Raw genomic sequence first — 288358 nt, 5'->3', positions numbered from 1 at the left:
TTTAAAATCTATGAGCCTAGAAAAATTCCAAAAGCTGCTTTCAGTCTACAATTTCCTGTTTCCATTTAAAATTAATTTACCTTGCTAGTCTATTAACATCTATTAAAAAACATAAAACCCATTTACCTCCCCCACAATTCTATTAATTTAGAACTAAAACATTTATAATTTTTGTCTAATAATAAAAATGGCTCACATTTATTGATCTCTGTGAGACATTTAACTCACCTTGCCAAGCCCTTTACATGTGCCATCCAGGCAATGATCTTACCATATAGGTTATGTTACTACATTTTATAGATGGGGAACTGATAAGTAGGGAGGTTATGTGATTTTTACTCCAGCTCACAGAGGAAGTGTGCATGCAGTGCTCAAAGTTTTGACCCCATTCTTTTTTTTAAGATTTTATTTTATTTTATTTATTTAATTAAAGATTTTATTTGAGACAGAGAGACAGAGATAGCCACCGGGATAGCACAGTGAGTGGTAGCACAATGTTTCTAGGGGATAATTGTAGTAGGAAGGGTGACAGTTCCTGTAGCTGTTCTCTCCAATGGAGCCAGAACTGCATATGTGACTTTGAGCACAATGACAGAAGTATTTATATATGTGTCATCATAATGTTTATGTTACTCACTTATGCACTTTGAATTTAGAATCTTTAAAAAAAATGAATGCACAATCTAATCCCCTTCTCTACAATTCAAAAGAAACCAAACTATCTCGTCTGAAAGCAACATTTTAGGCATGGTTACTTAGACACAGTATCCATATGATACCAATCCATCAAATGACACCTTCTGGAGTAATAAATAAGGAGAAAAGAAACTGAATTTTTTATTCTACCCCTAACGAGTTATGTGGCCTCAGAGAAATTATAGAAAATCTTTAAGAATTTCATAATCTGAGAAATTTATAATGTACAATTTATTCACAATTTGTGTGATTTTTCTATTTTTTCTTTCAATTTTACTATGAATTAAAGTCATAGAACATCTGAATCATTATTTTGATACTTCAGAATAATCTATTTTACACTGCCCTCACACTGTATCTAAATCCTATACTTACTATCATCTTAATATTTGCAATTCTTAGTACAGGTCTGAAATACATTTGTTACATTCATTGTGTCACTTATATAAGTACCACACAGCAACTGAAAAAAGCATTCAGGAAGAAATACTTTACAAATATTCAAAAATAAAAATCTTTTATAAGGCAGATATAGATAAATATGTTTTATACCTCACTAAACAACTACCCTAGTAACAACTACCTATTAATTAAATTTTCTGAAAGTTTACATATTTATAGATGCATTTCAAGTAATTTGACAGTCAAAATAAACACTAAGAAATTGTTCACTTTGTTTGCTCTGCTAATCTCCAATTCTTTTCTTAAAGAAAAGAATTATATAATTATATTTTCTTAAAATATAATTTTAGCACATCTGTAATTTAGAGTATTGTATAACTGGTTGTTTTTATAGACCAAGGTCATTATTATTTCTGTTACATCAAAGTATGACCCTTAGGACACAAATATATTTTATTTGCACTAAAATATTACAATATATTCTATTTCAACCTTCTGAAACATATGGGAAATCAAGTATACAACTTACAAACAGAAGAGTTTCAGAAGAATTGTAAATGTAGAATAAATCCTATTCCCTATTAGAGGAGTGTTCTGAGTTATACTAGGTCATATGATCTCTCATTTGACTTTTTTCTTTGTACAATGGAGAAGGATGTTTGAGTCATCCATAAAAATGTAATAATGATCAGGTTGCTACCCTTTAAAGCCATGCCCTTGGGTTTTATTGAGGGTTGATGCAAGGAACAGCCATATGCAGATGGCTTCTGCATCAGCTATAAAATCATTTTCAAAGGCATTACCCATTTACATTATTCAGTGTTCCCTGTAAAAAAGACCTTGAGTAACATCCTTTTAGAACATCATATCAGGGGGAAAGTGTTTTCTGTAGAAGTGTTATGCATTTTCTTATTACTAATAAAGTGAAAGTTTGTTTCCTATTTTTATCCTGGATGCCAGGAAGCTCAGAGTGGTATGTCAACACTAACTCATGTAACTAATAAGTTCTTAGGGCTAGTATATTTACCTCATAAATTTTATTCTAGTTTATAGTTGTCTTTCTTATCGTAGGTAAATTTTCCTCATAAAATGTCTTAAAATCTTCTTGGAAATGGAAAAAGTATGGGAGGGAAGGTAGAACACAGACACTTTTTAGTTGCCTACTCTGTGAAGCACTGAGTTACATATAGTACTTAAGCATTATAGTATTATCAGTAGACCTCATAAAATAAAACCTTGGAGAGGCAAAAATTTTAAGCTAAGTATATATAATCACTGTGACTTTAATTCATACATTTTACAAAATCTATGTCTTTTCCTCTAAAGCATATATACCAATAAATATAAAAATTAATAAAAGATGCAAATTTGTTCACAGGCAGGACCATGATGGTGATCATATGGGAAAACCACTCAGGATATACCCAATTTGCTGGCAATCTTTTTGGTTTGGGACTGCTACAGCTTTTTCAAATTAGTTCACTGTACATGAAAACACTGGCTTTATCACTCATCAGAACAACATAATTGTTTCCTTCCAAAATCTGTATGGCCTACCAAGTAGTCTATTAAGTGGAGAAGAAATTGTGATGTGCCAAGTGAAAAAAAATCAATTTCTAGGAATATTTAGAAAGAAACAAACAAAGAAACAATGGGAGAGAGAGAGAGGGAGGAAGGGAGGAGGGAGGGAGAGAAGAAAGAAGGGAGGGAAGGAAAGGAAGGAAAGGAAGGGAGGGAAGGGAAAGGAGGGAAGAGAAGGGAAGGGAAGGGAAGGGAAGGGAAGGGAAGGGAAGGGAAGGGAAGGGAAGGGAAGGGAAGGGAAGGGAAGGGAAGGGAAGGGAAGGGAAGGGAGGGAGGAAGGGAAGGGAAGGAAGGAAGGGAGGGAGGAAGGAAAAGTGTGAGGGACAGAATACTAGTTTTCTTTATGTATGATCCATTTGGATACTGATATCAAACCTTGACTTCCTTTGTCTCATGTCAATATAAATTCCAAAAGAAAAGGCAGGATTCTTACCCTAAACCTCTATTACTATTACTCATCTTGCATGAGACTTTAGGAATAGATTTTTTTTTAATTCCCCAAGTGATTCTATTATGTAGTCAAGTTTAAGAAACACTATCAAAAAAATGATTTGTAGGTGATTACTATGGAATTAACCTCCATGCCACTCAACACCCAATTTCTACATACTCACACAAACATGTTTTTTTTTCACTTCTCCCCAATGCCACATGATATCTTCCTAGCTCTTTACTCTTGTCTCTGTAACCTCTATGACTCTTGCTTTGAACTCTTTGAATTTAGCATTCACTTTCTGTTTTGTTTTGTTTTAAAGATTTTATTCACTTATTCATAAGAGACACAGAGAGAGGCAGACACATAGGCAGAAGGAGAAGCAGGCAACCCCAGGATCATGCCCTGAGTCAAAGGCAGACACTTCACCACTGAGCCACCCAGGGGTCCCTAGCATTCATTGTAAATCTCTTCCAGAATCAGATCTGAGTTCTCATTAGTGGGCTTTACTACAGCTTACTTTTTAGCACTTATTTGCTCCTATTGTCTTAATAATTCCCTGCTCCAAACTAAACTGGAATTTAATCACCCCCACTGGTCACATGGCCAGCTTTGGAATTCAAGATGGAGAAGGTGTAAGAAGGTTGTTTAAGACATGCAATATACATGACTGTGACTATCTTACAAAAATATAACTACCATATAGATGAGGAGGACAACAGACAACCAACTCCTCAGAATTACTGTCTTGCCATAATATTATGCAAACTTTGTCATAAAGAATTTAGCTGATCAGCTCAACTATGGACTTAAGATAATACCAAGAAATACTAGTAATTTTACCCCATGTACCTATGCCACTGTCTTATCATTAAAATTTAGTTACAAACAGTGCTTGATACATAAAAGATTTTTAAAGATCTATTTAATGTGCTTGGCAAAATCTAGTAAAGTGAATAATTCCAAAAGCACAATATTGTATTTTGGAACAGTTCACTGATCAAATATTACAAAATGACACCACATAACAACTCTGAATGTTTATGACAATTGCACTCAAAATAAATAGCTTCATATCAAAATTTGAATAACAGCTGGGAGCCAAATTAGACTGAAGGACAGATTGCAAGTATCTTTAAGTTATATATTCTTCCCAATTCCCTACTAAAACTGCCTTTATCAATTTAATCCACATAATAGTTTCCACCATTATAAATTTATCAACCAGATTATTCATATGCCTGCCATGCATAATTATAATTAATTTGCTGAAGGCTCATTTTGCTGCTTCTATTAATTATGATCCTATGGTTTTAAATAAATCAGTGAGAAGGGAGAAAACCTAAACAAGTAGAATATAGTAGACTAGACCAATAAAGTGTATCACTCAAATGACACTCCCTAATGGTGTCAGGAAGATAACTTACTGGTATTTTGAACATCAGCACGGAATTAAAAATTTAACTAGTGAATCTAATGCTGCATGATCCTGCCCTGTTCTCTCTTCCAGATCAATTTCTACTAATAAATCATTGGATCATGAAAAGGGATACAGGGGCTAAAATATGGCAATAAAAAATAAGCAATGTAAATTATGATTCCCAAGGAATTTAATTAGGTTTTTCAATTAACTCAAGATGAATTTTCCTTTCTAATTAAATAAACCACACCATCTCCCCCTTCACCCATCAAACACAAAACAACAACAACAACAACAAAACACATCCTAAGTTATTAGTCCATTCTGACTAGGTAAAATACAATTATGTATTGGAAAAAACCTGAATAACTCACAGATTTTCACTCTCTCTTTCCTTGCTTGCTCTCTTTGAAACATAAAACTCTCAACTAAAGTAATCGTGGTGGGAAAAACACAATATATCCTAAAGAAACTGCAGGGAAGATCTTTGATAATTTATTGAAGACACTTTTGAGAGTGGGTAGGCTTTGATCATAAAAACCAATTTTCAAAAAATTTCTAACACTTTTCAGTGGAGGAAAAAAAGTGAAGGCTGTTTGGGGATATTAAGCAACACACTATTTCTGAACAATAATCTCTTGTTTCTGAACAAGAACCTCGGGGGAGTACATTGCATTATAGCCCCAAGCCATGCCTAAACCGCAGTTTTAGTGGTTGTTTGAATTGAAGCATCTCCTACAAAATGTGTTTCCTTGCATCAGAAATCAAATATAAATGGCACATGTTCCAAGTTCCTCAGAAAGCTATAGAAATCCTCAGATGACCTTTTTTTTTTGTATGTATATTTTCATAACTGAGTCAGAATTTTTGGACATTCCTACTTCCAATACAATGAACCAATATTCTTTATAGTAAATATCCATCTCTATTTTTGCCCATTGCTTCAGAGTAGCTATTAATAATATTCCTTTGCACTACCAAAAGTGTCTTTGTTTAGAAAATAAATGATGCAGTGATCCTATTATAGGGGTCTCAAATTAGTTTTAGAAAGGAAACAAAAAACAGCCATCTTTTTTGAGAGACAGAGAAAGCAACTGCATGTGCTACTGGACCAGGATAAAGGGGGTGCAAAGGTAGAGACAGAGAGAGAATCTTAAGCAAGCTCTACACTCGGCAAGGAGCTCTATGTAGGGCTTGATCTCCTGACTCTGAGATCATGACCTGAGCTGAAATCAAGAGTTGGTTGCTTAAACGACAGTGCCACCCAGATACCCCACAATAGCCATTTTTATCATATCTTTCCGTGAGGTCAAGGATTTTTATCTATTTTTTACTGATGTACTCAGAACCTTGAACAATATCAGACACATAGTAGATTCATAATAAATAGCTCTTGAATAAATCAATCTCTAAAAATGAAAAGCTAAAATGTGTCCCAAAGAGCAGCATGCTTCACAAGAAGACTCCCTGTGAAAATCCTTAAATTTTAAGTCAGAATGTAATATTTTATAAATAATAACTTGAAGATCTAGTTGCATATCAGAACATATAATAATACATCAATAACAATCAGAACTTAAAATTATCCTGTTTCTTTTTAGAATAAATTAATAAATTTTCCAGAGCAAAAATCAGTTGTCCACATTTTTATTAAGATTTCATCTTTTAGAGAAATTTAAGATTCACAGAAAATCTGAGGAAAAGGTACAGAGATTTCCCATATACATATACTCTGTCCTTACATATACACAACCTCCCATTTATCAATTTTACCAGAGTGGCACCTTTGTTACAACTGGAGAACCCACATTTACACGTCATAGTCCCCAAAGGTCCATAGTATCCTTATAGTTCACTCTTAGTGTTGTACATTCTATAGTTTTGAATATTTGTAGTGACAGGTACATATCTATCATTACAGTACCATACAGAATATTTTCATTGTCCTAAAAATCCTCAATGTTCCATCTATTATTCATCCTTGCCCCACTCTAAGCCCTGGCAACCACTTATCATTTTACTGTATTCACAGTTTTGCCTTTTCTGGAATATCATATAGTTGGAATCAGTATATGTAGCCTTTCCACATGGCTTCTTTCACTTAGTAATGGGTACTCAAATCTCTTACATGTCTTTTTATGGCTTGATATGTCATTTCTTTTCAGTGCTGAATAATATTCTACTGTCTGGATATAATATAGTTCATTTATGTATTCACCTACTGAAGTACATCTTGGCTGCCTCCAAGTTTGGGCAATTATGAATAAAGCTGCTATAAACATTTGTGTATGGCTCTCTGTGTGGATATAAGTTTTTAACTCCCCTAGCTAAATACCAAGATATACAATTGCTGGATCATATGGTGAAAGTATGTTTAATTTTGCACAATTTTTTTCAAGGCAAAGAATCATCGAGTATAATTGAAGAAACAGCTCTTTAAAAGATTAATGAGCCTTGCCAAGTAAAAAAGCAAGCTGATTTGATTACTTTAAAGTAAGTTAAATAAAAAGATTATTGGGAAGGGGTAGAAGCTTGCAACTGGCAAAATGAAGAATTTAGAATCTATTAATTTCTCAATTTCATGTCCCCCAAAACCATATTTTCATATCACGCTAGATATTAGAGATAGCAGTTTTTTAATTGTATGTTAATAATCTTAAGGGTTCCCCCCCTTTTAAGTAGTATCATTATCAGGCAGGACAGAAAATGAGACAGTAAACTATTTGTTTTTGTTTTTGTTTTAAGATTTTATTTTTAAGTAATCTCTACACCCAACATGGGGCTCGAATTCATGACCCTGAGATCAAGAGTCACATGATCTTCCAATTGAGCCAGCCAGGCACCCGACAATAAACTATTTGTTTATTAAATCATATTTTATTGAATTGACAAAAAATTAAGAGAAATCAAATTTCCCTACTATCTTTGCATATTTATACTTAGGAAAAGGAAGGGGAACTGGAAAATAAATTAGTCTGTCTGTACCAAACTACCTTGACTTTTTCCATCCTCTTTCCTCTGTTCCCAAGGTACTAAGTTTCCATTCACCCAAGCATCCTGCCTGGGTCCCTTTCTCACTCTCACCATGATGACATTCAAAGGACAGTCTTTTTATTTGCCATCAACTTTTCTTCACAAAGAGGCTTGTATATAAATACTGTTTTCTAGATATGATGTCATAACTTAGAGATCACAGACATTGGAATATACTTAAAATTTAACTAAATGGCAACAATGGATTCACGTGTCAATGTGGAATGGCAGGATGGTAAGATGGCATTCAGTTCATTGTCCTAAAGTCTATGCTTTTCTTGCATTTCTAATTGGTGCTCATTTTTCACAGGTTTTCCCTTTAATCCATTCTCTACAGAGTAACCAAAGTAAATTTTAGAAGCAAAAATTTTATCATGCAACTCCTCGTTTAAAACCCTCAAATGGTGGGACTCCTGGGTGGCTCAGTGGTTGAGCCTCTGCCTTTGGCCCAGGGCGTGATCAAGTCCCATATCAGGCTCCCTGTGAGGAGACTGCTTCTCCCTCTCCCTATGTCTCTGCCTTCTCTCTGTGTCTCTCATGAATAAATAAATAAAATATTTAAAAGAAAAACCCTCAAATGGTTTTCTTTCCATCTTACTGATCTCAAATATTTAGCATGACAAAGATTTCATTTGATCTGATCTCTGCTCACCACATGATTTCTATTCTGTGTTACTTATTGTTCCTCAAACTACCTTGCCCTATTTCAACTCTTATTCTTCCCTTTTATAGGACCATTCTTACCCCGAATTTTTACTGATACATCTTGTCCTTTATGTCTTAGTATCAGTGCAACAGAGAATACCCTGACCCTGAATCCAAGCCAGGTATTCCTGATACCATTTCTTGGGATTACTTTTATTTTCATTCAATGACATTACCAAAATGTGTAATTGCTTACACATTATGAGTTGTATTTATTAAGCTAAAAGTTTCATTTACTCAACTATAAACTCCCTAATAGTAGACATTAACTCTGCTTAACTTGTCACTATTATATCTCTTCTGCCATAAACATAATAGGTGATCAATACACACTTGGTGAATAAATAACGAAACCCCCATAGTGTCACAGTAGAACACAAAACAACTCAATATTATTGGGCAGGGTGAGTTTTCACTTTGGGGCCAGGATCAGTTATGATGAATTTTCAAATAATCATAAGCCACACTACTGACATCCTATATATATTAGAAAAAATTGGCATCTAAAGCAACAGATAAAATCAAAAGCAAAAATCTGACCAGCATTTAGATGAGGCATACATTTGCATGCATTTTACATTTCATAAAATGAATCCTTAGGTATAAAACATGTCCAACAAAATGAATATAGTCCAAATAAATTGCACATTAGCATATATTTAAATATCATGAAAATTGGCCAATTTTGCACTTTTCTAGTTTTCTAAAAATTGTTGCATGTAGAATTTTAACTCACTACCCCCAATAAATTCCAAGCTTTTCTTCATGATAAAGTAACAAAAGGAACCAAGGACTAATATAATCTCTACAGGATATCTACCATAAAGACCATATATATGTAAATTCTTGAGAAAACATTACTATTAGTTCCTGCCTGAGAGGGTTGGCTGTTGTCTACAATATAATGTTTAAAAATCCAAAAGTGTATTTTAGATGTATTTAAATAAAAATTAAAGCTGGTATATGTATAAAGTGTATAGTATATGTATACACTTTATATATATAGTGTAAAGACTATCATTCAATTTAATATAAAAAAAGCTATGACTAGCAATGTCCATCAGTATGCCACACTAGATATATTAGTGACCCCTCTACAGAATGATTCTTATATATACACTATATTTACACACATACATACATATATACAAATACTGCAAACACATACATATATTTTCTTTTTTTTTATTTTTTTTTTAATTTTTATTTATTTATGATAGTCACAGAGAGAGAGAGAGAGGCGCAGAGACACAGACAGAGGGAGAAGCAGGCTCCATGCACCGGGAGCCCGACGTGGGATTCGATCCCGGGTCTCCAGGATCGCGCCCTGGGCCAAAGGCAGGCGCCAAACCGCTGCGCCACCCAGGGATCCCATACATATATTTTCTTAAATGAATTTCTAAGCTAAAAAAACACAAAGGTTTATTCAAAAAGCAAAACAAACAAAATTCAAAGCCAGGAAGGGAATCCGGAAAGGAGAACTCTGTCTTAAAATTAATCCTAGTCTGGAGATTATCCCTAAACCTCATAAATTTGATCTTCACTTTTCAGATCCTCATAGGACTTAGGATATAAACAAGGTTCAGTTTCATTCAAGTTGGGCAGAGGGACTGTACTAAATAAAGGCTATCTATAGTTTATTTCTTATTGGAAAGGTGCAAAATGACCCATTTTACCATCCTAAGAGGGACAAAGTCATATAGTAGATTCTTATCTCTGATAGTTTATTTTACTTGTCAACTGAACTGGGCTATAGGGCACTCAAATATATGGTTTAGCATTATTCCAACTACGTCTGTGAGGGTGATTCTTGATAAGATCTACATTTGAATTAGTAGTCTGTGTAAGCAGAGTGCTCTTTCCAATGTAGGTGGGTTTCATGCTATCTGTTGGTGGCTTGAATAGAATACATGGGAGGTAAAGGAGATTCACACTCTTTTGCCTTTTTTGAGCTAGGATATTGGCCTTCTGCACTTCATACTGAAGTTTACTTCATCACCGCTCTTAGTTGGACTTGAACTAGAATTTACACCTTCAGTTCTTTTGGTTCCTAATACTTCAGACTCGGATTTGGACTACACTACTGGCTCTCTGTGTCTCCAGCTTGCAGGTGGCAGACTGTGGGACTTCTCAGTCTCTAAAATCACATGAGCCACTCCTTTATAATAAATCTCTATAAATAAATAGATAAGTGGAAATAGAAATATGAATATGAATAAAGCATTTATGCACACTCTCACATCTTCTTGTCCTGTGTGTGTGTATCTCTTATTGGTTTATGGTCCTGGTTCTCTGGAGAATGCTAATTAATACACCACAAAGTATTAAAGTGAAGACTTAAAAAAAAAAAAAAACAACTAGGTACAAGCATTTTAATTTGGAGGTGATCACAGAAGGACAAATGATGACATGAGAAAAGCAAAGCAGAGAAGAAAGAAAGCCAAAGAAGGAGCCATTAATAAGTAGTAGTGAGCAACTGAACTCAATCATACTATTTACCTAAGAAACCATTTGGGACATGCATCAACTCACCTCAGTTGAGGGAAGGAATGATATGAGATTAAACCCATTAATTCCTGCTCCTAATGTTTGAGGATTTTTCTGTGATAATAATTCCTTCACATTACTGAGTTTTGCCTGCCTGAGACCCTGTCAGCTCCTATAATGCTAGAAAAAGCCTACAGTCTGAGAACAAGAGGGACCAAGTTACTCTAGTTGGGAACCATCTAGTTGAATAGTAAATTAGCATATTTTTATAAAGAAAATCCAAAATAAAAAAAATAAAATCCAAATTACAAAATGAGTTATTTTATTTAACAGGAGATCATTATACATTTGCTGAAAAATAAATTAGCATATAAAATCATTTGATTATCTATATACCAACAGAGAACATTTGAAATATGTGTATTTAAAACATACTACTTTAAATAGTAATCAAAATAGTAAACACATTGGAGTAAGTCTAATAAATCATATGTAAGATTTATTGTAAAGACTACAAAATTTTATTGAAATACATTGAAAAAGACCTATTAAAAATAGGATCACCAATGTCAATCTATGTAAATGGATTGGGAGATTCATTATCATGATACTGTCAACTAACAGAATAAACCAATAGATTCAATGCAATCTCCATCAAAATTCCATTTATATTTATTATTTGTTTTTGTAGAGTTTGATAAAAGTGCAAAGTATTCCAGGGTACTCCTGAAAATGATCAAGGACTTGCCCTAAAAACTGTGAAAATTAAATTGTACATTATTATCAAAGAGATAGACAAACAAATGAAATAGAATAGCAAAGAAATACACACGATTTGGACATATGATTTATGATACAACTAATTACCCAAAGTAGAGAATAAATGGTCCTTTCAACCTATGGTGTTGAAAAAACTGCTTAACCTTAAGGTAAGAAGATAAAATTCAATTCTTTTTTTTTTTTAATTTTTTTTTTTAATTCAATTCTTACCTCACATTTTGCTATGAAGTTTCATTACAATAGAATAAAGAGTCAAACAGGAAAGTCAAAATTAAAGATGAAATCCAACCTTCTTTTCTACTTGTGAACTGCACAAACTCTGGATACAGATATTCCCTAGATACAGATCTACTGCCCACTTTTTCTCAATTGGAAACCTTTTATCATGCTTGTTCGATAGCCCATCAATCTCACAATGCTTCCTGAATCACTTCCTAGAATGTTCCTTCCCTTCTCTCCCATCCTCAAATCTAACCCATTATTTAAATACTAATTCTTCAGAAATTTTATTCACTTTCTTACCAAGAGAGTCACCTCTCTCTCATCTTCAAAGTCCAGTTACATCTAATGCCTATGCCAACATTTGCCAGTGCATATACCATAAAAATCTCTGAGAGAAAATAGAATGCCATTGTCAAATAAGTTTAGAAGCCACTGCAAATTTAAGCTGCCTAGTGAAGATTCACATCACCATAGAATTTTGAGAAGCTCTGCAATTTAAGAAGACAAACAAACAAAGAAACCCGATTAACTTTGCCAAAGTCAACATTTGCCTAAGTTATTTAGCCACAGAACTTTTTATTTAGAAGCACCTAGGGATTCTTCTTGAAACATATCTAATAATATATATCTATCCTTCTAGGAGACACACTCGGAACATGCCTACCATCTTCAATTTTATCACATAGTGAATCATAATGCTTTGTTATATTTTGAAGTTATAAAGGTTTTATTAAGTCTCATTTTTGCCCTAAATTTTCTTCCTAAAGGTAAATATGACACTAAAAATCAAAATTTCAGACAGAAAACCAAGTGATTTATATATTTTCTCAAGTTGAATCTTTACAACATAATTTATGCTCTATTAAAAATTCATTTTACTGAAGAGAAGGTGAGGTTTACATTTTTTTAGGAATACCATCGCCATGGTAATGTTGGGTTCTAAAAGTTATTATTGAATTGAATGGCCTATTTGGTCATCATTTATCAGGCCTGTATAAATCCAAATCTGGCCTTACCTTAGAATCAATAATATATATATATATAATATATAATATATATAATATTATATATCTATACACATATACACATAAACACACACACATACATTCTCATAAATTGATAAAATTCCATTGTATTTATTTTGGAACTCACTAAATTATTTGGCTACACTGGAATCTGTGTCAAATATTTCTTGAGATATGCAATTGTACACTGAATGTAGTACATATATTGAAAAATCTTTGCCTTTGTATTTACATAGAGAATTTTAAGAAGCAGTATGTGCAGAAATAGAATTCAATAATAGAAAGATATTGAGATACATATAAATATCAAAGATAAACAAGATAACATTAAATGTAATGGAGAAGTTAAAATTAAATCATAAATAAGTTTTGAATCATATCTCTGAAGGTTGAAGCAATATCTGTAATTATTGAAAACAAAGCCCTCCTCCATATTTCTTATTTCTACTCTAGGCTGTGCTTAAATATTGGAAATGTGGTTATACTCAGTGTGAGTACTTGATGTCATTTTTCAAAGTTAGTAACTATCAGATATTATATGGTGTGCCATCAAAACAATGAAACTACTAGAACAGAAATCAAGAAAAACTACATTCTGCACATCTGAGTTTTCTTCTAATCACTATATAATTCATAAATGTATAGCTACACTTTATAGGATTATACCAACACTTTATAGGATTATACCAAGCAAAGCTCCCATTATGGAGTTAAGAAATATTTATTATGCTAATATCTCTATGTGTCTACTTACCTACCTTTATCTATCATTGGGCAAAAATCACCTGCACGTAATTTATTCAAACTTAGTGGCCTGGAACCATGGAATAGGTGGAAAGTATATAAGCAAATACATGATGACACTGTGTATGGTACTGTCTTATAATTATTAAATTACTAATGCCTGATTGTCCCTTACTTTTGTGTAACTCTTCACAGTCTGAAAAAATGTTTTTATGTACATTAACTAGTTTGATTAGTTACCAATTATCAAAAAAAAGTCAAATGCAGTATCTAATTAGCTAAACCAAAGTAATCAGCTAGGTAGAGTAGATGATCATCTTTTAGCTCTTTAAGTGATGAAGGAAGGACTCAGGAGTGTCAAGTGGCTGGCCCAAATACAGAGATTCTCTATGGTACTTAGTTCATGACAACCAAACTACAGTTCATCTACATTCTGAAAAGGACATCATGAGGAATGGAAATAAATTAATAGTAGCTAACATTTTGAAGAACTGTGATAAATGTTCTAGCTCTCTGACCCTCAGAGCAACCATAGTGGATATACACAAAAATTCCATTTTATAGAGAAGAAAACTGAAGCTCAGATGTAGGATCTATGTGAAATATATATATATATATAATAAAATAGATCTGCCAAGAAGCAAACCTAAATATTTGCCACATAAGAGACTTATTGGAAGAAACACTTAGATGTTAAAAGGGGAAGGGGATGGGAGAGGTAGACAGATTTGCCTAAGTTATTTAGCCACAGAATTTTTTATTTGAGGAGTACCTAGGGATCCTTCTTGAAACATATCTAATAATATATATCTATCCTTTTAGGAGACACACTCGGAACATGCCTACCATCTTCAATTTCATCACGTAGTGAATCATAATGCTTTGTTATATTTTGAAGTTGGTAGACCAACTGTGAGGTAGGTCTGACTTCTAAGAAGGAAGAATCCCAGCCTTCAGTTCAATTTTTTAAAGTCATGTCAAATCAATGATGTAAGCCAAAGTTACAGAGGAGATCACTATCTCCCAAGAACGGGCCTTAGTATCCCTGCTACACTAACTAATTCATGAGGAAGTATGCCCTGTACAAATTAGTAGATTCAGAGTGTCATCCCTCAATTATCCTCCCTAAGTCAGGATATTTGAGTGACACATTTTTATGGTCAACACACACCTTGACCTCACAGCATGCACAGAAATCATTTCATGGTGGATTAAAGAATGGACAATAAAGGGAAAAAATACAGAAGTTTTAAAAGACAAATATAGAAAATGTTTTTCTAGCTTTGGAGTAGGAAAGATTTTCTTGACATACAAAATACTAACTACACAGGAAAACAGTGATAAATATGATCACATTAAAATTAAGAATTTCTGTTCCTCAAGAAATTCAGTAAATGAGTGAAGTAACATGCCACACACTGAACTAAGATATTTGCAACACAATGACTAATTAAGATCTACTTCCTAGAATGAATTAAAGTAACAACTGCTAGGAGTCATGAATAAGATTTTGACAAAGAGGAGGCTCATATGGCCAATAGGTATATGATAAGACAAACCACTTCAATAATTAGGAAAATGAAAATCAAAACCATAATGTGATAAGATTACAAACCTACTAGCTTGGTAAAAAAAATGACTGGTAATAAAAATGGTGAAATGAAAGACACAGGAAGTACCACTGCTAGTGAGTATAAATTGGTACAACTATTCTGGAAAGAATCAGGCATTAATTAACTAATGAAATTATAAATGCACACATCAAATTACCCTGCAAACGTACCCTTAGGTTTGTATCTACATGCTAAGAGACACATGAGGGAATATGCAAAGTAGCTTTTTTCTTAAGAGATACATATTAGGGTGGGGAAGAGAACAATTGCCTAGAGACAGTAGAATGTACAAATAATACATTACTTGTGGTATATTCATGCCATCAAATGCTGTACAGCATATAAAAGAAATGAAATAAAACATATCTTTCGGGTGCCTAATTATCTGCCTTCAGCTCAGGTCATGCATGATCTGAGGGTCTTGGGACTGAGCCCTTTCCCTGCTCAGCGAGGAGTCAGCTTGTCTCCCTCTCCCCCTGCTCCTTTTCCCTGCTCATGCTCGTTCTCTCTCTCTCTCAAATAAATAAATCTTTAAAGCTGTATCTTTAACATTATCCAATTCTAAAAACACAATATTAAGCAAAAAAAAGTCACAGAACTGAAAGTGAATGTGTTTTGCACTCAAGGGAAGAAAAAGTATGCTGTATGGTTAAGAGATTCACATATACAGGGTATATCTATAAAGAAAATCAGTGGAATTAACACAAAAATACATTACTTCTGGAAAGCAAGAGTTTGGAAAAAGGGAACTGCCAAATAGAAAGAGGGGCATGCAGAGTTTTTCTTAAAGGTTAATGAATATGCTACAGCAATTGGTTAATTTTTTCCAAAATGTAAATATAAATTTTATACTCCCATTTGTGTGTCTATCTCCAATAATTAGTAGACAATAAAAGAAAGCAAAACTCAGAAAAGATGAGTAACTTTTTCAAGGTCACACAGTTGATAAAGAATGATGCACTGAAATGCCTTCGATTCCAAAACTTATGCTCTTTTCTTCGAAAATTGTCAATGAATCCATTCTCTCATAAATCGAAGTAATTGTTGACCTCTTCAACAGCACAATTTTTACTTACAACATATATCTTAATCATTTATAGAGGAATAAACTTGTTTTAACGATTACATTGATTTTATCCCCACAGTTGGAAACTACATTGCACAGACTCTCAGAGGGAAGCTGTCACATTTAATATCTCCATCTTTCCCCGCATATAAATAAACCCATATCTCTTTCATCTTACACAAATTCTCAATTGTTTATTCCCTGTCTTAAACCAATTTGATGTCCTGTTTTTTAAAGACAAACGTAAGAAATTAAGGGGCAGAGAGAAAGAGCATGCAAGTCCTTCTGCCTATAACACTCTATCAACTTCCACCTCCTCTTACCTTTCAAGTAGCCTGCTCATAATTAACCTTCAATAATTTTGTAAACATTTATTAAGCACCAAATTACGTACCAAATACTTTAACTTTTTCATTAAGCCCTTACAGAAACAGTGTGAGATAAGTACCTTCAAATTTATTTTACAGATGGTGACACAGAATTTAAGGCAGTAAGAGGCAGAATGTACATAAGGGGCCACTGTCAGTAAATGGCAAAGCTGGCTAGAAGATAGGTAGGACTGTCTCCAGAGACGTTAAACTCAACTACTATGTCATGCTGTCCCCTCAGTAAATCCAAACATGTTATCTTTGCCACAAGATTTTCCTCCAACTGCTTCCTCCAGGTTCCATCTCTCTGGGTTAGGGTTTTTTTCCTATAGGATTCCCTACTATCCAGTGAATCTATCTGTCATAATGACAAAGCATAAAGGTTGAGAGCATGGGTCCTGGAGTCAGACTATCCAGAATAAAATCCTTTCTTTGCTATCTGCTTACTATATTTACAAAGTTTCAGATAAACCTACTAAATCTCTGTAAAATGGGGATAAATGTATCTCCACACTTTGGTGTGTTTAAAATGAAATATTGGTAAAGTACTTATGATACTGTTTAAAACATAGTGAATTCTCAATGGAAATTTTTTCTATATTATATTTGTCATTCAGAAATAACAGTAGCTTTCCTACTTGTCAATTGCTACCTTTATAAAAGAAGAACAAATATGGGTTACTAAGTGGGGAATGTTTCCTTCACTCAGAATTCAGCCTTCTCATGCCAGGTCCTGAATAGAAGAAAGCAGGGACTCAGCACTATCTCTGTTCCTTGGAGATCCCAAGACCTGACAATCTATACCTATTTCACTTGCAGGAGGGCTGAGGTAGTAAAGTCCATTAAAGGCAAGAGAATCAAAACTGGTGCTGGTTCTCCTATGAGATCTGATCCTGCATTCATTTATGATTATCTCTTTATCCTTACAAATTCCACTGTTGGGGCAGAGGACATTCTAGCTTGAGAAAAAGCCAAGTAATTCCTTGTAGGTTTCTTGAATGATCTGCTGCTCTTCAAGATTCTGGAAAGTATATTTAAGCTCTCATTAGACTGAAATTATAACGTGGTATATACATGGTAGGGCAGATCACTAATAAAGAGAAGCCCTAAAGGACCATAAAAATCAAGATGGCTTTATTGATAAAATATTAATGCAGTTTTAAATAAACAATCCTAACACCTTTGTAACTTAAGGGTGTCAGGAGCAGTTACCTAATATCTAAATCAGTAAATTATCTGTCACTGGAAAATTCCTGTTAAAAGAATTATTTATAAACTATTTAATAGACTTTTCCTTATGTTAGAGATTAAGCATTTTCCAAATTATAAGTATGTAAATGAATTCTTACATTCAAACTACTCTCTAGTAGTACCTTTTCACACTACCCAGCCTTAAATTTTGCTTAAAAGAGTAGAAACTTGTTTCCAACATATTGTGCCACTTCTCAAGTGCAATCTCATTTATATTTACTTTTGAACATAGAGAACTAAAATTTAAAAATATTAAATATTGAAATAAGATCAAGTGAAATTCATTTGAATGATAACACCTTTCAAAGAAAAAAAAAAAAAACACCTTTCAAAGAAGTTTGGATATATATTACAATAGGCCACAACCATGTTTTCAGAATGGCTTAATACATGGAACTATAATATTTATTAGTTATGTAGCCTTGAGAAAATACCTGAGTCTCCATTTTATCATTTATAAAACGACATTTATACTATCTATTTTATAGATATATAGTGGTGGATAAGGGAACTGAATGTGTAAAGTCACTGCCATATTTCTTAACTCACAAAGGCACTTGATAGAAGCATACTTTAAAATTATTCACTGCTTTCTGCTTCCACCTTTTACCGTGTGACTTGCAGATCTAGCCTTGATTTTGAACTTGACTGTATCACTCATTTCAGCCTATGGGATGTTACCATATGTGGCATACTCAAAGGTTTAAAATATGCATGTACAGTTAGGCTTGCCATCTCCATGAGAAAAACTGTCATTGCCCTCCCATACATGGAGCAAACCTGAGGCTGTTCCTCAGTGAGGAACTGCAGTTTGAAGCAGATCTGCCTAGCCAAACCACACTGGTAAGTGATAGAAAAGAAATAATTACTCCTGTCATCCACTGAGTCAGGATTCTATATATTTTTAAAAGATTTTATTTATTTATTCATGAGAGACACACAGAGAAGAGAGAGAGGCAGAGACACAGGCAGAGGGAGAAGCAGGCTCCATGCAGGGAGCCTGATGTGGGACTCGATCCCGGGTCTCCAGGATGAGGCCCTGGGCTGAAGGCAGCGCTAAACTGCTGAACCACCCAGGCTGCCCAGGAGTCTATATTTTGTAGCTTTAATAATGGTAATGGCTAGTTGATACTACAACTTTGAAGTGTTATATATATAACTTAAAAATATCTTAATTATCCTATATTTCTTCATCTGTTCTGAGAGGTTAATATTATTTTTTGCAGGATTTTTTTGATAATGAGTCAGTATTTGTAAAGCACTTTGGATGCTTTAAACATGCTGGCCCTCAAAGCCTTATATAAATATAGCCTCTTACTATTTTTTTGTTGTTAATAGACCTAAATTCTATATTTATAAATGTTATGTGCTTCCATCATTTAGACACTGTGCCACCCTTCTCTGAAAAATAATTCAGCAGAGTAAGTTTGTTTTCTTCCAGTGTGGATATTCTCCAATTAGAGAACACACCTCCAACCCAGTCAACAAGAGAGCAGCCTCCAACTTAACAAACATGTTAACAATGTGTGTCATTGTTTTAGGTACACATGCAGACAGAATGACTTTTTTTTTTTAAATATTGTATTTATTTATTCATGATAGACACAGAGAGAGAGAGAGGCAGAGACAGAGGCAGAGGGAGGAGCAGGGTCCATGCAGGGAGCCTGATGTGGGACTTGATCCAGGGCCTCCAGGATCACGCCTTGGGCTACAGGCGGCGCTAAACCGCTGCGCCACCGGGGCTGCCCCCAGAATGACTCTTAAACATGTAGATGCCACCAGGGGTAATATTTGAGAGGAATATACACGAAGTAACTTCTGATTGGAGACGTCTGTAGAAGAGACAGTTCTTTCCCTGTTGTACATAGCAGGAATGCTTTTCTTTTCTCACTAATTTCTAAATTATTTATATAATTTATTACATGAATTAATAAAAATCATGTATCTGGAAAAATGGAAAGACATAGGATATAGTAGCTGTGATGGTTAATTTTATGTGCCAAAAATGTTGTTAGCCTATGGTTCCCAGTTTTTTTTTGGGGGGGGTCCCAGTTTTTTGATCAAGCATTAGTCTAGATGTTTCTGTAAAGACACTTTTTAGATGTGACTAACATTCAGATCACTAGAATCTAAGTAAAGTAGACTGACCTTAATAATGCTATGGATCTTGTCCAATCAGTTGAAGGTCTTAAATGTAAAACTAGAGATTTCTTAAAGAAGCACTAATTCTGCCTCAAGACTATAATACTGCAATTGTGCTTTCAGTTTCTGGTCTGCAGATTTTGGACTTCAATTTGTAATACCAACTATTCTCTGAATTTCCAACCTGCTAGTCTGCTTTATAAATTTTGGACTCACCAGCCCCCACAACTGTGTGATATAAGTCAATTCCTTAAAATAAGTGTCATCTGATAGATAATGAGATACATAGATATCCTATTGGTTCTGTTCATCCGGATAGGGAGACCCTGACTAATACAGTAGCAAATAGAGAAATAATTCTCTACATGGAGACTAAGGACAAAGGACACTATGCAGCAAATGGGAAGAAATATACATTTTCAGAGATATATTTCCATTCAGTAATTTGGTAATTCAGTAAATACACAGTGAGCTCCGTCATATAACCTAGATTAATGAGATATAGTCATGCCCTCCAGGAGTTCATAATCCTGGGACAAAGTCAAGCCGATAATCACCCAAAGGAAAGCAATTAGGTGACAGGATTCCTTGTTGCACAGAGAAGCAGGGTTCCAGATCTGAGAAATGTGTTTCAAAAATAAGTCAAATTTCAAATGTATTAAAAGAATTATTAGACACAATATGGAAGTATGATAGTCAATAGAAAATAACTAATACAACCAAAGATTTGGAGATAAGAAAGTACACACTATGGACTAGAACTTTAGGTACTTTGGGGCTGCATAGCAATAGCTATGGAAAAAAGAAGGCAGATGAGGTCTCTGTTACAGAAAGCAGATCTTCTGCACTTTGGATAATGTCTATTCTACTTAGTTTTGCCTTTCATCTTTGTTTCCTGAAAACCTAGCATAAATTCTCATATCTATATATGCTCAATGAATCTTTATTTCAATGCAAATAGATGAAATATATGAAGGAATAAAACACATTATAGTGGAAGAATATTGGAGTGAATCTCCAAATAATAGAGACCAAGAAAAACATATGTATTGATCCAAAGCTTTTGTTAGGTGTTTAAAATAGCCCAAGTACTGCAAAAAGCATTCTGTGTGAGACTGGCATTTTGGTTTTAAGCAAGGAAGACAGAATCTCTGTTTGATTGAGCTTAATTTCTAATAACAAAGAGGATGAGGAATGAAAAGTTTCAGTGAAGCTTAAATATAGTACATTTTTCTCTAACTTTGCTAAGTAAGATTTCCTCCTTTCCTAGGAAAAAGGATTTGGAGAAACACATTAGTTGCACAACCTATTTGGTTATATATTTGTGTGCCTTTTATCTACATGGTAACTATTGATTAGTCCTTGGTACAATATGGCTCAGTACAGATAGGCTTAGCTTACCTTTTTGGTGTAATGAGAACTCTCTGAGATAACATCATTTTAATATATTATTATGGATAGAGAACTCTCTGAGATAACATCATTTTAATATATTATTATGGATAGAATTAGGCCAGGTTAACCTTAGTTGGCAACTTTAGTAAAAAAATCTGGTGTCCTTGGTAGACAAACTTGATAAAGCATACTCCATATATAGTGAGGACTGGTAAAGCCTCTCTCTGTATGGGTGTGTTCCGTATTTTATACACATCAGCATATTAATCTGTCTTCAATAGTGTTTTATATCCCTCATTAGCTGAACACTCTTGTCCAGACTCATGATCCCATGCCCACTCCTGAAGCTTTATACTTTGTGTAAGATCTATCTAGGTCAAAAGATATGTAAGAATCATAGCTACATTCATTTTATTGCACTAGTTACTTAATGCTTTGAATAATATAAATGAAAATACTCCTGGACAAATCAAACTTAAAAATCATTCAGTATTATTTTACTCCATGAACCTATTCTCGCACTGCAACTTACATGCAGAGAATACATAAAATAAATTAAATCTAGAATATGATTTAATTCGTATTCCATTCACAAACTTCATATATATCCTTTTTTATTCTCCCTCTAACACAGTTAAGGAAGCATTTATAGTCTCACTATCTCATTTTATTTCATTAACAGATGAAGAAGTTGAGCTACAGAGTAGTCAAATCATTTCCTAATGTCAAACAGGCTTGCAAAGGATGCAAAACAAAAATTATAAGAAAGTAATAAGTGACCTTTTCCCAATAATAACTAGCCCCCTCAAGGACCTGGAAACCTCACTTTCAAATTCCTTAGAGACTTACACTATCCTTAACCCGCTCCCAATTTGAAAGTATATAGTGGGCCATTCCTCATGACTCCAGTGCAGCTTTTTCTGCACATGACTCCTGTCCCTGTGCCTTAATAAAACCACCTTTTTGCAACAAAGATGTCTCAAGAATAATTTTTTTGGCCATTGGTTCCAAACCCAATATCTTTCCTATATCACCCAGGACTTATTTAACCATATTTACTGAAAAACAGTACCATACAAATTCATATGTAAAATTCAATTGTACTTGTATATACTGGTTAAAAAATAAAATTGGAAAATAATTTTTTAATCTAAAATACATGAAACTCTTGAGGATAAAATTAACAAAATACATATAACTAAACACTGAAAACTATAAGAAGAAAAGTAAAAGATAATCTAAGTAAATTGTGAGATGTACCATGTACCTGAATCAGAAAACTCAATATTGTTAAGTTGGTATTTTCTCCCAAAACTTTCTAGTTTCAGGGTAATTCCAATCAAATCCACGAAGTCATTTTGTAGAATTTGACAAGCTGATGCTAAAATGAATATAAAAATGCCAAGGAACTAAAATAGCCCAAATAATCATGGGGGAAAAATAGAACAAAATTAAAGGAACATAACTACTGGATTTTTTATTTATGGAACTACATAAATTTAGACAATGTGAATTGGAGTAAGACTAATAACATAGAATAGAGTACCAAAATAAATTCACATGTACATAGTAAACTGATTTTGACCAAGTAACACTATATTTCAGTGTTAAAGTTAAAACTGGAGTTAAAAAAACCTAGATTTATATTTGAAAAAAATAACCATTTTGCATACAAAATAAATGAACTCAAAGTGGATCATAGAAAAAAGAAAATTGCAGAGGCCAAGATTTCCTAGACAAGACTAAAAACCCAAAAGTCACAAAGAAAAAATTATAAATTGGAATTCATCAAAATTAATACTTTGTTTTCAAAAGATTTTCTGAAGAAAATGAATTGTTATATATACTACATATGTAAAATAAAATAAGGTAATTTTAAAATGAGTAAATAATTTGAACACATTTAAAAATCAGATATATGAAAGACCAAAACACTTGAAAAGCATCCATTATCGTTAATTACCACAAAAAAAGCAAATTAAACCAAAGTGGCATACCTTACATACCCATTAGAATGACTAAAATTAAAAACAATGTTAGTATCAAGTATTGGTAATGAGCAGCTGGAATCCTCATCTATCAATGATGAGAACATAAAATATGCATAACAACTTGGAACACATAGTGACAGGTTATTACTAAATTCACATTTACTTATCATAAGACTAGTCAATTTCAGTCGTAGGTGTTTACACAAGAGAAATTAAAATGTGTGTTCAGAAAAGGACTTATACATGAGTGGTCATAACAACTTTATTTTATAAGCCCCAAACTAGAAACAATGCAGCTCTCTTTAACAACTAGAAATAAACAAATTGTGGTAATGCAGACAATGGAACATTATGTAGGAATATAAAAAAAAAAAAAACTACAAAATCACATAACAATACAATGAATCTAAAAATAATTACTCAGTGAAATATGCCAGACACAGGGGAGTATATCTTGAATGTATTTCCTTATATGAAATTCAAGAACAGGTGATACTAAATAAGTGACAGAAAGAGGATCTGTGGTATTAGCAGCATGGTCTGGGTTGGGAGGATTCACTATAAGACTGTGAGAGAAACTCTGGGGGTGATTAAAAATCTGAATAATTTGTATATTTTATAATATACAAATTGTACCTCAATAAATAATAGTGATGAAAAATAACAAGTTAATTTGTACTATTTTTGTTTTGTGAAAAATGATTTCCTCTCCATAGGAGCAATGGTCTGAGGGAAGATAAAGGAATCAAATACAGTTGTGTAGATAATTTAAGAAACTATCTAGAGATGGTGCTTAAATTTTTCCCAGTTGGTGTTAGAGACTAAAATGGAAGCATTCTACAGTAAAAGGAAATAGATGTTGGCCACTGGTTAATTGCAATTATTAATTAGAGGAGGATGGCAATCCATCAGTGGCTCTGGCCATCTATGTATTTTCAGCACATGGAGAAAGTCAGGTTTTTCTACAGTTAGAGTATTACAAAGTGACCATGTTTAATGAAGCCAGGCAAAGTGTTATTACATTTCCATGTGGTAATATAAATGGACCTATTAAATACTGATTATTTTATTTCCCATCTCTATGAGTCAGCAGGTATTTTACATATTTAAAGGGAAAATTTCAACTTTATAGTTCTAGAGGAAAATTTTGCACAAATGGAAACATGGATGTCTTGAGGAAAACTCATGAGTGTAAATGTTTTGTTATTCCTATGAGAAAACAAAAAATCAAGAGATAAGACTGCTGCCAAGTGCAAAATTATCACAAAAATAATGAAAAGAATTTTGATATTCTGAGCAATTCAAGAGAAATCATTTCAACTTCAACAGAATAACTCTTTTTTAAATTCCATAATAGAAGAATTTGTGAAAAAATTAGGAAAACTCTCAGAATTTAAATAAATCCTGTTCTCATATCTTTAAAAGGAGACAGTTGAGAAATTAAAATATTATGAATCATAAACTTCAATAGTTCAACCTAATGAAGTGAATTAATCAATAAGAATCAGAACAAATTTTGAAATGTAGGTAGATTGTTTCTAATATCTTCAAGGAAAAATAGATCCTCAAGAAATTAAAATAGCTGGATTTGACTAAAATCTTTTAATATATGCTAGATGAAAATTCAATTTCCTAGAATATTTTTGTAAACAGACACTTGGACGAAAATACAGGCACTAAAGAGATGCTAAATTTCATCTTATCATGCAAAATATTTTCTCTAATTCCCCAAATAAGATGGATTTTGATGATATAGAATCAGAAAGGAGTTTAATACCACAGAACCTGATGAATTACCAGATCACATCATGACCCAAAGTTGCAGTCAACCTAGGGTTTATACAACCAGTAAGGGACACAGATTTATCATTTTTAAAAATTTTATTATTATTTTAAGGTTTTCATGAGTTAGAAATTTTTAGCAGGAAGGAGGCAGTCACTGGTATTTTTATGAAGGGACAAGGCATCCAAGTTTTTCTTTTCTTTCACTTCAAGTTGTGCATTCTGTTGCTAATTACTCTGTCACTAGGTGTAACTAAAACTTTTCATGGTTGTTAGATGTTAACTGCCTTCTAAGCTTCCCCTCAATGTCATGTCAAGCAGAATTACAGGGGCAATGCAGCACAACTAATTAGGGCACACTGACCTTAGCAGTGGGCAGTTCTTATCGATCTCAGCACAAGCTTGTTAGAATTTTGAAAAATGAAAACAAAGTAGGAAAATATTTCTACTTACTAATAGCCCTTTCTAATCACCTGTTCATTCCAAGTGACATAAAATTAATGAATCTTCTATCAAATGGGTCACTATTCAAAAAAGAAATCAGAGGTAAATCCTTTGAGATGCACTTTTAATAACAGGTCTGTCTTAGTCAGTATGGGCTGCTATAACAAAATATCAGAGACTGAGTGAATGGCTTAGGCAATAAATATTTCTTTTTTTGCAGTTCTGGAGAATGTCTTGTGAAAGCATAATCAGTGGTGAGGACTTCCTTACTGGTTTGCAGATAGTCACTTTATTCCAGTATCTTCACATGGCAGAGAGATATCTCTCAGGTCTCTTTTTACAAAGGCACTAATCCCACTCACAAGGGCTCCTCTTATGACTTAATTACCTCCTAGGCCCCACCTTAGAATACTATTGCCTTGGGGATCAGGGCTTCAGCCTATGAATTTTAGGGGAACACCAACATTCAGTCCATAGGATTGTTAATCTCCTACTTATAACTGGAGGCTGTATCATTTTTAAAATATTTTATTCATTTAGGTGAACCAATTTTAGCATCAATACTCTTTTTTAAAAAGGTGCAATTGAGGAGGAAGATGGTGGAGAGAAGGATCCTGGGCTCACCTTGTCACATGAATACAACCAGGTAATACATGCATCAGTGTAAATAATCCAGAAAATGGCACAAGACTGGCAGAATAAACTCTCCACAGCTAAATGTAGGGAAGAGGCCATACTGAGGAGGGTAGGAAGGGCAAACATAGTCTGAAACTAAACAGACCCACGATACTATCCATGGAATGGAGGGAAACCATGAATAGAAGAAAGCAGCAGACCCCACACCAGGCACCTGAGGTACTAGAGAATGTGCACTGGGAAGACAAATCTTCAAAACATTTGGTTTGAAAGCCAGAGGGGCGTGGCTTTGTGAATTCTTAAATCTGTGGGACTTAGCACCTGGAACTTTAAAAATCAGCATCCTCAGCCCTGATGAGCAGAGCCAGGGGGTGATGGGAAACTAAGCTTCAGCCTTTAAAGAGACAGCATAATAGAGCCCCATGGAGGTACAACACAGAAGAAACAGTTTAAAAAATGCCTGAGGTATACAGGAAGGAGATTTATCTACTAATCTCAGAGCATGTACTGGAAGAGGAAGGATATTTTGGAGACTTCTCCAGGAGCAAAGGAGCTAGCAGGCACCATTTATTTCCCCCTACCCTCCAGCCTAAACACAGGGACAGACACCTGAGGGAAGCAGCAAAGCACAAGCGTTCTGCATCTAGCTTGCTAACAGTGCATCCTGCCCCACACAGTTCTGTGGATTTAACCCCTCCAACACAGCTGGCCTCAGCTGAAGTTCCCCCAGGCTGCTGCAGATCCCCTCTCACAGCAGATAAGCACAAGACTTACTGGTACCATGGACCCCACTATCCTATGGATTCCCATCCTCCAACATGCCCTTGACAGGAGTCCATCCAAAGCAGTGCTACAAGCCTGGCAGGCTGTAAGCAGCCCAAACAAAAACCAGCACCACTCCAAAGTGACTCCTGGCTTAGAGAAAGAAAAAGAAAAATCATACACACCAATCAGATAGAGTTCCCAGCACTGGGCTAGAGATAGACAACTGGCCTGCCTATAGGCCAACAAAAGCTTCTCAGGGGAGAACACAGGGAAATACCCTGCAATTTGGTACTATTGCAACTCTAGCAAATGCCTAGCCTGACTCAACTCAAGCCCAAGGTGTCTTTAAACTGGTCCACTAACACCACAGGGATCACTGTCCACAAAGGCAAAGATAGCCATTTTAAATGAATGAAGAAAAAAGTGGCTCACCCACAATAGCAGGGCACATGCATCACACATAGAAGACACTCCTGAAGTGCCAGTTTTTGGCAAACAGGAGACACTGCATGGCAGGGCATTACAAGACTGCTTTTTCATAAAGCCATTACTTTCAAGTGCAGGAGATGCAGCTACCTTTCCTAACATAGAGAGTTAGAAAAAATGAGGAGACAAATGAATATGTACCAAATGACAGAACAAGACAAAATCCTGGCAAGAGAGCTAAAGAAAACAGAGATAAATAATATGCTTAATACAGAATTTAAAGTTATGGTCATTGAGATACTCACTGGATTTGAGAAAAGGTGACGGACCTCAGTGACACTCTCAACAAAGAGATAGAGAACATTAAAAAAAATTGAACAGATTAAGAACACAATAACTGAAATTAAAAATACACTAGATGGAGTAAATAGGGAGCTAGGGGATACAGAGGAACAGATTAGCAACCTAGAGGACAAAGTAATAGAAAGCAATCAAGCTAAACAGGACAGAAAAAAAATAATAGAAAAAAATGTAAATAGATTAATGGAACTCATCAATATCATCAAATGTAATAACATTCACATTATAGGGATCCTAGAAGGAGAAGATAGTGAAAAAAGGGAAGAAAATTTATTTGAAAAAATAATAGCTGAAATCTTCCTGGATCTGAGGAAGAAAAAAGAAATCCATATCCAAGAGTCACAGAGAGACCAAGAAAATCAACTCAAGGTAGCCCAAACCAAGAGATACAGTAATTAAAATTTAAAAAGTAGTAATTAAAATTTTAAAAAGTATAATAGTAATTAAAATCTAAAAAGTATTGATAAAGAGAGAATTTTAAAAGCAGCAAAGGGAAAAAAATAGTTATATATAAGGGAAAGCCCCTATAAGACTCTCAACTGATTTTTTAGCAGAAACTTTGCAGATCAGAAGAGTGGTATGACACATTCATTGTTGAAAACAAACACAAACAAAACAGCACTAACCTGTAGCCAAGAATACTACATCTAGCAAGATCATCATTAGAATAGAAGGAGAGATAGTTTCCTAGACACACAAAACTTAAAGGAATTCATCACCACTAAACCAGTCTTATAAGAAATATTAAATGGGACTCTGTGAGTGGAAAGGAAGGACCATAAGCAGGAGTAAGAAAGATAGAAAAGAAAAAAGCAGTAAAATGAAGTGTATCTCTAAAAATAAGTCAAGGAGTTCACAAAATAAAAGAATTTAAAATAGTACACACTCCATGACCATCAAAGGATAAATCATTCTAACAGAAAATCAACAAGGAAACGGTGAATGACATATTGGACTAGATGGATCTAAAAGATATATTCAGAACATACCATCCTTAATCAGAATACACCTATCTTTTCAAGTGCATATGGAGCATTAATCAAAAAGATTCCAGTCATTCATACAATGCATCTCTTCTGACCCTGATGCTTTGAAACTAAATTAGCCACAAGAAAAAGTCTGGAAAGAACAAAAATACATGGAGGTTAACTAACATGCTACTAAGGGATCAACCAAGAAATCAAAGAAGTCAAAAAATACATGGAGATGAATGAAAATGGAAAAGCAGCAGTCCAAAATGTTGGAGATGCAGTCAAAGTTGCTCCAAGAGGGCAGTTTATAGCAATAAGGCCTCCCTCAAAAAAATGGAAAAACAAAAGCAAAAAAACAAAAACAAAAACAAAAAATAAAAAAAAAAACTCAAGCAACCTAACCTTAAACCAACAGGAGCCAGAGCAAAGGAGAACAAATAAAACTCTAAACCAGTGAAAAGAAGCTAATAATAAAGATTAGAGCAGAGATAAGCAAAATAGAAAATAAATTAATTGATTAAGCAGATCAATAAAACCAGGAGCTGGTTCTTTGAAAAGATCAACCAAATTGATAAACTTTTAGCCAGACAAAACCAAAACCAACCAACCAACAACAACAACAAAAAAAAAAAAAAAAAAAGAGAGAGAGAGAGAGAGAGAAAAGTCAAACAAAATCAGAAATAAAAGAGAAGAAATAACCGATACCACAGAAATACAAAGGATTATTTAAAAATGATGAAAAATTACATGCCAACAAACTCAAAAACCTAGAAAAAATGTATAAATTCATAGAAATATATCTTACCAAAATGGAAGCAGGAAGATATAGAAAAATTGAACAGACTAATTACCAGTAATTAAATTGAATCAGTGATCAAAACACTCCCAACAAAGTCCAGGACCAGATGATTTTAATAGTAAATTTATCAAACTTTTAAAGAAGAGTATACTTACTCTTCTCAAACTATCCCAAAGTAAAAGAGAAAGGAAAGCTACCAAATGCATTCTATAGGGCCAGTATTACCTTGATAAGACCAGTATACCTTGATACCAAAACTAGATAAAGACACTAGGAAAAAAAAAAAAAAAGAGAGAGAGAGAGAGACAGAGAGAGAGAACTATAAGCCAATATATCTGATAAATATAGATGCAAAAATCCTTAACAAAATATTAGCAAACTAAATCCAACAATACATTTAAAAAAATCAGTCACCACAATCAAATGGGATTTATTCCAGGGAAGCACAGGTGGTTGAGTACTCACAAATTGATCAGTCTGACATATCACATCAATAAAAGAAAAGATAAAAAACATATGATCAATTCGTTAGATGCAGAAAAAAAAATTGACAAAATATAACACACATTCGTGGTAAAAACCCTCAACAAACCAGGCCTGGAGGGAACATACCTCAATACACTAAGGGCCTTATATGAAAAACCCACAGTGAATATCATACTCAGTGGTAAAAATCAGAGCTTTTCTCTTAAGATCAGGAACAAGACATGAACATCCATTCTCACCACTTTCATTCAACATAATACTAGAAGTCCCAGCCACAGTGATTACAAAAGAAAAAGAATAAAAGGCACCCAAATTGGGAAGGAAGAATGAAACTTTTATGATTTACAAATGACATGATAGTACATATAGAAAACTGAAAAGACTCCACCAAAAAACTACTAGAACTAATACATGAATTTAGCAAGGGCAACAGATATAAAATCATTATATGAAAATCCATTACATTTCTTTACACTGATAATGAAGTAGCAGAAAGAGAAACTGAGAAAACAATCTCATTTAAAATTGCACCAAAAATAATAAAATACCTAGGAATGAACTGAACCAAGGAAGTGAAAGATGTACTATGAAAACTTTAGAACACTGATGAAAAAAAATTGAAGATGACACAAAGAAATGGAAACATAGCTCATGCTCATGGATTCTAAGAACAAATATGTCCATAATAATCAAATAGACATTTTTTTTCCAAAGATACACTAATGGTAACAGACACATTAAATGATGCTCTACATCACTCATCATCAGGGAAATGCAAATCAAAACTATAATGAGATATCACCTTACAACTCTCAGAATGGCTAAGACCAACATAAGAAACAACAGATGTTGGCGATGGTGCAGAGAAAGGGGAACTGTTCCTCTTATTCTGTTGGTGGGAATGCAAACTGGTGCTGCCACTCTGGAAAACAGTAAAGAGGTTCCTCAAAAAAGTTAAAAATAGAACTATATTTACCCTATAATCCAGCAATTTCACTATTAGACATTTACCTGAAGAATACAAAAATACTTATTTGAAAGGATACATGCACGCTGATGTTTTCAGTAGCATTTTCAACAATAGCCAAAATAGGGAAAAAGCCTAAATGTCCAGCCACTGATGAATGGATTAGTTGTGGTATAAATATACAATGGAATATTACTCAGTCAAAAAAATGAAATGAAATCTTGCCATTTGCTATTATGTGGATGGAGCTAGATTACACTATATTATGCTAAAGGAAATAAGTCAGAGAAAGACAAATACCATATGGTTTCATTCATATATAGAATTTAAGAGGGATCCCTGGGTGGTGCAGCGGTTTGGCACCTGCCTTTGGCCCAGGGCGCGATCCTGGAGACCTGGGATCGAATCCCATGTCAGGCTCCCAGTGCATGGAGCTTGCTTCTCCCTCTGCCTATGTCTCTGCCTCTCTCTCTCTCTCTCTCTCTCTCTGTGACTATCATAAATAAATAAAAATTAAAAAAAAGAATTTAAGAAGTGAAATAGATGAATATAAGGGGAAAAAAAGAGTCTAACCATAAATAGACTCAACTATAGAGAACAAATTGAGAGTTGCTGGAGAGGAGGTGGAAAGGGGATGGATCGAATGGGTGGTGGGTATTAAAAAGAAAAAGAAAAAAATTGCAAACCAGTGAAACATGCACTGATGACCTCATTTAAGAATAAAATACAAATAAAAAATAAAATAAAATATCCATATTGCTCAAAGTAAAAGCTACAGATTTAATGTCTCTAACCATAGAGAACAAAGAGATGGTTACCAAGGAGAGGTGAGGAAATGGGTAAGGTAAGTGAATGGGGTTTAAGAATACATTTAGCATGAAGAGTGCTGAGCAGTGTATAGAATTGGCCACCCACTACATTGTACACCTGAAATAAATGTAACACTGTATGTCAATTATAATGGACTTAAAAAAAAGGAATAGAAATGATATAGGTCATTCCATATCAGTCATGTTAAAATGAGAGAGTCTCAATTCAAAACCGTGTAAAATTACATGCATAGTTCAAGAGTCAACATTCAATACTGAATATTTTGAAGATTCAGTATTTCTTAAGGTTGCTTGTTAAGAGAGGAAGTACAAGATTTTGCTTCAGAATAAGCATTTCCTTATTCATAAATTGATAACCAAGAATTTCATTTGGCACATGATTTTTGTGTGATGTTCTAGTGACAATTCTCTCACTTCATCACATTTGAAGAGTGTTAGCACAGGTATTTCCTTGTTTTCTAACATGTTTGTCTTTATTGCCATATTATCAATAAAGTCAGATTCCAGAGTTCCTGTGTCACTTCTTGACTTTCTTATATGAAGTCAAATTTCTAATTTGTTTACATTTTACCCAATGGTGACTATAAAAATATAGATTATAGATGTTCTGGCAGAAAAATAAGTAATATAACACTTAAAATGGCAATCTCTTTATCATTGATAATATATACATAGATAAAGAAAATTTTGGCTCCAAATGTAGAGAAATAATGTCCAGTACTGGAGCTTTTCAGACAATACACTTTAATTTTCTGAGCTATATATTATTAAAACAACGGGATGTCATAGTTTATACTGTAACAGAGCATTCTTTTGGAAGCAGAAGCTTTGTTTTTTTTTGCTGTTCAATAATAGCACAGGGTTCTGAGAAAAATTCAGAAAGTTGTGTGTTGCTGACATCTAACTACAAATTCTCTCAATAGAATGCCCAATGGTACTTAGCCAGAAAATACATGTATTTCTAAATATAATTTTTAGTAGCATCCATGCATTGTATGATATTCACAAATTAAAAAAGAAATAGACATGGAAGAGTTTAAGGAGAAATATGTTGCAGGTCCATGTACTCTACACATATTCCACATATAAAGAGTATGCTGTCCTCTTTTTCCCTTAACTGTGTTGCTTCCTTAGTTCAGGGATTCTTTTTCTTTTTCCTGGATTATCAAAATATAATGGTTCTACTGCCACCAAATCATCTCCCCAGCTCACTGCAATGTTATTTTACAGTAACTCCCATCGAGAGGTGGGATCCATTTCCCTTAACCATTTAATCTAGCCTTGTCTTGTGACTTGTTTTATCCAATAGAAAATAGTGCGACTGACATTTTCTAGCCTCAGGCAGCCTTGCGGTTTTTAGCTCTTTCAGAGTCCTGCCCAGGCACCATAAAATACGTACATGCAAGCCTGATGGATGAGAAGAGAGCCATGTAAATCATTCTCCAGTCCCCAGCTTGTCATTCCAAGCAAAATTCAGTCAACCCTCAACAACAGAAGCCTCTTTGGTAAACCTGCAACTGAACTCATATAAATGAGAAGTCCCAGAGAGTCCAGAAGAACCCCTGAAGTGAGCCAACACATATATTTGTAAGCTAACCAATGAACTGTTTTTTTGGGGTTTTGTTTTAAGCTATTCAGTTTTGGTGCTGTTTGCTAGGCAGCAGTAGCTAACTGAACTAGTACAGTTACATTTTTCATCTTCAAAAATTCTACAACAGATGTCAATCAAACACAATTAAATCTCAACATTTTTCTCTCAAAGCCATTTCTCCTTGAGCCTATTCAGTCTTATATTCCTCTTTCACCCTGTACTTAAGTGACAAAGAATGGAATACTCTAATATTTAAAGGCCCTCAAACTGATAGATTTACTTTCACAAAATCCCAAATGCCTAGGTAGCTTATAACTTTTCAACATTTATCACATGATAAGAGCAGTAAAGACTCAAGTATCACATGATAAGAGCAGTAAAGACTCAATGTTTACCTCCAGAAAAAGGCCACTAGATTTAGGATCCTGGGTCCATATGACCTGAGTACAGCTGGGTCTGGGCTTTGGTGCAACTTTATTCAGTTCGGATTATCACTGGTTTAAGATGATTTGAGAGAAACATGAGAATTTTTTGCCTTCAGCAGAAATTGAAAACTGAGCAATGATGAAATTCAAGCAATCTCTTTTGTTTTATAACTTACTGGCCAGCTTTTCAAATTGCCCTAATGCCTAGCAATCACCTTTTTTTGTAGAGCCATGAGAATCTTTTGCTCCCCAGGCTTACTCCAGCTATATGAACTTTTGGATGATAGCTGCCTTATCTCTACAAGGCTTGCAATGCCCTGGAGAACTTCATTCATCTCTCCTGCTCTGTCTCAGTTTTTGAAAGGTCTTACCTCGCTTTTGCTAAGTGCCCTCATGCCCCAGAGAAATATCACTCAAATTTCCCTTTCCTCTCCCAATCTTCAGCATAATACTGCATTATGCTATATGACAACTCATGGGAAAGAATAAACAGGAATATACAGACTCAGGCTGCAACTTGGGCTCTTCAAGCTAAAAGTTTCTAAAGGTTCAGCTAGTTTCTCATTACCCTAGGATATGGTATATTTCCACTTTTTCTAGGACTCCACCAGGTATGAAAAGTAATCATGCATCCCTGTGCTCCAGTAAAGGTCTCCTTACTTAGAATTTAGTTCATTACCATTTCTTTTCATTTTCATCTCTCAAATGGGTTAAAGCAAAACAACAACAACAACTATAATTTCTGTAGTTACCCAGATGGTTTTGTTCAGGTGAGAGTGACATCTCCTGCAACTATCCACATTCTAATTAGAAGCTGAAGTCTGTCTTCATGGATTTTTGTTCACTATTTATGATAGAGCTGTTCAATTAGCAGCTTTCTACTTGGGAATACACATATGCATATCAACCCCTGATAATTTTGTTTCTAGTCTGGTCTCTACTGTTTTACATAGGTAAATGGAGTTCCTTCCATTGATTCAATCATATTAGAAATGCAATATTAGGCTTAAATGTCAATATTTGAGATTGACCAATATTTTTTATTCTAATCATTCAATAAAATGACAGACTGATATTAACAAATTAATGTATTAATACAATCATAGTTAAATTGCATAGGGACTACAGTGTAACCAAATAGAGTAAATCTTAGGCTAGCAGTGTGAGATTTGTCAGTTATATGAGAAAAGTAGAATGTGCTTTTAAGAAACTCTGGGAGAATAAACAGAAACAAGGAATATTACTGAAATTGGGACTAAGGCTCATAAGAAGCTTGAATAATTCTCAGTAGACAAAAATGATCCATTAAGAACCATCTTGAGGCTCTAAGCCTGAAAAATACTGTACAATGTCTACCACCTTATTATTATTGTGATTTCATTCCTGCTATTCTCATCTTCATTCATGTTGTTCCATGAATGTAGGAAGTTTGTTCCAGCTACACTAGCATTTTGTCATATTTCCCAAACAATCTAAGTGTGCTACTATCTTAGGATATTTTCACTGACTCTTTCTCTGCCTACATTTTTTCTTCAGGTATGACTAAGACTCTTCAGCTCCTTTCCTCCTTAATCTTTGCTCAAATGACACATTCTCTGATGACATATTTAAAACTGCAACTGTCATCCCAGTATGTCATATAGCATCCAGTATGTCATATTGTCATTTATTTTGGTCTTCACTTGATTTATTTTTCTCCAGAGAACTTACCACCAACCAATATATTATATAGTTTTCTGATTTATTCTTTTATTTTATTCCTGTTTAAACCTACCCTCTAACCTCTACCACCACCACTATCACCTCTCCACCCCTACTACACACACTTGGCCATAATCTGTAAAAGGGATGAATAGAATTTTTTTCACAGATGCCCTCTAAGGTCTATAGCTAATTGAATGAGGAAGAAAAAGAGGTAGGGAAAGAAGGAAGGGAGGAAGGAAAAGAAAGAAAGGCAAAAAAGAAGAAGAAAGGAACGTAGAAGTATGGGATCAGGGTCAGATTACTTAGATTAGAAATCTCAGCTTTCCTGCTTACTATAACTTCTGCTTTCTTGACCCCTATGAATTATTAATATTAATTCCATAGTCTTTGAGAGATTTTAACATCTACTTCATAAAATTCTTATAACATTCAAATAAGATAAAATAGATATTAGTTTCTAGAAAATGAAGAGCCTGAACATTTGATAAACATTTTTATTACATACATTTATTTTTTATTATTTATTATTATATTTTTAATTTATTATTTAATAAATGATTATTTGAGAGAGAGAGAGAGAGAGCACAAGAAGGGGCAAAGGTAGAAGCAGGCTCCCCATTGATCAGGGAGCCTGATGCGGGGCTTGATCCCAGGACCAAGATCATAACCTCAACCAAAGGCAGACACTTAACCAATTGAGCCACCCAGGCACACCTATTACATAAATTTTAGAAATTGGGCCAACATAATATTGGAAGAAAAAAAAACAAAGTTGGAGGATTGATGCTACCCAACCTCAACACTCACTATAAAACTAAAATAATCTAGATAGTGTAATATTGTTGATTAACTAAATCAGTGGAATAGAATAGGGATCCCAGAAGAAGACCCACATAAATATAGTCTACCAATCTTTGTCAAGGGGACAAAGAGAAGACAGTGGAGCAAAGACTGTCTTTTCAATGAATGGTGCTGGAACAAATGGACATCCATATGAGAAAAAGAAGAAAGAAAAAGAGAAGAAAGAAGAAAAGAAAGAAAGAAAGAAGAAAGAAAGAAAGAAAGAAAAGAAAGAAAGAAAGAAAGAAAGAAAGAAAGAAAGAGAGGAGGGAGGAAAAGAAAAGGAGAAAAGAAAGAAGGAAGGAAGGAAGGAAGGAAGGAAGGAAGGAAGGAAGGAAGGAAGGAAGGAAGGAAGGAAAGAAGGAAGGAAAGAAGGAAGGAAAGAAGGAAGGAAGGAAGGAAGGAAGGAAGGAAGGAAGGAAGGAAGGAAAGAAAAATCTAGACAGATCTTACATTACTCAAAAAAAAAAAAATCTCAAAATGAATCAGACCTAAATGTAAAATGCAAAACTCTAAAATTCCTAGAATGTAACATAGAAGAAAACCTAGGTGACCTTGGATATGTCAATTGTGTCTTAGATATAACACCAAAGGAATGATCTATGAAAGAATAGCAATTCAGAGTAAGAAATAACAGTATGCATCAGAGGCTGGAAAGTTGGCAAATTTAGCTCTCAAGCTAAATCTGACCTGTGGCCTATTTTTGTAACAGATACCATATTTAGCCCACAAAGCCTAAAATATATATTCCCTGGGCCCTTATAGAAAATGTTTATTGACTCATTGAATAGGAAAATAAAGCCAACCAAATTTTTAATTGGAATCTCAGACAGAAAAAATAAGAGGCGAGAAACAGTTTTGAGCAATAATGACTGAGCACATAAAAGAGCAGAAAATAAAAAGGCAATTTTTTTAATCAGATGGAAAAAAAACCTGATCACCTCCACTGGAGCAACATTTAGACTGACCACTGGTTTTGGAAACCTTGGTTTTGGGAAGGAAATGTATTAATTTATCAGAGTTTGCCTCCAACAGATCTTCACCCATGGAGATAGTAAAAGGGAACTGCTTAGAAGAAATAAAACCTTGTAAATAAGATCAAAGACTGAGAATGTAATGAAAGCAATAGAAATGCTTTTAAAAAGTCACTAAATAAAAATAAATATGAATTTTAAAAATAAATATATTTCATGCAGGTTTAAAATATTCATAAAACTGAAATTGTCAATGATAGCACATAGGTAGAAAGAAGTTAAGTGGCGTTAATGAAGTTTAAGACCTCTCCATTTGGGGGGAAAAAGATAAAAATATAACATTATAAAAGTCTTAAGAAATCAAGTTTGCAGGTCTCAGTTTCTAGCACAACTGAAAGAAATAGTAAGGGTCTAGAATGCCCAAATTTACAGAGAGGTAGTGTAGAATAATAAATAATCAAAAAGAAAGGAAAAAAGAAAAGGGAGACAGAAGGAAGCAATTAAAAGTAAGCAACATTATGATAAATTTAAATAGTAATTAAATTATATTTCAATAAATGCTCTAGTAAAAAGACAATCATTATTCAACTGAATAAAAGCCAACTACATGCTGCTTGCAAAGGATCTTGAATACAGGTATATAAGTCATTTGAAAGAAAAGCAATGGAAAAAGTTTAATAAGTGCTTTGACTAAAAGCTCATAAACAAACAAACAAAAAAGGACTACAGCAAAAAGCATAAGTAGAGATAAAGTTGTTTAACAATCAAGATGAGTTGAACAAATTCTAAATTTATATACACCTAATAATATTGTCTAAAAATGATAAAGCTAAAGCTTAGAGAAATGAAAGTAAAAACAGACAATTATTAAAAATATTTTGACAAAGTTTCTCAGTAACTGATAGGACAAAAGGAAATCAAACATCATGAAGGATAAGTCTATTTTAATAATAAGATTAACAGAATGACCTAATCAAAATATATAAAACAATATACTAAATAGATTTAGCATATACATTATTTTCAAATGCACATGGAACATTTACCAACTTTCAGCATACATGAGCTTTAAAAAAGAAATCTCAAAGTTTTAAACTATGGAATTAAAATAGATACTAAGAACAAAAAATAGCAAGCAGAAAACACCCAAGTATTTGGAAATTAAAAAATAAATGTGCCTCATATTATTAAGTTAGTAAGTTAGAAATCACTAAGGAAAATAGAAAATACTTGAAGATAAAAAAATATAATATATACAAATTGTAGAATGCAGCTTAAGCTGTGTATAGAGGGAAATTTATAGCCTTAACTTCATGTCTAGTATAAGATATGCTTAAAAGCAGTTTTCTAGGAATCATCTCAAGAAATTAAAAGAAACACAGCAAATTTAAGCCAAAGTATAAAAAAGTAAAAAGAAAATAAATTAAAAATTTAATAAAATAAATATGTAATAAAAAGACTCAATTGAAACACCTGGGTGGCATAAGTTAGTTAAGCCCCTGACTCTTGATTTTGGCTCAAGTCATGATCTCGGGGTCATGAGTTCAAGCCCTGCACTGGACTCTGCACTGGATATGGAGTCTTAAGTTTCTCTTTTTCTCCCTCTGCTCCTCTCCCCACTTCACTCATGCTTGCTCTCTCTTACTCAAAATAAAATAGTCTCAAAAAAATCAAAGATTTTTTAAAAAGTAAAATTGGTAAAGGCTGCCAAGGTTGATCAATTAAAATGGAAGAGAAGGAAAGGAGGAGAACCCAAAAAAATTCATGAATATAAAGATAAAAAGATGTATAAAAAGATACATAACTATAGTTTCAATGGACATTGAAAATATGATTACACTATAAGTGATTTTATTTGTTAAATTTAAAAATATAGATAAAATGTACAAACTCCAAAGATAACAGACTAAAACTGACATAAGAATAAATGAAAAGAATGTATATTTATTAATTAAATTTATTAAATTATGGTTAATGGTGGAATACTGAACATTTTACCTCCAACACTGATTTCAAGACAAACATGCCTGATAACATCACTTCAATTGAATGGTGTAGGGGAGCTTCTAGATAATATAATAAGCATGATAAAAAATAAAATATCAGATCACAAGACTGTCTACAAACATTTGATAAATTTTAGAATCTATAAGTAATTTGAGCAAAGTTGTTAGATACTACATGAAAAGCAATTTCATTTCTAAATAGAAAACATAAGAAAATAAAATTTTAAAATACTATGTAATAAGATTGATACTGTAAATATGTAAATTTTCCAAAAATGTGATATAGTTTCAATTATATCATAATAAAAATTTTTAAATTACTAAGTATTTTGTTTTGTGAGGTGGGATTGCAGAAATTAATGTAATTCTAAAATTTATATGGCAGTGGAACAAGCCAAGTAATGCTAATACTAGGAACAAAGTAAGAAGTTTTCTCTACCAAATATCAAGCTTAATATAAAAGCTACAGAAATTAAGATATTGTGGTATTGACCCAAAATTTAACTGCAAAATAAAAGTAACATAATAGAGGGCCCAAAATAGACCCACCTGCATACGGAGACTTGCTTTATACTTAATGGATAAAGGACAATCATTTCCATAAAATATGGGTGCCTGGTAAATAAAACATCAATGTAGAGAAAGGATACCAATTTCCAGCTTCAGATTTCACACATCCATCAATCCCTGAACTCTATATCTAGAGTGATCTGAAGTTCATTTTAATAAAGCTTTTAGAAGGCCATACAGAGACTGTGTTTATGACTTTAGATAAGGAAAAGATTTCCTAAATTGAATACAAAAGCAATAACTATAAAAGAAAGAAATGATAAACAAATCAAATCAACTGATAAACTGCAAAAGTAATCCATTCAAGGGAAGAAAAGATTTACGACACATATAACAATGTGAATATATTCAGAATAATATAAGAGAACTCATGAATTTATTTAAAAAATACTGAAAACTAAATATAAAAATGTACAATAGAATTAAACAGAAAAAAAAAGACATCCATAATCTCATAAAACTTGGAAAAAGAAACTAAACTCTTTAGTAATCAGGACATGTGAATTCCCTCATTAAGATGGCTAAAGCAAAAATGACTAAAAATATAACAGGTTGAAAACAGTGTGTAGCAATGGGATTCTTCAAGCACTGCTAATAGGTTGTTAAACCATTTTTAAAACTGTTATTATTATGCTGACTTCCTGCCCATCAATCCTATTCCCAGGTGTATATGCAATAGAAATGCACCAAGTGACATCTCTAAGACCATTCATGGAAGTTTTATTCCTTTAAAAAAAAAAAGATTTATTTATTTATTTGAGAGAGAGAGAGTATGAGCGGGGAGAGGAGCAGAGGGAGAGAGAATCCTCAGCAGACTGCGCCCTGGAGGTAGAGCCTGATGTGAAGCTTGATCCCAGGACCCTGAGATCATGACCTAAGCTGAAATCAAGAGTCAACTACTTATCCTACTGAGCCACCTAGGCTTCCCTGGAAGTTTTATGCTTAATAACAGCCACCTAAGTATTCATTAGCAGTAGAACAGATAAAGAAGGATACAACTAAGTATATTAAAATTATTGAAGTATAGCCATACACAATAACATGGATAATCCTCCCATATCTTTTGTTGGATGAAATAATTCAAACACAAAAGACGACCTTTTTCATAACATTCAAATTATAAGTCAGTCAAAACTAAATAACAGAATTCTAAGTTGGGATAGTAGTTATTTTTAGAAAAGAAGAAAGGATATAATGAATTAAGTATAGCAAGAGAAGGCTTTTATAGTATTATTTACATGGGTTTCACTTCATGACAATTGTTTTTGTACAATTATGGTTTTGTGCTTTTCTTACCCTACTTTTTAATGTTACAAAAAGGAACAGAAAAAATTAGATAGGTTAGTAAGTAGAAAATAGCAGATATTTATTTTGCCTATTTTCTTTGGTAAAATGTACCAAACTTGGTCAAGAAAGGAATAAAATTCATTAGCCTCTATAACAGATACCAAAAATATCATACTTTCAAGTGCCCATTAAGATATAGAGCAATTGGAATTCCCATACATTGCAGCAAGAACTATAAAGTGGTACAACTTAGGATGTTAAAGATACATCTATCCTCTGATCCAGCAATTTTACTTCTAGATTTTTACCCAAGACAATGACAGTATATGCCCACAAAAAAAAAAAAAAAAAAAACCTGTGTTAAAAACTGTTCATACTAGGGGTGCTTGGGTGGCTCAATCAGTTAAATGTCTGCCCTCAGCTCAGGTCATGATCCCAGAGTCCTCAGCAGAGTCTGCTTTTCCCTCTGCCCATCACCCTGCTCATGCTCTCTCTCTCTCTTATTCTTAAATAAACAAGCAGACAAACCAACAGCAAAATCCTTTAAAATGTTCATAGTAACTTCATTCAAAATAGGCCCAAACTGGTAACAATCCTAATATCCTGAACAATGAAATGGCAACATAGCAACAAATGTAAACTAACTATTGCTACATCCAAAATAAACCTCAAGGTACTTTGTTGAACAAAGGAAAGTCACACAAAGAAATGCACACATTATCAAATTATATGACTCTTTACAGTAGGCAAAAAATAGCCATGTTGATAGCAACATGAAAATCAACATCTTGGAGATGGAAATGAAATGGAAAGTGAATGGCGGAAATTTCTGGAGTGAATGGAAATGTTCTGTATCCTTATTAGGGTACTAGTTACATGTAGATAAACATTTTTCAGTACTCAATTTTTATGTTCACATATAAATTGTATGTCAATTTACATATATAAGTTATATATGTAGACTTAGAATGGGATATTGAAATAATTAGAGATACTGAAATAATTACAACAGCTGACTGAATCTCTATTCCCAGATTTGCAACCTAGCAATTGAGATATACATTAGAGAATACAAGGTCCAAACAGAGCCATAACCCAACTCTAAATCATGATCCTAGTTTTTAATTTTGTGATAGATAGTTAAATGGAAAATAGAGTAAGAGGTTTCAAGCTATTAATAATTTAAAACTAAAAAAATTAAAATAAAGCAGGAATGTAATTGTGATTCAATAAGTAATTATCGGGGATAATGCATGAAAAAATTTTGATTATTATTAGTCACAAATAATGCTCTCTTGATATTTACATTCAAAATCTTATAAGATTTGAAAGAAAACAATATAATATGTGAATTATTCAAAAACATTTGAAAAGAGTTTCCAACTAATTTTATTTAAAAGCAAATAAAAGGGGGATGCCTTGGTGGCTCAGCATTTGAGTGTCTGCTTTCGGCACAGGGCATGATTCTGGAGTCCCAGGATCAGGTCCCACATTGGGCTCCCTGCATGGAGCCTGCTTCTCCCTCTGCCTGTGTCTCTGCCTCTCTCTCTCTCTCTCTCTCTCTAATGAATAAATAAATTAAATCTAAAAAAATAAATAAAAATAAAAGCAAATAAAAGTACAATCTAAGAGTAATATATATATATATATATATATATATATATATAATGATTGATTTAAACTTACTAATGAATAAAATCAGCAAAAACAATGTATGAAAACTTGCTAAGAGTATTAAAAAAATCCCAATAACTTGTGACTAACAATAAAGCCTCAAAATATGATGCTTAAACAATAGTAATAAACTTGAATGTTCCAATTAGTCCCATAAAAATGCATATAGCCCAAACTAATAGACATGCAAGGAGAGAATTTTACACAAAAAAATAAATAAATAAAAGGAAGGATTTCATCTAAGTTTTAACTTGTAAAAGCTATAATGAAAAGAAATAAAATAAGATCTTAGACAAAAAACACAATATATGAAATTAGGTATTTAATAAACTCTTTTTGCTCTAAACTATGTACCATTTCTTAAAATGTCCATGATTTGTTTCCCTAAATTTATCTCATTATAAAATTCAAGAAAAAAAAGTTTGATAAAAATAACCAACTTCTTAGCAATGGTTCTCGAAATTTTACCTGATGGAGATATCTGCAAAAAATCAACTTCCAGGACATATGTTTATTCATATATAACGAGAACTGCAGAACTGTAAGTTCAAAGCACTACTTAAATAGTGGAAAACAACCTTAGAAAAACTGAATAATAACTTTAGAAGTGGCAAACGTAGGTAAGATAGATTACATTCATAACACCATGCACCATGATAAAGTTTACATAAAATCAAACACTTGTAGGGATCCCTGGGTGGCTCAGCGGTTTAGTGCCTGCCTTTGGCCAAGGGCACGATCCTGGGGTCCCGGGATCAAGTCCCACATCGGGCTCCCTGTGTGGAGCTTGCTTCTCCTTCTGCCTGTGTCTCTGCCTCTCTGTCTCTCTCTCATAAGTAAATAAATCTTTTTAAAAAATCAAACACTTGTAGATTTATATAAAAACACTGGGATCCCTGGGTGGTGCAGCAGTTTAGCGCCTGCCTTTGGCCCAGGGCGCGATCCTGGAGACCCGGGATCGAATCCCACGTCGGGCTCCCAGTGCATGGAGCCTGCTTCTCCCTCTGCCTGTGTCTCTGCCACTGTCTCTCTCCCTGTGTGCCTATCATAAATAAGAGATAAGAAATATTTGTTACTCAATTAGAGCAATCATGAATTTTCTAGCTTTTAAATCACAGAAAAAAAATCACCAAACAAAAAGACAAAATTAAAATTACACATATAAAATTTTCAAACTTTGGTCTTATAAAAAATAAGATAATTATTAAGAAATGTAATAGTTCTAACATTTATCAGAAAAAATAAAGATTTCAATATTAGTATATGAAAGGTTTGGGGAATTTTTATAAAAAGAAAAAAATTAGTAGAGTGAAACTTATGCCAATATTCTTGCAAGTTATCAAAGAATTTCCAAAAAGCACCTGGAATAGTGAGCAATAATTTTATAACAAACCAAACAAATTATCATACTGAATGGCTGTCATAGTTGTCATGGCATCTTTATTCAAAGCTGGTGGCATTATAATTTTGTACAGACTCTTTGGAAATTATTATTGGAATTTACAGCGAAAGTTTTATAACATACATGCCTTGTCTATGTCATTCTGATTCTAAGACTTTTACCCTAAGGAAATAATTCAATAGAATTTCAAACAATTTACATGAAAACATTTGTTGCATCATTGTCAGTAATACTAATAAAAAAAAGTCCAAACTTTGAGGACACGTTAAATAGAGTGTATATTGAAATGACAAAGTTATTGAAAGCCATTAAAAGACTAACTAGAACTACCATTCATAATTATTATGACCAAAATTCTAAATTAAAAAGAGATCTATAATATGTAATATACACTATGATAATCATTATGTAAAAAAGTATTATGCATGTGGAAGAAAATATACACAAACGGAAATAGTGGCAGAATTATGGCTGATGTTTTAAAGTTGCTATTGAGAATTTGTCTTTAGATAAATAGTTCTCTTTAGACAATATAATGTCTATAAGAATACATTAATGAGCCAATTTTTATTATTCTATATTACTGCAAACTTACAAAGTACATAACAATGATTAGGAAGGAAACTAGAATAGAGAAAATCATTGACCTTCTCCTTATGGAAGAACAAACTGTCCATCTAGATAAAAGGGGAAGAAAGGAAAACTATTGTGCATTAACCAAGGAACTTTGCCAATGTCTGCCAAAAAGTGAGATAGGAAAAAGGCACAGTCCTCATTGACCTTCCAGATACCTGTGACACAGTATAACTTTGAGGCCTCAAATAAAAATTGCAGTCTATTGTACCTGACAGCAAGCTTTGCACTTTCATTATGCATATAATATCTAATAGATCTTTTGAAATCATTACCTGTCAAGAGGGGGAAAGAAAGGCAGAGGAAAAACCTTGAAGAATAGAATTTGTCAAGGGTCAAAGTAAATGGCAATATACTTTAATAAGCAATAAGCTTCCTATTATCTCTGAGTGGCCTATACACTCAGTGGACTGTGGTATCATATACTGAACTGCAGAATAACTTCTTAGTGGCCCAAAATACCTCCTGTAATCTTTCTACTTATCAGCTCGTATGTTGTCAGGAAAAAAAAAAAGTTAATGCCATTGTTAACCTAAATAACATCTAACTGAGAAGACTGATTTTTGAACAATGAAGTCTTTAAGATGTGTTACATATTATGATTTTTATATTATTTACATTACTGTTTCATCATATTTATAGTAACAGTGAGAAGTAATCTTGTGTTTTTCATGTTTTTAGCACTCAATATCTAAATAATGTATGCATGCCAAGGATATACCCACAGAACATATGTCATAAGATTCAAATTTGATTTGCTAACAATGAGGGAAACAATATTTTTCAGGTAAATGGCTCTTATCACACCAGGCCAGCAAAACAGCAACTACCTTTTCACAAACAATCCTGGACCTAGGAACATGGAAGATAATCATTCCGTCTTCTCCCAAACATCCCATGCATCACAACCTGGTGGCAGTGATTGACTTAAGAACAGATGGACAGGAGTCTAATTACTCAGATTCTAGTTGGTGCTCTACTGTAAAATACTTGCCAACTTCTCTAATTCCTTGTATCTCATTTTTTTCTCATTATATAAAAAAGTGTAAATCTCAATACACAATATGGTCTCTCCAAAGTTACTGTCAAAGTTAGGGCCCTAATTCTATTTGGAAGTTAGAGAAAAATTTCCCTTTTTTATCAATAATACAAAGAAGCAAAATCACTACCTTGGCAGCTACCACAATGTTTAAGTAGTTTGTTAAATACATGGTTTTAACAACCTGCCAAAGTTTTAATAATGTATACTACAGAAAAATAAAGTCTCCCTTCTCCTCACACTATAAAATCTACTATGAAAATTGCCTTTGCAGGACTCCTGGGTGGCTCAGTGGTTGAGCACCTGCCTTTAGCCCAGGGCATGATCCTGGAGTCCCGGGATCAGGTCCCACATTGGGCTCCCTGCATGGAGCCTGCTTCTCTCTCTGCCTATATCTCTGCCTCTCTCTTGCTGTGTCTCTCATGAATAAATAAATAAAATCTTAAAAAAAAAGAAAAGAAAAGAAAAGAAAATTGCCTTTGCTAGTAGCTTGCAATGGGCCTAAGGATGAAAGTACGGAATTCTCTGCTAACAATTTCCTTTAATCTTAAAGATAAAGTGACTTTCAAGGATTCCTTCAGGTTATGCAGTCTAGAAGAATGCTGTAGGTTTCAGAGCACAGTATGTGGCATATAGTGGCTTAATTGTCCTTTTGCAGAACCTTTAATGGCCAAAGGTACTATTCGATTAATGCATTCAATATTACTTTTCAAGATCATAAACATGGCATACTGGTAAGGGAGACAAGCAATCCTAATATTAATTAAAATTCAAATGAATCTTACAGGTTAAAGGGCTTTACTGAGATACCTTAAAGATTTAGACTCTATGTTATAGATATTATTTTCAGCCTTCAGAGATAAACTTTATGAACATAAGTTTTTTTTTTAAAGACTTTATTTATTCATAGACACAGAGAGAGAGGGGCAGAGACACAGACAGAAGGAGAAGCAGGCTCTATGCAGGGAGCCCGATGTGGGACTCAATCCCCAGTCTCCAGGATCACACCCCAGGCTGCAGGCGGCGCCAAACCACTGCGCCACCAGGGCTGCCCTGAACATAGGTTTTAATAATAGAAAGTATTATTGCTTACTGGATTCAGGTGACAATTTTAAGTTCTACAGATGTCCAACAATTATCTTGGCAATTAGTTTCAACTCTAATGCATACCAATACTCTAATATTTCCTACAATTGTGTACACATGTTTTTAAGTTTCTTGTATCTTAAAAGTAAAAAGATATCCAACTGCCATTTCAAAATGAAATAGCCTTAGGCCCACTTGCTAAATTCAGTTTAATGCTAATAATTTGACTTGTAGTTATAGAGCTCTTTGACTGGACTTGGTGAAATATATCCTTATCCTTTTTATTTCTCTGTGTTATGGAGGTCCCAGTTTTCTGCCATCCCTGCTAGAAAGTCTCCAAGTCATTATTACCATTTTTGCCTTTTAATTGCCTTATTAATTCAAAATATATTCAACTCATTTCACTTTATTAACTCAGTATTAATTCAATTTGTATTTACCATATAACAAATGCTAAGGAAATGCAGTGACATGCTAAAGAAACTAAGACTTAAAGAGAATTCTATTCACTAGGAATGTACAGGCTTGTGGTTCCCCTTGCAATCTTTGTATAAATGTAACATGGAATGGAAAAAAAAAAATAGGAGAAAGTATGTTTTCATCATTGTGCATTATTTAATTGTGGAGATACTACAGAAATCGCTTTTCAGTATTCTGAGCTGCAACTTTACCACTATCTCCTACATTCAAATTGTTTCCATTTTTCCCAATTTATTTACCATTGTTTTAGATTGTATACCTTTATATTCCAACTTATTTACCTTTGTATAGATTGTATATATATAGATGTATTTAGACTAGCACTGTCTGTATCATTAGACAGTGAGTCATATGTAATGTTATGTTCTGAGCTGACTCCCTGCCTATTCGTTTCAGCAAATGCTAAATAACAGCAAGCAACTCAATCAGGAAAATCAGCAGGAATTGTAAACACAAACATTAAAAACCGGATATGCTGTAGTTCCCCAGGAAATGGATTTATCTTAACAGTTATCTAAATTTAAAAGTGATATAAATATTTTACTCACATGTTATAGGAAGGTAAGTATATGTATATGAGGTAGTTGTATATGTTTATATTTGTATGTGTGTGTATGTATGTATAGTGTTGCAATAACAAATAATATTTTTTATTTACACGTGGAAAAATTAACTGGTGATGAGCCCCCAAGGACTAGTTTATCTTAAAAGTTGTAAGGTGGAAAGCATGGATTGGACACTTCTCATTGATTCTTATTTCAGTTCTCTTTCAAGCACACTATGTCACTTACCATATGCTTACAAATTCATATTGAAATGAAAAATTTTATAAACATACTTTTCTATGAAATCTATGAAAATAGATTGAAATCTATAAAATCATCCAATGTTAATTCACACCTGAGAACCAGTCTTAATTTTGTCTAATAAGAAATAAGTATATATTCTCTCAAGGTAGTATCTCTCAAAAACCTAAGTATTCAAAAATTTCAGGGCAGTTTTCAAGAAATACTATTTATATGATCAATATATTTCAAAATATTTAGAGTGTGACACTCAGCTCCTGTTAAGTTTACCTTGGTAAACTGATTTTGTTTTAGTAACCAGTTTCTGCTCATGGCCTACCATTCAGAGATAAGGATGAACACCTAGTTGTGGCAACATTTGGGAAGCACAGAGTCATGACCAACCACCAGATGGGTCATTTGGATGTTGGCAAGAGTTCTTTATTTTCCTGGCCACCAGCTGACAAACTCCATCTTGCTTCATATACTACTGACACAGAGCAGAAAATATAAGACAGTCCTGAAAAATAAAGCAACAGACTGTCCATCAGGAAATTTTAAACTCTAAGGAATTCAAAGCTTATTCATTAAATTTTATTTTTTTCCTTAAGTAACCTTATTGTTGCTGCTGCTGCTATTTTTATTGTTATTTGCAACAAAGTTGAGGGGAGACAGAATTTGGGGCTTTAGAAGACTAATGTTTTCATTAGTTAATAATAGTTGATTGTTAATATGATGAGGAAGCGGCTAATATGATTTTGGCCATTATTTATCTTTATGAGCTTTTATTCACTCACATGTAAAGCTGTGATTAAAAATATCTTACTTGCACAAATATTAAGGCCTTGAAATAACATATAAAAGGCACTTATCACAGTGCAAAGCACATAGTGGGTTCTTAACAAATGGGAGCTACTCGTTATCTTATTAGTGAGTTTTAGATCTTCTTTTTCTTAAAGTGAAAAATAGTAAATACTTTAGGCTTTGTAGGTCAAGAAGAAAAATCAAGGATATTATGCAATACTTACATATTCCTTTAAAATACAACCATTTAAAAAATATAAAAACCATTTTTAGCTCAATGACTACTAAAAACAAAACAAAAGCAAAAACAGAGAGTGAGACAGATCAAAGCCACCAGTGCCCACCCCTGAATTACATGATCACAATTGAGAAAAGAAGTAAAACAAGTCAGCCAATTTCCTGTTCTTTTTTGGGAAAAAAAAAAAAAAAGCTTAGTCTCAGCTAAAATGAGGGATGATCTGGAAATTGCATCTATCACTACTGCTATTATTCCTTAGAATAAAATTCTATTTTATGAAACTAACCGCAATTGTTGAATACTTCCTCATCCAAAAAATTCTAAGACACAAATCTCCATGAGAACAACTCATGACAGGGAAATAAGTGAAAAAAATTTTATGGAGTATCACATTCAAAAAAGTTTTCTTTGCCGTTCAAAACCTATATATGGCCTCATAAGTAGCAGAACACTGAGACAGAGATACTCATTTCTAGATACACTATAGCTAATACTAATACTGACTTGGCTACTCATTTATTATGCACTTACTATGTTTTATGTCCAGAGGATGTACCAATAAACCAAACAACCAACCAATTACCAGCATTTTAAAGCAGGCACTTTGATGAAGGAATACAGGCAATAAATAAACAATATGGTTCTTTAGAAGGTGACAAGTGCTATGAAGTGTTATGTGTTCAGTGTTCTAAAAATTAACAAAGCAAGCAAGAAACTGCACTGTGTGTGTGTGTGTCTGTGTGTATGTGTGTGTTACATGGGACAAGGAAGTTGCAATTTTAAATTTAAATACAGTAGTTAGGGAAGATCTTACAGATAAAAGAAGTTGAGGGAGGTAAAAAAAAAAAAAAAAAGAAGTAAAAAAGTTAGCCCTGTAGTTACCTGGGGGAAGAGTATTCTTGGCAGAGAATACTCCAATACTTCCAGCTCTGAGGCTGGAGATGCCTAGCCTCAAAGAGAAACTGCAACAGCCATGTGACTAAGGCAGACTAAGGGAGACAGGGGGAGGGGAAGAATGTCATAAATGGTTCTGCCTTGGAAGACACTATAAAATGGAAATGCTTTTATCCTCTGAGAAAACTGGGAAGCCACTAGAGGGGTTATAAGAGAAGAGTGACATGATCTAACTTCCACTTTGACAAAACTCAATAATGATTTGTTTCTGGGATTCATTTTGGAATTTAATTTAACAATGAGTATAAGTACATTATATATCATAGTGAGAGACTTTCTTCAGTCTGATAAGTATCATTTATTTTAGTTTTATAGTCATTTTTCCTTCAAAGTAAGAGTTTTCAATAACCAAATTATCCATTTATCTATTTATTTTGAAAACCAATAAAGATATATTCAATATATGTTAGGTGTCAGATTCTGTGTGTCACCTACAATATAAGGATTGTTCAGATGTACTAAAAAGGTCTATAATCTACTAGGAAACTGTAATAAAACAGTAAAAAAACATAGGGGAAAAAATACCAGTTATAATGAAGAGCAACCCAATTTATCACCAAGCCCTAATACCTGCTGTATCTTATTATTATCACTAATTCTACAACTAGCAAAGCTAATTATGATGACAATAAATTAAATGGTCAATCAAAGAGCAAATGAGTGGCTTATTGGGAAAATAATTGCTATTATTAACTCTATATGTGATCCAAAGGAACTCATTTTCCATTTATATAAAATGAGAAGGTATACAATTCTTTTATCTGTACCTCCCCATGTCTTTAACATTTTTAACTGTTCTTGGTTCAATTTCATGAAAGTAACTACTCTTCTAGAGGTTTGACAGTCTTTACCTTGAAAATGATGAGAATTTAATATTTTTTGAGATTTCCATGAATCATTTGCTACCAACTAGAGGCAATCAAGGTGCCATAAAATTAGAACCAGTAATCAATAGCATAAAATCATGTAGCAGTGTGGCATGGATTTCCAATGAGGCATATGAAAAATGACACAGGATTAGACATAAAGAAGGACAATTTAAATGCTAGCTCTGTAACTTGTAATTGCTGTGGGCATGTCTGTTTTGTATCAAATTAAATTTATTTATTGTCTTGTTTATTTCCTTTCTATCTAGGACAAAATTTTATCTTGAGGAAATTAACTGACCTGACCATAAAAGAAGTCAGAACTACTGGGACTTCCATGCAATTGAAGCTAGATGAAGAAATACTTGAAATATTGGGTGACTGTTAACAACCGCAGCTCAGAAACAAACAGCATGGACATTGGTTGATACAAATCAAAAGAGTGGTATAAATGGTGAAGATTGTCTAAGGGTTCCGAGGACATAGAAACCACAACTAGGTTTTACTGATCAGTAAAAACTTGATAGAGGAAGCTGATCATGCACAAGAAACGATATTTGAAGAAGTAAGGCTTCAAGAAATGGTAACAGAAAGGGCATTCCAAAGGAGTGAAACAGCAGCTAGTGATCCTAGTTGGTAAAACATCAGGCATGAACACAGCATGGGAAGATGCCTACATTTAGCTGCTGTAGAGAGCTCAGAAAGAGAAAAAGGTAATAAATTATGTGGAGAAGGTAGCTCATAGCCAAATTATAGGGATCTCAACTATTTGAGATTTTTATGATTGCAAAATTTTGTTTCCAAGCCATGAAATACTCACCTCAAATTACAAGTTCTTGTTCTTGTATTTATTACTTCTTTTAGGCAATTGTCTCATACTTGACTAGATCATATTCTATACTAAATTTTTGGGACAACCAATATAATGGACAAAGAGATTAAATTTTAATGAATATGGCCATGAGAATTTGTAATAATGATAGTAAAACTTTGTATAATAAAAGCTCATAGCCATTTTTTTCTGTTAAATCTTTTCAAATAAAGATCTTTTAGCTTAAAGTTAGAATTATGGGTTTCAGTTACAGCTTTCTTTATACTATAATTTTTCTAATGAGCCATGTGACCCTAAAAAGGTTTAAACTCTCGTCTAAGGTTTATTTTGTAAACTTATAAATTGAATAGTTTGGATTAGATATCCTGTGAAGTCATGTCCAAATGGAATATTTTAAATTCTATAATTTTATTTTTAAGGAAAAATTTTCACACGCAAATTAATACTAATACCATGTAAGCTATGTCTAGATGATACCTTGAGTGGGTAAATCAATTTACTGTGAAGTTTCTAATGAAATCAATCACCCTTGTCATTTAAACATTTTTTCAGTATAAACTGCTAAGAAAGGACAGACTACAAGAAATAATGGAAAATGCATGTATTTTATAAATCAGATACCAGAGGTTGAACCTCAATCTTAAAACTGTAGTAACCATGAATATATTACTTAAACTTGATGAGTCTTATTTCTCTTTTGCACATAATGTGGTTTTATCTATTATCTATCTATCTATCTATCTATCTATCTATCTATAGATAATAGATATATATTCCCTGTACCTCTTTGCTTTCGAACCACTGTCCTCAAACCTTTAATGGCTTTGCCATTTGCCTCTATGGCCAGAAGCTGAACACTGGTGGATAATATTTTCCTTTGTGGTTGACTTAACTCATCTATTTAGATTGATTTTGATATTTTTGAAGAAAGAATTTATCTCACCTGTGCATCACATATCACAGAAACACAGTATGTTTGATCTGGAAAGCCAGTCTATTTCTCTCATTTTACACATGAGTAAACAGTCAGAAAAATTAAATGACTTTCTCAAGATTAAACAGTTATAATATTTCCTCACGATTCTACCCAGGAGAATATATAGAATCTTCTACACAGCTATTTCATTTTAATTTAATTTCTAAAATTTTACTCAAATCACTCCTACTGGTTCATAGCAAGTTAGCAACAAGAAAAAATATTTGGAAATTTGTTCTTTCTCTCAAACAATGGACTCTTGAAGTTCAAAGCCATGTTTATATTAAATAAAATATTGGTCATTTGGTAGAAAATTTATAAAAGTGAAAAATTAAGATTTAAATGATCCCTACTTACCTTTTTATCTTAGTATTAATTATACCAAGACTGAGTCACAAGTTGAGCATAGATTGAGATCAGAAAACCTGAACAGATGTAACAAAATGGAAATATGTAAAAAAAAATAAAAAAATATCACTTCTATGACACTAATAATATTCTATATTTGCCTTTCTTTATATAGTCAAGACAATTTCCTGAAAATAAGTTCTTTTTTTCTGAAAGCCCATCTGCTCTTGATGTTTACATATTATCTAATGAGTTGACTATTCTAATTTTCGTCATGCATCCCAGATATATTGCAAGATGCAAGTTTCAGTTTAGTTTTCTCTACATGTAAACTTGTTTGACCACCTCTAAACACAGTTAACACCTATTAGAAGACAACATCATTCTCTCTGCACACTCCCTAGACTCAGTGAGTAACAAAATAAAGTCTTTTAGCCAACTTCATATCGAAAAGGGAAAAGGTGAAATCAATGGAACAATAAAAACTGCAATCTCTTTTTGTCACATTTTATGACCTCATCACCAACAAACTCCACAAGGTCATCACTCCTTGTATTAGTCTGTTAACAGCCTGGGCACAATCACTGCTACCTTTTGAACTGGCTTTTTTTTTTTTTTTTAACAATATTGCTTTTGTTTGTTTTTATTGGATGTTATTATAGGTTCTCCCCTTTTGTTTAAAATGAACCTCAAAGAAGAAAGTTATCACAGAATGCAATAAACTCATTCAAGAAAGATACATGTGGTCCTCCAAAAATATCATACCAGATAACTTCTGTTGGCCAGCCATATCAATTCTTTATAGTCAGTTCAGATTCCAAAACAAAAGCAGGCAAAATTAATATAGCTGATCTCAATACATACTGTAACTTCTTGAAATGTAAAGGAAAAGAAAATTACTTTTCTAGATGTGAAAAACAGTCTGATTTAGAAGTAATTTAGCATAGAGATAGACAAATTTTCTTTCAACAAGTAACAAAATTTTAAATGTAAACTGAAAAGATTCGTCTACTTTGGTTAACATTGATTTGGTTGATTATAACCTCTAGTTCCTTGTTCAAATATCAGAGCTGAGAAGGTTATATTTTAATCCAAGGTCAAAATAATAACCTATGATGGCTTTTAAAGTTTACTAAAAAGATTTTACGTATTGGAGAGCTGAGTTTAATCATGACTTTAGAAATTTGTATTAATGAAATATTGGAAAGTTAGGTAAGAACCCTTAGCTATACAGATCCTATTAACTTTGCTCATACTTGTCCTCTTTAAATTAAGCATCAAGATATTTTCTTTCTCACTGTCCTCCAGGGAACTTTGCATTCCATCTCCCCAGTCTCTCTTCTACTCCGAATCAGAATACTGACTTTATCCATTTGGTTGTTAAGAACATGTACATCTTCAGCCTTTATTCAGAAATTTTTGTCTACCTCTTGATATAACTGAATCCTGGCTCTCATTCACAGTTTCTGTCTTTAAGGCAGTTTTTAAATTCTTCGATCATCTATTTATCTCAGAGCCCAGATATCACCTAAATATTCACTTATCTCCTTATTGTCAATTTTAGGTCATTAATTTTACATCAACAGACCCATATGTCTCCTATTTTGAATCATATGGCAAACACCTTACTTTGTATTTCTGTTCATAATTCTCCACATCAATATCCTACCAATTCTCTTTCTAAGAGTAAACTGGTAAGTGGGAATAGTTATACTTCTTATTTTAAGCCATCATTCTGGAATTAAGACATGCTTTTGAACTTTCACAATGTCCTAGTTACAAAGCTTCTCCTACAATTATATGAAAATAAGCTTCACCCTATCTCCTCTTCAGCCACCAGCTTTCAAGACCAAAATGGACTTGAAATCGACTTTTAAGTGTATTTGTACTTGACAAACTTGGCTTGAAGTGGACCTGAAAAGAACAAAACAGACTTTTCAAGTTCAAAATCTTAAAACTCTAATCTGAACAGAGCTTCCCATTTTCCCTCTGCCTTACTGCCTTAATCCCAGCAACACCTGCTTTCTATTCCTTCAGAGTAATCTGGATTCACTCGCTTTCTTCTTTCAGAAGAAAAAGTTTGTTTTGTTCCTTTCTGAGCTGAACTCAGAATGTGAATGAGCACTTATCTTAATTACCCATGTGACCCTAGGCAAGACGTTTAGGTTCTTAAATTTTCAGTCTTCTCATCTATAAAATGAGGATATTAAAGTTCCATCAAATTAATTAATTAGTGGGTGGAGGGGTGGGTGAAATAGGTGAAGGGGATTAAGAGTAGACTTAATCTTGATGAGCAATGAGGAATATATGAAACTGTTGAATCACTATAATGTACACCTGAAACTAATATAACTGTATTTTAACTACACTGGAATTAAAATTTAAAAATAATTTAAAAAGGAAAAAAAGAATGAATTAAATAACACATATGAATGCTTAGCAAATTTACTGGCATTTCAAGTATAATAAAATGCTGTGAATATCTGTTATTTACCTCTTGTTGTTTAGAGAAACAATAAGAAATGTTTGCAGAAATTCATGTACTAAGGTTGCAGTAAAGTCAATAAAAGTAAATACCACAATATTGTGCACTACAAGTTAAGGGACAGGCTTTGTAAAGGAAGCCTGAAAGCCAAACAAGAGAAGAATCTACGTACCCATGACTAGTATCATTTCAAATTCAAGGAAGTTTTAAAAGGAGGTTTATGCTTGGTAGCAAAACTAAAACTTGGGGACAAAAAGCAAGTAGTATATTAAATATCACTGTCAATCCTATAGAAATTCAAGGCTTTGTGGAATTTTATTGATTTGCATGTACATTTATTCTATTTCTGTTCTGAAAGCCAACACTACTGAGAAAGCCACACACCAAAACCAGCATCAGCAGGAGTAGCAGCAGCAACAACAATGAACGCAGAAAAGAGAAAGCCATAAACATTCATTTAGTTCACTAGAAGCCCCATTATCATCACTGTAATCTTCAAAGTTAGATCACTCTGTGGTAGCTTCAGATTTAATGTTAGAATCTTCTGCAACTAAATTGAAGAAATCAGCTGCTATCAGCTTTTGAGCAGGGAAATTTATTCTGTATAATTTAATGTAAAAGAGCCTTTTATACTTGTGACCATTATGCTCTTCCACATTAGAGCAATAGCAAGACACTGAAAAGCCAAGGGAAGTTTTACAAGCTAGACTGCTTTATGGATGCTACAAAGAAATAGAGGAACTTGCAACTTAGGACACTTCATGCTGTTAATATTTCCAAAGCATTTTCCCTAGTTTGTATATATTGCTCCAATGCTGGATTTTTATATATCAAACTCAAACTGATGTTGATGCTGATAAGGGTCAACTCTAATGGTAGATTAAAAGTCTCTTAAAGAGACTGTACCTTGGATGATTTTGACTCAAATAATCTACCATTCCTACAAAAGTCTCAGAATATTTGTAATCTCTACATTAAAGCTGAAAGAATAGGAACTCACATCCCTTTATGCTAGACCTGCTACTCATCATGTTGAGTGGGTCCTAATACCTCCACAGATGTTGGATTTCAGTAGCATTAAGATAAAATCAACATCTAAAATCTTGCAGGGTCTGGGCTCAGCCTACCTCAAGAGTAACTCTTGGTGCTTTTCACTCTCTTGCTTTCTAATGGAGAATCACTCACAGTAGTTCTTGGAACTTATCAGACTCTTTTTCTGACTCAGGACTTTTTGTCTTCATTCTATCTATGCTTTACACCTGACTCAAGAAGTCTCTGCTGCCCTCCAGAATTAGGGCATTTGTTAGTTATTATAACATCATATACTTTTCCTTTGTAGCCCTTTTCCAAATTTTATTTATTTAATTCTGTAATTAATATATTGCTCACAACCTTCTATCCCTTTTCCAACCCACTGAAATGCAGATTTCATAAAAATAGAGACTGTACCACTATAGTTCTTTATACTATCACAGTGCCTAGAAAATGGCTGTACAAAAAAGGTATTCAATAGTATCGGTTACATGAATTTGGACATGTCACTGCCATGTATTTTGCATATGCCAGCTAAGGAATTTGAGCATTGACCTGGCAAGGTTATAGGAGCCCACATGTGTGACCTCTGATGGACCATCAGTCCAACATATTCTAGAAGAGATTTACCTTTCTTTTTTTTTTTCTTTCTTTTTTCATCAAATGAGGAGAAAGGAGGTAAAAAATGCTATCCTAACTGACTAAACCCAAAAGACCTTCAGGCTTCATAATATCCATGTTTACTTGGGGAAAAAAAGTCAAAAATAGTTTATCTGGCATTGTCCTGCCATTTCGCCATGTGTTCTCCCAATTCAGACACTTACACTTTCATCAAATGGGTTCTCCCTAATAACCTCTGCATCTTAAATATGCAGAGGGCTCACACTCCACCAGGGCGATATAAACTAGAGCCTATACTCTTATCAGTGTTCACATTTAGGCATCATCAATATGTTTTCTTTCTGGACTTGGAACAAAATCTCAAAAGACATAAGCAACAAACCAAGTTAAAAAATTGGTATTCTAGGCATTGTAAGTACACCACAATGAGTCTAATAAAGAAATTATGAAAGGTTTTATGATATGCTATGCTCTACTGTGACTCGATAGCACATTAATGACATTAAAAATGACCTATTAATCTCAGACAAACATTTAGCTAATATACTTGCTGCACTAGGCAGTATGTACCTTTCAATTAAAAAGGACATATATTTTGTAATTTAAAGGACAAAATAGCTGAGTTCAAGGCCAATAATGTAAGAGGAACTCTAGAATTTTAAATTTCAAAAGTGCAATTTGGTTATTTCATGTACCATAAATCAATGTCCTGTGTAATCAAAAAAGGAAAAATGAAAGTCTGTCTAAATTAATAATAGTTGAGCAGCCCATGTATATTAATCTAATCTAACAGGTTTTATTACTCTGCAGAAATTTTCTCAAGCCTTAATATCTCTTATATAAAAAAGAAAGGATTGGGATTGATTAAAAAATATAATTGAGGAAAGTATTCATTTCAACTATAAATGAAAACTGGTAATGAATGAGCAATGAATGACCATGAGTTCTGTCATTGCTCAGTAATCATATTTAACAGAGAAATATAGTTCAGATTAAAATATGCTGAGATAGAGCTGGAGAGGAATTAAAAAAAAAACTAGGTATTTTAATTTCTAATTAGGTGCCTTGAAGCAGTGAGCAATTTCACTAAGACTAAATTGCCCTTGCTACTTAAAGACTTATAGCTAGATGATATGGTCTAACAACCCTAACACTCTCACAATTAGAGTGCATAGGTTTTTGTACATTTTAAAATATTTGAGTAAAGCTTCAAAGTACAGTAAAAGAAAAGCTGGCCATTATAAAAAGAGATAATATATTAAGAAAAGTGTCAAAATATGGTTTTGTGTACATAAATATAGATATATATGTGGTGTGTATTTAAAATCTATAAAAGTAATATGATAAAACAAAATCAAATTAGGTAGGAAAAATTAAGCAAAGAGAAAAATGTTCAAATTAAGGAATATACATTGTTTTATGATAAACCGCATAATATGTACATCAATTATTAGAAGAGAATCTCAACTGGATCGAATTTCTATTAGTCAAGAAGAGAAAAGACAGATTCTATGAATCAAAATGTGTCAAAAATTATGTCAGGTTTTTAGAAGAATTAGTAAAAATCATGGTACTTAGTCCAGAAAAGTTCCTCCTAGAGGCCGTCATAGGGCACTGTCAAACAATGAACAATAACTTACAGTGAAAAATGACACTCTTGAATTAATAAATATTAATAAGTTTCTGTGTGAGGCAACCTACTAGGTGGTAGGTATTTAAAAAGTGAGCAATACAGTGTGGCCTGGAGTGGTGAAAGTGTTTGCTGCCTTGGATGCTTGATCTTTAGGGCTGTTAAAGTTGATCACTGTTCCTTGGTTTCTGAACATATTCACCTCTTCAATACCAGAAGTATTATTTACCCCTAACTTCTTTAAGGTGAGCTGAAGTGTTTTAGCATTTGCTGTAGCCATTCTATGAATATCCTCTTTTAATGAGCAGTTCCTTTCCCACCACCACACTGAGACAAAGCAGCTGACAGAAATGCTATCCAGTATCTCAAATCAACTTGGTGCAGTCTGACTAGTTTAAGAAGACCGGTTGAAGCTCTGTCCAAACAACCTGTGGATGGAAAAGCACCACTTACTGGAATTTAAATAAAAGTTGGGGAAAAATTAAAATAAATAAAGTTTTTAAATCTTAAAATAAAGGGTGGGGTGGGGTGACGGGAAGCATGGCTTAATCCCAGAGAGGAGCATAATAATGAAGTTTCAGATTTGTGGAGAATTTTGATGAAGCTTCCAAGAAGGAAGCAACCTGAACTGAGTCCATTTCTGAAGAAGATAAAACTTGAGGAAGTTACTGGGAGCTGCTATTTATTATTATGACCACTTTTATAAATTTTCTGCATGGATCTGATAAAATCTAGATCTCTAATGTTTTTAAGCCCAAGCCCCTGGACACTGCAGTTTTTTTCAGTTTTTGCTTATACACAATTCATCCCCTGTAGCTAATTAAGCTGAAGAAGTTTGGGAACAAAGTTTTAAGCAAGGTTAATAAAGTTCTTTGCCCAGTAAACAAATGAAAAAAAAGTAAAAAGAAGTGAGCAAAACAGGGGCACCTGGGTGCCTCAGTTAAATGTCCCAACTCTTGATTTAAGCTCAGGTTGTGATCTCAGGGTCTTGAGATCAAGCTCTTCACATTGGGCTCACTGCTCAGTGAGGAATCTGTACGACATTCTGTCTGCCTCTCCCCTCTACCCCTGCTTGCTCATGCTCTGTTTTTCTCAAATAAGTAAAAAAAAGTCTTTTAAAAAAGTGAGCAAAACAAAAAATTCTTCAGCCATTAGGCTTTCATTCCAAGTAGGCATGTAATAAAACAAATATAATTTCCTTTTACAAAAGTGTTATGTTGGGGATGTTCCTGTTAGTTATTGGAACACACCTTTAGCATGATGAATTTCATGGAGTCTCTGCTTACAAAGGTATAAATGTACTTGGTTCAGGTCAATGGCATCATAACAGAACATACTGCAAAAGAAGCATGTCTTTCCTGGTATAAAAAGGATATGTATCTGTGCATAGTTTCCTAATGCTCCAATATAACCAAGGCATGTTATCACAAAACTGATGGTTAGCAAAATCTTCAATCAATTACTCATGTTTCAGGAATAGATCAGGTTATAATGCAGTAACAAAGAATCTATACATTTTAATAGCTGAAAACAATAATCATTAATTCTTACCCATACTACATATCAGGCATGCACGCATAGTGTATTATACTCTGCAATTTGGACGTTCACCATGGCAGGAAGAAAGGAATGTGGTAATTCATATATTGCCTCTTAAGTGCTGCTCCCTTGACATAATACATCTCACATATTTCATTGACCTAAGTAAGTAATAAGACTGTAGCTAACTTGAAGGTAATGATTCTCAAAAAGATGCTGAGAGCAGATATGAATGAGATAATACTTCCTAAGAAAGAGTTGGAACAAAACTAGGGCCTCGGACTGAAATCTTCCTGTATAATTTAAGGAAAAGGCAAAGTCATGTGAGAGGAGAAAGTATCTATCAGGTTTGATATTTTCTTCATAAATTTGGCGATAATAGTACCATTAACAATAATAATAAAGGCCTCAAAGTTTGACCCATATTGTAATTTGGCCTGTGATTTTTTTGCTAAGTAGGTGATAACAAAAGTCCACTTGATCTACAGAAGTCTCAATAAAGCATAGCAGTGGAACTCCTAGGATGCCTGTTAAAATAAGCAAGTGATAAAACCTATACACCAAGATAACTAAATGAGAAATCTCATTGGATGAGCCTATTAGATATAATTCATTTAGAAACTGTGCGATATGTACCCCACATGATGATTTCAATATGAAAGTTAGTTTAAAGTCCTTTTTCTCTGGTAGTAGTTAGATAGCATGGCCAGGACTACCTCATAATCAACACATATGAGATTTAGCCAAAAAGTCAATAAATAATACTCCTATCACTCTATTCATAAATTCAAGCACACATGTATACACTTGTGTTGAACACACACATCCCTCAATTAAAGAGAATGTACTTGACATAAAGCATATTTTCATTGAGCACCACTAGATGCAAGTACTAGTTAAATGCACCCTGTGTGGGAATATGATTCTCACACCTGAGTAACTTGATGACTTACTGAAGATCATGAAAATCATGTGGTCTAAACTGGGATTTCAATTTGAGTCTAACTTTAAAGCCTCCATTTTATTCCTCAATATTTGGGTTAGAACTTGGCATATTACCTCATTCTGGGAACAACTATTAGCAAATTCATTAATTAAGGTCATGTTGACAACTTCTATTTTCAACTAAAACATCTGTTAATTTATACAGAGGTCTCCTTGGTTTAAACCAACTTGTCATTCCTGCCTCTCAATGAGGGATAATGTGCTTGGGTTTTACAAGTACTCCAAGTGTGAATTGAGAAGATTAGCAGTTCTTGCCAATGGGCACTCTCTGTCCATATTTTTACATAATAATACTTATCAGAAGGCACAGGGTCTTAAGATAATAAATGATCATTCCTCACAATGGATCTATAAACAGATCAGGATTAATGAATTTGCTGGCAGCTATTGTTTTAATTAGCCCAAGTTCAACTGCAGCAGAACCATAACTGTCCACAAGATTTGGATTTTGCAAATATAGATCCCAAACAACTACTTCTATCAATTTAGTAAAAGGAATTGGTTAGATTCTAATTTTAAAGCCAGCAGTGCAAGTAACTTGGCAAAAAAACAAAACACAAGAAAATCTTTACATTTTTGCTTTCTTTTCTCTTTATCTGGCTACAGGTAAACAAATCTTTTATCCTACCTGCCTGCCTTTTTAACTACTTTCAATACTATCTCATCTCTCCTGTTCCTTTACTTTTATGTATCTCTCTCTCTCTCTCTCTTAATATTTTATTTATTTGTCAGAGACAGAGCAAACACAAGCAAGGGAATGGGAGACAGAGGGAGAAACAGGATCCCCGCTGAACAAGGAGGCCAACAGAGGACACATCCCAGGATCCTGGGATCCAGACCTGAGCCAAAGGCAGATGCATAACCCACTGAATCACCCAAGTGTTCCTCCTTCGCTTATATGTTTACTTTTAGACATGTTTGAAATTTCCTTTGTTTCTTTCTTATACTGAACAATTACAACCAATTTTCAACTTGCCTTCTCATCTTGGACATCATTACCAGGAAGCTCTCTCTTAAATTCATACTAGATTCTAATCTCCAATAATATTTCCTGAGTACCTTTTGAAAAACTTCATGTTGGCCTGGAATTGTATGACTGTTCATTATGAAAAATAATGGATTTGGAACCATCCGAAAAATGAATAAAACTTGGAAGAAAAGTATGTTTATTTAACAATCCCACAATTAATGAAGTTTTAGCAGTCTGGCTATCAGATTAACAGCCCTTAATATCCTTCAGCAATTGTCTGCTCTTCAACAGAGACACATAATATTTACACTAATGAAAAAAGTTCCTGTGCTACTTATGTACTATTTTAAAATAGCCAGTTTATGCTGACGCCATTCATCCATAGTCAATTCTCCTCAGTCTTCAAACTTCCCTCTCTATGCTGAAAAATTAAACCCAGATATTTAGCAGGAATCAGGAAGGATTCCTGGAGAAGTACATTGCACCCTGGGGGGCAATTGTCCCCAAAATCACTAAGAGGGGCTAGACATAGTGTATTCTGAGGACTGGAGTTTTAAAAATCATATCAGAGATGAATTTCACAGGATCAAGAAGTTCTGGTAGGAGTTTAGTGTAATCAGCAGAACTGCACCAAATGAAAACCTTTCAATGGTGCACAGTGAAAACTTTTATTCAGTTCTAGACTTGAGAAAATGTTTTAAGTGGAAACCTTTCTTGTGTGAAGGTGAGAAGTTCCAGGGGTTAATGGAGGAAGGGTGGGAAAATAATTAGTTTACATTTGGGCAACAATTGGGTCTAATTACTTGGAAAAAAATGATTGGAAGCAGATGATGAGGCGTGTCATAACCCCTCAGAGATACAGAGATTTGGCTCTCTGTGTTCCTCAAACCCTATGCATAGTTCTTGTACTATAGGGCCAGCACTACTGAAAATGGGATTCTAACACACTCTTCCTGGATTGTTGGTTCCTATCCATATTACAGCCTTCATGCTAATGAGGTCCAATCCATTGAGTATTTTATCTTATAACTGATAATTCTTTTTATCAACCAAAACCTTCATGCTAAGTCCTATCATTTCAGCTATGACCTTAATTCCCTTTCTTGGCCACAATTTGGATTTTCTAGGGTACTCAACTGCCCAAACAATAAAACTCAAAGCAATCCTTGTGGGGACTAGCTCTGCTTGAGGGACCCTGGTAATGAAAATCAAGTCAACAAAGTCTCTTTGTTGTTGTTCTTGTTTTCTTTTCTTCTTTAGCAAATTGAAATGTTACTGAAATACAAATGTTAAGTAAATTCAAGTCCACACTCATTAAAACTATTGACTCCCTCCCAGTTTTAGAATCTACAGTAGGCATGAAAGCAAAAATAAGTTACTTTGTGATAGATCAGGGATACTGATGTGTATGTTTCTGACACCAAACCTTTCTCTCTTTACCTATCCTTCTTATACAAGAACATTAGAGCTTGAATTTCAATGGCACCCTCATTTCAAATGGAATTGTCAACCTGTAGTTTTTCATTTATTGTTAAAGTCCTCAAATTAGTCTTTGTTATAGTTATTATTACTTAATATAATCAAATCCTTTTTTGTATTATCCACGTGTCTACCAATTGCTTTGTGTATCACCCTATTTTCTTCTAGGGTTTTCTTGTTCTTTTAAATGTGAGTCTGGTAAAAGGTAATTTTACTGAATATAGATATGTAAGTTGACAATTATTTTTCATCATCCCTTTGAAGCTACTATTCTGAATCCTTCTAGCCTCCATTGTTGCCATTGAGAAGTCATTTACCCTTTCAGGTAATAACTCATTTCATTGTTTATTTTCCCTAGACCCCCTCTGCTCAGTTTCACTATTATGTCTCGGCGTGTATCTATTGTTACCAATCCAATTCACATCTTATTTTGCTTCTTCAATGTGAATATTCATGTATTTATCTTATTATTAAAAAATCTCAGCCACAAATTTCAAATATTGCCTCTCCCCAAATCGAAATATTATCCATTGAAAATCTTGTTTAACATTATGTTAGAACTTCTCACTTGTCTTAAATTAGACAATTCTCAATTTTTTGTGTCTTAGACACTCTTCCATATATTTATATATTTTGTGTTTATATACCTGTATGTACATACATGTACACATTTTTTAAAAATTTTTTAAAGATTATTTATTTATTTATTTGAGAGAGAGAGTGTGTGTGAGAGAAAGAGAGCATGAAAAGGGGGAGAAGGGGGAGAGGTAGAGGGAGAGAGAGAAGCAGACTCTCCATTGAGCAGGGATCTCAATGCAGAATTCGATCTCAGGACCCTGGGATTATAACTTGAGCTGAAGGCAGATGCTTAAGCGACTGAACCATCCAGGCACCCCACATTTTTATATGTATATATTTCACTTCATTCTGGGGAACTTTTCTCAAGTTGATTTTCAGAGATAATGGTTCTTGCTTCAGAGATAACGTGTGGCTTAGCATACTTACTCAGTTTTTATTTCAATTACTCTTTAAGACTTTTTTTATTTACTCATTTATGAGAGACAGAGAGAGAGAGGCAGAGACATAGAGGGAGAAGCAGGCTCCCCACAGGGAGCCTGATGCTGGACTCCATCCCAGGACCCCAGGATCACAACCTGAGACAAAGGCAGATGCTCAACCACTAAGCCACCCAGGTTCCCTCACTCTCCTTTTTTAAACAAGTTGTTTTTGCTTTTTTAAACTGGATTTTCTTTTTACCAAATCTTATTCCAATATATAAACAGCTTTATTGAGATATAATTCACATACCTTAAAATTCACCTTTTGAAACATAAAGCGCTTTTCAGTATATTCATAGTTGTGCAGCCATCAGCACTGTTTAGAATATTTTACCAAACAGAAACCCTGTACTCATTAGCAATATCTTCCCAATTCCTCTAAACTCCAGCAACCACTAATCTATTTTCTGTCTCTATAGATTTTCCTATTCTAGACATTTTAAATAATCCGAATCACAGAATATGTGATCTTTTATAATCAGCATCTCTTGCATATCATGTTTTCAAGATCCATCCAAGTTATAGTGTCATTACTTCATTAACTTGTATTGTCCAATAATATACCATTGTAGATATCACAATTTGTTTATCCATTTATATTGATGGACATTTGAGTTGTTTCTATTTTTTGGATATTATGAAAAATGCTAGTAGGAGCATTCATTTGCAAATTTTTGAGTTGACAATGTTTTCATTTCTTTTGTATATATACCTAGGGATGGAATTGCTGGGTCACATGATAACTGTATATTTAACATTTTGAGGAAGTACCAAACTGTGTGCCAAAGGAGTTACACCATTTTTCATATCCACTGGTAACAAATGAAGGTTACAGTGTCTCCACATCCTTATCCATGCTTGTTATTATCGTCTTTATTAACATCCATTCTATTTCACTGTAGTTTTTATTGCATTCTCTTAGTAACTTAAGGATGTTGATCATCTTTCATGTGCTAAGTTATTTGTATTTTTTTAGAGAAATACCTATGCAAATCGTTTGCCCAAATTTTTGCTGATTTGTCTTTTCATTGCTGAGTTGCAGTTATTTACATCTGAGCACTGGTCCCTTATCGGATATAGAATTTATAAATATTTCTCTCATTCTCCATTCTTTTTCCACCTTCTATATGTTGCTCTTTGGTGTACCAATGTTTTAAATTTTGATCAAGTCCAATATATCTATTTTTCTTTTGTTAATAGTGCTTTGTGGTCATATCTTAGAATTAATTGCTAAATGAAGATTTATTCCTATGTTTCTTTCTAAGATTTACAGTTATAGCTCTTATGTTTAAGTTGTTGATCAATTTGAGTTAATTTTCCTATATGTAAGGTAGAGGTCCAAATTCCTTCTTCCATGTGTACAAGTGCATTAATTCTGCATACAAATTTGGGGAGTATTGTCCTTTTAACAACAAATTTAAATATTCAAAACTTCAAATATTCTTTGAATCTATGAATATGGAGTATCATTCCATTATCTAGTATTTCCTTCATTTCTTTCAATAATGTTTTTAGTTTTCAGAGTACATGTCTGTAAATTCCTTTGTTAGTTTATTTCTAAATTTTTTAGTCTATTTTTGACTCTATTATAAATGGAATTGTTTTTCTAATTTCACTTTTGAATTGTTCGTTGCTAATGTATAGAAACAACTGATTTTGGTAATGATTTTGTATCCTGCCACCTTGCTTACTCATTAGTTCTAATAATTATTGGTACACTCTTTAAGGATTTTCAAAATACCTTATCATATCATCAGTTTATGAAGACAGCTTTACTTATCAAAACTTAATGTCTTTTATTTCATATTTTTGCCTAATTGTCCTTACCAAAAACTTCTGTACAATGTTGCATAGAAGTACCAAGAGTACACAATGCTGTTGTTCCTGATGTTAAAGGAGACCATTATGGTTTGACTTTCTTCTTTTATGTAACTATCCAATTCAACCTTAACTATATAATAGACTAAAATGATGCTATTATCTAAACTTCTTCATATGATATATCTGTGTGCTATATCTATTGACTCGCTAATAGCTGATCCTTGCTGTATTTTTTTGTGGTTTCAGATGGGAGCTCACCTTTCATCCGTGAGAATTCTACGTGTTCTAGGTTGACGTTTTTGTACTTTCAGATTAGTTTTTCTCTTTGTGTCTGCCAAATTCCCACGAAATATCATAAACTCACCATCAATTCCCACCTTTATTTCTCCATTAGAGGTTTACAAAGTATGCAAATAATGTAAATTCAAATTTGCAAAAATACTTGTGAAAAGGACTACATTTATAAATTCTCAGAAAAGACATTTTCTCACCTACAATCCAGTCAAGAAGACAAACTTCCATAGTGTTTTCTAATTGGTGTAAATTTTCAATCCATTCTACTCTGAAATTTAGCTCTTTTAGTGTCCTAGCTATAATTCAAGTTTTCCATTTTAGCACTCCTTGTGTGCTAGACTAAACCTCTATTATACCTGCAAGGGACTTAAAAACCAAAGCCATTACTTAGACTGGAGATCTCCACACTTATTTCATCCTATAACAACTCATTTACATATTAAACATTCTTACTATTTTCGTTTTCAGATGTTTTTATGTGTATGGCACATGTAGATTTTCTTTCAGCTTGGTTTTATTTATCCTGTATATCTGGGTGCATATATTGAGAGTTTTCATGTTATTTAGTCCATTGCTGTCCAAGAGAAACTCTGAAATTATGAAAATTTATTTTTTGCATGAAAATATATCAAATATGTTCACAACTGCTCACATGCAGTGTCTGAGCACCCTAAATGTGGACAGGATGGCTCAGGAATGGAGTTCTAAGTGTTAATTAATTTTAATAAATTTGTAATTAAATAGCCATTTGTGGCTGAGAGCTACTGTACTGAATACCATAGAAAACAACTCTTCTATTGATGGAAATGAAAGCTTTACATTAAAAAGTTTTTAGGTAAAATCATTAAAACTGCAAAATCATAAAGGTATAGAATATAATTTAAAATAAAATTCTAAAATTGATGTTTTTGGTTTTAGGAAAAGAACTTATATTCTGAACTATACTCCACACTTAATCTTACTGAAAAATAAAGAGTGCCCTTGTGTTTGGCCAAATCTGAGCCTATGCCATTGAGCTATAATCCCAGAGACTGATACTTCCTTTGTATTGTGCCCAAATATAAACAATAAAATAAAAAGACGTGTCTCATATATACAAGCATCTTCCTCTCCCTCTCTCTCTCTCCCCTTTCTATTCAACTAGTAAAATGAAACAAACTGGAAAATGTGCCCTCTTCCTTGATTTCAAAATATCTGGAATTCTTTGCCTCTAGTAATTGGAAACATTCTCCAATTACTGGAGGCAAGCATGCTTGCCTCCAAGGCAAGAATCCAAGGGTTCTTGTGATCTCTTTTACTTGTTGCTGGCTATACTATGGTTTCTCTTCAGATCATATAAATCTTTTGCCTTTTACTTATTGCTGGCTAGCATGCTCTGTAGGCTAGACTCATTTTTTTAAACCCTTTAAAGCATGAGTTAAGAAAATTAGAGTGAGACATCGGAGCTAAGAAAGATCTATCTTAGGTAAAAGGAGTTCTCCTAGGGGTTAATTTCTGTTCACTGGATTTAATATTACTATTGATGCCTAAGTACCATAGTGATAATAAAAGTTCATTTGACCTCCTCTGAGGGAAAGTAGTTATGACAGATTTGGATTTCTGATTGTCATGTTTTATATTGTTATCTTTACCTCTAAATATATTCCAACCTATTTTAGAATGCCTGTAATCAATATTTGTATTTAGGTGTATAATATCCATTCTTCTATCTTTGATTGTCCTTTGGGCAATTCCCCTTCCTGTCTTTTAGTCCATGTTATTTAGCATAGCTGCTGAATCTACTCCTAGAGAATGCATATGACATAGACCAGGATTTCCAAACTCATTTTCAGAATTTTAGTTGGAAATTCACTTATATTAGATTTCCAGGAGTAAGTATTATGTTTTATGAATTTTTGAAGGACATAGGTAAAAGAGAATAAAGCTGAACTGAGAAATGAGAGAATTATTGAATATTTGGAGTCCCTGATCCAACCATTCCTAAACCCAGCTACATCCATAGATTTCTCAGTTATATAAAGCAATAAATTCTCTTTTGTGGCTAGGAAAGTTAGGCTTCCAATACCTGGGGAAAAATATTAACTAACAGAACTGTATATAGTCTCCACTGTATTGCCTTTGTTCCCTTAAAAAAGATCAGTTGACTATATTTATGTGGGCCTATTTCTGGACTCTATCTGCTCCCATGATCTATTTATCTGTTCTTTCAACAATACTACACTATTTTTTCAACAAATTCTTGTTATTCATTTTGACTAGTCCCTCCAAAAATTACCAACTTTTTTCCTCCTGAATTAATATCTGTCAACTTTGAAACTGAACTAGAGCATAAATATGCATCCCCAAGTTTTTCCACTTCTCTTCTTTTTTTTATTTTTTATTTTTTTCCACTTCTCTTCTATAGAAAGATTAATTTACATATGTTAGATATAAAAAGTTATTCTCTTATTCAGGAAGATAAACACAGAACAGAACATTTATTCTACAGATCATTTCAACAGTCCTGATTCCTTCTTCCTCATTGGTCTAATATACTTTTTTTATGATTTATAAGATGCTTCTTGTCAATTCCTATGGAACAGAGACTCTTTAAAGTTCCTTTTCACCAAACATCATTTAAAGAGAGAATAAGAAGCATATTTTTGTCTTACTATTCTCAAACTCTTCCTTTCTCTCTATTAAAAAATAAGATGTCAGAAACTGAATAAAGTGATTAACTCTTAAAGTGTCAACTCATCCCTTCAGAAGATATATACTACTCTCTGTATTAGTAAACTTTTTCTGTACAATGAATCATCTTAAAACATTAAACAATAGCATTTATAATTTCTAATAATTCTTTAGGTTGACTCAGCACATTTTCTGTGTTCAGTCAACTTTGAGGGCATGGAATGGTCTGAGAAGGTCTTACTTACATTTTTGGAAGCTGTCAGGCTGGTTGGTAGAAGGTTCAAAGAGGTAGCTTGTCTCTACAAGGTCTTTCATTCTCCAATAAATTAGTCTAAGCTTCTTTACCTCGCTGTCTTAGGGTTCAGTCAGTGCTTAAGAGAGTAAATGCCAACATGTGTATATCCTACTAATACAACTATTAACAGTCAACTTGAGATTCAAGGGATGGAGAAAAAGATTCTGTATCTTGATGGGAGTGACAATATTACATCCCAATAAGATGTGAATGCAAGAATGTAGGGAATTTGTGATATTTTTTTTTTGCAATACATCTTAGCCTCACATACCATAACCCATAATATTTCACTAGTTGTTCCTTCTTATTTTCTGAACATTTCTTTTTTGGACTCCTGGTAGTAACAGAAAGTCAGGGAAGATAAAAGAAAGGATTTGTGATAGGCATAACATAACGAATAAAATGTGGAAAAATGAAATGGTGAGTAATAGAATCATAGCCTACCAAATGCCTATACTATAAAGATTTATTTATTTGATAGAGAAAGAGAGAGTGAGAGCAGGGATGTGAGGGAGCAGAAAGAGAGGGAGAGAAAAACTCTAAGCAGACTCCATGCTGAGTGCAGAGACCAAGGCTGGGCTAGATCTCACAACCCTGAGACCATGACCGGAGAAGAAACCAAGAGTCAGATGCTTAATCAGCTGCACCACCCAGAAGCCCCTATGATATATTTTAAATCAAATAATAGAAAATTCGTAGGAGAAAATAACAATAATGGCATGCATCTGTAAAGTCCTTTATAATTTGCATGTTTTCACATCCATTATATCTCATTTTAAATAGAAAAATCTTATAAAAACATGGAAAGGCAAAGGAAAAATCAATCAATGAGTGATTAGAAAAGCACATGTATACACCCCTCTATGGCAATATTTTGATTCACTATAAGTCACTTAGAGATAATAATGTTCTGGATACAATAAACCAATCAATCATAGCATATGAAATATATGCCGATCATCCTGTTCGAATGGATAGACTCTTATGTTATCAATAGTTAAATGAAAGGCTCAGATTAACCAATAGAAAACTAATTCTGTGATCAGAAGAATCATAAGCTTTATTTTACTAGTGCTTTCACTGAAAATACAGTTATATCATGCAGTTCTAATGACCTTGTCTGCATTTCAAAATGAGGATCAAAGCTTTATCCCCCAAAAGTTGAGAATTACATCTTATAGTTTTCTTTAATGTGTAACATTGTTTCATATTATAAAGGTTGAGCTATACAATTTTGTCTTATAGATAGTATACTTAGCACTCACTTTAATTTCACCACTGAGATTATGTTAAAGCACAAAGCTAACAGGTATGCAGAAATATAAGATGCAGAAATATAAGATGTCAGAAACACTTATCTACATTGCTGTCTATGCAATGGTATCACAGATCCCTTTCCAAATCCCTTTTAATTTTAGGAAGGAAAATTAAGGATAAACCTAATTTCAATATACTGATGGGGCTATGATAGCCTGAGCTAAGTAATACACAGTGCAGTCAGCAAAAATTCCAGGTTATTTTGCTCTTGTCCAGGACTTAAAAGCTGTGAGTACTTTTCACATGAACAGCTTCCTTTCATCACTTTCTTTTCTTTCAAAGGCTCCTTAAAGAAGTCAGATGAACTCATAATAACAGAAGGGACAATCACTTTGGTTTGGAAAAGGAGTCCTAAAAGCCATGAGGCTCTTTATCAAACTCCCATCAAAATGCACCCATTTTCATCATTTGCTTTTATCTTGTTACTAGTCTTTTTCTTGGCTTCATTTACAAATCTGACTTTCCTATATTCTTCCTTGATTCCTTCTATAAGCTATCCTAACACCTCTTATCTTATTCTGGCTTTACTCTTTCTATTTTTACAGTTGGATCATTTTACCTCAGTTATCAGAGTTCAGGCTAATTTTATTATTAGTTTATAACACCTGAGTTATGTATAACTCTTTTATTCCTGCTAAGTTTTCTTTGGTCATCTTTCTTATGTTCAAGTAAGATTTTTATCTTTCCTTGAAATATTCATGAACATATTCAAACATATTTGACACTGAATAAACACATCTTTGGGAAATATCCTAAGGGTTTTATTATAAACTACAGGAAACATAAAAACTATACAGCCAAATATCGAGACCTACGACACAAGACAAATGTGGAAAAAGAGAAAGAACCAAATATGATGGTTAATTTTATTTGTCAGCTAACTAAATAGGGTTAAAGGATGCCCAGAAACTGATAAAACATTATTTCTGGGTGTCTGCAAGGGTGTTGCTGGAAGGGATTAGCATTTAAATTGGTAAATTGAGTAAAAAATATCTCTTTCACCAATGAAATTGGGGATCATCCAATCCCTTGAAGGTGTGAATGGAAAAAAAAAAAAAAGGTGAAGAATGGGCAAATTTACCCTTTCTTTTCTTGAGCCAGAATATATATCTTCTATATCTCATGTACCTTTGCCCTTAGACATGAGTGCTCCTGGTTCTCAGACTCAGACCAGAACTTACAACATCACATTCCCTGCCCACTATTTTCAGGTCTTTGGACTATGACTGGGATTTACACCATCAACTCTCTTGGCTGTTAGGCCCTAGGATTGAATTATACTCCTGGCCTTCCTAGTTTTCCAGCTTGTAGATAAAAAAAAAATCATGGAACTTCACAGCTTTCATTATAGCATGAGGCAGTTACTGCAATTAAATGTGTATGTAGTACATATAGATAGGTAGATTTTTTATTTTTATTTTGTATATATCTACTTCCTATACACACACACACACACACACACACATATATCTCCATCCCATTGGTGCTGTTTCTCTGGAGAGTACTGACCAATATACAAAACTTCACAGAATGCTTGAGTTGGACATGGTAGTATATTATCTTAGTTAATGCTCACAATAGACTGATGGGTTATTATTATTTCTACTTTAAAGATAAGAAAGCAAATTTTAGAAGGTTAAATATTCTTGCTCAGGATTGTATAATTAGTAAATGGTGGATCTGAATTTGAACTCAGATTTTTCTGACCTCACGGCTTTGTTTTTATCATTAAATCACATAATTTTTATGTGGCACAAGAACACCAAGACTCATTACATCTTCTTGGACAATAAATTATAGGAAACAATCATTGAAGGATATTTGAGCAGAAATGTAGTAATAGCAAGGAGGTTACAAAAGAAATAGATGGGTTCCAAAGGGTATTAGACCATCTCACATGAAAATCATGAAAGGTCAAATGCCACCATTTGTCATATAATATAACATCTCTTCTAAAAATATTTGACTTGAGTTTCTAAAAAGTCCTAGAGTGCCATATCATTATGAAAGTGTATCATTTTTAAAAAGCTTATTAAAATCACGTTTTATAATTAGAAAAATTTTAATAAAATAGAACTTTGGTGAATTACAAAAATGCAAATATTTCAGAAAAAGTGAAGGAGACAATGAATAATACAGGTAGGCACGCTCACTAATTTGATTTTATCTGAAAGGTATCAATGAGAAGACCAAATCCTTAAAATCAAAGTTAGCAATTTGAAGTTCTCTCAGAAGAAAAAATATCCCAGTAGAGATAAGTGAAGACTAATAATAGATACTTTCACCATATGTCTATATATTTTTTACATGTAAAGACTGAGATTTGGTTAATTAATGTATTTGTCCCTGAGGAAAAACCAGGTTTGAACTTCTATCTATAACTGGGTAACAGCTATTAAATAGTAGTTATGATCATTGGTTTATTGTCAAATACAATAATTTTTTTCAAATAAGTTCTTTTTAGATACAGCAATCGGTTTTTATTCCTCTCAGTAAGAAATTTTGTACTGCTATTTCTGAAGTATGAAATGTTAGATATTAGCTAATGTTACATTTTATTAAGGTAGGATCCAAGCAGGCAGTATTTTATTAAATTGAATTTATCACTAAGGAAGATGTCTTATTTAAGCTTACAAGTGATTATTGTTTGCTATAAATTTGCAAATTTGTATTCTAATGAATAATTGTACAAACAGCTATTACCAAATGATTGGCATTTTGAAAGATTGATATTTAGGCTTTGTGTATATTATCTCCAGATCTGAAAAGGAGGCATACTGAAAAAAATTAGTAAAGAAGTAAAGGCAAAGACATATTAAGCCATATTTATATTTAATAAATTATCTTTCTTATGTCACCTTGCTATATATTCATTGCCTTAATTGGAACCTAATTAAACATAGAGTTTGTAAGAAATGGAGACTGGAAGAAAGCAGCTAATGTTTCAGATAACCTCATATAGATGTCTTTTATAATGGCACAAAAAGAATTTGACATTAAGATATCTTGGTTTTTAATTACGTTCTTTGGGGAAAAAAATACATGTCTCCTTGAATAAAGCATATGTCCCAATCTACAAATTGAAAATAAAATGCACTTTGTAAATTGGTATGTAATGTTTATAAACATATTCTTGATGTATTTAATGCATGTGAATACATTTGAGATCTCAGGGTTAAAGAAAGGAACCCTACCTAATTTGAATAAGAACCTTTCTGCAGTGGAGGCAGAAATGTATTCATAATCCTGTTTAGGGCAGAAAATTCCATTCATATCTCACTTTAATAGGTTTTGGTCCTCTCAAAGGAAAATCCACCCAATACAATGTCATTTTAGGGAAGGTATGCTTTAATTTAAGAAGGTTATAAAAAGAATTACAGTGTTTTCAAAAAAAAACAGAAAGAAAGAAACTTTGTTTAACAACTGCCCTTGAATAACTAAAATATGTTCACGACAAAAATCCCTTTGATAATACCTATGAAAATAGCAATGTAAACTCTGATTTTCATCAAAATCACAGATCAATTCTACATTGGGTATACTCTTGTTCCACTGACAATTCAAATAGAAAAATATACTTAACTTGTTGCTGAACTGGAGAATTACAAATGTTATTGCAAAGGCACACATTTCTTATTTACTACAAATGTTATCAACTTTTGAGTATCTGCTTAAAAATATCAGATAAAAGACAGATATCCCAAGCCAATGGATAATCCTACCAATGAATTGTATTTGGCTGTGAAATTCATTCTGTGTTTATGTTTGCAGAATATTTTCTTAATGTATTTCACTTAAACAACTACATATAGAATCTAGTTTCTACCCCCAATTTTGTCAATAAGAAACTGTATTTTACTTAACTCATATGGCCTTGCTTATAAATAATAGGATTTACTCATACTGGGTCCAATAGAATGGGTATTATAAAAAAAAAATAGGTCTCATGGAATTCTAAGAGGGTCTATTGCATAAAACTACCTTAGGAACATTAAGACTGGGTCTAGGGACCCACCAGAGTTCTCAAAATTTCCATTTATGTACTAACATGACTCAAGAATCTCACAGATTCTATTTAATTCATTCACTTTTTTTCTTTAACAACATTTTATTAAGCCTGTTATATTCTAGACATTCTTCTAGGCCTTTGAATTCATAGTAGAGAATACTAAACAAAGCCTTTACCTTTAAGTAATTTATATTTAGTGGGTAGAGATATAACAAGAGTGTGTGTGTGTGTGTGTTGTGATAAGTACTATATAGAAAAATAAATCTGAGAAAGGAGGAAAGCAGTGCATTGATGGCTGTGGTAATGCCAGTGGGTGCTTATTTAATATATGAATAAGGACAGGCTATATGAAAATGCGGCATTTAAGCATAAACTTGAAGGAATTGAGGGGATAGACTATGATGATATCTGAGAAAAAGCATTCCTAGCGGAAGGAACACCAAGAGCAAATTCTCTGAATAGTGAATCTGGTTGTCTTTTTTCTATCTCACAACAGCTGGGTTCCCCACTCTATGTGTAATCTCTATGTGATCCACTTACTGTTTCCTCATTATTTTTACAAGTTCATAATGAGATATGACTTTTACTTTATTTCATTATCCTGTCTCAAAGCATCCTTTGAACTTCAACTTCCATTGTTCGACTATGTGACTGTTTTGTCTATACTTCCTAATTTACATTGTAAAATGCAAAAGTCTCATTAGCACTTTCTCTCTGACTACATATGATCCTTAGCCAGTTTATAAAGTGGATAGGAGAATTGAGAGTTGGGTCATGTAATACCAAATGTCAAGGATATGCATAACAAGAATACACCTCATTAAGAGATGTGATTAAACCCTTGTCCTTAAAAAGGGCTAAGAACATAGCAGAAGTCAAACATTCAGTAGAGTTATCTATCTTTGCCTCATACTCAACATTTATCAAATAAGTAATTGAATTTTGAGGTTCTAAAACATTTAACAATTCCCTCTTCTCAATATATCTGCAGGTTATTAAAAGGCAGATGTGTTTATTTTGGACCAGTTTCTCACATGATGAAAACTCTAATGGAGTGAAATGAATATTGACTTCCAAAAGATATGCCCATGCAAAATCTCAGAATATCACCTTATTTGTAATAACAGTATCTATAGACGTAAGTTAAAGATCTAGAGATGAAATCAACTTGGATTTAGAGTAAACTCTAAGTCTAATGACTGGTGTCCTTATTTGAAACACAGACATGGAGAAAAAGAAGGAAAATCATGTGAACACAGAGGTAGAGATTGGAATGATGCATTTACAAGTCACAGACTATCAAGAATTGCTAAAACCACCAGAGAGTAGAAGAGAGGTATGGAATGGCTCTTCCCTCAGGGACTTGAGAAGAAACCAAGCTTACCAGTACCTTAATTTCAGACCTCTAGTCTTCTGAAATGTGAGGTAACACATATATATGTGTTAAGTCATCAAGTTTTTATTAATTTGTTAGTACCTGGAGACTTCAGAAGTGACTACATATACATATGTCCTAGGATTTCTAAATCAATGTAGATACCCAAATTAACACCTTCATAAAATAAGTAGAAAAATCAACACATAGCAAGAATAAGTTTGTTTTCAGAATTTCATTTCATACCCAGACAACAACTTCCAAGCAGCCATTCTTTATCTTTTTTGGCTTGTTTTGCATATTTTTTGTTAAGCATATACAGTTACTCTCTTTCATTGTATATATAAGCACATATACCTTATTTTGAAACACTATCTTGTTTCTTTTTTTATTTAAATATTTTATTTATTTGAGAGAAAGTGAGCAAGAGAGAAAACACAAGTAGGGAGAGTGGCAGAGGCAGAGAGAGAAGCAGTCCCCACTGGGCAGGAAGCCTGATGCAATATGGGGCTCATCCCAGGACCCTGGGATCATGATCTGAGCTGAAGGCAGAAGCTTAAAAAACTGAACCTACCAACGCCCCAACACTGTCTTGGTTTCTAAAATAATTTCAAGTAGCTAAAAGGAATATGTATAAAATATAACCATAGCGGGATCCCTGGGTGGCGCAGCGGTTTAGCGCCTGCCTTTGGCCCAGGGCGCGATCCTGGAGACGCGGGATCGAATCCCACATCGGGCTCCCGGTGCATGGAGACTGCTTCTCCCTCTGCCTGTGTCTCTGCCCCTCTCTCTCTCTTTCTCTGTGTGACTATCATAAATAAATAAAAATTAAAAAAAAAAACCATAGCATAAAATAAAAATGGATTCAAATATAAGAAAAAAGGCAAGAAAATAGGACATGGTGGAGATTAAAATGTAGCTAATGATGAATATCATGAGGATTTATATACTCTTACATTGGCAAATATTATCTATCTATTCTGCTATCATGACTTTTTGCATTTGTATATACAAATGATTATTATCAGAAAGGAATTTGGGGTGTACAAAGACAACATACATGATAAAAGGGACTGTGTAATTTTCAATATCATTAAAGTGGATTCAATAATAACTTTAATAATTTTTTGTAAAATCACAAAGATGGAAACCACAATAAAAACTACTATTGGAAAGAATGTGTCAGAGAAATACAAGGTGCTATAAGAATCCAGTTCTTTAAGTGATTTGAATATATACATACTTGGAATACATTAACATTTTAATAAAAAACTCAGAGTATTTTGTAGTTCTGAGGTATACTACTTCCAGCTGTACTGTAAGATATATATTCTTCATTAAGTGAAAAACAATGTTACTAAGTGAGGTATCTTGTTTTTTTTTTCTTTTAATTTTTATTTATTTATGATAGTCACACAGAGAGAGAGGGGGGGGGCAGAGACATAGGCAGAGGGAGAAGCAAGCTCCATGTACCGGGAGCCTGATGTGGGATTCTATCCCGAGTCTCCAGGATCGCGCCCTGGGCCAAAGGCAGGCGCCAAACTGCTGCGCCACCCAGGGATCCCATGAGGTATATTGTTTTAAGACATCTTTATTTTAAATGTCATTTGATAATGGGGAAAAAGTGTTAAGTCCACTAAAAAATGATAATACCACCTTTAGAATAGCTTAAATTTCGTTCTTCTCTGTGATTTTAATTATAATAGTCAATTGACTATTCAAATTATAAAAACATAATATTCACATAAATATTATTCCTTTTTCTAAGCTAAATGGGAGGGAACACATCTACTTTTAAAAATGTATTATCAAGTCATTCAGAAAAATTGAATTTAAAAGATGATTCCTGTAGCAGTCTTTACTAGTGACCCACCCATCTCTCTTCTTCATTCACCTATACCCTCCAAAGTCCACTTACTGTAGAATGCCTAAAACTCTTCTTGAGGTATTTATACCACAAAATCATAATAGGCTGTTTATAGGCATATCAAGAGCAAGGAATTTCAGAAATGCCCCCAAAATCAATGCACCTGGAAGTATCCCTTGATAATGAGGCTTCTGAACAAGATATATGCATAGGAGAAAGTGGTGAAAAAAGCAAAGCAATGATTACTAGCCAGCATACTATATTGAATAGCATCCCCCTAAAATTCATGGCTCCCTGAAACCTCATGATGCGGCCTTATTTGGAAATTGCAGATTTTGCAAATATAATTTGAAATGTAATTACTTAAGATGAAGTTATGCTGGATTAGAGTGGGCCTCAAATCCAATGACAGGGGGTGCCTGGGTGGCTCAGCAGTTGAGTGTGTGCCTTTGGGTCAAGGTGTGGTCCTGCAGTCCGGAGATCAAGTCCTACATCAGGCTCCCCTTGAGGAGCCCTGCTTCTCCCTCTGCCTATGTCTCTGCCTCTCCGTCTCTCATGAATAAATAAATAAAATATTTTTTAAAAATTCAATGAAAAGACACATATGTGAAGACACAGTAAAGAAAACCATGAAACAACAAAGGTAGGCAAATGAGTAGTGAAGCTATAGTCAAGGAACAACAGAATCTCTGGGAGCCACCAGATGTTAGAAAGTTAGGAAGAGGCAAGGAAAGACCCTTTCCTAGAGCCTTTAGAAGGATGGGCCTGCATATACCTTGTTTTTAGACTTGGAGTCTCCAGAACTGCCAGAATAAATTTATGTTGTGAGACTTTGTTATGGCAGTTCTAGAATATAAAAACACCAGATTAACTCAGAAAAGTATGACTGAAGTCTGCAACTTCAGGCTGTAACCTAAATGGTCTCCTCACCTGTCACCCCATCAATATATCTACTTTCACTCCCATTTCCTGCCCAAATCTTAACCTTAGTGCCTTCCACAGCCTAGAAATCTGTGTGAAAGGAAGAGTAAAATGAAAGAACAGGTTCAAGAAAAAGAACAGGTACCTAGACTGGCCTGTAAAGTAGATACTGGGTCTGTTTATTTGAGAAAAAAAGCCAAGTTAACTTTTTAGACTTTGCATGCGCGTTAATGCTTCTTACAGGTAAATTGTACTGATCGTTGTTTGGGGTTTTTTAGCTGGCTAAATTAGTCACTTCTCCACTAAGAATGGTCAGAAAGAAAGAGCAAAGAATTAACATTTCCTTGTATAATACTTTCCCATCAGAAGTTAATTTTTCCCTATACTGTTCTCTTTAATATAGATGTTGAATTTCCTAATCAAACATTTGGTTAACCAGAGCATAACCAGACTATACACCCTAATGGGAAAAACTTGTAATATTAGGACTGTCTCAGTCGCTTTCATTTAGTCACATTCACTGTTTTCTGCAGTGCCTAGCTTCTACCAAATGACTAAACTTTTGAGGAGATTTTCTATAACATTGCTCCCAAATTCTTTAAAAATTGGTCATAACATTTCCCCCAGAACTTTTTCAGGAAAAGGAAGTCATTTGGCTGATATTTGCTTAGTGATTCCAGACTGCTTAACTTACTGGACAGAGATAGTAATTTATTTTAAGGACAAAGTGACAAAGTGGGGAAATTTATAAAGCTAAGTATTATATATTGTATTTTTCATGCATGTTTGAAGGGCAAATCTGTGGAAATTCCATTTGTAGGACCAAGTTGACATGCCCATCCTAACATATGCTACAAGAACTCTTCTGATGATGGAATTTTGATTAAAGTGCACTGGAAGATGCAAAAAAAATTGGTCATAACGGTATATTATTTAATTGATACTTCAAATCACACTATCAAAGAAATCACCCCTTTGGCTCCCACAACAAAATATGCCTAACTGCTATTAATAAAATCCAAGCTCATTATAGATTCTTGATTGATTCTGTGAGAGACAAAATGTCCCAGAAAATTAAGAAGATAATTTTATTCAGGATCCTACAATAAGGAAAATGTTCATTAAAAAAGAATGTATTAAAGGAGTGGTAGATAATTTGGGATTTTATAGACAAACAAGGGAATCATGAGGAAGGCTGAACAGCTAATCCTCAATAAAAATATAGCCCACAGAACAAAAGAATGTATTAAAGGAGTGGCAGATAATTTGGTATTTTATAGAAAATCATGAGGAAGGCTGGACAGCTAATCCTCAATAAAAATATAGCCCACAGACCAAACCAACCAATATCTAAATCTACAAATTAGAAAAATAAGAACTATGATCTGCTATTATCAAATTGACCACTTATCCCAACACAGAAATACAATGTCCTCAAGTATATTTCCTTTCACCTTATGCTCAAGATAAAGGAAAAAAAGAGTCAATAAAAGTATTATCAAAATATAAGTCTTCTGCACATAGAAGGAAACAATCAACAAAATTAAAAGGCAACCTACCAAATGGAAAAAGATATCTGCAAATGACATATCCATTAAAGTGTTTGTATCCAAAATACATAAAGAACTGAAAAAACTCAACATCCAAAAAATAAATAGTTCAGTAAAAAATGGTTAGAAGATATGGACAAACATTTCTCCAAAGAAGACATCCAGATAGCCAGCAGATACATGAAAAGATGTTTATCATCACTTAACATCAGGAAATGCAAATCAATACTACAATGAATTATCACTTCATGCCTGCCAGAATGGCTAAAATCAACAACACAAGAAACAACAGGTGTTGGTGAGGATATGGAGAAAGGGAACCCTTTGCCCTATTGGTAATGCAGTCCTTCTCTCTGCCTTAGCCTTATATCCAGGCAGTAGATCTGGGCTCTTTCCCTCCCTAGGTCGCTGAGAGAGGTGACTTTTTTTCAGAAAACCTTTGGGATTTCGATTTCCCTAGGAAGATGGAGGATGGAACACCCACTCTTGGGTCTAATATTTCCCCTTGACCCAAAACTTCCCACAAAAATGTCTCAAAAAAACCTTCCTGAGACTTAAGCCTTTCATCCCACCCAAAAACTGTCAGTTCTCCAAGACTGAAGTGGGGCGAGTAACTGGGCATATTTGAGGGGGCACTTTTGTGTCAGAGATGTATGGAGTCAAGAGATAGCCACCTTCACATCCTGCTCTGTTCAGAGGAATAAAACAGATTTCTTTTTCAAAAAAAAAAAAAAAAAAAGTGGCTCCAGCCGCTCTGGAAAGCAATATGGAGTTTCCTCAAGAAGGTAAAAATAGAGCTACCCTACAATCCAGCAGTTGCACTATTGGGTATTCCCCAAAGAATACAAAAACACTATTTCAAAGGGTACATGCACTTCTGTTTACTGCAACATTATTCACAATAGCCAAGATACAGAAGCAGCACAAGTCTCCATCGATAGATGAATGGACAAAGAAAATGTGGCATATGTATACAATAGAATATTACTCAGCCATAAAAATGAATGAAATCTTGCCATTTGCAAGGACGTGGATAGAGCTAGAGAGTATAATGCTAAGCAAAATAAGACAAAGAAAAATACCCTATAATTTCACTCAGATGCGGAATTTAAGAAAGAAAATAAATGAGCAAAGGGAAAGTGAGAGAGAGAGAGAGAAAGAAAAGACTCTTAATTATATACAGAACAGATTGATGACTAAGAGGGGAGGTGGGTGGCAGGTTGGGTTAAATAGGTTGATGGGGATTAAGGAGTCACATGTGATGAACACCAGCTGTTGTTTTGAAGTGTTGAATCACTATATTGCATTCCTAAAACCAATATAAAACTGTAAAATAAAAAAAATTTTAAAGGAAAAAAAATGAGGAAAACCACATATCCCCCTCTAAATCTAAATCTCTTCTTTTCTGATGTAATTCAAAAGCAACTGACAATGTTGAACTATACTTAAGCTCTGAGATCCCAGAAAGTAGCAAAGGTTGTTAAGAAATCTACCCTTACTTCTACACATATTTTGTTTTTCCAGGAAAGAGCTAACCAAAATATACCAATCTTCTCTGGCAAGTCCCAAAATAAGCATCCCTACTCCCATCTTTCTAATGGAGATTCTTTGTTCAACCTTTCTAAGGACTTCCTTATTTATCTGCCTCATAAAACTCTAGGTTTTCTCTTTCTTCTTTGACATGTCCCTCATGAATGAATGCTATCTCTAGCATAATAGCTTGAATAAAAGCATCTCCTTAATTACTGGGGTCAATTTGTCTTTCACAGAATCAACCAAGAGCCTACACTGAATTTAAACTCTATTAACATCAGGGGTTGCCTCAGTCATCTGCACCTGATCTGCTATTTTAAGGTCAACACTTTGAAAGTGGAACCTACAACCACTGATGAGTGAGTCTCATCATGGGTTCCTCTTTCCTCTAATTCTTCAGTGGTCACTAAGAATACTAAGATACTCTTAAGAGTATCACAGGAACAGCTCCACTTACACAAAATGTAAGAAAATAGGTAAGTCCTTTGACACTAGGATAGTTTAAACCCTAAGTATGAACTCCCTTAATAAACTCACATAAAAAGTATGTTTTCTGAATTTAATAGGTATCACAATTCCTATCCATTTGGTTCCAAAGTAACTCTGGAAATCCAGGATCCCAGTCTAGAAATGTACTAGAAAAGTTAATAGTCAATATTTTTTTAAAGATTTCATCTACTTATTCATGAAAGACACAGAGAGAGGCAGAGACATAGGCAGAGGGAGAAGTAGGCTCCTTGAGGGGAGCCTGATGTGGGACTTGAACCCAGAACTCTGGGATTACGACCTAAACCAAAGGCAGGCACTCAATCACTGAACCACTCAAGCATCGCAGTAGTCAATATTTTTTGATAGAGCTAGAAAAAAGGGGACTGATATAGGTCACCTATTCAAGTCTGCACAACCTTGTTTAGACATCTCTCCAGTGACTCACTCTTGCAATCTCTATTCATTGTTACATTTAATGATCAGTAGTAGCAATTTTCCCATGAAGCTTTTATTTTAGCCAAGTCTTTCAAGGCAATAAAAGTTACAATTACCTTTGTATTTTATTTGAGAAACCACTTTCAAATTTCATATGGAATAATTATAACCTCAGTAAAATTTTATTATTTATCTATTAATTTATTTGGCTATCTGATCATGCTCATCAAATTTAACATTAGAAATATGAGATACACATTTCTTTTGACATTTTAGAGTTGAAATTGGTTTAAGTTAACCAGAAGCTGCAGGTGTAGGAGGAGAGGAAAATTTTTGAAGTTTTTCTCAGATAATAATAAATAGATAAATACTGATTTCAAGTCAATTCATCTTATCATCCTTGCCCTTTGACTTTTTTTTTGCCCTTTGACTTTTCTATATAAATAATGTACATAAACATTATCTTGGAGGGAGCTAGGACGTGGTTAAAATATGAAAAATGATACCCTCTCTCTGATTTTAAGAACGATGACAAGTATAAATATATTAAGAGAAATACAGTCTTTAGCATTGGCTCCACATTACAGATATGAGTAAAATCTCCCCATATTTATTTCATTACTAGTAAACACCAAATGGTTTAGTCCCTAAATCAATTTCTAGAAGAATTATATAAATATATCTACCTATAAAATGTTCCCCAGAAAAGACATTGCACCATTTTCCATTAATTGTGACACCAACAATTGCATTCAAGGCTATGCCAATAATTACATTCAATGTGGAATATTTAAAATAAACTTTAAAATAGATTGTGGTGATGGTTTCACAAGCATATTCTTATCTCCAAACTCTTCAAGTTTTATACATGAAGTGTGTACAGCATTTTGTACGTCAATCATACCTCAATAGAGTGTTTAAAAAAAACCTTCAACATGAACATATTTGTGTAAATATTCCATGTATAGTTTGCTGAGAGAAGTAATTTCTTTATTCAACAGCCTGTTAATGGTTACCTTCTAAGTGCCAGATCCTCTTTTATGTGCTAGAATATGTTAAATGAATCACATTACAATTGTTGGGGAACAGTATAAAACCAGCTGAAAAAATTCTGGCACATGTGGTAGGTAGCTCAAAATCAGTCTGTCTTCAATAGATAATAGGCTTGTTTGCATGTCTTTATATGTATTCATTTACCTTTTAAATTCATAAAAATGTTATATTAATGTGTACCACAATATATATGACTATGTCTGCAGAGATATATATGAACATAAATGTATGCATGTACACATGTAATGAACAGTTTCAGTGACAATCATGACTATTACTGAATTGAGAAATTTGCCAGTGCCCTATAAATTGCAATCCATGCCAAATTAAAGGCCTATTCCCCTTACTAAATATGTGTCCATTTGAAGTTAAGAAGTAAATAACAATGAGTAAAATAAGAATTGTGCCTTATTCATTCCTTCTAATTTATTTTGAATTGAACATCAGTCATTTAGTTACCCAGAGTTAGAAAGTAACTATTTTAGTTTCAGTAAACAAATATCTTTAGCATTTACTATATCCTAGGCATTTGATTATTAAACATAACCACTGACATTAATTAAGGGAACATATAGGGCAGCTCCGGTGGCACAGCAGTTTGGTGCCGCCTGTGGCCTGGGGTGTAATCCTGGAGACCCGGGATCGTGTCCCACATCGGGCTCCCTGCTTGGAGCCTGCTTCTCCCCCTGCCTGTGTCTCTGCCCCCCTCTCTCTCTCTCTGTCTCTATGAATAAATAAATAAAATCTTTAAAAAAAATTAAGGGAACATACAGAGAAATACCATGTCTTCCCTGCTCCAAATTATATCTTATTCTAGTCCTCATAGAATTGAAAAATAAGTCATTCAGGTTGCATGTATTTTACCCAAATACTAATATTCTTGTGTCTTTGTGAAAATAAATGATAAAGTGAAAACCCTTCACTAAAAGATGGAATAGAGATGTAGACCATGAACTTTAGTCATTCTAATGATAACTCCTAGATGACCTCCGGGATCACAATTCCTTCCCATTAAAAGAAAAAAAAAATGTTTTTTTTCTCTTCTTTTCTCATCCTTAACATACACAAATAGAGAATGAGCAAAAATACAAATAGACAAAAGAAATCCCTTTGAAACAGAATAAATTAAAATATTAATAATATCTTTACTTTTTTTCTTGATTTTTGTTTATATCCATATAGAAGCAGGAATGGGGGAAAGAAAGCATAGACCAGAAAGAGACATTTAGCAAAGTCAAATAAAATTACCTCACAACAGAAACAAAAGAAGATTAAGGATAAAAGAAGTAAATAGAGCTCAGATAGAAAGCAGAATCCTGAAACTAGATGACTAATCAGGTCTAGCAGGTACATGTTACTACCAGAAACACAATAGGCAAAAATATGAGAATGCATTTTTTTCAATTATGGAAGAATTCCTTATGTTTTTTCTGGATTTTATGACATCTGCTGGTGACGGGGAGGACTTCTAGACCCATAAGCATTGAAAGACATAAGAATCCAAGGTAGCAATCCCAGTGTAAACATCATAATCTTATTATCACTACAACCATTTATAAATTTATATTACAGACACGGTCCTAAGTACTTCAATTCTTTCATTTATTCACTTACGTTTTTATTCAATTCTTATGTACTATTATCCTCGTCTGACAGCTAAAAAGATAGGTGCAATAACTTGCCATAGTTTATATACCTTAAATGGCAGAATCGGTCTGTTAAGGTCTGAATTCAAAAGCATAGCTCTTCAACTTTGCTAAATTATCCTTTTACTTGACATTTTTAGAAACATGGTCAGGCAACATCTGTAGGCATATATGTAAAATGTATTTCTCCATCAGTTCAAAATATTAATGTAACGGTACTATCTCCATGACCATAGCCCTTAAAATGGAGGTCTAACCTAAGGAAGCACACTGGTAAGGGTCCACTAAAGTACACTGGTTTTTTGAAGAAATTTGCTTCATTTTTCAAAGCTTCAAACAAAACATACTTTTATCCAAAATAGAGTTGCCTAGACTAAAATACCAAATTTTTTTTTCAGTTACAGTTTAATCAACTTGATATAATAATACTGTTGGGTTCATGGTAATCAAAAATAATAAGGGAATTTCTAAGACTTTACTGTCTTCATTTTTATATTTCTTTGATTAATAAAAATTGAAAGCAATCTTGCCTTAATCCTTTCATTTTTTTAGGTATGAAGCATCCATCCTCCTACCTGAGCAAGCTTATAGAAGACAAATTCATAAAATTTGATCTCCTAGAAATAATCAAAAGACATCATGTTTTAAACTGACTCATTCATTCACTTATTCTTTTGACAAAAATGTATTGAATGTCATTCATTATGCACTGGTTTGGTCTCTGACAATAAAGCAGTGAATGAGACAAAATCTGTGTTTTCATGGAGCTTGTAACAAATACAAAACAGATAATGTCAGGTAGATATAAATATTACAGGAAAAAAATAAAGCAGGACGAATGATAGGAACAGAGCTTGTGATGTGGATGAGATGGTCAATGAAGAATTCTTGGAAGAGGGAGTTTTTGAAGATAGACACAAAGAAAATGGCAAGCAAGCCCTCTACATATCCTAGATAAGAGTTTTTCAGACAGAGGGAATAGCAACTCCAAAGTCATTGAGGTAGGAATATTTTTGGCTTTCTAAAGTAAAAGCCAAAGTCCAGTGAAAGAGATAACTAATAAAAGAGATAAAGGGAAAGCAAGAGCAAAGACATCACCCTTGTGGGTTGATAGAAACCCAGAAGAGGATCTTAAGGAGGAAATGACATGATCAGCTTTACATTTTGCAGAATTACTATGTCATCTGTGCTGAGCACTGAATATGGAAGCAGGAAGGCCACTAAAAAGCTATTGCAGGGATCCCTGGGTGGCGCAGCGGTTTGGCGCCTGCCTTTGGCCCAGGGCGCGATCCCGGAGACCCGGGATCGAATCCCACATCGGGCTCCCGGTGCATGGAGCCTGCTTCTCCCTCTGCCTGTGTCTCTGCCTCTCTCTCTCTCTCTCTCTCTCTGTGACTATCATAAATAAATAAAAAAGAAAATAAAAAATAAAAAGCTATTGCAGTATTCAACAAAGAGACACAATGGGTGGATAAACTGTGAAGTTAACTGTCATAGTGGTGAAAAGTGTGCAGATTTGTCTCATATTTTAAAGACATAGCCTGAGGAATGGGATATGATGTATGAGTGAAAGAAGAGTAAATGATAGGGATCCCTGGGTGGCACAGCGGTTTGGCGCCTGCCTTTGGCCCAGGGCGCGATCCTGGAGACCCGGGATCAAGTCCCACGTTGGGCTCCCGGTGCATGGAGCCTGCTTCTCCCTCTGCCTGCGTCTCTGCCTCTCTCTCTCCTCTCTGTGCATTCTCATGAATAAATAAATAAAATCTTTAAAAAAAAAAAGAGTAAATGATAATGGCAAGGGTTTTGACAATAGCAACTGGAAGAAGGCAGGTACCTTTTACTGAAGTTCAAGAGAGAGAGGAGGAACAGGTATTGACAAGTTTGGAGACCATAGACTTAAAATGTTGTTCTTTTGACATGTTGTATGAATGAAGAATTCCTCAGAAAGATGATGTTATTGTATAACATTATCAAGCTGTAAAACAAGGGAACAATCCTAACGGTAATAGCAATATAATATTTGTTGACTATGTAGGCCAGTTCCGAACTTATTTATATGCATATCATAATTAATTGAAATTAATATTGATCTACATGTACACAGGCTTTCACTATTGAGAGGTTGTACACATATTATTATTATCCCTATTTTCCAACTGTCCCAATGAGATTAATTCACTTCATAAAGATAATACAAAATGATTCTTTTAGACTAAACTCTTTTTACTATACCATATTGACCCATATATACAAGCAGTTGAATCTTCCTTATTTTACACTAGTGGGTAGATCCCCTATGTTCCTATAAGCTTCCATTGTTGTAATGATGACACAACACTCTTCACTATTGGCTCATTAAATTTTTAGCTGTTCAAAGTTAAAGGATTAATTTTATACATTTCAAATATTCCTCAGAGCATCTCACATTATACCGGTAACATCAATTGTGTTGAAGAAATATTTGTTTCAAAGCAAAGACAGGAAGAGGAAAGAAGGAGAAAAATACAATATTGGAAAATATTATAATAATCTATAATAAACAGCTTCATAAAGGAATAAGATGACATACTAAATGAGTATATTTTATATTCTTATTTTTATATGTACACATGAATCAATAAAAAGATAAATTCACATTTTTGGCAGATCTTATACATCTTTGGTTATGCTGAATGTAGTGTTCCCAGTTGTTTTAGTCACATTTAGAGTTTTAATTAGTTTTCATCTTTTATTCTGGCATAGGATATTCTTTTGAGGACAAGCTATGGTACATGGAAGTGTTGTTACTTTTCCAAGCAATATAAGAATGAATTTGTAGTGATGATAGTGACAATGGAATGCCAAAGAGGAGTAAATAAAACTCTTCCTAGTGGCATAAAAGAAATGTCATCCAGCATGAAAATGTGCAAAATTTATACAGAAAAACACTAAAGAGCAGTCACTGTGCTTCACTGCAAACAAAAGAAAAAATAAATTCTAGTTAACTAAGCAGAAAGACTATTTTTATCCGAATATTGGAGAGTTCAGTAAATCAAATATAAGCTGGTAAACCAGAATGATAATTCAGACAGGAACCAAGATAATCTAAGAAACTATGAATACAATCACAGGGAGAGTCTGGTTATGGGAATGATGTTTGGAGGGATACCACTTTAGACATCATTTTCTAATGGTTGGCTGGAATCTAAACTCCAACATCACCTCCACTATTCCCAGTGAGCACTGCACTCTGGATACTAACTGGTAAATCCGAAAGGTCCCAGAGGAGCATCCAATTGACCAAGCCTTAATCATCTGTCTTCTGACCAAGATGCCTTAACATCCCCCTCAGCATGACTAAAACTTTCGATAGGTTTCTTCCTCATTATAGTCCCCTGACATCTTTTTTCTTAGAGCACTTACTTTAGAAAACTTGCAATTGTAAATTCCTCTGTCCCTTTGAGACGTAAATCTTTTCTCAGCCTCTTGCCAGTTCCACAACTCAGAAATGTCTTTTTCAAGGACCTGAGAGCCATCCCTTTGAAATGTAATCATTAAAGAAGATAGCACCCCTATCTCTTAGTCTCTGTGGAAAGGTGGAAGTTTAATTTTGATGAGATAAGTGCCAATTAGCAGACACAAATGGTATAATTATGTTTGCTAATTGGCCCACCTTCCCTGTAACATTCTCCAGTACTTTTCCACTAGCTCATCCCAGCATTTAAAAACATCCCCAACTTTCACTTCAAGAAACTTAAGTTTAATCTCTCTCCTTTCATAGTCTTGAATAAAATCATCCTTGCTTGTTTAACCTGTCTGGTACAATTTTTCTTTGAAACACCCAAAAAGAACAGATATCTGACCTTAAACAATTTTCATGGGTGGAGACAGAATTCCACCATCTCAAGACTCAAACTGCAAAAAATTCCCCAAACACAAGAAGTAAATGTTTATGCTGGAAGGCTAAAAACAGACTAATGTCTACTATTTCCCTAAAATAGAATGTCTAAAGGAGAACTGTTCTCTCTTGCACACCCTGAATATCAATACGGTCATAAAATATTATCTTTAAGGTTATTTCCCTATCATAGTAAATTTCTCAAAGATCCTTAGACTGGGTTTGACCCCAGCTCTCGACTCCAAGACCTCACCTTTCCTACTTGTACCCACATGCTTGTACCCACAGATCTTTGTCCCACAATTTTCCTTAAGGTCTTCTTTCCAGGTTATCTCTTATCTCAGGACAAAGACCCAAGGAGCACAGCCGAGCATCTGTGATGGAAACTCATTCAATGACAACAGCCCAAAGAGTTCTGGCTTGTGTAGATGAACCAGACCAGTTTGAATTTAACTCTTGACTCATGCCTGCACAGATGGAGGGACTGACAGCTAGCTTTACCTCATTATAATACTACAATCTACACCCAAGGAGGAACACAAGCCTCACTTACTAACATAAGTGAGTGTATGCACAAGCATGCTTCCTTAAGGTGCATGGGCCACCTTATGCCTGCCTCTACCTAAAACAAAACAAAACTCGTTTATCTAAACATTCATCCTAACCCTATATAAAAGGAACCCATCACTCTTGCTCGAGTAGTCATGGTTTTGAAAGTTATCTCCCATGATCTCCTATTTGCTACAAATAAAGTTTGCTTTTAGTGACAACTCCACCTGGTGCTTCTATTTTTGACTTACCAAGAAGCAAATTCCAAGTAAGTTCATTGGTTCACAGATTACAGGTTCTGTGACAGCAAGCAGCTTCTAAAAGTATCTTGGCTAGTGTGAGTTCATCTGCATGGTTGAAAGTGATAGCTCTTATCACAATAATGATTAAAATTTGCTGAGTGTTTATCAGGCACTTGGAATTTTTTAAAAATGAACAGTTTTAAAGCTTAAAACTTATTAAAATGGTATTTCATCAAGCCTAAACATCAACCATGAAAGGAAACACCCATCAATTACCACCACCGCACAGGTTGCAAACTGATTCTATGTCTACAGTTGTAATCAGCATTGTATAGAAATAATTCAAACATCTAAACTAAAATTACAACATACATCAAAATAGCATATAGATTTGACTGGGATCTGCCTAACTCCCAAATCATCACTTTTGCTGCAGTAATAAAACTTCCTTTGAAAACATTCACAATTAAACAGCAACCTACAAGGATTGTAGTGTTTTCTTTTCCTAGGGAGATCAAGTCATCATCATTTTTTTTTTTTTTTTTTACTTCAAAGAAAGGAACACACATAATATTCCTGGCTGAACACTTTTCTTAGTCTTAATTTAGTTCAACGTATTTGGTTCATATATAAAAAGGCTTTGAATGACAAACATACTGTAAGCAATCTCTTCTCTAAGAAATACAGCTTTTCATGACCCCACAAATCTACCCCACCTCTCTATTCTTTGTAGTTATGCGTTTGAATATAGTTGTCCCACTCTATGTCTCCTCATGTCCTCTTGTCCACCCCGTTTTGAACCCACTTCAATTAGAATTTATTACCACTCCAACCAAAATCACTCCTCAAAATATCAACTTTTAATCTTCACATTTATTGGGGGTATTTATTAAACTTTATTTTTTTCTTGATTTGGGGACAGTTTTTCTCAGTTGATTGTCATCTTACCTCCTTGAATTTCCCTTTTGTGGTTATTTTGCTGGTTACTTTGTACTTTCCTAAATTCTAAATTAATTGAATGTCTCAGGATTTCATTTTCTAATATCTTCTAACTTTTATTTACATTATTTTAATTTCACAGAAGATTCCAACCCATCCAAGGTCTTTAAATATTCTCTAAATCCTGATAACCCTCACATTTACTTGTATTCTAGCCCTCTTCTTTAAATTCTAGATTTAGGGATCCCTGGGTGGCTCAGCAGTTTAGCACCTGCCTTTGGCCCACGGCATGATCCTGGAGTCCCAGGCTCCCTGAGTGGAGCCTGCTTGTGTCTCTGCCTCTGTGTGTGTGTGTCTCTGATCAATAAGTAAATAAAACCTTTAAAAAAAATAAACTCTAGATTTATATATCCAAATGCCTACTCAACCTTTCCATGTCAGAAGGCAATTGCAGTTGGATATAATTAAAAATAGACATTATTTTCTAAAAGACATTAAAATGTATAATGTATAAATATATAAATGTATATCATGTTGGCTTCAAAATTTATGAATGAATTAGTTCTTACCCAGTCTGCCAATGATCATGCCTAATCTCAATTAGAGTTGGTCTTTGTGTGTCCTGTTTCATTGGGCTGAAGAGTTACATCCATTATGCTCAAAGAGGTTGTAAGTCAAAGCAGGATGCCTTTATATTAATCTGCATGCTATAAGCTTCCAAATGGCTAATTTATGTGTGGATTTTTTTCATGCTTTTGTTAAGAGAAGTATTTCATAGTGTTAAAATAATGACCTGTGAAACACCAATGGATGTACCTGCAGTAAAAAGTTTCAGTTTCAGTACATAAATATACTTATCAATTTAAGAAGTTGATGTTAAAATGATTTGTGACTAGATCTGAAGTAAATTTTATTTATCTACTTACTTATTTTTTCTTTCAGATTGCACAGCCAGGAGGCATTTAAAATAATTCCTAATACCATGGTTGTCTTCCATTTTCTGCTCCTTCAAGAAATAATAGTAACCAAGTCATATATTGATTTGATTAGGATTTTTATCATTATTAAAAACTACATACAGGGCAGCCCAGGTGGCTTAGTGGTTTAGTGCCACCTTCAGCCCAGGGCCTGATCCTGGAGACCCGGGATGGAGTCCTTCAGGCTCCCTGCATGGAGCCTGCTTCTCTCCCTGCCTGTGTTGTGTCTCTGCCTCTCTTTCTCTCTCTGTGCATCTCATTAATAAATAAATAAAATCTTTTTAAAAATTTTAAAAACTACATATATGATGCATAATAGTTCTAGTGTACCTATTTCCATTCTTGTCATAATTTTTCAAATTAGGAACTCTACCTCTATCTTTAAAAAAAAAAGGCGCAGCACAATTAACATGTGGATGGTTATCTGGAAAACTATCAGAAACTAGATATAGTAAAAATATAAGTGTTTCTGTCATTAATTTTTCAGTTTTGCCATAACTTAATAGAATTTATTAACTATCAAAACAATACCAGAAAGGAATTATACAACTTTGTCTTTGTGAATTAAAAGAATTTTACCCAATAATCATTCAGAGCTCTCGAAATCTGCCAGACACCCAGTTCCCAAATCCCTCATTTCCTTGAATTAGAGTGCTGGACTCTTACCTTTGGGCTAAGCACTACCCAGAATGTGGAACCCATTTGTCAGGAGGGATTCAAGAACTTTTACCTCAATGCAAGGGAGATTTGGAATCAACATTGTTTTCTGATTATCCCACAGAAAATAGAAGTTCTAGATCTGAAGGCAAAATGTTTTTCTCCCATGTTCCTATGACTAAAGCTCTACCTTTACTTAATTTCTGGTAACTGAATTTCTACCTTCTTCCCTTATGTTTGAACCCAATCTTAATAACCTGTTTGGTAGGTTCTGCTTTCTATTATTGAAGTTCCTCAATGCCCTTCCCAAGCCCTCTGTTTTCACCAACTTATTGAACTCTAAGCCCCAATTCAGACAAAAATTTATTATCTGTAGTATATTCCTCAGACCCTAACTGCCTTTTTTGCCTACCTAACTTGGTCGTAATCAATTTATCTGATTAAAAATCGTGACTATTTTTACAATGACTATGCCAGGTTTTGTGTCATTGAGCCAGCCTGATCCTGTACTCCAAGAATCTTCATGAAAGTAATTCAATATTGGATCAGAGTTCTTTAGAAAGGTTAACTGTGCTCACCTTGCACCATAATAAGTGATTAGTAGAAAGTGCCATAGAATAATGAATAGACCATGAACATAGCATAAGAATCCAAACCTAGTTGTCAGGTCAAGTATTTCACAGCCTTTGGAAGAGGTGATATTAGAAGAGATCTTTTTTTTTTTTTTTTTTTTCCATGCTTGTTTACTGAAGAGTATTTTTTTTTAATAAATTAATTTTTATTGGTGTTCAAATTTACCAATAAACAGAATAACACCCAGTGCTCATCCCGTCAAATGTCCCCCTCAGTGCCCGTCACCCACTCACCCCCACCCCCCACCCTCCTCCCCTTCCACCACCCCTAGTTCGTTTCCCAGAGTTAGGAGTCTTTATGTTCTGTCTCCCTTTCTGACATTTCCCACACATTTCTTCTCCCTTCCCTTCTATTCCCTTTCACTATTATTTATATTCCCCAAATGAATGAGACCATATACTGTTTGTCCTTCTCCTATTGACTTACTTCACTCAGCATAATACCCTCCAGGTCCATCCACGTTTGAAGCAAATGGTGGGTATTTGTCGTTTCTAATAGCTGAGTAATATTCCATTGTATACATAAACCACAGCTTCTTTATCCATTCATCTTTCATTGGACACCGAGGCTCTTTCCACAGTTTGGCTATTGTGGCCATTGCTGCTAGAAACATTGGGGTGCAGGTGTCCCGGCGTTTCATTGCATCTGTATCTTTGGGGTAAATCCCCAGCAGTGCAATTGCTGGGTCGTAGGGCAGGTCTATTTTTAACTCTTTGAGGAACCTCCACACAGTTTTCCAGAGTGGCTGCACCAGTTCACATTCCCACCAACAGTGTAAGAGGGTTCCCTTTTCTCCACATCCTCTCCAACATTTGTGGTTTCCTGCCTTGCTAATTTTCCCCATTCTCACTGGTGTGAGGTGGTATCTCATTGTGGTTTTGATTTGTATTTCCCTGATGGCAAGTGATGCGGAGCATTTTCTCATGTGCATGTTGGCCATGTCTATGTCTTCCTCTGTGAGATTTCTGTTCATGTCTTTTGCCCATTTCATGATTGGATTGTTTGTTTCTTTGCTGTTGAGTTTAATAAGTTCTTTATAGATCTTGGAAACTAGCCCTTTATCTGATATGTCATTTGCAAATATCTTCTCCCATTCTGTAGGTTGTCTTTGAGTTTTGTTGACTGTTTCCTTTGCTGTGCAAAAGCTTCTTATCTTGATGAAATCCCAATAGTTCATTTTTGCTTTTGTTTCTTTTGCCTTCCTGGATGTATCTTGCAAGAAGTTACCATGGCCAAGTTCAAAAAGGGTGTTGCCTGTGTTCTCCTCTAGGATTTTAATGGAATCTTGCCTCACATTTAGATCTTTCATCCATTTTGAGTTTATCTTTGTGTATGGTGAAAGAGAGTGGTCTAGTTTCATTCTTCTGCATGTGGATGTCCAATTTTCCCAGCACCATTTATTGAAGAGACTGTCTTTCTTCCAATGGATAGTCTTTCCTCCTTTATCGAATATTAGTTGACCATAAAGTTCAGGGTCCACTTCTGGGTTCTCTATTCTGTTCCACTGATCTATGTGTCTGTTTTTGTGCCAGTACCACACTGTCTTGATGACCACAGCTTTGTAGCACAACCTGAAATCTGGGATTGTGATGCCCCCAGATATGGTTTTCTTTTTTAAAATTCCCCTGGCTATTCGGGGTCTTCTCTGATTCCACACAAATCTTAAAATAATTTGTTCTAACTCTCTGAAGAAAGTCCATGGTATTTTGATAGGGATTGCATTAAATGTGTAAATTGCCCTGGGTAATATTGACATTTTCACAATATTAATTCTGCCAATCCATGAGCATGGAATATTTTTCCATCTCTTTGTGTCTTCCTCATTTCTTTCAGAAGTGTTCTATAGTTTTTAGGGTATAGATCCTTTACCTCTTTGGTTAGGTTTATTCCTAGGTATCTTATGCTTTTGGGTGCAATTGTAAATGGGATTGACTCCTTAATTTCTCTTTCTTCAGCCTCATTGTTAGTGTATAGAAATGCCACTGATTTCTGGGCATTGATTTTGTATCCTGCCACGCTACCAAATTGCTGTATGAGTTCTAGCAATCTTGGGGTGGAGGCTTTTGGGTTTTCTATGTAGAGTATCATGTCATCGGTGAAGAGGGAGAGTTTGACTTCTTCTTTGCCAATTTGAATGCCTTTAATGTCTTTTTGTTGTCTGATTGCTGAGGCTAGGACTTCCAGTACTATGTTGAACAGCAGTGGTGAGAGTGGACATCCGTGTCTTGTTCCTGATCTTAGGGGAAAGGCTCCCAGTGCTTCCCCCTTGAGAATGATACTTGATGTGGGTTTTTCGTAGATGGCTTTTAAGATGTCGAGGAAAGTTCCCTCTATCCCTACACTCTGAAGAGTTTTGATCAGGAATGGATGCTGTATTCTGTCAAATGCTTTCTCTGCATCTAATGAGAGGATCATATGGTTCTTGGTTTTTCTCTTGCTGATATGATGAATCACATTGATTGTTTTACGAGTGTTGAACCAGCCTTGTGTCCCAGGGATAAATCCTACTTGGTCATGGTGAATAATTTTCATAATGTACTGTTGGATCCTATTGGCCAGTATCTTGTTGAGAATTTTTGCATCCATGTTCATCAGGGATATTGGTCTGTAATTCTCCTTTTTGGTGGGGTCTTTGTCTGGTTTTGGAATTAAGGTGATGCTGGCCTCATAGAACGAATTTGGAAGTACTCCATCTCTTTCTATCTTTCCAAACAGCTTTAGGAGAATAGGTATGATTTCTTCTTTAAACGTTTGATAGAATTCCCCTGGGCAGCCATCTGGCCCTGGTCTCTTGTGTCTTGGAAGGTTTTTGATGACTGCTTCAATTTCCTCCCTGGTTATTGGCCTGTTCAGGTTTTCTATTTCTTCCTGTTCCAGTTTTGGTAGTTTGTGGCTTTCCAGGAATGCGTCCATTTCTTCTAGATTGCCTAATTTATTGGCGTATAGCTGTTCATAATATGTTTTTAAAATCATTTGTATTTCCTTGGTGTTGGTAGTGATCTCTCCTTTCTCATTCATGATTTTATTAATTTGAGTCTTCTCTCTCTTCTTTTTAATAAGGCTGGCTAATGGTTTATCTATCTTATTAATTCTTTCAAAGAACAAACTCCTGGTTCTGTTGATCTGTTCCACAGTTCTTCTGGTCTCAATTTTGTTGAGTTCTGCTCGAATTTTAATTAACTCTCTTCTTCTGCTGGGCATAGGGTCCATCTGCTGTTTTTTCTCTAGCTCCTTTATGTGTAAGGTGAGCTTTTGTATTTGAGTTCTTTCCAGTTTTTGAATGGATGCTTGTATTGCGATGTATTTCCCCCTCAGGACTGCTTTTGCTGCATCCCAAAGATTTTGAATGGTTGTATCTTCATTCTCATTAGTTTCCATGAATATTTTTAATTCTTCCTTAATTTCCTGGTTGACCCTTTCATCTTTTAGCAGGATGGTCCTTAACCTCCACGTATTTGAGGTCCTTCCAAACTTCTTGTTGTGATTTAGTTCTAGTTTCAAGGCATTATGGTCTGAGAATATGCAGGGGACGATCCCAATCTTTTGGTATCGGTTCAGACCTGATTTGTGACCCAATATGTGGTCTATTCTGGAGAAAGTTCCATGTGCAGTTGAGTTTGGATGTAAAGTTCTGTAGATATCTGTGAAATCCATCTGCTCCAGTGTATCATTTAAAGCTCTCGTTTCTTTGGAGATGTTGTGCTTAGAAGACCTATCGAGTATAGAAAGAGCTACATTGAAGTCACCAAGTATAAGTGTATTATTATCTAAGTATTTCTTCACTTTGGTTATTAATTGGTTTAAATATTTGGCAGCTCCCACATTCGGGGCATATATATTGAGGATTGTTAAATCCTCTTGTTGGATAGATCCTTTAAGTATGAGATAGTTTCCCTCTTCATCTCTCACTACAGTCTTCGGGGTAAATTTTAGTTTATCTGATATAAGGATGGCTACTCCTGCTTTCCTTTGAGGACCATTCGAATGGTAAGTGGTTCTCCAACCTTTTATTTTCAGGCTGTATGTGTCCTTCTGTCTAAAATGAGTCTCTTGTAGACAGCAAATAGATGGTCCTGCTTTTTTATCCAGTCTGAAACCCTGTGCCTTTTGATGGGGTCATTAAGCCCGTTCACGTTCAGAGTTAGTATTGACAGATATGAGTTTAGTGTCATCATGATATCTATTCAGTCCTTGTTTTTGTGGATTGTTCCACTGAACTTCTTCTTAAAGGGGAATTTTAAGAGTCCCCCTTAAAATTTCTTGCAGAGCTGGTTTGGAGGTCACATATTCTTTCAGTTGCTGCCTGTCCTGGAAGCTCTTTATATCTCCTTCCATTTTGAATGAGAGCCTTGCTGGATAAAGTATTCTTGGTTGCATGTTCTTCTCATTTAGGACCCTGAATATATCCTGCCAGCCCTTTCTGGCCTGCCAGGTCTCTGTGGAGAGGTCTGCTGTTACCCTAATACTCCTCCCCATAAAAGTCAGGGATTTCTTGTCTCTTGCTGCTTTAAGGATCTTCTCTTTATCTTTGGAATTTGCAAGCTTCACTATTAAATGTCGAGGTGTTGAATGGTTTTTATTGATTTTAGGGAGGGGATCTCTCTATTTCCTGGATCTGAGGCTAGGACTGCCTGTTTCCCTTCCCAGATTAGGAAAATTTTCAGCTAGGATTTGTTCAAATACATATTCTGGCCCTCTGTCCCTTTCGGCACCCTCGGGAACCCCAATTAAACGTAGGTTTTTCTTCCTCAGGCTGTCATTTATTTCCTTTAATCTGTCTTCATGGACTTTTAATTGTCTCTTTTTTTCCTCAGTTTCCCTCTTTGCCATCAACTTGTCTTCTATGTCACTCACTCGTTCTTCCACCTCGTTAACCCTCGTCATTAGGACTTCTAGTTTGGATTGCATCTCATTCAATTGATTTTTAATTTCTGCCTGATTGGATCTAAATTTTGCAGTCATGAAGTCTCTTGAGTCCTTTATGCTTTTTTCTAGAGCCACCAGTAGCTGTATAATAGTGCTTCTGAATTGGCTTTCTGACATTGAATTGTAATCCAGATTTTGTAACTCTGTGGGAGAGAGGACTGTTTCTGATTCTTTCTTTTGAGGTGAAGTTTTCCTTCTAGTCATTCTGCTCAGTGCAGAGTGGCCAAAAACAAGTTGTATTGGGAAAAGGAGAAAAAGAGAGAGAGAGAAGGAAAGAAAAGAGAAATAGAAAAAAGAAAAAAGGAAGAAAAAAAGGAAAAAAGAGAAGAAAAAGAAAGAAAGGTGAAAAAAAGGGTGGGGGAAGCAATCAGAAAAAAAAAAAAAAAAAAACCCACGGGGGAGTATCTTCTGATTCTGTGTACTTTAAGTCCCTTGACTTCCCCTGGAACTGGTCGGTCTAGCTGGTCTTCCGGGGGAGGGGCCTGCTGTGCTGATTTTCAGGTGTGAGCACTTGGGGGAGCTGCTGTGCCCCTGCCTGGTGCTGGGCTCAGTGGGGGTTGTTTACCCCGTGAGGCCCCAGGAGGAACAGCCCCAGTGGCGGGGCAGCTCTGGAAACCTGGATTCAGCCCCCGCAGGAACTCTGGAGCTCTCGGTCTGCAGGGCCTGGAGGCTCCTGGGCGGGGCCGCTGATCTGCTCAGCTGGGGCGGGAGCGTCCTCGCTGTCCTGGGCCCTCCCGGCCTCTGCCTGTCCCGGGGGAGGCCGGATCCTGGGCTGTGTCCCGGCGCCCTGTGCTCCGGAGCCTGCGCTGGTGGATTCGCGCTCCCGCCCCGCAGCCCCCTCCGCGCAGCCTCTTCCTCCGCCCGAGCCCCCCCGAGCTGCTCCCGCCCCGCAGCCCCCTCCGAGGAGCCGCCCCCGAGCCCCCCGAGCTGCTCCGGGTCCCGCCGTGCGCGCTGCAGCCCTTAGGGAGCTCGGCGCACTCTCCTGGGCTCGCAGGTGTCTGTTAGTGTCCCAGGGAGCCCTCTGTTAGTGTCCCCGCCCTCCTGGGTCCTGCTCCAACTCCCCGCGAGCCCCTTTCCGCCCGGGAAGGTCGGTGCAGCTCCTGCTCCTCCGGGACGGGGCTCTCCTGTCCTGGGGACACTCGCCCCGGCCTCAGCCCGGCTCCTCGCGGGGCCCCTCCCCCTTGGAGGCCTTTTGTGTCTTTATTTCTTTTTCCCCGTCTTCCTACCTTGGTAGAAGCGCGAACTCTTCTCGCTGGAGCATTCCAGGTGTTCTCTCTTTAAATCTCAGGCCGAATTCGTAGATTTTCAGGATGATTTGAAGGTTTTCTAGGTAATTTTGGGGGGCAGGTGATTTGGGGACCCTACTCTTCCGCCATCTCGCCCCTCCTCCCTACTGAAGAGTATTAGGCCATGATACAGCTGAATACTTCAGCTCAAATACAGAAGGTATTTAATTAATTTATTTAAATACTTTCATAGAGACTCCCAACTAAAGTTTTCAGGTAACAACCCTCCTAACATTTTTAAACACACACAAAAACATGTACACATAGAAATTTAAATTTAAAAGCATTTATATTAGGTCCACAGTAGAAACAGTTAGTTGAACTTCTATGGAGGCTATTTATCTCAATAGAATGTCTTGAAAAACCACTGTAAAAAACAAACTTTAAGAAAACTCAATGAGAGAGGACTCAACTAAGTAAAACCAAGGTCAAAGAGGAGAAATAACAACCAACACCACATAAATACAAATAATTGTAAGAGAATATTAAGAAAAATAATATGCTGGGATGCCTAGGGTGGATCAGTGGTTTAAGCGTCTGCCTTCAGCTCAGGGATCCAGTCCCACATCGGGCTCCCTGCATGGAGCTTGCTTATCCCTCTGCCTATGTCTCTGCCTCTCTCTCTCCCTCTCTGTCTCTCATAAATAAATAAATAAAATCTTTAAAAAAAGAAAAGTTATATGCTTACAGTATGGACAACCTAGAAGAAATGGATAAATTCCTAGAAATATATAACCTACCAAAACTGAAGCAGGAAAATATATAAAATTTGAACAGACTTATTACCAGCAATGAAACTGATCCAATAATAATAAAATCAAAAAGCATTCAAAAAATCAAAAGTCCAGGATCAAACAGCTTCACAGGTGATTTCTATCAAACATTTAAAAAAGAGTATCTATTCTCTCAAACTATTCCAAAAAATAAAAGAAGGAAAACTTCCAAATTCATTCTATGAGGCAAGTAGTACGTCGACACCAAAACCAGATAGACACCACACACACACACACTGAATTACAAGCCAATACCTCAGGTGAACATAGATTTAAATATCCTCAACAAGGTACTAGCAAACTGAATCCAACAATACATTTAAAAAAATGTACCATTGTCAAGGGATATTTATTCCCAGGATGCAAGGGTGATTCAATATTTGCAAATCAATCAATGTGATCATCACATCAATAAAAGAAAGGGGAAAATGATCATTTTGATATATGCAGAAAAAGCATTTGACAAAATACAACATCCATTCATTATGAAAAACTTCACCAAGTAGATCTAGGGAAAACATACTTCAACAAAATAAAGGCCTTATATGAAAAACCCACAACGCACATCATATGCAATGAAGAAAAACTGAGAGCTCTTACACAAAGATCAGGAACAAGATATAGATGTCCACTCTCACCACTTTTATTCAACATAGTATTGGAAGTCCTAGCCATAGCAATCAGACAACAAAACGAAATAAAAGGCATCCAAATTAGTAAAGAAGAAGTAAAACTTTCATTATTTGCACATGACATGATACCATATATAGAAAACCCAAAGACTCCACCAAAAACTACTAGAACTGGGGGATCCTTGGGTGGCTCCGTGGTTTAGTGCCTGCCTTTGGCCCAGGGTGCGATCCTGGAGTCCAGGGATCGAGTCCCATGTCGGGCTCCCTGCATGGAGCCTTCTTCTCCCTCTGCCTGTGTCTCTGCCTCTCTCTCTCTCTATCATGAATAAAATAAGATAAAATAATCTTTTTAAAAAAAAGAACTACTAGAACTGTGAAATGGATTCAGTAGCCCAGTGGTATAACTTTCCAATCAAGTCATTTATTTGTTAATCCAAATGAAATACAAATATTTCTTCCCCATCATTTTACAAAGATTTCTTCCCCATCATTTTAGAGAATGTAGCCAAATGTGATCATTATAGATCTTCCACCTTAAACATTTCTCTAAACTCCCATAGCTCCATGTTTAAAAGGTAGAAATAGGTACGAGGAGATTAAACTATGTATTAGCTGAGCCTGTTATACAGTAGAAGAAATAACATTTTATTAAACCTCTACAGAAACTCTCCTCTAAGGTAATGATTGACTAATTTCTAATCAGTGAATCTGACCTCCATATATCTTTCCTTTGATCACACTTGTTGTTGACCTCCAAATGTCAGCACAAGTTTTCCTTCTTCCCAACCAAAACTAAGAGGCTTCAGTCTTCTTGACCTCTATTCGGGTCTGATACTGGTCTAATAATTAGACTCAGAGTTCTTTTATTTTACATAATAATTTTGAATCTTCCTCAAACTGTGATTAATCCTATGACAGTTCTTCAGTATAAAATTATATACATGCCCAGTCAGAACAATGAATATAAATTGTGACTTTAAACCAAAGGAATAGTTGCAAATATTTTTATAGCATGAAGTATTTCATTTCTCACCAACGTGCTAGAGCTAATATAAAAAGTACAGCACATGAGTATCACTTTAATACAGAGAGATATTACATTAAATTACATGACTTTTCTATAATTTAGCTTGTTACTATAGCCCATTACTTTATCATACACGTGATATGAAAGAGAAAACCCTTCAATTTGAGATTTCAACCCAATCTCTGAGTTCTGTTGAAGAAATATTTGAAAAGACAATTCACAATTTAGGCAAAAAGCTGCATTTTACTCAAAAGTTTTACTCCCTCATTCAAACAGATTTTCATGGAAAGAGCTACGATGATGAGACTTTGTATTTCAATTATGTCTTAGTCTTTATCACAGTGTATTTTTATCAGAAAGTGGCATTTACTGATTTTGAGATGTTTTCATTTTTGCCATATTACCTGCACTTTTAGAAATTATGAGGGATTTTAACTTATCTAGGATATTCTGCCCCAGTAAGGCAATGGACATGTGTTTGCTTAGGAGCTATTCTCATTAAAAAAAATCTATTACTAAATATTTCTGTACTTCCTTATCTGATCAAATTATTGAATCTTTTTCTGTTAACCACCTGGAAGAATTTCCCATTGTAGGATTTTTCTGATAGTATCCACTGAAAGTGCTACCTCTGCCTGGCTTTATGTTTGGTATTCCACAAGAGTGTCAAAAGCAATCTGAGGGCCAGCGAATGATGAAGTCCACTGTGTATAGTTACGAGTTCTTCATTTTCTATCCTGCCAAGTCTCTGCATAGTTGTTTTGCATTCTCTTATTGTCCTCCTGGTATTTTCAGTTTTATTTCAGTTTATTCCTCTGCGGACCTTTTTAAAAGAGTTAGACATTAAATTAAATGCTTTATACTTTATTCCACATAGAGTTCATCTCATTTTTTTAGCTATCCTTTCATATTTTTAGTTCTATTTTAATGATATATATATATATATATACACACACATATATATGATATATATATTCTCAGAACTAGAACTAGATCAGCATTTGGGAATGTTTTCTTTTTTAGAAGATTTTTAAATCTTTATTATTACTGCTCACATTTTTTTTTACTTATATCTAAGAATAAAGCCCTATTTTAAGTTCTCTTTTTATAAAGTGTAAAGATTAAGTTGGGAGTTTGTGAGTCTTTTACATTAGGTAACCTCACCTCTATGGAGATAAAATTGAACCCATGATAACACCTTGTTCATTTCATTCCATTTCTACCGTCTCTTTAAAAGCACCAAATGATGGGCAGCCCGGGTGGCTCAGCGGTTTAGCGCTGCCTTCAGCCCAGGGCGTGATCCTGGAGACCCTCGATCCAGGATCCAGTCCCACATCAGGCTCCCTGCATGGAGCTTGCTTCTCCCTCTGCCTGCCTGCCTGCCTGTCTGTCTGTCTGTCTCTCTCTCATATGAATAAATAAATAAAATCATTTTAAAAAGAGCACCAAATGCTCTAATAAATTTTCCAAAATGTTCTAGTCTTCTCAAGTGAATTACCTTAGTTTGATTTGTATAGAGATACTATTGGCCACCACGTCATCTAACACAAATAGTCCAGAACATTACTGGACCTATTGACTGATATTCCATAAATAATCCAATACTAATTTAGATTCAGCTTACATTTTCAACTTGAGGTCACTTGGAAATAATAAACAAATGGAATAAACTGTCTATTTTTCAAAAAGAGTGTAGTAATTTCAGGTCCATTTCCAGAATTATGTTTAACACTGCCTCTTTGAGACTGGTAGGAAAATATCTACACAAAGAGGCAATAAATTTCTTAAGGCCCTGTCTCCAAAAGATAAATATTTTATAAAATCACTTCCACTGATTTGACTGGGAAGATTCCCATTAGTGCAAACACCAAGCTGTGTTGTGATAATCTGCTCCTTCATTTAATAGAGCTAAATATACATTCTACCCCCATTGACTACTGAGCCAAAGCACAGACCAGTCAAAATCAGCAAGCCGTTCAAAATAAGATCATGCAAGCAGATTCATCCTAAATTGGGCATAAAATTATTACATTTTAGGAATATTAGATACTGCTAAAGCATCTTTTGGGAATGAGAGTGGACACCAAAAGACCAAAACATATATGTTGATGGTTATTTTGTTTTTAGAATCTTGATTTTCAGCTCAATTTATTTCTTCACATTATATAAGGCTTGATTTCCTAGGGGAGTTGACAATCATTAGACTGCCAAAAAATATTCCTTAATAAGACTTGGCATTTGTGTTTCTAAATATAATATGTATACATAAATGCTCACCTTTTCAAGGAAGATATAAGATCTTTTTTAAAAGTTCAAACTCTTAAAAAAAAAAAATAAAAAAATAAAAGTTCAAACTCTTTATATAAACTATCCAGAGAATGTTTGAATTTTATTATTTTGTATTTTCTTTACTTTTTTCAAGTTTTTTTAAAACTTGAAAGTTTTTAAGTTTAAAAAAAACTTTTTACAAAACTTTTTTTAACATTCAGTGTAATATTAGTTTCAGGTTTACAATATAGTAATTCAACACTTCCACACAATACCCAGTGCTCATCACAAGTGCACTACTTAATCCCTTAAGCCCATCCACCTACCCATCTCCATTCTGGTAACCATCAGTTTATCCTCTATATTTAGTAAGTCAAATTCATTGTTCTGGATGAAAGTACTTTGAAGATCTAATAAATTATACCAAACAAAAAAGTGTTCAGACTCTCATTCTTTTTCAGACTCTCATTTTTAAGTGCAGAATGCTGTTTCCTGTGGAAAGTAAAATGAGAAGATATTATCCTAATTTTACAGTAGCCTTTACTTTCTTTAAAAAAGTGTGATACTTAACTGACAATGAAGAAAAACTGATCATCTCTCTTTCAAACTGCTCCCCCACGAAAGAAAGAAAGAAAGAAAGAAAGAAAGAAAGAAAGAAAGAAAGATCAAATTTGTCCTAGGCTGGGCTTATAGGTGAAGCTAAATGGCCTATAAATATTGCTATCTTGGTTTTATGGAAGTTTAGGATATACAGAAACAATGGTTTTCTAGACATAAATTTATAGGCTCTTGAACTGGAAGGGATAGCCTACATCCTTTTGATATATGATGAACCTGAGGTCCTAAAACACAAGGTACTTTTGCTAGGACCTTGACATGGCAATATGGAGAAATGAGTTTAAGTTCTGTCTCAATTACATTCTGCTAGATTTTGGTAGGCTGTACTGTATCTATTAGCCTCAGTTTTCCTTCACTTATAAAATGATGACAATTAAGGAAACTGAAGCTAATAAATATTAAATAGTCTCCTTCTTTAGTGTTATTTTAATAAAATTCAAGTTAAAGCTTATATAAGCAATACAGTATACAATAAATTTAAAAACCTGTTACTGATTTCTGTGTTTCAAACATGGATATTATAAAAATTGAGTGATGAATTATTGTTTTCTCTATATTCTCAAAACTAAATATTTAACAATATACTTCCCATCTCCATGCAGACACCCTGAAAGAACCTACAATGTGAGCCAAAAAGAACACAGAAATTTCCTTTATGGGGAAAACACAGATCCCACCCCGCAACCCAAATTTCAATAGAAGATAATTCTAGCTCCCAATTTCTTAAGCCAGAAACTACAGCAAAGTGCTGTTGGGTTGACCTCTTGAACGTTTCTATAATTGGTACAATTTTTCTCTTTACAGCCATTAATCTGTTTACGTCAACTGCATTTATTACTTGAATTACTATCCCAAGCACTAATAGGTATTCCTCTCTCCAGTTTTGCCCATTTTAATCTATTCCACAAAAAAGTAAGGCTTGCATTGCCTTTTAAAATGCAAATCTGAGTATTTCACTATCAGGCTTGAAGTGGTAAAATAGGTCCACATTTCCTTTAGATAAAATCTAATAGTTAAAATAGTTATATATTGTTATGGATCTAATGCTTGTGTGCCTCTCTCCCAAATTCATATTGAAACCTTAACCCCCAATGTGATACTATCAGGAAGTAGGGTCTTTTGGAGGTAATTAGGTTCAGATGAGATCCATGAAGGTAGAGCTCCCATAATAGGATTAGTGGTCTTAAAAGAAGAATAAGAACATTAGAGCTTCCTCTCTCTCCCTGGTGAAGACACAGAGAATGTAGCAGTCTGCAAACCAGGAAAGAGTCTCTTTACCAGGATCTAAATCTGCAAATCAAAATGATATTGGATTGCCTAGCCTCTATAACTGTGAGAAATAAATGCCTATTGTTTAAGCCATGTTGTGTATGGGTATTGTTAAAGCAGCTTTAGATGACTAAGACAATACACTGCACTGAGAAGTGGACATGCCACCCGCTGCTGTAACAAATACATAAAAATGTGGATGTGGCTTTAGAGCTGGGTAAGGATTGAGGCTGGAAGAGTGCTGTCTAAACATTCCGTCACCGCAAACTGTAAATGCAAAAGGTCACTCCAACATCAAGTAAATTGGTATGTAAGAGATCAAATTAGCCCTGAAGGCACAAGTAAACTGCAGAAGTCAATCAATCAGATTGCATTGCACATATCTCTGCTAAACTGCCTCTCAAACTCCATCTATGGCTCATGGGGAGTGCCTTATGTCCAGTTGACTAAGAGAGAAATATTTTGGGCTCTGTTTTATGGGTGAAACATTATGGGTGAAGTTGAGAGAACCCCACACAGCAGCAGCACAAAAGTCTCAGTCTTGGCTGACCCAGGAGGACAATGGAGAAAGGAAATGCTCCCAAAGGATAGAACTTTAAGCAGAGGACCTGATTTTTCATTTTTACCTGAAAAGAAAGATGACCAAAGGCACAGATCTTCATTGATTTACAGCTGGTGGCTAAAGTTAGGCTTGATGTTCAGGAATTTGGAATGAACATGATTGGAAATAGGTGACAAAGAGGTCTTATATTGCCTGCACAGATTACTAACACAACTTTCTTTTTTTTTTTTTTAAATTTATTTATGATAGTCATACAGAGAGAGAGAGAGGCAGAGACACAGGCAGAGGGAGAAACAGGCTCCATGCACCGGGAGCCCGACGTGGGATTTGATCCCGGGTCTCCAGGATCGCGCCCTGGGCCAAAGGCAGGCGCTAAACCGCTGCGCCACCCAGGGATCCCCCTAACACAACTTTCTAAGTGATCTTCCTATTTCCAGTTTCATCCTATTCTAATCCAGTCTCTAAAAATCAACCTTAAAAAGCTTTCATAATTTCTATCTGATTATTTCACTGCTCTACTTGAAATACTAAAAGGCTCCCTATTTCTTTCTTCCCAAACCCTTTAACATAGTTTACATATTCTAACTACTTACTATCTGACTCGTTTATTTTTCCAGTCTTACATATTATTACTTTACCCATGGTGGGAGTCGAGGGGACTATAGCCTCCATTTATTCATGATTATCCTTTCCTCCTAAAATCCCCTTGGTACATACCAACTTTAAATCACTTAAATACCAGTTTAGACATTATTTCCTCAGGGAAGATAATTTGATCTATATTCCCATCTTCAGATAGACATCCCTTTTACATGCATTTATACTGTAAATTATATTTCTATATGTCTTCCAGGGGTAGCTTGACACTACACTGAGAACTATTCAAGTCTTATTGAAACTTCAGAATCTAGACTCAATTCTCCAAGCAATAATGAAAGATGGAGATATTTGCCCCTACAGCCACTTCTCTTTGTTTCTTCTTCTTGTAATTAACTTCTTTCCAAAAAATAAAAATAAAATAAAATAAACTCAGAATAGCAGTGACTTTTTTTTTCCAGTGGAGATTGGTGCAAAGTAAGCCTCATCATTTGGTTCTAAGAAGGTAATCATTAAATAGTCCAACATCAGAACATTTCACAAAACTGAGTAAATCATGGGTATCCATAGTCACCCTACTTCACATACACATTCCATTTGTAAGTGCATGTGTGCATGAGAATATATACTATAGTTATCATAAAACCTCAAAGCTGAAAGGGACCCCAAAAGACACTCAGATATATTCTTAATTTCAACAAAATGCCTTCTAAGCGATCGTGCATTTATGCTATAACATTTCCAATCACTGAAAGCTCAATTTATCACTAAAACAATTTATTCTAAAATTAATTACTACTGACATAGAAGAATCAATTGCATATCAAGTCAGAATTTTTCTTATAGTAACCTAGTTTTATTCAGTACAGTTTGTATTTCCCAAGTTTCATCCCTCTTACAATAGTTCTGGCAGTATTTAAAGGCAATGATTGAGGTTCAGCACATCAGCCCTCTTTTAAGTATGTGTCTTCATATTGCTCATAAAAAAACAATATATAGTTTGAAGAACTGCTTTGGAGAAGAAAGGAAGAAAGGGAGGGGGGAAGGGAGAAGACAATGTCGGGTAGGAGAGAGAGAGAGATGCAAAACAAGAGAGTTGGCTATTTATTTGAAAGAGAGGGTTAGAATATATATGTATGAAAAAAAAAACAGTCTGGGGTATTCTTTGTTTTAATCATCCCAGTTAAAAGACATTATGGCCTATACAATTAAGGATGCAGAAATTTTCCTCGAGAAGTTAGTTAAGTAAATAGCTATGCATAAACCAGGTACAAGAAATCATTTGCTTTTCTTTGGAATAAAAAAAAAAAAAAACAAGTTATTTTCAGATGAACAAATATCTTTATATAATTTTTTTATCATTGTCTTTGGTTTTCTTCTATAAGTTCCCTCACAAGCAATTGTTATTAAATCTCCTTGAAAGGCAACAGTGGCAAATTTTTAAAAAGTGAAATCCAACAGCTTTAGGATATTTTCACCTTTCATTTTTGGAATTTGTTTGGGTGACTAAGGCAAGCAGATGCTTCTTTACATCATGTAAAGACTGAAGCAGATTCAAAGCTCAGTGCAAATGGCCCTGCATATTCATCATACTCCCTATTTATAAATGGCAAAGGCAACAGTGATCATGTTGATTAGCAATAGGCATCTGGTACTCAGGATCATTAAGAGGTTATGAGAATGTTCTAGGTGTCCTTGAGTCTAGAAAAATAAGAGATAGTGAAAACAAACTGTGAACAACAACAACAAAAAATCAGCATCCATATTCATCTTAATCTCTTCTAATATACATTTGTCAGAGGTTATATAAATTAATAATATATAATAAATACTATGAAGTAACCAATGGTTGTTAACCTATTTTGGCAATATTATTACAAAACAAATGTTTCCCTGTTACAGAACCAGCCAATGGAAACTTAGCATGACTCATAAGGATTGCTATGCTATTGATTTCAGTGTCAAATGGTGATGTCCAAAGAGCAAGTCATGGAATTAATCATCATCTAAAGACATATTTTTGGTATCACAGATAGTGTAATTATATAGATATCCTCTATAACTTTAATACTATAACTGGATAAGGAAGAAAATTGATAACTATCACTGCTTATTCTAGAAGTCCTGGTTTACCATGAAGAAACCTCTCCAAGATTATTTAAATGAGGGAACATCTCAGGGAAACCTGCAGCTTTCTTTTATTTGAGAAAAATAGGAATTGTTGTGTATAAAAGTGGCCAAACCCACCATGCAATATGGACATATAAGTGGGGGGAGGGAAGTAATATTTAGATACCATAAGCTGGACTTTGCTCTTATTTATCCATTTTTTAAAGTGAATACTGAGACCACAGCTAAATCAATTTTGAATGTTTTTATACTTGTTGGTAATAGAGCAAACACTATCAGATTGATTATGTACCCCAAGAAGAGTGAATATTCCTCATACACCCACTACTCCAAACACTGATCATTTGTGATGCAGCTTTTAAAAAGAATATATATGCTTCTACTTTATCAAGAAATTATAGATTTTTCCACTTCTAATTTGATAATGAAATAGAAAAAAAAAAGATGCTTCTCCACTTATTAATTGAACTGAAGAAAGTATAAATACATAGATTAGGTGAAAAAGATCTGTAGGCCAAGGTCAGCCCTTATCTAAGAATCTGAGGCTAAATCATAATTTCAGTGGTCCTGCAGCTCTATTTCTCTCCACCCATGCTGAATTTTGATGACCCACCTAGACAATCACCTGATTCCGACCTTAAATATGAGCTCCATTTCATATCTCATTTACTCAATACCCCAAAGAGATTCATTTCCTTTATATCTCATAATAATGTGAAGAATTATGTTATTGCATATGCCAAGCACTGTGCATTCATGGTTTTATATAAGCCTTAAAACATCTCTGTGAGATAGGTACCATTAGTCAATTTTCCAGGAGGAACAGAAACTCATAGCTATCATGTAACTTCATATCTCACAAATTATAAACAGTAGGGCCTGCATCAAATATGGTACTGTATGACTCCATGGTAACATGCTTTATCTATTAGAGATCAAAAACAGTGATATGACTTACTTGTTTCACTGGGCCCAAGGTATGTACCTTATTTCATGAGTAAAGGAAACTTTTCTGTAAAGGGACAAAGAGCAAATATTTTCAGCTTTGTGGAACAGATAATCTTTGTCACAATTACTAAAACTGCTGTTATAGCATAAAAGAAGCCATTAAAAATTAACATGGCTGTATTTCCTTAAAACTTAATTTACAAAGATTATCAGTGAGCCAGATTTGGCCATGGGTTTTATGAAGCTTGTTTCATACCATTTCATAAAATTTTCAGCTAAATAAACAATGAATCAATTATTTCATACAATAGAGTTTTCATACAGAACATTACATTTGTTTTTATTCCAAACATACTAAACATAAATAACATAACAGTTTTCATTCATAATAAGTATGGTCAGCATCTGGAGTCAGCATGAAGGTCTCAACACCATTTGTAGAACCAAACCTTAAACATTAAGTCAGAAACTCACACTCTTGACTTTAAGTTAGTCATTGAGCAGAGGCCATCCTCAGTATTTCTGAGGATAGTCTGGGAATCATTATCAGGTTTTCTCTTTGTTAACGTATCCATGCTTCCCTGTATTTTATAGCATAATATCTTGAAATTAAACTTCTCTATATTAAAATGTCAAGATAGAATAAGTAACATAATTTTTGGTCTCTGCTAAGAAAGAGAGAAAAACACATGCATAATATGTATATGAATAGACATTTAAAAGACAGATTACATGTGGTTACTATACTAACAATTGGAAACAAAATTTATTTGAGAATTTTTAGTGATGTTTATTGTTGTCAAATAAGAGAGGCATCTTTATTTTATGAAAATGATTCAGAAACTTTGCCTTCAGAGCTGCAATATTTTGCAGAATAATTACCAGACAAAGCAAGAGTTCAACTCAAAGGGAACTGACCTCAAGATGGCTAGAAGTCTCCTGTTTCTCTCTGATAGACTGATTTTATGTTTACTGTCCATACAGAACCTGAGTTTGATATATGCCTTTATACATATCAGACTTTCAGATCTGTAGATATCACTATTCTGCCTAATGTTAACGAGATACAATGTACTACAGAGATGATTTCATTATAACTGTTTGAGTTTATTCAATATGGTTTTTATAAAATCATTACGTTTTGGAATTGTTCAAAGTTTTCATGAATACTTTCCTGAACTTAGGGGTAAAATTGAATGTGCTAAAGTTGATTTTATGTATTTATAAATTAAGAATTCTTAGGACACACTCCTCAAAACTGTGTAAAGTCCCATGTATGTATGTGTGTGCAGATGTGCATATATACCATCCAATAGAGTGTTTCCACTGTGCTTTTCTTTTTTTCATGTTCTTACACCATTTTGTGAAGATTTTTGACACACTGAGTTATCTAATGAAACATGACATGTTTAATTAACTGTTTAATATTATTCTTCTATGATAGATTAGAAAATCCATAAAGGTAGGAACAGTATTTTTCTTATTTCTGCTGTGTTCTCAGATACAAGTATAGTGTCTGAGATACAGTAGTTGTTTAATAAATAATTATTGACATAATAAATAAAATGATGTTTTTATTTAGATGAAACATAAAGAAAAAACTATGCCCAAACACTCTTTACACAAATAATCTTCAATGAGTAACAACTGCAACAAAGTTATTATTTCATTTCATTTTTGAGACTAATTTTATATATTGTTCTTTTCTAGAGGCTGCTGATAATCCATTCTTACAGGCATGCGCCAGAGAAGAAAGAATGCATTCATCTGGATCCTGCACTTTGTCAAATTGTAGAATCAGTCTTCAGCTGCTGTCAGCTTCAATGGTTGCACTGAAACTGCTCAATTAAGTCTCTGATAGAGTATCAAGTAGATTGCCACTTTGGGCTACTAGATCGATAATAATAATTCCTTGTATTTGTATAGCAAGCACTTACACTTCCAAAAAGTACTTTCACATTTATTGTCTAATCTTATCCTTCCAAGAATGGGGTCAAATATGAGAGTCAGATCACCTTTTCCGTTTCACAAATGAGGACATTTCAGGACTAGAGATGTTAACTGGCATTGTCACCAAGATAGAACAAAGTGTAAGACCCTAGGCTTCCCACATCTGAGGTAACTGCTTTGTTCACTGGATAATCCTGCCCCATGACATAATCACCTTTTATGATGTACACGTAGCTTTATTTAAATTCAGCAACAGAACTACAGTTAACCATTTATCTACCAAATCTAAGAAGTCTAAAATGATGAGGACCAAGCCTAGGGATTTAATGATCAGCCACCAGATCAGCAATAGCATTGCAAGGGAGACAGTGTGGTGCAGTGCAAAGATCACAGGTCTTGAAGCCAAACACATGTGGATTCTATTCCCAGTGTTGGAACATACTAAAGTTCATGATCATATTTGAAAATAAGGCTATAAGTTATAGCTTCTAGAAGATTTGTTTTGTTTAGATTTGTTTTGAGGATTAAACGTGACAATGTGTGTGAAAGGGGGCATTTTAGCAGCAAATTTATTTTTACTTACCTTGTCTAAGATTACCAAATTACCTTCCCAATGTCCACTTGCCTCTTTTATACCATCCATATCGGCAATTAGAATCTAATTTAATAGTGGTGACATTGTTTTCACTAAAAGTCTGTTCTCAGACACCAAATAAATAGGGGGTGATGGACATGGCTTTGACGTGTTCATCACTCATGCCAATGAGAGGTGAAAGCAAATTGTCTTGTAGGATTTACATGGATGCGAGACAAGGTATACACAGCTTTTCCTTTGCCCTTCCCTACTTCTTGCGTGGCACCTGACCAAGAAGATAGAGCAGCCACCTATGACCAGAAAGGGGCACAACTACATGCTAAGGATGGTTGATGGGATAACAGAAGGATCCTAAGCACTGATTATATCCTAAGCCAGTTTACTACCCCTCAACATCCTACATTCAAATCTTCATTCTGTGACAAAAAGTAAAGATACTAATTGTTTAAGTCACTGTTTGGGGAATTTCTGTGACAAAATTTTCATCTGATATAACTAATTTCCTTTTTTTCAATTTCTTTTAAAGATGTCATAATCCATCTTGGATAGCACTAATTGGTTTAACATTTTTAAAAATAAACATAAATAGATGATATGCTGATGTGCTCTGGGTCAGCTATTATGCTAAGAACATGCCTTAGTAACAAAATTACAGTTGAAACTAGAGTTCGATATCAGGTAGATGTATCTGACCCACAGCATGAGCTCCTCCGATGATTTAGTGTCCAGTGTAGTGTACATTTTGTTTGTTTGATTTGCCTGCTATGTGACATTGCCAGACATATATCTAAGTGCTTGATTTGACATTACATTATTAAATCCTTACAACACCTCTATGAGGTAGGGGCTACCACTATACATTTTTCAGATGAAGAAAGCATACTTTAAAGAGATAAAGAAACTTCCCAAATCACTCAACTAGGGGGAATAAAAATTATATAGACTCAAAATGCAGCAGAATTTGATTCTAAATCCACATTTCTAGTGACTATACTACACCACCTTGATTTCACATATAGAATGTCAATGTCCAATTTCTGCTAAGGGAAATTTAAGTACGAAAAGCAGAAAATTTTGTCAAGAAATTCTAGAATATTATTTTTAGGAATAGAGGAGCCTCATCTGGTTGGGGATGAGGCCACACCACATTAAGTTTTTATTGTACTTAAAGCTGTGTTTTAGGGGGTCCATGCTGAGTAAATCCATAACTATGATATATTCTTCCATTAAGTCACTAATGATATGACAGATTTCATAGAGCTTAAAGAGTCAAATACATTCCTCAGCATATTCTGAGTGGTGTTCTTGGTGACAGGTATCTACATTTGTAGAAAGGTCCCAGGGTTAAACTTTCAGCCCCTGGGGATAGAGATAAATCAGCCTCTACCACCTAGTACAAAACTATCAGAGCTCTTACTTCATTTTTTAAAAATTCTCTCATGTGAAGCCAGACAGCAGCATTTCTGTTTTTTTTTTTTCCCCCTAGCATCTGGAATATACATGATCTAGGATATATTTCTGTGGATTTGGAGCCTAAAATGTCACCACATGCTGCTGCTAATAATAACACATAATAATAACTGCTGTGAAAGTTCTTTTGCTGTCAGCTCTATTTTTATTTTATTTAAAAAATAATAATTTCTATGTCCATTGCTGTGCCTCTGAGTTCATTTACAAATCAAAAACATATTTTGCATTAAAAAAAAAAAGAACAACATCCAGTTCATTCAGATCTTAAGCCGTAGGCAAAAGAACTGCCTAGGCTGCTAGCAAAGCAAGGTGAGGATTTTTAAGTGGTCAAGAATTGAACTAGAGCACCAAAATAAGTTAGATTCACAGAATCAAAAAAGTAAATAATCTTTGAGTTTATCTAGGTGAACTTTCATCTACTGTATTAATATTTCCTCCTTCAAGACCACACACAAAATGCATAAAATATACCCCATGGAATGATTGTTTATCCTGATATTTCCATTATAGGAAATTTATTCTGAGCCAGTCAATTCTATTTTAAGAATCTTCAAGTCAATGGCAAGGTGTTCCTGTTTGTTTGTTTTATTCTTGTTTATTCTGGGAGTAAACTGTACTCACTTCAGTAGTTCTGTTTCTGAGCTCTATAATCAATAGACTCTTTTACACGTTTCAATTATTTAAGATGACAAGCATTTCTTTAAGTACCAAGACTTCTTATTATGCCAAATATCCTTTCTATAAAATTGTATTTTATTTTTATATCTTGAAAAGTTAAAAATTCCTTATTTTATTTTTTTTTTATTCCTGGTACCACTACCACAATTTACAGGGCAATATACTGGACCTAATGAAAAGAAAAAGAAAAAGAGACAAGAGACAAAGGACCTCAAGAATGTACATCTAATTGATACTACACTGCTTTAATCAATAGCTGCCCATTTTGCAAGCTATGGCTACGACAGTCCTGAACAAGAAGGTTGCCTATTTAAGCTGTAACTTTCCTCAGAAAGGATCATGGCAGATTTCTAAAGTTTCTCCAATATATTTGGGACAACTGTCTCAAAAGTAACCTGTAGCTTTCCTGACAACTGCTCACTCTTTTTCCTGCTAAGTTCTATAGCCCTTTGCTTCTGAGGGTTTTTTTTAGAAATTTCTGCTACCATATCCACCACTTCTACGACCAGATCCATAACTAATACCTAGGGACTGCCTGAGCCTCTTCTACCCAAACTGGCCTGCTTCATGGATCCATAATTTGATTGCTGTTGTCCACTCTAATTCCCAAAACCATTATAGTTCCCACCACCACCTTTGTTACCTCCAAAATTCCTCCTTCATTGTAATCATAATATCCTCCACCACCACCAACACCATGTCTGCCTCCTGGGTGTCCATACCCTGGTCCACCATCACAATAGCTTCCTCTATTGCTTTAACTAGGACCACCACCATCATTGCCACCATCACCACCAAATCCATTATATCCAAACCCATAACTTGCCCATAACTTGCCCATAACTACTTCTGCCACCACCACCTCCACCACCATAGCCTCCCTTTCCACCAAAGTTACCAACACGACTCATAAAGTTGTCAGATCCACCCCCTCAACCTTCTTTGTAATCCAGCAGACCTCATTTCTTATTTAGAAAGGGCCTATTTCGCTTCACAATTATACCTATTAATAGTTGGCATTTCTGAATAACAATCTTATCAATGTATCATGATCAAGAAAAGTTACAAAAGTAAATCCTCTCTTTTTTCCACTCTGCTTGTCTTCTATTACTTCTATGGTCTTAATCTTGCCATACTTTTCAAACTTGTCTCTCAAATTATATTCCTCTGTATCTTCTTTAATACCACCAAAATTGTTTTCTTCAATGTTTGATAGTGCCAGGCTTACAGAATCATCTCTAGAAACAGCTTTATTTGGTTCCATTAAACATGCATCAACCTTTGGTTGTGTGGTTGAGCACACATTGCTGCATTCACCTCTTCCATACAAGAGTAAGTCACAAAACCAAAACACCTGGCACGCTTTGTTTGGGAGTCTCTCATCATCACACAATCTGTAACTGTGCCTCACTTTTCAAAATGTTTTCTTAAACTGTCATCTGCAGTTTCAAAGCCCAAACCACAAATAAACTGTCTTCTCATGGGCTCTGGTTCTTTAGATCATGGCCTTCCTCCTCACTGTGATGACAGCTGTAGTGACAGCCAGAATCAGGCTGGGAGCCACCCAGCCATGGTTTTCCTCCATTTTGAGACCACCTATATATAAAATTTTAAATAACTCCCCAAATCTAAGATAGAACTTACCAAGTTGACTTTATATAAAAGAACCTACAAAAGAACCCATGTTCAAAACTAGCAGAATCTTGGATGTGGTCTAAGGACAAATAATGTTGAAATGAAAGATAGAATTATAGATTCCAATAATCTTTCCCATGAAACTTCTCCATAAGAGTGATATGAAGATGATCTGGATTCCTTCAACACCCATATTTTCAATAGCAGTCATCATAAAAATGCTACAACTGACATGGTAGTATGGTAGGTGCCCCCCCCCCCCATTTAACTCTATCCTCCTCCTCACGTTTTATGTCTTCCTTAGAACTATAATCAGTAGACCACTGCTACCCACCTTTGGTATCTGCTTTTTCCTTTCTGACATATTCTATTTTTTTAAAGATTTTATTTACTTATTCATGAGAGACAGAGAGAGAGAGACGCAGAGACGCAGGCAGAGGGAGAAGCAGGCTCCATGCAGGGAGCCCGATGTGGGACTGGATCCCAGGTCTCTAGGATCAGGCCCTGGGCCAAAGGCAGTGCTAAACTGCTGAGCCACCCAGGCTGCCCCTTTCTGACATATTCTAACTCTACTCTTCCTCTACATACCAACTCATTCACTATTTCCCTGACTTCCCTAGTTAAATTTCATGTTATATAATCTCAAAAGGCCATAAACCTCTGCATCTACAACTTGTAAAACATGTCAACCATTGTGATTTTACATTTATTCAATAACCATCTGTCTATCCATTCAGATTATAAACACCATGGGGAAGGCAGATTGGTTCTAGGTTTGCTTATGTGTATCCTCAGCTCTGAGCTCAAATCTTAGTTCAGTGGGTGATAAGTAAATGTTTGTTGAACAAATGACTAGATGACTAAAAGAAAAATGAAACAAATTGAATTTTCAGAGAAAGTGGGTGGGTTGGTGGCAATAGTTTTATTACAATAAGTAGGCTGAAGCCTGTCTCTGTGTATGTGTGTTTGTGAATGTGTGCACACATACACCTCTGTGTTTGCATTGTTTATGAGCTAAAATGAGGTGACAGAATGGGAATGGAGATAAGCAGTAAGAAGCAAGCTGAAGTTCAGTATATAAGCCAGTATCTGGAGTAGGACTATCAGTAGAATCTCTGAATTAGACACTCTTAGACTCTTGGTCTCCTCCATGGCTCAAGCAGTAAGGCTATCATCCTTTCCCCACTCCTGTAGAAAACTGCAGATTTTACTTTCTGAAGAGCTGAACGAAAGAAGTCCACATTTAGAGAAACAGGCAGGACTGACAGTGATGGTAAGGGTGGTTGTAAGATGAAATGAAAAGATAGGAATAAAATGGATATCTGTAACACTGCCAGCACACCTCTTACAGTATGGGCTGTCAGGCTTTTGCCATATAGGTTGGAAACCAGAATATCTCTGTTTTCAGGTCCTCAGAGAAGAAATCAGATAGGATTAGAAGTGCAGGTGATTTAACAGGGAAAGAACTATAGAGACAAAAGGGGAGAAAGGAAGAGTAAGTAAGAGAGCCTTTAAGACACATGTTGGTGAAGGAGGAAGAAAGGCATGGGAAGGAGGGGGAAGATGAAGAGGAAGTGAAGGGGGAAGAGGGGAAAAAGAAGGAAGAGAAGAGCAAAGAGGAGAAGGAAGAAGAGGAGGGGAAAAGAGGAAGGAAGAGGAGGAGGGGAAGAGAAGGAGGAGCAAAAGGAGGAGAAAGAGGAAGAAGAGGGTAGGGGAGAGAGGATGGGGAAAAGCAAGGGATGGGAGGGAAGAAGGAGGTAATGATGATCTTGAGCCTGAAATCAAATCCAGTGCTACTTATATAATTTTACTGATACAAATAGTACCTTAAAGAACTTACACTAAACTCAAAATACATCTTTTGTTCCATCCCTTCATAATGAACTATGGGAACATCCACATATTTTCAAATTAAATATTATTTTTCATTTTCATCATCTGAAATCAGATTCTGAGTCCCCCATGTCTTGTTCACCTGTTACTGGGTTTTCTACATATACATTTATTAAACCCCTGACATTCAGGTAACTCTGAAACAGCTTGTAAGAAAAAACAAAAGTTGGTTTGGAGAAGAGCTATTTTAGATGATGGCTGAAAGAGCTATGCTGGAAATGTGCAATCCTGTAGAGTACAGAAAGGTGAGTAAGCTCTCTGTCAGTCTGCTCCTCATCAAGAGAGAGAAATTTGCCAGTTATGTAGAGGATGTGATATATATATATATATATATATATATATATATATATTAATTATAAATATTATATATATATTAATCTAAATTTATTCCTAAAGCATCCTTCCAGGATAACACTAGTTATTAAATCTCTGGTTACATTTTGCAATTGAGCAAGCCTTGAAATGAATGAGCACAGGGATCGGGAATTATAACTCCTTTCATTCTGAAAATGTAATTGCCTCCAGTGTGCTATGCTCTTGACACTTGAACTGTAGGTGGAGCAGCTACTGGGTGTGTGTTAAACTTTCAGCTTAATATTGTTTTATTAGTTTTTACTATTAATACATGTTCTGTTCATAATCATTTGCCAAAGTTTAAATTATAGCTATAATTAATCTTTCACATCAAATATTTCATAAATTGTTTTTATCAAAAAAAGTCATCAGGAAGATGCTCAATGTGCTTGGGGGAGTGAGAAGGGGGTGGTCAAATGTGTGTGTGTGTGTGTGTGTGAGAATAATCATAACTTCTACATTTTCTGTTCAGAAGTTTATAATACAGCAATATTAAAGGGATCCAAATATTTTAAAAATTTGTTTAAATTCTTCACTGTTCCCTGTTTGACCACCTCTAGAATATAAGCCACAAAAATCAAAATCATACGTGTATCACATGTATGAAAACCTGTTTAAGGAAATATGAAAAACCATTTCAAAAATAGGGTAGCTCTTAAATATGTATCACTTCTCAACATGAGGACTCTTATTCTTTATGAATTCTAGACAATGTTATGGTGTTTTTTGGTTGTTCTTGTTCTTTTATAGAAATTTAGGGTTTATCATATTAGAATGTCTGATAGCAATTGTCACTTTCCTATACTCTGTCCTCTTGCTTGTTCCTCCATAGTCCTGTCCAGCATAGTGTTATATTTATTATTTCTTCACCATTTCTTCACATGTCACATTCTGTTAATATTCTCAACCACTGACTAGCAAGAGAAAGCTGTCGCTATCTTACTCTTATTCTGCGACACCTAGGAATATTAAAATCCTATCATACATAACTTTTCTTTTTTTAATTAAAATATTTAGTAGACTCTATTAGGATGACAAGATCCTTCAAGAGATTAGAAAGAAAAAAAAATGTTACATATCATTGGCTAAGTCAAATGACCATATAGTAGTATGCATGCTACTGGAGAGAAATTAAGTTGGATGGCTCACTTAAAGTTGATAACACTCAAGTTTCCTAGTCCCTTCTTCATGCCTTAAAAGATGATTTAAAGGAAAAATATCTAAATACACATTTCAAGTTAAATCCATGATAATTTATATGTGTAGAATGAAAGCAAAATAAGTGAATCTTTTACTAGAAAAAAAGGTTTTACCAGAAAAAAAGTGTGTTAGCATCAATGAAGATAGAAATCTTGATTATTTCCAATACTGACATTGTATAGCATATACCTATAAAGATGGGAATTTTTTTTTCTACAATTTATACATGATAAATACTTTGAATTTATCCTATCATACATAAATATGCATTTTACAAATCCATAATATTTAACTATTGTGTACTTTTCTCATTGTTAAATTTGATTTTCTCATACCTTAGAATTTATGAAATTCTAAAAAATCCTAAGGGTATTATACTCTAATATGGTGGCAGCTAGAGGAAAGGGGGGAAGAATGGGGGAAAAAACAGCAAAACCAAATATAATTCTGAACAATATAATTGATAAAGCTTTCATTGAAAATAAGGAATGGTATTTCGTATTAGTTCTTTGGCTTTTCTCAGCATAAAATTCAACAAATATTTTTGAGCTCCTATTGTGTTACCAAGAAACAAGAGTAAGACATTTTGACTGAGAAAAATGTGTATACAAGTCCTGACTAGCCAGTTTGAATTAAATAAAAAATGACCTTTTCTTTGGTTCAATATACATTCTAATCAAAAGAGTTGTTCATTCATCTTCAGAGTCTCAACTTACTATCCTTATTCTGAATATAATTCTTCAATAGGTTTGATGTTGAGGATCATTAGGCTCTTACTTTTCCCCAAAGTTGGGTCCTTTTAGTTTTTCAGAGCCTATGTCAAAACCACAACAATAACAACAACAACAACACACACTAAAATAAAGGACTCAAAATTCAGTTCAGCTATTTTCTATTTGTCATGTGCTTCCATAAAGGTCTTCTGTTACCCTGAATAGTGGAGAAATGTTCTTATCTCAGTTAACTTAGTTTACGTTTCATACAAGAGCACCACTGTAGACTACAGGCCAGTAAGTATAAAATGGCAAAGCAGAAAAAAAAAAAAAAAAAAAAAAGAAAAAAAAAAGAAAAAGAAAAAGCAAGCCTGACCTACATTAGACAGGAAAGTGCTTGTTAGATTTATAAATTTGTCATGACATCCATGTTTCTACACATAGAAGATGCATTTTTGAGCCATATTTTACTCTGCCAATTAAACTTGCCATGAAAATTTATCTAAAACTTGGAAACAGGCAAAGAGGTTATTGAGAATATTTTCAATATAGTGTTGGGAGTATCTCACACTTCTCAAGAGTTATCTGATTTTTTAGGGTGTATAGCTTTAACTACAAATGTACTAATTATTAAGATCTTTTATAATTATGTAATATTAGAGATTAATTTTTTAAAAAACTGATATTCATGCATATGATTCCTGTCTAAGAGAATTGCAAATGATTCTTCAACAATAGAAATTCAAATGATTTCTGGTCAGGAGGAAAAGTAATCAAAAGATTACTGTTTCTCATCTAGTAGACATTTACCATTAACTACTCATGTACTAATTAGAAAATTTATTTCTGCATTTCTTTAACTGACAAACTATAAAAAAAATCCCAATTCCTCAAATTCTTCTTCAAACATGGTTTAATATCTTACTAGTTCTTTCATTAGAGTTAAATAAAAATTGACATGTTCATTTTATATTGTTATGAGAGTCATGTTTTTAACATTTTGAAAATTATACTTTAATACTCTAACAAAAGTCTTCAACTAATAAAATAGCCCTCCAGTGATGAGAGCAGAACAAAAGGGTGATCACAGGAACACAGAATAAGCTGGCAGGCAAATAGAAAATACTCAAATTAGAAAGCAACTAAAAAAGCTACTGAATTAAAGAGGAAATAAAGGATCCTGGTGTCTTAGGGCAATACAAGAGTCCTGGAGCTCTATGTTACCAAAATGGTGAGTAAGTCAGGCTTCTCATGGAGGACACCGATAAAGAGCAGCAAGGTAGCTCTTACCATCTAGCTGCAAGTGATACTTTAAAAATAGACATAAAAAAGAAGAGCATGATGAGGAACTTGAAAGGACTATTTGAAAGTAAATGTGAAATAATTCCAGGAAATAGCATACTAAGAGTTTGAAAGGCTCCTCTGGGTTATAAAGAACTGAGTTCAAAATCTGTGATCTCATTTACCAGATTTTTATGAAATTTAAGCTGGTTACTTAAATTCTCTATGCCTTTGCTTATTCCCAAAGAGAGGATAATGACACATCTTAGATTTGAGAAATTGAATTTGAAAGAATACATGAAGCATTTAGCACAGTGTCATGAACATACCAAAATAACTTGATAAATACTAGCCCTTATTATTATTAATGACTTGGGAAGAATTTGAAAGGTGACAGACAATCTACTGTACATTGAAGAAGCCATCAAACTTTCAATATTAATACTGTGACCTTATTGTGTATAGAGGCAGGTGGGTCCTGGAGATAACTGGGTTGCATTAATGCTAAGATATAGATGCTGAATGCTTAATTTGCTCTGAATAATGGTATTTAGTAAATAATAATTATGACCCACGTGCAAGATTGAAATGCTCTAACGCAAATCAGATTGGACAAGAATAGTGTGAGACATACCAGAACAGCTCTAGAAAAATCTAGCCAGGCAAAAAGAAGTAAAACTGAATAGGACCAAAGGTGATGTATTCAGGTTGTCTATTTGTTCTACTCTTAATAAATTGTAAGCTTATATCTACATCTTTCTAAATATAAAAGCTTTTTACCTACAATTGCCATGTTCACTGTATAGAAAGAGTGTATGTAATGCTATCATACCACTATATATTCATTCACATATTTCTAATTCTTCATTTTATCCTTCAAAAATGCCATCCTCAACATAACCTGCTATTGCAGTGGAAAGATCCATTTACGAACCCATTTCAAAAAAGTATGAGAGCAACTGGAGGATTACACAACTGCGAAGTAGGACTGCAGAACATAAATTTCTGTTCTCACTATATATTCCACCATTTTATAAGTCATAAAATGGTAATATTGGAAGCACCACATTTATCCCTCTAGTCTCAGCCAAAATCTGATCTCAAGAACAACAGAAGATTAACTATTCGTTTATAACAGAATGAGATTTAGGATAAAATAATAAAATCCTCTGAAGATTCTCCCTATTGTCCTGACATCATTAGAATGCTCTCAGTTCATATTGTGCCAAAAACTCAGCTCGATAAAATATACATATTTGAACATAATGCTCCAAAGAAGTAAAACACATAACTCCTTGTCGTTTCTTTAGTACTTTGTTCATAACCGAAGGAAACACCCAGAATCTTAGCATGGATCCTCTTCCTAATATCTTGCTTATTCTGCTTCAGATAAAGCAGAAGAAAACGTTATTCTTAGAGCTTGCATATTAAACTGAGGAAAGAATTGCTCTCCATTGTCACCAATGCATTGAAGCTATATTAATCAATGTTCCCTGAGAGCCAAGTGGCATGATAGGATCTCCATGGAACAAAAGGAAAATTTCTATGGAATAATCTAAGGAATTTCTTTCCATAGTCTTTCAGTTTACATAGAGGAATATAAAACATTTCCCTCTCTTTCCCATCTTTGAATATTGCTAGTTTCCTTTAGTATTTTAGATATATCATATTTTCCAATATTCTTTAGCTATTTTAAATATTTCTATGTTAAAATGAGAACAAAAAAGTTCTATGTGTACAGTAAAAAAAGATGTGTTAAGATAGTAGAGCAAACTCATTTCACTCATAATAGTAGAAAGTCTCAAAGGAAATAATAAAAATCATATTTTGTAATCCAAACTGAATAACATGTTTGGAAAACCAACAATTCTGATCTCAGTAAACTCTAAAGGGCACACATTAAAAAAATAAAACCTATATAAGCAAGAAAATTAATAACCATAAAATTAAACTGGTATGAGAAATTACATTGAATTCAGTGACTATTTTTATTTTTAAGATTTATTTATTCCAGAGAGAGAGAGAGAGAGTGTGTGTGTGTGTGTGTGTGTGTGTGTGTGTGTATGAGTTGTGGGGTGGGCAGAGGGAGAGAGAGGGGAAGCAGGCTCCCTGCCACATGGGGAAACTTGGTCTGCTAGATCCCATGACACTGACATCAGGACCTGAGCCAAAATCAAGGGTCAGATACTAAATCTACTGAGTCACCCATGGGTCCTCGTGACTAATATGAGCCTTACCTTCATGATAGGAAGGGGAGAAAGGACTAAAAGAATTTCATAATTAAAAAAACATGTTGTCATTCTCAAAGAGTTGACTTTGAAGTAACTTTGAGAATAAACTTTTTAAAGATATATAAAGCCTCCAAATACAGATGGCTAGGAAAAGAGACATAATATACTTTCTTGCCATCTAACTACACCATATGTTTGACTATCAGATCTGAAAGTAATACAGTTCAGTAAAAATATTTGAGTGTATTGTTCATACACAGCTACACTTGCTCATTGCTTAAACAGCAACCTGCTCCCAGTTAGCAAGTAGATCAGATTTTCTTTTGTTCTCTTAATGTATCTATTGAGTTTTCTTTACAGCGTAAAAAGAAAAAAAAAATCAAGGATTTAAGGGTGGGGGGGAGGCAGTGCAGACTAATATCCAGACAGCAGCTGCAGAAGATAATGGATGGGCTAACTTTTTTCATTTTTAATCACATGGACTAGATAAATAATTTAAAAACCTTAAATATATAATGCTCTCAAAGAAGGGAAATGGACCAAGTTTCCAAAGATATTGACTTCCAAAGTGCTATATGGAGTAGCAAAGTATTAAATTTTTAAATATTCTGATCCTAATCTTTACATTACGGACTATCTGTGTATTGATTGGAGCAATGTGTTTTCTTTCTTCTACTGAAGGCCATTTACAGATATCACTAGCCGTCATTCTGGGAAATGCATTATTGCACCATCATTATCTCCTTACATAATCAGAGTCTCTCAGAGTTTGTTATATAAGCTTTTTTAAAAAAGAAAATACATAAAGATTGCTATGTGGTCCTAATTTTCATAAAGAAAAGTTTCCTGTGTACTCATTTTTCATTGAAGTTAATTAAGTATTATGATGACTATTCAACTCTGAATTTGAATAGTGAAACTGGAAATCTGCTATTGCTAAAACTTCTTTAAGAATATAAGGCAGTTAACTTTTATAAGGACAGAACAGTGACTCTAAATCATTAGATCAGCTCCTAAATGAAAAAGAGATGAGCAAATTCATCACAAGCTCTCTCTCTCTGTGTGGTGCTATTAGAAAGTGAGGATTTACTATGAAAGCATTTATTGACTCACATGATAAACACTGCATACACATATGCCTTCAATTACCCAGGAACCTCATTCTTTAAGAAAGATTCCAATTAATGTATCTCTGACTATTTAAAGAGTTGACCACATCAGGTATAAGCCTGCTCTATTAGGCCTAGAAACAAGAAAGCCAATCGCTCAACTTCTCTTTTTACCTTTGCAGCAAATACCAGCACCATGGAAAATGTCACAATAAGCTGATAACGTAATCATCGATGTAAAATAGGAGCATTAGTTCTTCCTTGACTAGTACTAAAACAAATGGTATTTCAGTGGGTATCAACCCTTCAATATGCTTTAAAAAATAATTATTCAAGGAAAAGAAACAAAAGTGACAAGAGCAACTTCTTAACTTTTAGACACATTGAAATATTTCCATAAACTGTTTAGGGCAAGATCTCAAGATTTCATTTTTGAAACAACAGATTTGTCTTTTATTACATCATATCATTATCAACCAAGATTTTGTTCTTCTCTATTCCAGTCCTTACTCTAGCATCCTCCTATCATTAACTGACTCCTAGCTCTCAGCTCTGTTAGGAGAACCTCCAGGGGACTTTCCTTGTTCTTGACTAGATAATATGCCTCATGATAGTATTCACCATAGTTTCAAGGTCATGTTTACTTCTGTCATTCTTTTATTATTGTCCACCTCACTCGGGATGCTGTAAGCTGAATGAGGGCCACCTACCCCACCTCCTCCCGCCCCACCCTCCCTTATCACTGAGTCTCCAGAACAGAGGACAGTGCTTAGCAGTAGTCAGGCAAAACTTGTTGGATAAATACACAAATGAATGAATTAGTAAAGCAATGAAATTGTGAACCTCAAAGACAGATAAGGAAAAATTAAACCTTTCTGCAGGTCTTATAAGATGGATTAATATAACAGCTCAGATGAACATGGCTCTTGACTAACCTGTAATTTTACAGACTGGGAGGGTGAGACCTCAAAAGCTTAAATAAATGGCTAGTGGCAAAGATTCTTTACACATTGCGCTGCACATTGCTACCCGTTTATTATTTAAGAATTTAACATTTTATAATAAAAGGATTTTAAATTCTTGCCATAAACATTATGTGCATAATGCCCTCAATTACTCAAAAGGACTTCATTCTTTAATGAAGATGTCCAATTAACACATCTCCCAAATGTTTATAGTGTTGATAAAATGAGGTGTAAGCAAATTCTGCTTTAAAGTGTGCATGCAAACTAGTGGTAAAGATACTTTTAATACTGTCTAATTTTTATCCAATGCAAATAAAGATGTTTGTTCATTAAAGCCCTAAATGTCTGAGGATTGTATAATCTTTGCAATCTTCTTTCTTATATGCTATGACACTTAAAAGAGAACAGAGTACCCCCTGACAGATCTAAAAATTCCATATATTTTAATGTATGCTGCTACCTGACGTTGTGCCATCTTATACATTTTAAATAAATGTTTCATCTTCTCTCTCTGCTAGGAGGTGATTTTACCCTGAAGGGCACCATTTTATGAATTCAATAGCAAATACGACAGTAGGCCTGGAAAAGGCCTTGGGGCTTTTCTTGATCCATTCCTGAATCTTCAAACAGGAGAATATCTTAACCATTACATAAACAAGTATTGGCCCATGTGTGGACACCTTAATGAATTCAGGACAGGACTAATGAGAATTAAGCAGTGAACGTTAAAGTTTAATCATCTCTAACTCTTTACTTTAGTTCCTTTCATTCTGATTTTGCTGTGGATGCTGAGTGTGACAATGCTAAAGCGATGGGTTGAGCTAATTTAGAGATACAGAGGCAATATAAAGAAACATGAAACGTTGTGATAGGAGGTTTGGTAGTTCAGAAACCATCCCTTACCTGGAGAAGAGCAGAATGCTTGCAGGCCTACTATGGAAGCCATTGCTTACTAGAGTATTCCAACTTCAGAATTAAGAGAGAGAGAGAGAGAGAGAGAGAGAGAGAGAGAGATACCAGTGCTATACAGACATTAGCTGCATGCCTAATCAGAATCTCATATTGCATTTTAAGGTCACTTCCCTGGTCTGGTTTTTATCTGCATTTCCTGAATATTTTGACTTCTATATTGATTTTTTTCATTTATATGATTTTGCATCAAAGTGTGGCAATGCATTTTAAAGCAATTTAGATTATACACTTATTTATTCTGGCTTTTTCTTTTTTGTATTTTACAGTTCTTCTTTATAAGAACTACATAAATCCTATCTTTACTACAGACATACAGTTCAGCATTATCTATTTTTTCTATCATTAAAGAAATACTTGTTTTAAAAAATTTCCTCATCCAAATATCAAGTCAGTTCTCTCTATATATATGTTTGAATATAAACTTGGAGAAAATGAAAGAATGTCTTTATCATCCACATCAAAAACAAACAAAAAATTTCACACCTCTGTACCTGAGGTAAGTAAGCTGTGTGAGCTGGTGCATGCTGGCTACTTGGCAGATAAATTAAAATGAAAATAAAATCATAAATACATCATAAAATATAACCAGGAGCTAGCTACATAATTTGTCAGTTCCAGTATAGAATGAAAACATGGGGCCTTTTATTCAAAAATTACAAATTTCAAGATAGTAACAGCCAACTATTCAACCAAGCATGAGTCCCTTCTAGGCATAGGGCACTGTGATTGCACCGCTTGCATACCCATGTAGCTGGCCCTAAATATAACCATCATTTTATATTAATTACTAAGAATTATTTCCTTAATGCATGTTCTTTTGAAGTGGTAGGGCATTAATGACTCTAAAGGAAGTTCTTCTTTTGGTTGAAGTTGGCCTTTATCTGTTTGATATTTAAACTGTTCAGATGATACAAGTTGCTTTAAGATATCTGATTACTAGACTGATTAATTGAAATGGCACAAGTAGTATTAAAAAGAAACACTCCATAAATATTAAGATCCTTCTTAGAGAAAGCAATAGAAATGCCAGAGGAGTTTAAGGCTTTACAGTACTCAGAAATGTTTTACATTGATAGATTAAGAACATTCAAAGAATCAGTGGACAATAATAGCATGAATTAAGTTTTACTCTGAACCTTAATAATGAATTTCATGAGAGCTAAGGTGTTGATCTGAAAATGATGTATTGTTAACTGTCAGTGGAAGTGGTGGCAGCAGGGAAGGGGTTTAAGTTACAAAGACAAGTTGGAGGTAACATGCCAAAGTGTACTTACAAGTGGCTTTTCTTCTCTGTTCTTGCTATTTTGTGCTTTACAATTAAATGTGAAGCTTGATGCTAATAGGTTTGTTGCTCAAATCAAGGCAATAGTGGTTTGAGGATATTGAATGATAAAGCCCACTCTAACTCCTCTTTAATGGTGACATTAATGAACATGCATCACAAATCAAATGGTGGCATACTTCAGAAGGGAACAAATGCTATTTCCAAAGTTAAAACTGTGTCCCAGAGCTTTCGTGAAAGCAGGATCTCCTATAAAGTCATAGAAAATTATCACAATAATAGAGCTCACTAAGCGACTTGGAATAATAGTGCAGTGAAGTATCTTAGACCTCTGTCAGATCTGACCTTAAAGCTTATTCCCAATTCATTTAGGATTTTTAAAATCATTTTACGTGATAGTTTTGGCTTTCGATCAGCAGCATTTGTGAAACAAATACAAGAGAAGGTGCATTATTTGCTTTAAAGGAGTCCACGTGTATGAGACAAGTATGGAACATGCCCAGGAGAAGGGCTGAATCAATATATTTAATCTATTTCTGGAAAAACTATGCAGAGAGGTGGAAATAGGAAAGATGTCTTATGAATTTGACCCCTTGAAATTGCAGAAAATGGTCAGAAACAATTTTATCTAACAGAAGTAAAAAAAATATATCAGGGATCTATCTTCAAAGCTGTAAACTTACACTAGTCAGAAGATCCATTTCTTAATTACTGCCCTCTCTCTACTTACTTATCTGACCAGAGATTGAAGTTAAATTTATCAATAATGTTCACCCAACTAATTGATTGTGTTACCCACAGTTACTGTACTTGAGAAGGAGCATTTTAATTAAGAAAAAAAAAAAAAACTAATTCATTCAATAAAATATAAAATTGTACCAGATTTTTGAGATGGAAGCTATTGGTTATCTTTCATATAAGAAGTGTGAGATTCTTCAATGAAGTTTCTCTTTGAACATAATTCTCCTAAGACATTGTTTTTCTTTGCAAGAGCAGCCCTGTGTTGAGACACAAGTCTTCATTAGACTCTCACATTTTTGAACATCTTGCAAATTAAGACCTTGATTTTCTTTGTTTCAGACTATCTTTTGAAGGAGGTTTGAGGGGAAGGGAGAGGAAGGGAAGAGAAGGGAAGGGGAGGGGAGGGGAGGACAAGGGGGAGGAGGAGGGGTGGGGAAGGAAAGGAGGAGGGGAGGAGGAGGGGGAGGGGAGGAGGAGGGGAAGAGGAAAGGGAAAGAGAAGGGAAAGGGAAAGGGAAAGGGAAAGGGGAAGGGAAAGGGAAAGGGAAAGGGGAAGGGGAAGGAAAAAAAAGAAGGAAGGAAGGAAGGAAGGAAGGAAGGAAGGAAGGAAGGAAGGAAGGAAGTTAGTTTGTGTAGCAGTGAATAGTCTTGGAAGATAGAAATAGTGCCTCCCTTCAGCAGAGAGGTCAGGTTTAATTATAGCCTTCAGAGCAAGGGAAGGCATGCTTGCCCTCATTTTTTTTCTTTCTCTCAAGTTTCTTCTGCTGTACAATGTAACTCATGCATGGGGCAGATATCAGTCAGTCCTCTTTGTCTCATCCTTTAGGAAATGAGACTTAGAGAACTAGCACAGGATAGTATGCTGGTACCTTCTCCACTGCTACTATTGTGAGTCATAGAGGTCTTTGACCCTGATCAAAAAATCTTGGGGCCCTTGCCAACATCCATGAAACAATGTGTGGTGGGCTAACTTGTTAGCTTGGAAGTAGGGTACATTTATCTCTCACTCTACCATACAAAATGACCAAACTTGGTAGCTTAAACAACATAAATGTATTTTCTCACAGTTCTGGAACCCAGAAGTCTAAGTTCAAGATACCAACAGGATTGGTTTCCAGTGAAGTTTCTCTCCTTGGCTTGCAGATGGCTACCTTCCTGATATGTCTTTACATGGCCTTTTCTCTGTTTATTGCACTTTTGGTGTCTCTTCCTTTTTTTTATAGAAACCTTGGTCCTATTGAATTAACACCCTAGCCTTATGACCTCATTTAGCTTTCATTACCTCCTTATAATCCCTGTTTGCAAATATGGTCACACTGGAGGATAGGGCTTCAACATATGAATGGGTGGGGGAGGAGGGACACCATTCAGTTTATAACAAAGGAGAAGATCTCACAGTTCTTGACACCATGTGAATATTTCAAAACAAACTAGTATGTCTGATATTTCTCTCCATTTTCATTAGTTTTGTGTTCTATAGTGACATTTACATAGTGATATCAATTCTACCACACTAGAGATTGTTGTATCAAAACTGTTTTGAAAAACAAAATGAAATAAAACACATTCTTTTGGAAAGTGGAAATCACACATTACAAATTAAACAATTGTCGTAAAATGACAAATTAGTCTTAATTTTATAAACAATTCAAATTAATTAGAAACTTACAAATGTTTACACTGATAGTCACAACCCACAAGCCATGATTAAGATATATGATATACCTTACATCTACTATGTGGAACTTACTAGTTACAATATTTATAATTTGAATTCTAGAGTAGCCTTATAAGAATCCTAGAGGTAAAAGGTAGGGAACCATCGATATTGAAGCTGAGATTACATACCTTTCACAAGTTCATGTAAGAATTCAGTAGTAAATTTGTGAATCAAACTTGATATAGTGTCTGCTAGTTTAGCAATTTATTCATTAAACCACTCACTACTAGATACAATAATATCCTGCCAACATTAGATCAATTCTCCAATACAACCGTAATAGAAACAGTCTTAGAACTTTAATGAATAGCATAAGATTGTAATGGCCACTGTTACTGTGTGCTGGCTAAAAGATTCATCTCCGTCCACATTCTGCCTCTCACAACTTGCTTTCACCATTTTGTTCCTCCACATCCAGTTCATTTACATTTTAGGGCCTTTGCAGTGGTAGTTTACTCTATCTTCAATACTTTCCTCCAGCTTATTCGTGGTTGGCTTCTACTAGTTAGTCACTTTTAACCAAATCTCATCTCAGAAAAGACTCATTTGATCAAACCATCTAAATATTAAAATAAATAAATAAATAAATAAATAAATAAATAAATAAAATAAACTTCTTGCCTAAAGCAATGACCCTTTATCATATTATCTTTTATCTAATACTTTTCAGATCATTATTATTTTAATCTGTAATTATCTTATTTATGTATTTGTTGGCTGATTTTTAACTTTCTTGTTAAGATCAGGAAACTTCTGTGTGCTATTATATAACTAGGACACTATTATGTAACTAGGAACAATTCTAGGCACATATTTCTTGAACAAATGAATGAATCCTAACAACACATTTCATTAAATCCTGATAACCACCTTGAAGTAGGTATTGATAGTCTTTATTTTTAGATAAGGAAAACTAGGTTCAAAGAAGTTAAGGAAGCTGTTCAAGGTCACTCAAACAGCAAATGCCAGAGCTGTAGTTAAAAGCCATATCGGATTAAGCTTTTAGAAGCTGTAGACTTAACTTCTCTGCTTTCAAAAGCTTCCTTCCTTCTGTAAATCAGAACTCAGCTCCTTTTCTTGTTCCCTAGAAAGAATCCACTTTCATCTCATAACGGTATTGAAAATGTGCTCAATTGAAAAAGAAAGAGGACTTTTTCTCACACATCCTGTAGCAAACTAATTAAAAGTTCTCACAGGCTATTGGGTCCTTTCTTTTATACTTGATGCAATTTCCCCTCTTGTTCTGTTCTCCCACCTCCTCTACCCTGCTTCTTCCATTATTTATTATTATTATTATTATTTATTATTATTATTATTATTCACAGTACTTTATACCTTTGTAGCTTCTCCCTTCAAATTGATACAAATATCCAGAATCAACAAGAGCATTCCTAAAACCAGGATTTCTAATCCCAATTCAAGTCTATGTGAGGATTATAAAGAAAAAAATGTGTTTTTCTTCAGTTATGTCTTCTCTTGGTACCTTAATAAGTAAATCAATTAACCTTCTTCATTGTAACATTCCCTTTCCAGAGAGTGCTGACTGAAAAAACAAAAGAGAAAAGGATTCCTACTTTGGCTAAGCCCATTGTATTGAAGCCAAGGGCAATACAAAGTTTGATGAGGTAATATCTTCTCCATCCAGGATAGAAATTCTAGATATGTTGGGGAGTTTTATGCTGAATATATTCTAGGGTATTCATCTTTTTGGCTTTTAAATGGCACAATCAGGCTTTTAATGAAATATTCTTATGTGGGCCCAAGGAAAAGTCACAGTAGTAGATAATCACACTATCAATTATTCCAAAAGTACTTTCTCTTGAATAGTATAATATTTCACATATTAGCCCTTATTTTTCACTGCTCCAAAAAGAGAGTGCCCATTGTGTGGCTGAAGTTATTTGGAATTAACAGTCATGGTTCTGAATCCTGCCTCCACATAGAAACACTACAAAATAAGATTCATTTTAGAGAAAATGAAACTCAATAAGAAAAAAAAGAAAAAAAGAAAACAAGACCAACAAAATGGTACATATATTTATAACTGCACAACCAGGCTTATGGCATAATGCATTACAGTTTCACAAACAATCGATACAAATTATTGGATATAAAATTACTTTTTGATGACCACTGTGAAAATACAAGCTGTTCAAGTCATTCCTCACACTATTATTGATTTTACTCTACTTTTTCTATTGCATTTTTAAAGCACTTGATGTCAATTTTTAAGTCTCTAGTCTATAGTGAAATACTAAGCAAATTCATGTAGACTGGAATTTTCTAAGGGATATTAAGAAAGGGAGGATTCTTCAGAAAACTTTTGTTTTGAATTTCTCATTCCAATAATCATCTCTTTTTTTAAAGATACAAAAAAGTCTTCCCAGTCACATTTCCAATAAATTTGAGATTATCCCAACATTTTAAGACTACTAATAATTTCATTTTATTATTTTTTCAATAGATTTTTACCATTGGATAGCACTTACTGACTGCATTGCTCCCATGAAGATGATACTGTTAGCTGTCAAACATCAAATCACACATAATTGCCAGACAGACAATGCAGAATTTTATCTTACACTGTTGTTTATCAATTAGCTTTAATATTCATTTAGGATCATTAGAATTAGATGTAGCTGCCTGTGTGATCAAATTTTGATAATGCTAATACCTTTCCAAAAAGATGTTTTAGGCCAGGTTTCCTAGGAAACAGATTCTGAAATTGAGATATGCATAGACAAATTTTATCAGGGAAGGCCCTTACTTAAAACATCTGGGAAGGAGTGAAAGATGCAGGATCAGGGGAAAAGGAGAATTGCCATGAAGATGCAGTAAAGGCTTCAGCTGATTCCAGTAAGAGTTCTGAAGCTGAAAAGACCCTTTGGACATAGTTCAAATTAAGGAAAGGTGGTGCCCATGAAGTTGTATCACTGCATCAATGAGTCCTTAGATACAGGCCCCCACACAGGAAAGAGATATATTCTACTTCAAATGCCAAGATCTCTCAAGCTAAGGGCCATTAACCTACTCACTGCTTTATATACCCAGCAACTAGCATGCTATCCAGTAAATAGCTCAGGCATAACAAATATTTACTGAATAAATTAAATCTCAATTTCATGAAGACAAGATGGGGGAAGGAATTTCTGGGCTTCATTTTTTGAAAGATGACTATAGGGCTATTTCTCCAGAAAGACATCCTAAACCAACCACAGTATTAGTAGAACAATATCAAGTTATGCTTCTCTGACAAATTTAAATAATTTATCTTTACTGACACAATATAAAGATTACATCTATATATCCCATTTCGCTTACTCCCCAAAGTAGCAAACTTCCAAATGAGGGAAATAAGTTTGGCCTCTGAGAGTTAAAACATAATAGATTAGGGTAACGATAAGCAAATCCAATATTAACTGAGTACTCTCTATGTTATAACTCAGCTTGTTTCAGACATTTAGAGCACTTAATCCTGTGGTTAAAAAAACATCTAAATTTGCTACATCATTTGGGCTATGTCTATAAAATGTAAATACATCCGGTTGATTGAAGTGTCCAGATGTTCTGGTTTGATATAAAGACATCCTTGGACTACCAAGTACTTCACAGTAATAATTGTACTTTAAATAGCTGATAGAATTATTTTATTGTTGACAGCCCTTGAACCTAATTTGGGTGGAATATTGTTCTCTTGGTATAAAACTATCTGCAGATTCATTTTTCTTGCAGAATACAATAAAATACACTCATGCCTCCAGCTGCTTCTTATTGAAACTCTGTTTGTGAGGTCTGTAGATATAAAACTTTCATATATATGCTGGCTATGAGGCTACCAGAATTCTTTTTTTATCTCTGTCACTGACCAGTTGAATGACCCTGAACAAATCATTGTATGATTCTGGCCTCAGTTCTTTCACCTATAAAATTCAGACATTGGTGAGGTGATCACCGAGGCTCTTTCAGCTCTAATATTCCATGACCTACTAATTTTAAGCCCCACCTTAAAAAAGCTATTGTGACATCCTTAACCAAGCAAAACACTTACTTGTTCCATAGATCTCAACTCTCCCAAAGATAAAGGAAGAGGTCACTGGTCTGCTTTTAACCTCTGGGCCTCTGTCATACGACATATAACCTGTTCTAGGGTATGCAAGCTTTGCCTCTCATCTTCAGTAGCTTTTTAAATTTGATTCAGTAAAAGTTAATAGGGAAAGGATCATTCATATCCTACGTACTTCTTACCCATTTTAATTCCAGTATACATCATTTTCTTAGAAGCAAAATTGATAAGCAAGAATATAGTCACTCAGAGACACATATGAGCTATCATGTTGACAACAACCGTAACTGCTAGCATTTATGAAGCAAAGATTATGTGTCAGATACTTTGTAATATAACAACCATATGAAATATAAATTATCTCCATGTGTACTGATGAACAATATAAGTCCCAGAGGGACTTATAAATACTGGTAAGTAAAAGGTCACAATGAGAAACTATTCTTTTGAATAGAGTAGGATAAAGCTAGAGACACAATCCTCCTATACGCCAACTACTTCTTTGTTATTGTCTGCATACCTTTCTCTAGAATTCTGCCTTTGTATTAGTGACACTGCATCTATTATATATGGTGTAACACCTCTTCCTACTCAGAACAGCAAGAATAGAAAGAGGAAAGGATCAAGGAACGTAGGAGTGGCAGCATTTCTAACAATCAGATGGCCATAAAATCACATTTCAAATCACTAGCAATTATTTTGAGAACATAGTTTAATTTTCTGAAACAAAATTTCTTGATAATCCAAAAGTGTACCATCAGTTAGTTGTACTTCCTCGGGGCAGTTTTATTTTAGAATGAAGCCCATTTCTAGTAAAGCAATGTGTGGGAGTCTGTATTTGATAGGAATCTCAAAAAAAAAAGGGGAGGGGACAAGGAATGGATTGGTTCTAGATTAGGGCAGACTCTCTAAACTATGATTAAAGTTAATGATAACAGGGCACTGACCCAGTCCTCAGTTAAGCTCAGCAAACTTATTAGAACATTATTTGTCAGACTTCCTAAGGAGAAAGTAAAACATCTATGTGAGGGAAGCAAAACTTTGTTTTCATGAAATAACTCCATTGAAAGATAAGCAGGGGCAAGATGAAGGCTGATTTATTAATAGTCTTCTACCTGAGTGGAAAAAAAAAAAAAGATTTATCACACATTAGAGAGAAATCTGAAGAATATCCTTTATTTTGCAAGATTCCTTAATCACAGGCTACTTTTCTTTGAAATACCCTTTTTCCTTGGCATATAAAGATTTTCTGTTTTTATCTGGTTTGAGGACAAATTCTGATAGACTCTAGGATATCTTCATAGACTGCTTCTGACTGAGCAAACACAGTTTAGAGCAGGCATCAAAAGCCAAAATGAAATCACTTGGCCAAAGACTAAGTCTGTGTGGTGAGAACAACTGATTCTTGATGCGGACAATTCTGGAGGCTTAGTCCACAAAAGACAATTGGCTAAGGCAACCTTGAAGTCATGACTAAAATAATCAGGGAGAGCCAGTTATTGAACAACATTTAAGGTGAACACTGAATTTTGACAGGGATGCCTTTATGCCACATTTTATGACTAACATTTTGGCTCAGCTATTTTGTAACCACACATATGCTGATGTATCAAAAAAAAAATCATTGAACTTCCATCTTGCTTTTTTTAGTCACAAGCCTAATAATGTTCAAAATAGATTATATCAGTGTAAGGAATTTGTGGAGTTAAAAGATCTCAGAAAGTTAATAACTGAGTAAAAGTTGAGGTGACAGCTAGATGAGATTGCCAGGGATGGGCAGAGTATCTTATGCACATTATTGCATCATGGAAAAATTACAACACAGGGGATTAGACACTTAGTAATCTATAGCTAACCATATTGACTATGTCAACTAAGTCCTGATAAAACACACCAATTCAAGGTAAATGATCATTTTTGAAATGAGAGGGTATTTTTACATCTTATTGCTACTGGTTTAATGTGTGAGACTTTGACATAAGCCACATAATCTCTCCGAGCTTCAGTTTCCTCAACTGAAAAATAGAGATAATAATATCTATCTTGAAAGGGGAACTCATTCTAAGGATTAAACATGGTATTTGTTTTTTTAAAACATGGTATTTGTAAAGCATATAGTATGATGACTGACATCATCTAAGTCACCAATTAAATTACATATTTAATGAGAAATGTATAATAGCTTCAATGACATGATTATCTTGTATTACTTAAAAAAGGAATGTGAAGCTAGGACAGTATCCCTTCTAAGATTACAACTGATAGGAATCAGGAAGAGGTAACAGAAAGCAAGCTCTATATAAGGGAGATGTAAAGAATATAGTCAATCAGTTGCTATTTTACATGAATTTAGCTGTGTCTATAAATTCATATCTCAATGCCTACTCCCAGTGGAATTTTTTTTTCTCTTCAGTCCTATCACTTGGTATCTGTTTTTTTACCTCTTCTCTACTAACTATTCACTAATATAAACTCTATCTCCCCATCTGTTTTCTTGACTTGAAAAATATATAAATATATATTGGAAAGAATATAGATTCAGAGTTAACAATTTGGTGATACCATACTTTCTCAGAAAAGTTACTTTACTTTTCCTATTTTAGAACTTCATCTATTAAAGCCTATAATGCTAATATTTTCTCTCTAGATTCTAGTTCCCTGTTTTTGAACTCCATTCCAGACATTTTTCCAAGTCAAAAGCAAATTAATATTACAGCTACAACACAATTATTCTTACATGCCCAAACCACAGTATTAGGAGACTAAGAAGGGGGCAGATAATGAGAGCATTTTTAGGTGATTGAATATAGGTAGGTTTTTTTTTTTTTCAAAAAACAGTCAATTATGAAAAATTGACTCATGGCCATAAATAATATGAAGGAGTAGAACTGAGAAATAAAAAAGAAAACATAAACATCATTTTAACCCCCTACCTACTATTATTTAACTTCTTGAATGAAAGCCTCTTTGGAAAATATCAAAACACAATTTCTAAATATGTCCATTTCAGTAACATTACAATAAAATGTAGCATGCATCTTTTTATTCCAAGTTAAAATTTATCTACCATTATGTAGATTAGTCCTTTTTCAAAGAAACATTGTAGATGTTAAATTTTACTTGTTAAACTACATACTCTAAGCAATTTTTAAAAATTGTTATACAAATATAGCAATATGCAATTGGGGTTGAGACTTCGTTTCATATTAACAACCATACATCTCTCAGATTTAATTAGTGTTGTTACTTATATTACAGTCACAGATTACTAAGCCAAGCAAGTAACTGAAAAGCATACCATTTCACTTAGCTAAGCTGGAGCATTTACTTTAATATAAGCCCACCTTCTTTACTCGTGTAAAGTGCAAAAATCCATCTTTCTTGTTTTTGCTACCTGTTTCATTTCATACAGAGGTTTCATGTTTGCATCCTAATTTTCTAACCTTGAGTGCTGGGGTCTTCCATATATTTAATGAAGTCGGCTAATAAATCTCAGTTCTCCTGGAGTAAGCAATCCTACTGCAGACTCAGCTCTCTCTCCCTTGACTTTCCTGAAGCCCAAATAAGATTTGTGCTCTGACAGGGTGAGCATTTACTTTATCAGAAAGCATATTAGGGTGGGCATGTCTCAGCATAATGTGCACCAGAATCAGAGAGGATGACTAATTTGTTCTGCTATTAAGCGGATAATAAAATGATTTAGGCATGTAGATATGAAACAGCCAGCACTTTAGGAATTATATATAGCATATTTCATCCTAAATCTGACCAAGTCCAAGAACCTTTTATGTATTAAGCGACATTTACAGGAAAGGCAAGGCTTTATCCAGAACTTAGAAATGTTTACCTAAGATGAGTTAAGAAGATACTAAGAATTATTTAAAGGTGGTGTCAGTTATATCCATTTCCTAAATTTGGTTTTATACTAGCCTAGCTTTAGCCAATTTGTTCCATTGCTTCCAATTTTTTCCAGATATTAAAAAATACTACAGTGTCAGAGAACCTATATAATATAAGCAATTTAAGAATATTTATTAGAATTCTATTCTAAATAGTAACTTACTGATCACCAAGATAAATATTTATGTGATGCATGTATGTGGGTTTACATGTATGCAGAAAACACTACTTATTCCTAAAAATCTGACTTTTGCTTGTGAGACATCTACTCTGTGCTAGGATTGTAAATTGGTGCACCCTCTTCAAACAATTTGAAAATATATATAAAGAGCCTTAAAAACATAAGCAGTTTTTGAAAAGGTAATTCTGCTTTGGAGGTCCAAGTATATATCCTGAAAAATCATCGATGATCATTAGGCTAAGATGTTCATCACGGCATAATTTAAGGTTCTGAAAATATTCAAAATATTTAACAAAGGAAGAATAATTAAATCTAACATTTAGAACATTATGCTATCATAAAAATATTTTCAAATTTTTAATTGCATATAGAAAAATATGTAAACAGCTAAATGAAGTCAGATAAGTTATATATATATATATATATATATATATATATATATATACACCTGTAAGTTTTATATATATATATATATATATATATATATATATATATATATACACACACACCTGTATGTGTGTGTGTGTGTGTGTGTGTGTGTGTATCCAATGGAAGCCAAAAAAAATCAATGTTTTAAAAATGGTTACTTTGTTTACTATCTCTGGTTGAGAAATTTTCATTCTCTTCTTTCAAGATTTTAGTATTTTATAAGTTATGAAGATGTGTCTTTTGTAATAAAAAATGGCATTAAATATAACCATCATGTAAGTTAATTAGAGTGGACAATAACACTTTACTGATCACATTTCATTAAATCAAAATATTTATTAATGTTTTCAAAGACCATTCTGAAAAATGACCAGTTGTGCAGCATGGAAAAGCCATCATTCTAGAAAAATGTTTTGAAAATTTTAAGTAAGTTTGCAGACTTAACTTAAAATCTCCTTTAGATGTATGTACTTTTGCTATTTAGAGGAAGTTTTACAACAAGCTAACATTTAATGTTTCAAGGACAAAATAGATTTTTATTTTTATTTTTTGAGGTTTTTTATAAAGATTTTATTTATTTATTCATGAAAGACACAGAGAGAGGTAGAAATAGGCAGAGGGAGAAGATCAAATCTGAGTCCAGATTTGATCCCAGGACCCCAGGATCACATGCTAAATCAAAGGCAGATACTCAACCACTGAGCCACCCAGGTGTCTCGACAAAATAGACTCTTAAATTAAAAACTTCCAGTGATTTTTTTTTTTTTTTTAGTTTTCAAATAGTTGTCCATTGCTATGAATGTAATCACAGTCTTTTTGTATGAAGTATGATGGTTTAAAATCAGTCAAAAGACTCAAAAAATAAGAGAATCAAAATTCATTCACAGCCCTTGTGAATTATGATTTTGGAAAAAGGAAAATCATGACTTGTACAAATATAAAGTAAACCATGTCAAATTTTTTAACTCCTTAATAAGAGAACTAATAAGCTGTTAAGACGGGTTCAAAGGAGAATTTGACTTGCAGGGATTAACATTCTGTCTTGGACAAAAGTCATTTTGAATTTCTATGGGCAGGAGTTATGTGCAGTGTGATCAGTTTTCCACACCCCACCTTCTAACACCCAAATAATTTAAAATAGACTGGACAACAGAAAGTCCTTCAAGGAATTCAATAATGTCTTATTGTCTCCTTTGCCCATTTTCAAGTCCTCAACAATTCTTCCTGACAGCCTCAAGTAGCAATTCTCATAAATTTAGGAAGGATATTAAATTTTTGAGATAACAAAAAAATGTACTTTATACCAACATTGATCTCTCCTACAAACGTGCTTGGGGCTTCTTCTTCTATAGATGATATCCTTATTTGTCACCAAAACTATCTCCACATTACTCCCTCTAACATTCTTCCCATTTCTCTATAATCAGTGAAAGGGATTATAAGGAAAAGGAGGGGAACTGAGTGTGAAAAATTAAAGAGGAAGACAAACCATGAGAGACTCCTAACTCTGGGAAACAAAGGGTTGTGGAAGGTGAGGTGGGCAGGGCGTTGAGGTAACTGGGTGACAGGCACTGAGGAAGGCACTTGACGGGATGAGCACTGGGTGTTATACTATATGTTGGCAAATCAAACTTCAATAAAAACAAATAAATAAATAAAAATTAAAAGTTATAATAAAAAGAGTACATTGGGTCTGATTTAAATAACTGCCTAAGTTTATCTTTGTGTATGGTGAAAGAGAGTGGTCTAGTTTCATTCTTCTGCATGTGGATGTCCAATTTTCCCAGCACCATTTATTGAAGAGACTGTCTTTCTTCCAATGGATAGTCTTTCCTCCTTTATCGAATATTAGTTGCCCATAATGTTCAGGGTCCACTTCTGGATTCTCTATTCTGTTCCACTGATCTATGTGTCTGTTTTTGTGCCAGTACCACACTGTCTTGATGACCACAGCTTTGTAGTACAACCTGAAATCTGGCATTGTGATGCCCCCAGATATGGTTTTCTTTTTTAAAATTCCCCTGGCTATTCGGGGTCTTTTCTGATTCCACACAAATCTTAAAATAATTTGTTCTAACTCTCTGAAGAAAGTCCATGGTATTTTGATAGGGATTGCATTAAACGTGTATATTGCCCTGGGTAACATTGACATTTTCACAATATTAATTCTGCCAATCCATGAGCATGGAATATTTTTCCATCTCTTTGTGTCTTCCTCAATTTCTTTCAGAAGTGTTCTATAGTTTTGAGGGTATAGATCCTTTACATCTTTGGTGAGGTTGATTCCTAGGTATCTTATGCTTTTGGGTGCAATTGTAAATGGGATTGACTCCTTAATTTCTCTTTCTTCAGTCTCATTGTTAGTGTATAGAAATGCCACTGACTTCTGGGCATTGATTTTGTATCCTGCCACGCTACCGAATTGCTGTATGAGTTCTAGCAATCTTGGGGTGGAGACTTTTGGGTTTTCTATGTAGAGTATCATGTCATCGGCGAAGAGAGAGAGTTTGACTTCTTCTTTGCCAATTTGAATGCCTTTAATGTCTTTTTGTTGTCTGATTGCTGAGGCTAGGACTTCCAGTACTATGTTGAATAGCAGTGGTGAGAGTGGACATCCCTGTCTTGTTCCTGATCTTAAGGGAAAGGCTCCCAGTGCTTCCCCATTGAGAATGATATTTGCTGTAGGCTTTTCATAGATGGCTTTTAAGATGTCGAGGAATGTTCCCTCTATCCCTACACTCTGAAGAGTTTTAATCAGGAATGGATGCTGTATTTTGTCAAATGCTTTCTCAAACTCAAAATGGATAAAAGATCTAAATGTGAGACAAGATTCCATCAAAATCCTAGAGAAGAACACAGGCAACACCCTTTTTGAACTCGGCCATAGTAACTTCTTGCAAGATACATCCACGAAGGCAAAAGAAACAAAAGCAAAAATGAACTATTGGGACTTCATCAAGATAAGAAGCTTTTGCACAGCAAAGGATACAGTCAACAAAACTCAAAGACAACCTACAGAATGGGAGAAGATATTTGCAAATGACATATCAGATAAAGGGCTAGTTTCCAAGATCTATAAAGAACTTATTAAACTCAACACCAAAGAAACAAACAATCCAATCATGAAATGGGCAAAAGACATGAACAGAAATCTCACAGAGGAAGACATAGACATGGCCAACATGCATATGAGAAAATGCTCTGCATCACTTGCCATCAGGGAAATACAAATCAAAACTACAATGAGATACCACCTCACACCAGTGAGAATGGGGAAAATTAACAAGGCAGGAAACCACAAATGTTGGAGAGGATGCGGAGAAAAGGGAACCCTCTTACACTGTTGGTGGGAATGTGAACTGGTGCAGCCACTCTGGAAAACTGTGTGGAGGTTCCTCAAACAGTTAAAAATAGACCTGCCCTACGACCCAGCAATTGCACTGTTGGGGATTTACCCCAAAGATACAAATGCAATGAAACGCCGGGACACCTGCACCCCGATGTTTATAGCAGCAATGGCCACGATAGCCAAACTGTGGAAGGAGCCTCGGTGTCCAACAAAAGATGAATGGATAAAGAAGATGTGGTTTATGTATACAATGGAATATTACTCAGCTATTAGAAATGACAAATACCCACCATTTGCTTCAACGTGGATGGAACTGGAGGGTATTATGCTGAGTGAAGTAAGTCAGTCGGAGAAGGACAAACATTATATGTTCTCATTCATTTGGGGAATATAAATAATAGTGAAAGGGAAAATAAGGGAAGGGAGAAGAAATGTGTGGGAAATATCAGAAAGGGAGACAGAACGTAAAGACTGCTAACTCTGGGAAACGAACTAGAGGTGGTAGAAGGGGAGGAGGGCGGGGGGTGGGAGTGAATGGGTGACGGGCACTGGGTATTATTCTGTATGTTAGTAAATTGAACACCAATAAAAAAAAATAAATAAATAAATAAATAAATAAATAACTGCCTAAGGAATTTGCCAAAATTCCCCATAAGGATCTAGAAAAAACCATAGATTGTGTGTATGGAATTGCAGAGGACCCCAAATCACCAAAACAATCCTGAGAAGGAACAAAACTGGAGGTATCACTATCCCAAATAACAAGATATACTACAAAGCTATAGTAATCAAAACAGTATGGTACTGGCACAAAAACAGATACAGAGATCAATGGAACAGAATAGAAAGAGAAGTCAGTCCCAGAAATAAGTCCACATCTATATAGTCAATTTATGACAAAGGAAACAAGAATATAAAATGGGGAAAAGAGTATCTTTCCAATAAATGGTGTTGCTAGACCTGCACAGCTACATGAAAAAGAATGAAACTGGACCACTTTTTCAACATACACAAAAATAAGCTCAAAATGGATTAAAGGCCTAAATATGAGACCTAATACTATAAAAATCCTAGAAAAAAAAGAGGCAATAATTTCTCTGATATCAGCCACAGCAGCATTTTTTCCAGCTATATCTCCACAGGTAAGAGAAACAAAATCAAAAATAAACTATTGGCACTGTATCAAAATAAAAAGCCTTTGCACATCAAAGGAAAATCGAGAAAACAAAAACGCAGCCTACTGAAAAGGAGAACATATTTGCAAATGATGTATCCAGTAAGGGGTTAACATCCAAAATATATGAAGAACTTAAATGACTCACCAAAAAATAAACTGCATGACTAAAAAATGGGCAGAGGATCTCAGTAGATATTTGTCTAGAGAAAATATGCAAATAGTCAACAGACGCATGAAATAATGCTCACCATCACTCATCATCAGGGAAATGCACATCAAAACCACAATGAGATATCGTCTCACATCTATCAGAATGGCTAAAATCAAAAACATAAGAAAGAACAAGTGGATGTGGAAAAAAGGGAACTCTGTGCAATGTTCATGGAAATATAAATTGATATAGCCATTGTGGAAAAAAATATGGAGTTTCCTAAAAAACTTAAAAATAGAAACACCACATGATCTAATAATTCCACTATTGGGTATTTACCCAGAGAAAACTCAAACCCCTATGTTTACTGTAGCATTATTTATAATAGCCAAGACATGGAAGCAACCTGTGTCCATCAATAGGTGAATGGATAAAGAAGATTTGGCATAGATACAATGGAATATTACACAACAATAAAAAATTAGAATGTGCCATTTGAGATAACATGGAGGTACCTAGAGGATATTGTGTTAAGTGAAATAAATCAGACCAAGAAAGACAAACACAAATACTGTATCATTCCACTCATAAATGAAATCTTAAAAAATGAATAAACCAAAAGCAGAATCAGAACTATATATGCACAGAACAAGTTAATGGTTGCCAGAGGGAAGGGGTGTAGGGACTTGAGTATAATGGGTTGAGGGGCCGAGGGAACTACAGGCCTCCAGTTAGGGAATGAGTAAGTCAGAGGAATAAAAGCAGAATGATATTGCAATAGTGATGTAATGGGTCAGATGGTAACTATACTTGGCGGTGCACATAGCATAATATATAAACTCATCAAATCACTAAGTTGTACACCTGAAACTAATGTATGTGTCAACTACACTCAAGTGAAAAGAGAAAATAGGATTAAAAAGCATAATATAATAAGAATAAAAACAGCATCATTTGATTCACACACTCACACACACACACACACAAAGCAGCACAGACTGTGGTTTTGAGTGTGTCTGCTAGAGTGGCTGGCATAAAGTGCATGCCAAATAAACATTTGGGATATAAAAAAACAGAAGACTGTATGAGGATACCTTGATCCCTTAGGAGGTAGTGTAGAGGATATCATACTTCTTGGAAAGTGAGAATAAAGTTCTTAACTTTAGTTAGTGAGTAAAACACTATTTCAAAACATAATTCAACTGTTGAAAAAGGTGCCACTTAGAAAAGAGGAAGTGTACTCTGACACAAAGAAGAGTAAACCTATTTCAAGGTTGATATTGTTATAAAAAGCAATCCCTGTTACAAGTTCCCACTAAATCCAACTCTTCCCATTTTAAGTCCTGAGAAACTAGGAGCAATTTTCTCAAAAAAAAAAAAAGGAGCCACTAAAAAGAATATAATTTGGGAGACTGATGAGAAAGCTGCTTAAAAGTGTATACTCACTTAGAGGTAAGAATGTCTAGAATGACAGAAAGTGTTGGAAGAAACATCTTCCTTTTCTTCAGAAGCAGAAAGAGCTGTGGCTCTCAGTAAAGTAGATGGTGCACCATTAAGGATTCTGTGGCCAAGGTGGAACAGAGACAGGATTCATCAGTGCCACATCAAACAGTATTACTACAGCAGTGGCAATTAGTAGTACTATGAGTAGGATCAGAATACCAGGAGTGAGGGAGAGCAGTAGCAAAACCAGGGGAAAGTGGTACATTTCTTCCTCCAAACATTCTAAATAAAAATGTGAATACAAAACTGGACATATAGAAGATGCTGCTCTACAGGGAAGCAACTAGTCTGAATTTTTTTTTAATGGTCAGATCATGGTCAAATATCTCTATGATTAGAGACATCATACTATCCCTTGGCCTATTCAATTAGAATGACTGGACCTGACTATTTCTACAGCAAGAGCACAAATGCACAGTAAACTAATGCAGCTGGGCCATAGAGGCTATACAGGCAGTTGCATTGAAGCCTTAAGAGCTTATGGCTGTTTCTACTGCAAACAGAAAACTAGCCATCATTCCAGGGTCACTAAACCTACTAAGCAGTAGGAGAAGTAAATCAGACTAGAAACCTAAAAATCTGCTCATTAAAATCAAATCTTGTCAATAGAGCATGACTAAATGCATATGTTGATTGTTGAATGCTTTCAATGTCAACTCATACTCTTTTTTAAAAGATTTATTTATTTATTTATTTATTTATTTATTTATTTATTTATTTACTTATGATAGACATAGAGAAAGAGAGAGAGAGGCAGAGACACAGGAGGAGGGAGAAGCAGGCTCCATGTCGGAAGCCCGACATGGGACTCGATCCCGGGACTCCAGGATCGCACCCTGGGCCAAAGGCAGGTGCTAAACCGCTGAGCCACCCAGGGATCCCAACTCATACTCTTTTATTGAAATTCCAGTGGATATGGTTACACACTCTCCCTACATCAACTGCCTAACATTGGCTTTTTTCATCTTACATTTAAAAACATACAGTAGTAAAGAACTGTAAACCAGGATCATTTTTATTATCCACCAGATGTTGAGGCAAAAAATATCTGTCTGAAAGACTTGCTAATGTCACCAGCTTTATTCTCCCTCTAGCACACATAAGCTGCTTCTCCATAGAGTAAAAACTGCTGCTAAATACAAACACTTCTTAACATGATAGGATTTTTACAAATTCCCAATAAATTGAAAATCACAATGTTATTTCTCACTAGAAATATGCATTATTTCCCAAACATACATATACAAAGCCTATCAAATCAATCCTGGTACTTTTGATATTTTTAAATCCAATATTTAACAAATCTCTTCAAATGTCCTTTCAAAATCTGTTAAATTTATCATTAGGACCCCCAGTTTAGCAATTCTATTCTAATCATGCCACTTTCTTTAGGATCCTTCAGAAAATTCTTGGCAAAATGCCATATATTATGACTTGCCTCATGCATCTAACACTATATATTATATTCTCTCACGGTGAATCCATATTGCTTCTTTCATGCTTAAAAACAACAACTACTACTACTACCTTAACAGATCTTAGAGGAAGCATGCAGCGGCCTGTGTCGTCCTACTCTGATATACATTGTGTTTTCTCAGCACTGCTCTATAAAGAATTTACCAACATGTCTTTATTTATAGATTGCCTTATAAGAGTTCCTTATATCACTTCACTTTAATAATAATTCCAATAATTCTTCAATAACTACATATTTGGAGTTCTTAATGAACTTTGAGGAAGAAAGAATGAGAGAGAATGAGAGATGTAGATAAGAAAAAGAGAAATAAAGATTTAAGAGAAATAAAGATTTCATTTGCTCCTTTTAGGTCCATGAAATCCAAGATGTCAGTGATAATATTTTTTTCAAAACTCTTACAGATGTGCTGAGGGCATTTGTTTTGGTTACCATGAGTAATGCTTCAATGAACATTCATGTGTGAGTTTTTGTGTGGATGTACATTTTCATTTCTTTTGGATATATACCTAGGCATGGGATTGCTGTGTCGTAAGCAACTCAGTGTTTCATTTTTTGAGGCACAACTAGACTGTTTCCCAAAGGGTTTACATCATTTCACATGCCCATCAGAAATGTATGAGGGTTCCAACTTCTTCATATTCTTGCCAACACTTGTTATTACCCTTTTTACTATAACTATTTTGTGTGAAGTTGTATCTCATTGTGGTTTGGGTTTGTATTTTTCTGGTAACTAATGATATTGATCCTTTTTTTTCATGGATTTACTGGACATTTGTACATCTTCTGGGGAGAAACATCTATTCAGAATACCTGTCCATTATATAACTGGGTTATTGTTAAAAAAGAAGTGCCGTCAATACATTTTGGATACAAATGCTTTATCAGAAATATAATTTGCAAATCCTTTCTGCATTCTGTGGGTTGTGTTTTCCTTTTTTTTTTTTTTAAGATTTTATGTATTTATTCATGAGAGACACACAGAGAGAGAGGCAGAAACACAGGAAGACGGAGAAGCAAGCGCCCTATGAGGAGCCTGAAATGGGACTTGATCCCAGGAACCCAGGATCACAACCTGACCCAAAGGCAGGCACTCAACCATTAAGCCACCCAGGTGCCCCATCTTTTTACTTTCTTTACTATACCCTTTGAAGCAGAAAGATTTTTAATTTTGATATTCAGTTTACCAATTTTATTTATTTGATTGCTTATACTTTTGATGTCATCTCTAAGAAATCTTTGCCTAACCCAAGGTCATTAAGATTTATTCCTATATTTTCCTCTAAAAAATTTATAGTTTATTATTTGTATATGATTTTTAAAGTATCAGTTTTTGAAAAGACTATTCTTTTGCCCATTGAACTGTCTTGACATCCTTATCAAAAATCAATTGACTGATAGGCTCTGACAGGAAAATGGTGGAGTATGAAGTTCCAAAACTCTGTCCCTCTAATAAATCAGTGAACAAGCTGGCAAAAACTGTCAAAATCATCTTTAAGAACTCTAGAAACAGGGATCCCTGGGTGGCGCAGGGGTTTGGCGCCTGCCTTTGGCCCAGGGTGTGATCCTGGAGACCAGGGATCGAATCCCACATCGGGCTTCCGGTGCATGGAGCCTGCTTCTCCCTCTGCCTGTGTCTCTGCCTCTCTCTCTTTCTCTCTCTGTGACTATCATAAATAAATAAACATTAAAAAAAAAAAAGAACTCTAGAAACATTCCAATTTCTTAGAGATGTGCACATTCACCTCATGATGACACTGGTTTTAGTGTCTCTTTGACTATTGCCTTTAATCCTTTTCTGATTTGTCTGGTTTGCTACCTACCTCTTAGCCTCCACTGACTGCTAGTTGATTACTCTATTATTTTTGACAATACACTGGGGCATAAATTGCTCCATGGTCCTTGCTCAAAGGACCTTATTAAATTTGTGTCTTTATTGAATTTGTTTGAGGCCACTCTTAGAGGTTTGTTCTCATGGCAGGAGGGTTCTTCCTAGCCTTATTTACCCCTGGTTTTCCTCTGGTAAACTTCTAACTCAACTAAAGGTTAGCTTATTGCTCTCAAGGAGAAACTGTCTTCTTAACTCCTTACTACCAAAATCTCCATTTTCTTCAAAGAAGCCCTTAAACTTGAACTTCCTCACACTCTGTTCCAAATAATGTCAGTTCCATTGGGAAAAGCTTCATAGCTCTGTTCTTAAAGCTGTCTCCAGCCTTCTGTTAAAGTCACTACTACCATTCTTGAACTAGAGACAGGAAGAGTGGTCTGCTTCTCTTCTCTATCAGCATGGTACTGGGTGGGAGCAGTAGCCTTCTGTCCCCTCCACTTGATTCTCTAGATTGGAAACTCCTAGGCACCCAGCTAGCTTAGACAGTATTGCATGAGACTCTTAGACTGGAAACTCCTCCCTACAAATGAGCTTGGGAGTGGATGACTGGGGCCTTAGTGTTTTTGACTTGTGACCCCTGGTACAGAACTTTCACCCTAAAAGTAAAAGCTAAGCAAAAGAAGAGAGCCTCAGATCTCTCAGCAGCTTCTCTCTGGAAGAGAGCCTCTCTAGTATGGAACTGTGGAAATATAAGAAGTGTCAGAAGTCTGCCTTTCTTAGGGAGATACCATAGCCCTCAACTTAGAATTGGGAATAGAGGGAACCCTGTGTTCTTGGCTGCATCCACCAAGGTGAGTTTCCATCATGCTGAGTTAGGCAGGAGAGAATGGGAGGTGCTTAGGAGGTGGGTCCTAGCTCCAAGAGCCATAGATTCTCATTGCTCTTAATATTTGTTTAATTTCCTTGAATAAATGTCTTTTTTATTTACTATATGACTTTAGACAATTTTCAGAGACTTTAAATTGCTATTGTAATAATTTTCACCAGTATGGTTATTTTGAGGAGAGGACCCATGAAGCTCCTCAGACTGCCATTTAGGAATTTGTGTCCATACAAATGTTTTTCTCTAACTGGCTTGCAATGAGTTGGATGTTGGCTAGTCAATCGTGGCAATTATGTCAGAATGTGTAAATCAAATGTCAATATGAAGATCAGGTGTCTTTTTAGCACCATTGGAGTTCTCAGCCCCTAGCTTTAACCCAGTCATTCATTTAACAATTTTTTTCTGAAATATCATCTATGAAAGTAAATGGATTTGTATGTGGAAGTACTATGGATGAAGAGAAATGATCATTACTTTGAGAGAATTTACACCCTACTAAAGAGATAAGAATACAAAAGAATAAAAAAAAAGAAGTGGCTCCAGATTATTTTTTAAAAAGTACAGTACAAGGAGAGAAGTAGTTTAGGATTGGTTAGAATCATCTAGAAAACTTCCTGGAAATGAAAGAATTGATGGAATTTGAAAAGAGAATGGAGGAATATGGTAATTATATAGTAAGACTGACTTCAAAGGAGAATGATGTTACATTATTAACAAAAATGAAGGTCTGGGAGCAACCCAGCTGAGAAAAGATTTCATCAGGTTAGGTTATTTGACTCCAAACATGCCTGAGAGCTTTCATGCAGGACTGAGGAAATCTGGCAGTTGGGTTTACATATACTAGTGGCTGCTAATGAAAGAAAAGAATGGTGGCAAGTCAAGGAGTAAAGAAAGTAGTGCTTGTTGAAAAAATGCTGGATAAATAATCATGAAGTTTAAGCAGTTTACAAAGTCAACAGAAGCCAGAATCAGAGTTGTGGATGAGTAGAATGGAAGGTGATTGCTGAATAAGAAGGCACAATAAAAATACTGCTTAAGTTCAAAGAAATGAGAAAGATTTTAAGAATGGAAATTTAAAAAAAAAAAAAGGAAAAAGAAAAACCCTGGGTATCACTCAATATTGTTTCCTGTCCTATTATTTTAGCTGTTTTTGTAATAAAACAGTAACATAAAAGTATGATTATACATTAAAAGACTTGATTTTGTGTTTTGGGAATGGGAAAGACAATAAACAATGAATTTTAAATAATGAGGAGGCCTAAGTTTTAACCACAATTGTAAGTGAAGTAGTAAATAAGATCATTGAAATTGAATTTCTGTAAATTCAGTGGCTGCAAAATTAATTGTTGGGAAAATAGGATATCTGAGATCTTTTGTAGCTCTGTCCCTCTCTAGCCTTGACTCTGAACTCACTCATGTGGCTACCAGAGATAAAATGGGTGATGATATTGTTACAGACAGCAAGACTTAAGACTGAAAGGGAGACCCTGGACTGCTGACAAAGGTGAGTGGTTTGCACCAAATAACAGTAAAGATAGATAATGAGAAAGAAATAAAGAAGATGTTAGGATATGGTGACCAGAGAGAGAAACTAGGGAGAATCACTTAATGTGATAATGCACAAGATTCATCTTTAAAGAGAAACAAATTCAGATCTTGGTTCCATTATCCATTACTCCAATCTAACTCTGTAATTTTGTTCAGAATAGTTATTTCTCTGAGCCTAATTGGTGCTTGAAACTACCCTGTAGAGGGATTTCGTGAAACTTAATAATGTAAATACATGTTACTTACATTTCTAAGAAAGATAGTTCTACTTAAACAGGATATTTTATCATAATAATTACAAATCTTTGTAATATCTTCTTCAGAAAAAAATATTTCTTTAAGAAGATTAAGTTTATCCAATTTACCCAGTTCATTTCAGTCATTTGCCCAAATTAATATACCTAGAACTAAAAGTATCTGTTTTTAAAAATACAGATTCCAGCTCCTCACCACCCGTTATTCTAATTCAAGACATTTAGATTTCCGTTCAGGAATGTATTTATTAAGTTCTGGGGTGACTCTGATGTAACAAGCCTGAGAACCACACTTTGAGAAATATCACTTTAGTACCTTGATTTGCAAATGTAATTGCACGTTGGTTTCTTGTGGAGAACTTAAAAAAATACTGAAGCCTGGGCCCACATAATAACCTGAAGGTTCTTATTTAAATAGACTGGAGTATGGCTTAGGCACTAGAATTTCAAATCCCCTCAAGTGACTCTAGTGGGCAGTTAGAATCAGTTGAGACTGACCAATTTCTTAAGGATGCACCTGGAGCCTGTTAATTTCTTTTTCTTCAAAACCTAAAATGATAACTTTTCAATAATATTTAACAATACTTAGAATTAAACAGTCCTCAAGTTTTTAGTATGATATGGACTGTGGAAAACAGAACTCATTCTCACCCTTTAAATGAGAAACTTGCTGAGAAAAGCAGCTTTGAACAAGTCTTATTTGATATTCCTTCCTTCCTGTAATCATGTCTCTTATGGTTGCAATTTACTATCTATTTTCTCTCATCTATTCATTTTCTATAGTTTTATGCTGTATCCTTGGCTTCCTTTACTGTCCCACATGTATTATTTGGCATTAATATTCATTACTTTAATCCCAAAAGACTTCATTGAACCCCCTCCATTCTCCCATCTTCCTATTCCTTATAGTTTCTGCAAGCCTGTTGCGGCAATGGTTAACTGCTGTTTTTAGGTTATTATTTAAGAAAAATACTCTTCAGAAAAATCCTCCTTCTTCACTTCCAACTAGTCAAATGAAATTTCTAAGAGACTAACTTTGTAAAAGCAGTATGAAAAATAGCTACAGCAATAATAATAATACCCTACCATACACAAAATCAACAACTGCGTTAATCCAAAAGATTTCCTCCCAGAAAGCTGAACTCTTTGAGTAGTTCTACATTTGCAAATATGCACAATTGCATAAAACGAACTCTCAATCTCTCATTAGTACCGCCAATCAACCAAATGGTTTACTTTGGACCCATCTTGTTAACTTCCAAGTTTGCTGGCAAAGCACAGAAACTGACTAGTTAAGATGCAAGTGTCTGGGCTCTAACACAAAGGAAATGGTCCAGCCATATGGATTTTGATATTTGTGAATTTAGTCATTAGTACCATTGAACAATTAAAATAGAAATGTATATCCCCCAAGTTATGTACACATACAGAAACATACATGTACACATAAAATATCCTCTTAAATAATCATTCTTCTAACTCAAAGTTTTAAAAGAAATGGCTCCTGTTTTCCCTAAGTTTGCACCAATGTCATTTCAACCACTCTAATGTAAGTCAAATAGTTTTGAAATGGACCCACTCTTTTGGCAGATGGTTATATTTTTAAGCATACAAGGTGTACTATCAATTCAGAAATTAATCTACTTTTAAAAACTCTAAGAATACCAACTAAAATCTGAACTGATATTTTCTGTAGCTAGTTGAAGCAGTGATTTTTTAAAAGTTTTTATTTAAATTCCAGTTGCTAACATGCAGTGTAATATTAGTTTCAAGTGTACGGTATAGTGATTCAGCACTTCTATACACCACAAAGTACTCATCAGGACAAGGGCATTCCTTAACCCCCATCACCTATTTCCCCCATTCCCCCCACCCATAACCATCAGTTTGTTCTTTATAGTTGAGTCTGTTTCTTCGTTTACCTCTTTTTGTTCCCTTTGCTCATTTGTTTTGTTTCTTATATTCCACATGTGAGTGAAATCATACACTCTGTGTCTTTCTCTGACTTATTTTCCTTAGTATAATACTCTTGCTCTATCCTGGTTGTTACAAATGGCAGGATTTAATTTTTTATGGCTGAGCAATATTCCATTATATTTTTGATATTATTAGCCATTCATCTTATTTATTTACCCATTCATCAGTCAATGGACAAATGGGCTTTATTTTTAATTTTTCTTTATTACACTTTGTTTTCCAAATTATCCACAATACTATGTATTTTTAATCAGAAAAATATGTTATTCTCTAAAGAAAATAACTTTATTCTCTAAAATATAAATTATATTGGTAGGAATACTGGCAATAAAATTATTTTTATGCTTAATTACAAATATCATTTATAGAAAATATATATCACCATATATTTATATTTTATATGTATTTATATTTATAAAATATAAAATTTTAATTTAGATTTTTATTGAATCTTCTTTCTAGAAATACAAACATGTCCCTTCATTTATTTATTTTTAAAGATTTTATTTTTGGGCAGCCCACTGGCTCAGTGGTTTAGTGCTGCCTTCAGCCCAGGGCCTGATCCTGGGGACAGGATCGACTCCCACATCAGGCTCCCTGCCTGGAGCTTGCTTCTCCCTCTGCCTGTGTCACTGCCTCTCTTTCTCTCTCTCTGTCTCTCTGTCTCTCTGTCTCTCTGTTTCTCATGAATAAATAAATAAAATCTTAAAAAAAAAAGATTTTATTTTTAGGTAATCTCTACACCCAACATGAGACTTGAACTTACAACCCCAAGATCAAGAGTCACATGCTCTACTGGCTACCAGGCACCCTCAAACATGCCCCTTTATTTAAGGCTCTGAACATTTATAGAAATAATGTATTTAAATTAATTCTACAATAAATGTCATTAATATCTATATGGGCATTTCATTTATTTCAATTTAATAAACAGTGATTAATGAGAATAAGTTATGAACATGAATCTAAAGATTAAATTAGCAAAGTCAATTCTTCTAATCATTTTTATAATATTTTTATGACTTACTTACAGATGACAAATCTTCAACCAAAAGAAGAAAACTGGATTAAAACAAAAACATATTTTTTTCTAACTCTAGAATATATGATTTTATCATTTGTCTATAAGCAACCAGGATTTTTACAATATTATACCAACCATTTATGGTGAATCTACTGTTTTTATCCTGCATGGTATTTGACTTCTGACTGATTGTGGTCTATTGTGTGAAGACAGTGAAGTATGCATGTAGTTTATGATGTCAAATAACAGACCCAGATGGCTTGTTAAAATTTAATTTAATTATTAGAAAAAAAAATCATATACACATTCACTTTTATACCTATTAAGGTAATCTGATCATGTAAATTACTCTTGATTTCAGCATCCTGACAGTTTTCTGAACAATTATTCTTAATTGATTATCATATAACTGATCAGAATGCTTTAGTCAGTGAAGACACTCAACTAATAATCTACATTTGCTTTCTATTTTCTATCTACTCTCTATTGTATTACTCTTATTTTAAAAATCACTATTAATGTTTAAAAGTGTTGCTTATCTGTTCACTAATGAACACACCAATTTGCAATGGATTTATGAACTGGTCTTAAGCAATACTTTGTTATAAATAATATAAAGTTGTCTTCTCATGTATAATTTTTAACTTACTGAGTAGTTTATTGCAAATTCTCATAAGAAGGTATATAGATTTTTAACCATAGGCTCATAAAGTAAGGAAAAAGTTAAAATGAGGAAAACTTTTAGACATTAAATAAATCTTTTGAAGGATTCACATTAGACCTCCAGTATGGTGAGGAAATATCAAAAGATTTAGTGGTTCATTTTCTTATGACATACAATATACATAGTCAATAAATCATCTGGAAATTGAATCCATGTATATGTAAGACCAACATTTGCATGAATATTTTCAGCCAAGGTTCCCCAATTCATTTTCAAAATATCATAAAGGAATAAAAAATGGTCTAATGTAGGTTTAGAGCATATATTTGCTACACAGAGTAAAGAAGTAGAAATGATTATGACATATTAAAGTTGAATATAAAGAAATAATATTAACTTTTGTTACAGAATATAGAATCATGTTTACTTGAACAAATGCAATCTTAATTATGGATATGAAAATTATTAAACAGGTAAAAATTATTTGAATTATTGACTTCTTTTTAACTGTAAGGAATAAAGGAAACACAAATATGAAAATTAAGATGTTTGATCCTGCAAGATGCATTTTATTCCACTTAAGAGAAAATCCAGCCTGGATTGCCTTAAACACAAGAAGAAATTCATTGACTTATGGAACTGAAGAGTCAAAGAGCAGTCTTGCTTCAGAGGTGAATTCTGGGTTAGATATGTCAAAGTATCTCTTTCATGATTTTGTTTCATCTGTGTCACCTTCAGCCTCAAGCTTTTTTTTTTTTAAAGATTTTATTTATTTCTTCATAGAGACACAGAGAGAGAGAGAGAGAGAGAGAGAGAGGGAGGGAGGGAGGGAGAGGCAGAGACACAGGCAGAGGGAGAAGCAGGCTCCATGCAGGGAGCCCGACGTGTGACTCGATCCAGGGTCTCCAGGATCACGCCCTGGGCTGCAGGCGGCGCTAAACCGCTGCGCCACCGGGGCTGCCCCAGCCTCAAGCTTATTAACACCACAATGGCAAGAAGGCAATAGAAATTTTGAGTTTCATATCACCACAGCACCAGGTATTTTCAAATCAAAAATATTGAGCTTATTCTTTTTTTTTTTTTTTTTTTGAGCTTATTCTGTTCTGAGTTTAACAAGTCTAAATCAGTTTTTGTTCCCAGGGACTGTGCTCTGAAGGATTCTGGCCCAGGTTAGGTCCTCCTTCCAGAACCAATCACAGGGAGCAGAAAGATGGACTATACTTACATGATACAATTAGACATTCAGACTAAGCAAAATAATGGAATACATTTTATTGTTACATAACAAAATCACAAGTAAAAAGTAACAACAGATTTTTTTTCTTCTACATTAGCTACTCACTCCTCCAACACCGAATATACTGTAAAATTTATTGTTCTTGAAATTCAGAAGTGTCACAGGTCTAAGATTAGATATGCATCTTCTTTTTTGTCATTTTGATCTGATAAGTTTAATCTTTCTCAGTTTAGAAAATTGTAGTTTATTATTTCATTTAATATTTCACTTCCATCTGCACTGTTGTCAGTTTACATACAGTTGTCTCCACCATTTTATCTTTTTACTTATCGTGGTCATCTCTTCATAATCTTTTTTTGAAATCGGAGAGAATTTCTGGAGCAAATGTTTTCCTTTAAATCAATTATTTAGTATCCTATAATATCTTAATGATTGTTAAGCACTTCGTTTAAAAAAAATTTAACAACCCTCTGTTTTAACTGAAGATAACCTTTGCAAGTTTTATGATGTCTCCTTTACTTAGACTCAGCATCATTTTAGATCTTGTGTAAACCATAATTATATATGTGTACAAGAAAGTATGTGTGTACTTCTTTTTTTATTTTTATTTTTTAAGGTTTTATTTATTGATTGATGAGAAACAGAGAGAGAGGCAGAGACACAGGGATTCTGGGATCATGCTCTGAGCTGAAGGCAGACACTGAACCACAGAGCCACACAGGCATCCTATGTGTACTTCTTTAAAATCATTCAATAAAATAGACTCTTCCTTTTTTGTATAATTATATATGCATTTTAATATATGGAGATACTCATCTTTCTATCACTGATGTCAAGATCCAAAACTGTTCCATCACCCCAGAAAACTTCCTCCTGTTATTCTTTTATAGTCACACCCTCCTCCAATCACTATTCTCAGCATCATTCAATTGTTTATGATCACTATAATTTTGTCTTTTCTAGAATGGAAGCATTAAATATGCAAACTTTTGAGATTGGCATTTGTCACTCTGAGAAAAGACCTTGAGATCCATTTATATTGTTGCATGTGCAACAATAGTTTTTTTCTTTCTATCTATTGTATGGATGTAAAAGTTTATCCATTCACCTGCTGAAGGTGAATTCCATTTTTGGAAAGTTCCTATTAGGCAATTTTATATAGAGCTGTCGAGCAAATCTTCCTGTAAGACCAAATACTACTACCTATATCATATCTAAGTTTTAGTGTGATCAACAGTTTTAATTTCGCTTGGGTACACAGGAATGGGATTGCTGGGTCACTTGGCTGGGGTAGAAACTGCTGTGTAACTGAAAGCATGTTGCTTTCACACCAGCAAAGAGAAGAGTTACATCTTGTTCCATATTCTCATCTAACCGTTAGTACTGCATTTTTTAATTTTAGTTATTCTAGAAGGTTTATAGTGGCATCTAATTTGGTTTTAATTTGCTTTTTTTCTAATGGTTAATGATGCTACCTTTTCATGTACTTATTTGACATCCTTATATACTCTCTTGTGAAGTGTCCAAGTTTTTACCCATTTTTATGTTTTCTTATTGTTGAGACATAGAGGTTTCAGTATTCTGAAATTAAAGGCTTTTGCTAAATTTTTTATTTGCATATATGTTCCCCAGTCTGTAACTTGTCTTTTCATTCCCTTAATAGTATCTTTAATGGAGCAAAATCTTTTAATTTTGATGATATCCAATGTTTTTTCCTTTTATGGATTATACTTTTGAGGTCATACCTAAAAGCTCTAACACCAGATTTTCTCCTCTATGTGCTTTTAAATGTTTTATAGTTTTATGTTTTACTTTTATAACTGTGATCCATTTTAAATAGATTTTTTTAAGATTTTTAAAATCTATTTATTCATAAGAGACACAGAGTCCTGCATCAGGCTCCCTGCGGGGAGCCTGCCTCTCCCTCTGCAGAGGGTAGAGGCTCCTCTGCAGGGAGCCTGATGTGAGATTTGATCCCAGGACCCTGAGATCACAACCCTAGCTAAAGGCAGACGCTCAACTACTGAGCCACCCCGGTGCCCTTGAATAGAATTTTGTATAAAATACAATGTTTAAGTTCAGATTCTGTTTTTCCTTTTTTCTTTTTCTTTCCCTTTCCTTTTTATATTACATATGGATGACCAATTATTTCAACATTATCTCCCATTGTTTCCAATGGGATTTCTTCTGCAACTCTGTCAAAGATCATATGGACATATTTGAATATGAATGTAGTTCTGGACTCTATTCTTCTCTACTGATCTATATATCTGCACCCTTACCAAAACTCTCTCATTACTTTCTATTAACTTCTAAAACTGTAGAGTATGAGCCCTCCAACTTTATCGTTTTATTTATACTCACTTATTTGTACTTCCGTATAACGTTTAGAATCCATTTGTCTATATTTACAAAATCTCTGTTGGGTTTTTATTGAAGCTGAATTAAATTTTATATCAATTTAGGAAGAATTAATATTTTTATGTTGAGTCTTCTAATCTGAGAAAATACATCTTTCCATTTCTTTAAGTCTTCCATATATTTTTTAAAGATTTTATTTATTCATGAGAGACACAGAGAGAGAGGCAGAGACATAAGCAGAGGGAGAAGCAGGCTCCATGCAGGGAACCTGATGTGGGACTTGATCCCGGGACTCTAGGATCATGACCTGAGCCCAAGGCAGACACTTAATCTCTGAGTTACACAGGCATCCCAAGGTCTTCCATATTTTATCAGCATTTTATAGTCTTTAGCAGAGAGATCCTGAAATTTCATTAAATTTGTACTCAAATATTTCATTTTTGTTGGCACTATTCTAAATGGTATTGTATTTAATTGTTTCTTTCAGTTGTTTGTTGCTATGATATAGAAATTTGATTGTGTGTTCACTTGTATCCTCTAAATTTGTTAAATTCATTACTTAGCTCTAAGAGTTTTGGTACTTTTGGTCATTTTTTGTTTTTTAGATGCGTTAGGCTTTTCTACATAGATACCGTTGCCTGTGAACAGGTATAGTTTTATTTCTTCCCTTTCTATTACATATGTCTTTAAATAAAAACATTTTCTTACCTAATTGCCCTAAAACTTCCAATAAAGGAGAGGTGAGAATGGATATTCATGTCATATTTCCAATTATGGGGGAGAAAACTTTATAATTTATAAAAATTATTTATATATCACTATATATAAGCTTTATATATACATAAAGATAGATTATATATTTATTTATTTTGGAGAGAAAGAGAGTACCCTTGAATAAGTGAAGTGGGGGAGGGGCAGAGAAAGAAGGAGGAGAGAGGATTCTAAGCAGAATCCTCACTCAGCATGGAGCCATGACTGGGGGCTGGAGCCCAGGACCCTGAGATCACAACCTGAGCCCAAACTGAGTAGGATGTTCAACATACTAAGCCACCCAAGTGCCTCCATATATATATATTTAAGAATTTTCATTTCACTCACTGTTTTTTTTTTGTTTATTTCTTTGTTTAAGGTATTTAGTCAGTTCATTTCAGATTGTTTATTTAAATTCTAATTGGTTAATATATAGTGTATAATTGTTTCAGGAGAATTAAGTGATTTACCACTTAACATATAACACCCAGTGTTCATTACAAGTACCCTCCTTAATCCCCAACACTGCCCACCTCCCCTCCAGCAACCCTCAGATGTCCTCTATAGTTAAGAATCAATTTTATGGTTTGCTTCCCTCTCTCTCTTTTTGCCTCCCTCTCTCTTTTTTTGTTCCTCTATGTTCATGTTTCATTTCTTGAATTCCATATACGTCACTCAGTGTTTGAAGTTCTATTTCCTTTAAGGTATTTATGGGATGATGATCACTGACTTTTCACATGAACACCCTTCCTTTAGGAAAGTGAATGAATTTATCTGTTTATTATCACTAGAGAACAAGATTACTGCCAGAGATCATGTGACCCATCTTAAAAGATTTTAGTCCCAGACAAATGCTAGGAGGGAAAAGATGTGGTTTCTTGTGGAGATTATACCGTCATTTACTGCTATGACAGACCAAAATTAGCAAAAGTCAGCCCCAATGATCTAAATTAACAAATAAAAACATCAACTTTGATCCCAGTATTGAAAACAAAATAGTCACTGGAAAGATACCAGAAAGAACTATGCCAGATTTGACCTGTACTTAATATAACTATATAAGAATATATGTAAAAATTATATCCGAGAGATATTTTATTTCTGAGCCAATTTAGAAATTGAAAGAAAGTAATGGTTTTACTTATGTGGAATTTAAGAAACAATGGGGAAAAAAAGGCCAAAAAAAGGACCAAAGAAAACAAAACAAAACAGACTCAAATATAGAGAACAAACTGGTGGTTACCAGAGAGGAAGTATGGGTGAGGGCATTAGTGAAATAGATAAAGGGGATTAAGAGTATATGTAGATTGAGGAACACTCAAAAATGTATACAAATGCTGAACAAAATATTGCACACAGAAATTAATATAACATTGTATATTAATTATACCTCATTTATAATTAAAAGAGTGAGAACTATGCTATTTTGTATAAATATTAAGTGTGGGTACACACCATTAATGATCCAGTAAAAGTAAAATAGATTTTCTCCACTGATGACTCTTTATACTCTTATAGCTTCTACACACAGATGGAGAGATTATTTTTCCTTTTCACTTGAACTTTTTTTTTCCTTACAAGCTCAAGGAAGTGGGTTGAAAATTAGACATTAAGTCAAGACTCCTACAAATCATATGCTCAATAGTTTGCAAAGATGACTATATAATTCATAGCTAGACAGACCATAGGACAATTACTAATTTTTTTTTTATTTTTCTTCAGTCGTCAGCTCATTACTGGTCCATTAATTTTTACAGAGGTCTTAAAAGAAATAAGAAAGATACGCTGAGAATTTTAAAAAATATATTTCCTCTGAGCCATAGATGCACTATTATGTTTATATTTCATGTATCTGATCATATATTTATATTTATATTACCAGTATACCATTTAAAATATGTATTTCTTGAAAAAAATGACAAAAAGACAATTGTTATCATCCAATTCTCTTTACTTTGTGTATAATTGATAATTTTCACAATAAAAATTATTTTTGTGAATCTCCTAATCCTTAGAAAATCTTTCTAAAAATGAGATTTTTAAAAATTCTAAGATACTTGTATAAGTGAAATAATAAAATATGACCTAAGAAATAATTAAGGCCACATAGAAACCAAAACTGAAATTAAGAAACTCATATGGAGCCTGAAAGATCTGGCTTAAAAATGGAACAGATGGAATATCATTCACCAGAAGAATAAGATAGTGTAAAAATAAGATTGGTATTAAAAAAAAAAAGGAATGAGAATAATGAACCAAAAAATATTTTTAAAATGTGAACAATATTTGAGTTGTAATATTTTAAAGTCAGATACTTTATTTTTCTATAGCATTCACTTCCCACATAAAATTGCTTCATATATTGAATAGTAGGGCCCAAGTTATTGACCTAAAATGACTAGGCTTTATTTTTCATTCATAAAAAAAGCTAATTACTGAACAATCTATCAGTGGAACTATTTGTCAATTTCACTCTTAACTAACTGCTTTATTGGCATAATTCTGGGTAACAACCAATTTGTAAGGGGATCTGGCATACTAATTGGTGATCAACCTCCAAATAGACCATCTAATGGACAATAAAGGTCATTGTCTATGTTTAGAGCAACTGTCTAATAATAGTAACTAAAATATACTGAATACTTGATCTGAGCCAGGAACTCAACTACCTGACAGAAGCTAAAATTCCATTTAATCCTCACCCCAAAATTATAAGCAATACTATCATTATCCTTTATTACACAAATGAAGTAACCAAGTTTTAGATATCTTGCCTACCATGTAGTTTTAGAAGCTTACCTATGTTTAAATATGGAAATCAAGTCAGAGAAGACTGACAAATGAATGTAATGATAGTTTAATACTTCCTGGTAAAAACACTAACATTTTCTCATTCCTAAATTATACTGTAATCTTTTGAAAGTATCATAGTAAAAATGAAAACCCTAAGGAAGTTATTAAAAATTTAGCACTCTCTGCTCATGTGGGAGTATAGATTCTACTTTCTGAAGAGATTATTATAGATATGCCTGGAATAAAATGCAAATATCACACAGAGTGGGCTGGATATCTCAGCTGGGTTTCCCTAAAACTTATTACCTCAAAATTTTAAATACAAGAATAAATGCATATCCAAGCAAATGTACAACTCTAAAGGAACATCTTAACACAAGTTAGCAGAATTATGAAAGTAAATAAGTAGCTGGATCTGGAAAATCAAATAGTGATGTGTGTGAGATGGTGGAAAAATGAGTCAAAAAGAATGGAGGGGGATAAGCAACAAACCAGGGAAAAGACAGGATATTTCTGGAAAACATTGAGGTCTTTCATTAAACAGAAAACAGATTTTCTTCCATTTGAATTTATATTTTTATGCAAGAATTGATAATTACTAATTACTCCAAGACCTATCTTCATTCAAAGCCTATTGTGATCTAAGAAATTCTATGCACTAAGTCTCTTTGAGCAGCTAAGAGTATACCATACCTGGTACTCTTTTAACCACATTTTTTCTAAAATTCTAATTCAGAGAATGATTTCAAAGAAAATATTAATGACACAAATCAATAACCTAAGAACAACAAAAAATAATGTGTACTTATGTAACTGTCATCTTATTAAAATACAATCTAAGTTCTTTGACATCTGAAAATGTCTATTTTAGTTCCGCATTTCCTTTTCCAGCCCAGTACCTGGCACCAGAACCAATGAAACCTAGGCAGAAGGGGACTTGGATCTGAGTGTGGGGCTTTGGAGGAACTCTGATCCTCACCACCCCAGCTGTGCTTCCTTCTATCCACAGCTCAGAGTCCTCAGTATGAAAAGTGTTTATTCCTTTGAGCCCATATTCTCCAGCTATTGCTTGGGATTTGCCGGGCCCCCAACTCCCATGGCAATGGCCCAGAACTCCAACTGAAGCCTAAGTGAGCTCTTTCCCAGGTCTTCCTTTCCATAGAGAAATGCAAAGCTGGAATAGGTATCCCTAGGTATCCTTCATCATGTCAGAGACCCAATGCACAGCAAAAAGAAACAAGGTAGACTGCAGACTGGGTCTGGTTGTTGCCAGGTGCCAGTGTGGGATTTACAGGTGTCCAAAAACTCTAAAGTGGAAGCAGGGCTTCCAGGAAGTTCTGAGGGTATATATCATGTGTCTCACAATCATACTCATTTCATAAAGATAATAATGAAATTAGTTAAAATAGAAAACAACTATTGGTCCCTGTTTTACTTAGAATAGGCAGTAAAAACAGCCCTGAAATCTGAGGCTTATTATTTGTTTTGTTATTTTCTTAGGCATAGTGAAAGTCCAACTTTGGTCACCGGGAGCAGTTGGTTCCTGTTATTTGCAAGACCCAAGAGGGCAAGAGTATAAATGGAGCTTACATACTTTATACATAAATATTCAAAGATATTAATTAGGATAATGTAAAACAGATATAAATAGATATAAATTAGGATAACTTAAGATAAAACAGTTGACTATGTTTTCCTCCTATCTTGACAAATAAACCTTCATAATTATAAAACTAAAAACTATGGGTAAATGTGTAGTCTTATTTGACAAAGTGGGCCAAACATCCAAGAGTAAATTTATCATTGTTCTTATCTGGGAGATCTGCTGATGAGCCAGTGATATTTGTATGAGAAATATAATAAGGTCTTGTATATTTATTAATAAAGTGCCTGCGTTTTTGTAAAATCACTAATATTGACATTATAATGAAGATTTTCACATAATTTGATATATTTTTGCCTAATTAGGTAAAATTTTTGCATAATTGTCAATATTAAATTATTTCTTAATTTCAATTTAAGGAAAATTTACCATGCTGAGTCAGTGGCAATTTGAAACATTAACAATTTAAAGCAATTTCAAAATAAATCAAGGATTTTACATAGAAAGTCCAAACATTATAGAAGAATCATATATAAATTATTTCCAGAAAATATTAAAAATATTTTAATGTTATCAATAAAAAGTCACTGATATTATGGTTTTTACTAACTCTTGAAGAAATATCTAGTACAAATAGTATGTCTTAAATTTTCTTCACCATTTTTCAATGCTGGAATATAAAGAAAACTGAAAATAACATATCACTCAATTTGTTTAAAAGGTCTTCTCAATTTAAACTATACCTGCAATCTACAATGGATAGAAATAGTATTACAGATTTTTAGTATTTTTTCCTGGATATTCACTCCTTAATTATGCAAAGCTTTTTGTTCCTTGTTATTATTTCCTCATAAATTAAATATCCTATTTTATATTTCATTAAAGTTTTGATTTAACATGTTTCCTTAACTTACGGGAATGTAAGCATTTAATCTTTTAAAAAGTAAAACAATGAAACAATTTTTTTTACTACTATTGAAAGTTTTTACAAATAGCATTAGTTATAAGCAAAAATTCATATCAACTAAGTATGTAAATTAAAAAGTAATTCTGTTTTTCTATCAAAAAACATGATTTACCTTTTTAAAAGAATTTACCATTGTTTTCTTACTTCTTCTAGTATATTTCATAAAGTCTAATATAAATCTAATTGTTTTGACAGTATTCATTTGGAATTCCCATAGTGTGCCCAAGAATAGTTGTAAGGTCAAATTTTATGTGCTTCATCAAAAGAGTTCATATTTGAGAAGACCTAGGGATCACTAAATATGTATTATTTTTCACTTGTCCAAAAGATGTCATTGCAACCAGCATAGTTGAAACCACCATGTCTCTTAGTAAACAATTAATGCTCTACATGTGGCCTAAGTGTCTTACACACTTTTTTCTTTACCAACCTTGTTATCTCCATAGACTTGTCCTTGACAATGCTTCAAATTAATACTTCAAACTGAATTTTTTTTAGTGTTCATGTTAGTCTAAGACTATACTTCAAAAAATAAGTATAAAACAATTAAGTATTCATTAATTTTGACTTGCTTCTTGTTATTTAATTAGAAGGGTAGTAAAAAAATTTTTAACATGTTTATAATCCCTGGCACACTGTAGCTGAAAAACTTTTGTCTTTCGTACAATCCAGTTAAAGTAAGAATTATTTACTTTCTATTTTACTTATAATTTCTTTCATACTTTGTTCCCTATTATGTTAGAAAATTTCTTTTGAATTGTCCCACTTGATAGTAATCTTTCCATTTTTTATGTGTCAAATTATTAAATCATATCTATTCTATCTATAAATTTGAAATGTTTTACTGTGGCACCATGAATGTAAAAACATGTTTGATGAATATTGAGTACATGATATCATTTCTGTAAGAAAGTCATGCTAAAATCCCATACCATTATTCACTTGTCTTTATTCATTGCATATTGCTTGCTATTTATTCAGCGTTTTTTTCAGATCTCGTAAGTAATTGCATGAGTCCTTTATTCTGTGCAACTGAAGAATTAGCATTATATCCTTCACATCACCTCCATCCCTATAATAACCCAAATTAATAAGTAACATTGACTTTTTAATATTGCAAAATGTTCTTTAGCCCTCAAAAATAACTACTGCAAATTTTGTGCTGATTCATAAGTAACTCCAGAATCATGAATAAACAAAAATACAGGAAAAATAAAAACAGGAAAATGGATACCCAGGAATACTGGAAAGTGATTCTTCACACAGAAATCTTAAGGAAGGGACACTTTGAAGTATTCTTCTCCAACATAAACTACAGAAGTATAAATTACAAAACTACATGGTATTTTAACACAAATGATTTTTGTTCTGATGACACAGAAAAAGGAGGCAGACCAGCACTCTGTTGATACCTGAGTATTACAATCTGCAATAGTAGAAAATGTAGGTAATGGGGTAGAGTTCTTTCATTCCCAGTGGTGGATCCTTAGTGATGGAGTTATTTAATAACTTTCTTTTGTATTCCTGATGTCACCCTAGTACTTGCTTCATTAACCCATATGTTATTTAAAGTTGTGTTCCCAAATATTTGGAAAATTTCCTAGTGATCTTTCTCTTACTGACTTCTATGTTAATTCCATTGTGGTCAAAGAAAATACTTCATACAACTTGAATTCTTGGGATTATTGATTCTTGTTTAATACTCCAGAATATATTCTATCTTGGCAACTGTTCCACGTGATCTTGAAAAGAACATGTGTTTTGTCACATTTGGTTGAATGTTCTATAAATGTCAATTAGATCAAGTTAGTTGGTAGTATATTTCAAATTTTCCATTCTCTTACTGATTTTCTAATTATTTTCTCAATTATTGAGAGCAGAGTGTTAAACTTTTCAGCTGAAACTGTGGATTTTTTAAAATATTTATTTATTTGACAGTGAAAGAGAGAGAGCATAAGCCGGGGGAAGAGCAGGAAGAGGGAGTGGGAGAAGCAGGCTCCCCATTGAGCAAGGAGCCCAATGTGGGGCTTGATCTCAGGACTCTGGGATCATGACCTGAACTGAAAGCAGATGCTTAACCCACTTGTATCTCCCAGGTGCTGCTGAAACCATAGATTTGTCTACTTTTCCTTGAAACTTGACCTGTTTATCTTTACCAATTTGAGTGCCATTTATTTATTTTTGGAAATAATTAAAATTGCTGAGGCTAAGACTTCTAGCACTATGTTGAACAACAGTGGTGATAGTGGACATCCCTGCCATGTTCCTGACCTTAGGGGAAAAGCTCTGCTTTTCCCTGTTGAGAATGATAGTCACTGTGGGCTTTCTGCATTTGGCTTTTATAATATTGCAGTATGCTCCCTCTTTCCTATACTGTGAAGAGTTTACATGAAGAAAGGATGCTATACTTTGGAAATTCTTTTACTGTATCTACTGAGAGAATCATATGGTTCTTGTCCTTCCTTTTATTAATGTAAAGTGTCACAATGATTGATTTGTAAATGTTGAATCACTATTGCAGCCCAAGAATAAATCCCACTTGTTCAAGGTGAATATCCTAATAATGAACTGTTGGATCCTAATGGCTAGTATTTTGGTGAGAATTTTTGTATTCATGTTCATCAGGTATATTCGTCTATAAGCCTCCTTTTTTGTGGGGTCTTTGATTTTGGGATCAAGGTAATGTTAGCCTCATAGAAAGTGTTTGGAAGTTTTCCTTCCATTTCTATGTTCTGAAACACCTTCAGAAGAATAGGTTAATCCTTCTTTAAATGCTAGGTAGAATTATCCTGGGAAGCCATTTGGCCCTGGACTCTTGTTTTTTGGGAGATTTTTTTATTATTGTTTCAATTTTCTTGCTGGCTATGGATCTATTCAGGTTTTCTATTTCTTTAGTTTTGGTAGTTAATACATTTCTAGGAATGCCTGCATTTCTTCCAGATTGCCTGATTTGTTGGCATATAGTTGCTCATAATTGTTCTTTTAATTGTTTGTATTTCTTTGGTGTTGGTTGTGATCTCTTTCACTCATGACTTTATTTATTTGGGTCCTTTCTCTTTTCTTTTTGATAAGTCTGGCCAAGGGTTTATCAATCATATTAATCCTTTCAAAGAACCAGCTCTTAGTTTTATTGGTCATTTCTACTGTTCTTTTGGTTTCTATTTTACTGATTTCTGCTCTAAATCTTTATTGCTCCTCTTTTCCTGATGGGTTTACTCCTATTTGTTGTTCTTTCTTTAGCTCCTTTAGGTATAGGGTAGGTTGTATATTTGAGACCTTTCTTGTTTCTTGAGAAAGGCTTATATTGTTATACACTTCCCTCTTAGGATTGCCTTTGGGGCATCCCAAAGGTTTTGAACAGTTGTGTTTTCATTGTCATTTGTTTCCATTAATTTTTTAAATTCTTCTTTAATTTCCTGGATGACCCATTCATTCTTTGGTAAAAGTCAAACTCTCATTCTTCACAGATGACATGATACTCTATATGGAAAACCCAAAAGACTCTGCCAGAAAATTGATAGAACTCATACAGGAATTCAGCAAAGTGGCAGGATATAAAATCAGTGCACAGAAATCAGTTCTATTTCTATACACTAACAACTAGATAGAAGAAAGAGAAATTAAGGAGTCAATCCCATTTACAATCGCACCCAAAACGATTAGATACCTAGAAATAAACCTAACCAAAGAGAAAAATGATCTATATGTGGAAAACTATATAACAGTCATGAAAGAAACTGAGGAAGATAGAAAGAAATGGAAAAATGTCCCATGCTCATGGTTTGGAAGAACAAATATCATTAAAATGTCTATGGTACCTAGAGTAATCTATACATTCAATTCAATCCCTACCAAAATACAATCAACTTATTTCACAGAGTTAGATCAAATAACCCTAAAATTTATATGGAACCAGAAAAGACCCCAAATAGCCCAAGAAGATTAGAAAAGAAAATCAAACTGGTGGCATCACAATTCTGGACTTCAACTTCTATTACAGAGCTTGATTATCAAGACAGTGTGGTACTGGCACAAAAACAGCCACATAGATCAATGAAACAGAACAGAGAACCCAGAAATGGACCCTCAACTCTATGATCAACTAATCTTCGAAAAATGAGGAAAGAATATCCAATGGAGAAAGGACAGCCTCTTCAACAAATGTTGTTGGGAAAATTGGACAGCCACATGCAGAAGAATGAAACTGGTCCATTTCCTCACACCATACATAAGAATAGACTCAAATAGATGAGAGACCTAAATGTGAGACAAGAATCCATCAAAATCCTAGAGAACACAGGTGTTCTCTGTCACAGCAACTTCTTGATAGATATGTCTCCAAGGACAAAGGAAACAAAGGAAAAAGTGAACTATTGGGACTTCATTAAGATAAAAAGCTTTTGCATGGTCAAGAAAACCAAAAGACAACTGACAGGATGCGAGAAGGTATTTGCAAATGACATATCAGATAAAGGGCTAGTATCCAAAATCCATAAAGAACTTATCAAACTCAACACCCAAAGAACAAATAATCCAATCAAAAAACAGGCAGAAAACATGAACAGACATTTCTCCATACACATGACCAGCAGACACATGAAGAAATGCTCCATGTCACTTGGCATCAGGGAAATACAAATCAAAACCACAATGAGATACTACTTCACACCAGTCAGAATGGCTAAAAATAACAATTTAAGAAACAATGGATGTCAGTGAGGATGTGGAGAAAAGGGAATCCTTGTACACTATTGCTGAAAATGCAAGCTGGTGCAGCCACTCTAGGAAAAAGTATGGAGGTTCCTGAAAAAGTTGAAAATAAAGCTACCCTACAACCCAGCAATTGCACTACTGGGTATTTACCACAAAGAGACAAATGTAGTGATCCAGAGGGGCACCTGCACCCCAATGTTTATAGCAGCATTGTCCATAATGCCCAACCTATGGAAAGAGCACAAATGTCCATTGACAGATGAATGCATAAAGATGTGGTATATATATGATGGAATCCTACTCACCCATCAAAAAAATGAAATCTTGCCATTTGTAATGATGTAGATGGAACTAGAAGACGTTATACCAAGCAAAATAAGTCAATAAGAGAAAGACAATTATCATATGACCTCACTCATATGTGGAATTTAAGAAACAAGGATCATAGGGAAAGAGAGGAAAAAATAAAACAAGACAAAATCAGAGAGGGAGACAAACCATAAGAGATTTTTTTTTAAAGATTTTTATTTATTTGAGAAAGGGAGAGAGAGAGAGCATGAGCAGGGGGAGAAGCACATGGAGAGGGAGAGGAGTCCTGCTCAGCAGGGAGTCTGATGCAGAACTCAATCCCAGGACTCTGGGATCATGACCTTAGCTAAAAGAAGACACTAATGAACTGAGCCAACCAGGAACCCTCCATAAGAGACTCTTAAGCATAGGAAAAAATCTGAGAGAGTTGCTGGTAGGAAGGAGGTAGGGGAGGGGGTAACTGGGTGATGGACATTAAGGAAGCACATGATGTAATGGGCACTGGGTATTATATAAGTGATGAATCACTGATGTCTACCTCTGAAACCAATAATATATTATATGTTAATTAATTGAATTTAAATTAAAATAAATTTTATCTGTTTTTGATTAATATACTTAAAGCTCCATTATTGTCAATAAATGCTTATTATTATGTCCTATTGATGAGTTAACCCTTTCTGTCACTTTTGAATGGATTTTTTATCCTTACTAATATTCTTTGTTGCAAAATGTACTTTACATTATGCTCCAAAACGTTCTGAGTTTTAGAATTATATACATATATAATATTAATCTATTCAAGTCTTCATTTAATTTCTTATAGTCAGTATAAAATTGTCTTGCTTTTTATCCACTATTACAAAAATCTGTATTTCAATTTAATTTACTTTGTATTTACTGTGATTATGGATATATTTTAGCTTGTTTCTATTATCTTACTTCATGTTTTTTATTTGTCCTATTTGTTTATTAGTCCCTTTTCTCTCCTTTTTGGATTCTTTTATAATTACATAGTATCTGTTTTGTTAGGTAATTAGTTCTTTTTTACTGCTTGCTAGTTGTTTTGTTATTAATTTTTATGGTGTAGTTTTTTTACTAAACACTGTCCATCTTTAAGCTACATATATATTTCTCTTCTCCCAAATTTTACCCTCAACTTGTCATTCATTATATGATATACTTATGTAATAAATCCACAATATGTTGTTAATATTTTATGTTTAAATAAGTATCCCTTACAGAGATTTAAATAAGAAAAAATTTTTATTTTATTGCAGATTTGCAATACAAAACAATAGGGGGAAAAATAAGCCTAGCGACCTGTAAGCATGACATGTTTGGCCAAAAAGTATGTATATTTTAAAAACTCAGATACCTTCTAATTAGTAAAATAAGGTTCTTAATGTTTTGCTTCCTGAAATTAGAATTTTCTACATATTAATATTTTAATAAAAATTCCTATTTCCATTTGTCTCAAATTTTCAATAGCTTGACCCCAATTTTTTAATTTTATTTTCAAGCTGTTAAAAGGGTCACACCTCCAGTTTTAATATTTAATTTTCTCCATAGTTTTTCTAAAGTTGACAAGTATGCAAACTGGAAAAAGAATTCATCCATATGCTCTAATTTTAATTGTGTGATTATGCTCTAATTTTAATTGTGTGAATGGGTTAGTTAATACAGCTTTTCCATTCATTTATTTTGATGTTTCCTGCCAGATTCTCAATAACTCTGAAATAAATCATTAACACAGCCAGATCAAGAACATAATATGGGATAAACCACTTATTTTCAAAAACCTGTGACAAAGATTTGTTGTCACCACTCCAAATACACATTTCATTTTTAAATGGCTACAATACAAATTTCAACTCAAGAAAGTGACATTTCAAGTGAAACTATAGTTATAGCTTTGAGGAAATCAAAAAAGCTTCATATTTCATTGTCTCTTGGACAATATAAAGATTAATTTAACGATCTCAGTAAATTAAAATGGTCAAATTATTCTCTATAGTTGGAAGCCAGGTCTCTAGCAGAAAATGTTAAAACTGTGAACTATAAAACTTGTTTATTAATATAGCATAATATTTTCTAAAATAAGGAAAAAGATAATAACAAAACCCCAAAATAAAGTATTACCAACAAAAGTGGCAAAATTTTGATTTGTATATTCAAAAATATATTTTTTTAATTTCAATTTCAGTAAGAGTTAGCATATAGTTTTATATGTTTCAGATATAAAATATAGTGATTCAACAATTCTATACTTAACTCAGTGCTCATCATGATAAGCATACTCTTTAATTCTCCTCAACCATTTCACCCATCCTCCCACACATCTCCCCTCTGATAACCATCAGCTTTTTCTCTACAGTTAAGAGTTTGTTGCTTGGTTTATCTGTTTGTTCCCTTTGTTTATTTTGTTTCTTAAATTCCACATATGAATGAAATCATATGGTATTTGTCTTTCTCTGACTTGTTTCCCTCAGCATCATACTCTCTAGATCTATCCATGTTGTTGCAAATGGCAAGATTTCATTCTTCATGACTGAGTTACCACTCAGGATAAACCCAAGTGTGTTTGTGTGTGTGTGTGTGTGTGTGTGTGTGTGTGTGTATAATTTTTTTATCCTTTCATCCATCACTTGGGTCGCTTCCATAGTTTGTTGACTATTACAAGTAATGCTGCAATAAATATAGAGGTTCATATGAACACCTGAATTAGTGTTCATATATTCTCCAGTTAAGTACTCAGTAGCAAAAAAAAAAAAAAAAAAAAAAAAAAAGTACTCAGTAGCAGAATTACTGAAACATACAGTAATTCTACCTTTAATTTTTTGATGAATCTCTCCATACTGTTTTCCACAGTGGCTGCACCTATTTGCATTCCCACCAACAGTGTATGTGAATCCATTTTCTCCACATTTGCCAAAGAATTTTATGTATGTGTGTATTTATATATCCACTTTATGTATGTGAATATTTATAGATCCATAATACAGTATTTTTTTTAAATTTTCCTGTTTGAAGTAATATAAAAAGCAGAAAAACATTTGTGATAGAAAAATATTGTTGAGCATCCTAAAAAAATATTCTTATTGTAAAGCTCTCTGCTCTTTTAGGCTTATCATGATGAGATTGAAGGGGTTTTGTTGTTTGTTTGAAAGATTTTACTTATTGAAAAAAAGAACTAGAAGCAAGCAGGGGTAAGGGTAGAGTGAGAGAGACTCTCAAGCAGGTTCTATGCTGAGTGTTGGGTTCCATCTCACAAACCCAGAATCATGATCTAAGCCTAAATCAGGAGTTGGATGTATAACCAACTGAGCCACCCAGGCACCTTGAGATTGAAGGTTTTATTTTCAAAAATTTAACTTTGCTTCAGTGAAACACTTTTGTTGTTATATATGGAATATTAATCATTTGAGTCTTACGATACTGAAAATACTCATTAAAAATAATCAAAAGTTCAACAGCAGTAACATAATTGCCAAGTTAAATTCTACTCCAGAGAATGTATGCAATAGTTGAGCCAGAGGAAGAGCGTGGTGCTTCTTCCATTAGACCTCTGAATCACAAAACAGAAGAGGACACTTCACTCTGGACATAACATATAGAGTATGCTTATCTCTCAGAATGATTCCGTAAGTAGCCATCTCTAGTATCCCAGAAATGCTCTTTCAGTCAAACGATCTCTTTTACCCAATTGTGTCCTAACTTGTTCTTTGATTCCACCTCATATTTTAGGTATTTCAGCCTGTAGTGTTTTTAGGTTTATATTCTATAACTGTGGCTAAAAGAAAAATCTTGTTATGGATGTGAGTTTTTAACAGTTAACCCTTGCAATGTTTCAACTATGGTAGAAGATGCAGTGATTTTCCAATGTTTTAAAACAGGGTATTTTGAGGCACTGCATGATTTTGTAATGAGAAATAAAAATACTATGTTACACTTGCTTAGGACTACAGTTTCATGAAATATATTCACACATTTTTATTCATTTTACCTTGGAAACAAGAGCGTGAGGTTGGAAGAAAACAATTCATTTTTTTCTTATTTTGCAAAAGAGAAATCTATAATTTAAAGAGGTTAAGGGACTTAGTTAAGGAAAATTCATGAAAGAACTTGAATATGAAAATTTTGGCTCAGTGACAGTGGGGATGATAAAACCTAGGAAATATAGGACGGGTAGTATTGCAGAGCTCTTAGAAGAAAGGTGAGCCCAGGTATCATAAATGAATAGCAAGTTTTGAACGATATCCATAAGCCTGCTCTTCAGAAACCTATGAAGATAACTTTGAGAACTTAGTGCTCTTAGGGGCAAGACTGTTGGGCATCAAGTAAGGTACTACTCAAATCAAAAGAAACCCAGGACAGGCAGTTGGGAGAGTAAGGCAGTCATCCCAAAACAAATACAATCCTTGAACAGATTTTGAAACTGGGCCAGAACCCCATTGATTGAAGTAGAGGACAGTCCACAGAAAAAATAACCCCACCACTTCAACAAGTGTATATAATAGAGACTCCACATTCTTTTCCCAAAAGGACCAACAGTCATTGACTTGTTTCATACACATTCAGTAAGGGGGAATATACAGACATTTTGAATGAGTGCATATCTCATTCAGGAAAACTCGAAAAGGCAATCTTGGTTCCTCTTCAGACTGGGGAGTCATAATTGCATCTTTCAAGCACTTTGAAATTCAACTCTCTCCATCTAGATCTACCCAATATCTTAGAGTTATTTCTGTGGGCACTCCCCAGTAGGATTCCTGCATGCAAGTCTATTTCCAAGGAATCCCACTTGAGACAAATGTTAAACTTTGATATCATTTGAGTAAGTTAGCTAAAATACAAAATAGCTACTATTGTATTTATCAGATCACCAAGGTTAAAAGATTAAAATGATCCACTATTGTTAAGGATGTGAAAACAACCATTCAGAAACTGTCAAGGAGCACTTAAATTGATGCTAAATTTCTAGGAGGCCATTTAGAAAAATATATTGAAAGTATATAAGCATTGATTCTAGCAATTCTTCTTTTAGAAATATATGTAGAAAATTATGAAAAAGAGTGCAGATATCATATATGCAAGATTTTTTTTTAATTTTTTTAATTTTTATTTATTTATGATAGTCACAGAGAGAGAGAGAGAGAGAGAGGCAGAGACACAGGCAGAGGGAGAAGCAGGCTCCATGCACCGGGAGCCCGATGTGGGATTCGATCCCGGGTCTCCAGGATCACGCCCTGGGCCAAAGCAGGCGCCAAACCGCTGCGCCACCCAGGGATCCCATATATGCAAGATTTTACTTCAGCATTGTTCATGACAATAGATTAGAATTCTTCAGGAAAAAAATTAAAGTTTTGTTATATCCACGTTTATATTATGCAGCAAAAATTACACAGCTACATAATATATGTGTATCTATAAATATTTACGTTACTTTAAAAAGCATAAGCAGGGATGTCTGGGTGGCTCATTGGTTTGGCGCCTGCCTTTGGCCCAGAGTGCGATGCTAAAGACACAGGATCAAATCCCACATCGGGGTCCTTCATGGAGCCTGCTTCTCCCTCTGTCTTTGTCTCTGCCTCTCTGTCTCTCAAGAATAAATAAATAAAAATCTTTAAAAAACAATAATAAATAAATAACATAAGCATCTTAAGTAATTAGTAAAATATTAAGTATTTGGTAAAATAAAAATATTTAGACATATTACTATGAACCCCAGTGTAATGCAGAAACCAATATTTTATGCATATTATATTATCACTTATAGTATATTTACAGGTTCATATTTTTATGCATTTCTTGACTTTTTTAATGACAAGAAGAAATTTATTTTATTAAAAAAAGAAAATTACAAATTTGGGGTATTTGTTCTAGGCTTTTTGATCTGAGTATCCAATTTAAAAATTCACCTGTAAAAATACACAAGTAATTAAAATAAATAAAAAATTCATCAGTAACCCTTTTTATGTGATGTTGATTTCTTAGCTTTCTTGGAGCAGATGAGAAAATCATGGCATGTGGAAGTACATTATCCTTAGAGAGAACAATGAATTCAAATGTTCCTCCCACTCTATCTAATTCAGAATTATACTTCCAGACTGGATTGTATAAATTACATATAACATAAGAAATACCGAAAGGGACTCATTTCTCTCTTTTCACAATCTTTCCCTTGTTCTACTCTTTTCTTCTCCCTTTAATTTTCTTCCTTTCTGTTTTTTTCTTCAATTTCAATTTGGACTTTTGCCTACGATCATCAGATCAAAACTCTTACATTGATGAAATGGGATAATTAGCACAGCACAGTGGCTGGCATAAAAGAAAGTCATAATATATATTACTCATGTGGATTATTAGCAATCACAGGGATCGTTTAACCTGGTTGGTGGGAAATAGGATATTTTTTGCCAGTAAAGTTTCCATGTTTCTGTCCAACAATTCTCTCTGAAATAGAAGTGCAATACAGGGCTTGATGTTCTCAGAATAATGCTCTCTTAAATCTTCCTGGCACTAACAGCATAAGTACTTACTATCAAAGCCCAAGTCCCTGCCCATAGTAGTCCAGCAAGAAAATTGCCTATTGTATATATCTTTTGTGTATGTTGCTTGCCATGACAGACTGGAACAAGGAAGAAAGGGAGGTTCAACTACATCAAAATTACAGCAGATATTGATAAAGTAGAATACACACGTGTAGTTGGGGTGATGAAGAAAAAAAATGCCTCAGCAGTTTCAGAAGGAAATCCACCTCAGTCAGACAAGCAGAAGGAGAACAGGAGCCCCCAGAGGTTATGAGGCTGGAGAAGAGATGGATAGTTTAAAGAGAAAAGTGAAGCGACATAAGAAATCAAAGAATATTTTACCCGCTGAAAGAAAATCAATGAAAATGATGAACTGCTATTCAAAGGAAATAAACTGATTATTCCAGTTTCCACAAGAAGGGAGGTGCTACAGGTAATCCATCAGGATGAGCAGGATGTTGGAAGGTGAGGGAGGAAGCCGAGATGTGATAGTCTATCTTTCATATTCCAGCCCCAAGACAGAAATATTAGTTAGATGCCAGAAACACAATTTAAAATTAATTTCTTTACTACAATAAAGCCCACTGGCATGTATATATTTTCAAATCTTTTCTGTTTTCACTTTTATACTTCATAAATGAGATTCTCCAAAAATTTTAAAGACACAATAAATGTACACCTGCAAAGTTTAGATAATCAAATGAATTCTCATATACCCTAATTAGAACTTTATCAATATCTTTCAAGCTCTGTGGATTTTTCTCCTCAATGATGTTTCCCCCCTTTATCCCAGCAGAAGATAACTACTCTCTTGATTTCCAGTTGTAATTATGCATTTGATTTTCTTTATGACTGTCAATTTTAACCATATACACAACATATCAATGGGTTCTCTTTCGAATATTATTATAAATGGAATCGAACTATCTATTTTCTTATTGCTATTTTCATTCAACTTCATGGTCTTGAGATCTGTATTTATTGTATATAGTCTTTTGTAATGATATATCATAATTTATCCATTCAGTTGATTGTTGAAAGGTGGTTGGGTTGCTTGCATTGTTTTTATTACCAACAAGGACACCTCCTATCACAGGGATCTAAAGTATATATATGTCCAAATTTATTACATAATAAAATAGTTTTTTCAGACATTTTTACTGATTTTGGATTCTATACCATTGTACAATAGTTCCCCTTCTCTACATCCTTGACAAAAATTGGTATCATTCTATTTTCTAATTTTTGTCAATGAACTATTCCCTGCTGTGGTTTTCATTTATACTTGCCTGATTAACAAGTTTGAACATTTCTTCCTAAGCTTACTCAATATTTATATTTGCTATTCTATAGACTTGTTGTTCATAACTTTTCTAATATTTTGGTGTGATGTTTCCCCTTTACTAACAGTTTTAAACAAGTCTTCATATACTCTGGATACTAAAACTTGATCAGCTGTAAGTTGCCATAACTTTCTTGAGATTGTAACTTACTTTTTAATTTTTTTCTGATTTTTTTGTATGCGCAGACATCATCAATCTTATCAATGTTTCCTATACAGTTCATATCTAGTCATTTTGTTTTAAAAGAAATTAAAAAAAAAACACTGATGCCATGAGACAAAAATAATATATTCTCCAACATTAACTTTTCGGGGAGGGCGAGAGAGTACAAGAGAGAGTATGTAGAGGTGGGGACCAACAGAGGGAGAAGGAGAGAGAGAATTGTAAGTAGGCTCCACACCAGAGTGGAGCCCCATGCAGGGCTCAATCATGGGACCCTGAGATCATGATCTGAGCCAAAAGCAAGAGTCAAATGTTTCAATGACAGCTATCCAGGCACCCTACTCCAATATCAAATTCTAAAAGTTTTAGATTCAGGATCCCTGGGTGCCTCAGCAGTTCAGTGTCTGCCTTCAGCCTAGGGCGTGATCCTGGAGTCCCGGGATCGAGACTTCGTGTCTCTGTTTCTCTCCCCTGTGTCTCTCATGAATAAATAAATAAATAAAATCTCTTTAAAAACTTAAAAAATAAAGTTTTAGATTCTTTCTTTTCCCATCACATTAAGTTTTAGGTGGTTATGTTCGCACAACATGGTAAATGTAATTAATAACACTGATAGTATCTTTAAAGATGGTTAAATTTTATATTATGTAAATATTACTACAATAATACATAATAAATTATATAAAAGAAATTTATCCAGTGCTTGAGGAGACCTAAAATTCTTCATTCTTTTTCAAAAACTCTAAATCAAATTTTCCAAACAAGTAACAAAGAAAATCAACACCAATTTCTGAGGTGGGTGAGATTTGATTTACTTGCCTTTTCTAGAGGTAGACTTTAATTTCAGTCAATGTCATTAATATCGGAAATTCATGGGAAAAATATTCTTTTAAATGAATATGACTTTTTACCTAAACTTTACATAAAACTACTACAGATTAAGGAAAATCCCCCAACATCAAATTGGTTGACAAGTATCACAGCTATAAGTCCAGAGCAGATTTGTTTCCTTCTATGCAAGAAATACACGTTTTTGACAAATTCATTGTCTCTGCTAGGGGTAGGAGAAGAGTACAGTGTTGATGAGTATCTTGCTTGGGCAAGATAAATCTGACTCCTTTACCAAACCTGTCTCTTATTTAATCCTCATAATACCATTTTAGAGATGAGGAACCTAAGGCTCCGAGGTTAAGTAATTCACTCAATATCAATTTGCCAGTCAGTAATAGAGCATAAATTTGAACTCAAGCTTGTCTTACTCAAAATAAATAAATAAATAAATAAATAAATAAATAAATAAATAAAAACACAAAAACAAAACAAAACAAAAAAAAACTGCTGTTTCCATTTTCCACCCTGATATCTCAGAAAGACCTATATAAGTGAGAAGGGTAATTGGCATTTGTTAAATATGCCAGGTGCTTCACTAATCTTACTGCATGCTTCCAAACAATATACGAAGAAGCTGGTATTAGTCATATTAAATAGATTTAAAAAATCAAGATTCTGTGAGCTAACTGTCCAAGTGCACGTCAATGCCATAATTTAAATTATTCTTTGTCTGGCTTTAAATCCTGTGAATATGTTCCCTATATTCCTACAAAACAATTTGGTATGATAATGTATTGAGATATTCATTTTTCTTTTTTTTTCTTCTTATATGGCATATGTCTCACCACACAGTCTTTTTATAGTCAAATTATTTTCTTCTTCTTGCCTTAGGATTGCATTTCTTAAGTGAGAACACTGAACCAGCTGCATTAGCTTCATTTGAGACCTTGCTAGCAATACAAATTCCCAATCCCTACCTAAATCAAGAGCTCTGCTGGTAAAGTCCAGCAATCTGTGTTTTATCAAATGCTCAAGTGATTCTGCTACACTCAAAAGCTTATAGGGGAAGGTTCATTGCATGCTGGATCAAAGAGAAATTACTTCTAAAGAAACTGCCTTCCTGATTTCTGATTGCCAGAAATCTGGGCTCTTTGCTAAAATAGAAATATGCTCAACACTAGGAAATGCATGACGGTCTAAAATTCTGCTAGCTACGGAAACCCAAGACTCTTTGCTCCACAGAGAAGAGGAGAATCCCTTTTTGGTGCATGTTCACTGTAATAATTAAACTTTCCTTCCCAGGCTACAAAAGTATCAGAGAAGTGGAAGAGCCACTAGACTTTACACCCACATAGGCCTGGCCGGTAATAGCCATCATCCTAGTGATCCCTCCAAATGTAAAAGATCATAATATAGGGAGCCAGGGAGATTCCTAGGGAGTGAAATGCAATGACACTAAAAGGGGTGGTAGGATTCAACTGGAATTAGCTAAATAAACTAACACAGTGTGAAAAAAGTTTACATTTACTGTAAAATAAATTCTAAAAAGTGCCCTGAGAGATGCAAAAGCTCAATACATAAGAACACATGAACAGCATGTTTGTGCCTCCCCAAAATTCTTATGTTGAAACTTTAACCTACAATGGATGTTACTATATGTTATGTGCTATGCTATGAGAGTATCAATGCCCTCATAAGAGGAGGAAGAGAGTAGAGCTCATCATCTCTCTTTGAGGATCTAAGAACATACCCTACTGCAAACCAGGAGCAGTACTCCCAGCAGACACATCTGCTAAAGCGCTGATCTTGAACTTCCCAGCCTCTAAAACTCTGACGAATAAATTGTTTTTTAAAGCCACCCAGTCCACAGAATTATGTTATAGCAGACCAAACTGAATAGGATGATTTTAAATATTCTCTGTAACTTTCCTTTTACACTCAAATACACTTTTGCAGTAATAAGAAGGAACATAATGCTTCCTCCTTTCTTAAAAAAAATTAGCTAGCACTCCTAGTTGAGTTATGAATATAGAAAATACCATCTACAGAAAGCAAAGAAGATTTACTATTTTAGCTACATAGATAGTAATTTTATTTTAGGAGGAATAATTTTTTTTTAAAAAAATCTTTCAAATTTGAAAAGCTCATAGATCAGCTTCTGCATTCTAAAAGAAAGTCCAACAATTCAGGATTATGCAAAGAAAATGCTTTAGATTTGAAAATACCTTGCATGTGCAGAATTAAAGAACCTTAGTCGTCCATAGCATTTCTTTCTGTAAGATAGATTTTAGGCACATATTTTTATAGAATAGGTATCTGGGGAGAAAAGTACTTCTAAGCTTTGAGTACCAATGCTAAAACTTTGGTAAGTATCAGACTTGTCCATTCAATTTAATCCCTCAGTTAATATTGATAATAATAGCAAAAATGGCAATATAACAATTTTTAGCATGTTCTATGTGTCAGGCATTGCTTTCATTGATTTACATATTTTTTAAAAGATTTATTTATTTATTTTAGAGAGAGTGTGTGTGAGTGGGAAGGAGAGGCAGAGGGAAAGATCTCAAGCAGATTCCCTGCTGAGAGCAGAGCGCCCAATCTCATGATCCAGAGATCACGACCTGAGCCAAAACCAAGAGTCCAATGCTCAATCAACTAAGCCACCCAGAAGCCCCATTCAGTGCTTTACATTTATTAGCATGCTTAATCCTTACAGCTAAATTATAGACTAATAAATAAAGCACGTTCTTTCTTACTCAAATCAAATGTTTCTGAAATTTAAAAATGCACTTAAATAATATTTAAGAATTGCTATCTCTATATTTCTAAGTCACTTATTTACTTATTTTTTCAACCTATAACACATATATATTAAAAGCTAGGAATGAATTCAAAGGTAGTCATGAAATAAATTTAGGTATATATTTAGAACTTTAGAAATAAGCATTAAACTACTTTAAGTTTACCTTAAATGTAAGTAAAAAAATTCATATTTTCAGCAAAGACTGGAGTCAGGACAAAGCTGGCAAAAATGCAAGATTTAGTGCCCCAAAGTCTCCAATTATCAAACATGGCCTTGTCTGTAGCAAAGACCCTAAACACTGATCCTATGTACTTAGCTACTATGGTTTACAGACATAATCACTATGTTTTCTAAAACCAAAGGTTGAGGAAACTCCTAAGAAAAATAATTTCCTTTTCTGACTTGTCAGTTTCCTTATATTCAATGTATAATAGATATATAATAATAGGTATACAATAACATATATAATCAAATTGTTCAGTTAAAAAAATAAACTTTAAGTAAAATCTCTTAAATTGTTCTGGAAAGTGGAGGTGCACTGTCAATGTGATTATAAATCATGTGAATGAAACACAGTAATTTGGAATAAACCTTTGATTTTTACTAAATTTGCTGCAATCATTAAAATCAACACTACAAAAGGAAATCTTGGGGTGGGGCGGCAGGAGGCAGACGGGGTGGCGTTATTTAATGATTATAGATTTTTAAGTTTTGCAAGATGAAAAGAGTTGCACAGCAATGTGAATGTAGTTAACACTACTCAATTGTGTGCTTAAAATGGTTAAGATGGTAAGTTTTATGTTATATATACACCATTTGACCACCATTTTTTTAAAGGAGAAAAAAAAAAAGGAAAGAAGTTACCTTTTCCCTATACTGCTAGTAGGAACTAAAATCTCTTTCCAACTCACTATAAAGGAAAAGTGAAAGAGGAGGATAGAAGTGGGGAAACTAAAACTTTTGTTGACTAACTGTTCACAGCTATCTATTTTAAATATTACTAGCTTCTCATTTTTAAATACAAATTTAAAGTCAATATAACATTTATTCAATCTAATGCTAACCAGGAAGTGTGAGAATTGTTATGCAAACACAATTTTGGAAGGATTCAACCTTTCTCTTACACTAGAGTACTTTTCAAAATATCACACCAAATGCAACTCTATCAAACCAACAAAGGCTTATATTGAGTAGGTGCTCAAAAAGAAAATAATGAGTATCACCTAGTTGAGGATTCAATGAACTTCAAATACCATTGATGTCACTGACATTAATTATAAATCTCATGAAGTTAAAATCTATCAAGAGTTTAGACATTGAGCTGCCTCTCTTTATTCTCCAGGTAAGTAATTTAATGCAGCTAATCTTAATAAAAATATATCCCACACCAAGAGGTAAGAAACATATCATCACACATTTGAACCTTCACTTAAGTGTTTGACAATAACTGAGATAATAAGTTTAAAACCAAAGATTAGTCTTCTCCAAGAAGACTGGTTTTATCTCAATTAAGCTGGACAGAGCAGGGACCAGGCTTGGGTCCCCACTCCCCTGACCTAGAAACCCAGAGTTCCCTGACCATGGAAACCCTTGACCTCTTGAGTAGCAGGTTTTGCAAGAATGTGGAAGCAGGATGCTTACTAAAGGAAGGATTCTATTAGGAAGATTGACAAAGACCTAACCAAGCAAGTCTGCACCAAGGAGGATCCCAGTGCTAATCTTTCACCTACACTTTCCCTCATTATAATACTAAAAATCAAGCTCAAGGGGTGGAGATTTAACATGCTAATTGACCTGCAATGCCCGAAGCACATTCTGTCCACTGTGCCTGTGCACCCAATTTTCTGAGTCTTCCCCCACCTCTATATGCTTAGACAGGACTCCTTTCCCACCTTTGCCTCTTTAAAACTTTCCCTGCCTTTGTTCGGTAAGCAAGATTGAAGGACCCTTTCTTTTGTACTGTCTCCCTTCTGCTGGATAAATAAAAGCCTTGCCTGAAACTCCCATTTGACCTCTAAACATTTTCTGTTGTTTAGAGAGCCCAAGGACCCATGGGTAATATAAGTGCATTTAATATTGTGAGTAAATGCAGAGTGATATGGTATAAAATAGGGAGAAAATATCAGGGAGGAATTACATATATATACACACATTGTTATATATGTCTATTATATATACATATCTTATTGCCATGTCCCCTGTATAGCTGAGTCAAAACCTGGCCATAGAGAAGTATTGGAGTAACCTCGTGACCTCTATCTTGTATTGTTTTCCAAGGTCTCCACCTTGGAACAATAAGGTAACAATAAGATAACTGTGGATTGAGGTAAATTGCAATGGAGAAGTTAGTCTTTATACTGTCTCAGAATGGAGCTAAGGAAGTTGACATGTGACTGATGAAGTAAAGACTTAATTTGCTCATAGAACCCAGTAAACTCTGATGCTCTCATAAATTTTCCTGAAACAGTGACTTCTACTTGCACTGTGCCTGAATGACCATTGGCTGAGCTTTAAGAGCAGTGGTATTCAGCTGAGTGACAACATTGTTTCTACAATATGTAACTCTAGTCACTGGTTACAGTAATGTTTGCAAATACCTCAGTATTAAAAAACGATATAAGGTCTGTGTTACTTGAATAATGCAAGTCTGCAAACACCACACTTGACTGGCAAGAGTGGATTCAGAGCTGGTAAGCTGAGGTGTATATGGGCATGATGGACCCATTACAGAATTTACTGCATGTGAACCTCAAGGACAAACGTCTTCAAACTTTTTTTTTAAGATTTCATTTATGTATTCATGAGAGACACAGAGAGAAATGCAGAGACATAGGGAGAAGCAGGCTCCCCACAGGGAGCCAGCCTGATGCAGGCCTCAATCCCAAGAACCCGGGATATGTCCTGCATCAGAGGCAGACACTCAACCACTGAGCCACCCAGGCATCCTATCCTCAAACGTTTATAGCCAAGACTTCTCAGGAAGAATGACCTAAACTTTCTCACATTCTCATGGAAAAAGCATTTCTTGAAAACAGTGAAGTATCACTTCCAAAGACCTTTTTTGGATCATGATATATTCATGATCCAAAATATATATGATATTTCTCCATAAATATATATATTTATATATATATAGAAACTTATTAAAACTGTAGATCAAATATATTATTGATACAAATAGTTACATATTTTTTGATACCATTGAAGCTAACCTAACAGTAGTTAAAATTCAAAATCAAGACTAGCAGAAATAAGATCACAAGTTTAAATAAAATTCAATATAAATTCATAAGGTAGCCTTAAAATTTAACGTAGGCCTCAAACTCACAGTGGAAATATGCTCTGGGAAAGGGAAAACCATATATTTAGCAATGATTTTATGTGTGTATGTTTATTTAGAAAATTTAGGAAAAATATAAATTTCTATATGTGGATTTATATTGGAGTGTAGAGTATCTGATTATTCATACATTAACAAAAATAAATGCAGTTATTTTTACTAGTTAAGATTATTGCAAGAAACATGACACATTCAAAGTAGACAATGGAAGGGAGTATACTGAAGGGACTCTTTTGGAAAATACGAGGGAGGGGGAAGCTAAGTAAAGTACTATGAATTGCCTTGTGGCTAGCAATAGCAGAAAGCCATGCCACTCCCGGGCCTGAAGGGGCCAAGAAGGAAGAGATACTAGGGCCCCTCAGTACCTATAAGTACAGGAGAGCGAATACTCCAAAAAAGTTGTAGATATTGGTAAAGAAAAACAGCAGACACTGAATCAATAAGAAACTGCAGCCTGGATGAGGAGGGAGTCAGGGGAAAACACACCGTGACTTCTTCATCCTCCCTCTCTCCTACCTCTGACAAGTTTCCCAATGGCCAGCTGAAAGACAGAAGGTAATGGAATCTTGCTGAAGCAAGGTCCATGGGGCTCAGCGTCTCATGCACCAAGCAGAGTGAAGAAAGGCAGATTATGAGCCTGCAGGGGCAAAGGGACGAATGCTCAACATAAATTTATACTGGGTTTTTTAGATTTCCAACAACCATTCACAAAAATCTATTTAACTCAGCCTTGAAAGAGAAAGAGAGATAAAGACATTTGAAGTTCAAGATTTTTAGTTTCTCAACACTGCCCATTTAATGTGTAATAGAGCCAGTAATTAAACTGTCTTCTCATTCCATCCCCAATATTTTTCATGCTATTTTGGAAATCTGGATGTAGGAAAATCTAAATGACTTCAAGAGATGCTTTGGAACTCTTTCTCTTCTTCCATGCTGAGGTTTGAAAATATTCATGTAGAAATGAAGTATATCATGGAGATATGGGCTTCAAGCAAACCTTCACTAGTCATGTGTCCATTTTTCCCATGGCCTAGAAGAATCATATAGATGTCGGGCGCTCTGCATCAATCTTTTAAGAGATCAATTAGTAAGTACATGTCGGAGCACATGGTAAAGAATACAAAAAACAATCTAAGACCCTAAAACCTTTCCACAAAGAAATAACTGGAGCTGCCCTGACATGGCCAAACCAACATTTTACTCTGTTAATAACAACCGACTGAAGAAATTTACAGGCTATCTCAAACCCAGAAAACGAGCCCTCTTTTGATCTAGAGTGAGAATACTGGCTATCCTCTTCTAGAATCCTGTGCCCTTATAAGGCTTAGACAGCTCCTTGGTGCAAAAGAAGTCATGCCACACTACCTAAAGAAAAAAAGTAAAATTAACAGATCGATGTGAATCCAAAATTAACATGTCCTATAGACTGTTAAACTAGCCTGTGCTATCTAGATCTTTAGAGCACATTTGGAGGAAGAAATGATAATACCAGAAAGAGAACACAGTTCAAATAAAGCAAGCTCTTCAAAAAAGTTCTTTGTTTTGCTGGAGCATGGTGTGTGTGATGGATAGTGTTTTGAGGTATGCATTTGAGGCACAAAGTGTGAGGAGTTTGAGACACATCAACAAAGTTAGAGAACTTGAATGATAAACCAAGGCTAGTTCATAAATAATGGGAAATGAAAATTACCCCCCTTCTCATATATTCTAGAAGTGAATCCTAGAGTAAATCTCTTTGGGGACAGTTCTGCAGGCATTTTGAAACCTTAGAAACACTGAGTAGCATATACATTGCATTAACTGAGGTAGAGAATTGCTGCTTTTTAACACTACAAGCTGCATGCCATAAAGATGCTGTATCATTCATATGATTTGTAATAAATCTTTTGTATTCTTTCCTCACAATAATTTATCTGGAATAGAAGCCAACACCTTCTAGGTTACTAAGCCTAGCTATTGAATTAATTCATGAGCTGGACTGAAAAAATGGGCCATTCTTCACCACCAGGATCATGAATATTTTAATGTCTGAATAAAGTTAAGGCAACTCAACTTTGTGGAGATGCCCCAGGAGAAAAATCAAGAATTAGATGCTATAGTGGACATTCTAATTCATTTTAGCATAATTGAGATAATAACCAAAGATTAAACTGATTGTCGCAGGTGGAACCAAACACTCATTTGAAAACCTGTAATTGTTAATTAAGGGAAAAATTGGAGAATGACTATCCTCTCATGATTTTGGCCATCCTAAGGAGACACAAAACCTTTCTAGTACCTTAGTAAGAGGGATATCATTTCATTATTAGTTGAAAATTAGCATCTACACCAATGAGGACAGAATTCCACCAATTCAATAACAAAAATATGTTTACAACAATTCCTCAAACTAGGCTTCCTTAAAGGATTAGAACTAGGTATGCAAAGAGACATATAAATAATCTCAGATAAAACAATGATTTATTCAAATTTTTGGGCTTCTGTCAACCATAACAATCTGACAACACAAAAAGGAAATTAAAGAGTAGCTGACATAATTCTTCTCTCTTCAACAACTTTGTCAGTTTTTACCAAAATCAAAACATAAGACAGCCACAGAAGATTGATGAGAAAGATGTAAGAAAATAAGTGTAATACTTTAATACACTATTGCTTACATCATTGTATTCTTTGGTCAGTGGAACAAATGGGCAAGTGTATGTAATCTAACCTAGTTTCATCCATGGGTAGACACTCCTCATTTTGACAACTGGTATCCATAAATCCTCAGCAACAGCAGCACCACCACCACTACCACCAGCAGGAGCAGCAGCAGTGGCTCAGTAATTAATCCTTTAACTCAATGGTTCTCAACACTGGCTGCAAATTGGAATTACCTCGGGGAGTTTGAATCAAAATTTCTGGGAGTGGGAATGGACTTTCATCATTCTGCATTAGGATTCTAATGTTCATTTAGGATTGAGGACTACTGCTATCTTATACAAAGATATTGAAATATGAACATTAATTTATTTGCATGAGTTTCATGACTTGAAAATCACCTGGTTACTAAGTTTCCTATCTTCTGTCATTACTAGTGCAATGCCCTTCTTAGACTCCTAGGTATTTGGTGAGAATTCTTTAATTAAAACAAAGATTAAGTGAAAACTACTGGGTTGAGATATCTTAGATTTCTATTCCTGTGTGACCTTAAGCACACTAATTCTTATCACTTGTTTACACATTTGTAAGGAGAGGGGGGATAATTGTGTTTGCTTTCTAGGATTATTATGAAGCAAAATGGGCTAATACATCAGAAAGCACCTAGTTAAATGTTTGTATATAATAGACATTATGTAGTAGCTATTAACAAATAATTCTAATCCTGAATATGTTATTGTAGTTATAATTGCAGTAAGAGGCTTAATTGTTCATAAGTTTTTACTTAAAATGCATGCAACAAATATTTATTAAGTATTTATCATGGCTAGGCAATGTCCTATAGACAAATATAGAGCAAAACAAACTAAAATCCATGTTCTTAATTAAATTTAACTTTCATGGAGATATTGACAACATATTATATAAGGATAAGGGCCAAAAAGGGAGGGGAAAAACTTGATGGCTTGGTGGGGAAGCATTTTTGTTAGATGACATGGTAAGGTAAGTACTCATTAAGACAGCTGCATTTGAATGAAGACCTGAGGAAAGTGAGGGAGCTGACCATGAAGATATTTGGGAGAAGGCATTTCAGGATAAGGTAACAATAAGAACATGCCTGGGGTGTTCAGGTAACAGCAAGAAGGCTATTGTGGCAGGATTAAAATCAAGTAAAGGGAAAATGACAGATTAGAATAGTAATGCAAATATAAGAGTGAGGTTACCATATAAGGCCTTAATGGATCGTGATTTTGCCCTTCTCATGTACTCTTTCAAATAAATTTCTATGTCTTGTTCCCCATACTTCAGGGCAACGATTAAGAAAAGTCATGGTCAAAGAGTTGCGATCAAAATATGATGTGTGACTCAGCACAGTGACAAGCATATTTGAGATAATGACTGTTCCACAGTCTTTGTCTCTGGATGCTTGTGAAAGGCAGAACTCAAGACCTCCAAAAGAAAAACACAGCAGAGAGTAGAAACGAACTTTGGTTGTTCAAATCATTAATATTCTGAATTATTTGTTACTGCTTATAAAATACTCTGACTCAGGGATCCCTGGGTGGCGCAGCGGTTTGGCGCCTGCCTTTGGCCCAGGGCGCGATCCTGGAGACCCGGGATCGAATCCCACATCGGGCTCCCAGTGCATGGAGCCTGCTTCTCCCTCTGCCTGTGTCTCTGCCTCTCTCTCTCTCTCTGCGACTATCAAAAAAAAAAAAAAAAATTAAAATACTCTGACTCATACATACTTCATACTAAGTACTTCTGCTTTTATTCTGAGTAAAATGGAAAACCAGTTTAAGACAGAGGTGAAATGATCTGACTTGTGTTAGACGAGATCACTCTACTTTGTTGAGAATAGGACAAAAGCCCTGGGCACCAGTAGAAACTCTTGAGCAAAAGATACTATTGAAAATGTGATTGTTGGGATCCCTGGGTGGTGCAGCGGTTTGGCGCCTGCCTTTGGCTCAGGGCGCGATCCTGGAGACCCAGGATCGAATCCCACGTCGGGCTCCCGGTGCATGGAGCCTGCTTCTCCCTCTGCCTATGTCTCTGCGCCTCTCTCTCTCTCTCTCTCTGTGTAACTATCATAAATAAATAAAAATTAAAAAAAAAAAAAGAAAGAAAATGTGATTGTTGAGGTGGGGTGGTACAAAAAAGTCTTTAATCAAAACAGAAGTAAAGTGACTCACATATCTGGTCTTAGTACCCACATTGTTTCTGCCAGCTTAATCTCTACTCTCCCTTTGGCCCCAATCATTAATTCGGATGCTTTCATTTCTGTTTTTTTGTATGTTCACTTCCCTGTAATTTAATTCTTACACAAATATTAATTATAACTAAAAATAAGTGATCAATGTTAAAATACAACAATGTATATTCAGAATCCACAATGTGACAGGCAATAGAGATATAAACAGATACAAATCTTTTTCCTCATCCTTGAACCTTCCATCTAGGTGGAAGAGCCCCAAGACAAATACAGTGAGTTGCACACAATAGTGTAAGTGCCAGAAGATTTTGTTTTGTTTTATGAAAACTTGAAATCAATGGCTTTTAAGAATACATGTGTTAGAATTTGTTTAGGAAATAGGTAAGTCAGATTATTACTGTTGACTTCATAGAACAGATACAATGTGGGTTTTAGGGGGAAGATAAGACTTTAATGAGCAAGGAGTCGGGAAGGCATTTTAATAACAAAACAAGGGAGATCCCTGAATGGCTCAGCAGTTTAGTGCCTGCCTTCAGCCCAGGGCATGGTCCTGGAGTCCTGGGATCAAGTCCTACATCAGGCTCCCTGCATGGAGCCTGCTTCTCTGTGTCTCTGCCTCTCTCTCTCTCTGTGTTTCTCATGAATAAATAAATAAAATCTTTAAAAAACACCAAATACATAAATATCAGTGAGTTAATCAGTTTCAGAGAAAATATGTAGACCATTTTTGAAGAAATATAAAGCTTATTAAAAAGTAAATGAAGTAAATTTGAAGACATAAGAAAGCAGCAAATTATAAAGGAAATTTAAATAACAGAGTAAAGAAAATACTGGATAGCCAAAGTCAATTTTTTTGGTAATATTATAGTTTCAACATGACCAAAGGGTGTTTATGATTTTAGTATGCAAAGATGAAATGGGTGATTGAAGACATGACAATGTACCTGATTCAACTATCTATATAATTTTGTCCCTATACTTTAAAAAGGAACACTAGTCTATTTCATTACACACTATTTTATCTCAAATTTAAACCCAGGAATTATAGAATGCCTAAGGTAACAAAAGAAGATAAAATAAGTTAATATATAATTCCTAGCTAGAGAGAAAAAGAAGAAACAACTGTACTCAGAATTAACAAAAATAATGTACTTTTTAAAGAAATCTCACAAATAATACTTAAAGAACATTACATTATTTTACTAAAAATATTACTTGTATAAGAAAAGAACTTGTGAATATCCGCTAATATACCACTATCTCAAAGCAAATTTCTGAAGTCTTAGGACAAATCTTATCATTTCCATTGGCATAATGTTCAGTTTTAAGTCCAGTCTTCTGTAAAGGTCAAAAGGATTTGGGGGGGGCGGGGGGAGAAAGATAGATTTGATCTAGTAAACAATTATTCAAAGAAAAATTAAATTAGAGGATATTCTAGAAAGGAACTGATATGACCTAGCAGTGCACAGAGGGATATGAATAAAAAGGTTTAATGTGTCCTTTGGGATCGGTTACATTGCCACTCTGAAATATAAAATATTATAATTGTGTTAGCATAGCCATCAGTGAAAGACAGTGTAGAATACTGAGATTCTTGCAAGCATTCATGTTTCAGCCTGATCAGAGACACTGTGATTTTTTAAATTGTTTATATTTAAGGTTGTTTCATTCTGATGAAAATGTAATAGATTTAATTTGTTTTAAGAAATTAAAATGATAAAATTTCAAGCCACATGATAAAGGGTATAGCACCAACTAAAGCCTTCTTTAAAATGGGCTATAATTTCAGTTTCACATGTAATTTCCATAAAATATGGCTGTTCCATAAAAAGTAAATAATGTTACTAAGAATTCAAAATTCATATTTTTGGATATGAGTTCCAATTGGTAAGCATTATTTAGAAAAAATAGCATCAAATAAAAAGAAAAAAAGATGAAGATACTATGTGTTTATCAATGAGGACTTGATAGAACTGTTGGTTCTTTAAAGAAAGGCAGAGGAAATAGGAAGGATAGATAAAAGGATAAATATAAAATATGTACCAGTCCTGATCATCACAGGAGAATGTCTACCATGATAATTAACTCAGATTTCTAGATGGCATAGAGGATATATAAAATGGCTCTTACAACAACAAAAAAAATGGGTACCTTGATTTGTGAGTCTTGCTTTGTCAATATTTAGAGTTGGTCCTTGGTTTATAATGTCAGACTGGGTTTATACAGTTTATCCAACTCTCCTATTGCACTCAAATAATCCATACCCTCAGATTGGTGATTTTATTTTCTACTATAAAATCTTATCGTACGCTAGTCTGTCTTCCTGTATCATGTACTACCTAGTAACTTTTCTTTATCTTTCTGGGTGAGTGTATCTAATCTATAGAAATGCAGCCTCCTTAGGTACTATGGAGAAGTAAAAGCATGCACCAGTCCCCAGAATATATTCACATTCTATCCATGTCTTATACAACTATAGTTTTCTTTTTCCTCATGTATGTTCAAGGAATTGTGTTCAAATTTCCTTTTTTTCTTTTTTCTTTCTTTTTTTTTTTTTAGGATTTTATGTATTTATTCATGAGAGACAGAGAGAGAGGCAGGGACATAGGAAGAGGGAAGAGAAGCAGGCTCCATGCAGAGAGCCCCTTGCAGTGCTTCATCCTGGGACTCCGGGATCATGCCCTGAGCCAAAGGTTAATGCTGAACTGCTGAGCCACCCCGGTGTCCCTTCAAATTTCCTTCTATCTTGTACATTGAGTCATAGGATTTATATTAAGCACATATTATCCAGCACAATTTAACTTTAAAAAATATAGAGAGAGACTATTGTGTTTGTTTTTTTTTCCCCTGCTCTTTTACTAAGTGAGATAAACTGGAGACCATTAGTCTATAAATTGACTCTTGAACAACAGAAGTTTAAACTGAGAGGGTCCACTAATACTGAATTTTTTAATAAATACAGTATAGCACTGTTAAGTATTTTCTCTTATTTTCTTAGTAACATTTTCTTTTCTCTACCTTACTTTATTATAATAATACAGTATCTAATACATATAAACATGTGTTAATTGACTATGTTATTGATAAGACTTCTGGTAACAGTAGGTTATTAGTAGTTAATTTGGGGGGGAGTCAAGTTACACAGAGATTTTTCACTGTGAAGAGGACCAGTGTTCCCACCCTTGTGTGATTCAAGGGTAAAGCATACACTGAGAGTGGTAAACTTCATATTCCAGTATTGGTGAACTTTATTTTGAACCATACGTGTGTCATTATAAGTTAGCAAACTTTTTCTGTAAAGGGCCATATATTAAATATTTTAAGCTTCTAAGCCATCAGTCTCTGTCTCATATTCTTGTTTCCTTTAAGTAACACTTTAAAATATAATAAATGTTCTTAGCATGAAGACACTGAGAAGCAGAGTGGGATGGATTTGGCCTATAAGCAGTAGTTTGACAACTTCTGTTCCACATTGTTAAAGCTCATTTAACATAGTTTTCTTCATCCATGAGATTATGTGAGCACTGAGTGAGATCTCTAAAAAGCCTATACCTCAATAAGTGTTTAAGAAGTGTTGACTATTATCGATGGCAATTTTAATTTTTTATCATGGCAAATTTATCATTAGCATTGATGGCAATGCTTTATCATAAGCATTATCATGCTTATAAGTGATAGAGGCAGTTAGAAAAAATAATGTATTTATTGCCATTTGAAGGGTTTGAATCCTGACAAACATACTAACAGATATTGTGAGAAAAGATTAGAAGCATAATAAAAGTCTATCTTTTGCCTTAAGTGAAATGCACATCAAAACTTCAAGATACCACTTCACATCCACAATGGCTGCTATCCTCAAAAAGATAACAAATCATAATAACTGATAATAACAAGTGTTGATCAAGATGTAGATATACCATAAAAAGAGCAAATTAAATCCAAAGTAACCAGAAGAAAAAAAGATAAAGATCAGAATGAAAAATCAATAAAATAGGAAAATAATAAAGAAATTATATCAAAAACTGGTTGTTTAGAATTTCAAAAAATCAATAAACCTTTAGCTGCAATAATTAGAAAATTAAAAAGACATAAAATATAAAAACCAGTAATGAATGAGGTAATATCACTGGAGATGCTATAGATATGGAAGTAATATTAAAAGAATAGTACCAACAATTTGATACTAATAATTTCAACATGAATAGAGGAAATGAAGAAATGCACTGAATTACTAAAACTACCAGAGCTCACTCAAGAAGAAATAGATCAATTGAATAATCCCATGTCTATTTGAAAATTTTGAATTTGCTCTTAAAAACCTCACACACAAAAAATATTTCAGGCCTATACAGCTTCACTAGTGAATTCCAACAAGCTTTTAAGGGAAAAATAACATCAATTACATTCACACTGTTTCTGCAAACTTAAGGGAATGAAAAATTCCCAAGTCACTCAATGAGATAAAACTTATCCTATAACAAAGTCACACAAAGATATTACAAGAAAGAAAATCAGAGATCAATATCTATGAATAAAAATGCAAACAGTCCAAATAAAAATTAGCAAACAGAAACCACCAAAAAATATGTAACTTTTAATTCATCACATTAAACTAAAAGAGAAAAATCATATAATCTTTCCAATAGATGGAGGAAAAAAATTGATATTTTCCAACATCCATAACTGATTTAAAAAATCAGGAAACAGAGGAGAAAGCAAATAAATCCACCTGATAAGGGAAAACTATGAAAATAAAAAGATCTCACAATGTACTTACTTGAGAAAATTGAATTGTTTTCCCTTAAAGGTCAGGAAAAAAAAGCAAGAATGCCCGCTGTCCTCACTCTTATGCAACATCATAGTGAACATCCTAGCTAGTGCAACAAGGCAAGAAAAAAGAAATAAAAATCATTCAGATTGAATTAGAACTGTCTTTATTTACAAACAATATGATTGTCTATATGGAAATTCTAATGGACTCTACAAACAAACAAAAACATTGATAAATGTTAATTATACTTCTGTTACTAGCAATGAACAGTGAGAACTGCTATTTTTAAATACAATTTACAATAATATGCAAATATAAAATATTCAGGAATAAATCTGCCAGATCTGAAAATTTTAAATATCACTTAGAAATCTTTAAAAGATCCAAATAAATGTACGTAACATCATGTATTCCTGAATCAGAAGGCAGTATTGTTTACCTGTCAATTTTCCCCAAATTGATCTACAGCTTCAACACAATATCAAAATACCAGTAATTTTTGTTGAAATTGACAAGGTTATCATAAAATGTATATGGAAATGCAAAAGGTCTAAAAGAGCCAAAACAACTTTGAAAAGAGAACTAAGTTAGAAGACTTAAACTGACAAGCTACAAAGGTCAAAATAACATGGTTGGCATCAAGACAGACAAACAAATCAATGGAACATAATAGTCTAGAAATAGACTTGTATGTATATGGTCAATTGATTTTTGCCAAAGTGTAAAGTGCAAATGGTTCAAATGTTTATCTTTTCAGCAAATGCCACTGAAACAGTCAGATGCCTACTTTGTAAAATAATAGTTTTTATCTGTAACTCACAAAATACAGAAAAAAAAATACCTCAAATTAGATTATAGTCCAAAGTTTAAAGCTGAAATTTTGAAACTATTCTTAAGAGGACATAGGAGAAAATCTTTGGGACCCTTGTCAAAGACTTCTTAAATAGGACTCCTGGGACACCTGGGTGGTTCAGCGGTTGAGCATCTGCCTTTGACTCAGGGCGTGATCCCAGGGTCTGGGATCAAGTCCCACGGTGGGCTCTTACAGGGAACCTGTTTTGCCCTCTGCCTATGTCTCTGCCTCCTCTCTCTCTCTCTTTCTTTTTCTCTCTCTCTCTCTCTGTGTCTCTCGTGATAAAATAAATAAAATCTTTAAAAAAATAGGACTCTTGAACCATGTTCCATTAAAACATGATAAACTAGACCTCAGGCAAGGACACTATTAAAAGAAGGAAAAGACAAGGCACAAACACAGTAAAAATAATTGCATTACATATTTGATAAAAGGCTTATATGTAGAGTATCTAAAGACTATTCAAAACTCAATAAGAAAACAACCCAGTCCAAAAAATTAGTCACAAAGTGATAGTTTAGTCTAAAGAAACTCAGATTAATTTTGTAACTAAATTTGGATTTGAAATTCATGTATTAAAGCTACTTTTCTAGGGCATCTGGATGGCTCAGTCCATTTAGTAGTTAATCTTCTGCCTTTGGAGTCCTGGGGTCAAGTCCCACATGGGGCTCCCTGCTCAGTGGGGGGTCTGCTTTACCCTCTCCCTCTGCCCTTCCTCTCTCTTCTCTCACTCACTCTCAAATAAATAAATAAAATCTTAAAAAAAAAATAAAGCTACTTTTCCTACTTGCCTTACAACTTGTATCAATTTTTTGTGTTTTTCCCCTATCTAGAACCTTCTAAAATCATGCCAGGATAGATAAAAATTAAAGCCAAACAATAAGAGTTTATGATGTATTCATTTACTTTATTACATCCGTAAATGTACTTAAGTACATATGTTTTCAGAAGTTACTTATGTTTTTTCTTCTTAATATATTACATTTGGGCTCACCAGACTAAAAGAAAACATTTATGTGCTTATTATTTGGAATATGAAAATCAGATGACTTAATTCTTAAAGAATTTTATTTAAAGGGTGCCTGGGTGGCTCAGATGGTTAAACATCTGCCTTCAGTTCAGGTCTCGATCTTGGGGTCCTGGGATCGAGCCCCACATTAGGTTCCCAGTTCAGAATGGAGTCTACTTCTCCCTCTGTTCTCTACCATGCTTGTGCAGCTCTCTCTCAAATATGGTAAGTAAATTTCAAGTGGAAAATTGATAGATGAATTTGAGAACATACAAGGTATAATACTTGGTAGAAGATGATCACTATATGGATGGAAATATATATATGTGTGTGTGTGTGTATATATATATATATATATATATATATATTCTAGATTTCACTAGGTACGTCCTCAAATATGCAAAGGAAATTATAAAAATAACTAAATTATCCTTTCTTCTGAAGAGTACAAGTTAGTCATTAAAAAAAATGTGTGTTTGATAAAGGAGGAAAGACTATCCATTGGAAGAAAGACAGTCTCTTCAATAAATGGTGCTGGGAAAATTGGACATCCACATGCAGAAGAATGAAACTAGACCACTCTCTTTCACCATACACAAAGATAAACTCAAAATGGATGAAAGATCTAAATGTGAGACAAGATTCCATCAAAATCCTAGAGAAGAACACAGGCAACACCCTTTTTGAACTCGGCCATAGTATCTTCTTGCAAGATACATCCACGAAGGCAAAAGAAACAAAAGCAAAAATGAACTATTGGGACTTCATCAAGATAAGAAGCTTTTGCACAGCAAAGGATACAGTCAACAAAACTCAAAGACAACCTACAGAATGGGAGAAGATATTTGCAAATGACATATCAGATAAAGGGCTAGTTTCCAAGATCTATAAAGAACTTATCAAACTCAACACCAAAGAAACAAACAATCCAATCATGAAATGGGCAAAAGACATGAACAGAAATCTCACAGAGGAAGACATAGACATGGCCAACATGCACATGAGAAAATGCTCTGCATCACTTGCCATCAGGGAAATACAAATCAAAACCACAATGAGATACCACCTCACACCAGTGAGAATGGGGAAAATTAACAAGGCAGGAAACAACCAATGTTGGAGAGGATGCGGAGAAAAGGGAACCCTCATACACTTTTGGTGGGAATGTGAACTGGTGCAGCCACTCTGGAAAACTGTGTGGAGGTTCCTCAAACAGTTAAAAATAGACCTGCCCTACGACCCAGCAATTGCACTGTTGGGGATTTACCCCAAAGAGACAAATGCAATGAAACGCCGGGACACCTGCACCCCGATGTTTCTAGCAGCAAAGGCCACGATAGCCAAACTGTGGAAGGAGCCTCGGTGTCCAACGAAAGACGAATGGATAAAGAAGATGTGGTTTATGTATACAATGGAATATTACTCAGCTATTAGAAATGACAAATACCCACCATTTGCTTCAACGTGGATGGAACTGGAGGGTATTATGCTGAGTGAAGTAAGCCAGTCGGAGAAGGACAAACATTATATGTTCTCATTCATTTGGGGAATATAAATAATAGTGAAAGGGAATAGAAGGGAAGGGGGAAGAAATGTGTGGGAAATATCAGAAAGGGAGACAGAACGTAAAGACTGCTAACTCTGGGAAACGAACTAGGGGTGTTGGAAGGGGAGGAGGGCGGGGGGTGGGAGTGAATGGGTGACGGGCACTGGGGGTTATTCTGTATGTTAGTAAATTGAACACCAATAAAAAAAAAAATGTGTGTGTGTATGTATACACAAAAGCCACTACATCTGTGTAGAAAGAAAGCAATGTTAGGAGCAAAGGAGATCTAGGTTCATATTTAAGACTTAACCGTTTTTTTAAGTAAGGGGTGAATTTCTTCATCTGTAAAAGCCTTCTTTAACCATAGCATAGGAATATTAATCCCCAAAGTGTTTGTGAAAATTTGTATAGGTAAAGCTTCTAAAAATATGCCTGGTGCTCAATAAATTTTAATAATATCCCTACTTCTACTCATTGCTCTAAGCCTATTTTTAATGCCTACAATATCTGTGTTAAGAAACAAATATAAGTGAATGCACAGTAATATTTATAAAAATACTTTCTAAAAGTTTTCTTCTGTGCCTTGTTAATTGGTCAACAATTAGTAGGTAAGATACTAAGGACACTGAATATTCTTTCCATAGTATTTGACTCCTTGAGTATATATTTTCAAAAGAGGCATTTGATCCACCTTCAAAGATCTTATGGTAAAAGTGAAAAAAGAGGGTGATTTCTATTCATTCAGTTATTTGGAAAAAGTAGAAAATTAAATTGTTCAAATAAAGATCTAAATTATTTGTAATATGCAATAAATGGGAGCACTATTATAAAGAGTAATTTATTTCTACTCTACTATCAGGCTTTTGTTGATATCATTTTATTCACCCCAACCCGTATTTTTTTAAGAATTTATTTTTAAGTAATCTCTGCACCCAACATGGGGCTCGAATTTATAACCCCAAGATCAAGAGTTGCATGCTCTTCTGACTGAGCCAGCCAGCTGCCCCACTCCAACCAATATTTTAATTCTATACTGGCTCAAATTAAAATATATATATAGCAGCATAACCAAGGTTTGAATAGAAATAAGTTGTGTTTTATGTTTTTGAATACAAAGAAGTTTTGAGGGACCAGGTTAAGAAAATCAATATTTCTATGTTCTCAGGGCCATATCTAATTGAAAAGTAACAAATGCCTAAATAAATATATAAAAAATATATCAAACTAGTTAGTTGTATGTATAGATAATAGAAGAAAAAGGAAAGATAAAGAAGAAAGAAAGGAGGGGAGAGAAGAGAGGATAAGAGGGAAGGAAGGAGAAAAGAAAGAAAGAAGAAAAAAAAGAAAAAAGAAAGCTCCTTTATATTATTCTTCATATAATATCACCCTGTACTCATATTGTGGGACTTAGAATTTGTAAACTTTTTGTGTGTCATTATAAAAACTACCTCAAACGGAATGAAATTAGGTGACATTTTAGTCCATGTGGCCAGAGTAAAGGTGCTCTTTAAAAATAGCTCCGGAAGATGGTTATTTCGCCTTCTCCCCTCTGTTTACGAACAAGTATAGATTAGCAGACTACACAGTGCAGCCTACTTCCAGCTTACTTTGAAGCACTGTAAACCAGTAACAGTGACAGAATAGCAATTACAGCCCACACAATTCATTACCTCTTTTAACAGAGTTCTTTTGTTTTGTAGCATAAAGGAGAAAGAAACCATGAATTGATACCCCGCCCTGTATCCTTAAAGCTATAAATTCTGTAGAATTATGTACCAAACTACCATTTGGTGCTACTACTTGAGGGCTCTGTTTATTTGTTTGCTGCTCTGTTTTGACTAAGGGAATAAGGAGTCTTCCAGAGAAACAGCTTGCCGGCTTCCCCCTGAAGCTTACTTTATTCTTCGAAACCACAGACTTATTTTTGTTTGGTCATGTTTTAAAAACCATGTCATATCTGACTTTAAATTTGGAACTAACCATGAATTTTCAGGTCTTTTTTCTTTTTCTTTATTCTCGGAGAAATAAAATGTTCTCTCTCTAAGAAAAATATAAATATAAGAGGCTCTCCCAATATCTAATTTTTAAAACATTTAAATAAATCAATACCATATGGATTTTCTTTCTCTTACAATATATGTTTTAAGAAATCTATAGAAGAAAATGTCTTACATTTTTACCTAAAACAAAATCTGTCAAGAAACATCCTCAGCTGCTCAATACAGTACATTTACTCTACTCTCCAGGTGTCCAATAGCTCTTTTTGCCCTGCTATAAATCATCTATTAAGGATGGTTGACTCTCTACTCCAAATTAGGGGACCTGGCAGCTGTGAGAATAAGGAGCCTAGAACTACCAATTACTTTGTCTGAATAAAGTTTCTAAAATACTAGAGAGAGGACTCTTGGATAAAAATCAATAGTTCCTACGATATGGTTTGAAGTTTTAAAAGAATGGAAAAATGCTTTAATCTAGCATGCTTCTCTTAGGAGTTCATCATAATTTAAACACGATACCAAGCCAGGGAGATAGCATTGTAAAGAATTGGCCTTTTGAGAAATGTTTCTAGGTAGAGTGGCAATAAGGCATCTTGATAAAGTTCACCTATACTCTATTTCTTTTCTGTGGTACAGAAAACGATAGAGTGGGTTGTGCTGATGACACCTTTCTTTTTGCAAGAGAAAACAAGCCCTCTGACCTTATTGCCCCAAATTGTGTTGTTTTTTTAAATCACACTGATCATATTTGCATACTGTACTTATAGATATTAGTTGCATTTAATTGATTGCATCTTCTAATAGTTACAAAAAAGGGGGGAGAAGAAAACATTTCCCTATACCAGAAAAAGTCACTGTGCCCAATCAGATGGTGATGGTAAGAATGAAAACAAGTTCAAAACGAATCTCATTCTTAGTCCTTGCAGCCTTGTTATTTTATGCTGTACTATGGGCACTAAGCGAATTCTAACCTTATTTAAGATTTAAATCAGGTAAGTCATGAAAATTCCTTAGCAGAATGTCGAGCATACAATAACCATTTATTATCATTAAATGGTAGCTATCATTTGTACTTGTTGATTTTTTAAAAATTATTTCAGTTACAAAATTGCTTCCTAGTGAAGTGAAATATGTAAAGAACACCTAATATTCCACTAAAAGTATCAATACAGTTGTATAATAGAATATTACATCAGGAAAAAAAGCAATCAAGAGCAACTGTTGAGTCCTATTATTTTATACCTAAGGCAGCTAAGAATCAGAGTGAGATAGTGTGTTTTTTAATATCCCTCACACATAGTTCAAAACAGGGACACCCTACATGGAAGTACAGAATGCATGCATTTCTCTTTTTGCTTTATTCTATTGAAGGCTTCAGAATGCCAGGAGTCTGGAAGTTTTACAGGCTCTTCAGATAGAGAACACCTGGTATTCTGAGCACTCTAGTTTGAGGGAGTACCAACAGTGTGTTTTCTTAAATGATCCCATACACACACATGGAAACACCACCACGGGCAAAAAAACTATGGTCCTACCTCATTCCTCTTCAAAGTGACTGCTCTTAAAGTGTGAGAATATCATCTGCTTCCACAGACACATTCTTCAGGAGAGCAGACTGGAGAAATCAGAGTGATTACAGTCTTGAACCTATCACAGATTTCCTGAAGTCCTTCGGATTCTAATTTTTCCCTGCTTTCAGCCCTACTATACCAAGTCTATAACTACATTTTCTGTGTCACAACAACCTGAGGCAAAATATGAACATGCAAATAAGAATTCTAAAGTATTTCTGACTCCAAATATCTTCTCTGTGGGAACTCCCAAATATATCTGATAAACCTTAAGTCTTCCCATCTATGGATTCATCTTCTAGGGTTCTTCATGAAATTCATTTTCCTTCTCCCTTCCTCCAGCTGCTAACTCTTATTAGAAGTTCCATTTCCTCTGTTAGCACTCAGCAGAAGTGTAGCATCTGCTGCCCACCACTGGTTCCCTAACATTAGTCAGCACTCAAGTTGCCAGGCTCTCCTCAGTGCAGGTGCCCACACCTAGGGCAGCAGGTGCCGTATGACTTTAGCATTCTTCCACCAAACAGCTCATCAGTTGAAACACAGAAAACTATCACTATCTGACCAGTTATGACCAATTAGGTATGATTCAACCTAACAGTTTTACTATCTTTTTACATTGTGAAAATTTTGCTCTAGGATTCAGAAATGAATCCATGGACTCTGGACCAGAATACAATTTGAATGAAGACTTGAGCTCAAAAATCACTTCCACCTCCAACTCTGACTGATTATCTAAGCAGCCCTTAATCCAATCCCATTTCCCATTCCATTCTGGGAAAGAATTCTTTCCTAGAACACTGCATACTGCCCCACATGGGCCACCTGCAACCAATATCCCTAGACATATTTATTATTTTTAAAATATTTTATTTATTTACTCATGAGAGACACACAGAGAAAGGCAGAGACATAGGCAGAGGGAGAAGCAGCCTCCTTGTGGGGAGCCTGATGCAGGACTCAATCCCAGGACCCTGGGATCACACTCTGAGCCAAAGGCAGATGCTCAACCACTGAGCTACCCACACGTTCCCTGCCTGACATATTTAAATACAAATCTAATTACAGTTGAGGAATAAGAGTTGTCTTTTACTTCACCAGGGCTTCTATGATGGCTTACTGCCCATAAATGACATTGGCTAGAGCTGAACCACTCTTGAATTTTGAAGAGTCAAAATTCAGCCATCCTAATTATTTTCCTCAACATTTTTGATGCTATCATTACCAAAGGAATATTATCACAGACAACTGTTCAAATATGTCCCCCATATTTAAGTCTGAACTTCTTTTTCTTATATATGGAATTCCAATTCACATCCCTCCACTCTGTCTGACTCCTCTAAAACCTTCCACGTTTTTTTCTTCTCCTCCCTGGTGTTACTGGCACCTCCCAATTTAGTAAACCAGTGAATTTAATTAATGAACTTCTCACTCTTCCTTCCAGATCATTAACAAAGGCATTAAATAAAAACAGTCCTAACACCTATCCCTGCATCTTTTTACTGGCTACCTCTTTCCCACTGTACACACCAGTGTACATTATCACCATTAATTTAAAATTCTTTAGCCAAAAGTAGTCACAGCTGGGTCTATGGTGTAAATTAAGCAGACTGTAAATGCATTAGTAAATTTCACATCATTTTGGTCTATCATCTTACAATAAAGAATAAAACTGGAGAAAATATGTCATACAGAAGAATTATATCTAAATTATAAGCCAATCTTTTTATTAATAACCATTATTAATCTAAGAAAAAATTATGGAAAAATTCTATCTTCTAGTCAACTTATTTTCTGTCAAATCTTAATCATGAACTGTGTTTTTTCCCTCCTCTTCAACACCCTATACTGGCCAGCTCTCATATCTTCCCATTCAAAATTCAGTCCTGGGAAAATATTTTAAAAACTCAAGAAATTTATCATGCCTATCATGTGCCTGGCACTGTTCTAGACATTGCACATAAAAAAGTAAACGAAAGAGTCAAAATACCTGTAATAAAAATTTATGTTCTAGAAATTAGCTACTAAATAAATACATAGTACATTAGATTGTGATGGCCAACGTAGAAAACTAAAGCAGGTTAAGAAATAACTGAAGTATCAGGTTAAGGTGGGGAAAGTGTTATCAGGTATCGTTGATAAAAAGGTTCTCTACTGATGTGACTTTGGAGCAGAGTGCCAAAGAAAGTGAGGTCATAAACCACATTGGTACTGGGGAAAAGGCATTCCACATTGGGAAAAAGCAAATATGCCTAGTCAGAACATAACTGAGTTCAAGAAGGGAGACCAGTGTAACAATAGGGCAGTAAAACAGCAGATGCGGGGGATGAGAGAAAGTCAGAACATTTAACAGGAACCTCGTTCACACAGAACTTTCTAAACCTGGTCAAGATTTAGGGTTTTATCCATATAGAAATCTATTTTGTATAAAGGAATAACATCATGTGACTTGAAATGTAAAAAGAATATTCTTCATCCTTGTTTCTATGACTGTCACGCATAAAACAATCACCTTGGAATCCTACTAATATGCAGATTCCAATTTATTGGGTGTGAGTGGAGTCCAAAATTCTGTATTTCTCACAGGCTTCCCAGTTGTCGTGATATTGTTGGTCAGTGGGCCATACCTTAGAAACAATGCTCTACATCACACGTTCTCAAAGGATGGTCCTCAGACCATCAGCATTCACATTATCAAGGAACTTGGTAGAAATGCAAATTCTGTGGTTCCACTTACTGAATCCCAAGCTCTGGGAATGGAGCCCAGCAACATATATTTTAATAAGAGTTTCAGATAATTCTGATTCATGTTGCAATTGGAGAACCACAACTTGTATGATTATTATAAATATCCTATAGGGTAATAAGGGTGGAAGCAAGAACAGTTAGGAACTATTAGGATAGGATAAGGCATTAGTAGCTTGAGTCAGGATAGTCTAGTGGATGTAATCAGAAGTGACTGAACTGTGGATATATTTTAAAGGCAGAGCCAACAGAATATGTTGAGACAGAAAGAAAGAGAGGGTGACCTTGAAGCTTTTGTTTCAATAATTTGAAGAATAGAGTTGCCATCTATGACTAAAAAGCTGTAGATAGAACATATCAAATACAGGAGAGAGTCAGGAATATGGTTTGGACTTAAGTGTGATACACATGCTAGACATATCCAAGTTCAGATAGTGTGAGTAGGTATTGGTGAGAGGAGAAGTACTGCCAAGAAATAGGAAACTGACACTTGAATTCGAGAGTTGATAGCATTATAGCCAACAAATGAGACAACTTAGAAAAAAGTTCCCAAGTACTGTGATCTCTGGAGCATTCCGATTTTAGAGGAGCAAAGGAGCCTCACAAGGAACCATCGATCACATAGGAGAAATCAAGAAAAATAAATGAGGATGACAGTGCCTGCCATGGGAGCTGTTCCCTCTACAAAAAAACAAAATGTTTTTGACTTAAGGCAGTGCTTCTCAGGTTGTACATTTGAGGTGGAGAGGTATGGGGTTCAAGCCAGTGGACAGAGGTCCTGAAGTGATTACCACATAGGTCACTGCATGAATACAGCCAGTACCATCCTTTGTTCTGATGATTTGTTAAGACGTTATAACTAATGAAAAGGATGAGACACATGTATTTATCCACAGTTCACATGTCATCCATCTGAAGGACTTTCAGCCCCATATTTCATCCTTTCAAGGTACTAATTAAGAAACATTCTTAGGATGTGCCAAGCACACTGGAGTCATAGTATCTCCATCTCATACAGATTCACTATATATACTTGATCTTCTCTTTACATGCCCTTCACCATGTGTGTTCTAGTAGTATACACTCAATAAATACATTTTTTTAAAAAATTGAATGTTTTAAAATGATAAAGTGATTTCACATAAATTGTCCCATTTAACCTTCAAACACCCTGTAATATAGGCCAGGTACATAAGTAACATTATCACTACTTTATAGCTGAGAAAAATAAGTTTCAAGGCCAAATATATAAATTAAGGAAAAAACTAAGGCTATAATCTTGGGACCCTTGAGTCCTAGGCCAGATATATCCAATCATATTCCACTGTTTCAAATAGGCTCCACACACAAATGGGAAGACCAAAGCCCAAGTCTAATTTTCTCCTAAAGCATCCACAGACATGATTTTAAATATGTTCTCATTTTACAACATCATTTCTTCAACAAATGAATGTAATAGAATTTACATTAGAAGCTACAAATTTAAGAAATAAATTATAACTTTTTAAAATATATATGTACATAATCATAATTAATTATATCACTATGAGGGAACAGTTCTAGCCAATTTGTCACCTCACAGAGGTGTTCTAAAGATTAAGCAGTTGAGTTATTTGGAGGCAAAAAGAATTCTAAAAGTGCTAAGCATTGTTATTTCTCTATAAGATCAGTTTGGAGTTAAAAAGCAGTCATTGATCAGTAAAAATATTCCTAAAATTCCTAAAAATGATTTGCTCTACAGATACTTGTATTTCTGATTTGTTCTTGAAGATTACAAGTAGTGATCTCTTTGGTTATGATCTAATACACTGAATGGAAACAAATTTGGTGAGATAATAGAAGTATTAGAGATGACAGTTTTATTTGATTGAAGGAAATATTTACATGTTATTTGCTTCATTAGGCTCTTCCTCCATCTCCAATACACAAACATTTAATTCATTATTATTTTCAGTATTTTTCATAATATACCAAAAATGTCATTTGACAAAAACCCTACCCTTAAGAGAAACAAAAATATATTTACCATATTAGGCAGCATTTAAAATGTTTAAGCATTTTTCTTGAATGTGTTTTTGTTAAAATAGCTTTATTTTAAAATGTCAAAACTTATCAAAAAGCATTTAGCATTACTGTAGATATTTCACCTAGATATAAGGAAAGTTGCCTTTATATAACACATTTCTTAATGCATGTTGGTACCATTTAAGACCACTCTATATAAATATTTTCACACATCTTTCCTTTGGCTATATTTGCTTTCAATTCTACTTGTCTTACTTATCTGTGAGAATTCATTTTAAACACGTACATGTAGAAAAATAGATCAATGTTAGAGACTAAGATACTGACAACAGCAAATTTTGAGGTAAATTTTTATTAATATCTGGACTCTAAGAGAATACTCCATCATTTTGAATATAAATTTTAGAAGTTTAATCCCATATATACCTGATATGGAAGGCATAATGAATTTCATTGAGCACAGTAAATTAAACATACTATAATCAAGAACTTTCATGATCCAAGAAGAGTTGTGCATTTCTCTGATGTCAGAATCCTGTTTAGTTCACCAACTCATCATGCCGTTTGGGAAACTAATCAATGGTGAGTTAATTTGTTTAATAGATTTTGAATAAATGGTCTGCTGACTGATACCTTCCCTCCTCTGATTCCTTCTAAAAGGCAAAGCAGAGCAGTTTTGTGGAATATTAAATATATTTTCTAATGTCCTTCTTAAAAAAAAAAAAACCTTAAGTACGATATTTCTGGAAAAGGCAGGCACCAATAGAACAGTATTTTTTTTTTAATTGAGATCATACCAGTTCCTAAGTTTGGACAATTATCTGGCATTCCTTATATAGATTTACCAATTCAATATTTACTTTCTATATTATTTAAAATCATTGCCCACAATTGCTCCAGAGCAAAACAAAGCTCAAAAACTGAATATCTTGCTTATGTATTTTAGTTTCTGTTAACTGCTATTACAAAAAATTAGGGAAAATTTGTTTATACAGTATAAATATTGGCATATAAATGTCACTCTATGGTATATAATTAACGTAGAAAGGCATCATTTCTCTTTCTTCTCCCAAGTTTTTTTTTAAATCTTCCATGTGTAGGAAGCACAAAGCAATTTGAAGACTACAGACTATGGAATCATTCAACCCAATAATCAAAATTGAGTTCTGCTTCATACTGAGTTTATACTTTTGAATATTAACATTCAGAGCTTCAGTTTCTCGGTTTTTAAAGGACAATAATAAAACTCACCTTACAAAGTAGATTTGAAGATTAGATAGTATGTACAAAGCTCCTACTAAAGTAATGTACTAGGGGATCCCTGGGTAGCTCAGAGGTTTGGCGCCTGCCTGTGGTCCAGGGAGCGATCCTGGAGACCCGGGATCTAATCTCACGTAGGCTCCCGGCGCATGGAGCCTGCTTCTCCCTCTGCCTGTGTCTCTGCCTCTCTCTCTCTCTCTCTTTCTCTCTGTGACTATCATAAATAAATAAAAATTAAATAAAATAAAATAAGGTTGTTTTAAAAATAAATAAATAATGTACTAGGTGGGCACTTAGCATACAATAGTCAGTACTCTTATTATTATCCTCTTGAAAGGGGAAGTGATAACTCAAGGTTCACTTAACCTGAAAGCACACAAACCTTCTCAAACACACCATTTATCAGTAGGTGTCACTGATTATTGAATTGAATATAAATACAGAACTTTCAGACAAAAGTGAGTAGTTGAGCAGGAACAGAGAATTACTGCAAATGAAAGAAGCAAATGCTTAACAGGAAATGCATTTACTATTTCCTATAATGTTGTCAGCCTGCTTCAAATAGATCAAAGATTTTTAAGCTCTGGATAAATCATTATTCAACACCTCTTTCCTTGATTAATGTATTTATAAGCTTAATGCAGTATTCATTGGCATAAGTCCACAGAGAAGTTTAAACATCTTCAGACACTAACTTTCTTTAATTCTGCCTGTATCTCTGTGGGGCAATACAGTTTCAGCATCATGGATCCCTTGCTACATGCACTATCTAAAATATTTAATATGTAGGTAATTTTTTTATCTTTTTCAAAACAAGATTTATGGTAGCAAAATACAGTTTGCATTTTCAGCATCTTGTTGCACTGCTGATTTAATGAAGTAATTGGATCCCTACCAGTTAAAGATGAAGTCATCCAAAGTCTCATCCATCTCTCAGGAGCTGCATACAGCATGGTGACTCCAACATCTCTATCTTCTCTGAGATTTTTTTTTTTTTTTTTGTATGCTCCAAACTTATTTCTAGCTTCTACTGGAAAAATCAATTTGGATGAACTCCAAGTATTTCCCAGCCGACTGTCCGAAAGTGAATTCCTTACCTTTATCTAACAATTCCTCTTCCTGACTTCCTGTCATCAAACAATAACACTGTGTAACCAATCACTCCAGCCAGACCTGGTATGTGCTAGCTACTCTTTCCTATTCATCTAAGTCACTAAAACAGGTGCATTCTACATCCTACTCTAGTTAGCTGTTGAATCTATTCTATTCTGTGGCCTTACTTCAAGCTCTCATTGTTTCTCTCCTTGATGATTTGCTCTCATTCTTTTTCATCATACTTTCAAATTGGTTACAGTAAATCCCTTTCTATTGTGGACATGTCCTTAGAAAAGTATTTCTTACAATGAACTTTGAGTTCTGGTTCTAGAAGTTGCTAATAGGTATCACATAAAAGGCAAGTTTTCTGACTAAATAAATGAGGAGTTAGCTTTAGTTAAAAAGGGAGGCTCTCTGTTAAGCTTGCCATGGCATTTAATGGGCTAATGTGCACGTTTAGGTGATTTTTAAGTAAAAAGTGTGTGCATCTGTGTGTGTGTGTGTGTGTATACACATGTCATTTGGGGAAGGCAGGGTAATAGGCAAGATTAATATTCAATGAAACATGCTTCTGAAAGTTTGAAAAAATACAGCCTTTACCATACTAATTACACATCATGATGGGCTGACATAGTGTTTTTATTTTTTGCCTTCCTCTCTTCATCATGTCATGCCTAAATTAGTTTCTCTAACCCTAGACAGAGATCAATCCTCATAAGACTTACAAAGGATTTTTATTTTTAAAATACTAAGAAAATTACCTTCCTTAGAAGCAGATAACTGCTCCAACAGAAAGTTTGATTTAATACTTCTAAAATATGGGGGTCGGGAGGGCTGGAGTTAAAGAACATTGGCATCCAGAAAGAATTTACAGAAATAGTCCCTTAAAATATAAGTATACTTAAAAATATATTTTTTACAAATCTCATTTGAAAAAATAAATGGTAAATGTAAAGCTTAAGTAATTAAGAACCACTGTCTACTGAAGATAAACAAGAATAAAAATAAAAATATTTTACCCAACAGATAACAAAGTGAAGTCAGTGCAGAAAAAAGAATTGAATTCAATGTATGAGTGTTCAACTATGTATAACCATGTTAGCAACTGATTTCAAGGACTGAGACAGCCTAAAATGTAAACACTATTTCCCCAACTTCCCTTAATGTTCCCCCTCATGCTATTCCAACATCTATTTTGCGAGCACTAAAAGAGAAAGTCAAGGAAGTCAGTGATGCATTTGCAAATTTACAAAGACTCTAAAGTAGTGGGAAAATGCCAATCCTCTATGGCCAGAGAGATGTAGGCTTAAATATGTGTTGTGCCATCTGTTTGGACCAATCAGCGGATCTCTTTGAGTTCCGTTTTCCTTAGTACTAAGGAGAAAACAATACGAAATTTACCTGAATTTAAACAAGACAAAGGATGAAAAGCACCCCTGGCACAGTTATTAGTACCTAAGAGATATATTTTTTTTTAAGATTTTACTTATTTATTCATGAGAGACACAGAAAGAAAGAGAGGCAGAGACACAGGCAGAGGGAGAAGCAGGCTCCATGCAGGGAGTCAGATGTGGGACTCGATACCAGGTCCCCAGGATCAGGCCCTGGGCTGAAGGCAGCGCGAAACCACTGAGCCACCCAGGGCTGCCCTACCTAAGAGATATTTTAAAAAGTGTTCTCTGAATCTTCTGATATTTATATCTTGGCATTAAATAAATCAATTAATTAAAGCAAAGAGCAAAGGAATAGGATAGCAAAAATTCTCAAAACATGTATACTATAATACTTTCTAAATTTCACACTACCCAGAATCAAGTTAGCGATGTGCTTAGTGTTGGATATTTTTTAAAAGCCATTCTTTTTTTTTTTTTTCATAAAAGCAATAACCACACACTCCTTTAATTATTAGATTGTTTACAAGCTATGTGATTATATTTATGTCTTGAATATAACATTAATATTTTTTTAATATAACATTAATATTGCAAGTCTAATCTTGAAGGAGAAAAACTTAATTATCTCTAAAACTCTTATATTTGTGCCATAATATTTATTCCAAGGGAAACACTGTAATTGTCTGATTTTGCAAAAGAAAAAAATTTCTTCATTCTTAAAGCCAATAATATCAAAAATAATCAACTGGACTAAAGTCTGTTGTTTCTGCTGATCAAGGTAAACAAAAAACAAAGGACCAGTTCTACATAATTAACATTTAACCTATTAATGTTAGTAAAAATTAAATGTCCAAGTATTTAAACAATTAAGGGCAAAACAACAGAACAGCTGAGAAAAAAAAATGAAAGTGGGGCACCTGAGTGGTTTAGTGGTTGAGCATCTGCCTTTGGCTCAGGTATTGATAGTGGGGTCCTGGGATCAAGTCTCACATCAGGCTCCCCACAAGGAGTCTGATTCTCCCTCTGCCTATGTCTCTGCCTCTTTCTGTGTCTCTCATGAATAAATATAATCGTTAAAAAAATAAAAATAAATAAAAAATAAAAAACACAGAACACAAAACAATGAAGTCCATATTAGTTTGGTGGCAAGACCATAGATTTTAGCTCCAGAGAGAGGTGGTTTAATTTCTGGCTATACCACATAGCAGCAAGGAGAGCTGAACCAAATTCATAAGCCTTTCCTAGTGTCTACTTTCTCAGTCACAAATGGTAGGTACTAAGATGTCTTCCCTGTGTGAGTGAAAATTTAAATGAAATAATGTATAAAGTTCTCATTGGATTGCCTGGTAGGTGAGGGCCAATTAATTACTATATCAAAAAAATATTTGAAATATGCTTCTCATACTTCAGTGAAAAATAATACTCTTTGTATTTCACTGATTTTTCATATATTCCCCAAATCCACTTTACTACTTAAAAACTTTTGTACTTAGTTCTAAAATACTGAATATAGTATTTCCATTCTGTTATTGCAGTTTTCCAAACCCAAGACATTGCTGCCACAGAGATAACAAGAATCTGAGACCCTATCCCTAAGACAAAGTTGACAAGTGACTTGTTTTTACCCATCTGATTAAGTTCAATACTTGACCTTTCTGGTTAGAAAAATGATTGACTCCTGATTTGGTATTTCTTGTGTATGTGGGCTCTAACCCTGTCTTCAGGCCTGAGGGAGTCAATCTATATGATTTTATAGACTGAGTAAGAGTGAAACAGTGTCTAGTACTGCCCAGTGAGCCAACTGGCCAATAGTCTAGTTACATATCAGTACCATCTGCAGGCATAGCTACCATATGTCCTGCTAATTAACAGGGCTGCATACTGTCTTTCCGTATTATAAATACACAGTTTGTGAAACTTTTTTTTCTACCCTTCATCTTTCTCCTCTTTTATATCCCTCTTTCAAGGGTAATAACTTCTTAAATGTTTTGTTTTTATAATATGGAAAAAAAATGTGGTGGCCTTATGTCAGTGATTTTTAATTTTTTACTTTATTCCTTAATTTTTTAAATTTAAAAAGACTATTTTAGTGTGAAAGTTGCATTTGTACTGCTGCCTGGTTAGTAACAAATTTACATAGGCACACATTAACTTCAGAGATTCTAAGGTCATATAAACATCAAGAGAAATGGTTCCTTCCTCAAAACTCAGCACTGCACACTTGTTCTGAGTACTTGATTTGTAAGAATTCTTCCATTGATGAAGTAAATACAAATATCCTACATGAGATGAAGAAAAAGACAACTCCTGCTTCATTATGGAAAAGTTAATACCTTGGTTAGTTGATTAGATAACTTTTCTTAAGATAGTTGTTTGTTTCAACTTGCTATTCTACATTAAGAAGTGTTAAAAATTACATTTCTTTTTCTTTGGCAAATGCCAGGTAGAAGATAATTGATTGAAGTCATCAAGAGTTAACTCAATAGAATTTGTTTTGAAACAACGAGAATACATTATGTTAAAAAATGTGTATATATGCAATGTTTGATTGGAAACAATATTTTAAAGTGCTAAAAGTTGCCCAATTCAATACAAAATATCTAATCTACTTAATGTTTTTTTTATTATTATTTTTTTTTTATTTATGATAGTCACAGAGAGAGAGAGAGAGGGGCAGAGACACAGGCAGAGGGAGAAGCAGGCTCCATGCACCGGAAGCCCGATGTGGGATTCGATCCCGGGTCTCCAGGATCGCGCCCTGGGCCAAAGGCAGGCGCCAAACCGCTGCGCCACCCAGGGATCCCCTCTACTTAATGTTTTGATCAAACACTTCCCAAATCAACTTTGCTATTTCTTTAAGTTTGATCATCTGTCTCCCTGCCTTGAAAGGCATCACAGGTTATTTCTCATATGGAGTTACCCACATGAGCCCATTCTCAGGAAAGCACAAACCTTCAAGGTCTTCCAGTGCTTGTGCATTCCCTTTGCCAAGGCCCTGATATGAAGCTGCATCTTCTCAGCCTCTTTCTCTTGCTTCTTCTGGAAGAATGGTAGAAGTTCAGGTGCCAGAGTGGGCAGTAAATAGGCCCACTAATTTTCATTGTATGTCAATGGGGCTTGCCTCATTTACTAAAAGCACCGGGTCCCCTCCCGGGTTTCCTCAAGTTTTCATTATATACTGCAGAATGACATTGACACAAAAGAAAGGGGGATCCTTTCAAATAAAGAGAGATAACTTAGATTTTCCACTTCCTTAGGAAAAATCTCCTCCTGTTATGGTGTTTTGTTCATTTTATGAAGTCAGTAGAATCACCAGGCCTAGGTTAGCAATGTTTAAAAAAGTGATTTTTTTCAATATGCTTCTGCTGTTCTTTTCATGTTAAATACTGTAATTTGAAATCTCTTAATTTTTTTTAACTTTTTTCCCCTAATGTATGCATAGGAGTGATTATAGTTTATGTGTACCAAATGGAAGACAAAATACTCAGAAAATTAAAAGGATATTAAATAGCTGCCTTAATCAGTTTTTCTCTATACACAACTATACCAATATATTAATGGTGGATTTTAGAAAGCTAATGTATATCCTTTAAATTTCCAATTCTAGAATTTTCAATTGTTTAATAATCCCCTTTATTCTCATTATTTCTCCTTTCACATGCTACCATTAAAGTTCATTTCTTTTGGAGCATTCCTAAGGAAGGATGCTGATATTCCTAAAGGATTATTCCTAAGGCATTCCAAAATCTTTGATAAGAATCTTTCGATAAAGTCTTGATATACTCTAAATTCTAATATCCTTTACTTGTACAATTTTTCATTAATCATCTGGGGAATGGATGGGCAGCCCAGTGCTGCAGCGGTTTAGCGCCGCCTGCAGCCCAGGGCATGATCCTGGAGACCCTGGATGGAGTCCCACATCAGGCTCTCTGCATGGTGCCTGCTTCTCCTTCTGCCTGTGTCTCTGCCTCTCTCTCTCTCTCTCTCTCTCTCTCTCTCTCTGTGTGTGTCTCTATGAATGAAAAAATAAAATTTTTTAAAAAATTAAAAAAAAAGAAATTAATCATCTGTAATTGCAATAGGTTTTACTTCTACAGGTCAATTCAGGGTCTCCAGTATGTTTGGCTTTTAGAATTCATAACACATTCCAGTGTTTTTAACCTGTTAGTGGTCGTTCAAAACTCAGTTCCCAACTCAGGTCACAAACACAAGAGTATTTTACAGCCAGTCATTGTTAAACAGAAACACTGGGAAGGGCAGATATTGGTTTTCAGTTCATGCCATTCTAAGGAAGAGGTCTTTCTATTGATTTCTAGCCAACATGAGGTAGACGTGTGGTTTCAAACAAGCAGATCTGGCAGGTGATAATCCACCTCCACTTCCTTTCTGGTTCAGTAAAGTGGGTAACAGATATATAACCAAGTGTTATAATTTCCACTGGGATGTCTCCTTGCTATCCACTTGAATTCATATTTGTTATAATAAGAGATATGGTTAGCAGTACATGACAGTACTTTGTTCAGAGACATAGTTGCCACATTGATTGTCCAACAAGTCTCAACAGGAGAAGGGAGAGACACCCAACTGACAGACAGAAGAAAGCAAAGGTCAAGAGATTTTCTAACATTAAGATTTTTGCAGGATTATTTTCCCTATTAAAGCTTCACAAGATTTTCCTTGTGTTTTTACTCCAGAAAAGAGGAATTCTGCTTTTTTTTCCAGTGTTTGTTTTTTTTTTTCCTCTGTTGTTGTTAAGATTTCTTCATACAAACCAATGATTCTTTTCTGGGATAGATATGAAAAAAAAAATTTTAACCTACTTTATGGAGTCATTTTTATTCCCAAGTAAGTGCTAGATATCTGAAGAGACTTTTAAACAAATTCCATTTACTAACCTCCCAAGGGTGAATGTACAAGCTTACCTTCTGTATTTTCAGTAGTAATGCAGCTAAAACTAGAATTCTTCTCTCTCTTGCCCTCTAGTGAAGCTTGTCAATATAACATTGCTTATCCCTCATGACTCCTTCAGCAAGTTTACCCACTTGATGCAACTTCTGGGTCCTTTGTTAGGGCTTATTATTTATACACCACATGGCAGAGAGGAGTCCAAAATATAATGAATGAGATGGGAAGAAAAGAAGGGGGACTGTACAGTGTAAAAGCACTGACAGTTCAGGGAGGGGAAATCTGGTTGAAAGAAGCTGGTGCCACTCTTTGTTTCTATAAATACTGCTGCCTACTTAGGAAAAAATAAAAAAGACAAATCAAGAAATGTCTGCCTGAGTCCACTTTTAAGAATGAAGGAATAAAAGAGTATAAGCTGGCAGAGGACCAGAACTTTTTAACTCTCCTTGTTGCCACATATCCCACCACACCTATAGCAGACAAATTTCAGTTGCAGGATGTTATTTTTTTAATAATAAATTTATTTTTTATTGGTGTTAAATTTGCCAACATACAGAATAACACCCAGTGCTCATCCCGTCAAGTGCCCACCTCAGTGCCCGCCACCCAGTCACCCCCACTCCCCACCCTCCTCCCCTTCCACCACCCCTAGTTCATTTCCCAGAGTTAGGAGTCTTCCATGTTCTGTCTCCCTTTCTGATATTTTCCACTTATTTTTCCTCTTTTCCCCTTTATCAGGATGTTATTTTTTAAGAGGATTAAAAAGCAATGTGGATATAAAAATATTTTAAACAGGGTTAATTTTAAATAAAGGTAAATAAAATGAATGATTGTCACAGATTCATCTGCTTTTCTTGGATTTTTCACATATGTAATCTTCTCTTGTATTTATTTATTTTTTAAACATTTTTTTAAATTTTTATTTATTTATGATAGTCACACAGAGAGAGAGAGAGAGAGGCAGAGACATAGGCAGAGGGAGAAGCAGGCTCCATGCACTGGGAGCCCGATGTAGGATTCGATCCCGGGTCTCCAGGATCGCGCCCTGGGCCAAAGGCAGGCACTAAACCGCTGCGCCACCCAGGGATCCCTGGTCTCTTGTATTTAAAATCTATAATCTTTAAGGCATTTCCAAAGTATATGAATATTCAATGACAACATGAAGATAGTTTATTAGTCTTAAAAGAAAAAATCCTACTGTAAATTAGGATGGCATTAGGTCTTTGTCTCATCTGTGTTCCAACTTAAATAACACTGACTACATTCCAATTGAATTAATATGAATAAAATACATGAGTTTATACAATAAAATAACATACACTTAAAACTAATGTTAGTAAAGAAAGTTGTGCTAAAGTAATTATGCTGTTAGCCATCTACTGCACATTGATTATCCATAATCTGTCTCATTTCCTGAAAATAGCTAAGTCAAAAGGTGGTACAAAACACAGACCACAAAATAACCATTTCAGGTGAATGGGAGCTTCAATTCTTAGGAGCATCTGTAGACTATCTACTAAATTCCAGTAGCTCCCCTACTCAAATGAAATTTTTGGGAGACCCAAAAATGTCCTTAGATTCTAACAAACATCTCTAAGGAGAATAGTATGGCAAAAACACAACCAAAAAACCTCCCAAACCTCCTCTGGTTGTGAACCACTAACCTGAATCAGTATTTTCACTTATGGTAATATCAAGAAATATAACAGTAATAAAAGGAATGCATCTTGAATGAACAGGACAGAGAAATTCTATAGTAGGCATTCTGTTTTTATTATCTCTAATCCTCTACACAATCCAAGGTGATGTTTTTATGCTATTTTATAGATAAGCGACCTAGAGTATGAGAAACTGTTTCAATAACATATAGTAATTGGAAAAGTCAAAAATTTAATCTAGGTCAGATAAATATCAAAGCCAGTATTTTTCCACTACCTGCTTTTTAATAGTTAATGCTTTTCAATCCTACTACCAAACATTATGATGCCCTTCAACTCTAGAAAATAAACAATACCTGGTCTTATCACTGTTATTTTGAAGAAAACAATCTAAGCAATTTCAATTGACTTATCCAAAGTCATACAGTAATAGAAAAGTTTAACATTTTGTCCTGATTATATCCAAATATATCAGCAATTACCCAAATATCTGAGGTACAACATTAATCAGGAGGCAGAGAGTGCTTCCTATTTAACTGATCCCATTCAATGCACTAATACCCAAATCCAGAAGCTAATGTAGGACATACTTACACTGCAAATAAAATGATCAGTGTAAGGAGCTTAAAATAAAACATGATCCCAACATTTTTATGTAAAAATATTCCATCACCTCTGCTTCATGACCCAGAATTTGTGATGTAAATAATTTACAATAATATAGGTGAGATATCACCTGGTTGTGTGGACCAGAGATAAATTTAGGTTCAAAACAAGTGGCAAAACCCATAATGAGTTGCAGAGTAGAAAGGTTCTTATAACCAAAGAAAGGCACACTCGATTTCCAACTTTTTTCTTTGACACTGTCTCCTGCCTAGCCCCAGTAAATGGCAATATTTGCATTTGTATATAGGAAACATCCACATATTTAAGAATCAGCTTTTTTATTTGTAGTTGTTGCAATCATGTATGATAATAAACAGCAAATGCACACTTGTTCATTGTATTATGTTATAAACAATTCAGGTAATAGAAACTTGTCTCTATGTAGCATTCACCTTATATTTTGCATTGGCCCAAATAACACAGCATTATTATTTATTCATTTATTTACACTCATCAAAGATTTACTGAGCATCAACTGTATCTTAAATAACCTGTTAAGTGATCAGGCTTAGAAGAGCAAGCCTAGGTTCTTACCCATAAGCAGACTATTGTATTTATTCCAGGCTTTATATTTTTCAAATACTTTCACTATGTAATTGTTCCAGTCCTCACAGCAACCAAAGTGAGAAAGTCAGGAATGGGATGAATTATTGTGCAGAGATATATGGTAATGAGTATCTTTCCTATCACATTAGCCTGTGTTTCCACTGTATATAGGAAACATCTTTACTTGACTACTGACCCAGAAATAAGGATTTGCTCCTAGAATGTGTCTGATATGAACAGGGACACAGATGAGACAAAGACCAAATGTCACTATAATTAATACTATGATTTTAATTTTTTTGAGGGAAAACTATCTTTATGTTTCCATTGAGCAACTATCCATCTGCACTGACCTATGGACTGTGAACTATAAATATCCAGGGATTAAGATGACACACATGAAATCAAAGGAGAACAGAAGACTCATTACTCACATGGGTTTTAGATATCCCTCCTGCTATACCAATGAATGCTTCTTCAAAATATAGAGACACAAAGTAACATACATCTTAAAAATGAACATGTATGCGTACGCACATACACACACCTTTAATGCAATGAAGTTTATTGATTTTCATCCCTGTATGGCTTATTATTCAAATCAACTGCAGAACAAGAAAGAACAGAGTTTCTAAAGGCCACATTTCATTCATTCAGTACATCTAAATTAGTTCGTATTAAATAGGAGGCATGCTAATACACCTATCTTAGAATTTCTCAATGAGTGGAAAACCTTAACAATTATGTAGTCTAATTGTTTTGAATAATTTTAGCCATGTGACATGTATGCACAATAATTGCTCAAAGGAAATCTTACATGAAACAAACACAACAAACAATACCAAAATCTCACTGAGAACAGTGGCTCCCTGGCCTACATTCTCCCCTTGCCCACCACCCCATTATCTATAAGGGGTCTGAAATATCCCTCATTTTCAAGGAAGCACTATCTGAATATCACCGATTCTAGTCCTGACCTCTCACTTTATAAGGAAACATAATGATGCTCTGAGAAGTGTTATGACTTACCCAATGTCATTCACTAGCTACATAGACCATGATTTAAAGCCACCTCTCTATATTAATAAAACTGCCAACTTATTTACTCCATTTCAAACCTGTTATTGGGGATTGTATGTCTACCAGGTAACTTCTGAGAATGCCTTGCATCTCACCAGAGACCAAATGAAACTAGTCAGAATTATGACAATCTTCCATTTTCCTTCACATTTAATTTCAAGTGTGTCCCAGGTCCAGAATTGGCCTAAAAGTTGTTGCTTCAAAGTTTAAGTACTCACTAGTGGATCCAGGGAAAGTACTAATATCAGAAAGATCTCAGAATATGATCACTTTCCCTTACATCATCTTTTATATGAGCCATTATTTCTCTCATTATTTTAAGGTAGGTTTATTCAACTGACACAAATATTAAGGTGACTCACACTAGAGAGGATATATCACTGCAGAGGAACAGACATCTACTTAGCAAAAGAAAGGACACATACCTACACAAACACATAAATATATACATAACAGCCAACCAAGACACAATTTCACCATGTATTCCACAATTTTGATGTATTTATTTTAGCCCTTTCGTTGCTTTTTGATTGCTTGTTTATAGGCAAACCTCCAAAACTAAAAATAGATGTATAGAAAGTAAAAATGAAATTCAGGATACTCAGGAAAGCATTTTCTTAGAGGAAGAGAAAAAAATGCTTGCTAGGAGGTTACATCCTGACATACTATAAAACTGATACTTTACAAACTATTAATAACAACAAAGCAGGTTATGGAGTGAAAATTCAATTCTTTTTACTGCTACAGGATGTTGTGAGTTGCTGCCATTGTGCAGAAAAGAAAGCCTCATGCATGTCCATGTGAAGCTTACATGTTTTTCCAATTAATTTAAGTTCTCTTCTGCAAGTTTATTATATCAACAGTTAGACATATATTTTCTTTCCCAACATTAATGTTAAGTGTTTTAAAGCCCTCTAAAAGAATAATTTCTCATTAAAGCTAGGAGATCAAACTCAGACCAAATTCTATACCAGCCAGGAAATATAGTTGTTTTAGACCCAGCACTAAACTAGGTGGATAAACAAAAGCCCAATTGTTCCTTAATACCCAAGAGGGAAAAAATATGAGAGAGAGAGAGAGAGAGAAAGAGAGAAAGGGGTGGAGAGAGAGAGTGTGTGTAGCAGGGGGAGGGAAAGGGGGAAAAAAGGCAATTAAGCTAATGCAAGTTAGGTGTCACAAGGTTATAGATATTTCAAGAGCTGAGCAATTTACCGTCTGGAAAAGGAGAAGAGCTCTTGCATAAAATGTCCCCCAGTTCAGATTTATTATGCTTTTAGTTGTGTTATATGTGATACAATTAGCAGGAGGTGCCAATAAGGCGTTCTCTCAAGGACGTGGTCATCCCGTGCCATCTGTTATTAATTGCATTGTCCTTTCCACATCCAGCTAGAGGGGAAAAAGTTCTCTGAGAAACACCTGCAAATTCTCACTGCACAATGACTAGAATTTAAAAATACTTAAACAAAGAAGGAAGGATAGGTCAGATCTCTAAAAACTGCCCACCCTGAGTTGACAAAGAAAGAAAAATGTATAACGGACCCTGATGCAATAGAATTCTGTTTCTGGGATTGTTTTTTCTGTCATTGTAGTCTGCTACCTTAATAGCTTTTCAGGTAACATAATACACCACATAAATGAAAATGAATGATTAGAACATTCTCCTAGAAATACAGCCAGCCTCTATACGGTTTATTGAAAATTTAGATGTTTAAACAGATTTTTGTTTTTTTTTACAAAATCAGAAAACAAAGATAATAAAAACTGGGAGCTTTTGTTTTTCTAGATTTTGGCATTTAGGGTGATTCATATCAGTTTAAGATTCAAGTTCTGAAAATTAAAATTCCTATAAATATGCAAATACTTTCTCAATTTGGCACCTATATTCATAGATATAATTTCAAAATATGAATCATTAAAGAATGCTATTAAAATATAAATAGCTATTAAAACAATTTAAGCTAATTTCAGAAACACTAACTTACTTTTAACCATCTGTGCTGCCTGTTCTTTTTTCTGATTTCCACTCGACTTGCATCTTTTGAAGCAGGCAACTGCTACAGCCAGCCTTGTTTTCTGTTCTCTTGTTTGAACAGGAATGAATACTCCCAATGCTACAGGGTGAAGCTCTAAAGCACTTCACGGGAATGTTTTAAAACTACTTTATGACCAGTATTTCAAAACATTTTTTACTAATAGTATTGAAATTCTTTAGAGAGGATAGGTGAGGAAGTATTTTGAAGTAAATGAATGCTTTTTAAATGATACTTTCCTGGAAGAAAAACAAAAAATGTTATGTAGCCTAAATACCTACAGTTTGCTTGACAGTTAAATTACCTACCTCATCGTGTGCATCTAGTTTTATCAAATTCAACTAAATTCTATTTACTGAGATGTGGCAAAGCAAAATAAAAGCTTCCTCAAAAGAGTGTTGAGAGCTATGGCTAATACAAGAAAACATAAAAACAGGAAAATATTTTTCTTTGCACAAGGTTTCAAATACTAAATTAGGAAAGTCCTCTATGTCCATAATATATTGTTATATTAAAATCTGCAGTAAAATTAATTTCATGCATCAAAAAATCAAATATGAAAAGATTATTCAGAAATTTAGTTACAATTGATTCATTTTATTGAAAGAAATAATTCCCTTGCACCAGCAACCTCAGAAACTGCTCACTTTTGTGTGCTAAGCATACTTTTCTATTTGAGCATATTGATTATCTTCTCTTATTTATTGGTTCTTTTATGATATGCTTCACTTTGCTCTCATTTTAAAAAATATCCATTGGGCTGAAATAATTCTCATCATTTATTTCACTTTTTAAAAATTTAAAGCATGTGATTTGAAGGTTATATTATTAAATTAATTCAAAGATCTAGAATACTAATCTCCCAATGAATATGACAGATGTAAAAGCTCCCATTCTCATGATCTGTATATTAGATATATTTAATCAAACTTCATACCAAAACTGCCTTATATTGTCTTTCTTTCAGAAAGACTGTATCCATTTCCTTATTATTAAAAGATTAATGATATCAAAATATTGCATGATGAACACATTGCTTGAGTCAGTAACTACATTAATGCTGTCTGAACAATCATTTTTACTGGCATGAACCCTATAAATATCAATCAAAATATCAAACCACTGAATTTCCTCCTTTCTTTTGCTTTCATACTTGTATCATGTTGCTACTTGGTCTTACTTTTGTTGATAGCAGAACCAAGCAAGTAACACTAGGGTCCCAGAAGTGAATTAGTATAGACTGAATATGAATCTCTACTATGGGAAGATTCATACTAAAGCAAAGATAGGATAAATTGGTCCCTTAAGAACCTAGCCTTTAGGTCAGTCTTCAGTCATGGGGTACCAGATCTGAGAACACCCACTGAAAAAGATATATGTTTCAGTCAACACAATTCAATATGACTGTCAAAAAGGCTAATGCAATCCTTTTTTTTTAAGACTATTTATTTATTCATGAGAGACACAGAAAGAGAGAGAGGCAGAGACACAGGCAGAGGGAGAAGCAGGTTCCCTGCAAGGAGCCCATGTGGGACTCGATCCCAGATCCCAGGATCAGGACTTGAGCCAAAGGTAGACACACTCAACCACCGAGCCATCCAGGTGTCCAGCCAATGCAGTCTTAAATAGTATTCACAAAGGTGGTAAAGACCCTTGACATATGCAAATTCAGTATCTTTACATTAGCAATTCATGTATATGACCAGGGAGGTACATGATATGTATTAATTTAAATAGCAATAGCAACACTCATTTCATAATTAAAAGTTAAATGATTTACTTAAAGCCCCACTCTAGATTGAAATCCTATTTGATATAGAGAAGCCTAATCAACCACCCAAATTCTACTTCTTAGGGAGATTCTTTTAAAACATTTGGTGAAATTTAAGGTTTGAGCTATGTCTTTCAAGAATACCAAGGTTTATATTATGGTGTCCAGAAAAAGGCAGAAATTATAGCAGGAAAGTGCAGGGGTGAGAGCTCAATTTTTCCTGTCAGAAAAGACAAAGGTTTCAGATCCAGCTCTCCCAGTAACTAGATCCAAGTCCTTAGGCTAGTGATATAAAAAGTCTATACCAGCGTTTCTAAATATAAGAAATTATAGTAATGAAATCTGCCTTACAAGTGTTCTGGAAAAAAAAGGAGAACTAAATCATCTATAGCCTTCCACATAACAAGTGATAAATTCTTGTTAGCTAGGGTGATAATAAAGTAAGTCATTATTAATAGTCCACCTGGGCACTAGTCAGATCTTTCTGTAGTCTCTATTATGTTCTGGACATAGTATATACAAGGAGAAACTTATAAATCAGAACAACTGAAAAATTATATCAAGAAAATCAAGTCAGTTGAGAAAAATAAATGTTTCACTTGTATAGAAGTCTATGTAAAATAGTGGTAATTCCTGTAATCAAAGGCATAGTGTTATTAATGGTGGAATGTAAACCAACTCTGAAGGTCCAAGATTAAAGCAAGCACCGATGAGAAAAAGTTAAGTGCATTCAAATGTCATCTTAATTTAAGGAAAATCTTTTGCAGGACAATATTAATCCATCTGTACAAATTAGAGGCCTATCATAGTAAGAGTGAATATTAAATAACTGCCTTGAATCTTTATTCTTCCAAAAATGCTGTGGACATTTTCTATTCATTCATTCACTCACTCATTTAATGAATGTATACTAACAAAAGGTCCAAGGCTAGCTGGACATTACATAAGCTTAATATTTCTAAAATATTAAACAATATTTGTTGTACAATGTTCACAATATCCCTAATTACTATACACATTTTAAAAGTGTGGAATCTTAGATACAAAAAGTTTTAAGTACCAAACCACCCTTTGCCCAAAGTAAATTTTAACAGACAGATATATTTTATTGGAACAAGCAAACAAAAAATCCTTGTCTAAAAGTTAACAGTTATCTGGGCAATCATAACAAAAATACCATTTTTCCTAGCTCCAATCTGTATGAATGCTCATAGCTAATTTTTATTTTCTTCTGATTTAGTTTTGCCTTCCTACTGCCATAGGCAGGAGATGTGTACTACAGAAATATTTTTTGGTGTTAAGCAAAATTTTAATATAAAACCATCTTGTTTAAAAAAAAAAGTTTTTGAAAAAAATTTTCCAAGGTTGTGGTAAAATGCCATTTTTCTGCCTAACTGCACAAAATGTCTTGATCATGTTGTTCATGGCTTCAGAGACTTCATCATAAATATGAAGCAAGCAATGTATATTAGACCCTCAAAAGTTTTGAGAAGTTTTCCTGAATTTTCAAGCCTTTGATGATTTTCTACTGGATTTTGCAGTTGAAGCAAAGTGGAAATAAAGTGGATTTAATTGAACATTTGTCCAATATACGGAAAGCTCCCAGTGTTCTTGCTTTTCCAATTGATCCATTTTCTGAATCTCTGTGGCCACCTCACTGCACTCCTGCCCCTTTTGTTATAATACATAGGTTACAAAACTTTTCATGCTTCCTTTGTTTGCTCTGGGCACATTCTTTTTCCTTCTGTACCCTACTTAAAACTTGAAGCCAATTTAAATCCACTGGAGAAAGAGAATGAAAGAAATGTCTATGTTTGAAAACTTTTGAGAATCTTCTGATTTTTCTTTCTTTCCTTTTTTTTTTTTCTTTTTTTTTTTTTTTTGGTTTACAGTTTTGGATTCACAAATATTCCAGACATTTGTGGGATAAATCTGTAAGTTCTTGCCTTTCTCTCCAAAAACGAAAATGCCCTTTTGATGTGGTTTCATGATCTAGACTGAGACTGGTATCCATAAAAGGAGGACATAAAAATTAACCCCTGACTTTAAATTAGTGCAAGTATCTACATGTGCCTTTAAAAAAAAAAAAAAAAAAGGAACAACCACAGATAGAATGCCTCTGTTCCAAATGAGAAGATTGTTTAAGGACAAGGTAAGGACTCACACAGAAGAAGAAAAAGAGATCAATCAGTCCATTAACATAGAAGGAGCAAGTGAAATAATGTGCTACAGTGAATGTGCCACAAGGGAACAGAGGGGAAGGCCTCCCTGTTAACACCGAACAGAGCAAGCAGCTTGACACCAGAAATACACTGAGATGAACAGAAATGAAATAGATCATGTCCCTACTCCTAACCTTAACCATACACAAAACCCTAATCATAATTCCTTACACAATAACCCCTCATTCTAACCCCGACAGAAATGTCAGCTTCCTGAATTGGAACACTGATTTCCCAAACAGATGTCAGACATTAGCCACTGGCCTTAGCTGCCATCAATATTAATCAGCTCATCTTAACATTAGCACAACATATGCATCTTAAGGTTGAACTTGTGCTACTATTATCTAGGAGGACAATTATTAGCAAATTCAAATAATCAGGATGATGTCAGCACATATCTTGTCAATTACAATATCTTTATAAAAAAAACAGAGGTCTCCTTGCTTTTTATTAAAGACATTATTGCTGCTTAGAATTTATATGCTTGATTTACCCAAGTAGGTGGTAAAAACTTGTGAAACATTTCTTTCCCTCCATCAGTAAGACAAGAGACTTCTTTAAGCTATTGCGTTTTATTATCAATAGGCTCTTATTTTACTAATGGTTATTATTTATGTATACAGATGTATAAAAACTGCAGCAAGAATATGTTGGTTGTTGTTTTTTCTATGTTCATGATGGTTGTTTTTTTTCTACCATTTTGTTATAGTTGTACAACTATTACACATAACTACACATAAATATTGTTCTAAAAACTTTTAAATAAAATGATTTTAGGGAAAAATTGAATCATCTGTGGCATAAAAGTAGAATTTTTTTTTCTTAATTCTGCCACCAAAATGGTCTAAATTCTACCTTTCATCTGGTGTAGCATTTCTGAGTCTACATCAGAGGGGTCTATCAAACCCTCTAAATTTTGTGCTTCTCCTTCTCTTCATACACCACCACATATAACTTCATAGACAATTAAGCATTTACAAGCACTTTTGTGATTATTGCTGCTAAGGGCAACGATGAACACAGTAAATTATTTCCTTTCATGATGCAACATGAGTCAGATCCTGGTGCTATTCTCAGACACACCCCTTAGTAGCTGGACTAAATAAAGAGCCCTTGTTATTTGGAAGTTCAAAATTAATGGAATCACAATTACATTCATTTTCACAATAAACATGTACCAAATGCCTACTATGTGCTATATACTGCCCTAGACTACGAGGATACATCATTTATCAGGATAAACAAAGCTCCTGCCTTGAAGGGCTTAGTCTATAGACAGAGCACAACTTAAAGATAAATGTAGCTCTGATATCTAGCATTTAGAATATCAGTTCCCCATATTTCAGGTTAAATGTTGATTAGGAATAATGTAAGGAAGAGGTAGGTAGGAGGCATGTGGACAAAGCTTTCATCATGGAGAGCAAAAAAGAAAGGGGCTCATAGCTCAGAATGGAAAGGAAAAAAATAGGATAGTAAGATAATGATGGTAAATTAAGAAGGTATATCATGAGAACTTTTCCAGTGTCAGAGGAATGTGATCCAATCAGAACAAGATTTTGAAATAAAATGAAGGTCAAATTATAAAGAAAGGACAGAGTGAGGAGGCTTCGAGGTTCTCTGCAACAGGGAAGTTTTGGGCCTCCCATGGTTTTCACTTATGTTTAAAATGCAGCCTCAATTATCAGGGTGATAATTGAGAATTGGATTCATCCATAAGCATTGCAAGAGTCATTAAGAATGGCCATAGTCACAGGATGGTAGCAATACTAATTTTGGTCCTATGAATACAGCAAAAGCTAATGGGCTATCTATAGAGTGTGTCACCTTACATCTGTGGACTAAGAATTTTTAGAATTGAAGTAGACACAACATGGCTTTGGTACTGCTTCATTTTGTTTCCTTTATATAAGAATTTAATTTCAAAGTAGAATACATAGGTGGTCAGAGAAAGGGAACTTTGGGATTCTCTAGGCTGTAAGAAATCATAGACATATATAACACTGTACCAATTCATTACACACTTGCCAGTGAATTTTCTATTCCTGTGGTATTTTCACTTAAGAACATGCATAATATTTATGAATTTTTTTAACTCCCAAACCTGTAACCTTCCCCAGAGGGAATCCCTAGGAAGGGTATGATTTCTCTGAAGAGAATTTGCCTGTTCTTATAAATGTTTTGATGTATCAAACATATACTAACAAGCACATATCTAAAAAAGGCAGATTTTGTAAGTCATGCTGGATCATATGGACATTAGTCAATAGGCCTAAATCAAACTAGAATTCCCAAGTTCTTTAAAAACAATAGAGAATAATCTAATGTACTTTTTGTGTTAAGTGCACATTCATCATGCCAATGTTCTCATAAAAGTGCCAGATTGAAGATGCTAAGTAATTCAAATCTTTTGAGAGGGACTAGAGGAATATTCAGACCTATTTCTGCTTTCTACATCTTTTATCAGCATATTTCAGGATCACTTGTGTATATGTTTTCAAGATTGCAAGAATACAGTTACCTGAATTCAAAAAAAAAAAGGGGGCTATTTTCTAAGAATTAAAGCAGACCAATTGTAGAGAGCCAGGACATATAAAAGGTGACTCTTTTTAAAAGGCTTTATTTATTCATTTGAGAGAGAGAGAACACAAGCAAGGAGGAGAGGCAGAAAGCAAAGTAAAAGTAAACCCCCCACTGAGCAGGGAACTCAATGTGGGGCTTGATCCCAGGACCCCAGTATCATGACCTGAGAGGAAGGCAGACACATAACTGAACCACCCAGGAGCCCTGAAGGATCACTTCTTAATTCACCATGACATATTTAGAAATCACAATAAGAAAAATACTGCTTTGACTTTCCATTTTCTCAGGATAAAGAGAAAAGAATCATTCCCAAATACTTATCATTGTTACAGGAGAGTGATCCATATACCCTACAAATAAATAACATAATATTCTCTGGAAAGAATTAAATGTAAACAGTCTTCCAAATCCAGTAATTTTAACTAAGAGTAATACTAATGGAACCAAAGTTTTAAATGTCATCTGTCTCTCTGCACATGCCACTTGGTGAGATCAGCAGACAAGTCTGACATGCTTCCCAACTTACGTCTGTATTTTTCTATCTTTTGGATTGGAAACATATAGACTCTGTTGAACAGACACCTAAATATTACAAAATTATTCCTTTTTGAAGCATTCATTGATTTATTCAATACATATTTATTGAGTACTAATTATGTGCCTGGCACTGGGCTAGACCATGGGTATGAACTGTGAGTTAGATAGCCACACATCCTCTCTTTGTAGAGGTTACAGTCTACTTATCACAGTTAAAAAATCCTATTTCTAATTGAACATGGTTGGATGCCTACATGAATTTATTTCATCTCTCTACCCAGGCTTCACCAAAGTGATGGTAAATTATTATAAACCAAAGGATAGAAAATAAGAGAAAACAGCAGACAAGTTATTTCTACTTGTTAAAAGGAAGAAAGCATATGGAGAAGGGATAACTGACTCACAAGAACAGAAGAAATAATACCGTAAATGCCTATGGGGTTTGTGAAGCCATAGGTCCCACTGTCTCCCCTTGAAGGAGAGGATCTAGACTCATGATTATTGACCCAGTTGAGGGCAGATTTTAGAAAGAGGGCTGCAAGCAGAGAAATGAGCTAAAAAGCTACATTTTCGAATGGCAGCATATTTGTCTTTCCCTAACCTCTTCACAATATTGGCAGCCATGCATAAGCCTTCTCACTGATCTTAACGCACCATCCAACCAACACATACCCAGGAGGTGTACTGCAAGACTATTTGAGAAGAAACTGAATGGCACTTGGGAAACAAAAGAATAAGAAGTCTCTTACTGAAATTCGAGTGCCCTCAATAAAAAGGCTGGTCCCACAAGCTCCCATTCTACCGAAATTTTTGTCCTTTTTTTTTTTTTTTTTTACAGAAACTAAATGTTTATTCAGAATTTCATTCACCTTCCTTTAATTTGCAGTATGTGCTCTGTGACAACAAAAAAGTGAATTATCAAATTTCAATTGTAAACACTGACTTACTAGGCTAATATATTTCTTAATCACTATGTACGTATTGTGTTTTTATTTAAGAGAAACATGGAGAGAGGCAGAGACACAGGAAGAGGGAGAAGGAGGCTCCCTGCAAGGAACCTGATGCAGGACTTGATCCTGGACTCTGGGATTACAGCCTGAGCCTAAAGCAGCCGCTCAACCACTGAACCACCCAGGGGTCCCTGTAAATTTTCCTCCACATTCCTATTGTCTACCTCAGGTCTGAGATGCTGCCTGCCTTCTGGCACTTTTCCTCTATGCAGGCTCTTCAGCATTGAATAGCTTCTCAAAGGTCAAATCTAACCCAAGGTAAGTAGTCAGGATCCAGTTCATCTTTACAAAATGCTATGCTGGGTCTCGTTGAGTGGCTAGTGGATTTTGGAATAATTACAGGAATAATCAACCTCATTTGCCTCAGATAGGGGATCCTATGATATCACCTATGGATGTAGTTTCTGAAAGTCACCATCAAATGCCTCCTTTTTGAGAATGTACTAAAAATGTATATATGTCTGTTTTAGTCACCCTAGGCAGGGGTGTCTTTGGAAGGGAGTAGTTTGTATGTTTGTTTCTCGTTAAGAACGAAATGTGTAGGGCAGCCCCAGTGGCCCAGCGGTTTAGCACCGCTTTTGGCCCAGGGCGTGACCTTGGAGACCAAGGATGAGTCCCACATCGGGCTCCCTGCACGGAGCCTGCTTCTCCCTCTGTCTGTGTCTCTGCCTCTCTCTCTCCTTCTCATTGTGTGTGTGTGTGTGTGTGTGTGTGTGTGTGTGTGTGTGTGTTTTGTAAATAAAAAAAAAAGAATGAAATGTGTAAATTAGTACAATCATTCTGAAAGTCATTTTTAAGTGGGTTTAGAAAGGCAGTCCAGCATTCAACTACTTAAGTTGGATAAATGCACACCTTCTCACCAATTCTCCTCCTCCAAATATAGCCAAGAAAAAAATGTAAACTAAGAGAAATTACAAAATGTTCATAGCAGCATTTTTTGTGATAGTTCTAAAACAGAAACAGCCTGCCCATCAATATTAAAGACATCATCACATATTCATATAACGCAATAGTACAATGAAAATGAATTGTAGTGACTCAAAACAAAAAAATAGCATGTAAAAAAATCAGAAGAAACATTCTTATGATTCCATTTATATAGTCTTTGAAACCAGACAAAAGTATAATAGTGTTTGTAGATATATACTTTAGCAGTAAAATTTTGAATAAAAGTAACTTGTTTTCACAAAAGTCAGGATAGAGATTACCTTTTAGAGAAAAACAGATGAGAAGAGGCACAATGGAAGCTTCTAAGCGCTAAAGAGTTTTTATTTCTTAATAGTTTATCTGGCTATTTACTTAGTCATAATTCATTAACCTGTATCAAGGGGACATTTTTCTGTAAGTATGTTTTATTCCACACCCCAAAAAAGCACTTTAAAATATGATTCCATATGCTCATTTTTCTTGTTTCATTTGAAGATTAAAGAGAGTATAATAAATATTTGTGATTCTTAAGAACTTTTTTTGAATCAGAAAAGCAAATGAAATATAACCTCTGGTTACTTCTATGTGGTTATGTAAGGGTTAGCCTCTGCCAATATATTTTATTCCACAGTGCAACTACCACCATTGATTATTTCAAAATACATAGTTATGCTTATTATGACTCCTCTGAAAGGTGAAATATCAAAATTATTGCTCCCATGTCAGTAAGTCTATGCTACTTTTTCCTCATAGTATACACAATTCTCAAAAAGAGGTATTATTAGATCATATGATGTATCATATAAGGGAGAAGTAATTTGTTTCATAAAAATATTGTGTTAATATTTAATATTGTTATGGACTACCATAACAATGGTGCTCATTTTGCATTGACTGGGAAGAACCACAAAATCTGTTTCTTTATGGACAGTTAAGAAAATATGTCCTATGTTACCTGTCTGATGTAGTCCTATTACTATTTTTATTCACTTCTAATAAAGGGAAAAATGCATATGTGTATATATTCTATTAAATACAAGGATATAGCTATTCTATTCAGGAATATAGATGAAAATTTATATTCACAACTGTTGGGGTTCCGGGGTGGCTCAGTTGGTTAAGTGACTGCCTTGGGTTCAGGTCATAATCTCTGGGTCATGGGATCAAGTGCTGCATCAGAATCCCTGCTCAGCAGGGAATCGGCCTCTCCCTCTCCATCTGCCCCTCCCCTCTGCTAGTGCTCTCTCTCTCTCTCTCAAATGAATAAATAGAGTCTTTAAAAATAAAAAAATAAATTCATAATTTAATTTTAAATTCCAAAGGGAAGATATTTTCAAACTTTTTTCAAATACATTGTCTATACAAATATGAATTATTTTTAGAGTTGTTTCTAGATTTCTCAAAGTATTTAACATGATTTAAAAGATAAGTGTTCAATAAATGTTTTCTTATCAAGATATAATAAGCATCACAAATCAATGCAAACTTGGTAAAAGTATAGTTTGTCATTGAGAAACATGAACTTATGACATTTTAAAAGATTATAGGTTTATTATTTAAGTCAACTAATGTGAGAATGACAATAATAACCAACAAAAATGCACCATTGGTATATAAGTAGAGGCTTATAAAAGCAGAAAACTGAACACTTAGGATAAATATGATTCTAACAATAGGAAATTTCAGGTCAATTTTAGGCTAGGCGATAATAGGCAAATGCTTATATGAAATATGAATTATTGGTGCTTGAATTAATATTTTGTCTCATCAAGGAATGTATTCCTCATCATCACAGAATTTGGTTACAATCTATATCTAGTATAAAAAACACAATGCATAAAAATGTTTTACTCTGAGCCAGTAACGTAATTATTAAGTAATTAAACAACAGGCATTTATAGATGGTAATTATTTCTATTTAAATAAACACAGCCCTTAGTAAATACACACACACATAAACTTATAGTTTATATACACTGTAAGCTAAACATCATAAGAAGTTTGCCTGATTCAAGTTAATATCCCTAACTAGAAATAATTCAATGAAAATTAACTTTTTTTTTCTTATTAAGTTAAGGAGAAAACCTCCAACAAAGTGATGCATATTTTCTTGACTAGAATTATTATTCTTGGTAATGAGCAGTGTTCTATGAAAATGAGGATTTAATATGTAACCAATTAGCAAAAAAATTAAGCCAATTACCAAACGCAATTTTCCATGTTAAACATTAATTAAATTCTGTAGTATTTTTAATAAATGTAATATAGAAAAAGTGAATTAAAAGAAAGTTCAATTTAACCTATTAATCAAAATAGTGTTTATCATTTTATATCAATATATTTTTATCAGAAAAGTATTATACATGATAAATTACTTATGCATTATTTTAAGGGCTAATTTACAATTTGGAATTCTAATCATATTTTATGCAGCAGAGAAATAGATGTTTTGTAATTAATGTCTAGTTGACACACAACCAAATACTATATGGAATAATATGGTAGAAAGGAGATCATTCAAGTTCATTCGTTCATGTTAGTAACAATCTAATAGAATTATAGAAATCAGGGTAAGCACCAAGGATAATGTTTTTGTAACAATGGATATGAATGTAGCCATATATATACATGTTCATAATATGGACATAGAAAATCACATATATACATTGAAAGTAGCCTGTGAAAATAGGTATAAGAAAACTGTCATCTGAATCAGTGGTTCTCAATTCTGACCATTAGAAACAACTGGGGAGTTTAAATGGAGTGGGCCACATCCCAGGTTTTCTGCTTCAGCTGATCTCTAGGAGGGCCTGGTGAATTGATATATTTCCGAAGCCCCATCTCACATTTTCTAATTCATAGGATAAAGATTTATTCATTGTGTATCAGTTGCTTGTCTCTAGTCCAATAAGCTGGAATGTAGGGCAGCCTCCCTCTCTCATTTGCCCCCTCAACAGGAGTTGTGAGAAAAGGGTGTCAGGAAGGCAGACCTGAGGATGTCTGCTACGGTACCAAAAGCAGCCGTCAGCTTACCTGTGTGCCAGAAAAGTAAACATATAAAAGACAACATAGGAGAAACACAGACTTGATTGGTAACAGCTCAGGTAAACTAGGAGAATAAACCTGGATACCATCCCTGCTTTTAAAGTAACTAGACAGGTGACCTCCAAGCAATCCCTACATCACCTCAACACCTTCATGTAGAAAATGGGGCTCCAGTGATTGCTATAATGATGGCCACCTGAGAATCCCATTGATTCTACAATCCCAGGGCAAAGAAAGATAAAAATGTTACTAAGCTGATGACTTTTCACAAGGAGGAAAGTGAAGCTCTGTGGGTATAAAAGTACAAGAGAAAGTGACTTCTGTCAACTTGCTTTCCGACAACTTCATAACTGTGTCACAATAGGAATGAAAGAACAGTATTTTGGAGGAGAGAGGCTTTGATTTGAGAAAGCATACACATTTCATTTGATAGCTCAATGATCTAAATCTTCACTAGCAACCTTAGTGTTGTGTACCTGTCAATTTTAATTTAATTCCTAGTAGTGAGTTGGCTTTTGGCAGATTTGAACCACTTTAAAAATTACTAGCTTCTACAAGGAGATGAATGACAATTGTGCTGTTCTAAAACTAAATTAGTATGGAAAAATGCCTGGTTTTACTAAAGTAAGAAGAAAATAATAAAAAATTGGATTGACTTAATACACAATGGGAATGTTATTGGAGACATTTTCTTCGAAACTAATCAAGAGCATTCAAATGCCATGCAATACTTTGCTAATTAAAAACTTCAGGGGAACCCTGGGTGGCGCAGCAGTTTAGCGCCTGCCTTTGGCCCAGAGCGCGATCCTGGAGACCTGGGATCGAATCCCACGTCGGGCTCCCGGTGCATGGAGCCTGCTTCTCCCTCTGCCTATGTCTCTGCCTCTCTCTCTCTCTCTGTGTGACTATCATAAATAAAAAATAAAAAAAAAATTTAAAAAAAAACTTCAGGGACAGGAATTATAATAGGACAAGATCTACCCATAGTTGGCAGAAGGAGCATTAGAAGTGAAAAGGAGTAGGTGGGGGATGACTAGAAACAATTTGAATCAATTAAGACTGAATGAATATTTAAATCCTACTAAAGTGCTAATATTTTGGAATAATCAATAAAGAATCACTTATTGAATAGATAAGGAATATATTTACAAAAGAATAATAACTTGATAATTTCTGGAATTTAAGAAATGATAGAAGTGAGAGAGGAGATGGTAAAATATTGTAAAGATTATATTGGTAATTTCCTTGAATGGAAGATACATAATTTAATGAAGATTTCAATATGGAGACAGAAGTAGAAATGAGTCAATTATGAGCAACAAAAGACTTCACTTTTTACTGTTTTTGTTCTTTGAAACTTTATACTACATTATCTTTCATATCTGAAATGTGTATGAAGCATAAACTAAGGTATTTATATTAAGTACCCCTAGTTTATTCTGAGGCTAGTAATTCAGTTATTTTATTTGCCTTTTATTTGTGTTGAACTTTATGGGTTATCTATTTTTAGATGGCTGGACTTATGTTTTTATTTTAAGGAAACAAAAAGTACTTAAAATTAAAATTCGAGTTTCATATATATTGTTAATAGACATATTTGTAAATTAGGTGAATCTGCTACAGTAAGAGGTAAAATATAGTTCTTGGTATTCAAATGTAATCAATACTAAATATTATTGATACAAATCTTACCAAAGAGGTTAAAACATTATGCCAATTTGCACTATAAAAATTCAGAGGCACCTATATATGGCATTTGAGCAGGAAAACATTTAAATAGAACCTGATTAAATTTTCTTTATGAAAATTTTAATGGAGTTAATTAATGGAGTATAATTCAAAGCAAACCACTTGCTGAGCAACATACTCTTATAGCTCTTATTTCTAAAAAAACAGAGAAAAAATATAATTGACCATTCTTACCTAATTACAAGCAGACTATAAATATTATAGCCAGCCAGTGGCTTATTAGATAGGTATTATTTGTAAAAAAAAAAAGGTTGTCCTGTCAAATTATCATCAAGATACGCAAGGCAGGTTAATCTAGTGAGGAATTAAGTATAATAGGAAAATGACTTGCACGTGAAGAGTGAAGAATGGTGGCTTTCCCTATTCCAAGGTCATGAGCATATTATCGTCTATTACCTTCTAAAAGATTTAAATCTAAAAACTACCTGGATTTTTGCATTTGGTATCATATTTTACTATATTCATATAGAAATCCCATTGTCCTACCATAATTTATTAAAAAGATTAACCTTTTCCCGCCGTTCAACAGTACCAACTTTGTAACCAAATGTCCACAAAAATATGAGGTTTTCTCTGGACTATTTCTTTTATTTTCCAATTCTTGTGACAATATTAGTGTCTTAATTACAGTAATATTATAATAATTCTTAACAGCTGACAGAGAAATTCCTTCCTAACTATTCTTCTAGTATCTTTGTTATTTTGGGACCTTTTATTTCTATGTAAATCTTATACTCAATCTCAAACACCACTCCCTTGAAAAAATAAACAGAATTTTAGGATTTGGATTGGGATAATATAGACCTTTTCAATACTGAATCTTTTAATGTATGAATATGCATTTTCTTTCTTTCTCTTGACACTACCTTTACAATTTTCTATGTAGAAGTCTTACATATGTTTCATTGTATTTATTCCAATATATTTCACATTACTTACGCTATTTAAATGTATTCTTTTTATTTCATTTTACAGATTCTTACTGTTACTATTTAGAAACACACTTGCCAAACTCACCTGTTAATTCTGATTGTTTAGATTCTTTGGGGTTTCGTATGTATAATCATATTAAATGCAAATAATTACAATTTCATAGTTTCTTTCCCAATATCTACATTATTTCTTTTTTTGCATCTTAATAAACTGTGTAGACTTCCAATCAATGTCATGTAGGAGAGGAGATGGTGAACATGTGATCAGATTTAAAAAGAAAAGCTTTTAATAATTCTTCATTATTACCATGTTATTTGCTGAAGGTCTTTGGAGAGACCCTGTCTCAGATTAAGGAAATTTCCTTTTACTCTTAGCTTTATTTTAATGAATGAATATTAAATTTTATTGAAAGCTTTTTGTTCTGTGACTATTGAGCAGGTCATGTGATTTCTCTCCTTTATTAATGTGGTGAATTCTAATTTCATTTAGAATTTTTGTTTCAGGGTTTGTGATTAAGCTGTACTCAATGATATTATCTAATTTTACTGTCAAGTTTATGCTGATCTCACAAAACAAGTTGAAAAGTGTTCCATCTTTTAGTAAAATTCACCCACTTGAGATGGGAATGCTTGTGTCTTTGTGTACGAAAGTTAAGGATACATTAAAGTTCCATAATTAGATTTTCTATTTTTATGTTAATTTTAACAATTTTAATTTACTAAAAATGTGTTCATTTCCTCAGCATTTTTCAATACATGGTCATAAAGTTGCTCATAGTATCTTACTATCTTTTCAGTCTCCAGATCTATAGTAATGTTCTCTTTTTGATGTTTAGGCCTTTAATTTATTTTACCAGGGGCTTACCAATTCCATTCATTGTTAAAAATATTCTAATTTGCTAATCCTCTCTATTGTTATATTATTCTATTAATTTCTACCCTTTTGGGCTCCTGGGTGGCTAGATCAATTACATGTCTGCCTTCGGCTCAGGTCATGATCCCAGGGTCCTGGAATGGAGCCCCACATGAGCCTCCTTGCTCAGTGGGGAGTTTGCTTTTCCCTCTCCCTCCCCCTGCTTGTGCTAGCACTCTCCCATTCTCTTTCTCTTTCTCTCAAATAACAAAATCTTTAAACAAAAATTTTCAATCCTTTTATTTCTTTCATATGGTTTTGTTTAAATATAGTTTACTAGTCTTTTTCTAATTTCTTAAGGAAACTTAGTAGTCCTTAGTAATTTTTTTCAATCTTTTTCCCTTTAATATATACTTTTAAGTCTATAAGAGACCCTCTAAGCATGACTTTTCCTGCATCATACAAGTTTTGTAGTATTTTTACCATCTTTTAGTATAAAATCTTTTCTAATACCCATTGAAATTTGTTATTTGACCCATGAGCCATAAAGTTTGGGGTTTACAAGATGTAATGGTCTCAAGAGCATTAGAAAGTGTTCTAACATTTCTGCAAATATGACTTTAGCCATATTTCTCTTCTCTTTTTCAGATTCCAATTACATACATACCTACAGATCTACAAACTTTATACTATATTCTCTAGATGTCATAACTATTTTTGTTTTTCCTCTTTAACTTTCAGCTTTGTTTTGAATAATTCACCTATTCATATTACCTATGTCTACTAGTTGATAAACTCAACTTTTCTAAATATTTTTAATTTCAGATTTTTAACATTCTTTTATAGTTATTTGATAAAATTTTAGTCTTGATTTTTTAATCTTTTTGAATATAGTATAGCATTTCAGAGTCTGCATCAAACATCCATTATCTAAGTATCTCTTTCTTTATTGCTTCTGCTTGTTATCATTCAGGTTGTTTTATTCACTTATCTGCCTTGTCATTTTATGTTTTATCTCAGACCTTGTATTTGAAAAATAATTTCTTGAAATAATGTAAGAACTTGAATAGTGTTATCTCCTTCCAGAGAGGATTTACATTTGCATTTGCCAGGCTCCTAGGGACACTAATAATCTCAGATTGCCTTAGTTGAATCTGAAGCAGAGAAATTGTTTAATGCTAGACTTCAGACTCTGAGGGCTGCCCTACTTGTCCACTGAGACTGACTTCTATGGTGAAGCTCTTTGAAATTCCACCTCAAAGCACAAACATATTAGTGAGACCACTTTAGGCCCTGAATTCCAATTTTGTGCCTACACACTCATGAGCCTTTCAAAAGTGCTTTATAGATTCTCATGAGTGTTACCTCTTGACAAAATCCAAATGCATTACTAGGACAAATTCCAGGCTCATATCTCCAGATTTCTGTCTTCTCCCTAATCTTAGCTCTAGAAATCTTAAAAATATTGTTAGATCTTTGGTATCTTCAAACATATATACTTTATATGTTTTTCAGTTTTTTCAGCTATCTTCTGTGAGAGTTATCTTCTGAATTCTCAAAAATATTAATCATTAAACCATTTTGGAAGGTTCTTGTGTACCAGGCTGAGGAAATTAAAGTTAATCCTCTAGGCATTGAGAAGCCACAATATGGCCTACAATTTTTTGAGAAATTTATATAAAGTATATACAAAAAATGGTTTCAGAAAGGACCAGAGGTAGCAACTGTATGTTGTAATCATCAACAAATGGTCTAGGTGGTGGGTATAAAAGAGAGGACTGCAATCAACACTCCAGAATGAGATGCTACAGATTTTAGAAATAGATGGAGTGAAATAAAAAAATTTTGAGTCTTTGTAGCAAGGAGAATGTAAAATCAAGAGAGGTAATAAGCATGTGGGGAATTGACACTGTAATATTTATTATAAATAACTATTTTTAATATATTATGTTTATAATACAAGTGTAAAATTCTCTGGAGATATGTCAGCAAGCAATTGGAAAAGAGAATTTGGAGGTAGATCCCAAGATCTGGAAATTATTACCTTAGAGACAAGAGCTGAAATCATGGAAATAGAAAAGAACCTAGTTTTAGCTCCAGCCCTGTTCCTAAACAATCACAGAACAATTTGCCACAATAATGAAAGTTTAAAAAGTGGACAACGTTATCCTCATTCCTGACTCAACTATGAAGCAAAATTTATAACTTTTGATCCAGAAATAATGTTTTCTTTAGCATACCTGAGAAAATAAAAATCAATATTCCTATTGTACAGATTCTGAATAATAGGAAAAAATTATATTTCAAACCATATCATTAATTCAGTGTTGTGAGACTACATAGTTTTGGGATCATAGTCTATAATGCCTTATAATACCTTTTCCATCTGCATTTGGCTTTATAACTTTATTTTTTAAGATTTTATTTATTCATGGGAGACACAGAGAGTGGCAGAGACATAGGCAGAGGGAGAAGCAGATTTCCTATGGGGAGCCCGATGCAGGACTTGATCCCAGGACCACAGGATCATGCTCTGAGCTGAAGGCAGATACTCAACCACTGAGCCACCCAGGCATCCCTGGTTTTATAACTTTAAAAACAGCATTCAACAAACAAGAGATCTCCATTTCCTCTGAAGAGCTCTATCTCTCTTTCATGGAATGACTGCTATTTCAATGACACCTTGTTTTTAAATGATGTAACTGAGTTTCGCAGTGGTTAAGAAACCTTGTTCAATGTCATTAATTGATGTGAATGTCAGCCCCTCAACCTATAAGTGTATGTACTTTCTACAATATGATCATAAGGGTAATGAGAGGATAGTAAACATTAATCAAACAATTAAGATTTGCTAGGGACTTTGTGCATTTTATCCATTCTATCTTTTCAAATAATAAAATGAAGTAGCCATGATTAACTTCTTTATCTCTAGATAAAGAAAATAAAACTTCAAAAACTTTACCAAAAGAGATCAAGTAACCTGTTTAAGTTTACACATTAAGAAAGAGAAACAAATTAGCATTCAAATCATGAACTGAACGACTGCAAAGCTTAAACTCCTCTAGTGATTTAGTTTAATAAAAATGTAAACTGGTAAAAATAACGGAAGAGAATTAAAGAGTATAACTGTGGGGATAACATTTTGAAAACTGTATATTCTGTTTATATGCATTATTTTTCATGTATATTCACATATATAGTATATATCAAATAAATTTTATATACAGTGGCACAATTAAACTCCAGAGTGTACATACATATCCTTGGATCAGTTGAGTGACACAATTCTAAAAGCAAATATAAACATTTCACGATAACAAAGTACCATTTATGGCTAGAAAACTGAGTTTTCATTTAAAATTTAATCTAATTCAACGAGCAACTATGGAAAGATTTTCCTTGTGCCAGACACTGCACTAAGCAATGGAGAAATAAAGATGAATAAAAACTTACATATAGGCAGAGAAGAGGTATGCATGCAACGTGTAAGTGCAACTTACAGTACTCTGGGAGCACAGAATTACTGAGAGAGAGAAAAAAAAAACCCTCTAGGGTGGGGGATGAGATTTGAACCACACTTTAAAGCTGCCAATAGGTTTACCTATAGAGTATATGAAGTGGTCATCTAAACAAAGGAGATAATATGAGCAAAGGCATGAATGCCTACATATGCACAGCATCCTGTAGGGAGTGTTCACAGGTCCAGGCCCATCAACTATGAGAAGCTTGTAGGACCTCTTATTGCCTGGTTTAAACTGCGGGATGAAATATATAGTAAAAAACAAGAAAATATGCATAGACTAAAGGGCAGGAGAAAAATACATCTACTTCAACTTAACTGTAAGTCTCACTTCTTTCAATCCTCTTAAATTTCAAATTCAACCTATACTTATATACTCAACAACAGGCAAGAATGGGCAAACCAATCCTCTAATTTTCCATGTTCATATTATAAAATTAGCAGATTGGTGTTTCTGATTCTTAAATACTCTTCTCTTCCTAATATCTGATAGCAACTTATTGTTCTTTCTCAAAGCTGATAACAAATGAGAGTGTTCATCTGCCTATTTAAGAACCCCAACTCATCTTTGGATTGCACAATGACACTTAGTAAATACATTTTCCCTAGGCTCCATCCTCAGTTTCAACTCTCTACTCTTCCATTTCAGATAGATCTACAGTGGTTTGGAGGCCTGTGTGTTTCTCTTTCCTTTATCCTCTGAGTTTACTTTGGAGGATAAATCACAGTTTCTCATGCCTTATGGCAGTATGTCATTATAAAATATTTCATACCTGATGACCTTTGAGCATTTCTTATTCAAAGATTCATGAAAGCTTAGCATGAGGTACGTCTAATGATCCCTGTGTAAACATACTGAAAGCTCCCTCCTACAAAGGCACAGGCAGGTGAAGACATATTTTAGACACTCTGTCTTCAATCTAAGCGTCACTGGCAGTGCCTGACAGGTCTCATTTGCTAAATAAAGTACAATGTGTCAATTTGAAATAAATGTAAATTATCACCTTTCTTCCTTGTTAATTAAGGTCTGATTAATGCAATACAAGCAGTTGTTGAGAGTACAGTAAGAGAATGGCTTTTGTTGCAAAAACAAAACAAAAATCCTCAGATATAAATAATGGTCTGTCTCTGCCATTGAACTTTGGGTTAGAAAGGTTACTTGCAATGATTTGTTCAGTTGGAACATGGACAGATGTTCACATCTCAGCTTCTTAATAAATGAATCCCAAGAAGTGGATAGCAAAAGGCACTGATGCTTTAGAGGTAAGACTTAACTGTGAAATGACCTATACTTTTGATAAATCATGAAGGGCAAAATTCTAGGTTCGGGTTTACGAAGAAATATCCAAGAAATCTAACTCAAAACCTATGCATGTCATTTAAGAATTGTTTTGGTATGCTAACAAGATGTATTTTCACATAGACCACCTTTTTCTAGAGGTCTAATAAATGATGTATGTGTGAGTGAAGGTAAAAGAGTCACTGTTAGAAAGTAAGGCTCAATATAAAAGGAGAATCATTAGATGAGAAAACTTAATTCATTATAATCTGGAATCTCACTTGGTTAGTTTTGTAATCCTAAAGCTTAATAAGCATACAAAAATGCTGAGTCAGGGAATTTTTAGAAGTAAAGGGAATGTGGACATTTCATAGCATAACTATTTGAGATTACAAAAGACATAGTTATTTACATAAAGAACACAACTAGTTAATGGCACAGTCCAGGTATAGAATACATGCTTCCACATTCACAAGTATAGTGTTCTTTCTAACTTATTCCTAATCAGTACTTCCCTCTTTTATAAATTTTCTCTATATTGATTTTCTAAAATAACACTGTTGAAAAACTATGGAAATAGTTTAATCTTTTGTTAAAATATACTCATATATGAATCTATCAGATCATTTTCTTAAACAGGAAGTTTTAAATGCATGTTAAAATGTTCCTTATTCATTAATATTGTTTTCTTGGATGAAAAAGTGATTTTTAAAAAACAAAATATTATCTGTAATTTCACATTAACAAGATTTGCTTGCTCACTTTTTCTCTATATATTTCATATAATTTCTAGGAATTATGACTATGTAATTATGATTACAGAAGCAGCAGAGCCAGGTTTTAAAATTCAGATCTGTTTGAATTCAAAGCTGATAAAGCAAATGACCTTACTTCAATTAAAATGGATCATACTTTTGAACAATGAGAAATTTATTTATTCATCTCATCAACCAATAGGGCTCTAATATCAGAATTATGAAAAGGCTCTGAAGTTCTGGAAAATAGTTGCAATGTTAGACATTCTTTAAAGTGTAAGTATTATAACACTCTCCAGAAATATCAAAGAGACCCCAACTACATTCCTTGTATGGTTTCCTTAAAGCCATCAGAGGTGGTGAACACAAACAATTGTTGTCATAGGTTCCACAAAGAGATATGTATAAGATGATGTTGACACTATTTTGAGTCTTCCATTTAATTTGGTTCCTTACTGTTAGGGCCATAGATATAAGATGGTAAAGAGGTCATAGATTCAGAATCTGCTCAACTTAGAAGCTGATTCTTTTTCTATAATGGCATCAGACTCGACAAGTAAGAAAAAGATTAGTGTCTTTAAAGTACCTATTAATACTGACATTTGGAATTGGTAGAGATTTTATCCAATGAGCCTGAAAAACTTATAACTCAATGGAGTGACTACCAGAGAATATTTTGAGTAACTCAGTGGTATATTCAATAAATTCATCCTATGCCTACCCTTAAGAACCATTTGGAAAAACAGCAAGGTGCTCTGAAAAGAGTAAGAAGTTCTGATGATGTACTGATTCAAAATCCACTTCTACCATTCATAAACAGTCCTCAAAAAAAAATTCCTAGAGAAAAGGACACTAAAAATTGCCTGAGATTTTGCATTTATTACCATTTTTAAGGCCCTAAAACACCTTGTGAGACTGGTAGTATTATTCAGATTTTAACAATACTACTATAAAATTCAAATGAAGTTTAATAAATCCAGTTGAGGCATTTGAGAAGGAAGATACTAACAGTTCAGGGCCTGTCCCCTGGGAAAATTATTTATTAGGACTGTCTTTGCAAAAGAGAAACAATACTATGTAATTTTTAAGATTGTTATAGGACTAAATTTTTAAAATGCTAATGTCAATAATAAATGTTCACATCCTTCTTCTCTTCCTCAACCCACACTTAAATCCACTTACCTCGACATAATGTGCATTCCAGTAATCATTAGATATGTCAAGTGAATTGTCTCTCCCTGAAGACAGAAGGTTAGAAATTGTGAAGATATTAAGTCAAGAGGTAGGAAAAACAAAGAAATGTTTCCTAGTAGTCAATAATTCTGTACTGAGGAGCTAAAACACAGAGGTGTGAGATAGTCTCATGGAGAAGAAACAAAAAAAAAATGTAGGTTGGTTTTTATCAATATGCTAGGCTTCTTTTCAAATATGCATTTCACATTCTAAATTTATTAATAAACAAATAACAGTAGCTTAGTAAGTATCAACTATGTGGAAAATATTCTTTAAAAGAGCAAAACAACAGAACAGAATGATGACCCTTTAGAAGAGGAAAAAACAAATGTCTATCCTACTTTTCTCACTGGGAGTACCTTCTCTACCAAAGCAGGGGGGTGAAGCTCACAGAGAATCACAGTTTTGTTGGGATAAGGAAGAAATGATTAAACCTGATGGAATCTGTGAGCGAAACAGTGGAGAAGAGAAAGTTAGTGAGGGAGAAGATCATGAAAAACTTCACAGAGGTTAACTACATGTCATTTGCCAATGTCTGGGTTGCAGATGTCTGAGTCAAAATTCTACAATGACATAGATCACTACTACAGAGTCTAAAAACATTAAAAGGATAAGGCAGTTTTATAGACAACTTTATAACAAGAAATTTAACAATTTAGATAAAATAGATAATTCTTTGAAAAATAGAACTTAGCAAAACTGACATAAAAAGAAATGAAAAATGTTAATATTTCTGTATCTACTTTTTAAATTTACTTTCTTTTAGGGAGAAAAGATAAATATTTTAATTTGTTTACAAAACAAATATGTTCATAATATTTCTCTAAGTTATGGATATGTCTAGAGACAAAGTTTCCTTCAATCTGGAAGAGCAAACATGAGGGGATCAGCAATGTTTTGAACAAGAGTCGTTCAGGGGGATCCCTGGGTAGCTCAGCAGTTTAGCACCTGCCTTCGACCCAGAGCGTGATCCTGGAGTCCCGGGATCAAGTCCCACGTCAGGCTCCCTGCATGGAGCCTGCTTCTCCCTCTGCCTGTGTCTCTGCCTCTCATGTCTCTCATGAATAAATGAGCAAGAGTCGTTCAAAACAGCCATCATTGTCCTTCATTTATTCAGTTCCATGTTCCATTTGGTCTGTTTAAATGCAGCTTTTTCATTAGTTCTGGCAATTCATACTGTAGTTTTATGATCTCAGGGAGACCAGTAACCGGTAATTGTCAAAAGTCCTTTTAGTGAATCTACTGGAAGCTGGACCATATTTAGGCAAGAGCATCAGAACAACACTGGCAAATGACAGGGTGGTCAACAATGGACGTGGTTAAAGACCCGATAAGAGTTCATTATAATGCAGTCGAGAAGAAAATTTGATTATTTTTGGTAACACACAGCATTTTAACAATTCAAATGTCGAGTGATGGCACTGTACCAGGACATGTTACAACTTTAGAATTTAATTTCATTTTTGGAACACCAACAGCATTCGCGCACCCAATATAATCTAAGAAGGTTTATCATTATTTGTTTGACAGTGCTTCTCATGTGACTTCACATTGCAGGTAAACTACATAAATTAGTCAAGAGACTCTCTTCAGGGTTTGACTTTCTGGGAATCTGTTGAAAATCAATGAACAAACAAGCAAACAGCCAAACAACCAACCAACATCTCAGAAGGTTTCAAGGCACATGCCTACAAAGGATCATGGATCATTACAACACTGAAAACTTCAGTATCTGTTTTGCCAAGGTGGCCCTAGGAGATTCTACAGGAGGTATTTTTAAATTTAATTTCTAATCAAATCCTTTTTTCTTTCCATAAAGAAAAAACTAAGTCCACATATTTTCACAGGTGAATTCTTCCCAACAATTAAAGAATTAACAAACAGTAAAATTTCACTAATTCTTAAAAATATAGTGGACATAGTATATTCTATCTTGGCTTTTATGAGCTAATCCTAATTCTGATACCAAAAACTGAAAAATAAAATATCAGAAAAAGCAATTATACTTTGACCTCACTCTTGAAAATAGTCTAAAAATCATTAAATTATGAAAAATTCATATCTGGTAATGTACAAATGAGATCTAGTCCTCTATGAAATGAAGTTTATTCCAGGTATGTCAGGTTAGAGTAACATTCAAAACTCAATTTTTTTCACTTTTTTAACAGAATAAAGAAGAAAAAAACATGATTGATTAGAATAGTTATCTACTGCTAACATTATACTTAATGGTGAGAATTTGAATGCTTCCCCCTCAAATCAGAACAAGGCAAGAATTTCTGCTCTTGCCACTAATCAATATTGTATTTGAAATCTTAACCAGGTAAAGAAAGCAAGATAAAGAAATAAAAGATAAGCAAATTTGGAAGAATTAAAATAGTCTCTATTCATAAATGATGATGTGATCATCTATATGGAAAATCCTAAGGAATCTATAGAACAAATATCATAACTAATCAAGAGTACAGTATTTAAAGACCATATTTTTACAAATAGACTTTTACATATTATCAGCAAACTGGGTGATAAAATTTTAAATGGCACTTAGTATTAATAAAAAATTTCTACCATTTAGAAATAATAGGACCTTTATCTTAAAACTACAAAACTAGGGGTTCTTGGGTGGCTCGTTTGGTTAATCACCTGACTCTTCAGTTTGGTGCAGATCATAATCTGTGTCACAAGATAAAGCCCCACATTGGGCTGTATGTTCAGCACAGAGTCTGCTTGGACTCTTCTCTCTCCTTTCCTTCTACCCTGCCCCTACCCTGCACTTTTTCTCTCTAAACGAATAAATAAAATCTTTTAAAACTACATAACTAAATAAACAAATGAAAAGACTTGTCCTGTTAACTGGTTAGAAGACTCAACATTTACAAACAAACAAGCAAACAAAATTGACATATGCCACAACATGTGTGAACCTGAAACATTATGCTCAGCAAAAGAAACCAGATACAAAAGAGCACATAATGTGTGATTGTGTTTAGATAAAATTCAGTAAAAGAAAACACTAACCTATGGTGATGGATCAGACCTGTGGCCAAAGGGCACAAAGGAATTTTCTAAAGAAATGCAAATATTCATACCTTGACTGAAGGATAGTAGACAATGTACACTTGAGACGTTTATGTAGACATGCATATGTAAAAATTATACAGTTAAGATCTGAACTGTTTCCAATTCTGTGTTCAGTCAAGTCATTTTGGTAGCTTGAAATTGGCCATAATGGAAGTATCTACACATGGAAATCTATAAATACCACAAATCAAGTTTTCATTTTATCAAACCACTGTCAAGATCCCTGTCTAGGTGATTGCTATCATAACAAATAAAATCCTGAGACTTTTGACATCCAGCTACCATAGAGACTGAGCAAAAGAAAAATGTTGTCTGCAGCAAATGAGAGAAAAGAAATGAAAGAGATGTTTAAAGAGAACCAAAGATAAGAGACTGAACAAGATATCCAACAACACTGGAAAAAGCATGGCATCACCTACAGAAAGAGGATGAACAGGGAATTCCAGTTAAGGACTGGCCAGCGGCTGTCTTTCTTAACTCCCTGAAATACCTCTGAAGACCCAGTAGAAGGTGAATCTCACAGACTGATAACATTCCTGGCAGAAGAAAGTTATCAAATGCCATTGACTGTAAGACCCAAGCAGCTAATTTCATTTTGGTCATTTTCTTCACAGCATCTATCATTATCTGGTATAATGCCATGCATTTTTTATTTTAACACTGTCACCCCATCAACGGAATTAGAAGGAGGGCAGGATCTTTGTCACATTTTTAACTAAAGTAATGCCAGAACCTAGACAATATCTAGGACATTATAGGTGGACAATAAATATCAGTGGAATGAATCAATAAATGAGGGGGGAAAATAGTATTCTTACATGGAAGAGGTGAGGTTTTAAGTGTTCTGTATCCAACAGGTCAGTGACTAGAGAAGGGAGTTTGGTCTTTGATAAGGCATTCAATTACTTTCCTGTTGACTCCAAGAGATAGATAGGGTAAGCTGGCTGGAGATGCACAGGTGACAGCTGACTCTACGTTGGACTTTCCAGGGATGAACACATAGATGTGCGATATAAATGATGGGTATTCTCTAAAGGGGGCTTTACACCAACTTTTTGTTATTTTACTTGTTCTTTTATCCTTAAAGAGAGCTTTGGGAGACCCATATCCACTCAAGCCTAAGTTTTTTGTCTTGTTTAATTAAAAGAGAAAACATTTTGAGCACACAATGATGTGAGAAAATAGCTATCAAGTGATTCGTGAAAGGAAATTTTTAACAACAAAGGAGCAAGCATACACACTCATGGAATTACTCATTTTCAGTGAACTCTGGAGAAAACAGACTACAAGAGAATTGCTAGTGCTGCCAATTTGACCTTATGCCAAAGCAGTGAGATCCTGTTTTAAAGTAATCTAGCATTTTCTTTAGCCTCCAGTGAGATTGTTAACACTCACTTCAAGTATAACTTTCCTTCCTATCAAAGAGAGAATCAAAACATGAGAAAAATTTCCCAACAATGAGGAGAAACCAATAGTTCATTCTCTTCTGTCCCTCACTTCCTATGTAATAACTTCAATTGCAACCCACCAAAAAAAAAAAAAAAAAAAATTCTACAAAAAAAAAAGATTAAATTTATTGACCCCAAGCTACATTTTTGTTTTTGATATCCATTTGTTTTTAGTAAAGATAACAAAAATTTTCCCTGAAGAAAAAAATGCCTCAAAAAACTCAGAAAAAGAAAAGGGGGACAACTAGGTGATTCAGTGGTTGAGCAACTGCCTTCAGCTCAGGTTGTGATCCCAGGGTCCTGGGATCAAGTTCCACATCAGGGTCCTGGCAGGAAGTCTGCTTCTCCCTCTGCCTATATCTCTGTCTCTGTGTCTCTCATGAATAAATAAATAAATAAAATAAAATCTTTTTTTAAAAAGCCAAAGGCAAGAACTTAGGATGGGATCTTTTCATCTTGAATAAATAATCTTTTTTTTTATTTTTTTTATTTATTTTTATTTTATTTTTTTTAATAAATAATCTTAAATTGAAAATACTAGAACTTTTCTGGGCAATATTCAGGTTTTATTATTTAATAGTAGACTTATACTTTTCATATGAACTTAAGAAAGATAGGGGGGAAAAAGTAAATCTAAGTTTCCTCCTACACTCATCCTGCATTCACAATGGTGAAAAGAGTAAAGGAAATCAGATCCCATGTATCTATCCTTTCCCTTCATCCTGCTCAGTAGAATAGGTCAGAATAAATGGACATGACCAACCACGTCAACTTCCTAGCAAGTTTCACGTATGATAGTTCATTCAGTCCTCATAGTAATGAAATAAAGTAGTTGATCAGAAGACCATAGTAAAGTGGTGGTACAGTACACATGGATATATTTTATACAGAGAGAGACAAGAGAAACCCAGGAGCCCTGGAACAGTTTGGTTCATAAACAATTACCAATATTGCTGCCACTGAGGAAACATAAATATTCAAGAGAGTGAAAAAATACAAGGGTATGTTATTTCTAGCTAGACTTTGGCTCCACACTCCAGGATATTCTTTGGGGTGACCTCAACTAGCCCCACATAGGAAAGTATTTTGCCTAGGCCAGATGCAGTGAAAGAACAAACCAGAAAGTTTCTCTGTAACCTTGAATCTTAACTGGCTTTATAGTCTTCCAGCATTTTGTAGTTCTATTAGGCCCCCTTATCTACATATTTAGAAGCATGAGAAAAGTGCAGAGAGTCAAAGATGTCTGGGCTTCTATCCAGGAAGAACTGGGTATTTCTGTCACCTCTCTACTCTTTCAGAAGTAAGAAGAGCAACAAAGAGATCAACGACTGTGCCATTTCATAAGAAAGATTTTTTTTTACCTTAGCTTCATAAAAAAAAAAGATTAAAAAAGTGGTACTCCCATATGAGCTAAACTTTGTTTCCATTAACACAATAATGAGGAAAATGATTTCAAACTTATTAAATATTTTGGATTATTTTTACAAACAAAATAATTACTAGAATGCTGAAATTAAAAGAACATTTATAAATTCATTGGAAGGATTTCCCAATGTCACACAAACACACAGCCAAGACCCATGAAAAGATGGAACTTTGGTGGTTTTTTAGTACTCCAATACCACACAAGGCTCTTCATGGTAGGACTTCCCCACATTCACACTTTAACATTTTTTTTCCAAATACATAGGATTTTTTGTACCATTCCAAATGTTCGCTATGTACTTCCAGACATTGCACTAACCCTTTTCCTTCCCTGTTCTATATTTTCTGGCTTTTCTAATCCCTACTTATCTTTCAAGCATCAAGACTCAGATTGTGTCACTTATTCAGAAAGTCTTCTGTGACACTCCACCTCCAAAGTCTTGTTCAAGTATCACTATGTGTATGCCTCTATTATTTAATAATAAACACCAATATGAACAACAATGCTGGCTAACCTATTATATGTCAGACATTGTGATAGTTTATTGAATCATTTTATCTATACAACTTTTTGCGTCTCAATTACTAATGGCATATCATAGATGATGAATGACCATCCAAGGCTATACAGCCCTAAGTGATACAATTTAGACTCCCAATCCAGTTGTATCATCAGACTCCCGAGCTGAGACTGCTAACTACTATGCTATATTCTCATTTCTCACTATTTATTATCTTTGTTTATTTTTCTCTCTACACTAAATTTTAATCAACTTAAATGCATTAACTGTATCTTTGATATTTGGATTACCAACAGCTTTTATACTCACCTTTTCCAATAGGTGGTCATTAAAATGTAAAATAAAGATACATAAATAAATAATGCTCTATGTCTTGAGATACCTATCGCTTCAACTGTTCCATTACTGAATGCTGGAGGGAAATGGTGAGAACAAAGGTGAGATAGCTCAGACAATGGAAGAAAGATCCAGTATCAAAACAATATGTGGAAGATCAGCTTTAAGAACTTCTTTTGTGCTCATCAGTCTATAACCATTTGTTGACACACAAGGGCACTCAAGCAGCCCAAACAGTGGACTTGGGCTTATACAGTCCTCACCCCTGATTCCTTCTCATCCTCCATTCACAGCTGTTTAAGAGAATGGTTGTTAAAGAAATAAAAATATATCATCAGACCTAGGGAGATGCAATCGATTCTACAACACTGGCTCCAAGCCACTAAAGGACATAAAACAAGAGCTTAAGCATAACCATCTCTGGAGTAGCAAAAGAAAAATATCTCCAGTGAAAGATTGTTTTTCAAAATTGATCACTACTTAGTGACCATCTTAAAGCTGATTAACCCAAAACTATAGGAAATCAGACTAACTGGGTACTCTTTGGGTTTTACAGACCTAGAAATACAGCAAGTAATGCAAAGCTACCTTAAGTATATTCCAACAACTGTGCAAAATGCTTCAATTGCACTACAAAAATTATACAAGAATCACTCAAATGCAAAAATTTGATTATTTTCTATGTAATTTTTCTATGCAATTCTTATAATGTTACATAATGTAGGCAGAATTGCTCCTGGACATATTGTGGGGAAATTCTTCTAAAGTTTCTAAGTAGAATTCAGTAGAATCATTGACAAGAGTGCACACATTCCATCCACTGTGTAATACTGAATAACTTTTCATTTATGCACAAAGGGGTGTATGCATATATTATATTTCTCTCTCACTAGAAAGTAAGCTTCTTGAGGGCTTGGATTTGGGGGGTTTTGTTCATGGACATAACCTAGTATTTAGAACAATGACTACAACATCAGTTGGTACTCTATAAATATTTAACAAAAAGATAGCTCACCTGTTGGGAAAAGTGAAGGTATGAAATAAATTATCAGCTAAAGGATAGGAGCTACTGAGGGCCGAAAGGAGTGAAAGCCAGAGTCAGTATTGAGTCCAAAACCAAGCTAGCAATAGAGAAAACTTAAAATTCAGAACTCGAGGCAAAGACAAGAAATCAGAGAAGTCATATGTTCCTATGTAGGGGATTAGGGAAGCCTCCTCTATTTCTGGTGAACAGCATCCTAACATAAACAGATATTCTGGGGATGCCTGGGTGGCTCAGCGGCTGAGTATATGCGTTCAGCTCAGGGCATGATCCCGGGATCCGGAATTGAGTCCCACATCAGGGTCCTCCCGGGGGGCCTGCTTCTCCCTCTGCCTGTGTCTCTGCTTCTGTGTGTCTCACATGAATAAATAAATAAAATCTTAAAAAAAAAAAAGCAGATACTCAAACATGGCATTTGTGTTTGCATGGTACCACTGCAAGCTATCTGAAGCGATCAGCATCTTACCAAGCTAATAATATAAGACCAATACTTGAGTTCTGTCTTTTCAAAACTCCACTTGATGACTTTACTTTTTATTTTCAAAACTTGATGACTTTGCTTTTTTGTAATTGTCGATCCCTAATTGAAATTACAATATGTGGCCCATTTCCTAATAAAATCAATTAGAGGTTTTTTACATTATCTTTAAAAACCTTCAGGTTTCTTCATTCCATGTTCCTACAAATGACAATTCTATTTTCTCCTATCCTTTCAATTAAACTTTTGATTGAATTACTTATTTTGTTTTATTTTTCACTTCAATTCACTACACTGACACCTGACCTTGTAATTCCACATAAACAACCCTTGCTAAGATCACCCGTAATCTTATATCAGGATCCCCCATATAATTAAATTCAAGAGGCATCTTTCAATTTTTGTCTCATATGACTTACACTGGACAAAAATTAACCATTTTCTTCTTTCTCATATGCACTTTTTTCTCAATATATATGATAAAAATATTTTTTGGTTTTCTTCACTATCCATCTGGTTAATTTTCTTCCATTTCTTTCAAAGTCCCATCTTCTACTTAGCCACTAAAAGATAATATTACTCCAAGCTAAGTCTCACTTCTTTTTCTGTTTTGCTCTGTATTTTCTTAGGGAGCAATCTCATCCACTCCCACAATTTCAATTACCACCTAACCAGTACTGAAGTCAGGCCTTTCCTAGGCATCCAGACCTATACTTCTAAAAGCTTACTGAACATCTCTATTTGGAGGTTTAAAAGGACCTAAAATTCACAACATCCAAAATGACTCATAATAATAACTTAGTAACTTAGTAAGCTCTTGCTCTGCACCACATAATGTACTCAGTAAGTTAGGTAATACCATCATCATAATCCTCATTTTATAGATGAGGAAAATGAGGCATAAAGAAGATAAATAAATCGTCTAAGTCCATAACGGCTAACCAGTCTCAGATCCAAGAATTAAGTCCAGACCTCCTGGATGCAGAGATCAATTTCGTAACCACTGTATCAAAATGCCTCCCAATTCCTGTCTTTCAGTATTATCCATTCTCCTGGCCTTTAGTATTATCCGTCTCTGTGAACGGTCCCTTACTGGTAATCTATCACAAGGTACAAGAGAAACAATTCCATTGTTCTTCTGCCTCATCTGACTGCCAGGTCAACTATGCTCTACAGAGACAGCTTTCCTCTTGCTTCTCCAGAAGAATCTTCAGTGTACTCTGTATCTTATTTGCTCAGTCAAGACACACTAAAAAAATTTCTAATTTTACTAGTTACCATGGCCCATCTAATAGTTACAAAATCCAAAATAGATTTCATCTACTTTTATGGCTTCCCTTTCTATACCCTTGGCCCAATCTAAACATTTCCCCTCATCCTGACTATTGTTCAATAACTTACTGCTTTCCCATCATGCACTCTGATAACTTTTGGAGGTTTTCTAAATGGAAACCTGAGTGATCTTTCCAAACATAAATCTGATCAGATCACCTGCTGCTTAAACTACTTCAATGGATACTCCCTTCTCAGAAACCAGAACCGAAATCGAAATTGTTAGCCTGCCCTGTGGGCCTCTGTAAACTCTGGCTGTTCTCTCTTTCTGCATACTCATCACATTACTCTCTGCACCTTGATTCAATCAGAGTTTTTTTTTTTTTCACTTCCTTGAATTAATTATACTCTTCTTGCTTCTGGGCCTTTGCACATACTCCCTTCTCTATCTGTAATGTTCTCTCAAAATTCTTTACTTTAGTTAACTTCCATTCATCTTTCAGATCTCAGCCTAAATTTATTTCCATCAGGAAAAAACTCCCTTTAGCAGTCATTATAAGTCAAGTTCCTTTGCTCTCCTAAAATCAGGTTCTTGTCCTTCAGGGCCTTTACATCCGTTTTAATCATTCATTTCCTTGTGTAATTAGACTGTGACAGGGATTTTGCCTATTTCACTTCCTGATATATCCTCAGCACTGAGCTCAACACCTCCTTACTTTATAGAATAGTAGATGAATATTAGTCCAGTGTACAATAACTATGGTAATATGCTTTTTAAGCTATAAAGCCTATTAGTATAACACCCTATTTATTAAAAAATTCTGCCCTTCAAATGATACTAGTATTCGGTATTTTAGCATTGTATTAATTAGAAAGATCAAAAATCATTACATATGTCCATAAATATATTTAATAAAAATATGAGGGTACAAGTTATATTTTTCCATACTTATAAATTTTGCTAAGGATGAACTGATTTTTTATGTCATAAAATCTTAATAATCCCCACATGGATCAGTCAGTATCATTCTTCCATGACCTCAGATCATACCATCTGTCCCACAAACACATGGCCTGGACCACAGGGAAGACAGAGTGATTTGCTTTAAATGGATTAGGACAAAATTAATTTCCACAACTTGAAAAATTACTGGTTAGCATTAAATCACATCACATTATATACAATGTAATAATGCTGCTCTGTTCTGCAGAGAGGTAATGAGATGACAGTATAGGACAGTGAAAACAACATGGGTTGTTTTCATGGATTTGAATCTTGCTTCTGCCAAGGACCAACTATACAGCCATGAGAAAGCATCTTATTCTAAACCTAATATTCTATCTGCAAAAAATGGAAATTATAAGTACCTTTTTCATAGAATTGTAAGAAGATTAAATAGGATATAAGACTAATGTTACAATTGAGTTTTCCAGCAACCAAAAAATTATCCATAGATTTGCTAATCCAAAATCAACCAATGTTGAAATTTGAGGTTATCTCAACACATCGGTTTTCCCCATACTAATAATTTTTCAGTTACACCTTCAACAATAAACTTTTATTTTCTATCTAACAATTCCAAAGAGGTTTTGATCATATTTTAGTAGTTGTTTCCTTTAAGTAATCTGACATTTCTCTTTTTGCAATATATTACTGACTGCTAACACAAATTACAAGTAGTTTATATACAATATTCTCACTAGCAGAGTATAGGTATAGTATGCTTGTATTTGATCAAGCAAGGGTAAAGATCCTCACTCATTTGGAAACCAAAATTTAAATAAATAAGTTGGCTTCTGGGAAGCAATTTTGTTGTTCTTTCTGTCTAAGGAGTTTTGTCTCCTAAAATGAGGAAACTGTGTGAAATGCTTTAAAACTATTTCAATGTTTTAAATACATAAGGTAAAATATACACCTTGTGTACTAGACAAGTCAGCCATATGTCTCTTTTATATATTTCTTATGATGACCTTGTATATCATACAAACTCGCAAATAAGAGTACATACAAACATAACTCCCAAATAAGAGTTGTCCTATTTAGAAGAAAATCACTTTTCCAACTCAGATGTATGTATCAATTTTCACTTGAAGTTAACTTATTTTCTTCTTTCAGACTGACTTCAAATCAGAAGATTATTTGTCAAATTGAATATTTACAAAGGGACTCATTTCTCAGGGTAACTCACATTTATGATAACCCAAAAGCTAAAGCTATTGCAAAGAGGACTTAAAATAGGTGAACAACTAGAAGAAAAAAATAATACCATTCATACACTAGGATTACCTCTGTTCTTTCAGAAAACTTAGTATTCTACACATAATACTAAAATATTTCATGAAGAAAGTGGATGAGGAAGAGGAGGATGTTATAAATTAAATGCCAGAATGATCTCTGTCGTAAGTGAATCACACTGGATTTGCATAGTTTGTCCTGTGAGGTTACTTATTTCCCCCAAAACTATAGCCAAGAATTGTGATAAATCTCTCATTCTAAATGATGTCTGATACTATAGCTCAGGTACTCCCATATCAATATCTAGTAGAAAATGAAGTTGAGTATAGCTTTATAAAGTTTTTTCAATATATTTAGACAATCACTAACCATGAAGTCTTCAAGCCCCATTGGGGGCTTCATTTTAAGATGAGAATATTCAGATGTAGGACTAAGTTACAGGATTTTAGATGTCAAAGACACAGGGGTAGTGGAGATGAGGCAGTGTTAGTAGGGGGTCAAGGGAGAACACTTACAATTAAGGGGTCAAGAAAGAAACTGCATTCTGCAAAGGAAAATAAAAAGATCTGGCCAGATAGGAAAGGAGATATGGAAAACTGAGAAATGTAAATTATGCTATTTAAGCAAAAGGTAGTGACCTTCTCTTCCAGGTACAACAGAGGCCAAAAAGATGTGGGCTGAAAAGCCCCATAGGGTTTTGTACTGAGGACACCATACTCCATACATTACTCCTCAATTTCAATGTTATTGAGTACTTTTATATGCATTGTTCAGTTTAATTCTCAAAACATTCAAGATTAGCATGGTAATATATTAGAACTTCTACAAATAAAAAACACAACTTCGACCCACTGAATTATGTAAGATCTTATAGCTAAATGAGAAAGCCAGGAAAATAGATTTTATTTGTAATAACAGTAATATTAATGTTAAATAAATATGTACTTATTTAATAAGTAAGAGGTACTGTTATTAGCTCATTATCATCTCATTTAATCTTTTCAATGACCTTATGAGGTATGTTTTGTTATCCCCATGCCACAGAATGTTTGGCAGTTAAAGGTTAAATGCCTTGCCCAAGGTCATATGACTAGTATTTTGAAGGATACTTTGATGAGAAAATCTGCTTTTCCAGATTCTTGTCTCTTTCAGTCATTTGTCTGATACTGTGAGATACAAGTAATTGATTATTTCACCCTAGTTAAAAAAACAAAAAAAACTCCCTATTTATCTTATCCCACACATTAAAGATCATGTGAGTCTGATCATACATTTGAACTTTTCTTCTACCCTACCAATATTTTCCAAGTAGAAATTCTGGTCAGAGAACAAGCCTTCAGGTTCACATTAAGCCCAGTTATCAAACATTGTTTTATAACTCAACCTGAACACCTGTGACAATTAATTTAACAGTCCTAGTGGCTTGCCTTGTTCATATCCTCCAACACAAACAAAATACTTTTCCCCTTTAGTTTTCATCTCTCTTAAGTCCATTTATCCATTTGATGGTGTTAGGATTAAATATGCATCAAGGTATTTAGTTGATGTGATCTAATTCAGCTAAGGATGAAATTGGAGTTGGACCCAACTTTTGCCCCTCACAGGACACGTAAGCTTTGACAAGTAATTTTTCCTTTTGGAGACCAATTCCTTTACTTAATAAACTGAGAATGTCAAACCTTTGTCCATGGGGCTTCCATGAAAATGAAATGGCATAGTACTTCTAAGAGTGTCTGACACATATCAAGACTTCATTACTTAAGATTCATGAGAAAAAAATTGTACAAAAATTAGCTTTAAAAATGGACCAATGTTTCTCTATTAGTAATTTATTTGTTATATCATAGTTTAAGTAGAGTTTATTTCTTACTTTGGATATATTACTAAAAATATGATAGAAATTATTTGTTCATTACAAGTTACTAAAAATTCTATTTTAGCCTTAGTACAATCATGTGACTCCACTGTTTCCCTATCATATTAAAAGAGAGCTTTAAATTTGATCACACGGTTATCTTGGGTTTTTCTTTCCTTTTAGTTTTAGCTCTTCACTGTCTAGATGGCTACTGACTGGTATAGAACCAGAGATGTAGTTTTGCAACTTTTCCTGGTGTAATACTTAGCTAATATATGTTGCAAATTTTACTGGAGTAGATCTGATCATTGGAATCAGGGCTTAGGTCAATACCACATTTTATTTAGTTACTTAACCTTTACCTCTGCAGGCAACACATGTCTTTAACAATTAAACTATCTTTTCCAAATTACAACCCCCTGAGCTCCTGCCCAGCAGACATAATTTGAAAAGTAGAGTTATATATTCAAATTTGTCAATTCCTCCCTTAAGATTCTCACTATGTATACACTGTTTTTCTGAAACTTCAATTAGCATCTAAGAGCACACTTTGAGTAATGCTAATTGAGAATGTTCTATCTTCAAAATATGGTATATATTAACCTTGAAACATTTTTTGTTATTTTGTGGGGATTTTATATACCCACATAACTGAAAACTCCAGAGAAGTAGGGCAGGTTTCCCATAAAGCTTGATCTTAATAATTCAAAGCATAACACTAAGACCCAGTTTCTCAAGGTTCTACACTGGCCTCACACTATCTTTACACTATGGACTCTCTGCAGCTACTCTCCAAAAACAAACAATGGTAGGGCTGGATGCAGGGGGAGGAGAAAGGGGCAAAGGATCCAAAGCCTACATTTAAAGCATTTCTGGTTTCTATGATGTAAATACTCCCAGTATGGCCACTTCAAGCTACCCTTGTGATGTCACTGAATGCAGAGGGGATTATACAATCAGCTCTCAGGAGCCGGTTAAGGGTCAGCTCACCTCAGACTGTTGCAGTGCTAATGTTCAGATTTTTTACATTACCAAGTCCTGAGGGACAGCTAGAGTTTCTTCTCAGTAGCTACTGAGGAATAAGGAGGAAATGTCTTTTCCCCAAACCATTCCCTAGTTTTTGCCAGTGTCTTATGAACTCCAGTGGATTACATAACCATACTTGGATGCAATTTCTAGGGAATTAAAAGTACTAATTGGCTTAAGTTAGTCCAGGGTTCACTCTTTGATCTGTGGACCATACCACCCAAATGTTCATCTGGAGAGAAAAGAGTGAAAATCCCATTCAGAAAAAAAGAGAATTGCTAATGGAATAAAAAATCATATAAAAGAAAAACCACTTAGATACCATGATTAGCACCATACTACTTGATTGCAAGCTCTATGAAAGTAGAGGCATCTCTATACCAATCTTCCTTTTTACTGATAGTCCTGATAAGCAACACCAAAAGCAGCCTTCACGCTCAGGAGAGAACACTGCGCCTCCTCCTCGTGGTTTCGGGTACCCTACACATTCAGAGAAACTTCTCTAGTAACAAACTATAGAAATGATCCCTGAAAGTATAGTCTTTCTGATAGTCCTGATAAACATTCAATAAATTCTTGTTGAATGAAAGTAGTAGGCACTCAATGTTTTTGACTGGATAAGTTTTAAAAGTCACTATTTTTTAAATAGCTTAATTACTAGCTTGTCTTTAAGATTTTCCTTCAATTTTGATAGTTAGGCCAGTATCAGTAACAATAGCTTTGAAGACAGTCATGTTAGAGTGATTTATACACTCCAAAATGATCCACAGTCATTATATTAAATTCTAGCCTATGTCAGGTTATGCCATGGACCAGTATATTTTTCTAGTTTTTACTGAGAATTAACCCGTTTCCATGCACCAAACAATACTGTTATCATAAAAGAACCTGCTTCAAAACGCTAATAGGCATTTAACTTACTGCAGCATCCAACTAATGGAGCATGCAGAAGGACTTTACAGTGGTAGCAATACATGATGTTGAGGAAAACAAAGATCAACCAGATAAAGAGCCATCTGTGTTCATCCACAGGCACTGCTTCCATGTCAGCAGGTCATTATTGATTAATTTAAGGGCTTTTTTTATATTTTGGAGGTGAACACCTGAAATAATTTACAAGTAGCAAACAGACAAGCATCTCTTTTTTATTTCCTCTGCATATAGCAGTTTTGCAAATGTTAAAATAGCTACTCAATTGTTTTCTCCCTAGTGTCCTATGTATTCTGTGGACTATGTGGAGATTAATAGCAGCCTGCAATAATCTGTTGTCCTTTGTGAAAAAAACTATGCTGCTGTTTCTGGAAAGAAATAATTGGTACGTAGCTTATAGAGTCAACGTCTGAATTTAATGGAGCATAAAGGGGTGGTATTTCTCATGAAGGAGGCATATTATCCGTTTAAACAGCTTTCAGTCTTGCACATAAATTAGGCCTTCAACAAGCTTTGGAAAAAGAGAAACCACACAGTAATGAATTAAAATGCTTGCATATTCCTAACAAAGAAGCCATCTCTTTGAAAAGAAAAGAAAGCTCCAGTGTCTCTGCTACATTTGGAAATCTGAAATTAATTATTGACTTTTCCATATTGTTTGCAACCACTTTGTTTGCCCATTTATTGTAAAATGTATATATGGTAATTGTTTTACAGGAGCTCATAAAACTCAGACTGCAAATGAGATAATGTATGACCAATTTATCGCATATGCCCTTCAGACATAGAGCTACACCTGGCATAAATGAGAAGTGGTCAATGCACACTTTGTCAAGGTCTCTTCTTAGCACCAAGGCAAGAAAATGAAATGGGAAATTCTCATGTAGCTGCAACTGGAAAACATTTTATATTTTTCCTCTCAAATAGTCCCCATACCATTTAAAAACTGATTTGGAGTGGTTTCTAGAATCAATTATGGTAACTATGCTTATGCTAAAAATGGCAATAATTTCTAGAGTACAGAACCTCACAAACTCTTTCCCCATCTAGTATATGTAATACCACAATTTCTATTTTTGAAAATGAAATTTACCATATATCTATTAAACTTCCAATAAATTTAAGGAAAAACAAATATGAAACATACTTCTCAAGTTACATTCTCTGTATATCATAGTAGCTTTGTCAGCTAGAAGGAACCTCATTCAATTAAACCCAAACCACCAGGCAAGACTTCCCAACACCCAATAACTTCCTCTAGTAATGGAGATTCCACATCTACTTATAATAGCTTGTTCCAAGAGTTAATATCAATAACCCATTCCACTAAGACCTTTCCTCCACTGAATTAAAACCATCCTGCCTGGGAGTTGACTTACTCAGTTTCTTCTTATGTCATTACGTGGTAAACAGGAAGACAGTACATCTTATTTAGACCCTTTTACAAAAGACCCTGAAAGATATAATGAAATTAGATCTAACTTCAAACAAACTGATTAGTAACCTAATATAGCTATACTGCTTAAAGGGGATTGTATTTAAGCATAAAATATTTATGTAGCAAATTAGAGAAAATCAAGAAGAAACTCAGTCATTTCAAAACAAGATAACAGAGAACTTTCCAAATAGAGAAAGCTCCAAATATACAATGTTATATTAATAAGGGGTAGTATAATGCAAAGGAATTATCAGCAGTAAGATCATTTATTAAAGGGTGGTGACCCTGAACTTCAAATTCAATTAAGAATTTCTCCCTTGAAAAAAAAAATTCTCCCTTGACTTGATATTTTGAAGTTCCTACAAGGACCAGAATTGGAAATAAATGTACAAGAAGAAGAAGAAGAAGAAGAAGAAGAAGAAGAAAGAAGAAGAAAGAAGAAAGAAGAAGAAGAAAGAAGAAGAAGAAGAAGAAGAAGAAGAAGAAGAAGAAGAAGAAGAAGAAGAAGAAGAAAAAGAAGAAGTAGTAGTAGTAGTAGTAAATGTACTGCCATATACTATGTCACCATGCCTCACCCACTAAGTGTTGGGCTTTCCATAAATGTGTCAATTCATTATGCACAGGAGCAGGGCATTCATTTTTGTGTTTTATTTTGTTTTGTTTGGGCTAATAAAGGAAAAGAGAGAGTTTAATGGTTAAAAGAATATATGTGGGGAATCAGTCAAAATGAGGTTAAGAATGCAAGCTGTACCACCTGAGAGCTGTGTGATCTCCTACAGAATACTTAACTACTCAGTCTCAGTTCTCTCATCTCTAAATGGCAATGACAGTACAAACCTCTTAGCATGAGGATTTTATAAGATCATGCATGTAATGAATATAAAACACTATTGGATTACCGACTATGTGTTCAATGATGTTACTGGTTGTTGGCTATTGTGTCCTTATAGTTGTGTTGTTGTCTTAATCTTCTCTGAAGGTAGAAAAGAAAAAATATTATATTTTCCTGGTATTTTTTAAGGTAAACTAGATTAACATCTGTGCCTTTTTATATGTGGTATTAAAGAAAATTGAGTACTGCAATTGACAAGCAAACAAGCTACAGTAAAATATAAATATTCTTTAAATCCCTTATTCAAGTAATTAGGGGGAAAAAAGAATTGAGTATGGGAGAAATATAAAAAGTTAATTAGGATTATAAACTCCACTTATTTAAAAAAATAAACTAATGGGAAGTAAAAAAAATTTCCTTTTCTTGCAAAAATAATTTCCTTTAGGAAATTCTAACTAATTTGAGGCAATGATCATTGTACCTTGGATTAACTCTACTCAAGAAACATTTTGGTATTTTGGAAATATAGGGCTATGAAAGCAGACAAATTTGTGTTATTACAAATCTTTCCCTTACACTTTCCTTAATGTCTCTGAATATCAGGCTCATATTTTACAGAGTGGAAATAGTAATACAAGATTGTTTTGAGAATGAAGTATTATGGTGTTTATGTTGCAAGGTCACACATTTATTTAAACTATTCTCGGGATCCCTGGGTGGCGCAGCGGTTTGGCGCCTGCCTTTGGCCCAGGGCGCGATCCTGGAGACCCAGGATCGAATCCCACATCGGGCTCCCGGTGCATGGAGCCTGCTTCTCCCTCTGCCTGTGTCTCTGCCTCTCTCTCTCTCTCTCTCTGTGTGACTATCATAAATAATAAAAATAAAAAAAAAATAAAAAAAAATAAACTATTCTCACATATAGAAAGGAGATATAGCTTCTTCATGTTCCATAACTGGTCTGAGATTTCTCTGAGTTTCCTCACTTCTCACCTCACAGGAGAACAAAGAAATAAAGCAGTAACAACAGAATACGATAAATTCAATTCCATCTGATATTTAAATACTTTTTTTGGTAAATAAATACTTTTTGGAAAAATCATTCTTTTATATCTCCTTCCCCTGCTTATTTCAAAAAAAAGGGATATAGGAATGGAAAGGTGGGAGGCCTATGTTAATTCATGGATACCCCTATGGTTGAAGGGACCCTTGAATATATAGTACATAGAGGAAAGTTTGCACTGACAGCAGCGTTTGCCCGGGAGATAGGACAATTGTTATGTTTTACTCCAACTGGCTCTAACTTCCCAAAACTAATAAGGAACCATGAACATGGAGTAACTCTGGGATTCTAGACTTCTCTTGGGCCTAAGAAAACACTTGTCCTAATCACTGATAAATCAAGCTTGTGTTAACTACCAGTTCAACTATGAATTCAATCCATCTTATTAAGCACACTAAGTGGTAGTAAGTAAAATCACCATGAACATTTCCTATTTAAAACCCCTGCCTTTTCCTGTTCAGCATATCATCCAGTGAATTTCTTCACTAATATGTGTTCCCTTGAATTACTTTTTTTTTTAAAACTTTGAGTATATTTGTTTTCATTCATTGCTAATGTGTTGGTATCTTCTAAGACAAGGTTGGTACCACCCCATCGCTGAATCTTATTGTATTTTCTAGGACAGTGCATGCAGAGCACTTTGGGCCTGTTTTCTATTTCCTCAGGGTCAGGCTGACTTTCCTGACAACTTGACCCTGTCAAGTCTTAGGGCTTGCTGCAGATACCTTTTCCTTTCCTGACCTAGTGATTTGCTATCCATCTTTCAGACAAGGTCCCATTACCTGAAGTCTTGATGATACACACTGCCAAGTTTCCCAGTCAGATTCTGAGTTTACTTACACATCCTTGTCTAGCAACCAATGGAGGCATAGTGGTCCTTCCACAACACAAGGTAACTAGCATGTCTCAGGAGTGCCTTTTATTAACCAGTTGTGACATGCTACTATTTTTCCTCAAGTGCAGTTGTCATATATGCATAACTGGTATAGCCTTTGTAGTTCTTCAAGGATATAGGACAAAAGCTACTCTTTCCTACCGTATTCCCTTTAACCTAACTAATATAATCTTTCCTTCTGAGAGAAGAGGTTAGGACACAAACCTTTTGCTGTTGTCTCCCCTGTCCTTCCCATCCATACTGAGAGGATCAGCTTTTCTTTTCTTTTTTTTTTTATTTTTTTAATTTAATAATTTATTTTTTATTGGTGTTCAATTTGCCAAGATACAGAATAACACCCAGTGCTCATCCCGTCAAGTGCCCACCTCAGTGCCCGTCACCCATTCACCCCCACCCCCCGCCCTCCTCCCCTTCCACCACCCCTAGTTCATTTCTCAGAGTTAGGAGTCTTTATGTTCTGTCTCCCTTTCTGATATTTCCTACCCATTTCTTCTCCCTTCCCTTCTATTCCCTTTCACAATATTTATATTCCCCAAATGAATGAGACCATATAATGCTTGTCCTTCTCCGATTGACTTACTTCACTCAGCATAATACCCTCCAGTTCCATCCATGTTAAAGCAAATGGTGGGTATTTGTCATTTCTAATGGCTGAGTAATATTCCATTGTATACATAGACCGCGTCTTCTTTATCCATTCTTTTCATTTGATTTCATAACAGATAGAGATTCCTTCAAAGTCTTCCAAGCTCCAACCTTATGACTTTCTCTAAAGGAGTAGAATATGGGGGGGAAAGCTGGCTTAATGACAATGGAGTATAAATGGACAGGCATAAAGAAAATATTAAAGTCACATTACATGTGAAGGATCTGGAAGATAGTAATTATTTCAACATTTATAATTATGGTTATTATGCTGCCTAGACAGCTTATGACATGGCCAGATACCAAGTACGGGCTTCCTAGTCTCAGACTATAGTCAGGAAATAATTTAATCTCACTTGACTACAAGAGGTATCTGGATTATTTGCCAAACTTCTAGGATATCCATTGAAGTGCTACAGATGGGAAGCAATGCATCATGGCTCAGTTAGAACAAATAATCCACAGGAAAAGAGGCTTTAAGAAGCTTGAGCCACAGAGATTCATTATTTTTAGTTTTTTTGTATATATCTGGGAACAGATTTACTATGGATTGAGGGGAAATTATCACAAAAAGCTTGCTTTTCTTTATAAGACTTGTTTCTTAGATTTGATTTTTAGGTTTTAAATCCCATTGTATCATATGATTCGTGACAAAGGCCAAATGCTATAAAACACTGATTCCATAACCTTTAAAAAGGACTATTAGAACTAATTGTTTTATAGAAAAAGAATATATACAACATATATTTTATTTGTGAATAAATACGAATCTTATCTAAGAATTACAAATGTATAAATATATATTTGGTAAAAATATTACGAATGCATATGCTACTATATTTCTGTTATGCTATTTTAAGCAAATAGTTTGGCTAGCTATTCTACAGATTCACACTTATGATAAATCATATCCCCTCCATGCCAACCCAAACCAAATATTAGAATAATCAATGAAGGATTTGGGTATTATCCTTTACCTCCTAGATGCGAGTAATATTATTTCAATCAAGTAATGTGATTATATTATCAATTTCCAGACAGCTCTTTTCCAAAATTCAAATAGTTTACATTTACTGAATTTAAAGAACTAGCCCAGGGTAACTATAGTTATTTTCTCATGTATCATCCACTTCATCATCAGACTTTCAGGATGCTTCTCCTAAAGTATCTTGAATATTGCTGGATTCTTAGTTCCCACCATACATTCATTACCTGTTGTTTCTAGTGTCCTAGATCCGGCCTCTCTAGAAGAAATCCCTCCAAATATAGTGGTGTTCTGTCTTCCTATAGACCTCTAGTATATACCTCTGCCTTTATCATCAGCTCACTCAATTATTATTTGTTTACTATTTCCTCCATTATTTTCCTTTTTATATGTCCCCATCAATTATAAGTTCTGTCTTTTTAGAAAGTAGCTTGCTATTTTCAGTTTCCCCAAGACTATCCAAAAGTTGAATCATTTTTTTTCTCAAATCCTAAAAATCCTGTACTGCAAATTAAGCTGGAAGAATAAGGCAAGGATAAAAATAGTAGAGCATGTGGTCCGGGTCAAGATAATGTTCCACTGAACAGAATTAGTCAGTAATATGCCATCATATTCTCTTTAAGTGTCCAAGCGGAAAGTAAAAGTATGTAACGTTAACTGGAAAATATCTCATCTATAATGTATATTTTCCCTTAAAGAATACTTTTTCCTCATACCTGGCTATCTGCCTGCCAAGTTTTAGCCCCTTTTAAGTCTCCAACTTTGGTTTCCAGAATTAGTTTAATCCCATTACCTCAAAAGCCTTCAGACCTCAGCATGTACAAATCCTATGGAGGATCATCTAAAGATAAGATCATCTAGCCAAGGGAAAATAAAATCAGAGCAGAAGTGTGGATTTGGATCATCAGAGGATTTGAATTGCCCCCTCCCCTTGCAATCCTCTGATTTATCAAATTCCAAGAAATAATTTTCTGCATTAGCCCAGAAAATGTTGAAAGACAGTGAATGAAGTATAAAGAATTTGGAGTCAGACAGACATGATTTCAAATCCCGGTTCCATAACTACTTAAAATATTTTGTAGAAAGGGTTGTTTCACATTTCTGAGCCTCAGAATCTTATCTATAAAATTGAGATAATTTCTCAAAGTATTGCTGTGCCATCAGGACTTGCAATAATCAGAAGTGTTTAGCACATCCCATATCTGGCACATGGTAGGCATATAATTAGTAGTAGTTCTTTGTACTTCCCTCATAACTTTTCAAATCCATAAAATTCCCATACCTTAGCTCTCAATTCTACCACTAACCTTTTAAGATCCCAGGGTTTCCTGTTTCCAGGTGATCACTGACATACAAGCAATTTAACAGAGAAGAGGTTACTGGTACCCTGAAAAGTCTATAAAGTAGCCTAATTTCTTCAAATAACAAAAAATATTTTTGTTCAAAGAGCCCTAAAATGAAGTGTTTATTTGGGCTCCTTCCAAGGTGTCCTGAGACAGCAGCCCATGATAACTGTGGTTACTTTCTTACATGCCTCACATTTCACCGTAAGTATTTTTAACATGTTCCCACTAATGGGCTCTGGGTGTTACTGGATCTGCGCATCACCATGTACTCCTCAACGGTTGTTTCTTGTCTCCTTGCTCGAGACACTTTATAAGAATGATATAAAAAGGTTATAGAGCATGGCTGGAGAAATCATCCTACAGACAAAGATAGCTTACATTTCTGAGAAGTTATCAATTATATCAAAACTATTATCGATGCTATCAATTACATCTAGACACCCATTGCTAATTTTCAACAATCCTACTACCATCAGGGACTAGGACCCCAAGCAACTCAATATTTCAGGCTTTTCTTACCTCCTCTATAGAAGTAAAATTTTGGTTGAGCAGTCTCTACAGGCCTATGAGATCTCTTTCTTGAGACACTACTCCTATTGTCAGGAGGGATATGAGAATTTACTGAAGACACAAGTAAAGGAGAAACCTAAAGAAAATCTTTTTCTGAGTTCTGTCTCTGCATGGAACTTTGCTTGTGTGAGCTCAAGATCTCTCTCTCTCTCTCTCTCTGTTCTACACTCAGAACTCAGGTATCTGCTTCCCAACTGGCAGTTCCCTCTCTCTGGAATGAAGGACAAAAGTCGGAAAACAACTGAAGATCCTTGGGGAAATGATATTGCCTAGAAGTGGGATGGAAATGAAGGGGAAGGTGAAGTCAGACTATCCAAGACACAGCTCTTATTCCTGGATTTTTGAAGAAAAGTAAACTAGGTGAACTAGTTGCCAGGACAACCGGCTGTTGGGGCAAGGAAATGGGAGACCTGTGGTTACTTCTATTCCTGCCCCTGTCCCTGGCAGCCTTCCATGGGGTCAAAGGCTGCTTGGAATGTGACCCCAAATTCACAGAAGATATTAGGTCCTTGCTGGCAAAGTTAATACCCTCAGAAGTCCCCGGCCGAATTCATCTGCTTGAACGACAGATTAAGGAGATGATCCGTTTAAGCTTCAAAGTCTCCCACAGGGACAAGATGCTTCGGGTGTTGGGTGAGGGAAGTTTCAGTCCCTGAGAGTTTTGTGGGTTAAAGGGAGAAGGGGAGGCAGGGAAGAGTGCACCTGGGTCAACATAATTTCCTCCGCGGATGTAATTATTCCCCTACATGTACTTTTACTCCTCTCTAGCTGTTCAAAAGGTTACCAAGTTAAGAACATGGCTGAAGAATGAACTTTATAAACTGGGCAATGAAACATTTAAAGGTGAGCTACTGTTTCAGTGTTAAAAGATTGTGTTGCCCAAGCAAGTATAAGGAAATTTCACTGGGAAAAACAAGGCAAAACAATTAGGATTAAGTTCTGAAGGGAATACCCCTAGTTTCTGATGTCCTTTCCACCCCCCTCTTAGGTGCTTTTATCCTTCAAGGCAAGCTTCTCGATGTCCGCCAAAACTTGGAATCCAAACTGAAAGAGATATTAAAGAACTTCTCTGAAGTTGGTAATAAAAGATGTCTATCTAACAACACTGAAATTATGTGAAAGGAATAGGAAATAAGGGTGAGATGAGGAAGGTGGTTTCATATTACAGTTATTTAGAATGGATGGAGGGGTGGCTGGAACTTCATGGCTAACCAAAAAAAAAAAAAAACCATTGGGTATAAATATGGCGAACTCTATGTTGATTATAGGCTCATTAGAACTTTCTGATTCTCTTTTAGCTTGTTCTGAAGATTGCGGTAAGTAAAATACATGAGACACCTTTTAATTCAGTCCATATTTTCCCATCTCATTTGCTCTATATGGCCATATCTCTACCACCTGTCATATTGAGAACCCAATTCTTAGAGTTGTGATTATGGGGGTGGGAATGCCAGTCACATCTGACAACAAATTTATCTCATGAAATCTCAAACACACAGAGTTTGGAGGTGCTTAGAGGCCTTCTATAGTATAGTTTATAATCCAAAGGACCAATATACCCTGAGGCATCATTTTTCCCACTTCTTCCCCAAAGATCTGACTTAAGTTACAGAAGGTTTTGACCCATCAAGAAATTTGATTGTTAGGGGAAGAAGAAATTCACAACAATATAACATTAAGAGTCCTGGAAATGCCTGAGATCTAATCCATACTTGATGCCTGAGCTAAGAAAACTCCATGCCATTGCCCCCTTCTGTTATTTTTCTTCTCTTTATCAGTCGTGATTGAAGGTCCTGTCCTGGATTGTTGGACCTGTCTTCGCATCACTTCCCGATGCTTCAGAGGAGAGTATTGTGGAGGTAACAAAGATTGTAGTGTGGAATTTGAAGGGGCCAGGGATCAAGTACTGAGTTGCTCGTTGATCTATTCTGCAAATATTTGGTGAGCACCTGCTATGCAGATCATGCTAATGTAAGAAATCAGAGCGAAAATATTGGGCAAAATGTGTACCAAGATGAATTACTGGGCACTGGATCAACTGAATGGCTAAGAAATGAAAAGGCAGGACTGAAAATGGAAAAATTAGGATAGTGGCAGTAAGGGCAAACTTTTTATAGAGCCTAAGGACCTAAGAGTAATAAAGATCAGAATAACCAGAAAACAGTGACGGAAGCGGTGATGGAAGCAGTGAACAGAGAAAATTATTTGATGTTTAAAAAGACCCATCTACCACGGATCAAGTTCTCTCAAATTAGTATTTTTCTTCTCCCAAATTCACTTTCTATTTTCCTTTTTCTCCCTCCAGAAGAGGATTCAAGGAAGGCTGAGAATCGAGAGATTGCACTATTTCTGATATTACTAGCAGAAGTTGTGATATTGGGAAGTGCTTTGTTACTGTGAGTTTTCCTCCCTCCAAACACACATTGGGTCAAGCATTCCTTTGGCAAAGACACTGTCCAATCCTCCCCTACCTCCCAACGGCAATAAGGGGAAAGAAGTCATTTCAAAGTTTGGGATACAATAGTGACAGGAATGAAATGGATGGAAGTTTATGGGATACAAGTTGGACCACAGGAAACAGAGGAGGTGAAATTAAGTATGAGGAAACTCCTGGAGCAGTATCCAGAAAAAGAAGGGGAAAGAAGGGGAAAGTATGATTATGTAACTGTCTTAATGAGATGCCTTACTAATATTGAAGTTGGGATTATGTTGTTTCTCTGCTCTAGATTCTATATCTGTGTGTCTCATCGGAGGAAAATGAAGGCAATACGAAGGTCATTAAAGAAATATTTGGAGAAGAAACTTGAAGAATTAATGGGCATGACAGATGACAAGATGGATGATTTTGGAATCAGAAAATAAATACACAGACACAGACAGGAGGTCTTTCACAATTCTTTTACATGTTGACACAGAACAGAAAACTCAGAATTAAGCTATTTTGTGGTCATAAAAGTCATAGTATTTTAAAACTGAAATAGAGTTTCTCTAGTAAAGATCCTTATGCTATCCTGAGGCAATGGAAGCAGTGAGAGGGCAAATGATATACCCAGAGTTGTACAGAATGGAATGCTGGTATGTTGCAATGTACATAAAGATGATATACATTGCATAAGAATGCATGGTTGGTAACTCTCATTAGTGGCTGTAATTAGAATATTTCAATTTCTAAGACTGCTTCTTAGTTCTTTTTACTTTGTTACTGCTTTTGTATTTATCATTTGGCTCAATGTGGACAATTTCTTTGATGATACAAAACATTTAATGTTCATCATGCTATCTCACACACACATCCAAAATATTATTTTGAGTAGTTGAGAATTGCCCCATTTTCCTCTAAATATATGTCCCATGACTGAATTGAATATTAATTTCTATTTCTTTGTTTCTATTGAATACTTCTTACATGGATGGCACCCTAATAAGTGCTTTAAATCTATATCTAACTGAATTCTCACAATAATCTTAAAATTTGGATGAAATGAACACTTTTAACACAAGTATAGATTATCAATATTGACATAAGAAGAAAAAAATAGCAATTGCTAGTGTTCTTTAAGGAAATTTAAATGGCATGAGCACAACTATTGAAAAAAACAGCCACGCTTAAGGAAAAGCCTAAAATGAAATACAACATTTCATGTTTACCTGGAATGCAAAACTGTGATCTCTCCCCAGATTAAGTGTCTGGTACTTGGTTGTATCCTTGACTAAAGTAGGAAATACAGGAGAACACGTCAGTTTGATGGAAAAGGCCCAAGATCAGTTTTGAAAATACAAAGTATTGACTGTATTGTACTATCAATAATTAATTCAGATATTCATTCATGAGTGTTTGAGTTTATATGTATGAATATAGCAAAAAGATCAAATCTAATGGAATGTGTTTCAAAGCACCTGAACAAATCAAGTAGTGACCATAAAAATATGACTGAGCTTATCCAGGCAGAAGATAGAGAAGTGATGAAGACCAAGGAGAGACTACTACAAAACCCCACGTGATGGTAAAATTTAAATATAACTGTTTTGTATAGTCTTACTCCTTTGAAAGACTTTGAGATGCCGCGGGTTGAATTCCCAACAGCTTTGGACTATGTTTTTCAAGTGTATGATTCTTATACCTGTGGAATTTACTGTAATTGTTTTATAATATAAATCCAGAGCCTGGTCTATCATTTCTAGAATTGCCAGAATGAGGAGGGGCTGGTTGTTTTGTGTTTTTATGTGTTTGTAATACAATAAAATGGAGATGATCTAATTAAACTGTGTTCATTTACCAGGAAAGGTCTTATGGTACTTCTGTTTTCAAATGTAAACATGATACAAAATTAATTGCTTACAATCCTAATTTAAGCTTGAGCTAACAGTTAACATTTTAAAAAAGGATATTTAAGCGTTAATATATACTCCAATGCCCTGGTGTCAACATTGCATACAGTTTAGCTCTAATATTACCGTAAGATATATAAATTAGAGTAAGATATTTCTCTGATAGTCTGAGACCCTTGCATGGATAGTGTAATTTTTTGTGATTCCATCATTCTTGGGGATACTTTATTAAAAAATCAGTATTCTCCAAGGCTCTTTTGTCTTTTGGGTAGGGGGACAGAGGTGAGGTTTCACTTGGCTTTTACTAAATAAAAATTAAAAATTCATTTTATGTGGAGATAACATTAAAAGGTACTAGCCAATCTAGTTAAGGTAATTAAAATATGTGTTATTAGAACACAAAAACTACAAGCTAAATAATAGGGTTAATACTAGAAGCTTCTTAATTTCTAATTATTGATAGTCTTTCCAACTTTACTCCTTCACATTCTGACTCAAAAGGAGGTTGTATCTTCTTCCATCTCAGACAAATGCATTCTTTTGTGAATTATATTTCCTGAGCTACAGCTTCTTCTAGAATATTCCTTCATTATTTATTTCCCATCACTTATCTCCCTCTGCTTCCTCAATACTAGATCTTTTTTCTTGGTGTCTATTAATATATATTAAGGCTTCTTTTTATCTTTTATCCACTTCTACCTACCACCCCAACTAGCTATGCCAAATTTCTTAAAATAACATTCTATATCTTTTTTTTTTTTTTTTTAATTTTTTTAAATTTTTATTTATTTATGATAGTTACAGAGAGAGAGAGAGAGAGAGAGAGAGGCAGAGACACAGGCAGAGGGAGAAGCAGGCTCCATGCACCGGGAGCCCGATGTGGGATTCGATCCCGGGTCTCCAGGATCACGCCCTGGGCCAAAGGCAGGCGCCAAACCGCTGCGCCACCAGGGATCCCAACATTCTATATCTTATTACTATTTCCCTATTTCTGCTCTTCTCTCAATTCACCACAATCATATTCTGCTCCTCACCACCACATGGAAATTGCTCTAAGGTTGTCAATGATCTCTTAATTGTTATATTTAGAGTTCTCTTTATTCTTGAAGTTACTTCTCAGTCTAAGACTTGTCAGAGTGCTAATGGTTTCCTTCTCAAAGTACCTCTCTTATACAAGGCAGGTTATATTCTTAAATCTGTTCCTTTTTTCAAGGTTTTGTTCTTATTTTTTAATATTCTTATTTTTTAATATTTATTTATTTATTATTTATGATAGACAGAGAGAGAGAGAGAGGCAGAGACACAGGAGGAGGGAGAAGCAGGCTCCATGCCGGAGCCGGACGCGGGACTCCATCCCGGGACTCCAGGATCGCGCCCTGGGCCAAAGGCAGGCGCTAAACCACTGAGCCACCCAGGGATCCCCTGTTCTTATTTTTTAAACCGTGTTTTAGTTACTTTTGGGAGGCTCCTCCTCCTCCTTTACCTACTTATTAGATACTAAGCACCAGTGAATCTACTTTGAATCTTTTCTTTCTTATACCTGATGGAATCTCATACAGTCAAGTGATTTCAACTATCATCTAATAATTATATCTGCAAGTGCTTAGGCTTTTATTTGCACCCCCTTCCCAAGTCCCCAACCTCTGTTTGTGAATACATACTAGATATATCCATCTGGACATAAAATACTGATTTCAAACTCAGTATGCCCAAAACTGGAGAAAATACACACTGAATGTCGACTATGGGCAAGGCAATTCACTAAGCATTTTCATAATTATCTTCCCATAAATCCCACAAAATTATTTTTAGCAATTTTTGTACAAACAAAAACTGAGGCATGACAAGTTCAAGTAACTTCTTCCAAATGGTTACTTGCTACGTGGTAGTCTGGATTCAAATCCCAAATCTTGAATGGCTCTATGGATACCATAAATCACCCAGAAGGTAGAAATATCAACATATGCTGGAATCCTCTCTCTTCTTCATCTATCCTAGCCAGTCAGTCTTCAATTAGCATTGATTTTCACTCCTAAATCTCTTAAATCTCCCTGGCTACTGCCACAACTGAAGTTCCTCCCTCCTCTCTTAGGGCCTATTGCAATGGCCTTCTCATCAGTCTCTCTGAATCAAGCCTTTCCATAAGCCAAATCCATCCTTTCTTTTGCACTCAGAACAATCAGTCTACAAACACAAGTCAATTTCAAACTCCTAATTAAAATACTCCAATGTCTCCTCCACTCCTAAAAGAGAAGTATAAATCCTTTCATACAATATTTCAACATGCCTTCTATTTTACCATCCCACTCCATACACAATCTCACAGCTGGCCAATTGCCATCCTAGGCCTTCCCTTCTACTTAGAGTTTGCCCAATATACTGGACTTTTTCTTACTCCAACCATTACTTACTTAATTATTTCCTGTCCTGATTGCCTGGTAATATTCCTTAGCCTTCAAAATCATTGGGCTTCAAAATCCACACTTAAAGCCATCTCATCTAGTAGTCTTTCCTGAGATGATCAAACCAAATTACCCATAACTTTCAGGATCCACTATAATCCATATACTTCTTTTTATTAAGATTTTTTTATTTATTCATGAGAGACACAGAGGGAGAGAGAGAAGCAGAGACACAGGCAGAGGGAGAAACAGGCTCCCCGCAAGAAGCCTAACGTGGAACTCGATCCCAGAACTCTGGGATCATCCTGAGCTGAAGGCAGATGTTCAACCGGTGAGCCACTCAGGAGTCCCAAATCCATAGACTTCTATAGAGCACTTTTAACATAGGACTGTTAGTGGTGTGCACATCTCTTTCCTAGACATGAACTCAAGGACAGAGATTATGCCATATTATCTTCATATTCCCAATATCTAGCAATATATCACAAAAATTTACATTAGTTTAATATCATTTACTCAAGGAACATTTTCCTGACCCCCCACCCCCACCTTATATTAGTACTTCCAACTATGTTGAATCACTGCCCACTCTTTGTTTGGTAGGAATTAAGGGATATTATATAACCATGAATTAAGTCTGATTCCAAGAGGTCAGAAATCACATCTGCTGTTTGTGCATAGAGTTCTTTGTAATACCTGACACAGAAAAAAATGAATGTTCGTTGAATAAAAATATGAATATGTAAATGAAGCATTGATGAATGTTGTTATTTGGAATTGAGTATATCCTAGATATTCTTAATATTACCACATATACTTTGTCTGCCAGATTGCCTACGATAACCTCAGTCTTTATCTTTGAAACACTTTGCAGCTTGATGTTCAACATTGCCATGAAATTATGATATAAGAACTACCTTAACATTGTTTGGAGTGAACACATTCCATGGAATTTTAGATCAGACACACAGGTTCCTAGTGAGAAATCTAATTTAAGGACTATGAGAAGTTCTCAGCACCTTCACATGTACATCAGGAAAGCTTGGTTGACTTTGTCCCACCAGGCTTCCTCACTGCCAACTGGACCAGAAACCTGAAGAATCCCTAAGCTTTCTAAGAGTTCTCAGGATTTTTGACATTGATCTAAATCCAGAAATCATGCCAGAGATCAGGAAACTGAAGTATATCCCCTCCCCCCTCCCACCGGGATTACCCTCATTATGGGGATGAGGTGGAAGATGGATAAGAAGCAGTGGAGATGTTGGCATTTAGGTATCTAATTGTCTTAAAAGTGATAAACGCAGGAGCTCTGGAATATTACACTGAGCCTTTGCTTTTCCTAACTTCAAGATGCATGTTTTCATTTTTCAACTCACTTAAAAATGGGTTGAATAGCATGACTGAGTAAAAGGACATTAGCTACAGTAAAGCCAGAGGATAGAAGTAAATATCTCAAGAATAGATGAAGGGCACTTTGCACTCCACTTCATCTCAAGGAGCTTGCCTAACTTCAGGCCCTTGGGTTTGCATTTTCAGATTTAGCACCACTAACATTGCCCAGTGATTTTATACTCGCATGTATATCTTCCTTCTAAAGAGGAAACAAATACAAATTCCTTCCAATCAAAAGGCAGCAATGACAGGTAGGCATGTTTGTCTAGCCACCACTTTGGACTGTTATAGGGGTTTCTGTGAGGCATTACTCTTGGAACACTTCAAGCCTTTACCTAATGAGGATTCATCAATCTGCCTGATGAGGTGGCCCTTCATGATTTCTGCTAAAAGTAGTAATAAGAACAAGCTCTTCAGGATTCAGAATTCATGTTTTCTCTTTCATCTATACTCTCTTTATCTTACTAATAGTGTCAGAAAATGTTCAACAAGATCTTCTAGGGAATAAAACACTTTCTGGTTGTATCTTTGTCACTTTGGAAATCTATGTGAATAATACTTTCAAGCCAACAAGACATCATTTATTAAGTTGTTCTTTCTATAATGGATAACTGCAGTCCAAGCTATAAAAACAGTCCAAAGAGAGTTCAAAGAAAGGGGCAAAAAGTATTAAATACAGAGTTCTACAGAGTTTGTGATACAGTGCTTGTTAAGACATACCAAATCCTGTCTAAAAATCAAGTTGAAAGAAAATACAAGGGAAATTTATAGTCATTATTTCTGGGTGCTGTAGGTTACAAGTGATTATTATTTTCTCTGTGTTGCCTTTTGGTGTTTCTGATTTTTCTACAGTGAATTTGCATCTCACTTATGTGGGGAGAAAGTCTATTTAAATTCAACATGAGGGCAATAGAACTTCATGGCAGATACAATATAATACAATTTGTTCCAAACTGACCAATGGATTATTTTAATCCAGTATCAAGTTTATGGGATACATTTTATATAACAAAGTGGCTGATATTACTGCTTCATAAGATCTCTACCCTTGGAAATTAAATTTGGTTTAAGCTTTTTCCCATTCTATACCTGTGGTATCTTTTGTTTTAAAGGTTTATTGTGGTAAAATTCTTTCAAAGACTCTATATAATGCACTCAATACCAGTGGAAGGCTAAAAAGAAGGAAAATGCAGTAACTCCCCTTAAAAATAAAATTAGTAATAATTAAAACTATTAAAGCAACAATGCATGTATCATTAATTGTAAGACACAAAGGTTTAAAAGTTATATTTTCAATCCTAAACCCTTAAACTAGTCCAGGCATCATATTCTACACCAGTCATCTGCCAACACAGTAAGGTAGGCTAAGGACCTGCTTCTCCTTTATTAGCTACCAACTCATAACTACCTTTTCATTAGTGTCTCACTTTTGTTGTCATATCCCATTTACAATCTTGGTATCTCATGGTTATTTCCATATGCTTTCCTTTTTTTTAGACAGCACCATCTAATAGAAATATAACATAAACCACAGAAAGAATTCTAAAATTTCTGGGGCACCTGGGCGGCTCAGTGGTTGAGCATCTGCCTTTGGCTCAGGTCATGATCCCCCCAGTCCTGAGATTGAGTCCTGCATGAAGCTCCCTATGGGGAGCCTGTTTCTCTGCTTCTCTCTCTGTGTCTCTCGTGAATAAATAAATAAAACATTTTTTTTTAAATCTAAAATTTCTTGTAGCCACATTAAAAAAATATTTAAAAACAGGTAAAATCAATTTTAATACATTTCAACCCAAATATCCAAACACCATTTCAATATGTGATCTATGTAAAATTGCTAATGAGCTGTTTTATTTATTTTGGTACTAAGTCTTCAAAATCTCGCTTGTATTTTATTCTTTCAGCATATCTCAATTTGAAATTTTTAATTGGAAATACTTGATCTGCATTTATACATCATAAAATGTACAGTTAAAAAAGTAAATCCAATCCAAACATTAAAAGTTTTTTGCTCACTGAATCCAGTGTGTTTTTAAATCTACCTTAAAGTTAAATAAAATGAAAAATTCAGTTTCTCACAGTAACACTAGCTATATGTAAAGTACTCAACAGATGCAGGATGTAAGTGGCTACCTTATTGGACAGTACAGTTTAAAATCTGCAAGCTTTTTCTGTTTCAGACTTTAAAAGTTAGTTTTTTTCCACATCCTTGGGGATTAACCCTCAGATCTGGCCCACACATCAAAGTCCAGTTGTGACCCTTTACAGACCTTCCAGGGGAGACATTTTCAGATAATAACTACCCGAACACAAACACACACAAACAACATTGCAAAATACATCCCCATCTGACGTTGACTCCCGGTATATAATGGCCCCTCGCCCCAGGGGATAACTACTATATTCTGAATTTACATGGAGATAATTCCTAGAAGAGGCACAGAATTTTTAAAATATAAATGAAGGACTAATCTTAAAAATGCAAGTAAAAGCATAAACAGCTTACTTTGGAGTGTATATGAACTGTTTCAGGCAATGAAGATTGATTTATTAAGTTATCAACCCAAAGGCAGACTATTGTAGTACTACAAAACAATAAATCCTAGAGTCACCTATTATATTTTCTGGCTTATGACTGCATTCGGGGCTTTTCTTGCCTTGTCTGATCCCGATATTGACAAATATAGACTTTAAAAAAAGAAAAGGAACAGGTGGTTTATATGGCCTTTCAGTAGGAGTGGAAATATTTTCTTTTGTCTTGTTTTTACAAGATGGAGGAACTTGAGAGCAAAGATTCTTGTATTTTTTTATTTATATTGATTCTATTTATAATCCTTCAGTGAGAAAATAAATTTTCCACAAACTTTCAGACTATGTGGGGAAAGAGTGTCCTTTATAATCTCAGTATCTATTTTAATATGGTTGCAGGGATCATAGGCAGGGCCTACCCTTCCAATAAGAAACATAGCTAAATGAATATTTTGTATTTTAGATTTTGAAGTGTTATCTTTTCACACATATATAATTGCAGTCTATTTTTCATGTGCTTTTTTCTAATGCGTAGTATACTCTGAATTATATGGTTTATATACAACTATTTATACACAACTTAAACATGCTTTAAGGTCAGAATGTGAGCTATTTTTTTTTCTTAAAATTTCATTTACTTATTTGAAAGAGAGATAGAGATAGCAAGAGAGAACACAAGTGGGGAGGAAAGGGAGAAGCAGCCCTCTGATGAACAGGAAGCCTGAAGTAGGGCTCCATCCCAGGACCCAGGGATTATGACCTGAGCCAAAGGCAGACCCTAAACCAACTGAACAACTCAGGCGCCTCAGAATGTGAGCTATTTTAATGTAATTCTGAAGGCGTCAAGTTTCTTTGTTCAGAATTTTATTTCCTTTATCAGTAGTTTACTTTATGGATCCTATAGAAAAGCACTATCCAACAGATGTATAATGCAAGCCATAAATGCAAATCACAGAAGTAGTTTTAAACTTTCCATTCTAAAACTAAAAGTAAAAATATATTTAAAAAAAAGAAACAGGTGTAACTGATGCATTTTATTAAACCTTAAATATCCAAATGAGATATTTTGCCTTTTTAAAATTAAGTCATTGAAATCTAGTGTGTATTTTATACTGACAGCCATATCAATTTAGACTAACCACACTTCAAGTACTCAGTAGCTACATGTGGCTAGTGGCTGCCATATTGGACAGCATACCAGCATATGCAAAGACAATATTCACGGTGAAACCTGGCCTAAGTTGCTAAATTATGTTTCTTTGTCAAGCAAGTTGGAAACACAAGACTAGGTGAAAGTTATGTTTTAATGATCAGTTAAATGTTACATTTACATATTTACCAAAACAAAATTGAAAGAAGTCCATGATTTTCTTTAAAAAGTACTATCTGGCCTATAGAATGTAGCACTGTTTCTATTCTTTCCTATTTGTGCTATCAGCATATTTTCAAGGTGGGCTCACTAGATCCACACAGCACAGACAGTTAAACATCCTGATCATGGTTCAAAGTAGTCCTTGAAATTAGCTCCCATAATTACCTGTCAATGGAATATGTCTTTGGTTTTTCTTTTTCCAAAACATTTTTTTAATCTAATATCTTCAGAGCTCCCTTAGAAAATTGAATGAAATATTAGAATGACAGACTCTGAGTGAAAAATGTTAATTTCTATCTCACTCTTTCTTCTGTTCAAATGTATGATTTTTTTTCGGTATTGAAAAATCTGCAGCATTAATCTCTAGGACTCAAAGAATAACCTTATTTTACAGCATAGTTCCGTAAGACATTGGATATGCTGCAGACATATTTACAAAAAGAATATATCCACAAGCTATTACATTGTCATACATTGGTGCACTTGTCTGCCTATGTGATATTTTCTCCATGTTCAATGGCGCATACCAAGTTAACAACTACAATTTATTATCTAATGTATTGTGTGATTAATGGGATAGTTCATATTTTAATCAGCCATAGATTTCTTCTCAATGAGGTCCACTTGCCTTAAGCACAATATAGTCAGTCTTAACTTTTTACAGTTTTTCTTCTCCTTTCTTTCCTATTTATTTTTAACAAAAGAGATTTCATGTGAATACTGTTAATAGATTTAATAAATCATTTTGTGATTCTATTTTAAAAGATCTATCTGTTTAGCTCTGTGAGAGAGCTTTGGATTTGGAGTTAGCAATAACTATTATAAATATGATAACTATAGTTTATTGATCACCTTCCACCAAGTCAAAGGTATCTCCCTTTTATTCTTACCACCACAGGATTTTTTTCCTATTTGACTTTACCTACCACAATTTTATCTTTTATTACAGTATCTTGTGACTAGCCATTGTACCCCCTGCTTGATTATAAGCTTCTTAGTAACAGGACTGATATTATGTTTTCCTATTTTATAAAGAGCTGCAGAGTAACTTACATTTAGTAGATGTTTCATAAAAATATGTGGACTCTATATATGAATCTCTGTAAGGCTGTGACCTCACTAATAGTATAGCAAATGAGTTAACCAGTCCAAACCCAAACCTGAGAGTCATAACAGCTTTATTAACTATCATATATTACGCTGTAATGGGAATATTCAACAATTACTTTGTTCTAGGCATTATATACATTAGCTACAATGCTTTTATTATCATATAACCTTTTAATTATCCACTAAGGATAATTAAATCCAATGAAGTAAGCACTATGAATACCCTCACTGCAAAAAATAAGGAAACAGATTCTGGAAAAAGAAAGTACTTGTTTCAGAGCAGAATGATTGAGCATACATGTATCTGAGTGAAAAATTAGAGTTCTAACTACGGAACAAAAACACGGTCTCTTGAGGTCTCTGGTTCTGAGAATCTTAGATGGCAAGTTGGGTAAACAATGGAATTCTTAATTCTGAGGATGCTTCCACTGAATGATAGGCATTAGATACATTAGGCAAATACAATATAAAATCTATTATTCATAAGCATAAAAATATTTGAGACCAAACTACTGAAATCCTCAGTGTAACTTGGTCACTAATACTTGATAATTTTGTCATTTTTTTACTCAGTAGGTTTTACATAGCTGAATGAAACATCCTAATTCTCTGAGGTTTTGAGTCCTTCCTCCCACCCTTCCCCCACAGATTCTGACATTTTTGTGTTAGAAAGAATTTCTGATCTTTGAGAATGTATTTAAGTTTACTGGTTTATAACTATACTCAAATTGGAGTGGCCACTATTGATTCTTAAACTTGGCTAGACAATTGAATTTTCTCACTGACCATAGGCTATTAAGAGTTTATTTGATTAGAGTTACTTGTTTCATTTTTGTTCTGGGTTGAAAGATCCTTTACTATCAACCAACATCTGTTGAAACATGTTCTTGAGGGAAACAACAAATCAAACAAGTAAAAATACACATACATGCACAGTTTTCCTATACTTTCATTTTTGTTTTTAAATTTTTTTAAAGATTTTATTTATTTATTCATGAGAGATACAGAGATAGAGAGAGAGGCAGAGACATAGGCAGAGGGAGAAGCAGGCTCCATGCAGGGAGCCCAACATGGGACTCGATCCCGGGTCTCCAGGATCATGCCCTGGACCAAACGCTGCGCTAAACCACTAAGCCACCCGGCTGTCCATATACTTTCATTTTCATGTATTCCTCAAACTTGTTTCATTAAGAAATTGCAAAATGTCCTTTTACATTTTGTTTTATATATATAACTGAATATATATTTGTATATTTTAAATATATTTTAAAATACATTTGTATTAACTATTGTTACACATAATTAAATTCATATATAATATTTAAATATAGATTTAACATGTAACATAAATACATAAATTTACACTACAAAAATATGTCAGAACATAGATTAAAAGTTAAGGATCACAGCAAAAAATTTCTTAAATATCCCTATAATGTCAGGCCATCATAGTGCAGGTTCTAATGATTTCTTCTAGGCATCCTAAAAACATGATCCTAAAAGCCTCCATCGGAGCTAGAAGGAAAATTAGAACTCCTGTTTTCTACATCCATTTCCTTTGTATCCTGCATCCTTTGCCAGTGCCAAATTGAGCAATACACTTGAATTCTGGAATCAAAAACGGTTTTAATTCCCAAGTACTTTGGTTTCCTTTCCATAATGTAGAGAGAGAATTGCATATGGAAACATATTGGCAGCTTTCTGACTTAATCTGCTTCTACAAACTAAATGGACAAATGGACAAATGGTAATCGAGTATTTCCAAGTGACAGAAAGTATTTGCTTGCCAAAGTTCAAACTTCTGTCAGATGAGGCTCATATCAATTATTACTCACACTCTAGAATATGTCTACAAACAGGGAAGGAAAAAAGGAAGGAATGGAAGCGGGAGAAAATGTGTGGTTTGTATTTCTGTTAAGACAATTCTGAAATCTCCCCTGAAGTCTCTAGTATGCAAGTGAAATGAGAGAGGAATCTAAGGTCCAAGGGGAAAGTAGTGTTACCTAAGAACAATTCATTTTACCAAAAAAGCCATCTTGTCACTCGCTGGGAAGTATTTCTGTGCTGCCCATGAATTAGCCCAGCACATCCCCCTTATTTCCTATCTGATGCAAAGTGATCTCAGTTTGACTGAATTGCTCAGCACTCAGAAGCCCTAATTGCTTCCTGTTCAGAGTGTTGTATTTTTTAAATATTGCATTTGTTTTTCTTTCCCACTGTTTATCCCTTTAATCAGACATGACAAGCAACTTCAGCATTGAAGTATAAAGAACCCTTAGGAGAAACACCCCATATATATTCATTTCAGTCATCATCTGGGCAGTTTTTCTGCTCCACTGATCTTCTTTTATTATATTGCCACTTGGAAGAGCCACCACTTTTATTATACTGTCACTGGTCAGAGCACCACTACTACAGTGTTCTTGGCTACTTATCTTACATGCATTGTTGCAAATCTCTACCAAAAACCTATACCACAGAATTGAACATGGCTCCAATTATACAAGTGAGAACGAGGGTGCACAGAATTTAACTAGTTCAATGTCATGAAGTAAGCTTATGAACAAAGGAGTTAAACATAAGTGAAATGTGCATCTCATATTAAAAGAGGCCTATCTTCTACTCCCCTTTATAATCAGATACAGAAAGGGAATTGATTGTTCTAATCTCTTCATTGTTTTAGACTGAGCCCCCTGCACTAGAGTGTTGGAATGTAACACAGATGGAAATGCTTTTCAGCATCGCTGTGCAATTGCTGACCTTAAAAGATCCCTCACAAACATAAAGCCCACCCCTACTCTCGACTTATGCTACCCCATCCCCATCTTCCACACCAGACAGTACAATGAACCACAGATGATTTGTCTCGTCTCCCAACGGTGAGATTAATTTGAGCAGAAACAAAAAGGAATCCTGAAGGAGAAAAATAATAACCACCACGACAAACCAAGACACTTAATCTGAATTCAGGGGTTCTGGCTAGCTCATACAACTAATAAAGAAAATGGGAAAAATACAATTTTCAGCAATTTTGCAAAAGAGAAAAAAAACCTGACTTTACAAATAGCTCTGGCTTCATATCTAGCCAAGCAAGCAGCAAGGCAGAGGCAGATAATAATGTGATTACTCTGGTAATGATATGCATTAGATACATTATGGGAAACAATAATGCTCCCTACTGAACGCAGTCAATCCAGTTATTGATTTTTCTTAATGTTAAAAGCACTACTCTAAAACTGAAAAGAGATATCCTTTATTTATTCTCTTTCCTTTTCAGTTTCCAAGTCCATAGATCCTTTGATGCAGAGTAGTATACCAAGATAATGGAGTAATGTATATCTAATCTGACACCTACTGGGCCAGGCTAATGTTTCAGATAAAAACTGCTAGAATACTGCTGCTCATGGAAAAAGCAATGTATGGTAGGGGAAAAAAGTCTGAACCTTCATTTTTGTTTGCTTTTTTTTTTTTTTTTCTAAAGCATCCTTGTAAAGACCAAGCATGTTTTCTTCTCAAATCATGATAGTAATATATTGATTACCCCACAGATTAGTCAGCTGATGAGTCTACATTAAAATGTTCTTCTCTCCAGAATATATGTTTCATCCATTAAGCTTTCAATATATTATCATTGCACAGCAAACACACACACATATATATATATATATATATATATATATATATATATATATATGAACCTGGACATATTTTCCTTTTTTCTAGCTTCCCCTACACACACACACACACACACACACACACACACAGTCACACCCCTACCCTATCTTGCCCTGATTCCATACTTTATGCCCCTTCTTAATCAACTTTCAGTTCCTGGAGCTGCATCTTTCTAATGAACATCAGGTTGGGTATTCAATAAATACAAGATAATATGGCAAATCCTGAATTCCTTTTTCACTTAACAAAATAGAGGATTTTTTAAAAATCTTTACTAAATATTAGTTCACCCTGTCATTGTCAAGTGAATAATTAAAATAATAGAGTAAAGTCAAGAGTTCCTTGTATGACTGATCTATTCCATCAGAAAAATCAAACAATGTATTTGTACCAATACTTTGCCTGATGCCTAATACTTATTTTCCCCATTCATCTCATGTCTCCACCACCTTTTTTTTTTTCTTTTTTTTAAACTCTAGAGGAGAATAAAAAGCATTTCTTCTTGTCATTTTCACTTGGCCAATTTCATTTAAACTGGCCCCAGAGGATCTGAAACAGCATGTCCAAGGCGACAGACCTAAGATCAGTAACACAGAAACTAAAAAGCATCTCAATACCTCCCTCAATTTAATCAATGGAAATCATATGCGTATTTTCTAATGAACCTTTCCATACATTTTAAAGGTGGAGAGTCAAAATTAAAAGATAATTCAATTTTATCAATGTACCTAAAATGTGATGTACTCTGGGTCTTTTAAAATTAATTATTAAGATGAGAAAATTGCTTAATTTTTGAAGATCTTTCCACATGACAAACTTTTCATTTAGCATATTGCTTGCTTGGCCTGAAGCCACTTAGGTGAATAGAATAAAATACTTTAGCCTGGTATAGAAAAACAAACAACAATAGAAATTAATTATTTGGTTTTTCTAAATGGCTCTAAGCCCAGTTAAGATTACTTCTTCCAAATTCTAATAGATATGATGCATAAAGCACTTAGGATGAGAAATGGTTCCTTTTTTCTGAGTTCATGAAGACTGTTTTCCCCTTGCCACCCGGTAAGCTTTTATAAGATTAATTCAGCTATCTTGTCATTTAAATGGTTTTCTATGGAAAATCTTTTCTTGAATTTTCTCTCCCACTTTTACCTGAAAATTCTCATTTAGAGAGCTTTCATCAACCTCTTCTTCAGCTATAAGAATTTCAAGATCTCTTATTTATGTACCCTGAATTAGCCAAAAAGGCTTGGGGATAAACAAAGTATTATCCATTTAATTTCTTGAACATTTGCCAAACCTTGCACTACAGACATTAGGAGGCCTCTAAGCTATTACAAGAAGCCCATAAGTCAGGACGTCGATCAAAGGTCTTTGTACCCTGAATAGAGTATTTGTCCTACACATTAAAAGTATGCAGAAGTGTACAAACTAGAAATTTGAAATCACTACCAAAATAATAATTGGTTCTAATTTCTCCTTTGCTGAAAAAAAATCAAGTGGATCTGAAAATTTTCTATTACAAAAACATCTGAAATGCTCAAGGAATTACAGCTCTCAAGTTATAACAGATCTCTATAAAAAAAATGGAAACCATAAACCTTCCAGCAGATAGTATTAATGGTGATATATCCAAATGAATTACTTTTTCCTACTTATTCCTTGTCCATGCTTAAAGTTATCATAAAAATGGAGGAACCAACCGAACCATTTATTATTTTCATCTAGAAAACTTATGTCACCAGCCAGACCCCAATAAATGGCCTCTACAGCCCACCTACTTATACACACTAACCTTTGTCTACATTTTCCCCTTTCTGGCTTTCCTCTTAACGTATGACAAATTTATGTGATGGCAACTGCCCTGACAAGACCTCCCACAGGCTCAGATCATCCAGATATGTTGAGCTAAATCCCACCCCCTGACTGGTGCCTGCACAGATGGATCATGAAGTGACCTCTGGAATGACCAACAACTACTTTCACCTCATTATAATACTAAAATCCCCATCCAGGAGGGGAGTACAAGTCTCATTTACATAACTTACAATGTTTTATATAGGCATGTTTCTTTAAGGCACACCCACCACCTTATGCCCACCTCTACAATGAAAACAAGGTTTCCCCATCTAAATATTCATCCTAACCCGAAATAAAAGGAACCCATCCACCCTTACTTGGGAATTCATGGCTCTGGGAGTCATTCCCCATGATTTCCTTATTTGCTGCCAATTGAGGTTTTTTTGTGGGGGGGGGAGGGGACAACCCAACCTAGAGTAGTTTCTGACTCAACAAGGAGCAAACTCACGCTGGCTCAGGTACAACTATAGGATGGTTTTAACAGGAAATAGCTATTCCTTAATTTGTTAGTTTAATAAAAGACACTATATTCATAAAAAAGACTTTTATATCTTGAATACTGATTTCCATTAGATTAGATTTTACAAGTCACAAACTGGTTTAGCTTTGGTTTCTTAATCTGCAAAAAGGGAATACTTATATCCATTTACTAAATTGGTATGGGACTTTGATAATTTGTGCAAATTACTTGCAGCAAGCATGCCCAGTAGCAGGTACACATAAATAATATTTTCCTCCTTCCATGAAACTTCACAACTACTGTGCAAAAAATAAAATTGATACCAGCAGTTGCAGTGAGAAAAACGAAGTGCAGAAATACCTCACAGATTCTCCATGTCCATATAGTGAGGAAAGACTGGAATCCAGCTACTCTGCTCCCAGCCTGATTTATTCCCTCATTTACATTCATATACTACAGCTTCTGGGGCTGTAGCAATAAAAGGAAGAGACAAAGTTCCTGCTCTCATGGAGCTTGTATGTGTGGGTTTTTTTTTTTAAGATTTTATTTATTTATTTGTTTGTTTGTTTGGTTGTTTATTATGAGAGACAGAGAGAGAGAGGCAGAGACACAAGGCAGAGGGAGAAGCAGGCTCCATGCAGGGAGCCAGACATGGGACTAGACCCAGGTTCTCCAGGATCACGTCCTGGGCTGAAGGTGGTGCTAAACCATACCAGGGCTGCCCTGGAGCTTGTGTTTTAATGGGAAGAAAACAAGCAATAAGTCATGTAATAGTAAAGCAAAATAAAGCAGGGATAAAAATCCCCGTGGTTGGGTCACCTGGGTACCTCAATGGTTGAGCAACTGCCTTTGGCTCAGGGCTGATCCGAGTCCAGGGATGGAGTCCTATATGGGGAGCCCGCTTCTCCCTCTGCCTATGTCTCTGCCTCTCTCTGTGTGTCTCTCATGAAAAAGTAAATAAAATATTTAAAAACAAATCCCTGTGGCTGAGAATGGTGGGTCATTTTATGCTAGGTCAAGAGAATAAGCCTCTGCAATGAAGTCATATTTGAACAGAGTTCTGAAGAGCAGTAAAGAAATGAGGCATGTAGGTGTCTGGAACATCATTACAAGAACACGTGC

General features: G+C 34.5%; 1 protein-coding gene, 2 long non-coding RNA genes and 1 pseudogene across 15 annotated transcripts; 2 read left to right on the top strand and 2 right to left on the bottom strand.

The window, feature by feature from the left end:
• Positions 1-48515: 48515 nt before the first annotated feature.
• On the bottom strand, positions 48516-268641 carry LOC144322304 (uncharacterized). Of its 12 annotated transcripts, none has more exons than XR_013387898.1 (7): positions 268063-268641; positions 265148-265336; positions 186793-186913; positions 111349-111402; positions 92962-93041; positions 53344-53411; positions 48516-48836 (listed from the first exon to the last, which is right to left on the bottom strand). It is a non-coding gene; the product is annotated as an uncharacterized LOC144322304 (long non-coding RNA). The 12 variants fall into 12 exon arrangements; XR_013387901.1 differs by lacking the exon at positions 186793-186913 and adding an exon at positions 261722-261795 and having other exon boundaries at positions 268063-268640; XR_013387908.1 differs by lacking the exon at positions 92962-93041 and having other exon boundaries at positions 48517-48836; positions 268063-268638.
• On the top strand, positions 138060-156006 carry LOC144321725 (uncharacterized). Its single transcript, XR_013387270.1, has 3 exons — positions 138060-138092; positions 152522-152568; positions 155877-156006. It is a non-coding gene; the product is annotated as an uncharacterized LOC144321725 (long non-coding RNA).
• Positions 259722-259956, bottom strand: LOC144322867 (small nucleolar RNA U3; annotated as a pseudogene).
• On the top strand, positions 268299-272387 carry IZUMO3 (IZUMO family member 3). 2 transcript variants are annotated; one of them, XM_077912176.1, is made up of 7 exons: positions 268299-268746; positions 268882-268956; positions 269102-269191; positions 269412-269429; positions 269892-269972; positions 270419-270509; positions 270840-272387. In XM_077912176.1, exons 1-7 carry the CDS (start codon positions 268515-268517, stop codon positions 270973-270975), a joined length of 723 nt encoding a protein of 240 aa, XP_077768302.1. In that variant the 5' UTR covers positions 268299-268514; the 3' UTR covers positions 270976-272387. The 2 variants fall into 2 exon arrangements, with proteins under 2 accessions (XP_077768302.1, XP_077768304.1); XM_077912178.1 differs by lacking the exon at positions 269102-269191.
• The last annotated feature ends 15971 nt before the right edge of the window (positions 272388-288358 follow it).

Source organism: Canis aureus, chromosome 10 (genome assembly GCF_053574225.1).
Source record: "Canis aureus isolate CA01 chromosome 10, VMU_Caureus_v.1.0, whole genome shotgun sequence".
NCBI lineage: Eukaryota > Metazoa > Chordata > Mammalia > Carnivora > Canidae > Canis > Canis aureus.
Note: the sequence above shows the minus strand (reverse complement) of the source record. Positions and strands in the feature narration are given on the sequence as shown.

Excerpts from the sequence above, each read along its gene's own strand:
- IZUMO3 (XM_077912176.1), top strand. The coding sequence starts at position 268,515 with ATGGGAGACCTGTGGTTACTTCTATTCCTGCCCCTGTCCCTGGCAGCC. Across the intron at positions 269,973-270,418 it reads CAGAGGAGAGTATTGTGGAG|AAGAGGATTCAAGGAAGGCT; the intron begins GTAACAAAGATT and ends TTCTCCCTCCAG. Across the intron at positions 270,510-270,839 it reads TTGGGAAGTGCTTTGTTACT|ATTCTATATCTGTGTGTCTC; the intron begins GTGAGTTTTCCT and ends TCTCTGCTCTAG.